The sequence below is a fragment of the Meriones unguiculatus genome, chromosome 7 (genome assembly GCF_030254825.1).
Source record: "Meriones unguiculatus strain TT.TT164.6M chromosome 7, Bangor_MerUng_6.1, whole genome shotgun sequence".
NCBI classification, from domain to species: Eukaryota; Metazoa; Chordata; class Mammalia; order Rodentia; family Muridae; genus Meriones; species Meriones unguiculatus.
Genome location: NC_083355.1, coordinates 48042448 through 48330805, shown reverse-complemented (window position 1 = coordinate 48330805; position 288358 = coordinate 48042448). Strand labels below are relative to the sequence as shown.

Here is a 288358-nt window from a genome sequence, read left to right as displayed (position 1 = left end):
CCTCGTTTGATTTAAATTTGTTAGTTATAATTCATATCCTAGCAAATCATATATTGTGTTTTTGTAAAGTATTTCCAAATAAAAATGTAGAATTTTGCAGTTTCCAGCTTTATTTCTGTATCCATAATGGACATTATTATTCATTTCAAAATGGAATGTTTATAATTTTCAATGAAAATCATGACACTAACAAACATACATGCATACAGTGAGAATACCATGGATATTTGCTCAGGATTTTATGTATTTTGCTGTTGTAGGCTTCTTATAGTGTCTTCACTTTTGCAATGCTGTTACAGCAGTTATTTCCTTAAAAATATGAACTAAAGAGAGAGAAACTTAAGTCAATCCCACTGAAATCAGAGACAAGGCAAGGCTGCCCACTCTATCCTTATTTCTTCAACATAGTACTTGAAGTCCTAGCTAGAGCACTAAGAAAACTAAAGGAGATCAAGGGTATACAAATCTGAAGGGAAGAAGTAAAAGTATCATTGTTTGCAGATATTAAGATACTATATATGAGTGACCCCCAAAATTCTACCAGAGAACTCCTTGAGCTTGCATACAAAAGACAAATGAACTGAGAAAGAAATTAGGGAAACAAAATTAGGGAAACAAAACCATTCACAATAGCCATAAATAACATAAAGTTCCTTTGTGTGACTCTAACCAAGCAAGTGAAAGACCCGTATGAAAAAAAAAAATACTTCAAGGTTTTGAAGAAAGAAAAAGAAGATGATATCAGAAGATGGAAAAATCTCCCGTGTTCATGAATTGGTAGGATTCATAGTGAAAATGGCCATCTTACAAAAGCAATCTACATATTCAATGCAATTCTAATGAAAATACCAAACAATTATTACAGACCTTGAAAGAACAATTCTCAGTTTCATACAGAAAAACAAAAACAAAACAAAACAAAAAACCCAGAATTGCTAAAAGAACCCTGAACAATAAAAGATCTTCTGGAGGTATCTCCATTCCTGATCTCAACTGTATTATACAGCAACAGTAATAAAAAAAGGCATGGTACTGTCATAGAACCAGACTGGTGGATCAATGGAATCAAATCGAAGATGCAAAAATATACCCACATGCCTGTGGATACTTTATTTTTGACAAAGAAGCCAAAAGCATACAATGGAAAAAAGATAGCATTTTTGTAATTAAATTTTTATTTTTTTACATTGATTACATTGTATTCACTTTGTATCCCAGCTGTAGCCCCCTCCCTCATTTCCTCCCATGCCCCTCTCTGAGTCCACTGATAGGGGAAGACCTCCTCCCCTTCCATCTAACCCTAAGTTATCAGGTCTCATCAGGACTGGCTGCAATGTCCTCCTCTGTGGCCTGTCAAGGGAGCTCCACAAGGAGAGAAACAGAACCAAAATATCTGGGCACAGAGGTCTTCTCTGAGACTGATACTGCAACCAAGGTCCACTCATGAATATAACCTAGACTCAGTGGCAAGCTTTTTGACCACCTCCTCCTGGGTGGGGGGGGGGCAGACTTTCCAGGCTAGAGGAAGAGGATTCAGCCAGTCCGGATGAGACCTGCATTCAAGTTGTGCTTTGACAATTGCATACATGTAGACAGCACTTTCTTGTTACTGAAAACCCATTCCCTGAATCCCACATCCTTCATGCTGCACCTCTCTGACTGTCTCTTTCCCATGTTCATGATTTTTCTGTTTGTTTGTTTTGTTTATTCACTCATTTAGTATACACTCAACTTTTGCTGACATATATGAAATGATGGTTACTCCTACCTAAACCAGAGATTTAGAGAATTAGAGAAATTTAAAAAGATTAAAAAAAAAAAAAAGCTAAATGCAAATCTTAACCTGCAGAGATATTTTCTACTACTTTTAGTAAGGTCTACGCAAGCACTATGATCCTATCTCCATAGGATGTTACTTTTTTATGCTTAATATTTTCCTTATTTCTGAGGATAAATAGCATTGAGAGAAATATTTTCCATCTAACACACTGAGTTCAATCTTCCGTGGTTTCCTTTAGTGTTCTTTCATATTGCTTCTAGGCTATTTGGTTGTTTTCTGATAGGGAAGATGTTTCTCAAGCTTTTATGTCTATCCTGTTTGCTTTACCATGAGAAGGTGCTGCAGAGCAGGCCAAGGTATGACCTCTTCTACTTTTGTGGTTCCCCATGTGCCTTCTAGCAACACAACCTCCTTAACAAATGGAGTCAGGGTCATAGACATTACATGTGATGTCAATCCACTCTCACTTCCAGTTAATACAAGTCATGAAAGTCTTCTCTAAATAGTTTTACATTTTCTTTGGATTACAAAAATAGTTTTGGAATTTTACTTCTTCCCGTGTATTTAAAAAAAATAATCATTGAGAATTTCATAGGATTGATCACATTCATTCCCCATTCCTTCCTTTATCACTTCCCAGATATGTCCCCACATCCCTACCCTCCCAACTTAGTGTCCTATTTAAAACCACACAAAACAAAACAAAACAAAAACCATTGACTCATACTCCAACCAAGTACCATGCATGGAGATAATCTAGAACCCTGCACAAATGTAGCCTATGGCAGTTCAGTGTCCAAGTGGGTTCCATAGTAATGGGAAGAGGGACTGCCTCTTACATAATCTGATTGGCCTGCTTTTTGATCACCTCCCCCTGAAGGGGGAGCAGCCTTACCAGACCACAAAGGATGACAATGCAGCCACTCCTGATGTGATCTGATAGACTAAGATCAGAAGGAAGGAGATGGGTACCTCCCCTATCAGTGGACTTGGAGAAGGGCAGGCGTGAAAAAGGGGGAGGGAAGGTGGGATTGGGAGGGGAAGAAGAGGGGTTTATGGGGGGATACAAAGTGAATAAAGTGTAATTAATAAAAGTTTTTTAAAAAGTGAAAAAAAGAGTAAGGGAACCATGCTCGAACAGAGGATAACAAACCCAGGCGTACATGGGCAGTGCAAATTGGACTCAATAGTTTTTGTTTTGTTTTGTTTTGCTTTGCTTGGTTTTAAATAGGATGTTCCTTTTTTTTTAATAAAAATTAGCAATATAATTTAAAAATCATTCACCTTATGAAAACAAATAAGAAATAATGTGATTTGGTAAAACCCTTCACTTTTGTGTATGATACATGCTTTTAAATATGTATTATAGTTAGGGTCCTCTCTCTTGCTTAGTTTCTTTAGATGCACAGGTTTTAGTGGGTTTGTCCTATGTTGTATGTCTATATGAGTGAGTATATACCATGTGTGTCTTTTTGCTTCTGGGACAACTCACTCAGGATGATCCTTTCCAGATCCCACCATTTACCTGCGAATTTCATGATTTCCTTATTTTTCATTGCTGAGTAATATTTCATTGTGTAGATGTACCACAATTTCTGCATCCATTCTTCAGTTGAGGGGCATCTGGGTTGTTTCCAGGTTCTGGCTATTACAAATAAAGCTGCTACAAACATGGTTGAGCAAATGTCCTTTTTGTGTACTTGAGCCTCTTTTGGATATATGCCCAGTAGTGGTATGGCTGGATCTTGAGGAAGCACTATTCCTAGTTGTCTGAGAAAGCGCCAGATTGATTTCCAGAGTGGTTGTACAAGTTTACATTCCCACCAGCAGTGGAGAAGGGTTCCCCTTTCTCCACAACCTCTCCAGCATGTGTTGTCACTTGAGTTTTTGATCTTGGCCATTCTGATGGGTGTAAGGTGAAATCTCAGGGTTGTTTTGATTTGCATTTCCCTAATGGCTAGTGAGGTTGAGCATTTCTTTAAGTGCTTCTCTGCCATTCGGTATTCCTCTCCAGAGAATTCTCTGTTTAGCTCTGTTCCCCATTTTTTAAGTGGATTACTTGGTTTGCTGCTTTTCAGCTTCTTTAGTTCTTTATATATACTGGATATGAGTCCTGATGGTGAGTGCTCTCTGTCACGAACAATTCCACATTTGGCTAAAGCTGAGGATCTGGCTTGCTTCCATGTATGTGGACCTATCTGCATTGCCCACGTGGCACGCCTGGGTTGGCTACCCAGAGGCTATTTAAGCTGTGGGCTGGCTTTCCCCAGGGTCCGAGGATTGTTCAAGGTTTCTGAATAAACTGCATTGAAAAAAAAAAAAAAAAAAAAGCTATAACTCAAAATAAATAAATAAATAAATATGTATTATATACATACTTTTAAAGTCTTGCAAACTTAAAGATAACAGAGACAATATTCATTGTTCCATTCAGTTTTCTTCTCATGTTGGTAGCGTTTTTTGTATACACAATTTAAATTACTGTTTGTGTTTCAGTCTTTCTTAGGAATTTTCAATAACTGAGGTAATCATCAGATAAATATTTTCAATTTAAATAGTAGTATCCATGGCATTATTTATTGAGGAATGTCATTTAATCCTTATAAGGGCCAACTTCAATACAAATGTTGCATATTCACAAACACTTTATATTACTTAACTTTATTACTATTCCTGTGCAACAGCTCCATAAATCTTGGTAGTTTACAAAAAAATTTCTGATATTCTACAGAGAATATTTTTGAGTCTTCAATGACATACATTTGTAGTTCAATTTTATTAGATTTGTTTGGCATATAAATTAGTCCTTGTTTTACATAAGGGATCTTTTCCCTAGAGCTTAATTTGCTGTATAAAATCTCTGCTTCTCTAAAATGTTACACTCAGGGTCAGCCGCTTTGGACCCAGAGAAGAGCATGTCTGATTGCATGCGGGTTGATACCCCAGGTCCTGCCTCTGAGAAAAAGGTATCAGTCGGGTCTGATGCTCTTTGGGTGGATGACACCTAAATGAACATTGGTACAAAGTCCCAATTTATTTCTAATATCAGAGATCAGACCTCTACTCTTGCCTGATGCATCTAAAACAAAAAGGGGGAACTGTAGAGAGCTGCGGAATGCTGTGCCTTAAAGATGGAGCTGGTTTCCATCTTCCACCTTCCTGATGGTGAGTGCTCTCTGTCACGAACAATTCCACATTTGGCTAAGGCTGAGGATCTGGCTTGCTTCCATGTATGTGGACCTATCTGCATTGCCCACGTGGCATGCCTGGGTTGGCTACCCAGAGGCTATTTAAGCTGTGGGCTGGCTTTCCCCAGGGTCAGATGATTGTTCAAGGTTCCTGAATAAGCTGCATTGAAAAAAAAAAAAATCTCTGCTTCTGACAAATGCTTAAAATTTTCAGGCCTGGAGAAAAATGTTTCAGGTTTGTTCAAGAGCACAAGGCTGAAAATAGTCAAAATTAGAAATGGACATATATTATTAAATAAAGTTATTTTAAATACATTTAAATTTTCTGCCTATGAGAACTCTTAAACTTTAGAATTTCCATGAGAAAAAATTACCTGGTGTTTTCCGAGAGACAGCTGGTGATAAATGAGTAATTCATTCTAATATAAAACATTTTAAGCATAAAAAATTTGAGACAAAAGATGTAAGATATCCTTCTCTATCTCTGTCTCTGTCTCCCTCTCTCTGTCCTCTTCATGTGTGTGTGTGTTAATCTTGTTCTATTTCTCATCTTCTACCAACTTCATGAAATCTATAACTTATGACAGAGTATGAGCTTCCTTTTGCCATAGCTTGTAAATAGAGATAAGCATTTTACATTCAACTTGCTATGAATTTATTATAAAGTAGCTTGTCTGTTATTAGCATAAAACATTGCAAACCTGACTTCCAAGTTTTGCCTATGTTACCACAAAATTTTGTTAACATTTCTTTTTCATTTTCCTTTTCTTCCCTGATTTTTTTTCTTTTTGCATGAAGAAAAATGAATGTTTAATGAAGAAGAACGTTTAAGTTTCTTTTTTTTTTTTTTGGCTTTTGTTAGGGGAAATTATAATTTAATTACAACATTTCTCCCTTCCCCTTCTTCCTTTGAATCCACTCATACACCTCTGCCAGCTGTCCTTCCTTTGCCTCATTCACTAACTGTCCTGTTCAGGCCACATAGTGCTATATATGGACTCTTTAGGCTGACCATTCACTATCATGTAACCAGATGTTGAGCTCTTTCTTCCCCTGGGGAAGGGAACGTCTTATGCTTTCAGTTTTACTCAGTTGCTTATTTTTCATTGTGTAGGGTTGGGGCCTCATGAGGTTTTTTTCCTGTTCACTTCAGTATGTTAGTTGGTCTCCTCTTTCCTTCCTTCTTTCCTCCCTCCCTCTCTCCCTTCCTTCCTTCCTTCTTTTTTCTTCTTTCATTCTTTCCTCCCTTCTTCCTTCCTGTCTCTGTCTCTCTCTCTTTCTCTGATTTTATCTTTTTTCTTTGTCAGTTGAACAAATTATTTCTATTTCTTTAAAGTTAATTCAAAATAGGGAAAAATGCTCCTCTCTCTTTTTTTTTTTTTTGTTTTGTTTTTGTTTTTGTTCTAGTTTTCCTCGGTTTTCATTGCGGTAATGAAAAATACATACTTTGTCTCCATTCATTTTATTTCAGAAAGTCAGAGAATAGAATAACTCCCTTATGAGATTGTGTTTTCACTATCATGATGTTTTAAGTAAGCCATTTTGTTCAACAAATTAAGAAATCTGAAGTTTTTATTTCATTTTTCTTATTTTGAGTAATTGTGATTTAGGACCTATAGATATATAGATATATATCATATTATAGAAAACATATATTTTATAGTGTTATTATATAAAACTACATCTATGTTCTTATGTGCTCTCACTTTTTTAGAATAGATCATGTTTAACATGTAATTTGAAAAGCCATGCTAATATTACAATTTACATGTAATAATGAAGTATAATTTAATGATTCTTTCTTTTGACAGCTTTTGTCTAAAAATACTCTAATGTATTTTTATAAATGGTTTTCAATAATTATAATATGACTAGATTTTCTGAAACACTGAACTTGCAATATGTAATTTAAAATAATTTAGTATTTTGTTGTTATCTATTGTCATAATAAGATTTTTTAATACATTTTCCCATTTACTTTCTCAAAAAATTGACTTATATATCTGACTCATTTTAGAGCTTGAGTGTAGTGAATCAGTACTTTTAACTTGACGGACATCGGAAGCTGAAGAAGACAGAATAGGACAGGAGCTTACCACAGATGGCCTCTGAAAGACTCTACTGATCGAGATATCAAAGCAGAGGTATTGAAGCAGAGGCTGAGACTCATAGCCAAACTTTCAGCAGAGTGTAGGTAATCTTATGAAAGAAACAGGAGATAGAAAGACTTGGAGAGGGCAGGAGCTCCAAAAGGAAACCAACAGAGCCATAAAAACTGAGACCTTGGTGGCCCTGAAGAGAATGATACCTCATCCATAAACAATCCATGCAGAGGACCTAAAACCTGAAACCTAGGTTCAGATGGCAACTCAGTCCCAAAGTGGGGTCTCTAGGAAGGGAATCAGGGATTTTCTCTGGCATGAACTCAGTGGCAGGCTCTCTGATCACCTCCCCCTAGAAAATGCAGCCTTGCCAGGCCATGGAGGAAGACAATGATGAGACTCATAGGCTAGGGTCAAATAGAAGGGGAGGAGGACCTCATCTATCAGTGGACCTAGGGAGGGAATGGGGGGAAAGAGGGAGGAAAGGTGAGATTGGAGGAGACAAGGGATGGGGCCACGGCCTGGATACAAATTGGATAACCTAATAAATGATAATAAAAAAGAAAAAAAGAATGAAGGCATGGATTTATCATTTAGCACTCTGAATTTTACTTTTAAGTTTTAATATTATTAAAATTTCTGGATGTTTCCATGTCATAAACTTCAGATGAAATTTTTGTAGTGCTGCAGAGGTGATTGTAGGAAATTTGCTCCTAGTTTCGTACAAGTGGCTTGAGTGAAGGTAGTAATAGTAGAACTGTGTACAGGACATAGCCAACATAGACCACAAACTCCCAGTCACATCTCTAATAAGGCTTCAGTGATTCGATTAAATCTCATGATATATCAAATTACAACAGGGAGTGTATTTTAGACAAAGTCATCCATCACCTCAGAGGTTTGCTTAACTGTACTTAGATGTCCATGGCTTATATTAACATGCATGAGAGGGGTTAATGGAGATGTGTTTTTGTATGAATATGAACTATCCAATATTTTGAAATTTTCATAATTCTGTTTTACTTGTTCTCCAAACATATGTTATTGACATCAATCCTATAATGTTCTGCAGTTAACATATATCTCTTATTGTCTCCTTTTCTTTTTTTCTTCCCAGGTCTGTCTCCTAAAATGCTGGGTAGCAGTCATGGGTGAGGAAAACTGCACCTCTGTGGCAGAGTTCGTTCTTCTTGGCTTTTCTGATGTCCCTGATCTGGCATTCTTTCTCTTCCCGGTATTTTTTCTTATTTATGGAGTGACTGTCATAGCAAACCTGGGCATGACTGTGTTGATTCAGATTAGCTCTCAACTTCACACTCCTATGTACTTTTTCCTCAGCCACCTGGCCTTTGTGGATTTCTGCTACTCCTCCATCATTGTGCCCAAGGTGTTCACTCATATCGTTAAGAAGGAAAACATTATTTCTGACCTGGGATGCATGGCACAATTTTATTTATTTTGTGCTTTTTCTATCACTGAGGTCTTCCTATTAGCTGTGATGGCCTATGACCGCTTTGTGGCCATTTGTAACCCACTACTGTACACAACCATCATGTCCCCAAAGATCCGTATAGCACTGGTGTCTTTTTGCTACCTCTACGCATCAGTGTGTTCTCTGATTCACTTGTGTTTAGCCCTGGAGATCCCATCATTTAAGTCAAAAGTGATTAACCACTTCTTTTGTGATCTGCCTCCTCTCTTAAGTCTTGCTTGCTCTGATGTTACTAAGAATGAGTTATTCCTCTTCATTGTTGTCAATTTCAATGAGATTCTCACTATTGTAATCATCTTCACATCCTATTTGTTTATCCTCATCACCATCTTGAAGATGCATTCTGCAGAGGGGAGACGCAAAGCCTTTTCCACCTGTGCCTCTCATCTTACAGTCATCATTGTCTTCCATAGAACAATCCTTTTTATTTATTGTCAGCCCAACTCTGGCGATAGTGTGGATGTTGATAAAGTGACTACAGTTTTCTACACTGTGGTCATTCCCATGCTGAATCCCCCGATCTACAGTCTGAAGAATAAGGATGTGAAAGAGGCTCTCAGAAAAGTGTTAGGCTCTAAAAATATTCTTTACTAGATTTTTTTTAAAGCAAAACTTAGGGATTCATAGTTAATCCCATTAGTAGTAAACAGATGAGCTGAATATGGAGCATAGAAAAGAAGAACTATTACACGAGGACATTTATTAATGAGTCTAAGTAGTCATATATCTCTGTTCTCTATTTAGAAAAGTAGGATTGATGGTTGTCAAAGATTGTATTTATGTGTTGTTCTTCATTCTGTAGTATTTCATCTGATATGAGTTACAATGTAGAACAAGAACCCTTTTCATTATAGCATAATTTATGGAATATATGATCCATTTAAAAATTGACTTCCTGACATTTTACAAAGCATAACAGCATTTTGTCACTCAGTTTATAGACAATTATCTGTAGTTTATAAACTAATATATATATATATAAACTAAAAAACTAATATATATATATCATACACATTAGGCGCTTTTTGGTGTTTCCTTTACTATTTGGTACTTGAATCACTGTATTGTTTTTGGAACTTCATTTAGTATCCACTGTAAAAAATAGCAATGCAAGAATAATATTTATTCAAAAGAACCCAGTAAATATTAATTGCATGTCATATTCGAAGAGCTTTGAATCCATTTTTATTTATAATCTTTTGTACTATTTTGTCTTTGTGAGGTGTTTTGTGTAGGGATTTATTGTCAATGGCTTGTCTTGTTGGTGTCTGCATTTATGACTTATCACTGATTTCTTCATGCTATTTCTTCAACACAGTGAGAATGAAACACACACTTCAACTCTGAATGCATCTCTAGCCTCTGTTAGTTTTTTTTTTGCATATGCATTTGATCTTAATACAATATTCTTGTGTCACTCTTCGTAGCTATCTCCGTGTTTCTTCATTCAGTCTTGACTCATGATGCACTTCTACAATTCAAGATAATTTATGTCAATTTCCTCTTTATGTTTACTTGTTCAAGCAAAACATTTATCCTGGTATCTTATGTTAGAAAAGCAGTTGGATTAAATTTAAGAAAGCAAAAATTGGTGTCTTGATCTTGACTTTTCTCTTTACAAGCAATTTAATTCCTCAGGAAGTGTTCTCTGTTAATATTGGTTATTTCTGTTATCCTTGTGGTCCTTCACTCATCAAATTTTGATTACCTGTACTCACAGACATTTGTATTCTGACACAAAAAAAAAAATGAAATTTTACTCATTAAAGAAAGACAGTAATTTAGAACTAATTATATGTCTATATAATATATAGATACTTCTGGTTACTATAATTGATAAAATATGTCTTAGAATAGATTAAATATGGGATTTAAATGTTAATGCTTATTTCAAAAAAATCAGACAGAGAAACAACCCTTGCTTCCACATTTTCATATGCTTTGCCCTGGATAGAACGGTATACAGCGAAAAGTAATGGAGCTAACCTATAGAAAACACACTATGGGCTTTTTATTTATTTTTTTTTCAATGAAGTTTATTCAGGAACCTTGAACAATCATCTGACCCTGGGTAAAGCCAGCCCACTTTAAATAGCCTCTGGGTAGCCAACCTCAGCATGCCACGTGGGCAATGCAGATAGGTCCACATACATGGAAGCAAGCCAGATCCTCAGCCTTAGCCAAATGTGGAGTTCTTTGTGACAGAGAGCACTCACCATCAGGAAGGTGGAAGGCGGAAACCAACTCCATCTTTCAGGTGTGGCATTACGCAGCTCTCTACAGTTCCCCCTTTTTGTTTTGGACACATCAGGCAAGAGTAGAGGTCTGATCTCTGATATTAGAAATAAATTGGGACTTTGTACTGATGTTCATTTAGGTGTCATCCACCCAAAGAGCATCAGACCCTTCCGATACCTTTTTCTCAGAGGCGGGACCTGGGACATCAACCCGCATGCAATCAGACATGCTCTTCTCTGGGTCCAAAGCGGCTGACACTGAGTACAGTGCTTAGCCTCGCATCCTGAGCATAACATTTTGGCTTTTTATGGTATGCAACCATGCTTGGGGAGAAAGTCCTGCTTCAATGGCTGTAAAGGCCTGAATGGTCATGGCTGCATTACGCTGTTGTGAGACTCTAATCTTGCATATATACCACAGGCAAACCAAGGTGACCAACACCAGAAGGCCTGCTAACGCTCCCATGCCCGCCCATTCCTTCAGATGATTCATGGCTGCAGCAATCCATGATGATAATCCTGTGGCTAGTCCTGCGTCCACTCTGGTAGAATTTACCATGACAATGGCCACTCACAGCTGCTCCATCGTAGTATCGAATTCTCCAGTCCAATTACCTAAAATATAGCTAGACAATTGTTTAGACAGATTTGCAGCACAGGGAAAATTCTCATGTTGTATGCTAGTGACTCAAAGTCCAGCATACTTTCATTGACAGCCAAGTTGAGCGATTTGCCATAGGGTATCAATTTGCTCCTGCACGAGGTCAATCCTCTGATTGAACACCATCAAACCTCCTTTTAGTTGAGCATTAATTCCTTTTTGTACATCTAAGGCATCAGCTACATTGGCTAAAAGGTTATTCAGGGTCTGAACAGTCTGCCCAGTATGACTTATGGCTAATGCCGTGGTGGTAGTTCCAACAGCCGCCAATGAGATAGCAGTAACAATGGCAGCTGTAATTCCAAGATCCCTTTTCTGTCTGAAGAGAGTCATAGCGTGAGGGCATCAATGGGCACAGGCACCCAGCAAGGCATGCGAGTAACCAGCTAGTAAATTTACTAGCATTACAGCATTGGGCAAAAAAGCAAGTATCATTACCACAATTACTTGGCTCTATCTGGCTAATAATGAATAAAAATGGGGGATATAAACAAACAGGTGTGGGCTTATAGGAAATATTATGAGAAGCCTTAACCCCCTCGTTGGAACATCCTGCATCAGTTCTAGAACTAGCAGTGGTGGTGTCCGAGGTTTTGTGTAGGTTCAGGAGACCATTGCCCCCAGGGGCGAGACGTGCTCCATGCCAATTGACTAACTCCATGTTTTCCTCCAATTTGAAAGTCATTTAAGGTTCTTAAATTATTTTTCCCTTTTTTTTAAATTTTTCATCAATTACACTTTATTCATTCTGCATCCTCCCATAAGCCCCTCCCTCCCCTCCCAATCCCACCCTCCCTCCTCCCTCTGCTTGCATGCCACTCCCCAAGTCCACTGATAGGGGAGGTTCTCCTCTCCTTTCTGATCTTAGTCCATCAGTTCACATCAAAAGTGGCTGCATTGTCCTCTACTATGGCCTGGTAAGGCTGCTCCCCCTCAGGAGGAGGTGAATAAAGAGCAGGCCAGTCAGTTCATGTCAGAGGCAGTCCCTCTTCACATTACTATGTAACCCAATTGGGCTCTGAACTACGCTGGGCTACATCTGTGCAGGGGTTCTGGGTTATCTCCATGAATAGTCCTTGGTTGGAGTATGAGTCTCTGGGAAGTTCCCTGTGTTCAAATTTTCTTGTTCTGTTGCTCTCTTTGTGGAGACCCTGTCCTCTCCAGCTCTTACTATTTCCCAGTTCTTACCTAAAATTCCATTCACTCTGCCCAACAGTTGCCCATCAGGCTTAGCATCTACTTTGATAGTCTGTAGGGCAGAGGCTTTCAGAGGCCCTCTGTGGTAGGTTCCTAGGTTGTTTCCTGTGTTCTTCTTCTTCTGATGTCCATCCTCTTTGCCTTTCTGGATGGGGATTGGACATTTTAGTTAGGGTCCTCTCTTTTGCTTAGTTTCTTTAGATGCACAGGTTTTAGTGGGTTTGTCCTATGTTGTATGTCTACATGAGTGAGTATATACCATGTGTGTCTTTTTGCTTCTGGGACAATTCACTCAGGATGATCCTTTCCAGATCCCACCATTTACCTGCAAATTTCATGATTTCCTTATTTTTCATTGCTGAGTAATATTCCATTGTATAGATGTACCACATTTTCTGCATTCATTCTTCAGTTGAGGGGCATCTGGGTTGTTTCCAGCTTCTGGCTATTACAAATAAAGCTGCTACAAACATGGTTGAGCAAATGTCCTTTCTGTGTGCTTGAGCCTCTTTTGGATATATGCCTAGGAGTGGTATGGCTGGATCTTGGGGAAGCACTATTCCTAGTTGTCTGAGAAAACGCCAGATTGATTTCCAGAGTGGTTGTACCAGTTTACATTCCCACCAGCAGTGGAGAAGGGTTCCTCTTTCTCCACAACCTCTTCAGCATGTGTTGTCACTTGAGTTTTTGATCTTGGCCATTCTCATGGGTGTAAGGTGAAATCTCAGGGTTGTTTTGATTTGCATTTCCCTAATGGCTAGGGAGGTTGAGCATTTCTTTAAGTGCTTCTCTGCCATTCGATATTCCTCTACAGAAAATTCTCTGTTTAGCTCTGTTCCCCATTTTTTAAGTGGGTTACTTGGTTTGCTGCTTTTCAGCTTCTTTACTTCTTTATATATACTTGATATGAGTCCTCTGTCAGATAAAGGGTTGGTGAAGATTCTTTCCCAATCTGTAGGAGGTCGCTTTGTTTTGATGACGGTGTCCTTTGCTTTGCAGAAGCTTTTCAGTTTCATGAGGTCCCATTTATTGATTGTTGCTCTTAGAGCCTGTGCTGTTGGAGATCTGTTCAGGAAGTTTTCCCCTGTACCAATGAGTTCTAGGGTATTCCCCACTTTTATTTCAAGCCGATTTAATGTGTCTGGTTTTATGTTGAGGTCTTTGATCCACTTGGACTTCAGTTTTGTGCAGAGTGATAAGTATGGATCTATTTTCATTTTTCTACATGTAGACATCCAGCTGGACCAGCACCATTTGTTGAAGATGCTATCTTTTTTCCATTGAATGGTTTTGGCATCTTTGTCAAAGATCAGGTGTCCATAAGTGTGTGGGTTTATTTCTGGGTCCTCTGTTCGGTTCCATTGATCCACCATTCTGTTTCTATGCCAGTACCATGCTGTTTTTAAAACTGTTGCTCTATAGTACAACTTAAGATCAGGGATGGAGATACCTCCAGAAGATCTTTTATTGTAGAGGATGGTTTTAGCAATTCTGGGTTTCTTGTTATTCCATATGAAGTTGAGAATTTTTCTTTCCAGGTCTGTAAAGAATTGTGTTGGTAATTTCATGGGCATTGCATTGAATCTGTAGATTGCTTTTGGTAAGATGGCCATTTTTACTATGTTAATCCTGCCAAGCCATGAGCATGGAAGATCTTTCCATCTTCTCATATCTTCTTCTAGTTCTTTCTTCAGAGATTTGAAATTTTTTTCATACAAGTCTTTGACTTCCTTGGTTAGGGTTACTCCTAGGTACCTTATGTCATTTGTGGCTATTGTGAAGGGTGTTGTTTCCCTAATTTCTTTCTCAGCCCTTTTGTCTTTTGTATACAGGAGGGCTACTGATTTTTTTGAGTTAATTTTGTATCCGGCCACATTGCTGAAGGTGTTTATCAGCTGTAGGAGTTCCCTGGTAGAGTTTTTGGGGTCACTCACGTATACTATCATATCATCTGCAAATAGTGATAATTTGACTTCTTCCTTTCCAATTTGTATCCCCTTGATCTCCTTCAACTGTCTTATTGCTCTAGCAAGGACTTCCAGAACTATGTTGAAGAGATATGGAGAGAGTGGGCAGCCTTCTCTTGTCCCTGATTTCAGTGGGATTGCTTTAAGTTTCTCTCCATTCAGTTTGATGTTGGCTATAGGTTTGCTGTATATCGCCTTTACTATGTTTAGATATGTGCCTTGTATCCCTGATCTCTCCAATACTTTAAACATGAATGGATTTTGGATTTTGTCAAAGGCTTTTTCAGCATCTAGGGAGATTATCATGTGGTTTTTTTCTTTCAATTTGTTAATATGGTGGATCACATTGATAGATTTCCGTATATTGAACCATCCCTGCATACCTGGGATGAAGCCTACTTGGTCATGGTGGATGATATCTTTGATGTGTTCTTGTATTCAGTTTGCGAGTATTTTGTTGAGTATTTTTGCATCAATGTTCATAAGGGAGATTGGCCTGAAATTCTCTTTCTTTGTTGAGTCTTTGTGAGGTTTAGGTACCAAGGTGACTGTGGCTTCATAAAATGAGTTTAGTAATGTACCTTCTGTTTCTATTTTGTGGAATAGTTTGAAGAGAATTGGAGTTAGCTCTTCTTTGAATGTCTGGTAGAATTCTGCGCTGAAACAATCAGGTCCTGGGCTTTTTTTGGATGGGAGACTTTCGATGACTGCTTCTATTTCCTTCGGGGATATAGGACTATTTAATTGATTTATCTGGTCCTGATTTAGCTTTGGTAAGTGGAATTGATCAAGAAAATTGTCCATTTCATTTAAATTTTCAAATTTTGTTCTGTATAGACTTTTGAAGTAAGTCCTAATGATTGCTTGGATTTCCTCAGTGTCTGTAGTTATGTCCCCCTTTTCATTTCTGATTTTGTTGATTTGGATGGTGTCTCACTGCCTTTTAGTTAGCTTGGCTAAGGGTTTGTCTATCTTGTTGATTTTCTCAAAGAACCAGCTCTTGGTTTCATTGATTCTTTGAATTGTTTTATTTGTTTCTAATTGATTGATTTCAGCCCTGAGTTTGATTATTTCCAGCCGTCTGCTCCTTCTTGGTGTGTCTGCTTCTTCTTTTTCTAGGGTTTTTAAGTGAGCCATTAAGTTGCTTGAATGCGCTGTCTCAAATTTCTTTGTGAAGGCACTTACTGCTATGAACTTTCCTCTGAGCACTGCTTTCATTGTGTCCCACAAGTTTGGTTATGTTGTGTCTTCATTTTCATTGAGTTCTAGGAAGATTTTAATTTCTTTATTTCTTCCCTGACCCAGCTGTCTTTTAGTAGCAAGTTGTTCAGTTTCCATGTATGTGTAGGCTTTTTGCTATTTCTGTTGTTACTGAGGTCCAGCTCTATTCCATGGTGATCCGACAGGATACAAGGGATTATTTCAATCTTCCTGTATTTGTTGAGCCTTGCTTTGTGACCAACTATGTGGTCTATTTTGGAGAAGGTTCCATGAGGTGCTGAGAAGAAGGTAAATTCTTTTGTGTTTGGGTGTAAGGTTCTGTAAATGTCTGTTAGGTCCATTTGATTCATGACCTCTGTTAGAGATATTGTTTCTTTGTTTAATTTCTGTTTTGTTGACCTGTCCTTTGTTGAGAGTGGGATGTTGAAGTCTCCCACTATTAGTGTATGGGGATCTATATGTGGTTTAAGTTTTATCAATGTTTCTTTCACAAATGTGGGTGCCCTTGTATTTGGGGCATAGATGTTCAGGATTGTGATGTCTTCTTGGTGGAATTTTCCCTTGATGAGTATGAAGTGTCCTTCCCCATCTCTTTTCATTAATTTTGGTTGAAAGACTATTTTATCAGATATTAGAATGGCTACTCCTGCTTGCTTCTTGGGTCCATTTGCTTGAAAAGCTGTCTTCCATCCCTTTACCCTCAGGTAATGTCTATCTTTGTGACTTAGGTGTGTTTCTTGTATACAACAGATTGCTGGGTTTTGTTTATGCATCCATTCTGTTAGTCTGTGTCTTTTTATTGGAGAATTAAGTCCATTGATATTGAGAGAGAGTAATGACCAGTGGCTGTTAAATCCTTTGACTTTGATGTTGGCTGTGGTCATACGGTTGTGTGCTTGGTTGCTTTTTGTTTTACTGAAGTGAGGTTATTTATTTCCTGTGTTTTCTTGAATGTAGCTAGCTTTCTTGGGTTGTATTTTCCCTTCCAGTGACTTCTGTAACGCTGGATTTGTTTGTAGGTATTGTTGAAATTTGTTTTGTCATTGAATATCTTGTTTTCTCCGTCTATGAGGACTGAGAGTTTTGCAGGGTATAGTAGCCTGGGCTGACATCTGTGTTCTCTTAGGGTCTGCATGATATCTCTCCAGGCCCTTCTGGCTTTCATAGTCTCTGTTGAAAAGTCAGGTGTGATTCTAATGGGTTTGCCATTATATGTTACTTGGCCTTTTTCTCTTGCAGCTTTTAGTATTTTTTCTTTGTTCTGTATACTTACAGTTTTGATTATTATGTGGCAGGAGGATTTTCTTTTCTGGTCTAATTTATTGGGTGTTCTATAGGCCTCTTGTATTCTTATTGGCCTCTCCTTTAAGTTGGGGAAATTTTCTTCAATGATTTTGTTGAAAATATTTTCTGGGCCTTGGTGCAGGGAATCTTCTTTTTCCTCTATTCCTATTATTCTTAGGTTTTGTCTTTTTATGTTGTCTTGAATTTCTTGGATGGTCTGTGTCAGGAATTTTTTAGATTTATCATTTTCTTTGACAGATACATCTATTTCTTCCATTGTATCTTCCACACCTGAGATTCTTTCTTCCATTTCTTGTAGCCTATTGGTTATGCTAACCTCTGTAGTTCCTGCTTTCTTCCCTGAGTTCTTTCTCTCCACAATTTCTTCTATTTGTGTTTTTTTAATTTTTCCAATTCTATCTTCAGGTCTTGAGCTATTTTGTTGGTTTCCTTCCCCTGTCTGACTGTATTTTCATGTTTTTCCGTCAATTCCTTCAGCTGTTTGTTTGAACAATCCACTGTTTCTTTTATTTCATTCAGTGATTTAAGCATTTCCTCTCTAAAGGCCACATACTTTTTGGCTTCAGCTTCTTCTATTTCTTTTCGTATTTTATTTGTTTTCTCTGTTATCATCTTCTTGAGCATAGATGTTAGGTCGTCTCCTTGAATTTCATATATGCTGGGGTGTCTAGGGCTATTTGCCCCTGGATAACTGGGTTCTGGAGATGCCATATTGCTCTGGCTTTTGTTGGTTGAACTTTTACGCTGTACTCTACCCATTGGGCTATCTTAGTTGTTTGAATTTAGTTTCTGGTTGTTCCTGAACTCTTGTAGTGGAGAGAATCCCTTTGGCAGGAAGATGTTTTTTCCTGAAGGAAGCCTTCCCAGCTTTTTGGGTATAGTCCCTCGATGGCCGGTGTTTTTCAGGAGTTGCTACAGCTCACCTCAGGCCTAGAGACCTGGGTGGTAACTGTGGTCCTGATTAGTCAAGAGGGCTCTCCTCTCACCGGGAGAAGTTCTGGGGGCAGCTGCCCTCCTTCTGGGTTTCTTGCTGTAAATTTAGTGATCAGCTGTGGTAATCTGTGGAGGGTGAGTACTGCTCTGGTGTCTTGGGGCACTCAGTTCTGTCTGTTTGCAATCTGCAGTCTGCTAGACTTTCCCTAGGTGACCCCAGCAGCACGGTTTCTTCCTTCTCTGTGGGGTCCTCTCCGGACAGGGGTTCCCAGTCCCTGTTGTACTGGGGCGCACAGCTTGTCCGTACCGCTGAGCTGAGTGCAAGTTCTCTGCGCGCGGCAGGAGCTCGGCTGTGATGGTGGCAGAGACCTTCCCGGAGAGACTGGGTGACCTGCGATCAGACCTGCAACCCTGCTTCCCCGTGGGGTCCCCCCGCGACTGAGACTCCCAGTCTCAGGTACCCTTGTGCCCACGGACCAGCCTGGGAAAGTGGCTGGGACCCGCCCGCTTGCGGCTCCAGCCCGGAGACCTAAAGCCCGCATTACCCGGGATTTCTTCCGGGTTCTGGCTGGGTAGCCGTGAGTGGACCCGACCGATTCCCATGCCATGGGAGCCTCCCCTCACCTGGGAAACACGATCGATGTAGTTTCAGGGCCCCAAGTTCAGTTTCCTGGTCTCTGCACGGAAAGTGCTGTCCTGCTGCTCAGACGCGCTGTTTTCCCGGTGCCACCATCTTGGCTCCCCCACTATGGGCTTTTCAAAAGAATATGCTTACATATGCAATATGAAGCTACTTAAATTTGCAAACTGAATAATTTCATCATTATAGTTTTCATTTATCCATTGTAACTTAGTTTATATATCAACAATGTTGATAACATTGGTAGGGAATTTGGAATTTAGCATGGATATGATGTGGAATGTAAACAGGCATAGTAGTTCAGTGAATGTTGGATGGTCAGTTAAGCAAAGGAGAGACCATTGTATGACTAGCAATACTTTTGAAAGAAGAGAATCATATTATTTTATATTTATTTAAAATAGGTATATGATAGGTATATATCCATCACTTTAATTGCAATGTAATTACCTCACCCTTTCCCTTTCTTCCATTCAACGCTTTCCATGAATGTGTCTTGTTCAAATCAATGGTCCAAGGTAGTTGGCTAGGCTTCTAGTACCAAGTGTAATTTCTCTCCTGTAGGACAGGCCTTAAGTCCAATTATGCAGCTTTTAGTTACTATCAAGATATGAGTGTCACTGTTGTACCTTCAGGATGTCTTGCCATTCTTGTCAATGCATGGTTCATAGGCGTATTCTCTCATATCTGCAGTCCAGTCTTCAAATCTTCATATGTGACTATATAATCTGGAGTGACTATAGAAACCAGGAAAGTAAGAAAGGTCCATGAGAGAGAGGATTGGAGAGAGGTAAAGCCAAACACAGGCAACATGAAAGGGCAGAGAAGGAGGTTAGTAAAAAGGTAGAGGATAGAACAAGAGAAAAATAAATTTAAGGATATTTGAGAAAGCACAAAGGAATCATGTTATTTTATTTTTACATAAATTTATATATAATATTTATGTATATGTATTTATTATATATAATGATGAATGAAGTTGTGTCACTTGGGCTGACAATGCTTTCCATGAGCACTTATCTAAAAATCCAAACCAAACCAAACCAACTAAACAACCAAAATACCCAGACATATGCAGGCTCAATTTGAGTTGTTGGTCAGGGTGTCCAATTGCCTCTCTAAACAACATGGGCTATTTTTGTTGACCTTTATTTGCCTCTCACAGGTAAGAAGGTAAGTTATTTTTGCTGAAGAGACTGTATACTTTGAAAGCATGAATCAAAAGAATATAGCTGGATCTAACCTGAATAGGAGTGGTATTTTGCTTGTTTTTGTTTTTGTTTTTGCTGGAATTTTTATCCTAATATATAGATTCCAGCCACATTTACCTCCTTTGAGGAGCAAGGAGAAAATTCCATATGTACTCATATTTATCTTTTTAGTAAATATGAAAACACATTTTTCATTGATGCCTTTGGAACATACATAGATAAGTGGACAGTTTTGAAGTGAAATGCAATCACTAATTTTTTATAGCTGAGAAATATTCAATTGTGTAAAGGTACCAGAAATTCTTTATCCATTCTTGAGCATCACAAAATTTTCAGAAAAATACATGGAAGTAGGAAATATCATCCTGAGTGAGGTCATCCAAACCAAAAAGAAATGCATGGCTTGTGCTCACTTGGAAGTGGATATTACTTAGTATAGTAATTAGTATAGTATAGATATTACATAGTATGGTATGGTACGGTATGGTATGGTATGGTATGGTATGGTATGGTATGGTATGGTATGGTATGGTATGGTTACAAAGTATAGACAAGGTAAGCATGGTACAATCCACACCCAAAGAAGCTAAGTAGCCAAAAGGGCACAAGGGAGGATGCTTAAATTTTATTTGAAGGGGAAATAAAATATGCATTGGAGGTAGATGGAGGGAGAGAACTGGGTAGGAGAGGGGATAGAAAAGGGAGGAGGAGTAAGGACTAACAGTAGGGAGAGGGAAGGGCTGCTGAGAGACTGGAAATCAGAGGTGGGGCATGTCTGGGGCATGACAGAATCCTGGAATGGGGAGGCTCCAGGAAGTCTCTGGGGGTCTTCCTAGCTAGGACTCTCAGCATTAGGAGTTTTGTAGCCAGAAGTGACAACTTCCTGTAGTCAGGCAGAACTTCTAGTGGAAAGATAAGGACCCCAAATTTGCCCTGCCTACAAGATGTGAAGGGACAAAGACGGAGCAAAGATTGAGAAAATGGCCAACCAAAGACTAGCCCTACTTGAGACCTATCCCAGGAGAGAGAACCAATCCCTGACATTATTGTTACTCTGCTATGCATGAGGACAGGAGCCTAGAGCCTAGTTTAACTCTGTAGAGGTTTCACTTAGCAGTTGATAGAAACAGATACAAAGACACACAGATAAATCTTAAACAGAGCTCAGGGAGTCCTCTGGAGGGGGAACAACTGAAAAAGCAGGAAGGGTCAGGAAGACCTACAGTGTCAACTAGCATGGCCCCATGGGGCTTTGCAGAGACTGAACCACCAACCAAAGAGCATACATGGTCTCGTCTTAGGCCCCCTGCACAAATGTAGCAGATGTGTAGCTTGGTCTTCATGTAGGTTATTCAGGGAATGGAGCTAGAGCTGCCTTGTCTGGCCTCAGTGGGAGAGGATGTACCTAGTCCTGCAGTGACTTAATGTTCCAGGGAGGATAGGTCCCATGAGGAACACTCCCTTCCCTGAGAAGAAGGAGAGGGAAAAATGGGGACAAGAGTGTATGGGGGGAGGGCTAGGAGGAGGAGACTGGGATGAGGTACTGAGATCAGAATGTAAAGTGAATAAATAAATTCATTAATGGAAAAATGCAATCACTTCTCTACTTTGGTAAGTATAATAAGGAAACAGTTTAGTTCTGTAAATACCAGGAATATGGAAACTCAAGAATTATTTTGAAGTAAAAATAAGGTCCATGTCATGAATTTTCATTAATCAAAAAAATGTATAAGAATATTCATTGAGGACTATGAGATTAGAATGGTGGATCAATGGAACTGAACAGAAGACAAAAAATAAACCCACACACTTATGGACACATGATTTTTGACAAAGATGCCAAAACCATTCAATGGAAAAAAGATAGCATCTTCAACAAATGGTGCTGGTCCAACTGGATGTCTACATGTAGAAAAATGAAAATAGATCCATACTTATCACCCTACACAAAACTAAAGTCCAAGTGGATCAAAGACCTCAACATAAAACCAGACACATTAAATCGGCTAGAAAAAAAGTGGAGAATACCCTAGAACTCATTGGCACAGGGGACAACTTCTTCAATAGAACAGCAACAGCACAGGCTCTAAGATCAACAATCAATAAATGGGACCTCATGAAACTGAAAAGCTTCTCTAAATCAAAGGACACCATCATCAAAACAAAGCAACTGCCTACAGATTGGGAAAGAATCTTCACCAACCCTTTAACTGACAGAGGGCTAATATCCAGCATATATAAAGAAGTAAAGAAGCTGAAAAGCAGCAAACCAAGTAATACAATTAAAAAATGGGGAACAGAGCTAAACAGAGAATTCTCTGTAGAGGAATATCGGATGGCAGAAAAACACTTAAAGAAATGCTCAACCTCATTAGCCATTAGAGAAATGCAAATCAAAACGACCCTGAGATTTCACCTTACACCCATCAGAATGGCTAAGATGAAAAACTCAAGTGACAATACATGCTGGAGAGGTTGTAGAGAAAGGGGAACCCTCCTCCACTGCTGGTGGGAATGTAAACTTGTACAACCACTCTGGAAATCAATTTGGCGCTTTCTCAGACAACTAGGAATAGTGCTTCCTCAAGATCCAGCTATACCACTCCTAGGCATATGTACCCGAAAGAGGCTCAAGTACACAAAAAGGACATTTGCTCAACCATGTTTGTATCAGCCTTATTTGTAACAGCCAGAAGCTGGAAACAGCCCAGATGCCCCCAACTGAAGAATGGATGCAGAAATTGTGGTACATCTATGCAATGGAGTATTACTCAGCAATCAAAAATAAGGAAAGGAAATCATGAAATTTGCGGGTAAATGGTGGGACCTGGAAAGGATCATCCTGAGTGAGCTGTCCCAGAAGCAAAAAGACACACATGGTATATACTCACTCATATAGACTTATAGGATAAACCTAAAATCTGTACATCTACAGAAACTAATCAAGAGAGAGGACTCTGACTAAAACACTCAATCCCCATTCCGAAAGGCAAAGAGGATGGACATCAGAAGAAGAAGAAAGCAGGAAACAACCCAGGAACCTGCCACAGAGGGCCTCTGAAAGGCTCTGCCCTGCAGACTATCAAAGCAGATGCTGAGACTTTATGGCCAACTGTTGGGAGAGTGCATGGAATCTTATGTAAGAAGTGGGAAATAGTAAGAGCTGGAAGGGAAGGGGAACCACACAAGGAGAGCAACAGAACCAGAAGATTTGAGCACAGGGGTCTTCCCAGAGACCCATACTCCAACCAAGTACCAGGCATGGAGATAACCTAGAACCCCTGTGCAGATGTAATCCATGGCAGTTTAGTGTCTAAGTGGGTTACATAGTAATGGGAAGAGGGACTGCCCCTGACACAATCTGATAGGCCTGCTCTTTGATCACCTCCCCCTGAGGAGAGAGTAGTCTTACCAGGCCACAGAGGATGTGATCTGATAGACTAAGATCAGAAGGAAGGAGAGGAGGACCTCCCCTATCAGTGGACTTGGGGAGGGACATTCATGAAGAAGGGGAAGGGAGGGTGGAATCGCCAGGGGAGGAGGGGGGATTTATGGGGGTACAAAGTGAATAAAGTGTAAATAAATAAATAAATAAATAAATAGAGTTGTGGATAACAGAGCTAACAGTCTTGTGAAATACTTCAAAAAATGCTGCAGCTTTCCAGGTGTTTTTATGAAACAGAAATTACATCATAAAATAGTATTTAGCTTTAATTGCTTATTCTGAAATCCCTAGAGAATATCACAACCAATTATTTCTAGACTATAATGCCAGAGGGAATGACAATAGGCATAATAATAGAGTAAGTATCTTCCAGGTTTGTCTATAGAGGCGAGAGGGTACTGCAAACCACCAACGGGTTTGTTCACAGGTCTGAGAAAATATTGGCAGTATTTTTCATGTGAGCATTTTTTAAATCACTATTTCATGAAAAAAAAAAATAAAACAATTTAGATGAACATTTGAACCAGTAAAGGCATTACTTCTGGGCATCCAGGAACCAGAAGCTCCACTCTGTTAAAAGTTTTATTGAAAGACTCTTATTTAGTGTGTGCATGCCTTTGGAGAAAGATAGGCCATGAGTGTTTTCAAGAATGTATATTTCCTCATGTAAGTGAAGATTTGGAATAGTTTGTACTTCAGATAGACATTTAAATTGTTGAATCAAAATAAATAAAGTACACCTTTTTGGATAACAAAATGAAGAAAGACCTTAACAGATTCATTTTCTTCACAGGAATAAAGGGATTAAATGAATAATCTAGGTGATGCTCAGGGAGATTAAAGAAATGCATATGAAAGACATACCACTTTTATTGTTTGTGAGCCAGTCTTCCTAGAAAAGAGCATTTTCTGTTTTCCACTTTGTGTATTTAGCTCAGTGAAGATGTTTAGAATATCTTTGAAGCCATCATCACATTCAGTGGACTAAATTCCATAGTTTATAACTTTATATTAAATATAACAAGTAGAAATACTCTAAAAGACAATCAAAAAGTAAGATAATTGATTGTGAAAACTGGATTTCATCATTTCACATGCAAAAATATCATTCTGGATTCAAATGACCATTTTACTGAAAGTAAAAAACAGTAATTTGGGTTTTTTTCCTATTGAAGAAGTTTTGTTAAGCTTCACTTTGCTCATCAGCAGTAAAAAGCAGCACAAAATATAACTTCTTTTAAATTAAAAGCAAAAGTAATCAAAATCATTGATTTTGATAGATAATTAGTAAAATATTAATATTGCTGCAATTGCAAATGACATGAATTGTTTTGTAATAACACAGTATGCAGAAATATTTGTATAAAGATGCTCTTATCATTGATATTATCAATACTTCCATGTTTTCATTGGGAATTCCGGAACCAATAAATAAAACTCTTTTATTTGGCTAATTTCTAGGAGAAAGAACTTTAGACTTCAGTAAGATTTAAATGCTTCTCTTTGATCATGTTTTTATGTTTCTTCAGTTAATGTATTGTGTAATAATGATTTTAAATCATTTTTATGAATGTGATTAGAGCCATTTAATAATTAGCCTTATACTAATAATTTAATCTCTGGAGCTCTGGTTACTCTGTATTGATATTTCAATATCTCGAAATCAAAACAGGTATCTCTTTTGTTTAATCTTTAGGCCCTCTGACAGTTTGTTAGGCATGCTTTATGTGTGAATAATTTTCCCTATTTATTTCCAAGATAATTTTCAGATCCCACTAGAAAAACTCATGTTTTTGACAGACAGAAATCTAACTGCTGAGGTCACATTTACCCTCTTGGGCTTCTCAGATTACCCAGAACTGCAAATTCCCCTCTTCTTGTTGTTCCTGGCAATCTACAGCTTAGTGTGGTAGGGAATCTGGGGATGATTATGATTATTAAGATTAACCCCAAACTGCACACCCCCATGTATTTCTTCCTCAGCCACCTCTCCTTTGCAGATTTCTGCTATTCCTCCATCATTGCTCCTAAGATGCTGGTGAACCTTGTTGTAGAAGACAGGACCATTTCATTTTTAGGATGCATAATGCAATTCTTTTTGTTTTGTACATTTGTAGTGACTGAGCTAATTCTGTTTGCTGTGATGGCCTGTGACCACTTTGTGGCTGTCTGCAACCCCCTGATTTACACAGTTGTCATGTTCCAGAGGCACTGTGCCCTGCTAGTACTTGGGTCATATGCATGGGGGGTGGTATGCTCCCTGACACTCACATGTTCTGCTTTAAAATTATATTTCCAGGGATTCAACACAATTAATCACTTCTGTGAACTGTCCTCCCTGATAGTCCTCTCTTGCTCTGATTCTTATCTCACCCAGTTACTTCTTTTTATTGTTGCCACTTTCAATGAGATAAGCACACTGCTCATTATTCTTACATCATATTTGTTCATTGTTGTCACTGCCCTGGAAATGAATTCATCTAGTGGACACCGAAAAGTCTTCTCCACCTATGCCTCTCACATGACAGCCATCACCATCTTCCATGGGACCATCCTATTCCTCTACTGTGTGCCCAACTCCAAAAACTCCAGACATACAGTCAAAGTGGCCTCTTTGTTTTACACAGTGGTGATTCCCATGCTAAACCCCTTGATCTACAGTCTGAGAAATAAAGATGTCAAAGACACAGTCAGTAAAATAATGAATGTAAGATATTTTTCTCAGAGACTTTAATCCTTAAAATACAGTTAATTGTGCTATTTGAAAAGGTGTTTGGTTTTGAATGAATGAACTGTCCAGTAACAATCCTTTATAAAATTTCTTTAGATTTTTCAAAACAGAGACAAAATTTTCTAGTGAAATAAACATTTAATAATATGTTTGGCCTGAATGTACTGTACAAGAATTGTTAACATTAACTACAGTCTTTGTCTTTAATGTGTAGTACAGTTTAGTTCACAGAATGATTCTGAGTAATAACTGAAAATGTACAAGACATATGTGATATATTGTATTACGAGATGGCAACAAACACTGCCAAATATTTATTCTTTGTGACAAATGAGACAGGAGTGCTAAAAAAAAAAAAAAAGTGCATTTCCACACTGTGGATGTAGCGAAATAAATGATTTTTTTCATTTTTGATGAATTTTTATTCTCTAGCACAGTAATAAACATATTGTATAGGAAGTAGCAGATTTACCTACACTACATCTTTCTCATCATAAAACAAACACCCTTGCCAGATACAAATTTGTATCTACTTAATTATTATATTATTTTATATGTTCATGGGTATATTATAATATTTTAATATATTACTAAAAATATAAAATAACATTTGGCTTATTCATCACCTCAAATATTTGCCATCGGCTTGTGTTGAAATACATAATCAATTTAAAACTGTAGTTAAGCATCTATGCTACAGAACACTAGAAATCATCCTTCATATCTAATTGTACCTCTGTAATCATTAACCATCTTCTCACCATCTCTCTTCCTTAAAACTTATTCAGTCTTTGATAATCATTACTTTACTATTTACATCTATGGCATCAACTTTGTTAGCTTCCACAAAAAATAAGAATAACCCATATTTATTTTCAACCTAAATTATTTCACTTTGCATAATACTCTTGCATGTTTCTGTTTTTAATTACATTTTTATTTTTTTATATTAGTTACAGTTTATTTACTTTTTATCCCAGCTGTAGCCCCTCTCTTTCATTCCCTCCCAATCCGAACCTCCCTCCATCATCTCCATCGTGGACTCCACAGTGGACTGTCTAAGTCCACTGATGGGAAAGGTCCTCCTCTCCTTCCATCTGATCCTAGCTTATCAAGTCTCATCAGGACTGGCTGCAATGTTCTCCTCTGTGGCCTAACAAGGCCACTCCTCCCTCAGGGGGGCATGGTCAAAGAGCCAGCCACTGAGTTCACCTCAGAGACAGTCCCTGTTCCCTTACCAGGGAAACACACTTGGTTGCTGAGCTGCCATGGGCTACATCCAAGCAGAGGTTCTAGGTTATATCCATGCATGATCCTTGGTTGGAGAAACAGTCTCAGAAAAGACCCCTGTGCCCGGATATATTTGATCCTTCTGGTGCTCCTGTCCTCTCCAGGTCATACTAACTCCCCCTTCTTTCATATGCTTCCCTGCACTCTGCCCAAGGTTTGGTTATGAGTCTCAGTCTCTGCTTTGATACACTGCTAGGTAGAGTCTTTCAGAGGCCCTCTGCGGTAGGCTCCTGTCCTGTTTCTTTCTTTCTTTTTTTAATTTTTTATTTACTTTTATTAATTACATTTTATTCATTTTGTATCCCCCCATAAGCCCCTCTCTCCTCCCCTCCCGATCCCAACCTCCCTTCCTTTTCTGCATGCCCCTCCCCAAGTCCACAGATAGGGGAGGTCCTCCTCTCCTTCTTTCTGATCTTAGTCTATTAGTTCTCATCAGAAGTGGCTGCATTGTCATCTTCTGTGGCTTGGTAAGGCTGCTCCTCCCTCATGGGGAGGTGATCAAAGAGCAGGCCAATCAGATTATGTCAGAGGCAGTACCTCTTCCCATTACTATGTAACTCACTTGGACACTGAACTGCCATGGGCTACATCTGTGCAGGGGTTCTAGGTTATCTCCATGAATAGTCCTTGGTTGGAGTATGAGTCTCTGGGAAGTTCCTTGTGTTCAAATTTTCTTGTTCTGTTGCTTTCCTTGTGGAGTTCCTGTCCTCTCCAGCTCTTGCCATTTCCCACTTCTTACATAAAATTCCATTCATTCTGCCTGACAGTTGGCCATCAGGCTCAGCATCTGCTTTGATAGTCTGCAGGGCAGAGCCTTTCAGAGGCCCTCTGTGGCAGGTTTCTAGGTTGTTTCCTGCTTTCTTCTTCTTCTGATGTCCATCCTCTTTGCCTTTCAGGATGGGGATTGAGGATTTTAGTTAGCGTCCTCTCTTTTGCTTAGTTTGTTTAGATGTACAGATTTTAGCAGGTTTATCCTATGTTGTATGTTTACATGAGTGAGTATATACCATGTGTGTCTTTTTGCTTCTGGGACAACTCACTCAGGATGATCCTTTCCAGGTCCCACCATTTACCTGCAAATTTCATGATTTTCTTATTTTTCATTGCTGAGTAATACTCCATTGTATAGATGTACCACAATTTCTGCATCCATTCTTCAGTTGAGGGCATCTGGGCTGTTTCCAGCTTCTGGCTATTACAGATAAGGCAGCAACAAACATGGTTGAGCAAATGTCCTTATTGTGTACTTGAGCCTTTTTTGGATATATGCCTAGGAGTGGTATAGCTGTATCTTGAGGAAGCACTATTCCTAGTTGTCTGAGAAAGCGCCAGATTGATTTCCAGAGTGGTTGTACAAGTTTACATTCCCACCAGCAGTGGAGGAGGGTTCCCCTTTCTCCACAACCTCTCCAGCATGTGTTGTCACTTGAGTTTTTGATCTTGGCCATTCTGATGGGTGTAAGGTGAAATCTCAGGGTTGTTTTGATTTGCATTTCCCTAATGGTTAATGAGGTTGAGCATTTCTTTAAATGCTTCTCTGCCATTCGATATTCCTCTACAGAGAATTCTCTGATTAGCTCTGTTCCCCATTTTTTAATTGGATTACTTGGTTTGCTGTTTTTCAGCTTCATTAGTTCTTTATATATACTGGATATGAGTCCTCTGTCAGATAAAGGGTTGGTGAAGATTCTTTCCCAATCTGTAGGCAGTCGTTTTGTTTTGATGACAGTGTCTTTTGATTTAGAGAAGCTTTTCAGTTTCATGAGGTCCTATTTATTGATTGTTGCTCTTAGAGCCTGTGCTGTTGGTGTTCTGTTCAGGAAGTTTTCTCCTGTACCAATGAGTTCTAGGGTATTCCCCACTTTTTTTCTAGCCGATTTAATGTGTCTGGTTTTATGTTGAGTTCTTTGATCCACTTGGACTTAAATGAAACTCGATCCATACTTATCATCCTGTCCTGTTTCTTGTTTTCTCTTACTTCCAAAGTCCATCCCGTTTGTCTTACTAAGTGAGGATTGATCATCTTACCCCGGGACCTCCTTCTTCTTTAGCTTCTTTAGGTGTACAGATTTTAGTATGTTTAACCTATCTTATAGGTTAAGTACCCACTTACAAGTGAGTACATACTGTGTGTGTCTTTCTGCTTCTGGGATACCTCACTCAGGATGATCTTTTCTAGTTCCTACCATTTACCTGCAAATTTCATGATGTCTTTGTTTTTAATTGCTGATTAGTATTCCATTTTGTAAAAGTACCATAATTTCTGTATCTATTCCTCTGTTGAGGAATATCTAGGTTGTTTCCAGGTTCTGGCTATTACAAATAAAGCTGCTGCAAACATGGTTGAATAAATGTTCTTGTTGCGTACTTGAGCATATTTTCGATATATACCTATGAGAAAGTTTTTAATTAAAACAATTATTTTTTGATATACTATATTCACAATGAAAGTAAATATTTCCATTCTTTTTTCATGTTTTATGTGTAATGAGAATGATATTTTTAGTATTCACATCATCTCTGTTTTTGAGCTAGGAATACAGGCAGTCTACACTGACAGGACAAGTTTAAAAATCTATAGAACAATGTACACAAAGTTCTGTCATTTAGAGAGATTATTATAGGAATGGGTGTTTGATCAGGATGGGGAGAGGCAAAAGAGATTGACAAGGTGAGTTAACCTCCACAGTAAAGCCTTTCTTCCATATTGGACAATTCTGTTGCTCATTCCTTTTCTTTTTTTTCTGTCTTGTTTTCTTTTTAACTGAGCCTATATTACACAAGCTCACAGGACACAATATAATGTTCAAGAGCTGGGTGTACATAGCATAAATATCTCATTCATTACCTTAAATATTTATAATCTCTGTATGTTGCAATGAAAAAAATCACCTCTACTTATTTTCAATTAGTCAGTGTAGTATAATTGATCGTAGTCAGAACATTTTTCCTCTATAGTCAAGATTATTCAGCCTTATTTCTACAAAAAAAATACTAAGCATAAAATAATCAAAGAATGAGTAAGAGTACATAAAATATTTAATTTGAACTTTTCAGTAGAAGATATAAATAAAATGTGTACTATGGAAGTATAGTATAAATACTCAATGCCAGTAGCTCCCAGAAAAATGAAAGGTACAGGATTTTTCTTGCTTGTTTATAGCATCTCTGACTCTTCTCCTCTACACCTTCACTTACTTGACCAACTCTGCCTCTCTGGCTCCAGCTTCTGGATCCAACTTCCATCAAGCTATGATTTTCCACTGCTTCCTTCTCAATGTATAGCTCTGAAGTTAACTGCATTTTTTCAGGGTCTTTTCTTGTAGAGCATATGAATATAAACAACTTTACTTTTTTGCCTTTAAAATTCACAGTATTAAAAATTATGAAGAAAACAGTAAACACACACATATGTATATATAATGTAATGAAATTCAGAATATTTTTTAAAACTACAAATGATTTGTATTATGCTGTTTCTAAAACATATACTGTGATAAACAGCTATTTGAGGCTTAGTTTATTTAACACTTGTTTTGAAAAAGCAAGAATATCTGCTTATTGTTGATATTGAAATATGTATGCATATGTGACATGTACATATTTAATTAAACTGAAATTCTACTTCTCAAGGATTTCTTTAGACTTACTTTATCATCCTTGTTCCTGAGGCTGTAAGTCAGTGGGTTGAGCATGGGGATCACAAAACAATTAGGTTATTTTGTCTTGACTAGGAAATAAGAAGGACTTAGTCAGAAATGCATAAAGAGCATTGTTTCTTTTATAATTGCAACAACAGTTAGATGAGAGATTCAGGTGGAAAGCTTTGAATTGCCCCTCAACAGAGCCGATCTTCAAGATTGACAATATGATATAGCAGTAAGAGACAGTGACTACTGAAATGGTGCTCAGCTCAATAAGCCCAAATGGGATGAATATGACTAGTTTATTGATCTCTGTATCTGAGCAAGATAGTAATGGTAGAGGGGACCTATCACAGAAGAAATGGCTGATTTCAATGGACCCACAGAAATACAAGTGAAATGTCAGTATTGTTTGTGTCAAAGCATTTACCATTTCAACCAGATAAACCACAAGCAGGAGATGGTAGCACACCATTCTGGAAATATCTACTGAATATAGCTGATGGCCCTGTACTGATCAAAGGCCATCGCTGCCAGCAGCACACACTTAGCATCTGTAAAAAGTGCAGAAGATAAAGAACTTAACAGCACAGCCAATAAATGGAATTGAATTTGGTCATAAGGCCCACGAGCATCTTAGTTCAACTGTAGTGGCATAGCAGATGTCAGAGGAAGAGAGGTGGCTGTGACGCTGTCAACTCATTTTTATCAAAATGAATATTCCAATATGTTCAATAATAATAATGAGATAAACAATTAGAAAACTTTTAAATAAAATCACCTTGATCACATGGTTACTGATAATTCCCAAGAGAAGAAAGTCAGTAGCTGAGCAATTCCCAGCCTCCACTCTTTTTTGTTTTATCAACTGTTTACAAATAATCAAAAAGATAGGTTAGGGATTGTTGCCTTGTTGGGCCAAAATATTGTTTTAACATATAATAATTTTTTACCATAAACTCTTATCTTTTGGAAACAGCACAGGCAAATATTGTTTTCAAAGAGAAATTATTATAAAAGTTTAATGTAAGTTGTTAATACTCATTTCTAAATTGTACATAGTTCATGATGTAAATAAATTATCTTGCCTTTTTTTTTCAAGTTGCTTTATGTCAGGTGAAAATATTTTCTTTTTAAAATTTTTTTCACAATTTATTCATTATATATACTAATTGAAACCCCCTCCATGAACTCCTCCCTGTCCCACCCTCCCTTCCTCTTCCCCCATCCCCTAGTCCACTGAAAGATGGCATCCTTTGCCGTCTGTCCATAGCTTGTCAAGTCTCATCAGGACTGCCTAGATCCCCTTCTTCTGTGACCTGGTATGGCAGCATCACCAGGAGCAAGTGATCAAAGAGCAAGCAACTGAGTTTATGACAAAGGCAGCCCCTGTTCCCTTTACTCAGGAACCCACATGGAGACTGAGTGGCCAATAGGCTACATCTGAGAAGGAGGTCTAGGACCTCTTCATGCATGGTACTCCGTTGGTGCATCAGTCTCTGCAGGACCCCCTGCACTCAGATTTTTAATTTTTTTTTAGTTTTTATTAATTACAGTTTATTCACTTTGTATCCCAGCTGTAGCCCCTTCCCTAACCCCTTCCCAGTCCCTTCCTTCCTCCCTCTTCTTCTCCTATGCCCTTCCCCAGTCCAATGAAGGGGAGGTCCTCCTCTCCTTCCATCTGACCCTAGTCTATCAGGTCTCATCAGGACTAGCTTCTTTGTCTTCTTCTGAGGACTGATAAGGTTGCTATCCCTTCAGGTGGAGGTGATCAAAGAGCCAGCCACTGAGTTCATGTCAGAGACAGTCCCTGTTCCTATTATTGGGGAACCCTCTTGGATACTGAGCTGCCACGGACTACTCCTGTGCAGGGGTTCTAAGTTATCTCCATGTTCTTGTTTGGAGTATCAGTCTCAGAAAAGACCCCTGTCCAGATATTTTAGTTCTGTTGTTCTCCTTGTAGAGTTCCTGTCCCCTCCATGTCCTTCTATCTCCACCCCCTTCTTCTTCCATAATACTGCCTAAGTTCTGCCCAAAGTTCGGCTTTGAGTCTCAGCATCTGTTTTTATACACTTTTGGGTAGAGCCCTTCAAAGGTGCCGGAGCCAGCAGATCCAACAGTACCTGAGTGGGGAGTGGGGACAAATCACACTTCACATGGGATTGGCTGGAGAGGGCTGTCAGTCTGACTGAAGCAGCGCGGTTTATTCCAGGGTTCATTATTTATAGACAAAACAAGCAAGTCACATCAATACAAAAAGAAAAAGGTGTGGAACCGCCTAACTTTTTTTCAAAAACTACTTCCCCAGGTGAAAACATAACAAAGCAGCTTAACAAGCAGCTCTCCACACCACAGTGTGAGTCCTGGTGATCCAGATCAGCTCATCAAGCTTGGCCATAGGTGTGTTGCTTTAGCAAGAGGCCATTTACATCCATGTGCCGGAGGTTTCCATATTACCTGGAGCATCCTGGACTGTCTCCCAGGCTGGCTTTGTCTGTAGCTGTGTCCCAAGGCTCTCCACGCAAAGGACCCTCTGTAGTAAGCTCCCATCCTTTTCCCTCTTTTCCACCGCTTCTGCTGTCTACCCTGTTTGTCATTCTGAATGAGTTTAAGCATCCTCTAGGGTCCTCCTAAAGAAACTAAGCACATTTTGGCAAAGTCAGAAGATATACAGCAGTAAAATCCATCTGTTTGATCAAAAGGATACATTGATTGCCTTTAGAAATATAAGAGTTCAAACACTATTAATGTGGCTGCACATATATTAATAAATGGAAATCATTCTGATGGTATTTTAGTGTCAAGGTTTATTGAATAGTCAAATATATTTTGAAGGAATTTCTAACAGTTGCCTTTACTGCTTTTTCAGAATTTATATAATCCCTTTGTGAAATTTACCAGAAAACAAATGATAGATGATGAAAAATTTTAAAGTGAGAAGACATAACATCAAACAACAGAGCAACAGATTCTACTAAAAGCATTTCAGTAATTCTTAGCTTGTGTTTGTTGCTAAAATGCAGATGAAAAGATGTAATAATAGTTTCTGAAGCTACAAGTGCTAGTCCTCTTCATGTTTATGTGCATATGTGCATATGCCTGTGTTTGCTTCTTGATATGTAAACATTGAAATGTAGATGGAAGTCTTATTCTTACTTCTTCTATACTTAAATACAATAGATTTTCCGTATATACTGTAATTAATGTATGTATATTTGGATTATTAACTGTATTATTATTATTTACTAAAGCATAAATTGCATATACATTATTAGTGTAGAGTAACCTGAACTAATGTTTTCCTAGTGGCTTCTGACTAAAACGTGAATGAATAAGTTCTCCTTAAAGAGTTTATACAAGTAACAAGTGTAGGTAATTCAGTCTCACATAGTACTAGCAAGAAACTATCATTGTTCATTATGTTGTAATTACGTTTAACTGCATGAGTTTCTCACACATTCCCTAATAACAACTCTCCCATTTCTCAAAAAGCTACATTATAGCTTTTTATGGTATCCAACCATGCTTGGGGAGAATGTCCTGCTTCAATGGCTGTAAAGGCCTGAATGATCATGGCTGCATCACACTGTTGTGAGACTCTACTCTTGCATATATACCACAGGCAAACCAAGGAGACCAACACCAGAAGGCCTGCTAACGCTCCCATGCCCGCCCATTCCTTCAGATGATTCATGGCTGCAGCAATCCATGTTGATAATCCTGTGGCTAGTCCTGCGTCCACTCTGGTGGAATTTACTGTGACAATGGCCACTCTCAGCTGCTCCATCGTAGTATCGAATTCTCCAGTCCAATTACCTAAAATATAGCTAGACAATTGTTTAGACAGATTTGCGGCACAGGAAAAATTCTCATGTTGTATGCTAGTGACACAAAGTCCAGCATACTTTCATTGACAGCCAGGTTGAGCGATTTGCCATAGGGTATCAATTTGCTCCTGCAAGAGGTACCATAAAAAGCTAAAATGATACGCTCAGGATGCGAGGCTAAGCACTGCACTCAGGGTCAGCCGCTTTCGACCCAGAGAAGAGCATGTCTGATTGCATGTGGGTTGATGCCCCAGGTCCCGCCTCTGAGAAAAAGGTATCGGACGGGTCTGATGCTCTTTGGGTGGATGACACCTAAATGAACATCTGTACAAAGTCCCAATTTATTTCTAATATCAGAGATCAGACCTCTACTCTTGCCTGATGCGTCTAAAACAAAAAGGGGGAACTGTAGAGAGCTGCGGAATGCTATGCCTTAAAGATGGAGCTGGTTTCCGCCTTCCACCTTCCCGATGGTGAGTGCTCTCTGTCATGAACAATTCCACATTTGGCTAAGGCTGAGGATCTGGCTTGCTTCCATGTATGTGGACCTATCTGCATTGCCCCCGTGGCACGCCTGGGTTGGCTACCCAGAGGCTATTTAAGCTGTGGGCTGGCTTTCCCCGGCGTCCGAGGATTGTTCAATGTTCCTGAATAAACTGCATTGAAAAAAAATAAATAAATAAAAATAGGACAAAAGTAATGGAGAAAAAAAAAACAACAGGTTTATAAAAGATAGAACATAAAACAATGCCTGGTCAATGAGGTATTAAAGCTGCACCTCCATGCATTCATGTGCAAGAATGTACCTTGCTGACAGCCAAACCTTGTAACATAAAATAACCTCCTTGGTATTAATTTTAGAGTCGTTAAATTGTTTACAAGAAAGAAGGGGAGTTAGTCTGATGGGGAAAGGATAGGAGCTCCACAAAGACCAAATATATCTGGGCACAGGGTCTTTTCTGAGACTGACATTCAACCAAGGACCATGTATGGATATAACCTAGAACCTCTGCTCAGATGTAGCCTGTGGTAGCTCAGTAACCAATAGGTTTCCCAAAGTGAGGGGAACAAGGACTATTTCTAACAGGAACTCAATGACTGGCTCTTTGGTCTCCCCACCCCCGAAGGGAGGAGCAGTCCTGTTAGGCCACAGAGGAGGGCTTTGCAGCCAGTCCTGAAGATACCTGATAAAACAGGATCAGATGAATGGGGAGGAGGTCCCCCCTATCAGTGGACTTGGAAAGGGGCAGGATGGAGATGAGGGAGGGAGGGAGGGACTACGAGGGAATGAGGGATCGGGACATGGCTGGGATACAGAGTTAATAAAATGTAACTGATAAAAATAAATAAATAAATTAAAAAAAAATTGTTTACACTGTTAGAACTTGATTTTGCCTTCTAAAAACTATGATTATGTTCTTTGTCTTCACTCTTTAAAAGGTACTTTATTGTAATATTATGGAAATACAATTGAGAGATTTTAAACTTCTTTTAAAAATTTGAAGGTTTAAAATATTAAAAAGGTTAAAAACACTGCCTTAAAATATGTTTATCCTTGTTTTTGCTACTGTTATTAAGCTATGAATTTTTAATAAACTAATCGTACAGGAAAAAAAAAGCTACATTATTTAAATATAAATAAATTAGCCCTAAATAAAAAAGTAAAAGAAGAAAGGAAAGAATTAAGAGACAAACAAACATATCTGAGACAAGTCTTTCTGTCTCATCAGTGACACATGAATCATAGGTAGATAATATTTTATTTTCACTCCGAGGGTTCTGGAACTTAAATATACTCTTTTATTCATGAATGGTTAATTAAATTACTTGATGATCCCCTGAGATACTATAGTAACTTCAACAAAAGATTAAATTATAAGTTTTCACATGTACTGGTTGGCTTAATTAGCATCATTGGTACCCTTACTTCAGGTCAAATAAAGGTTACAAAACATCACAATTTGGACAAATACAGAAATACACATTTCCAAAATTATCAATACTGTATATTTGTGAACTATTAAAATAATAATCCATAGATTACATAGAAACTGTAGTACATAAAATTATATTAAACCCAACTTTTACAGTAGGGTGTTGAGGTGGACATGTATTATTTTATCCAAATTATATGCCAACCCTTTTTCATTATTTTATTTAGGTACCCCAGTAACAAGGACAGGTACTAAGGTTAAGATATTGGCAGATAATGATATCAGTACCTGGGCCGATGCAGTCATCGCTGTTCACATAGTGCTTGTCACGAGACACTAGTAAACACAAACCGGTGTAATCTAAAGATATCAAAACTAGAGAATTGATGAGGATCACATGTGAAGTTTCAGGGTAAAACAAGCACTTTGATGTGTACACAATCCTAGCCATTTTTCCCAAGCTTCGATTTTAGTCAAAAATGTTTTCAGATAACTCCACACAACCCATTTTCAGACCCATACATCCAGGGAGATAATGCCTGCAACCAGATCAGTTTATCTCAATTTTGTTCATCATCTTATGAAATTTTGGTTTCTTTCTACCTAATTTATATCCACTTCACCTAAAAATATGAGTTCATATGACCCTCAAAAATACCCTTTAATCACTGTAAGAGAAAAAAGACTGAGAAACGCATTGAAATTGAAATACTGTAATGGCAATTCAGTGCTATCCTACTTTGCTTATGTTATAAAATGTTTCGTTTGAGGCTTTCTGCCACGTTGTTGGTTGAATTGGTATGATTATTAATACAAAGTCTAACAGGCTTATTCACAGCAACAAATCAATCTCAGTATTCTCAATATCCAGAAGTGAGACATCTGGAACCCAAAACATGCTGCTTCAGTGACTGGTACACTCTTATTCCCTGGTTTATGGAGATTACAGTTTTTTCTTTCCTTCAGTATTGAGAAAAAATTTCCTTCTATATTGCTTGAGGTTCTTTACTTGTGAGAGAAACATTTACCAGAATTACTTTGTAATGAGAATAAAGTAAAGGCTTCACTATTTGAATTTCCACTGTGCACTTCACATTGGCTTCTAGAAACTTAAGAAAGCCAATGTTTTTACTTTTCTTTTTATTCCTGATTTTTCTATCATTAATTATTATTAATAATAATTATAATTTATTCACTATGAATCCTGGCTGTGGTCCCTCCCTCATCTCCTGACACACCTGCCCTCCCTCTCCCCTCCTCTCATGTCCCTCCCCTAGCCCACTGATAGGAGAAATCCTTCTCCCCTACTATCTGACCCTAGCCTATCAGGTCTCATTAGGACTGACTGGATCCTCTTTCTCTGTGGTCTAGTAAGGCCACCTCACCAGGGGGAGTTGAACAAAGAGCAGGCAACCAAGTCCATGCCAGTGGCTGCCCCTGCCCCCCTTACTTGGAAGCCCATTTGGAGACTGAGCTGCCATGGGCTACATCTGTGTAGGGGTTCTAGGGTATCCATTCATGGTCTTTAGTTGATTCACCAGTTTCTATAGGGTCCCTGGGCTCAGATTTTTGGCTCTGTTTGTCTCCTTGTGGAGCTCCTGTCCCCTCCAGGTCTTTTTATTTCTCCGTTCTTCAATAAGATTCCTTGCACTCTGCCCAAAGTTTGGCTATGAGTCTCAGCTTCTGCTTTGATACCCTGCTGGGTAGTCTTTCAGAGGTCCCTTGTGGAAGGCTCCTGTCCTGTTCCCTGTCTTCTATTTCTGGTGGTTATCTTGTTTGCCCTTCTGAAAGAAGATTAAGCCTCTTCCCTAAGGCCCTCCTTCTTGTTTAGCTTCTTTAAAACTATCCATTTTAGTAAGTTTATCCTATATGGCTAATATCCACTTATGAGTGATATATACCATGTGTGCCTTTCTGCTTTGGGGTTACCTCACTCAGGATGGTATTTTTCTAGTTCCATCCACTTGCACATTTCATGATTTTCTTGATTTAAATTGCTAAGTAGTATTCCATTGTATTAATATAGCACAGTTTCTGTACCCATTCTTCAGTTGAGGGCCATCTTGGTTATTTCCAGATTCTGGCTATTATGAATAAAGCTGCTATGAATATAGCTGAGCAAATTGCTGAGTAGTATTCCATCATGTATAGTTGAACATATTTTGGATACATGCCTAGGAGTGGTATAGCTGGATCTTGAGTTAGAAATTTTATGAGAAAGGCCATACTGATTTCCAAAGTGGTTGTACAAGTTTACATTCCCACCAGAAATGGAAAAAGGTTCCCTTTTCTCCACAACTTCTTCAGCAGCTGTTGTCACTTGAGTTATAGATATTAGCCATTCTGATGGGTATAAAGTGGAATTTCATGGTAGTTTTGATTTGCATTTCCTTGTTGACTTAGGATATTGAGCATTTTTTTAAGTGTTTCTCTGCCATTTGACAGTTCCTGGTTGCCTTCCTATCATCTTTCTTTCCTCCCTCCCTTCCTCCCTTCCTCTCTTTCTTTACTTCCTCCTTCTTTTCTTTCTTTCTTCCTTTTTCTTTCTTTCTTTCTTTCTTTCTTTCTTTCTCTTTCCTTCTTTCTTCCTTCCTTCCTTCTTTCTTTCCTTCCTCCCTCCCTTCCCCTCTTTGTTTGTTTGCTTTTGTTTATTTATTTATTTATTTTCTTTCTTTCTTTCAAACACGACTGCCTTCAAACTTGTATATACACTTGCCTTTGCCTCCCAAGTCCTGGTATGAAAGGTGTATGACATCAGCTCCCAGTAATGTTATTTAGAGGGAGGGAAGGTGGGACTGGAAGGAAATGAAGGAGGGGTCAGCAGAGGGAATAAAAACCTGAATAAATTGCAATAATTAAATAAATAGATAAATAAATAAAGCAATATTTTATTTACTGTATAATCAATAAATAACTTTAATATGGTACATAAAACATCTGTTGGCCCCCATATTTTCTCAAGAAAAGACTCAAGGATTAAGTCTAGATAATTTGTATAGATTTAAACTGAAAAGATAAATCTCAACAGTACACACAGATGATATGTGAACTTTACAATGAATGGTAACAATAAAGACACACAGAAAATATTTTGACAAAGGGCTAATATCCAGAATATATAAAGAACTCAAGAAGTTAAACAGCATCAAACAAATAATCTAATTTAAAAATGAGATGTAGAGCTAAACAAATGATTTTCAACAGAGGAATATTAAATGATGAAGAAGAAATTGAAGAAATACTCCAAGTCCTTAGTCATCATGCAAATGCAAATAAAAATGATTCTGAGATTATATCTGACACTTGTCAGAACAGCAAAGATCAAAAACTCAAGTGACAACATATGCTGTCAAGGATATGGAGAAAGGGTAATACTCCTCCTTTGCTGGTGGAGGTGTACACTTTTACAACCACTTTGGAGATCATTCTGGAACGTTCTCAGAAAATTGTCAATAGCCATACCTCAAGCCCCATCTATACCACTCCAAAAGATGCTCAACAATACAACAAGGTCATTTGTTCAACTATGTTCACAGTAGCTTTATTCATAATAGCTAGAATCTGGAAATAACCCAGATGTCCCTCAGCCAAGGAATGGAGAAAGAAATTGTGGTACATTTACGCGATGGAATACTACTCAGCAATGAAAAACAAGGAAATCATAAAATTTGCAGGCAAATAGTGGGATCTAGAAAAGATCATCCTGAGTGAGGTAACACATATCCAGAAAGACACATATGGTATATACTCACTGATAAGCTGACTTTAGTCATAAAGTACAGAGTAAGGATACTACAATGAACAGACCCCCAGAAATTAAGTCTGAATGACATCTTAGGCTTCATGTCTGCCCACTAGTTAGGGGGGTGGGGCATATCTCTGACACAGACTTTGCAGCCTTCTTTTTGATAACGCCCCCCTGGTTGGACCTCCCTACAAGGCCACAGTAACAGAAGACAATGTCAGTCCTCATGGGAATAGATGAGCTGGTGTGTCTGGGTAGTGGTGCTCCACTATTCTGAAGAATAGAGAAAGGGGATGATGAAAGGTTGGGGGAGAAGAGAATGGAGGGGCTCATTACCAAGATGTAAATTGAATTAATTAATAAAAAATTTAAAATGATATGTCTTTAAAAAGTCTTTAAGTGAAAACCCTCTTCATAGAGAGAAAATTCAATTTTTAGAAGAAATAGGTTATTAAACAAAGACATATTTTAATGTTCAGGGAAAGGCTATTTTCCTGAGAATTTTTTTTAAATCAGGAAGAACAAGAGTGACCCTAAACAGGTTAATGTTCTTATTAACAAGGCAGCTCATGCTTTCAGTATATAGATACATAAGTGAAGGTAAAACTCAGCTGGAACTATCCTTCCTGATGAATAGCTTTCATATTGCTTGAAGGTGCTATTCAGTCTTCTGAGGCAGAAAAATCAGCGATGGTCTTACTTTTCTGTGATGCATGTTGGTTACAATACCGACATGATAGAAATGCCATGCCTATTGACAGAGCAGAATCATCAATAGTATGGGGTAACCAAATGCTTTTTCTGATTATTCTTGAGTACCAAGAATACTCTTTGCTGACTGTAGAGCAAATTTTGAAAAACAAACAAGCAAACAAACAAAAATTTTTAAGAGCTGGGGAGATCATAGGTCCTGTGGAATTAACTATTTTGTGTTAAATGGACATGGTCTGTTTCTAAAGATTTACATTTATATGAGTGGTTTTATGTTACAGTCTTGGTTGGAAAAGTTTTGTTTACAAAATTTACAAGCTTTGTTGCCAATAATTACTACACAAATTTATCTCTGAACACATAGGTGAGAAAGGAGGACTGCTGAGTATTCAGCTCTAATTTGAGACCTAAGTTTTAGGGAATTTCACAGAAAAAAAAATGTATGAGCAACAGAATGGGAAAAGGAGCTGTGAAATGTCTTCTAAGTATGCACAGGACTGGGCTTTGCAATATTTTTGTGTAATAAGTGAAGTTCCACCACTCTAGGAAGAAATATTGTTATTTAATGGATTCTAGGAAAGGAGCAAGCATTTTGTTCCTTGATATAGACACTGCAATGTTTCTCATGCTTGAATAAATAAGCTCTTACCAAAGACCATTTATGAAACTAATTAAAGCCAGCAAATCACAACAAAAGAATATAAAATGGGAGTGTACTTTGTTGGGAAGCAGAATTTGTTCATGGCAGGAAAGAAGGCAGTGAAAGATAACTATAAGCCTACATGAAATTGTCAAAGAATAAAAAATTTAAGAGATTAAAAATCATTTGACATGTGTTTATTCATTAAGCATTCACAAACATTTTTTTATTATTTTTATCAGTTACATTTTATTAACTCTGTATCCCAACCATGTCCCGATCCCTCATTCCCTCCCAGTCCCTCCCTCCTTCCCTCCCTCATCTCTACCATGTCCCTTTCCAAGTCCACTGATAGGGGGGGACCTCCTCCCCATTCATCTGATCCTGTTTTATCAGGTATCTTCAGGACTGGCTGCAAAGCCCTCCTCTGTGGCCTAACAGGACTGCTCCTACCTTGGGGGTGGGGAGACCAAAGAGCCAGTCATTGAGTTCCTGTTAGAAATAGTCCTTGTTCCCCTCACTTTGGGAAACCAATTGGTTACTGAGCTACCACAGGATACATCTGAGTGGAGGTTCTAGGTTATATCCACACATGGTCCTTGGTTGAATGTCAGTCTCAGAAAAGACCCTGTGCCCAGATATATTTGGTCCTTGTGGAGCTCCTATCCTTTCCCCATCAGACTAAGTCCCCTTCTTTCTTATGATTCCCTGTACTCTGCCAAAGGTTTGGTCATGAGTCTTTGCTTTGAAAACACTGCTAGTTAGAGTCTTTCAGATGCGCTCAGTAGACTCCTGTCATACGTTCAATGCACATCCCATCTGTCTTTCTAAATGAGGATTGATCATCGTGCCCCATGTCTGCTCAATTGATTATCTTTTGTAGGTGTATAGATTTCATTATGTTTATCATATCTTATAGGTCTATATAAGTGAGTATATCCCATGTTTGTCTTTCTCCTTCTGGGATATTTCACTCAGAATGATCTTTTCTAGATGCCACCATTTGCCTGCAAATTTCATGATTTCCTCCTTTTTGATTGCTGAGTAGTATTCCATTGTGTAAAAATACCACAATTTCTGTACACCTTCCTCCGTTGATGGACATCTGGGTTGTTTCCAGGTTCTGGCTATTACAAATAAAGCTGCTATAAACATGGTTGAGCAAGTATCCCTTTTGTGTACTTGAACGAACTTTGGGTATATACCTAGCAGTGGTATAGCTGGGTCTTGAGGAAGCACTATTCCTAATTGTCTTAGAAAGCGCCAGATAGCTTTCCAGAGTGGTTGTACCAGTTTACATTCCCACCAGCAGTGGAGGAGGGTTCCCCTTTCTCCACAACCTCTCCAGCATGTGTTGTCACTTGAGTTTTTCATCTTGGCCATTCTGATGGGTGTGATATTTTAGGGTCATTTTGATTTGCATTTCCCTGATGGCTAATGAGGATGAGCATTTCTTTAAGTGTTTTTCTGCCATTCGATATTCCTCTGTCGAGATTCTCTGTTTAGCTCTGTTCCCCATTTTTTAATTGGATTACTTGGTTTGCTGCTTTTCAGCTTCTTTAGTTCTTTGTATATACTGGATATTAGTCCTCTGTCAGATAAAGGGTTAGTGAAGATTCTTTCCCAATCTGTAGGCAGTCATTTTGTTTTGATGACAGTGTCCTTTGCTTTACAGAAACTTTTCAGTTTCATGAGGTCCCATTTATTGATTGTTGCTCTTAGAGCCTGTGCTGTTGGTGTTCTGTTCAGGAAGTTGTCTCCCGTGCCAATGAGTTCTAGGCTGTTCCCCACTTTTTTTTCCAATTGATTTAGGGTATCTGTTTTTATGTTGAGGTCCTTGATCCACTTTGACTTTACTTTCGTGCAGGGTGATAAATATGGATCTATTTTCATTTTTCTGCATGTAGACATCCAGTTGGTCCAGAACCATTTGTTGAAGATGCTGTCTTTTTTCCATTGAATGGATTTGGCTTCTTTGTCAAATATCGAGTATTCATAGGTGTGTGGATTTATTTCTGGGTCTTCTATGCAGTTCCATTGATCCTCCTTTCTGTTTCTATGCCAATACCATGCAGTTTTTATTACTGTTGCCCTGTAGTACAGCTTGAGATCAGGGATGGAGATACCTCCAGATGATCTGTTGTTGTACAGGATTGTTTTGGAGATTGTGGGTTTTTTGTTTCTCCATATGAAGCTGAGAATCTTTTTTTCAAGGTCTGTAAAGAATTGAGTTGGTATTTTGATGGGAATTGCATTGAATCTGTAGATTGCTTTTGGCAGGATGGCCATTTTCACAATGTTAACCCTACCAATCCATGAGCACGGGAGATCTTTCCATCTTCTGATATCTTCTTCGATTTCTTTCTTCAGAAACTTGAAGTTTTTCTCAAACAGGTCTTTCACTTGCTTGGTTAGAGTCACACCAAGGTACTTTATGTTATTAGTGGCTATTGTGAAGGGTGTTGTTTCCCTAATTTCTTTCTCAGCCTTTTTGTCTTTGGTATATAGGAGGGCTTCTGATTTTTTTGAGTTGATTTTGTATCCTGCCACTTTGCTGAAGGTGTTAATCAGCTGTAGGAGTTCTCTGGTTGAATTTTTGGGGTCGCTCATGTATACTATCATATCATCTGCAAATAGTGACATTTTGACCTCTTCCTTTCCGATTTGTATCCCCTTGATCTCCTTTAGTTGTCTTATTGCTCTGGCTAGGACTTCAAGTACTATGTTGAAGAGATATGGGGACAATGGGCAGCCTTGTCTTGTCCCTGAGTTCAGTGGGATTGCTTTAAGTTTCTCTCCATTGAGTTTGATGTTAGCTATAGGCTTGCTGTATATTGCCTTTACTATCTTTAGGTATGTGCCTTGTATCCCTGATCTCTCCAAGACTTTAAACATGCATGGGTGTTGGACTTTGTCAAATGCTTTTTCGGCATCTAAGGAGATGATCATGTGGTTTTTCTCCTTCAGTTTGTTTATGTGGTGGATTACATTGATGGATTTCCGTATGTTGAACCACCCTTGCATGCCTGGGATGAAGCCTACTTGGTCATGGTGGATGATATCTTTGATATGTTCTTGGATTCGGTTTGCAAGTATTTTATTGAGTATTTTTGTGTCAATGTTCATAAGAGAGCTAGGCCTGCAGTTCTCTTTTTTTGTTGGGTCTTTGTGTGGTTTAGGTATTGAGGTGACTGTGGCTTCATAGAATGAGTTTGGTAGTGTTCCTTCTGTTTCTATTTTGTGGAATAGCTTGAGGAGAATTGGAGTTAGCATTCTTTGAAGGCCTTGTAGAATTCTGCACTGAAGCCATCTGGTCCAGGGCTGTTTTTGGAGGGGAGACTGTTAATGACTGCTTCGATTTCCTTGGGAGATATAGGGCTATTCAGTCTTTCTACCTGATCTTGACTTAGTTTTGGTAGATGGAATCTTTCAAGAAAATTATCCATTTCATTTAGATTCTCAAATTTTGTGGCATATAGGCTTTTGTAGTATGACCTAATAATTGTTTGGATTTCCTCAATGTCTGTGGTTATGTCCCCATTTTCATTTCTGATTTTGCTGATCTGGATAGTTTCTCTCTGCTTTTTAGTTAGTTTGGCTAAGGGTTTGTCTATCTTGTTGATTTTCTCAAAGAACCAGCTTTTTGTTTCATTGATTCTTTGGATAGTTTTATTTGTTTCTAGTTGATTGATTTCAGCCCTTAGTTTGATTATTTCCAGCCGTCTGCTCCTCCCATGGCCCTTCCCTAGTCCACTAATACTGGAAAACCTCCTCCACTTCCATCTGACCCTAGCCTATCAGGTCTCATCAGGACCTTCTTTCATACTCTTCCTCTGTGACCTGGTCAGGCTGCTCCCCGCTTGGGGGAAACTGATCAAAGAGTCAACCACTGAGTTCATGTCAGAGAAGCGCCTGCTCCTCTTATTAGGGAGCACATATGGAAACAGCTGCCGTGGACTACCTCTATGCAGAGGTCCAGTTTATCTCCATGAATGGTCCTTGGTTGGAGTATCAGTCTCAGAAAAGACTCCTGGGCCCAGATTTTTTGGTTCTGTTATTCTCTTTGTGGGGCTCCAGACTCTTCCAGGTCTTTCTATCTCCTCCTTCTTTCATAAGATTCCTTGCACTCTGCTCAAAGTTTGGCTATGAATCTCAGCTTTAATACCATGTTGGGTAGAGTCTTTCAGAGACCCTCTGTGGTAGGCTTCTGTCTTTTTCCTTATTTTCACCTTCTTCTGATGTCTATCCTGTGTTGTGGGTTAAAATATTTACTATTGACGTATCTTTTAGTTAAGCAGCGGTTATTCCTAAACAGCTGTATAACCAAATCACCACACAGAGACTAGTTTAATTAAATAACCTAGAGCACAATGCTGGGCCATAGTTACTCCATTCTAAACCTCCAAGCCCGCATAGTTTCCTACCATTTAGATTTGCCCATTATACCTGCTTTTAGTCATACCTTAGGTCCGGTTCATCTTTCCACCTGCTCCCAAGACCTCTCCTGCAGCTTCTCTCTCCTCTTCCACTGGCTTCCTTCTCCTGCAGCTTCTCTCTCCTCTTCCACTGGCTTCCTTCTCCTGCAGCTTCTCTCTCCTCTTCCACTGGCTTCCTTCTCCTCCCCTGTCTGGGCCAGGGTGTAGAACCCGATATTCTCCATTGTACAGGACTGGCTGGTTGGTTGGTTAATTGACAATAAATAGAACAAATCATGGCATATTTACACAGCCTTGAGACAGGTAATGCTTAGAACAACCATCACAATGCAATGTCTGGATTGAAACCAGATAGTCAGGTAGAGAAATCAGCATTTAAATGAACAAGGGTAAATTGTATACATTCCAAAAGAACATTATATCAACAGTCCCTTTTGTCTTTCTGAATGAAGACTGAGCATCTAACACAGGGTCCTCCTTGCTTAGCTTCTTTACGTGTACAGATTTTAGTATGATTATTCCATCTTATAGGTCTAGTATCCACTTATAAGTGAGTGGATACTATGTGTGTCTTTCTTCTTCTGGGATACCTCCCTTAGGATGATCTTTTCCAGTTCCCACCGTTTGCCTACAAATTTCATGATTTCCGTGTTTATAATTGCTGAGTAGTTTTCCATTATGTAAATTAACCACAATTTCTATATTCATTTGTCAACTGAGGGACATCTGGGTTGTTTCCAGATTCTGACTATTACCAATAAAGTTGTTACGAACATGGTTGAACAAATGTCCTTGTTGTATACTTGAGCATCTTTTGGATATATGCCTAAGAGTGGTATAGCTGGATCTTGAGGTAGCACTATTCTTAATTGTCTGGGAAAGTGCCAAATTGTTTTCAAAAGTGGTTGTACAAGTTTACATTCCCACCAGCAGTGGAGGAAGGTTCCACTTTCTTCACATCCTCTCCAGCATGTGTTGTCACTTGAGTTCTTTTTTTTAATTCTTTTTTTTATAATTTTTATTTTTCATATTAATTACAGGTTATTTACTTTGTATCCCAGCTGTTGCCCCTTCCCTCATTCCCTCCCAATCCCACCCTCTCTCCCTCATTTCCTCCCTGCCCCTCTCTGAGTCCACTGATAGGGGAGGAGGACTTCCATCTAACCCTAGTTTATCAGGTCTAGTTAGGACTGGCTGCAATGTCCTCCTCTGTGGCCTAGTATGGCTGCTCCTCCCACAGGAGGAAGAGAGGTCAAAGAGCCTGCCACTGAGTTCATGTCTGAGACTCATAACCAAACTTTGGGCAGAGTGCAGGGAATCATATGAAAGAAGGAGGGGTTAGCAAGATCTGGAGAGGATGGGAGTGCCACAAGGACCAAATATATCTGGGCACAGGGGTCTTTTCTGAGACTAATTCTCCAACCAAGGACCATGCATGGATATACCCTTGAACATAGCCCATGGCAGCTCAGCATCCAAGTGGGTTTCTCTAGTAAGGGGAACAGGGAATATCACTTGAGTTCTTGATCTTAGTCATTCTGATAGGTGTAAGGTGAAATCTCTGGGTCGTTTTGATGGGAATATTAAGGAAATATTTTTTCTGTTTTTCTTTTCTTTCTTTTTTTAATTATTATTTTATTTTATATTTTTATTTTTATTAATTACAGTTTATTCACTTCATAGCCCCCCTAGCTCACTCCTCCCTCCCAATCCCACCTTCTCTCCTCCTTTTCCACCCATGTCCCTCCCCAAGTCCGGTGATAGGGGAGGCCCTCCTCTCCTTCCTTCTGATCCTATTCTATCAGGTCTCATCAGCAGTGACTGCAGTGTCTAATTCCTTGAGAATTTCATATAAGAGAACTCATACAAGACACTGCAGAAGTAGCCAAGTATTATAAAATATCTCGGTCATAGACTTATTAAAAACCTAAAAATATTATAAGCTTTTTTAAAATTTTATTTTATTTTCTATTGGTTTATTTTTATTTTCAATAATTACAGTTTATTCACTTTGTATCCTCACTGTAGCTCCCTCCCACTCCCCCTCCCAATTCCACCTTTCTTCCTCCTTCTCCATCCATGCCCCTCCCCAAGTCCACTGAGAGGGGAGGTTTTCCTCTCTTTCCTTCTGATCTTAGTCTGTTAGGTCTCATCAGGAGTGGATGAATTGTCTTCCTCTGTAGCCTGGTAAGGCTGCCCAGCCCCCTGAGGAGAGGTGATCAAAGAGCAGGCCAATCATTTCATGTCAGAGACAGTCCCTCTCCTTATTACTATGGAACCCAATTGGACAGTGAACTGCCATGGGCTACATCTGTGCAGGGGTTCTAGTCTCCATGAATGGTCTTTGGTTGGAGTATCTGTCTCAGATAAGACCCCTCTGCCCACATTTTTTGATTCTGTTACTCTCCTTGTGGAGCTCCTGTCATCTCCATGAAAATCTTCTCTTTCTTTCATAAGGTTCCTTCCATTCTGCCCAAATTTTGGCTAGGAGTCTCAGCATCCACCTTGATACCCTGCAGAGCAGAGCCCTTCAGAGGCCCTCTGTGGTAGGCCTGTTCCCTGTTTTCTCCCTCTTCTGATGTCTATCCTCTTTGCCTTTCTGAATGGGGATTGAGCAACTTAGCCAAAGTCCTCCTTCTTGATTAGTTTCTTTAGGTGTACAGATTTTAGTATGATTATCCTATCTTCTAGGTCTAGTATCTACTTATAGGTGAGTATATATCCTGTGTGTCTTTCTGCTTCTGGGATATGTCAATCAGGATGATCTTTTCTAGATCCCACCATTTGCCTGCAAATTTCATGATTTTCTTGTTTTTAATTGTTTAGTAGTATTCCATTGTGTAAATGTATCACAGTTTCTATATTCATTCCTCCATTGAAGGACATCTGGGTTGTTTCCAGATTCTGGCTATTATGAATAAAGCTGCTATGGACATGATTGAGCAAATGTTCTTGTGTACTTGAGCATCTTTTGAATATATGCCTAGTTGTGATATGGCTGGATCTTGAGAAAGCAATATTCATCAGGGAAATGCAAATCAAAACAACCCTGAGATTTTACTTTATACCCATCAGAATTGCTAAGATCAAAAACTCAAGTGACAACACATCCTGGAGAGGATATGGAGAAAGTGGAACCCTCCTCCACTGCTGGTGGGACTGTAAACTTGTACAACCACTTTGGAAATCAATTTGGCAGTTTCTCAGATAATTATGAATATTACAAGCTTTTTAAATCCAGATTTTTTTGTATGTATACTGGGTGTGTGTTTGTGTTTGTGTGTTTGTGATTCACTACACTCTAATTTTAAAAACATCTCGTACACTTAAGTACTATAATTATTAGCTAGCATCTTATTTTCTTTTATTTCTTCTTAGTTTTCACTTTTTGTCCAACATATTATGTTAGTTCTTTGAACTTTTGGACTTTGATCAAATAATGTTTACATTGAAAAATTAGATATACTTACTTAAGAAAGAAAATAATATCACATAATACTTAAAGTAGATGATAACAAACGATAGATGTTGATATTTAACAAGTATGGATATGTGGATAGAAAAAAGCAATGCTTCCTGAAAGAAATCATGGAGTAATAAATGGTCAATAATTTCATCATACAAAGTTATTTTGTCAGCATTTTTTTAATTTTGACAGTTTTTAAAAAATAGTTTGATACAAATGACTTCAGCATTCTATAAAATTAGAAAGATCTTTACTTTTTAATTTTATTATAATAATTAGATTATTAAAATTATACAAAATCATTATAAAAACTTAATAATTACTTTTATTTTTATTATAATAAAATCACATTTTTCCATCTTTTTCTAATATCTTTCAACTCTCCATAGAAACAGTCTTTTAAGTTCATGGACTCATTTCCATTAATTGTTTCATGCTTAGCTGCATGGACTAACAAGAAAAACATAATAATATTATAAGCTTTTTAAAACAAGATTTTTGTGTATGCATGTGGGGGGGGTGTGTGTATGTGTGTTTGTGTGTTGGTGACTCATCATACTTTAATTTGAAAAACATCTAGTACATTAGTCTAAATATGTCCATAAAGTTTTACCTACAGCAGTCCCTAAACATAAGATGAACAAAGACAGCAAAAATAGACATGCAAAAGTGAATGGGGAAAGCCCATATGGCCTAAACACTACACTGCGCACACACACACACACACACACACACACACACACACACAACAAACAAAAAGAACCAACAAACAAACAAGAAAACCCAACAAGCAACTAAGGGATGTTGAAAGTGGAAAAAGTAATCTTTCCTTGGGAAGACCACATTAATAATCCAGTGCCAAATGGTCAGCCATGAAAACATAACTGAGTGGCATTCACACATACTGTGCAGTTTATGTCTAGTAGAATACATATACACCCTTAATCCATTTTAAGTACTCTCTGCAGTCTACTTCTGTAGGATTCTATTGGTTTTAAAATTATAAAGAATTTTTATCTCAGTGCCTATCTAACTGTTAATCCCTAGGCCTATTCATGTAAATTTTCATCTCTCCATCTCCCCAAAATGCTTCATTTTAGTCCCAGAACTTGTGTCTCTAACCAGCAAAACTTAGCTGGTGATTACTGTTTTTAGGCATTCTTATTAACTAATAGCCCATACTTTTTATTTCACAAATTAGTTGATTGTAAAATCTTTGAATGTGTATTTCCAGAGTATAACTTCCCCTAGTAATGGAATTCAATAGGACAAACAATATTGGATTTACCATAAAATATAGGGCATAAAATATGCAAAGAGAAATGTTAATAAATGTTTCCTAAACTTAGTGTAATAAAAACAAAGTGAAACAATACTTGAATAAAGTTAGAACCTTAGAAATGATTGGGGAAATTTTATAGTTAAGAAAATCATATGTTAATATGATATATAAAAAAATCACACTTTTGAAGACATAACTATACCTAATTGCAGTAATATATTAACACAAACACAAACTTTATTACATTGAAAGGAAGCATTATTTTTACGTTTCATCTTTATAATTTACATGAAAAACAATGTTTTAAGTAATTGGATATGTACATGTGATGGAACAGCTTACAACCAAGTTCTTGTTTTCAGTTTTTGCAAGGCCTCTTTCACATCCTTGTTTCTTAGGCTGTAAATTAAAGGGTTCAACATGGGGATCACCAGCGTGTAAAACAGTGAGGTTATTTTGTCTTGATCTAAAGAATAAGAAGAACTTGGCCGGAAATACATGAATAACATTGTTCCCTGAAAAATGGAAACTGCTGTTAAATGAGAGATGCAGGTAGAGAAGGCCTTGAACCTCCCCTCAGCAGAATGGATCTTCAGGACTGATAAAATGATGTAACAGTACGAGACAAGTACTCCCGAGATAGTGCTCAGTTCAATAAAACCAAAAACAGCAAATAAGGCCAGTTCATTGACTTGTATGTCAGAGCAGGACAGGAGGTAAAGAGGAGGTAAATCACAGAAGAAATGATTGATCTCATTAGAACCACAGAAACACAAGTGAAATGTCAGTGTTGTATGAATCACAGCATCTACAATACCCACCACGTAAACCACAGCCAGAAGTTGATAGCAAACCTTACTAGACATGTCTACTGCATATAACAAAGGGTTGCTGATTGCCTTGTACCGGTCAAAGGCCATCATTGCCAGCAGCATACACTCCACATCTGTAAAGATGCAGAAGACGAAGAACTGGAGAACACAGCCAAGAAAAAGAATTGAATTGTTGCCTTTTGCAAGCAGGTCTACCAACATCTTTGGGACAACTGCAGTGGAGTAGCAGACGTCAGAAAAAGAGAGGTGGCTGAGGAAGAAGTACATTGGCATATGAAGCCGAGTTTCCATTCTGATCAAAATGATCATTCCAAGATTTTCAGTAAGAATAATGAGATAAACAATTAGAAAAGCGATAAATAAAATCACCTTGATCACAGGGTTATCGGTAATTCCCAAGAGAAGGAACTCAGTGGCTGAGCAGTTCCCAGCCTCCATTCTTCTGTGTTTTATAAACTGTTTCTAAATGATCAATATAATAGTTCATTAGATATTTTTTCATCTTTGAATACTATTATGTATTTATTTGTACAGTTATTTATCTTCAAATACAGCCTGGGATATGTAAAGGAGGAATTACCATAAAATATATCTAATTTTAGTTGAGCTACTTTATTTCTACGATACATACAGTTCAGCAGTTTCTTCTTGACAAGTTATCTATTGTTAATATTTATCAATGATCAGTTATCTGTTGTTACTGTTACTATCTATTATGATTGAACAAACTCTCCAGATTCAAAATGATAGTCAAGGAATGCCAATGTAAGCCAGAAGAGCCAGAGAGAAAAGACTTCATTTTTTGAGGAAAAAAAAATCACATTTATTACCTTAATCAAGAAATATTAATTTTAATAATGTTGGTGATATGTACATGAATGGGTAAAAATATTTCTGACAATGTTTGGTGTCAAAGTTTTACTAAAAACTCAAATATGTTTAAATATACCCATCACCTACTGTCACCATTATGTCAGGAATTTTATAATCCCGTCATAAATTTCATCTAATTCTGAAAACTTAATCTCCTAAAAGTAAAAAGATCATCATAAAAAGAAGAAGAGAAGCTAGAAATATGGCACAGAGTATGAAACACTTGACGCACTGTGAGGATTAGAGCTACTCTAGTACCTGGGTAAGGTCAGGTGTATGTCTTTGCCACCTTGTTGTCTGGGCCCTAAGAAGGTAAAAACAGCATCGCCTGAAGCAAAAGGCCAGCTGCTCTAAAGAAAAAAAAAAAAAAAAAAAAAAAAAAAAGCTCTGTGTTCTGTCAGAAACTGTGATTAACACGCACTTGCAAACACTTGGGTGCTACAGCATAAGAATGTACATGCATATACAAAATCAGAAACAGAGCAACAGATCAGTATACACAGTGTTTGAGGTTTTCATAAAAATGATGATGGGTAGACATATGGAATATTTTTGGGATATATAGGGTTCAATTTTTTACATTGTTTTATTTATATGTAGATGTTAGAGATTTTCTTTTTGTATGTTTATTGTTTAGAAATTGGAATGTAGTGATGATTGAACATTTGCTTTTTCTAGAGTGAAATGTAGTATATTGTCCCTAAGTTCCAAATTAATACGTATTAATATTTTGTGTTAACTATCATCATTGTATTAAATAGATAAAATTTAAAGTTACATGTACTAAAACTTTTTAAGCAACTTATAAATAGAAAAAAAATTATCTGTATCTACAAATCCTAGCTGAAAGATAAATAGGCAATACCTCTCTTGGAGTTACTAAATAAATAAATAAATAAATAAACAATAAAAAAAAAACAATCCCCCAAACAAAAAGCAAATGATATCACACAACTTTACACAATTTTGAAAAGAAAATATTCTTGTACATTAGGTTAAGAATTACATTTAACTGTTAAGCCTGTATAAAGTTAACTTCTACATTATTTAGTAGTGATGCTTTTTGTAATGAAAATATTTCTATTTTCCAGTATTATTTAAATATATTTATTAAGAGACCTACCTGTGATGTTTCTGTCCTCATCATGGGTATGTGAATTTATGTAGATGACATTTTATTTTTACACACTAACTTTTGGGATTTCAGTCTGAGAAAACTTGTCTTGACTCTTCTGTGTTATTCATCAAAGTTTAATTAGATTCCTGGTTGTGAATGCCCCTCTGAGAATAATGCAACAAGTTTAGCAAAGGTTGATATTGTATTAATTTACCTTTGCTAACTAAGTTAATTAGCCTAATTGCTACACCTATCTCAGGTCAAAAAAGGAGAAATGCATAGTGTAATCTCTTGGTACAAACACAAGGACCATATTTTTTAACCTTTCTTAATTTTTGAATGGGCCCTCCAAGCAGTAAAATTATAATTCATAGAAACAAAATACAATGTAAATATAAGTAATCAATATTTTATCTTCCTTTATGTAAAAAATTAAAGCAGACATTTATTATGGGTAGACAAACAGGCCATCTAATTTCTCTTTTTTTTAATTTATTCATTCCTGAGGCAAAGATAGAGTTAAGATATAGAAAGATAGTTACATCATTAACTCTCTGGAACTACTGTGTTAGGATAATATTCATAGGAAGTCACTCATATATATGAAAGAACAAAAAACTTCAGAGAAGTGATAAGGTGTGTAGACTTGAACTTTAATATATTCACAAGTCTGTATCTTTTAGCTAAAGTAGTATCACAAAATGGAGTTCCAAATGCTTGAAGAGATACTTCAATGCTTGGAGAGATATGATGCTCAGAACAAGATCAGCTTGTAGAGTTTGGGTTGATAGTTTTGTAAATTATTTATTTCACAGCTATTTCACTTAAATATATGGACTACGTGAAGCTCAAGTTGCTTTTTAAATGCTGCAATATAAAGATAAGTCAATTGCATGGAAATTGGCAAATGTCAAGCTTTTTTTTGCATTTTAGGGCTTTTCAAATAAAGTAACAAATACTGGTCACTGTATATTGGGCACAATATATTTCTCACAGTCAAAATATAGTAAGTCTGTGAAAAACCCACTGCTAGGCTGGGTGTTGTATCTTCCTTTCCAGTTTGGAGGACTGAATGTTTACAATCTTTCCACTTTAGAAAGGTCATGAAGAGGAGCAATTGAGGAAAAACCTCAATTTCTAAAGGCTCTACACTTATGAATTAATTATTTCTCAAGGATTTCAGCTTCTAGTAAAATTATATTGATGGTTAGAATTTCAAGATATGAAGAAACAAGCCATAGTCATATTCATAAGTTTGTTTATATTATTATTATTACTATTTATTACAATTTATTCTATTTGTATCCCAGCTATGTCCCCATCCCTCATCTCCTCCCAAACTAACCCTCTCTCCCTCTTCTTCCCTTATGCCCCTCCCATAGTCCACTGATAGGGGAAGTCCTCCTTCCCTTCCACCTGACCCTAGCCTATCAGGTCTCATTAGGACTGGCTTCATTGTCTTCCTGGGGGTGGCAAGGCTGCACCCCCAGGAGGAGGCAATCAAAGAGCCTGTTACTGAGTTCATGCCAGAGAAAGTCCCTGCTCCCCTTATTAGGGACCCCAGTTGGAGACTGAATCTTTGGATTACATCTGAGCAGGGTTTTAGGTCCTCTCCATGCATTGTCCTTGGGGTATCAGTCTCTGCAGGGCCTCCAGGGCTCAACTTTAATAGCTCTGTTGGTCTCCTTTTGGAGCTCCTGTCCTCTCTAGGTATATTCTATTTTGGAAAGATTAATAGTACTTGAGAAAACATAGCAGAGGTGCTAACTCATAAAACTTTTTATCTTAAGAAAAAGTTCTTCTTAGTTAATTTTTTTCATGGTGTCTGGTTACCACGTGCCATGTTCCACACTGAAAACAAGAAGCCTTTCTCATGCTTTATTTTTATAGCGAAATGTTGTTAGGGGGTATTTCGAACTGTCACCTAGACAGCATGAAACAGTCTATGTCATCTGGCTTCTCTAAACAGTGTACAATTATAAGTGAATATTTTTTTAACAATTTATTTTTTCTCTTAATGATATTTCCCCCTCTGGGTATTTTAAAATTGATTTGTTCAGTGAAACAACTTTCACTTCCAGATTTTTTGTCAGGCATTAAAGACAAGCCAATCAGTCAGTTACTCCTGAGGTCGTGGTGTTTCACGTTCCCAATCACCTTAATGTCGAGGCTTCTCAGCGCGCTCCCTCTTCCAGCAGCAGCACTTCCATTCCAAAATACAGCTGTCAGACAGAAGGGAAGCACGGGTCCAAAATGATGGCATGGAAATGCAGACAGATCCTTAGAATAAAACTTTAATTGGCACTTTCTATGACATTTTAAAGACATTAAGTGTTTCAAGGCCATTAAGAAGATTGTTATTGGGGATATAGACAAACAGGTGTGGGCTTATAGGAAATATTATGAGAAGCCTTAACCCCTCGTTGGAACATCCTGCATCAGTTCTAGAACTAGCAGTGGTGGTGTCCGAGGTCTGAGTAGGTTCAGGAGACCATTGCCCCCAGGGGCGAGACGTGCTCCATATAAATTGACTAACTCCATGTTTTCCTCCAATTTTGAAAGTCATTTAAGGTTCTTAAATTATTTTTTCCCTTTTTTCTTAAATTTTTCATCAATTACACTTTATTCATTCTGCATCCCCCCATAAGCCCCTCCCTCCTCTCCTGTGCATCTAAAGAAACTAAGCAAGAGAGAGGACCCTAACTAAAACGTCCAATCCCCATCCAGAAAGGCAAAGAGGATGGACATCAGAAGAAGAAGAAAACAGGAAACAACCTAGGAACCTACCACAGAGGGCCTCTGAAAGCCTCTGCCCTTCAGACTATCAAAGCAGATGCTGAGCCGGATGGGCAACTGTTGGGCAGGAGAACGGAATTTTAGGTAAGAACTGGGAAATAGTAAGACCTGGAGAGGACAGGGTCTCCACAAGGAGAGCAACAGAACAAGAAAATTTGAACATAGGGAACTTCCCAGAGACTCATACTCCAACCAAGGACTATTCATGGAGATAACCTAGAACACCTGCACAGATGTAGCCCAGGGCAGTTCAGAGTCCAATTGGGTTACATAGTAATGTGAAGAGGGACTGCTTCTGACATAATCTGATTGGCCTGCTCTTTGATCACCTCCCTCTGGGGGTGGGGGAGCAGCCTTACCAGGCCACAGTAGAGGACAATACAGCCACTTTTGATGTGAACTGACAGACTAAGATCAGAAAGGAGAGGAGAGCCTCCCCTATTAGTGGACTTGGGGAGTGGCATGCAAGCAGAGGGAGGAGGGAGGGTGGGATTGGGAGGGGAGGAGGGAGGGGCTTATGGGGGGATGCAGAATGAATAAAGTGTAATTGACAAAGAATTTAAGAAAAAAGGGAAAAAAATAATTTAAGAACCTTAAATGACTTTCAAAATTGGAGGAAAACATGGAGTTAGTCAATTGGCATGGAGCACGTCTCGCCCCTGGGGGCAATGGTCTCCTGAACCTACTCAGACCTCAGACACCACCACTGCTAGTTCTAGAACTGACGCAGGATGTTCCAACGAGGGGTTAAGGCTTCTCATAATATTTCCTATAAGCCCACACCTGTTTGTCTATATCCCCCATTTTTATTCATTATTAGCCAGATAGAGCCAAGTAATTGTGGTAATGATACTTGCTTTTTTGCCCAATGCTGGAATGCTAGTAAATTTAGGTATGCCCTGGTTACTCGCATGCCTCACTGGCTGCCTGTGCCCATTGATGCCCCTCACGCTATGACTCTCTTCAGACAGAAAAGGGATCTTGGAACTACAGCCACCATTGTTACTACCATCTCATTGACGGCTGTTGGAGCTACCACCAGGACATTAGCCATGAGTCAAACTGGGCAGACTGCTCAGATCCTGAATAATCATTTAGCCAATGTAGCTCATGCCTTAGTTGTACATAAAGGAATTAATGCTCAACTAAAAGGAAGCTTGATGGTGTTCAATCAGAGGATTGACCTCTTGCAGGAGCAAATTGATACCCTATGGCAAATCGCTCAACCTGGCTGTCAATGAAAGTATGCTGGACTTTGTGTCACTAGCATACAACATGAGAATTTTTCCTGTGCTGCAAATCTGTCTAAACAATTGTCGAGCTATATTTTAGGTAATTGGACTGGAGAATTCGATACTACGATGGAGCAGCTGAGAGTGGCCATTGTCACAGTAAATTCTACCGGAGTGGACGCAGGACTAGCCACAGGATTATCAACATGGATTGCTGCAGCCATGAATCATCTGAAGGAATGGGCGGGCATGGGAGCGTTAGCAGGCCTTCTGGTGTTGGTCTCCTTGGTTTGCCTGTGGTGTATATGCAAGATTAGAGTCTCACAACAGTGTGATGCAGCCATGATCATTCAGGCCTTTACAGCCATTGAAGCAGGACATTCTCCCCAAGCATGGTTGGATACCATAAAAAGCTAAAATGATACGCTCAGGATGCGAGGCTAAGCACTGCACTCAGGGTCAGCCGCTTTCGACCCAGAGAAGAGCATGTCTGATTGCATGCGGGTTGATGCCCCAGGTCCCGCCTCTGAGAAAAAGGTATCAGACGGGTCTGATGCTCTTTGGGTGGATGACACCTAAATGAACATCTGTACAAAGTCCCAATTTATTTCTAATATCAGAGATCAGACCTCTACTCTTGCCTGATGCGTCTAAAACAAAAAGGGGGAACTGTAGAGAGCTGCGGAATGCTATGCCTTAAAGATGGAGCTGGTTTCCGCCTTCCACCTTCCCGATGATGAGTGCTCTCTGTCACGAACAACTCCACATTTGGCTAAGGCCGAGGATCTGGCTTGCTTCCATGTCTGTGGACCTATCTGCATTGCCCCCGTGGCACGCCTGGGTTGGCTACCCAGAGGCTATTTAAGCTGTGGGCTGGCTTTCCCCGGGGTCCGAGGATTGTTCAATGTTCCTGAATAAACTGCATTGAAAAAAAAAAAAAAGAATAAAACTACCCACACGGTTGTTAACTGTAAAGCGTTTTCATTTGAACACCGAATAGCCCATAATGGTGGTCTTAACACCTAAAATGTTGCAAATATTGTCTGTGGTAGAATTACTGCTAATGTGTGTTTTCTGATGTTGTTCCTTAGGGTAGTAGAGCCGCTCCTTTAGCATGTCACAGAGCCTTCCTCTGTGTGTTCTTTTTTTTTTTCTTTTTTAATTTTTATTTTTTTTTTAATTTATTATTATTTTTTTATCAGTTACATTTTATTAACTCTGTATCTCAGCCGTGTCCCGATCCCTCATTCCCTCCCAGTCCCTCCCTCCCTCCCTCATCTCCACTGTGCCCCTTTCCAAGTCCACTGATAGTGGGGACCTCCTCCCCATTCATCTGATCCTGTTTTATCAGGTATCTTCAGGACTGGCTGCAAAGCCCTCCTCTGTGGCCTAACAGGACTGCTCCTCCCTTCGGGGGTGGGGAGACCAAAGAGCCAGTCATTGAGTTCCTGTTAGAAATAGTCCTTGTTCCCCTCACTTTGGGAAACCAATTGGTTACTGAGCTACCACAGGATACATCTGAGTGGAGGTTCTAGGTTATAACCATACATGGTCCTTGGTTGAATGTCAGTCTCAGAAAAGACCCTGTGCCCAGATATATTTGGTCCTTGTGGAGCTCCTATCCTTTCCCCAACAGACTAACTCTCCTTCTTTCTTATGATTCCCTGTACTCTGCCAAAGGTTTGGTCATGAGTCTTTGCTTTGAAAACACTGCTAGTTAGAGTCTTTCAGATGCACTCAGTAGACTCCTGTCATACGTTCAATGCACATCCCATCTGTCTTTCTAAACGAGGATTGATCATCTTACCCCATGTCCGCTCAATTGATTATCTTTAAAAATATGGAACGCTTCATGAATTTGTGTGTCATCCTTGCGCAGGGGCCATGCTAATCTTCTCTGTATCGTTCCAATTTTAGTATATGTGCTGCCGAAGCAAGCACTATAAGTGAATATTAGACATATATGATAAACATACTAAAATCTGTACACCAAAAGAAGCTAGTATTGTCATTACTTACTACTTTATAGATATCCTAGCAACTCAGTCATCAGATCTCCTATGAGGTTATCTACTTATAATGTTGCTCTTTCTTCTTATTTTATCTGGTAAATTAAAACCATATGAGTTCTGGAGTCTGATTTGATACTTTGAGTAGTGCTCAATCAGAATAAATTTTCCAATAAATAATTTTCTTCACAAATATGCATATTTTCTTCATGATGACCATGCTCAAAAGCAGCTTTCACAAACTTTTAACCAGCAACACAACATAAATTTCTTAAGGCTCTAATAGAAATACAGAATGTTATTTCCCCCCTAAACCAACCACAGTTTCATGTCAGTTATAAACTAGCTCCATCCCCACATGACTCCATCTCTCAGCATAGATCATTGAAGATAGATATTTTCATAATATATATGATGCAAAATTTCATAATATTTAAGTGAAAAATATATGTAAGTTGGGAGTGACTGCATCCTCAAAGGAAGCATAAACAGAGTTAAGATAGTTCTCTTAAAATGGAACTATATTCTGCACTAAAAGCCTATGCTTTAGGAAATAATTTTTTCAGAGCTCCAACCACCTCTTGTTTCTAAGGCTGTATATCAGAGGACTGAACATGGGAGTCACAACAGTAGAACAGAGAGAGAAGTTTGTCAGTTCCGGGAGAACACATGGACTTTGGTCTCAAGTAGGTAACTGTAGCAGGCCCATAAAACACAACGACAACCAGCAAGTGGGAAGAGCATATGGAGAAGGCTTTTGCCCGCCTTTGGCTGTTGGCAACCTGAGGATGGCTGCAATGATTTTGCTGTAGGATGTAAGCACCAGTATAAAGGGGAGTGTAGTCACCACTATAACGACCACATAGACAGGCAGTTCATGCACTGAAGTGTCCCCGCAGGCCAGCTTGAGAATGGGCAGTATGTCACAGAAGAAGTGGTCTATTTGGTTAGAGTTGCAGAAATTCAGAGAGAATATCTGGCAGGTTTGTCCTATCTGTAATGGGATGCCATCAAGCCAGGACCCCACTGCCACATAAGTGCACTTTGTTGGGTTCATGACCAGAGTATAGTGAAGAGGGTGGCAGGTGGCCACATAGCGGTCATAAGACATAAGAGCCAGAAGCAAGCATTCAGTCGTTCCAAAGATAAGGAAGAAGCACAACTGTGTGGCACAGGACATCACTGAAATGCTTCTGTCCTGTGCCTTGATGTTGAACAGAATCCTTGGAATAGTAACTGACACATAACAGATTTCCAGAGCAGAAAAATTTGACAGAAAAAAAATACATGGGTTTCTGCAATGTAGGGTCCATGCTGGTTATTACTATTATGAGGAAATTTCCAACCAGGATAATTATATAAACAACAGAAAACACTGCAAATAGAAATCCTTGGAGGTTTGGAAGGTCAGAAAATCCTAACAGAACAAACTGTATCACCGTGGAAACATTGTTTATGGCCATGAGCTCCTCAAGTCTCACCTGTGGGATATGTTAAATCAAAAGTACATGTCACTTCTACTTTCATCTGTTTAGTTGCTAATGCTTTTCTGACACCACACTTTAGTTTTCTCTTTTTAATAATTAAAAGTTTAAATTCCATTGGTTTAAAACTACAATTTAAATATATTTTCATAATTAATAAATAAAACTTGAGCTTTTAACCTTCTGAGATAGATTGTATTATGTAGTTATGTTGATAAGATGCATTATCTTTGTGGAGACCCTGTCCTCTCCAGCTCTTACTATTTCCCAGTTCTTACCTAAAATTCCATTCACTCTGCCCAACAGTTGCCCATCAGGCTCAGCATCTGCTTTGATAATCTGTAGGGCACAGGCTTTCAGAGGTCCTCTGTGGTAGGTTCCTAGGTCGTTTCCTGTTTTCTTCTTCTTCTGATGTCCATCCTCTTTGCCTTTAAGGATGGGGATTGAGCATTTTAGATAGGGTTCTCTCTCTTGCTTAGTTTCTTTAGATGCACAGATTTTAGTGGATTTGTCCTATGTTGTATGTCTATATGAGTGAGTATATACCGTGTGTGTCCTTTTGCTTCTGGGACAACTCACTCAGGATGATCCTTTCCAGGTCCCACCATTTACCTGCAAATTTCATGATTTCCTTATTTTTCATTGCTGAGTAATATTCCATTGTATAGATGTACCACAATTTCTGCATCCATTCTTCAGTTGAGGGGCATCTGAGTTGTTTCCAGCTTCTGCCTATTACAAATAAAGCTGCTACAAACATGGTTGAGCAAATGTCCTTTTTGTGTACTTGAGCCTCTTTTGGATATATGCCCAGGAATGGTATGGCTGGATCTTGAGGAAGCGCTATTCTTAGTTGTCTGAGAAAGCACCAGATTGATTTCCAGAGTGGTTGTACAAGTTTACATTCCCACCAGCAGTGGAGAAGGGTTCCCCTTTCTCCACAACCTCTCCAGCATGTGTTGTCACTTGAGTTTTTCATCTTGGCCATTCTGATGGGTGTAAGGTGAAATCTCAGGGTTGTTTTGATTTGCATTTCCCTAATGGCTAATGAGGTTGAACATTTCTTTAAGTGTTTCTCTGCCATTCGATAATCCTCTACAGAGAATTCTCTGTTTAGCTCTGTTACCCATTTCTTAAGTGGATTACTTGGTTTGCTGCTTTTCAGCTTCTTTAGTTCTTTATATATACTGGATATGAGTCCTCTGTCAGATAAAGGGTTGGTGAAGATTCTTTCCCAATCTGTAGGCAGTCGCTTTGTTTTGATGATGGTGTCCTTTGCTTTGCAGAAGCTTTTCAGTTTCATGAGGTCCCATTTATTGATTGTTGCTCTTAGAGCCTGTGCTGTTGGTGTTCTGTTCAGGAAGTTTTCTCCTGAACCAATGAGTTCTAGGGTATTCCCCACTTTTTTTTTCTAGCCGATTTAATGTGTCTGGTTTTATGTTGAGGTCTTTGATCCACTTGGACTTCAGTTTTGTGCAGGGTGATAAGTATGGATCTATTTTCATTTTTCTACATGTAGACATCCAGTTGGACCAGCACCATTTGTTGAAGATGCTATCTTTTTTCCATTGTATAGTTTTGGCATCTTTGTCAAAGATCAGGTGTCCATAATTGTGTGGGTTTATTTCTGGGTTCTCTGTTCGGTTCCATTGATCCACAATTCTGTTTCTATGCCAGTACCATGCAGTTTTTAAAACTGTTGCTCTATAGTACAACTTAAGATCAGGGATGGAGATACCTCCAGAAGATCTTTTATTGTAGAGGATTGGTTTAGCAATTCTGGGTTTCAACAGAACAAGAAAATTTGAACACAGGGAACTTCCCAGAGACTCATACTCCAACCAAGGACTATTCATGAAGATAACCTAGAACCCCTGCACAGATGTAGCCCATGGCAGTTCAGTGTCCAAGTGGGTTCCATAGTAATGGGAAGAGGGACTGCTTCTGACATACTCTGACTGGCCTGCTCTTTGATCACCTCCCCCTGGGGGGGAGCAGCCTTACCAGGCCATAGTAGAGGACAATGCAGCCACTTTTGATGTGAACTGATGGACTAAGATCAGAAAGGAGAGGAGAACCTCCCCTATTAGTGGACTTGGGGAGTGGCATGCATGCAGAGGGAGGAGGGAGGGTGGAATTGGGAGGAGAGGAGGGAGGGGCTTATGGGGGGATGCAGAATGAATAAAGTGTAATTGATGAAAAATTTTAAAAAAAGGAAAAAAAAGAAAAGATAATTTAAGAACCTTAAATGACTTTCAAAAGTGGAGGAAAACATGGAGTTAGTCAATTTATATGGAGCACGTCTCGCCCCTGGGGGCAATGGTCTCCTGAACCTACTCAGACCTCAGACACCACCACTGCTAGTTCTAGAACTGATGCAGGATGTTCCAACGAGGGGGTTAAGGCTTCTCACAATATTTCCTATAAGTCCACAATTGTTTGTTTATATCCCCCATTTTTATTCATTGTTACCCAGATAGAGCCAAGTAATTGTGGTAATGATACTTGCTTTTTTGCCCAATGCTAGAATACTAGTGAATTTAGGTATGCCCTGGTTACTGGCATGCCTGTGCCCGTTGATGCCCCTCATGCTATGACTCTCTTCAGACAGAAAAGGGATCTTGGAATTACAGCCGCCATTGTTACTGCCATCTCATTGGCGGCTGTTGGAGCTACCACCGCGGCATTAGCCATGAGTCATACTATGCAGACTGCTCAGACCCTAAATAATCTTTTAGCCAATGTAGCTCATGCTTTAGATGTACAAAAAGAAATTAATGCTCAACTAAAAGGAGGCTTGATGGTGTTCAATCAGAGGATTGACCTCGTGCAGGAGCAAATTGATACCCTATGGCAAATCGCTCAACTTGGCTGTCAATGGAAGTATGCTGGACTTGGTGTCACTAGCATACAATATGAGAATTTTTCCCATGCTGCAAATCTGTCTAAACAATTGTCTAGCTATATTTTAGGTAATTGGATTGGAGAATTCGATACTATGATGGAGCAGCTGAGAGTGCCCATTGTTACGGTAAATTCTACCAGAGTGGACGCAGGACTAGCCACAGGATTATCATCATGGATTGCTGCAGCCATGAATCATCTGAAGGAATGGGCGGGCATGGGAGCGTTAGCAGGCCTTCTGGTGTTGGTCTCCTTGGTTTGCCTGTGGTGTATATGCAAGATTAGAGTCTCACAACAGTGTGATGCAGCCATGATCATTCAGGCCTTTACAGCCATTGAAGCAGGACATTCTCCCCAAGCATGGTTGGATACCATAAAAAGCTAAAATGATACGCTCAGGATGCGAGGCTAAGCACTGCACTCAGGGTCAGCCGCTTTCGACCCAGAGAAGAGCATGTCTGATTGCATGCGGGTTGATGCCCCAGGTCCCGCCTCTGAGAAAAAGGTATCAGACGGGTCTGATGCTCTTTGGGTGGATGACACCTAAATGAACATCGGTACAAAGTCCCAATTTATTTCTAATATCAGAGATTAGACCTCTACTCTTGCCTGATGCATCTAAAACAAAAAGGGGGAACTGTAGAGAGCTGCGTAATGCCACGCCTTAAAGATGGAGCTGGTTTCTGCCTTCCACCTTCCCGATGGTGAGTGCTCTCTGTCACAAACAACTCCATATTTGGCTAAGGCTGAGGATCTGGCTTGCTTCCGTGCATGTGGACCTATCTACATTGCACACGTAGCATGCTAGGGTTGGCTACCCAGAGGCTATTTAAGCTGTGGGCTGGCTTTCCCCAGGGTCAGAAGATCAGAAGATTGTTCAAGGTTCCTGAATAAACTTCATTGAGAAAAAAAAAATGACAAGCATGTACCAAAATATTTAGATATTTTATTATATTAATGAAAGGAATATGCAAAAAAAGATGCATTATCTTGTACATCCAAACTCTGAAAAATATTTCTTATGATTTTGTGTGGTGTCTCCAAGGTTTTCCCTTGGCTTGTATTTAGTGGAACTTTGTAATTTCAATACTAAAAATAAAATAAATTAAAGCCATAAAATATTATTTAGTTAAACCTTGAGTTTATCTTCCAGTGTAAGCTATATGAGATCAGGAGGCATAAGTTGTGATTAGACTTTGAGTTGGAGAGGGAGTATCTGGATTTTTCTCAAATCATTACAGCCTCACTAATTCTGCCATAAGCAGTTTTTTTTTTTCTGTTCAGTGTTTACCATTGTGTTTGTGTGTGTGTGTGTTCAGGCAAATGTGTGCTCATGCTTATGTTATTTTTGTTTTATTCTTATGTCTAAATATTGATTACAAGGTTTTAACAGTCACTACACTTTATGTGCAACACATAGAATATTGTTTTGCAAAAATAATTTATTAAATTACTAGATAAAATACAAAAACATCAAATTGCCTATTTCATATGAATAGGCCTCTCAAACAAGCAATTATTGGTAGCTGAATTTCTGACACATACAATTCATCCATTAAGCAGATAGCGCATATTTATCTGTCTGCATGGCACATGGCGGTAGGGAGCACAGATAATGGATGAATTACTTTATTCCCATTCATTCATGTGTAAGGAGTGTATGAGCTAGCTTGTGTTCATATTATATTGTCAATATTAAGAAAGTGAAATAAGTATCTCAATATAAGGAGACACCACATCACCATTTACTAGCAGTAATAAGCCTAAAAAACGACAAAGGAACACATTTAATATACATTAAACATAAACTTAATTTTTTTATAATATTCTAGAAAAATAGTAACATGTAAAAGATTCTAAATATTCTCTAATTATAATTTTAATTGGGAATTGATGGTAGAGATTTATAAAACAAAATAAAGTAGCAGCAACAACATCAACAGAAAGCAATGTGGTCTCACAATCGTGACAGCAGAGAACGCCAGGGGCTGGGAGATGGAGTCATGTGGGGATGGAGCTAGTTTATAACTGACATGAAACTGTGGTTGGTTTAGGGGGGAAATAACATTCTGCATTTCTATTAGAGCCTTAAGAAATTTATATTGTGTTGCTGGTTAAAAGTTTGTGAAAGCTGCTTTTGAGCATAGACACCATGAAGAAAATATGCATATTTGTGAAGAAAATTATTTATTGGAAAATTTATCCTGATTGAGCACTACTCAAAGTATCAAATCAGACTTTTGTGACTCCAGAACTCATATGGTTTTACCAGATAAAATAAGAAGAAAGAGCTGGGGACCCTCCGCTCTAGCAGGCAGACAGAGAATCCCACCTGCTCCCCTGTGGGGATAGCATCAGGATCCCTGGGACAGTTGGGGGTCCATCAAATCCATAATTCCTGTCACTCCTGCCCAAATCTGAGATCAGAGAACAATGAGCCTCCTGTGCTATCCTCAGATGCCTGTTAAGAGTGCCTGTGAAGCCCCAGACCTGGGCACACTCTGTGCTAATAGCCAAATATCTGATCCCACCCCCAACCCTTGCACAGTGTCAGATTCCTGGGACAGCACTCCCAACATCCAAGCCCCTGTTCTGAGGATCACTGCGTTGAGTCCAGGCAAACAACAAACAGCAGAAGTGCATGGATCCTGGATCCAAAATGGCTCAGTCCAGGCAGCTCTGAGTGGCTGGAGCACAAAGTATGACAGGCCTGAGGGTCACGACTCAGAACTCACCTGAGACACCCTGCAATTGCCACCCACACTGAGCCATTCAGGGTCCCTGTGCATGCACACTGCATCCTTGAACTGCACCAGCACAACCACCTGCACTCACACCCTGCCCTCCTAGGCACCCGTGCATACCCTCTTGCCCTCAAAGCACACTCCCATGAACCATACTTGTGCACATGCACTGCGACCTTCCTTCCTGAGCTGCATCTGAAACATCAGCATCCATTCCCAACCCCCTGGACCTCTCCCATCTTCCTAAAGACTACTCCAGACTCCAGAGACAGGCAGACCCAATCTGCAGTACAGGCTCCAGGAACAAACAGCCAAGGCTATGTGCAACCAGAAGGCTAAAGGCCAAAGTAAGAACACATCCAACAAAAATCAGGACACCATGGCTTCACCAGCAACCCAAAAATCAGTGGGTATTTTGTTGCATCAGGAACACAGGAAAATGATCTTAAATCTATGTTTACCCAATTATTAGAGGCACATAAAGAGACACAAACAAATCTCTCAAAGAAATACAGGCGAATGCAGCCAAACAAATAGAGTCCATCATGGAGAGATAGGAATCCACACTCAAACACATGAAAGAAATAGTGCAAGATATGAAAATAGAATCAACAAAGAAAACACACACTGAGAAATTCCTGGATATCGAAAACCTAGTAAAGAGATCAGGAACCACAGAGGTAAGCATCACCGACAGAATATTAGAGATGCAGGAGAGAATCTCACGCACTGAAGATACAATAAAGAAATCAATACATCACCCAAAAACAGACAAAAAAACAGAGAAGGTCCTGACACAAAACATCAAGAAATCAAGGACACCATGAAAGGACTAGGAAAGGATCTTCACCAACCCAGAGAGCTAATATCCAGAATATATAAAGAACTCAAGAAGTTAAACACCAACAAACCAAGTAATCCAGTTTAAAAAAAATGGTGCACAGAGCTAAACAGAGAATTATCAACAGAAGAATATCAAATGGCTGAGATGCTTAAAGAAATGCTCAATGTCCTTAGTCATCAGGGAAAGGCAAATCAAAATAAGCCTGAGATTTCACCTTACACCCATCAGAATGGCTAAGATCAAAAACTCAAGTGACTACACACGTTAGAGAAGATGTCAAGAAAGGGGAACATTCCACCATTTGTGAGAATGTAAACATGTACAACCACTTTGGAAAGCAATCTGGAGATTTCTCAGAAAAATAGAAATAGTTCTACTTCAGGATTCATCTTTACCACTCCTGGGCATATATCGGAAACATGAAAAATCATTCAACAAGGACATTTGTTCAAGGTTCATAGCAGTTTTATTCACAATAGCCAGAATCTGCAAACCACCTCAACCAAAAAAATGGATACAGAAATCATGGTACATTTACACAATGGATAACTATTCAGCCATTAAAATCAAGGAAACAGTGAAATTTGCAGGCAAATGTATGGAACTAGAAAAGAACAACCTGAGTGTGGTACCCCAGAAGCAGAAAAACACACATGGTATGTATTCAATTTTATGTGGATATTAATCATATAATATAGGATAAACATACTAAAATCTATAGTCCTAAAGAAGTTAAACAACAAGGAGGTCCCTAGGGAAGATGCTTAATGCTCATTCAGAGGGGCCACAGTTTAGACGTCAGAAGCAGTAGAAATCAGGGAACAGATCAGGACCCTTCCACTGAGGGCCTCTGAAGGAATGTACCCAGCAGGGTATTGAAGCAGAGTATTGAAGAGATTGATGAATCAACCAAGGACCACGCATGAAGGGGTATCTAGACCCTCTGCTCAGATGTAAACCATAGGCAGCTCAGCCTCCATGTGGTTTCCCTAGTAAACAGAGTCTGGTCTGTCCGATTACTAGCCACAGAGAAAGAGGAGGGGACAGGTAGAGAAGGGAGAGGAAGGGTGTAACTAGGAGGAGCTGAGGGAGGGGCTACAACTGGGATACAAAGTGAATAAATTATAATAATATTAAATCAATAAAAAAAAGAAAAAGAAAAAAAGTAAGTTATATATTTCAAACACATAGTTACCACAGAATAAACTTTTCTATTACAAGAGATAGCTATCATGGCTTATCAAAGAATAAGTCAGCAACAAAACATCACAGAAAGTGAACATCCAACAAAAAACAAGTTGTCAATGATTAAACACTAAATACTGCAGCTCCATATCTAAGGCCTGGAACTTGTAAAACACTCATCTGCTTAACAAAGACTTAGGTAGCCCCTTTACCTCTGACTGAAACCTGCATAGATATTTCTGGGGCCAGCTGTCTTCAGCAGATGTTCTGTGTTCCAGTTCTGTTCAGCATCATAGAGTCTGTTTAGAACTTATACTTCATCTTCTTCATAATTTCTGTCCTAGTTTATTCTCTGTTCCTGTGTTAAATTACTCTGTCTGTGAGCAACTGATGGGAGGGAAGGGTTTATTTCAGCTGATGTTTCCAGGACACATTCCTGAAATGGAGTTCAGAGCAGGAACCCAAATAGAAACTATAGCAGAAACCACAGAAGAATGCTACTTACTGGCTCACTCAGGCTCATGCTCGTCTAGTTTTCTTATCCATCCCAGACCTATCCCAGGGATGGTGCCTATCACTCTCATACCAAGACAATTTCTTATAGACACTGACATGGCCATTCTTAACTGGGAAATTCCTTAATTGGTGGTCTGTCTTCCCTGGTAACTCGGTGTATAGTGTAAAGTTTATTATACGTATGTGCCACGTATTTGTGCTTTGTATTCTTGCCATGCCAAACATAACCTAGCCTTAGCTACTTCCATGACTACCTCAATGTGTTTTAGACTAGTTCTTGCCTTCATCTGTGTGCTGAATTTGGAGAAATACTTTCCTAGGAAATTGCTATCGAGGAACAGGTACCTCCTTCAGCTTAGTCTCTCTTCCTTTAAAGGAGCCTGAGTCTGCACACAAAGGAACCCTCATGGAATGAATTTTACCTGAGTGCATTCATCTTGTCCTGTTGTGGTACGGTTCATTTCTGTGGTGTTGATTTCTTTACCTCTCACTGCTGCTTATGCCAGTATCATCCTCAAAATAGTTCATCATCTCTGAATTCACCTTTACTTTGGTTTCAGGACATAGACAGAGTGAAAACAGAGTCTTGGCCAAAATATGATATAGGTTTCTATCACATTTCTTGAAAGAATCCTTGTTCTTTTCTGCAAACACATTATGCAAACACAAGCCACCTCAGTTTTCAGTACTGCTTTGACACTCTTGTCTTCTAAGCTTAACTAGAATGGTCCATTAAGCTGTTTACAGTAAAAGGCTTTTCTTACCAACATTCCAAACTCTTCCACATTCCTCAACAAACTAGCTTCAAATTCCTTCCATTAGTAGTGGGGGTGCTGCATTTTTATGTTTGATTTTAAACATACAAGTGTTAGGAATCATTATGACATGTTCAACCATAATTTGTTCTGTTCATCCCCCCCTGATTATTTCCATTTTCCTTTCCCCTCCACTTATGCTCTTCCACTCTAGTAGCCCATTTCCACTTTAATGTCATATGCATTCTGTTATCTATCTCTCCTTCTTTAAAGCCTCTTCTCCCTTCTCTAGTTTAATGACTTATACTTATTCTCTCACATATATGTACACATGGATACCAAAATTGAAAGATAGAACCTGCTTCAGAGTGATAATATAATGTATTTATATTTAGGAGTCAATGTTACCTTATATAATATAATGATTTCTGGATTAATGTATTTTTCCGGGAAATTCAGAATTCAATTTTCCTATGCAGCACAAAAAAGTTCCATGGTGTATATTCATTATAGTTTCAGTTTCTATTCTTCCACTGATGGACGTGTAAGCCTATTCCATTTTTCAATGTATATATTATGAATGTGCAGTGTAAGTAACTTTGGGTGAGATGGAATCCTTTAGGTAGATGCCCATGAATCATATGTCAAGTCAGAGCCTAGCTCTGGTTTTAGCTTTTTAAGAAACTTCCCCACTTTCTGTGGTAGCTGTACTCATTTTTTGTCCTATCAATAAAACGAATACGTTTTTTTCTTTTTCCATATCCTTACAAATATTTTATTTATTTATATAATATAAATACATTTATTTACATAATATTTATTCTTCTTATTGTTGTTGTTGTAATAGCCATTAGTGGAGATGGGATATAGATTCAATTTCCATTTCTGAGATGTTAAATGGCTAAGGATGTTGTATTCCTAAAGACATTTTTTATATTTAAAATTATTTAAAATTCAATTTATTTATCTCCCTTTTTATTTATTTGTGTGCTCTACTTGTATGCCTTTGTCCAGGCATGCAAATGTCACAATACATGTGTGGATATCAGAGACAAATTTATAGCTCTCCTTCTGGGAAACTGAACTCAAGTCATTAAGCTTTCTATGTTAATCTCTTAAGTACAGAACTGTCTTTTAGCCCTTGTACACTTTATAGGTGCACTGCACTAATCCTCAGAAGGAGGAAGAAAGAAGGTAAGAGAGGAAAGGCAGGAATGTGAAAGAAGAGGGGATAGGAAGGGAGAGGGAGAGAGAAAAGGGAAGAAGATGGAGAGTCGGGGAGGGAAAGAGAAGAGCTAAGGATGGTCTAAATTGCACAATCATGATCCTCCTGACTCTGTCTTTGCTTCCCGTATCCTTGAATTACAAATGTATCACATCACACCTATCTTCATTTTTAACTCCTTAAAAGTCACCATGAGTTGGCATTGTGAAATGCACTTGGCTGTATTATTGAAGAAGTGTTTGAATCAGTAGAGTATTTCTCCATTTTGTTGCACCATGTTGCTGCAAGTTTCCACTTAAGCATCTATAGTTGGAGTGAGATGAATCTTGAACAGATTTTGTCATGGAGATTGTACTTTAGACCTTAGAGCTTTTTTGGCAGCATCTTTTACATCTTTATTTCTCAAACTATAAATCAGTGGGTTCAACACTGGGATGATAATGGTGTAGAACACTGAGATGATTTTATCAGTATTGGGGGAATAGAGAGAGCTAGGCCGAGAATAAATGAAGAGAAGTGTTCCCTGATAGATTGCCACGGAGGTCAGGTGCGAGGCACAAGTGGAGAAGGTTTTCTTTCTCCCACTTGTAGAGGGTATCCTCAAGACTGAGCGAAGGATGAAAGAATAGGAAACAATGATGATGAAGAAACAGATAACCTCCACAGAACTCCCATATGTGGAAAGTAGCCACTCGTTAATGGACGTATCCGTACAGGAGAGCTTCAGCAGAGGAGGCAGGTCACAGAAGAAATGATTAATGACATTTTTGTCACAATATTTCAGAATGAAGGCAAAGGATGTGTGAACCAGGGAACTCATGTTGCCACCAACATATGAAAGCACAATCAGCCATATGCAGAGACCCCTGGACATTGCAACTGTGTACAACAAAGGATTGCAGATGGCTACATAGCGATCATAGGCCATGGCTGCCAAAATAAAGGATTCAGTATCTGCAAATGTACAGAAGAAATAAAACTGCAGGGCACAACCGAGGTAGGAAATAGATTTCTTTGCTGACAGGAAATTGATGAGCATGTTGGGAACAATAACTGAGGAATAACAGAGGTCTACAAAGGAAAGGTTGCTGAGGAAAAAGTACATAGGGGTTTGAAGGTGCTGGTCTGTCCTAATTAACAACATCAAGCCAATATTTCCTACTAGAATCATGCCATACAACGTCAGAAACAAAAGGAATAAGATGATTTGAAATTCAGGCCGTGTTGGAAAACCTAACAGGATAAATTCGGTGACCAGGGTGTAGTTTCCATTTGTAAGTTCCATCTATATGTAGTTTTTTTTTTTTTCTTTTAGCAAAGTCTAATGAATAAATTGTGAAGAAAAAAATTTTTAAAGTATGATACAGGTAAATAGAGATAATTCAGAACAAGGTTATTTCATTTTTTATTTTTATTTTTTAATTTATTTATTTTTATTAATTACAGTTTATTCACTTTGTATCCCCCCATAAGGCCCTCCTTCATCCCCTTCCAGTCCTATCCTCCCTCCCCCTTCTTCACGCATGCCCCTCCCCAAGTCCACTGATAAGGGTTATTTTTTGAAAAGGTCAGAAAATAAAAAAAAGTATGCTCAAATTGTTCCCAAACAAAATATTTTAAAGATATATTTCAGACTTTAATGCATGCCAGAAGTGAAAGTTGCCTTGTGTTTTTTCATTCATGACTCTTTGTGATATTGTACACTTGGCTTTTTCTGTTCTGTATTATAACAATGCATGATTACATTTTTTTACATTTTGTACTTAAATATAATATAATATGCTGATTAGAAGAATGAAGAAGTCATTGATGAAAGCACTATGTTAAAAGAAAAATTGTATTTTGTTTCAGTTGATATGTCAGTTTTTCAGCAAGAATCTTAAAACTATCTGCTTCTTTTTGTTTTGCTCTCCAAACCCCAAGATTTAAGTTATATGCTTGTTGTGCTGACTAGTTTTATGTGAACACAATCTAGAGTCACTGGAGAGGAGAGGAGAGCCTCAGTTGAGAAAATTCCTCGTATATTGTACCGTAGACAACACTGTGTCGAATTTACTTAATTAGTGATTTATGCGGGAGGGCCCAACTACAGGTGGTTCTGAGTTCTAAAAGAAAACTGTCTGAGCAAGCCAGTAAGTAGGACCCATTCACGGCCTCTGCCTCCGTTCCTGCCTTCAGGTTCCTGCATGTTTTAAGCTCCTCCCCTGACTTCCTTTGATGAGAAATGGTAATGTGGAAGTGTAAAACAAATAATCCATTCCTCTTAAGTTGCTTTGGACATGGGGGGGTTCATTACAACAGCAATTCTAACAAAGGTAGTGTGGATGTAGTCCTGTAACAAAACACATGCTAAGTAGCCACTTACATTTTCCAAGTGAAAATCAGAAGCATTATGAATGAGAGTAAATCAATTTTCAGAGACTATAAGTTCAGTATGTTTCAGCAATACAAAATCTGATAATTTTGTAAGTGTTTTACATATATCAAAAAGGTTGTTTATGCAGGTCATGTGTTTTGGTATCTTTGGTTGAACTATGCTTGCTTAAAAAGTAATACCCAGAGACAGCCCCTGCTCCTCTTACTAAGGCATCCACTTGGAGACTGAGTTTATGGGCTACATCTGAGCCAGGGTTTTAGGTCCTCTCCAAGCATGGTCCTTGGTTGGGGTATCAGTGTCTGCAGGGCCCCCAGGGCTCAGTTTTATTTATTTTATTTTTGTTGTTGTTGTTGTTGTTGTTGTTGTTTTCCCCCTTTGGCTCTGTTGGTCTCCTTTTGGAGCTCCTGTGCCCTCCATTTCTTCCTCTCTCTCCTCTCTTTCATAAAAGTCCATGCATTCTGCCCAAAGTTTGGCTATAAGTCTCAGCCTCTGCTTTGATACCTAGATCAGTCTTTCAGAGTCCCTCTGTGGTAGGCTCCTATCCTTTTCCCGGTCTTCTCCTGCTCCTGATATCTGTAGTGTTTGCCCTTCTGAATGAGGATTGAGTATCTGCTAGGGACAGATAGAAGGGGAGGAGGACCTCCCCTATCAGTGAATTTGGAGAGGGGCAATGGGGGAGAAAAGGGAGGGAGGGTGGGATTGGTAGGAGATGAGGCAGGGGGCCACAGCCTGGATACAAATTGAATAAATAATAATAATGATAATAAAAAGTAATCCCACTAAACTTTAATTAGTTGACTGAACAAAGTAATGCAACATTTGGTCATAACTTAATTTCTAATGATTTTAAATTACCTGGGATCCTCATGAATAAATTCAAGTAAAAAACAAAAAAGCTGACAATTGTATTATAGTTTAAAACAAGTTGTTCTGTCTGTGAGGTCGGTGAATGAATGTTTCTGTGTTCTCAGGGTATTTAAATGGTATTCCATAAAGTATTTGAATGATTTCATGTAATTCAGTTTTGAAGTAAGAGAACTCTATATTTAATCTTAAAAATGTTTTGGAAAATGTAGAATAAATGAACAAAGTATTCAAAGCCATGAAGGGAAAGATAGCTGTTTCTGAATCTTTCATTCATTGGTGTAATAAATGCTAAGAGTATAGATAATAAGGATGGTGCCTTTCATATTTAATGATTAAAATGTCTGTACAGCATGGTCACATCAGAGACCAAAAGGTTCATTATCAGAAGGTGTAAAGGTGTGCCACATTCTATCAGCATATGGAAAGTATTTCTTATAGTTTGTCTGCTACTAAATATAAAGATATTTACCAAGACATTAGATTTCAGTTAGTGTGAATTAAGTTAGAATGTTTTGGCTATATTCATATTGTTTAACTTTCTATTCCTTAATATATATTATAATCTAAAAGACAACATTGACATATCTTATAATGATTCTGTATTAAATTACAGAATTATCTGTCTGTGCATTGTTCATCTGTCAGTCCATCTATTTGTCAACTATCTATAATCTCTTGATCCATCCACTTTATATTTGTCTCCATCATGCCTCACTATATAGACAGACTAACATGTAGAAAACAGTATTTTAATTATGCTTATGCAACCGTACCAACAGTAAATACTAGCTGTGTATGGCTTCTCATGTATAATACCAAATTCCAGATCATTTTCCTGTAGCTTATTGATTTGTCATCAAAACAGTTTAAAACATATGTGAGACTTACTCTCATTATCAGCCTTGTCTTATAGATGAAAAAAAAAATGAAATAGAAAATTTGAGGTTAAAGGGGAAATTGAAACAAAATAAAAAAATCATGATCCCACAGTTGAATGATGTATTATTAGCTTTTTGTAAACTACTTTCTTATTCATACTAAATGTCAGGTGCATTTTTAGAATAGCATACAAAGACATTTAGCTAGGAGTTGTCAGGCATGATTTAAATTACAATGTTCTTTTAATCAGAGACAAGAAGAAGAACAAACTTTAGGGTGTCAAGACTTTATATTTAGGTCACACTGAGACAGGCTGAAGTGTGGGAAAGGTTTTCTCATTCCACAGAAAAGCATGGCGTCCAGTCTTGGGAAGTTAGGATAAAACGTGTTATGATGCTAACAAGAGAAGGTACTTAAAGAGAAGAAGCAGAAGATGGAAACATATCAGCTTTTCAGAAATCTAATTACAAATTACATCCACAAAAACCTTTGCACACATAAAACAATGTTCAATTATAACAAAAAAATATTTCAAATTATCAGACAGCATGAGTTACTTCTTAGCTGTAATAAAATATGTATTTAAACAAAGATGTTACAGATTATTGAACAAAAGTTGTCAGATAAAGTAAGAACAAATCACCCTTGCACACAAAAGCAATTTTAACTACATTTTCCTACAATTTTTTTGTCATGATTCATCATTTTTTATCTACCTCAGATCCACAAAAACTACTTTTTATTTAATGAAAGCCCATCTAACGCCCACAGAAATAACTTACCAAGGGAAGGACTGTTTTCCAGTAGACTAAATGAACAATTTCCTATAAAAATGATGGGCTTTTACTACATTCTCATGGCATTGGGGGTCTAATCACTGAGATCCCAAATGTATCTTTCCAAAAGTTTCTGCGGATCTCTAATGGGATTACTGCCACTGGGGTATGTGTTCTTGTAAATACGTAATTACTAGAAAAATAGTGCCACTGTTAATTATTTGAAGAGGTAATTACCACTCTCAGTAATAGTTCAGTTGTTTTCTTTGCTTTTTCTTTCAGGAGTGGAAACTAAATTTAGGGACTCAAGCATGATAGACAGGTATGCTCTAATAAGAAGTTAATGTCCCTAGTCCTGAGGTGACTTTTTTTTGAATTATCATCTATTACAATTTATTTATTCACTTTGTAGCACCCTCCCTTGTCTCCTCCAAGTCCCAGCCTCCTTTCCTCTTCTCCTCCATGTCCCTCCCCTAGTTCAGTGATACAGAGGATCTCCCCTTCTAGTTGACCATAGCCTATCAGGTCTCATCAGAACTGTTGTCTTCCTCTGTGGCCTGGCAAGGCGTCATGCCGAAGGGGAGGTGATCATAGCGCCTGTCACTGAATTCATACCAGAGAAAACCACTGCACCCCTTACTAGGGACCCTATTTGGATACTGAGTCTATGGGCTATATCTGAGCAAGGTTTTCAGGTCTTCTCCATGCATTGTCCTTGGTTGGGCTATCAGACACCGCAGGGCTCCCAGGGCTCAGTTTTCTTGGCTCTGTTGGTCTCCTCTTGGAGCTCCTGTCCCCTCCAAGTGTTTTTAAATTAAGAAAATTTTTTAAATTAAGAATTAAGAAAAAATATTCTAAATAGAAGTTATTTGTAACTAGGAAAATATTTACGATGTAAATCTTTGTAACTAAATTATTTTAAATGTCACAAGAAAAAGTAAAATTGTTACTGTAAAATATCCATACTGCCTATTCACAATTGTTTTCTTACATTGAGAACCCATTCAGGAGTTCTCATGTACATGTTGCTAAGAAAATATGTTTTCTAAAAGATGGAAGTGACATTAAAACCTTTCATAGAAGAGTTAATAAACACATCAGTTTAGTTGGCTGTTTTACATTGTCCATAATAGTTTCCTGAAAACAACTGCATTTCAATAGCTAGCTATTTGTAGCAAAAGATTACCAATCTTGTCCAACCTCAGTGTAATTATTTTTCACAACAAGTATTCCATAGCATGTATTCCCCTGGCAAATTATAACTACTGATGATCTTTGACATATGTAGCTCAAACCTGAATTCTTATCTGTCTAAATACAGATATTAACCTTCTATTGTTACTTGGGAATCAGATTGGTAAACTCTGTGCATGGGAATTAATTCTAAACATAAATAAAGTTTCATAAGTTTAGCAAAAACTTAATATTTACCTTTATGGTTTGTATATTTAACAATTTACTCTTTTAATGTTTTTATCTATTTTATTTTTAATTAATTTATTTATTTGGTTATTACAATTTATTCATGTATTATGCTGTAGCCCTCTCCCCCATCTCCTCCCATTCTCATCCACCCTTCCTTTTTTCCCTCTATCTCCTCCCCTTCTCTTTGACCCTAGCCTATCAGGTCTTATTAGAACTGGCTGCATTGTCTTCCTCTGTGGCCTGGCAAGACTGCTCCTCCCAGGGGGAAGTAATCAAATAGACAGCCACTGAGTTCGTGTTAGAGACAGCCCCTTCTCCCCTTTCTAGGGAACCCACTTGGAGATTGAGCACCCTGTTGGCTTCCTCTGAGCTGGGGTTCTAGGTCTTTCCATGCATGGTTCTTGGTTGAAGTATAGGTCCCTGCAGCAACTCCACCCTGCTGGCCGGAGGTTTTTTGGCTCTGATAGTCTATTGGTGAAGCTTTTGTCCCCTCCAGGTCTTTCTATACTAAAATCTATTGTCCTAAATTATAAGAAGCTAAACAACAAGGAGGACCCTAGGGAAGAGGCTGAAATGTCACTCAGAAGGGCAAACAGGATAGACATCAGAAGTGAGAGAAGACAGGAACAGGACAGGAACCTTCCACAGGGAGTCTCTGAAAGACTCTACCCATCAGGGTGTTGAAGGTGATACTGAGACTCATAGCCAAAGTCTGGGCAAAGTACTGGAAACCTTATGGAAGAAGAGGGAGATAATAATTTACTCTTTTTTTTTTTTTTTACAGAAAGCATAATGTTTACTTTTATGTGAAGACTTCAACATACAGATATTAACAAATCTGGACAGATATAAGCAAATCTAGACTATGTTAGAGTAATTGATGAGCAGCTAGTTGCCCTCCGTACCTATGAGGTAAGACTTCCTGTCACTGCCTCTGAAACTTTAACTGATTTTTCCCTTTTAAAGCTGAGGCTTATCAATTGTACACTGAAGTAAACTAAACCTGATAATTAATACAGAGTTGCTATGATGATTCAGACCACTGTAATTACCTCCCAGAATGTGATGTGAATTATCTGCTTTTTTTTCCTAAATAATTTACTCTTTAGAACATATTTTCTGAATATGCTTTTCTTGTTACAACTTCATGAATTTAAATTAAAAATTTAGATATTTAGAAACATATTACTCTATGGGATAAAGGTATTCATTCAATTTTGCTGAAATTTCTCTTTGTATAAATGTAATCTAACTCTCTGATAACTACATGGTTTATTAAAATGCACTGAGATCCAAGCCCTTATAGTAGAAAACAATGACAATTATTGATAGAAGATAGATGAAGATCACGACTGATGTCAGGAAGATCTCTGTGTGAGAAGAAACATGTGGGTAAGCTTTTACATCTGAGGACACAAAAAAGACAAAAGCCAAATTCACCACTTTAACCTCAGAACCAGTGTTTTTACAACTTTGGAACACTAGATGGAACCAGAGACAATCGAGCAATCATGCAACAAGTAAATCTTGATGTTCAAAATTCCTTTCGGCAACATTTTCTTTAATGACTTAAGAACTTCATACAATATATTTAGAACATATATTGAACACACTTCATTATCTTCTCATATATACAGCCTCTCTACTCTTTACCCACCAAACTTTTAGTTTTCTTTTCTTCCACACTCCCCCATGAAATTTTTGTTGTTGGTGGTGGTGGTGGTGGTGGGTTGTTTGTTCTTTTTAGAAGAAAAATAAATCTTTCATCTTAAAAAAAAAAACATGAACTGAGAAGAAAGTTGCTCTACCTTTGTCATTGGGCAAGAAGAAATATATACATATACATATATATGTGTGTGATAGAGAGAGATTATTATATTTTATATTAAGGATCATTATTTTTACAAACATGTTTTAGGGAAATGTTGCCTTGAAACCTATATACCCAAAGCTATAAGAGAGCTCAAACCACATGCAACTTCTCTGCCCAGCCAGATCTTTCTCCATGGTATATCCCAGTGAGGTTCCATGATCCTCCCCGTCTACTCCTCCTTCCTAATATTCCATCATTAGACCAGATCTCACAATTTAAGCGTTAGTCTAGTAAACTACCCCAGACTATGACAAAACCTGTCTCTAGGATTCTCTAGGACCTGCCATTACCCACATATCCCTCCTGTGCTGCATCTAAGCTTCCCAGTCAGCAAATCCCACCCCACATTTTAATCTTGGACCAGTGGACACATCCACTCCACCAACAGAATCCTTTATGTCTAATTAACCTCATTATTCTCAAGGAATTTCCACACTGTGGATTCTACTTTCCTCCATACCCTTTGTAACACTCCAAACTTCTCTGTCTGTATCAGACTTAGAATTCCATACATCGAGATATTATTGAAATATGTGCGATAACAAAGGTCAAGCTACTTTCTTCTCTCCTAAGACCTTCAGTGCCATAGCCAATGTGAGTTACCTTTATGAATCCCAGAATGCAATATATAAAGAAGAGTCATAAACTTTATAAATAATTCAAGGAATTTGTAAAAGTTACGATGTAACAGCTCAACGAAAAAGATCATCTTAAGTGAGGTAACCCAGAAACAGAAAAACACACATGGTATATACTCACTCCTAAGTGGAAATTAGCCATATAATGTAGGATAAACAAACTAAAATCTATTCTCCTAAAGAAGCTAAACAACAAGGAAGACCCTAGGGAAGATTCTCAATCCTCATTCAGAGGGACAAATACGATAGACATTGGAAGCAGGAGAAGAAAGGAAACTGGACAAGAGCCTACCACACATGGCCTTTGAAAGTTACAGGTGTTTTTAATTCCATTCAGATCAACCATCTTGAGTGTGTGATTTTTATTTGGGGGGAAATTTTATTCGCCTTAAATTTCTTCTTCTTAATTTCATTGATCTGAGTAGTATTCCGTTGTTCCATTGTGTAAATGCACCACAATTTCTGCATTCATTCCACCAGCATTCCACCAACCCAAATGTCCTAGGTTGCAGCATTATCATCACTTGAATAGATTTTGTCTTCATGGTGGTATTAGAAATCTCTGAAGAGTAGGTGCTTGCCTTCAGAAATATAGAATGCCTATAGGATTCAAGAAGCTTTCTGTAAATTTCACATCAAATTTTCATTCAGTACAATGAAGCTCTTAAATATAGAAAAACAAAGTAATATATGATTATCAAAAAACCCATGAAGATTACTTACTGTAAATGTATAGGTTTAAAAACAAAAACTCATCTTTCTTGGTAACATGTCCACAACAATCTAAAGCAAAATAGATTAGGAAAAGCTTTGATCAATAAACTCCACTGTTGAATGAAGACATTCTTCTAACACATTTGTACAGTGCAGAGTACAATGGGAGGTTTCTGGCTAACAGAATGTGAACTAAAGATTAATTATTTTTCTAAATGAAATGGATTGATGATGAGCTGCCATGGCTACATCAGTTCAGGGGTGCTAGGTTATCCCCATACATGGTCCTTGGTTGGAATATCAGTCTCAGAAAAGACCCCTGGGCCCAGATTTCTTGGTTCTGTTCTCCTTGTGGGGTTCCTGTCCCCTCCAGGTCTTTCTATCCCCCCCCTTCATTCATAAGATTTTCTGAACTCTGCCCAAAGTTTGGCTATGAGCCTCAGCATCTGCTTTGTACCCTGCTGCGAAGAGTCTTTCAGAGGCCCTCTGTGGTAGGCTCCTGTCCTGTTTCCTATTTTGGTGATTTTTGATTTCCAACAATATTTTATTTTCCAAATCATAAAATACACTACAAATAATACTTTTTAAGAATATAGATGAAAACCCACAGACTGGGAAAAGATCTTCACCAACCCTACATCTGTCAATGGGCTAATAAACAGAATATATAAATAACAGAAAAAGTTAAATACTAACAAACCAAGTAATCCAATTTAAAAAATGGGGTAAAGAGCTAAACAGAGAATTCTCTACAGAGGAATATTAAATGCTGGAGAAACTTTTTTTACTTTTATTTATTTTTTTATATTAATTACAGTGTATTTGCTTTGTATCCCAGCTGTAGTCCCCTCCATCACTCCCTTCCAATCTCACACTCCCTCCCTCTTCTCCTCCCTGACACTTCTCCAAGTTCACTGATAGATCCTCCTCCCCTTCCATCTGACCCTAGCTTATCAAGTCTCATCAGGACTGGCTGCATTGTCCTCTTCTGTGGCCTGGCAAGGCTGTTCCCCACTCAGGGGGAGGTGGTGAAAGATCCAGCCACTGAGTTCATGTCAGAGACTGTCCCTGTTCCCCTTACTAGGAAAAATACACTTGGAGACTGAGCTGCATGGGCTTAATCTGAGCAGGGATTTTAGGTTAGGTCCATGGATGGACCTTGATTGGCATATCAGTCTCAGAAAAGACCTCTGTGCCCAGATATTTTGGTTCTGTTGCTCTCCTTGTGGAGCTCCTGTCCTCTCCAGGTCTTACCATCTCCCCCTTCTTTCATAAGATTCCCTGCACTCCGCCCAAAGTTTGGTTATGAGTCTCAAAGAAATGTTCAACATCCTTAGTCAATAAGGAAATGCAAATCAATTACCTTATACCCATCAGAATGGCTAAGATCAAATTTCAAGGGACAACACATCCTGAAGAGGTTGTGAAGAAAAGGGAACCCTCCTCCATTACTGGTGGGAATATAAACTTGTACAACCACTTTTAAAATCAATATCGTTATTTCTTGGAATATTAGGAATAGTGTTACCTCAAGATGTAGCTATTCTAATCCTGGGCATATATCTGAAAAATGCTCAACCATACAACAGGGACATATGTTCATAGTAACTTTATTCATAATATCCAGAATCTGGAATCAACTTAGATGTCTCTCAACTGAGAAATGGATACAGAAATTGTGCTACATATACACAATGGAATGCTACTCAGCAATGAAACACAAGGAAATAATGAAAATTGCAGGCAAATGGATGCAACTAGAAAATATCATCCTGAGTGAGATAACCCAGAAGCAGAAAGATACACAAGGTATGTACTTAATTATATGCAGATATTAGCCATATAACATAGGATAAACAAACTAAAATCTGTGGTCCTAAAGAAGCTAAACAATATGGAGGACCTTACGGAATTTGCCTAATCCTCATTCAGAAGCGCAGACAGGATAGACATTGGGAGAAGGAAAAGACAGGGGACAGGACAGAAGCCTTTTACAGGGTGGCTCTGAAAGACTCTACCCATCTGCGTATCAAAGCAGATGCTGAGACTCATAGTTAAACTTTGAGCAGAGTGCAGGGAATCTTATGGAAGAATCAGGAGATAGAAAGACCTGGAGGGGACAGGAGCTCCACAAGGAGACCAACAGAGCCAAAATATCTGGGCCCAGGAGTTCTTTCAGAGATTGACAAATCAACCAAGGACCATGCAAGGAGAGGACCTAGACCCCATGCTCATATGTACCCAATAGACATCTCAGTCTCCATGTGGGTTTCCTAATAAGGAGAGTAATGGCTGTCACTGGCATGAACTTGGTTGTCTGCTTTTTGATCTCCTCCCCCTGGAGAGGTGGCATTACTAGGCTAAAGAGAAAGAGGATCCAGGCAGTCCTGATGAGACCTGATAGGCTAGGTTAGTTAGCAGGGAGGAGGACCTCCCCAACCAGTGGACTCCAGAAGGGACATAGGAAGGGGGTAAGAGAGGGAGGATGGGACCAGGGGGAGATAACAGAAGGGGTACAGCAGGCATGTAAAGTGAATATTTTATAATAATAACAATAATGAAGAAAATTTTTAAAATAATATAGAGGACATCCCTTTAAAATAATATTTCTGTCTAGTTAGAGGGTGACGGCTTCCGTCTCCAGGACCCTTGCCACTGAGGATCTCAGCTAGAGCCACCCTCATATCCTTCCTTGAGCCTACCGGGTTTTAAGTCTCTAGCCTGTTCTAGAAGTGGCCCCTCCTATAGTTTCTCTTCTCTGTGCAAGCCCTCTGTCCTCCTGCCCATGCTCTCCACCCTTGTTTCCCCTCCATTTTCCTCCTTAGTCCATCTTCTTCCTGCTCCGTGTCTTCAAGCACTTCTGCTACCTATTCCATTTCTTCTTAGTGAATTTCAAGCCTTCTGCGTTGGGCACTTCTTGTTTTTTTAGTTTTGGGTGTGTGAGTTATATTAAGGTTGTCTGTTAATATATGGCTAATATCTGCTTGAAAGTGAGTACATACAATATGTGCCATTTTTTGGTCTGGGTTATCTCACTTATGATTTTCTTTACCAGATTCATTCATTTGTCTGTAAATTTCATTATTTTCTTATAATTAATGGCTGAGTATAATTCCATTGTGTAAATGAACCACAATTTCTTTATCCATTCTTTAGTTGAGAAACTTCTGGGTTGTTTTCATTGTCTAGCTATTATGAATGAAGCTGCTATGTCCATAGCTGAGCAAATGTCATTGTTGTATGGTTGAGCATCTTTTGGGTGTATGCTCAGGAGAGGTACAGCTATTCCCAGATAGATTTCCAAAGTGTATGTATGAGTTTGCAATCCCACCAGCAATGGAGGAGGGTTCCCCTTTCTCCACACTCTCATCAACATGTAATTGAGCATTTGATTTTAGCCATTCTGTCAGGTGTAAGATGGAATCTCACAGTCGTTTTGATTTCCCTGATGGCTAATAACATTGAATATTTCTTTAAGTGCTTCTGGACCATCTGAAATTCTTCTGTTGAAAATTCTTTGTTTACCAAGGACCATGCATGGAAAGGACCTAGAGGCCGTGCTAAAGTGTAGCCTATGGCAGCTTAATCTCCAAGTGGGTTCCCTAGTAAGGGGAGCAGGGGTTGTCTCTGACATGAATTCTGACATGAACTCCAGGTTTTGATCACCTCCCTATTGGGGTTCACCCTGCCAGGCCACAGAGGAAGACAATGCAGCCAGTCCTGGTGAGCCCTTATATGCTAGGGTCAGACAGAAGGGGAGGAGGACCTCCCCTATCAGTGGACTAGGGGAGGGACATAGAAAGAGGAGAAGAGGGAGGAAGGGTATGACTGGGAGGAGCAGAGGGAGGGGCTATAGCTGGGATACAACATGAATAAATTATAATAAATAATTAATAAAAATAAAATAGTTCTCTGTTTAGCTCTGTACCCCAATTTTTAAATTAGATTATTTCCTTTGTTGATCTTTAATTTTTTAATTTTTATTTTTATATTAATTATAGTTTACTTTGTATCCCAGCTATAGCCCCCTCCCTCATTTCCTCTCAATCCTACCCTTCCTCTCTCATCTCCTCCCTGATCTTCTCTAAAGTCCACTGATAGGGAAGTCCTCCTCTCCTTCCATCTGACCCTAGTTTATCAGGTCTCATCAGGACTGGTTGCAATGTTCTACTCTGTTGCCTAGCAAGGCTTCTCCTCCCTTGGTGGGGCATGAGGGGGAGATCAAAGAGGCCAGCAACTGAGTTCATGTCAGAGACAGTCCCTTTTCCCCAGGGAACCCACTTGGATGCTAAGCTGTGATGGGCTATATCTGAGCAGGGGTTCTAGGTTATGTCAATGCATGGTCCTTGGTTGGAGAATCAGTCTCAGAAAAGACCCCTATGCCCAGATATATTTGGTCCTTGCGTCACTCCCGTCCTTTCCAGGTCTTACTAACTCCTCCTTCTTTCATATGATTCCCTGCATTCTGCCCAAGGTTTGGTCAGCATCTGCTTTGATACACTGCAATGCAAAGTCTTTCATAGGCCTTCTATGGTAGGCTTGTGTCCTGTTTCTTGTTTTCTCTTACTTCCAATGTCCATCCCATTTGTCTTTCTAAGTGAGGACTGATCATCTTACCCCTGGACCTCCTTCTTGTTTAGCTTCTTTAGGTGTACGGATTTTAGTATGTTTATCCTCTCTTTTAGGTCTAGTATCCACTTATAAGTGAGTGTGTGTCTTTCTGCTTCTGGGATTCCTCACTCAAGATGATCTTTTCTAGATCCCACTGTTTGCCTGCAAATTTCATGATTTCCTTGTTTTTAATTGCTGAGTAGTATTCCACTGTGTAAATGTACCACAATTTCTGTATCCATTCCTTCATTGAGGGATATCTGGGTTGTTTCCAGGTTCCGGCTATTACGAATAAAGCTGCTACAAACATGGCTGAGCAAATGTCCTTGTGTACTTGAGCAAACTTTGGATATATGCCTAGGAGTGGTAGAGCTGGATATTGAGGAAGTACTAGTCCTAATTGTCTAAGAAAGCACCAGATTGATTTCCAAAGTGGTTGTACAAGTTGACATTCTGAGCAGCAATGGAGGAGGATTCCCCTTTCTCCACAAACTCTCCAGGATGTGTTTTCACTTGAGTTTTTGATCTTAGCCATTCTGATGGGTGTAAGGTGGAATCTCAGCATCGTTTTAATTTGCATATCCCTGGTGGCTAAGGACACTGAGCATTTCTTTAAGTGTTTCTCTGCCATTCTATATTCCTCTACAGAAAATTCTTTGTTTAGCATTGTACCTCATTTTTTAATTGGATTGCTTGCTGTGTTGCTTTTTAACTTATTTGGTTTCTTTCTATATCCTAGAAAGAAACCTTTATCCCTCTGTCAGATATAGGGTTGGTGAATATCCTTTCTCAGTCTGTAGGCTGTCTTTTTTTTTTTTTTTTGTGACAGTGTCTTTTGCTTTGCAGAAGCTTTTCAGTTTCATGAGGTCCCATTTATTGATTGTTGCTCTTAGAGCCTGTGCTGTTGGTGTTCTCTTCAGGAAGCTGTCTCCTGTGCCAATGAGTTCTAGGCTCTTTCCCACTTTTTTTTCTAATAGATTTAATGTGTCTGGTTTTACATTGAGGTCTTTGATCCACATGGACTTTAGTTTTGTGCAGGGTGAAAATATGGATCTATTTTCATTTTTCTACATGTAGACATCCAGTTGGACCAGCACCATTCGTTGAAGATGCTGTCTTTTATCCATTGAATGATTTTGGCTTCTTTTTAAAAATTCAAGTGTCCATAGGTGTGTGGTTTATGTCTGGGTCTTCTATTCGATTCCATTGATCCACCATTCTGTTTCTACGCCAATACCATGCCGTTTTTATTATTATTGCTCTGTAGTGTAGCTTGAGATCAGGGATGGAAATACCTTCAGATGATCTGTTGTTATTCAGATTCGTTTTGGAAATTCTGGGTTTTTGAATTTCCATATGAAGTTGAGAATTGAGTTCTTTATATGTTTTTAATATTAGCACTTTTTCAGATGAAGGGTTGGTGAAGATCTTTTTCCCATTCATATAGGCTGTTGTTTTGTTCTTTTGAAAGTGTCCTTTGTCTTACAGGAGCTTTTCTGTTTCATGAGATATCATTTTTTAGTTATTTATATTAGGGATTGAGCTGTTGGTGTTCTGTTCAGAAAGTCATCTCCTGTGCCAATGAGTTCAAGGCATATTTCCACTTTTTCTTCTAACAGATTTAATGTGTCTGATTTTATGTTGAGATTTTTGATCCTCTTGGCCTTTAATTTTATGCAGGGTGATAAATATGTTCTATTTTTATTTTTTCTACATGCAGACATTCAGGTAGACTAGCACCACATGTTGAACATGCTGTCTTTTTTCCATTGTATGATTTTTTTTGTCAAAAATTAAGTGTCTGTATGTGTTTAGGTTTATTTCTCAGTCTTTGATACAATTCCATTGATTGACTAATCTGTTTTAATGTCAGTATCATGCAGTTTTTATTACTATTGCTCTGTAGTACAGCTTGAAGTCAGAGATGAAGATAATTCTAGAAGTTATTTTAAAGAATTTTTTTAGCTACTGTGGGTTTTTTTGTTTTTCCATATGTAGTTGAGAATTGTTCTTTTAAAATCTGTAAAGAATTGTGTTGGTATTTTAATAGGAATTGCATTGAATGTATAGATTGTTGTTGGTCAGATGACCATTTTCACTATGTTAATCCTGCCAATCGGTGAGCATGGGGATGGTTCCATCTTCTGATATCTTCTTCAGTTTCTTTCTACAGAGGCTTAAGTTCTTTTCACGCAGGTCTTTCACTTGCTTTCTTAGAGTTACACCAAGATACTTTATACTATTTATGGCTATTGTGAATGGTGCTGTTTCCCTAATTTCTTTCTCAGCCATTAGACCAGAAATGGAGGGAATGCCCAAAAATCAGTGGCCCAATCTGAGACCTACTCCTTGGGAGAGAACCAGCTGCTGACACTAACAAAGATAACCTGCTGTGCTTGCAGATGGGATCCTTGCATAGCTGTCTTCCTAGAGACTCCACAGAACAAAGGATGGGAACAGATGCTGAGACTCACAGTCAAAGATTAGGCAGAGTGCAAGAAGCCTTGTGGAAGAGTTGGAGAAAGGATAGAAGGACCCAGCTAGAACAGAAGCTTCACAAGAAGACCAACAAGATCAACTATCCTGGTTCCAGGGAGGAGTGCAGAGACTGAAGCACAAACCAAGGACAGTGCATGCACTGGATATAGGCCCCCTAAACACATAAACCTGATGGGAAACTTGCTCTTCTTGTGGGTTCTCTGTTTTTCACATGGACTCAGTTGCCTGCTTTCTGATCCCTTTCCCCTGGTGGGGCTGCCCTGTCAAGTCACCTTGGGAGAAGATATGCTCAATCCTGATGTGACTTAAAGTTTTGGGGTAGGTTAGTGGAGGCTGCCTTTCCTAAGGGGAAGTGGAAAGGGGTGGAGTAAGAGAGAAAGAGGGTAGGACCTGGAGAAGAGGAGGATGGAGACAACAATTGAGATGTGCAGTGAAAGAGACAGGGTTTCTCTGTGTAGCCTTGGCTGTCCTAGAGTCGCTCTGTAGACCAGGCTGGCCTCAAACTCACAGAGATCAGCCTGACTCTACCTTCCTGAATAGAGATTAAAGACATGTGACACCATCTCGAGCTCCAATAACAGCAAAATTTCCTAATGCATATTTTGAAAATAAAACCATCTATGTGCCGCCACAAGGTTCATAACATGTTATGTAACAAAACACTTTTAATGACTCATTGCTCATGCAGAATCTTGTAGACACAGTAATAAGTAAGTTGATGAATACAACCAGATATGAGAAACCAAAAGGAATGTATCAGGTGTTCAAGTGTATGATCAGTCATAAAATAATGAGTATGAAATGAATATGGTTGCTATGGATTTGAGAGTACATTCAGTCATAAAATAATGAGCATGAAATTAGTTGGTTGCACTAAGTTTGAGAGTACAATCAGACAATCAGATGAAATGTATCCAAACAGGTTGAAGACTTAGTATGAAACCCTTAGGCTGATGAAGTCACTAAGGACATAGAAATTTAAGTTTCATTATAATTTCAAATCAGTGTCTATCACTGATGATCAGCATCAAGCATAAACTATGAAGATGACATTCAGCAATGTAGTTTTGTTGAGTACTCCTAGGAAAATACTGAGCCAGGAAGTCAATTAAATACCACATTAAAATAAAGTAAATTAGAAAGACTTGACCTCAAGAGAGTTATGTCCCCATAGTCCTTGTATTCATCAAGGTTCTAGAATTGGAAATAAACGAAGACTCTAGTCTCAGGTAGGTTTATGAATGTCTAGTTGCAAAACTAGGCAAACACCATTGTAATTTTTTGAAATATGATCAATATAGTTGATTAATGAATAACTACATGGTTCATCTTATTTTGTAGTTACATAAATCCTGCCACCTAACAATCAAAGACATACTTTTATAAATATATATTTGTGAATTTGAGTGCATTCATTTGCTTGTATAAGGCTGGCAAATGTATATGATAATTTTTTTCCTTTTTAAGGCAATTTTTATTAGCATACAATTCCCTTTTCAAAGCTGTGCATCCATGATGTGGTATGCGCAACTCATTAATTTCTTCTATTTCATTTGAATAATAATAAATGATAAATATTATGGATAGCAATGTAAAAACGCAAGTCTATATAACACCAACTATGATATTTTGGAATTAAACTACACAATCGACATTAGCCTTTTCATGTAACAACAAAGAATCTCGGAGATATCTTATTATGTGGACACACAAATTCATATATTAAGACAGGAAAAAAATATGATAGACTTTTCTTTTGTTCTGTGATCATTTCCCCCCCAAAATGAATCAATTTGTAAGTGAAAGTAGTCAGTGGTGTTGGTTAAACTCTGCTGTTCCCAATTCCTTTTCTTGGTTCTTAAGTCTTCTGAAGATTTATAAGTTGGGCCAATGGGGGGAGGAAAAGGCAGTTGAGATTATGTACCTTTGAAGAGGAGTGGTCAGTCACACATACTATCATGTCATCTGCAAATAGTGATAATTTGACTTCTTCCTTTCCAATTTGTATCCCCTTGATCTCCTTCAACTGTTTTATTGCTCTAGCACGGACTTCCAACACTATGTTGAAGAGATATGGAGAGAGTGGGCAGCCTTCTCTTGTCCCTGATTTCAGTGGGATTGCTTTAAGTTTCTCTCCGTTCAGTTTGATGTTGGCTATAGGCTTGCTGTATATTGCCTTTACTATGTTTACATATGTGCCTTGTATCCCTGATTGCTCCAATACTTTAAACATGAATGGATGTTGGATTTTGTCAAATGCTTTTTCAGCATCTAGGGAGATTATCATGTGGTTTTTTTCTTTCAGTTTGTTAATATGGTGGATCACATTGATGGATTTCCGTATATTGAACTACCCCTGCATACCTGGGATGAAGCCTACTTGGTCATGGTGGATGATATCTTTGATGTGTTCTTGTATTCGGTTTGCAAGTATTTGGTTGAGTATTTTTGCATCAATGTTCATAAGGAAGATTGGCCTGAAGTTCTCTTTTCTTTTTGGGTCTTTGTGAGGTTTAGGTACCAAGGTGACTGTGGCTTCATAGAATGAGTTTCGTAATGTACCTACTGTTTCTATTTTGTGGAATAGTTTGACGAGAATTGGTGTTAGCTCTTCTTTGAATGTCTGGTAGAATTCTGCGCTGAAACCATCAGGTCCTGGGCTTTTTTTGGATGGAAGATTTTCGATGACTGCTTCTATTTCTTTGGGGGATATAGGACTATTTAACTGATTTACCTGGTCCTGATTTAGCTTTGGTAAGTGGAATTGATCAAGAAAATTGTCCATTTCATTTAGATTTTCTTTCTTTTTTTTTATCAGTTACATTTTATTAACTCTGTATCCCAGCCATGTCCCAATCCCTCATTCCCTCCCAGTCCCTCCCTCCCTCCCTCATCTCCACCATGCCCCTTTCCAAGTCCACTGATAGCGGGGACCTCCTCCCCATTCATCTGATCCTGTTTTATCAGGTATCTTCAGGACTGGCTTCGAAGCCCTCCTCTGTGGCCTAACGGGACTGCTCATCCCTTCGGGGGTAGGGAGGCCAAAGAGCCAGTCATTGAGTTCCTGTTAGAAATAGTCATTTAGATTTTCTAATTCTGTTGCGTATAGACTTTTGAAATAAGTCCTAATTATTGTTTGGATTTCCTCAGTGTCTGTAGTTATGTCCCCTTTTCACTTTTGATTTTATTTATTTGGATGGTGTCTCTCTGCTTTTTAGTTAGCTTGGCTAAGGCTTTGTCTATCTTGTTGATCTTCTCAAAGAACCAGCTCTTGGTTTCATTGATTCTTTGAATTGTTTTATTTGTTTCTAATTGATTGATTTCAGCCCTGAGTTTGATTATTTCCAGCCATCTACTCCTTTTTGGTGTGTCTGTTTCTTCTTTTTCTAGGGTTTTTAAGTGAGCCATTAAGTTGCTTGAATGCGCTGTCTTGAATTTCTTCTTGAAGGCACTTAGTGCTATAAATTTTCCTCTTAGCACTGCCTTCATTGTGTCCCACAAGTTTGGGTATGTTGTTTCTTCATTTTCATTGAGTTCTAGGAAGATTTTAATTTCTTTCTTTATTTCTTCCCTGACCCAGCTGTCATTTAGTAGCAAGTTGTTCAGTTTCCATGTGTGTGTAGGCTTTCTGTTATTTCTGTAGTTATTGAGGTCCAGCTTTATTCCATGGTGATCATACAGGATACAAGGGATTATTTCAATCTTCTTGTATCTGTTGAGGCTTGCTTTGTGACCAACTAAGTGGTCTATTTTGGAGAAGGTTCCATGAGATGCTGAGAAGAAGGTAAATTCTTTTGTGTTTGGGTGTAAGGTTCTGTAAATATCTGTTAGGTCCATTTGATTCGTGACCTCTGTTAGAGATATTGTTTCTTTGTTTAATTTCTATTTAGTTGACCTGTCCTTTGTTGAGAGTGGGGTGTTGAAGTCTCCCACTATTAGTGTGTGGGGATCTATGTGTGGTTTAAGTTTTATCAATGTTTCTTTCACAAATGTGGGTGCCCTTGTATTTGGGGCATAGATGTTCAGGATTGTGATGTCTTCTTGGTGGAATTTTCCCTTGATGAGTATGAAGTGTCCTTCCCCATCTCTTTTCATTAATTTTGGTTGAAAGTCTATTTTATCAGATATTAGAATGGCTACTCCTGCTTGCTTCTTGCATCCATTTGCTTGAAAAGCTGTCTTCCATCCCTTTACCCTCAGGTAATGTCTATCTTTGTGACTTAGGTGTGTTTCTTGTATAGAACAGATTGCTGGGTTTTGTTTACACATCCATTCTGTTAGTCTGTGTCTTTTTATTGGAGAATTAAGTCCATTGATATTGAGAGAGATTAATGACCAGTGGCTGTTAGATCCTTTGAATTTGATGTTGGCTGTGGTCATACGGTTGTGTGCTTGGTTGCTTTTTGTTTTAATGTAGTGAGGTTATTTATTTCCTGAGTTTTCTTGAATGTAGCTAGTTTTCTTGGGTTGTATTTTCCCTTCTAGTGTCTTCTGTAATGCTGGATTTGTATGTAGGTATTGTTGAAATTTGTTTTTGTCATTGAATATCTTGTTTTCTCCATCTATGAGGACTGAGAGTTTTGCAGGATATAGTAGCCTGCACTGACATCTGTGTTCTCTTAGGGTCTGCATGATATCCTTCCAGGCCCTTCTGGCTTTCATAGTCTCTGTTGAAAAGTCAGGTGTGATTCTAATGGGTTTGCCATTATATGTTACTTGGCCTTTTTCCCTTGCAGCTTTTAGTATTTTTCTTTTTTCTGTATACTTACGGTTTTGATTATTATGTGGCGGGAGGATTTTCTTTTCTGGTCTAATTTATTGGGTGTTCTGTAGGCCTCTTGTATTCTTATTGTCCTCTCCTTTAAGTTGGGGAAATTTTCTTCAATGATTTTGTTGAAAATATTTTCTGGGCCTTGGTGCAGGAAATCTTCTTTTTCCTCTATTCTTATTATTCTTAGGTTTTGTCTTTTTATGTTGTCTTGAATTTCTTGGACGGTCTGTGTCAGGAATTTTTTAGATTTAACATTTTCTTTGACAGATACATCTATTTCTTCCATTGTATCTTCCACACCTGAGATTCTTTCTTCCATTTCTTGTAGCCTATTGGTTATGCTAACCTCTGTAGTTCCTGCTTTCTTCCCTAAGTTCTTTCTCTTCACAATTTCTTCCATTTGTGTTGTTTTTTTTTTTTAATTTTTCCAATTCTATCTTCAGGTCTTGAGCTATTTTGTTGGTTTCCTTCCCCTGTCTGACTGTATTTTCATGTTTTTCCATCAATTCCTTCAGCTGTTTGTTTGAAAAATCCTCTGTTTCTTTCATTTCATTCAGTGATTTAAGCATTTCCTCTCTAAAGGCCACATACTGTTTGGCTGCAGCTTCCTCTATTTCTTTTCATATTTTATTTGTTTCCTCTGTTATCTTCTTCATGAGCATAGATGTTAGGTCATCTCCTTGAATTTCAATTATGCTGGGGTGTCTAGGGCTATTTGCCCCTGGATAACTGGGTTCTGGAGATGCCATATTGCTCTGGCTTTTGTTGGTTGAACTTTTATGCTGTCCTCCACCCATTGGGCTATCTTAGGTGTTTGAAGTTAGTTTCTGGTTGTTCCTGGAGTCCTGTGGTGGAGAGAATCCCTTTGGCAGGAAGATGGTTTTTCCTGACGGAAGCCTTCTCAGCTTTTTGGGTATAGTCACTGGATGTCCGGTGTTTTTCAGGAGTTGCTACAGCTCACCTCAGGCATAAAGACCTGGGTGGTAACTGTGGTCCTTATTAGTTGAGAGGGCTCTCCTCTCACCAGGACAAGTCCTGGAGACAGCTGCCCTGCTTCTAGGTTTCTTGCTGTAAATTTAGTTATCAGCTGCTGTAACCTGTGTGTCCCGTGGTTTGGTTGGTTTTGTTAGGGATAACTGGTTTCCCCTTGGAGCAGTATCTGGGAGTTGATCTCAGGGTTCCCAGTCTTTTGTAGGTCTGAGGTCGGGGCTCTGTGCCCCAGAACCCAAGAGGTAATCTGTGGCAGGTGAGTAATGCTCTCCTGGTAACAGCAGGCTATCTGGGGCATAACAGGTCCCTGGGTTGGGCCAGTCTGTGGGACCTTTGCTGGGGATACACTGGGTTGCCTACAACTGTCCCCTTTGTTTTGTTCCTTGTTCCTTGTGAGGGTTTCTCCAGACAGTGACTCCAAGACTCTGGTGTCTTGGGGCACACAGTTCTGTCTGTAAGGAGTAGTTGGTACAAAGCAGGTCTCTGGAGTGTAGGAGCGTGTGCCCACCTGGTAGTCTGAGGGAGCTGGGTTCCCAATAACTCTGTGCTCCCTGCTTGGGCCCGGATCTGTGATGGCTGGGTGTACTCGTCTGTCTGCCGTCTGCGGTCTGCTAGACTTTCCCGAGGCATAGCCTAGGTGACTCCAGCAGCACAGTTTCTTCCTTCCCTGTGGGGCCCTCTCAGGACAGGGATTCCCAGTCTCTGTTGCACTGGGCCGCGCAGCTCGTCTGTACTGGTGAGCTTGGCGTGCAGCTGCTCTTGGCACAGCGGGGCTCAGTTGTGATGGCGGCGGGTACCCGTGGTCAGCGAGACCTTCCAGGGAAAGACTGGGTGACCTGTGATCAGTCTCACAACTTTCCTTCCCTGTGGGGTTTTCTTTCGACTGGGACTCCCAGTCTCTGGCACCCTTGTGCCCACCGATCAGCCTTGGAAAGTGATCAGGACATGCAGGCGTGTGGCTCCAGCCTGGAGACCCAAAGCCCGCGTTACCAGGATCTCTTCTGGGTTCTGGTTTGGCAGCCCGAGAGTGGACCCGACCGATTCCCACACCATGGGAGCCTCCCCTCACCTGGGAAACACGATTGCTGTAGTTTTAGGGCCCAGAGTTCATTCTCCTGGTCGCTGCTGCACAGAGAGTGCTGTCCTGCTTCTCAGACACAGTGCTCTCCCGGCGCCGCCTTCTTGGCTCCCCCTATATTCTTAAAAATACATAAAATGGCATCATGTCTTGATTTATAGAAAATAACTTCGTGTAGTCAGACTAAAAATTGCTACCCTAACACAGTAATGATAATTTTTCTGATCACTTAGACCAAGAAAGAAGATGAATAAATAGAGAAAATTGTTCATTTCCAGATTGTTTTGTTTTGTTTTGGGAATTACTATTAATGACATTAAAGTGCTTTTATTCATGGTGTTTCTAGCCGTTTATCTCATTATTCTGCTGCAATGATTAAGTTGACTAGAATGGACCATGAACTTTACATTCTAAAATCTAGTGTCCAGTGCTGTTTTGTTTTGTTTTGTTTTTTTGGTTTTTTTGTTTTATTTTGTTTTTTTGCTAGAATTGTGTGAACCTGTCTGTCTTCATTTTCCACTTCTATAATTTTGTGACTCAATTAGTAATCAAAATTAATTTTAAAAATGACTGTGTAAGTGATATTATAAGGATATACAATTTTTTCATGTTTGCTCAAATAATAATAAAGGCAAAGCATTACAGATACAAATCCATCAAATCCATGTCAATTCAGTCCATAGAAAAGAAACATACCAAAAAGAATAGTATCACAAAGTAGATTCATCATTCAATGAACATGAACAAGCACTCTCTGGCAAACACCTATATAAAGAAAGATAAATAAAAGAGACAGAAGATATGTTTGTTAGCAGTCTCCATGTTTTCAGGTATTTTCAGGTTATTTACAAACCAAAGATAAACAGACATTTTTTTTAATTTCATTTCAATTTTTTTCTTTTTATTATTTATTACAGTTTATACACTTTGTATCCCAGCTGTAGACCCTCTCTCATCCCCTCCCAACCCCACGCTCCCTCCTTCTTCTCCCCTGCCCCTTCCCTAGTCCACTGATAGAGGAGGTCATCCTCCCCTTTAAACAGAGGTCTTTTCTAGCACTGTTTGATCACTTTCATTTATAAGGACTTAGTGCTTGGAGTCTTGTGTTTAACCTTAATATTAATATTATTAACATATTATTATTATTATATTAAGTATATAAAAACTGCCCACTTTAAATATTTAAGAGGAGTTTTGATGAACAAATCACTTTATGAGTGATTTGTTTCTAGACTGTATATGAATACACAATATTTTCTACATAATGAAATGGAAGTGTGAATTTTCTTCCTAGGTAAATCAATTCCAGTTTACTAAATGCTTTTTATAAAAAATAAGACAAACAGCAAAGAAAAGTGGAAAAAGAAAACTGTTCTCCACTCACCAAATTTATTTTATTGGGAATTACTATTAATCCAGTCATGGAAGTGGTTCTATTCATTTCATTTCTTCTCATCTATCTCATTATTCTTGTGGCAAATGTTGGAATGATAGTTTTGATCAGAATGGATCCCTAGCTTCACACACCAATGTACTTCTTCCTCAGCCACCTCTCTTTCTCAGACCTCTGCTGTTCTACTGCAGCTGGACCAAAGATGCTGAAGGACCTACTGGCCCAAACACAAATCTATTTCTTTTGTTGGCTGTGCCTTGCAGTTCTTCTTCACCTGTGTCTTTGCAGATGCTGAGTGTGTGCTGCTGGCAGTGATGGCCTTTGATCGGTACAAGGCCATCAGCAATCCATTGATGTTTGCCGTGGACATGTCAAGCAGATTTTGCTACCAACTACTGGCTGAAGTGTATGCATTAGGAATGATGGATACTCTGATGCATACTGTAATGACCTTTGGGCTATGTTTCTGTAGGTCAAATGAGATTAATCATTTTTTCTGTGATCTTCCTCCTATCCTGTTACTGTCTTGCTCAGAAATGTATGTCAGTGAGTTAGCAGTAGTGGTGATTTCTGGATTTGTTGAGCTCTGCACCATTTTAGGACTTCTTGTCTCTTACTGTTACATCCTGTCATAGGTCTTGAAGATCTGCTCTGCTGAGGGGAGGTTCAAAGCTTTCTCCACCTGTGCCTCCCACCTGACTGCAGTTGCGATTTTTCAAGGAACTCTGCTCTTTATGTATTTCCGGCCAACTTCTTCCTACTCCTTAGATCAAGACAAAATGGCCTCATTGTTTTACACCCTGGTGATTCTCATGCTCCACCCTCTAATTTACAGCTTGAGGAACAAGGATGTGAAAGGAGCCCTGTACAAACTGAGAAATAAGCAGCGCTTTAAATAATTGTATTGTATTTGTATATGTGCAAGTTATACTGGTGATTGGAATGAAATTATATTGCAGGAATCATAGGAAAACTGTGCATCGAATATATCAGATTAAAATACATATTCCCTTCAATTTTAGAGAAAAGTTAGTGTTGTTGATATACCAATAATTCATGTTTTGTTATTTCTCATTTGTTTTTATGGGTACATATCTGGAGAAATTTTCCTTATTATTTCAGTTGTAAAAGTGTTGTATTTATTATTTTCCTCAATTGTAATTACATTAGTGTTTTCTGTATTTTACTTGTTGTCTTCTTTATATTTTGTTTCTTTTCACTGAATCTCAGATGAACCGCTAGATTGTAAAAAAAAAATGAATCTTTTATTCAAGTGAAAACATAGATATTACTTATATGCAAAACATTCATACTTTTAGAAATGAATCATTTTGTGCAGTAAAATTTTGTGATAATCCATAGCAAATTCTTTACAAGTAATGTGAAGAATAATCTTGGATGAGAATGGGCTCCTAATATATTTGAGGAGAAAGAAAGTGATTTCAACATAAGGCTTTAAATTATAGGGCTATTTAGAAACACCAGTCCAAACAAGATAAAAAAATAAAGAAATATAACTAGATAAAAGTAAGAATAGTGAGTGGAGCCATGGTTAGGGACATGTGTGAAAACAGGTTGTCAGACATGTAATCTGGGATTTACCACAATGTCATTCCTTTCATTCTTTGCCATACTCTATCAAACTCTTTTCCCATTTTGTTTCTTAAATGCTGCTCTTATCATTCCCTTAAACTGTACATAACACTTTCTCTAATTTTTTTCTTTATTATAATTATTATTTATTACAATTTATTCTTTTTGTGTGTACACTATCTGACCCTAGCCTCTCAAGTCTCATCAGGGCTGTATGGATCTTCTTTAGTCTCCACAAGGAGAGCAACAGAACAAGAAAATTTGAACACAGGGAACTTCCCAGAGACTCATACTCCAACCAAGGACTATTCATGGAGATAACCCAGAACCCCTGCACAGATGTAGCCCAGGGCAGTTCAGAGTCCAATTGGGTTACATAGTAATGTGAAGAGGGACTGCCTCTGACACAATCTAATTGGCCTGCTCTTTGATCACCTCCCCCTGGGGGGGAGCAGCCTTACCAGGCCATAGTAGAGGACAATGCAGCCACTTTTGATGTGAACTGATAGACTAAGATCAGAAAGGAGAGGAGAACCTCCCCTATCAGCGGACTTGGAGAGTGGCATGCAAGCAGAGGGAGGAGGGAGGATGGGATTGGAAGGGGAGGAGGGAGGGGCTTATGGGGGGATGCAGAATGAATAAAGTGTAATTGATGAAAAATTTAAAATAAAAAAAAAAGAAAGAAAAGAAAAAAAAAAGAAAAAGTTGCCAGGGGGAGGTGATCAAAAAAGCAGGCCACAGAGTCCATGTCAGAGACAGCCCCTGCTCCCCTTACTAGAGAATTCTCATAGAGACTGAGCTGCCTGAGGGCTACATCTGAGTAGGAGGTCTAGGTCTTCTCCATGCATGGTACTTGGTTGATTCATCAGTCTCTGCAGGACCCTTTGAGCCCAGATTTTTTTGCTGTTTGTGGAGCTCCTGCCCACTACAGGTCATTCTCTCTTCCTCTTCTACTATAGGATTCCCTGTACTCTATTCAAAGTTTGGCTGTGAGTCTCAGTATCTGCTTCGATACCCTGATGGGTAGAGTCTTTCAGAGGACCCCTACTGAAGGCTCCTGTCCTGTTGCCTGTCTTCTACTTCTGATGTCTATCTTGTTTGTTCTTCTGAATGAGGATTATGCCTCTTTCCTAGAGTACTCCTTGTTGTTTAGCTTCTTTAGGACTACAGGGTTTAGTACATTTATCCTTATGGCTCTTATCCACTTATAATTAAATATATACATGTGTGCTTTCCTGCTTCTGGGTTACCTCACTCAGGGTGATCTGTTCTATTTCCTGCCATTTGCCTATAATTTTCATGATTTTTCTTGCTTTTAATTGGTAAGTGCTATTCCATTGTGTTCCCTTGAAAGGAAAGCAGGGGCTGGCTCTTTAATCAACCACCCCATGCAAGGTGGCCTAACTAGGCCACAGAGAAAAAGGATTCAGGCAATCCTGATAAGACCTGATAGGCTATGGTCAGAGAGGAGGGCCTCCACTATCAGTGGACTAAGGGAGGGACAAAGGCGGAGAAGAGGAAAGGAGGGTAGGACCTGGAGGAGATGAGGTAATACAGGTGAATAAATTGTAATATTAATAAAAATGTATAATTTTTAAAAAATGAAAACTTAATTACTAATTGGTTCATGATAGCATAAGATGATAATATCTTTAGTGACATCAACAATGTCTTCTTTTACATTACATTTCTTTTTCTTTCTTTCTTTTTCTTTTTTTTGATATTTTTAACTTTTATTAATTACACTTTATTCCTTTTGTATACCCCCCATAAGCCCCTCCCTCCTCCCCTCCTGATCCCACCCTCCCCCCTTTCTGCATTCATGCCTCTCCCCAAGTCCACTGATAGGGGAGGTCCTCCTCTCCTTCTTTCTGATCTTTTTTTTTTTGTTGTTCTTCTCAATGCAGTTTATTCAGGAACCTTGAACAATCATCTAACCCTGGGGAAAGCCAGCCCACAGCTTAAAATAGCCTCTGGGTAGCCAACCCCAGCGTGCCACATGGGCAGTGCAGATAGATCCACATACATGAAAGCAAGGCAGATCCTCAGCCTTAGCCAAATATGGAGTTGTTTGTGACAGAGAGCACTCACCATCGGGAAGGTGGAAGGCAAAAACCAGCTCCATCTTTAAGGCACGGCATTACGCAGCTCTCTACAGTTCCCCCTTTTTGTTTTAGATGCATCAGGCAAGAGTAGAGGTCTGATCTCTGATATTAGAAATAAATTGGGACTTTGTACTAATGTTCACTTAGGTGTCATCCACGCAAAGAGCATCAGACTCTTCCGATACCTTTTTCTCAGAGGCTAGACCTGGAGCATCAACCCGCATACAATCAGACATGGTCTTCTGTGGGTCAAAAGCAGCTGACCATGAGTGCAGTGCTTAGCCTCACATCCTGAGCGTATCATTTTAGCTTTTTATGGTAGCCAACCATGCTTGGGGAGACTGTCCTGCTTCAATGGTTGTAAAGGCCTAAATGATCTTGGCTGCATTACACTGTTGTGAGACTCTAATCTTGCATATACACCACAGGCAAACCAAGGAGACCAACACCAGAAGGCCTGCTAACGCTCCCATGCCCGCCCATTCCTTCAGATGATTCAAAGCTGCAGCAATCCATGACGATAATCCTGTGGATAGTCCTGCGTCCACTCTGGTAGAATTTGCTGTAACAGTGGCCACTCTCAGCTGTTCCGTCATAGTATCGAATTCTTCAGTCCAGTTACCTAAAATATAGCTAGACAATTGTTTAGACAGATTTGCAGCATGGGAAAAAATTCTCATGTTGTATGCTAGTGACACAAAGTCCAGCATACTTCCAATGACAGCCAAGTTGAGCGATTTGCCATAGGGTATCAATTTGCTCCTGCACGAGGTCAATCCTCTGATTGAACACCATCAAGTCTCCTGTTAGTTGAGCATTAATTCCTTTTTGTATATCTATAGCATGAGCTACATTGGCTAAAAGATTATTTAGGGTCTGAGCAGTCTGCATAGTATGACTCATGGCTAATGCCGCGGTGATAGCTCCAACAGCCACCAATGAGATGGCAGTAACAATGGAGGCTGTAATTCCAAGATCCCTTTTCTGTCTGAAGAGAGTCATAGCATGAGGGGCATCAACAGGCACAGGCACCCAGCGAGGCATGCGAGTAACCAGGGCATACCTAAATTCACTAGCATTCCAGCATTGGGCAAAAAAGCAAGTATCATTACCACAATTACTTGGCTCTATCTGGCTAACGATGGATAAAAAATGGGGGTTATAAACAAACAGGTGTGGACTTATAGGAAATATTATGAGAAGCCTTAACCCCCTCGTTGGAACATCCTGCATCAGTTCTAGAACTAGCAGTGGTGGTGTCCGAGGTCTGAGTAGGTTCAGGAGACCATTGCCCCCAGGGGCAAGACGTGCTCCAAGTAAGTTGACTAACTCCATGCTTTCCTCCACTTTTGAAAGTCATTTGAGGTTCTTAAATTATCTTTTCTTTTTTTTTCTTTTTTTTTTTTAATTTTTCATCAATTACACTTTATTCATTCTGCATCCCCCCATAAGCCCCTCCCTCCTCCCATCCAGATCCCACCCTCCCTCTCCTTTCTGCATGCATGCCACTCCCCAAGTCCACTGATAGGGGAGGTTCTCCTCTTCTTTCTGATCTTAGTGCATCAGTTCACATCAAAAGTGGCTGCATTGTCCTCTACTATGGCCTGGTAAGGCTGCTCCCCCCCAGGGGGAGGTGATCAAAGAGCAGGCCAGTCAGATTATGTCAGAGGCAGTCCCTCTTCACATTACTATGTAACCCACTTGCAGACTGAGCTGCCATGGGCTACATCTGTGCAGGAGTTCCAGGTTATCTCCATGAATAGTCCTTGGTTAGAGTATGAGTCTCTGGGAAGTTCCCTGTGTTCAAATTTTCTTGTTTTGTTGCTCTCCTTGTGGAGACCCTGTCCTCTCCAGCTCTTACTATTTCCCACTTCTTACATAAAATTCTATTCACTCTGCCCAACAGTTGCCCATCAGGCTCATCATCTCCTTTGATAGTCTGTAGGGCAAAGGCTTTCAGAGGCCCTCTATGGTAGGTTCCTAGGTTGTTTCCTGTTTTCTTCTTCTTCTGATGTCCATCCTCTTTGCCTTTCAGGATGGGGATTGACCGTTTTAGTTAGGGTCCTCTCTCTTGCTTAGTTTCTTTAGATGTACAGATTTTAGTGGATTTGTCCTATGTTGTATGTTTATATGAGTGAGTATATACCATGTGTGTCTTTTTGCTTCTGGGACAACTCACTCAGGATGATCCTTTCCAGGTCCCACCATTTACCTGTAAATTTCATGATTTCCTTATTTTTCATTGCTGAGTAATATTCCATTTTGTAGATGTACCACAGTTTCTGCATCCATTCTTCAGTTGAGGGGCATCTGGGTTGTTTCCAGCTTCTGGCTATTACAAATAAAGCTGCTACAAACATGGTTGAGCAAATGTCCTTTTTGTGTACTTGAGCCTCTTTTGGATATATGCCCAGGAGTGGTATGGCTGGATCTTGAGGAAGTGCTATTCCTAGTTGTCTGAGAAAGCGCCAGATTGATTTCCAGAGTGGTTGTACAAGTTTACATTCCCACCAGCAGTGGAGAAGGGTTCCCCTTTCTCCACAACCTCTCCAGCATGTGTTGTCACTTGAGTTTTTCATCTTGGCCATTCTGATGGGTGTAAGGTGAAATCTCAGGGTTGTTTTGATTTGCATTTCTCTAATGGCTAATGAGGTTGAACATTTCTTTAAGTGCTTCTCTGCCATTTGATATTCCTCTGTCGAGAATTTTCTGTTTAGCTCTGTTCCCCATTTTTTAAGTGGATTACTTGGTTTGCTGCTTTTCAACTTCTTGAGTTCTTTATATATACTGGATATGAGTCCTCTGTCAGATAAAGGGTTGGTGAAGATTCTTTCCCAATCTGTAGGCAGTCGCTTTGTTTTGATGACGGTGTCCTTTGCTTTGCAGAAGCTTTTCAGTTTCATGAGGTCCCATTTATTGATTGTTGATCTTAGAGCCTGTGCTGTTGGTGTTCTGTTCAGGAAGTTTTCTCCTGTACCAATGAGTTCTAGGGTATTCCCCACTTTTTTTTCTAGTCGATTTAATGTGTCTGGTTTTATGTTGAGGTCTTTGATCCACTTGGACTTCAGTTTTGTGCAGGGTGATGAGGATGGATCTATTTTCATTTTTCTACATGTAGACATCCAGTTGGACCAGCACCATTTGTTGAAGATGCTATCTTTTTTCCATTGTATGATTTTGGCGTCTTTGTCAAAGATCAGGTGTCCATAAGTGTGTGGGTTTATTTCTGGGTCCTCTGTTCGGTTCCATTGATCCACAATTCTGTGTCTATGCCAGTACTGTGCAGTTTTTAAAACTGTTGCTCTATAGTACAACTTAAGATCAGGGATGGAGAAACCTCCAGAAGATCTTTTATTGTAGAGGATTGTTTTAGCAATTCTGGGTTTCTTGTTATTCCATATGAAGTTGAGAATTTTTCTTTCTCAAGGTCTGTAACGAATTGTGTTGATAATTTGATGGGAATTGTATTGAATCTGTAGATTGCTTTTGGGAAGATGGCCATTTTTACTATGTTAATCCTATCAAGCCATGAGCATGGGAGATCTTTCCATCTTCTCATATCTTCTTCTAATTCTTTCTTCAGAGATTTGAAATTTTTTTCATACAAGTCTCTGACTTCCTTGGTTAGGGTTACTCTGAGGTACCTTATGTCATTTGTGGCTATTGTGAAGGGTGTTGTTTCCCTAATTTCTTTCTCAGCCCTTTTGTCTTTTGTATACAGGAGGACTACTGATTTTTTTTTGAGTTAATTTTGTATCCGGCCACTTTGCTGAAGGTGTTTATCAGCTGTAGGAGTTCCCTGCTAGAGTTTTTGGGGTCACTCACGTATACTATCATATCATATCATCTGCAAATAGTGATAATTTGACTTCTTCTTTTCCAATTTGTATCCCCTTGATCTCCTTCAACTGTTTTATTGCTCTAGCACGGACTTCCAACACTATGTTGAAGAGATATGGAGAGAGTGGGCAGCCTTCTCTTGTCCCTGATTTCAGTGAGATTGCTTTAAGTTTCTCTCCGTTCAGTTTGATGTTGGCTATAGGTTTGCTGTATATTGCCTTTACTATGTTTAGATATGTGCCTTGTATCCCTGATTGCTCCAATACTTTAAACATGAATGGATGTTGGATTTTGTCAAATGCTTTTTCAGCATCTAGGGAGATTATCATGTGGTTTTTTTCTTTCAATTTGTTAATATGGTGGATCACATTGATGGATTTCTGTATGTTGAACCACCCCTGCATACCTGGGATGAAGCCTACTTGGTCATGGTGGATGATATCTTTGATGTGTTCTTGTATTCGGTTTGTGAGTATTTTGTTGAGTATTTTTGCATCAATGTTCATAAGGAAGATTGGCCTGAAGTTCTCTTTTCTTTTTGGGTCTTTGTGAGGTTTAGGTACCAAGGTGACTGTGGCTTCATAGAATGGGTTTGGTAATGTTGCTTCTGTTTCTATTTTGTGGAATAGTTTGAAGAGAATTGGAGTTAGCTCTATTGTGGATGTCTGGTAGAATTCTGCGCTGAAACCATCAGGTCCTGGGCTTCTTTTGGATGGGAGACTTTCAATGACTGCTTCTATTTCCTTGGGGGATATAGGACTATTTAATTGATTTACCTGGTCCTGATTTAGCTTTGGTAAGTGGAATTGATCAAGAAAATTGTCCATTTCATTTAAATTTTCAAATTTTGTTGGGTATAGACTTTGAAGTAAGTCCTAATGATTGCTTGGATTTCCTCAGTGTCTGTAGTTATGTCCCCCTTTTCATTTCTGATTTTGTTGATTTGGATGGTGTCTCGCTGCCTTTTAGTTAGCTTGGCTAAGGGTTTGTCTATCTTGTTGATTTTCTCAAAGAACCAGCTCTTGGTTTCATTGATTCTTTGAATTGTTTTATTTGTTTCTAATTGATTGATTTCAGCCCTGAGTTTGATTATTTCCAGCCGTCTGCTCCTTCTTGGTGTGTCTGCTTCTTCTTTTTCTAGGGTTTTTAAGTGAGCCATTAAGTTGCTTGAATGCGCTGTCTCAAATTTCTTTGTGAAGGCACTTACTGCTATGAACTTTCCTCTGAGCACTGCCTTCATTGTTTCCCACAAGTTTGGGTATGTTGTGTCTTCATTTTCATTGAGTTCTAGGAAGATTTTAATTTCTTTCTTTATTTCTTCCCTGACCCAGCTGTCATTTAGTAGCAAGTTGTTCAGTTTCCATGTGCGTGTAGGCTTTTTGCTATTTCTGTTGTTACTGAGGTCCAGCTTTATTCCGTGATTATCAGACAGGATACAAGGGATTATTTCAATCTTCTTGTATCTGTGGAGGCTTGCTTTGTGACCAACTATGTGGTCTATTTTGAAGAAGGTTCCATGAGGTGCTGAGAAGAAGGTAAATTCTTTTGTGTTTGGTTGTAAGGTTCTGTAAAAGTCTGTTAGGTCCATTTGATTCATGACCTCTTCCAGAGATATTGTTTCTTTGTTTAATTTCTGTTTTGTTGACCGGTCCTTTGTTGAGAGTGGGGTGTTGAAGTCTCCCACTATTAGTGTGTGGGGATCTATGTGTGGTTTAAGTTTTATCAATGTTTCTTTCACAAATGTGGGTGCCCTTGTATTTGGGGCATAGATGTTCAGGATTGTGATGTCTTCTTATTAGAATTTTCCCTTGATGAGTATGAAGTGTCCTTCCCCATCTCTTTTCATTAATTTTGGTTGAAAGTGTATTTTACCAGATATTAGAATGGCTACTCCTGCTTGCTTCTTGCATCCATTTGCTTGAAAAGCTGTCTTCCATCCCTTTACCCTCAGGTAATGTCTATCTTTGTGACTTAGGTGTGTTTCTTGTATAGAACAGATTGCTGGGTTTTGTTTACACATCCATTCTGTTAGTCTGTGTCTTTTTATTGGAGAATTAAGTCCATTGATATTGAGAGAGATTAATGACCAGTGGCTGTTAGATCCTTTGAATTTGATGTTGGCTGTGGTCATACGGTTGTGTGCTTGGTTGCTTTTTGTTTTACTGTAGTGGGGTTATTTATTTCCTGTGTTTTCTTGAATGTAGCTAGTTTTCTTGTTTTGTATTTTCCCTTCCAGTGTCTTCTGTAATGCTGGATTTGTATGTAGGTATTGTTGAAATTTGTTTTTGTCATTGAATATCTTGTTTTCTCTGTCTATGAGGACTAAGAGTTTTGCAGGGTATAGTAGCCTGCACTGACATCTGTGTTCTCTTAGGGTCTGCATGATATCTGTCCAGGCCCTTCTGGCTTTCATAGTCTCTGTTGAAAAGTCAGGTGTGATTCTAATGGATTTGCCATTATATGTTACTTGGCCTTTTTCTCTTGCAGCTTTTAGTATTTTTTCTTTGTTCTGTATACTTACGGTTTTGATTATTATGTGGCGGGAGGATTTTCTTTTCTTGTCTAATTTGTTGGGTGTTCTATAGGCCTCTTGTATTCTTATTGTCCTCTCCTTTAAGTTGGGGAAATTTTCTTCAATGATTTTGTTGAAAATATTTTCTGGGCCTTGGTGCAGGGAATCTTCTTTTTCCTCTATTCCTATTATTCTTAGGTTTTGTCTTTTTATGTTGTCTTGAATTTCTTGGACGGTCTGTGTCAGGAATTTTTTAGATTTAACATTTTCTTTGACAGATACATCTATTTCTTCCATTGTATCTTCCACACCTGAGATTCTTTCTTCCATTTCTTGTAGCCTATTGGTTATGCTAACCTCTGTAGTTCCTGCTTTCTTCCCTAAGTTCTTTCTCTCCACAATTTCTTCCATTTGTGTTTTTTTTTTTTTAAATTTTTCCAATTCTATCTTCAGGTCTTGAGCTATTTTGTTGGTTTCCTTCCCCTGTCTGACTGTATTTTTATGTTTTTCCTTCAATTCCTTCAGCTGTTTGTTTGAACAATCCACTGTTTATTTTATTTCATTCAGTGATTTAAGCATTTCCTCTCTAAAGGCCACATACTGTTTGCCTGTAGCTTCTTCTATTTCTTTTCATATATTATTTGTTTCCTCTGTTATCATCTTCTTGAGCATAGATGTTAGGTCATCTCCTTGAATTTCAATTATGCTGGGGTGTCTAGGGCTATTTGCCCCTGGATAACTGGGTTCTGGAGATGCCATATTGCTCTGGCTTTTGTTGGTTGAACTTTTACGCTGTCCTCTACCCATTGGGCTATCTTAGGTGTTTGAAGTTAGTTTCTGGTTGTTCCTGGACTGTTGTAGTGGAGAGAATCAGGAAGATGGGTTTTCCTGAAGGAAGCCTTCCCAGCTTTTTGGGTATAGTCACTGGATGTCCGGTGTTTTTCAGGAGTTGCTACAGCTCACCTCAGGCACAGAGACCTGGGTGGTAACTGTGGTCCTTATTAGTTGAGAGGGCTCTCCTCTCACCAGAAGAATTCCTGGAGACAGCTGCCCTCCTTCTGGGTTTCTTGCTGTAAATTTAGTTATCAGCTGCTGTAACCTGTGTGTCCCGTGGTTTGGTTGGTTTTGTTAGGGATAACTGGTTTCCCCTTGGAGCAGTATCTGGGGGTTGATCTCAGGTTGCCCAGGCTTTTGTAGGTCTGAGATTGGGGCTCTGTGCCCCAGAACCCAAGAGGTAATCTGTGGCGGGTGAGTACTGCTCTGTGTCTTGGGGCACACAGTTCTGTCTCTAAGGAGTAGTTGGTACAAAGCAGGCCTCTGGGCTGGTGGAGCGTGAGCCCACCTGCTAGTCTGCGGGAGCTGAGTTTCCAATCACTCTGTGCTCCCTGTTTGGGCCCAGATCTGTGATGGCTGAGTGTACTTGCCTGTTTGCGATCTGCAGTCTGCTAGACTTTCCCTAGGTGACCCCAGCAGCAAGGTTTTTTCCTTCTCTGTGGGGTCCTCTCCGGACAGGGGTTCCCAGTCCCTGTTGTACTGGGGCGTGCAGCTTGTCTGTACCGCTGAGCTGAGCGTGCAGCTCTCCGTGGGAGGCAGGAGCTCAGCTGTGATGGTGGTGGGCAACCGCCGTCCCAGAGACCTTCTGGGGAAAGACTGGGTGACCCACGATCAGACCTGCAACCTTGCTTCCCCGTGGGGTCCCCCCTCGACTGGGACTCCCAGCCTCAGGCACCTTTGTGCCCACAGATCAGCCTGGGAAAGTGATGGGGACGAGCAGGCTTAAGGCACCAGCCTGGATACCCAAAGTCGCGCCACCAGAGATCTCTTCCGGGTTCTGGCTGGGCAGCCGAGAGTGGACCCGACCAATTCCCATGCCATGGGAGCCTCCCCTCACCTGGGAAACACGACCGCTGTGGTTTCAGGGCCCAGAGTTCAGTCTCCTGGTCGCTGCAGGGAGAGTGCTGTCCTGCTTCTCAGACGCGGTGCTCTCCCGGCACCGCCATCTTGGTTCCCCCCTACATTTCTTATTTAAACTAAACTTTCTTGTCTCAACTAACCTAATATTATCCTAAAGCAAATATATATATATATATATATATATATATATATATATATATACGCATGAAACACACAGGGAATTTACATTTTATATATATATATAAGGTAGAATTATGTCAATCATGATCTTTACCATTATAAATTAGGCATAAGGTAAGTAATTATAAATGTAAATTTTTAAACCTTTGGTTTTAATTTATTTAAAAAATGTTAATTACCTTCTAATTGATGTTTTACACTGTGCTGCTTAAATAGGATATTGTCTCTGCCCTGGAACTAAATTACTTCCTATATCAATTTCTAATTGAAGAGAATATTTTTCCCTGTAAATCAAGAAGCTGAACAAACAAAAGAATTAAGATTATACACTTGAGTATACTACTGATTTTATAGCTTGTATATATAGTTTCAGTTTTGTGAGACTATGAGAAGCCAGAGGCCAGAACTGCATGACTGCAGTTCCTGAGTTGGCAGGCTGATACAAGAGGATTGTGAATGGGTAAGACTGTGTTTCATAGTAAGACTTGGTTTCTAAGCAAATAAGTAAATGAATAAATAAATCATTTGAAAGAATATCTTCACTTCTCACAAAGGAAATACAGACAAGGCAAACATCAGAAATTTGTAACCATTCTATTTAATTTCATTCCTTTATTTGGAGGCTAATTCTTGCTATGTAGCCTAGATGGACTGTAAGTGCCTAGTTTGATTTGTCAGGCCTCAGAATTTATAATTATCTGCTTCCTTCAGCCTTGCAGTCTAGACATTAGTGGCAAGCACCAATGCACCTCACTGGACCCACATTTTATACATTATGTTAAGGAATACTAACAAAATTTTACACTTATGATGCAGTCATATAGATGACAGTAAATGCATAAGAGGTCCTGGCATCTTTGTCCAGGACTGAAATCTTTAATACGTCTCCCAATTCTCAATCCTTATTCATCACATTCACTTTTTTGTTCCAAGAAATCTAGGAAGAAGAAGAAAATAAAGGCTCAATTTTCTCTCTTAGGGGAAGTTATGCAGAATTTTCAACCTCGGTGGGAAATGATTCAATTAGTCCTACAGAAATTTGAAGTGTCAGGGTGGGTTGGTGCCCTTTGGGATCTCCCCTTCACTGAGGGGAGAGGGTGGAGAGGGGTTCTGAGAGTGGGACTGGGAGGAGAGGGGGGAAGGACCATGATCAGCCTGCAAAGTGATCAAATAAATAGATAGATAAATAGATGGAAAAATAAAATATAGATACATATTTACACTAGTGAAAATTGAATAGACTCATTTCTATCTTTACTATGTGTAGACAACTAAGACTCCCAATTTATTAATCAGCAATTGTGTTTCGGTGTCCCAGTCCAGAATCCCACTTACTTCCTGCCTTTGTTCCTAGCCAAGGACCTCTTATGGTAGATCATAATGTAGTATAACTGATTTCTGTAGACTCTTCAGATGTCCCCATACAAACACAAATTGATGTGTCAGAATATAGTGGAAAATATTAGAACATCCTCTAACATTAAGCAGACATAAATTTTTAGAAAGAAGACATAAAAATCAGTACCTCAGACTCATGAATGAATAATCATGCCTCTTTTAGTATCTCATATTTAATGACAATTGTAGTAATATTTTTACTTTAGTGTAACCATTAACCATTTCATTGAATACTAAATATTTATTAGAATTTACACTCAAACATTTACATGATGATGATAAGCATCTTCATTTTTTAGACAAATTTTATCTTTATGTTATATGTGTACATTCATGTAGTGCCATGGAGGCCAGCAGAGGATGCTTGATCCTCTGAAAATGGAGTTCCGGTGGTTGTGATCAACCTCATATGGGTGCATAAGATAAACCCCCAGCATCCTGAAGAGCAGCAGGAGCTGTTAACTCCTGATGCAGTTCTTCGACCTTTGATCACCACCTTCCTTGAATAATAATAATAAACGTAAGAATGATAATAAAACTAGAAAAAGAAATGTAAAGAGTCATTCAACTGTAATTTTCACCAAATTCTGTAAATGGATCAAAGGCATAACACAATCTGGAAAATCTTTAAGGCAATTAATCTATCCTCCATAAAGGCATTAGGGATTTGATGAATTTAGTATTATTGGTTATGAGTGACATTGAGTAGATAAACTAAAGTGACATATGTAAGAGAGATTCTTGACATTTCAATGTAATGACACTGGCATGGCAAAGGAGATAAATCACAATTAGTAAATATTAGGTATTAAAATATGACTTCATTCTATTTAGGGAGAAATAAAGACTATTTCTCATAACTTTGTAACAATAAACACAATATCTAGATGACATTGATTCCTAAAACTCATAAACTCTTGTCTTTTTAAAGGTAATAAATAATTTATATTATAATAGTTTTCAGTTTTCATTATTATTATTATTATTTATTAAAATTTATTCACTTTGTATCCTGGTTGTGCTCCCCTCCTCATCTCCTCATCCCACCCATCCTCTCCCTCTGCCCCCAAATCCCTTCCCTAGTCCACTGATAGGGGAGGTCCTCCTCCTTTACTATCAGACCCTAGTCTGTCAGGTCTCATCAGGACTGTCTGGATCCTCTTTCTCTGTGGCCTAGTAAGTCCACCTCGCCAGGGGGAGTTGAACAAAGAGCGTGCAGCCAAGTTCATGCCAGTGGCTGCCCCTACTCCCCTTACTAGGGAACCCACGTGGAGACTGAGCAACGGTCTAGATCCTCTTCATGCATGGTCCTTGGTTGATTCATCTGACTCTGCAGGACCCCTGGGCCCAGACTTTTGCCTCTGTGTTCTCCTTGTGGAGCTCCTGTCCCTTCAGGTCTTTCTGTCTCCCGCTTCTTCCCTAAGATTCCCTGCACTCTGCCCAGATATCTCCATCCCTGATCTCAAGCTATACTATATATTATATTATTTACTATTAGAAAGAACACATTTGTAGTGAGGTTACAGTTCTGCAAGTATTTTATAAAGTGACTTCACATTATCACCCTCAGGTTGATGAGGACCATTCATGAATCACCAGTCTTTCAGAAAGAGAGACAAATGTGAATTCCTACTCTTGGCATCACTTCCTATGTCGGTTGGCAGCTTTGTATTTTTTTCCAAGTTCACTGGAATTTTCTGTCATATAGATACTTGCAAATAACCATCATATATGTATTTCAAATTTATTTTAGTTAGCACAAAACTTGATTCTGCCCAAATCACTTTTTTAAATTTATCAGGCACATGGAGAATACAGTGATATCTCAATTTTTATTTCATTCCATTTTGCCCAAAGTAGCTAGAGAAATTTGTTTGTTTTACTCTTTGGAGTGTTTTTTTAACTTTCCTTACATTTTTGTGAATTTATTTTTATTTTTATTTAATTTTTTATATACTTATTTATTACGATTTATTCACTCTATATCCCAGCTGTAGCCCCCTCACTCATCTCCTCCCAGTCTCAGCCACCCTTCCTTTTCTCCCCCATGTCCTTTCCCTAGTCCCCTGACAGGAGAGGACCCCTCCCTTCTATATGATACTAACCTATCGGGTCTCATCGAGGCTGGTAGCATTATCTTCCTCTTTGGCCTGGCAATACCGCACCCTCCAGGGGGAGATGATCAAAGAGCCAGCCACTGTCATGTCATGTCAGAGACATCCCTTTTACCCCTTACTAGGGAAACCTCTTGAAAAATGATAAGCCAATGGGCTTTCTGTGAACGGGGGTCTAGTCTTCTCCATGCATGGTTGGAGTATCAGTCTCTGCAGCCACCCCCCCTCCCCAGGGCCCAGGTATTTTGGCTCTGTTGTTCTCCTTGTGGAGTTCCTGACCTCTCCAGGACTATCTATCTTCCTCTTCTTCCATAAGTATCCCGGCACTCTGCCCAAAGTTTGGCTATGAGTCTCAATATCTCCTTCGATACGCTGGTGGGTAGAGTCTTTCAGAGGTCCTCTGTGGAAGACTCCTGTCCTGTTCTTTGTCTTCTCCTATCTCCGATGTCTATCCTGTTTGCCCTTCTGAATGAGGATTAGGATCCTCATTGTTGCTTGGCTTCTTTAGAACTATAGATTTTAGTATGCTTATCCTATATTATATAACTAATATCCACTTATATGTGATTGTATATCATATGTGTCTTTCTATTTCTGGGTTACCTCACTCAGTGTGATCTTTTCTAGTTCCCACCATTTGCCTGCAAATTTCATGATTTCCTTGTTTTTAATTGCTAAAGATTTTTACCAACCCTATATCTGACAGAGGGCTAATATCCAGAATATATAAAGAACTGAAGAAGTTAAACACCAACAAACCAAAGTAATCCAATTAAAAAATGGAGTACAGAGCTAAAACAAGAATTCTCAACATAGGAATTTCTAATGGCAGAAAAACACTTAAAAAAATGCTCATCATGCTTAACCATTTGGGAAATGAAAATCAAAACAAACCTGAGATTTTATCTCACATCATTCAGAATGGAAAAACAAAAACAAAAACAAAACAACAACAAAAAAAAAAAACTTAAGGGATGATGCATGCTGGAGAGGATATGGAGAAAGGGGAACCCTCCTCCATTGCTGGGACTGTAAATTTGTATAACCACTTAAAAAATCAATCTGGAGCTTTCTCAGAAAATTAGGAATACTGCTACCTCAAGATCCAGTTATACCACTCCTAGGCATATACCCAAAAGATCCCCCCCCCAATTCAGTGAGGTCATTTGCCCAACTATTTTCATAGCAGCTTTATTTGTAATAGCCAGAATCTGGGAACAACCTTGATGTCCCTCAACAGAGGAATGGATATAGAAATTGTGGTACATTTATACAATGGACTACTACTCAGCATTTTTCTTGTAAATTTCACATGCACCCCAATTACACTCATATCCAAATTTATACATATCTTTCCTCTGCCCTTGACATCTCTCCCTGCAAAGAAAACAAACAGAAAGTTAAAAATTAAAAAAAAAAAAAACAACCAACAAAAATACCTTGCTCTGGAAGATGAGGTGTGATACACAGTATACCCTTTTGCTCAAAATGGTTTACTTGCAAATGTTCGCTGGGAAGAGTCATTGTTCTGGTTTGAAGTCTCTGATTTCTGCTGCACAATTAATACTGAATCCTCAGCAATACCCTTTTGAAATACCTTGTTGCCCTGTTTCATGGAGATTCTGTAGTTTTGGCTGTGCAGGACTAGCTCCTATACAGACTCTATCAATTCATAGTCTGGGTAGATGTTGGGTTGAGACAGCTCAAAGTCCTGATCTGGGCCTGAGGGCCTAGGTGATAGCTGAGTTGGTCATCCTGCCAGCTCTGTCACCTCCAAGCCACATGCGCCTGCTCTCCAATGCTGCCCATCAAAGAGGGGCCTTTGGTGGTAAGACGGGTCATAGATGTCACAGACTCCTGCTGCAGTATGTCCTTGGACCCAGACATGGCCCTTGGCAGCAGCAGAGATGACTAGCACCATGGATTGAGGTGGCAGCATGGGCTACTCCCATTAAGCTCTGCCTCATCACCTGCCTCATAGTGCACAAACCACTGTGCTTGTCCTCCTCTCCCATCTCTCCACCACATACTCTGCCATCTTAACTGTGCTTGCCTGCTCACGTTGTGGCAGGAAGGCCTTTGGATATCTTCCATAAGATTGTCTTTTGTTTTGTTTGCCTCTTGCTGGTTATTCTATTGCATTTTAGTAGTGTCTGGTGACTAATGGATCTGAAATTATTGTTGATTTATTTGTTATTCACTTTGAAATCACCTGAGGTAGATTTGGAAATATTTGTCATTTGGGCAATTCACCCACATTTCTGCTGTCTTTAGTCAAAAAGCAGTAAAACATTGTGTTCTCCAATCTAACTTAGGAATGTACAAATAATTGTGCTTTTTAAAATATTTTTTCTTGAGATATATATGTAATTTATATATATAAATATAAATATATAATATTATATATAATATATTTATATAATTTATATAATATACAATTTATTCATTTTATATCCTGATTGTAGCCCCCTTCCATCATCTCCTCCCAGTTCCACCTTCCCTCCCTTTTACTACCATTCCCCTCCCCTCTCCCAGAGTCCACTCAAACCAGGAGTCCTCCTTTCCTACTATTTGACCCTAGCCTATTAAGTCCCCTCAGGATTTTTGGGGTCCTCTTCTTCTGTGGCTTGGCAAGGCTTTCCCACCAGGGGGAACTCATGAGAGCCAACAACCAAGTTCATGTCAGAGACAGCCCCTGCTCCTCTTACTAGTGGAGATTGAGCTGCCTATGGGCTACAACTGAGCAGGCGGTCTGGGTCTTCTCCATCAGCCTCATAAGCCCCACTCCATCCCGCCACCCTCAGGCCAAGATTATCTGGCTTTGTTGGTCTCCTTTGGGAGCTCTGTTCTCTCCAGGTCCTTCTATCCCCACTTCTTCCATAAGATGCCCTACGCTCTGCCTAGTTTGGCTGTGAGTCTCAGCATCTGTTTCAACACCTATGATTGACCCATTGTCCTGTTCCCTCTCTTCTACTGCTTCTGGTGTCTATCTTGTCTGCCCTTCTGATTGAGAATTAAGCACTCTCCCTAGGGTCCTCCTTGTTGTTTAGCTTTTTAGGTCCGTGGATTTTAGTAGGGTTTTCTTATATTATATGGCTCTTATGCACATATAAGTGAGTGAGTATGTACCATGTATGTCTTTCTGGATCTGAGTAGTCTCACTCAGGATGATTCTTTTAAGTTTCATCCATTTGCCTGAAATTTTCACGATTTCCTTGATTTCAATAGCTGAGTAATATTCCATTGTGTAAATGTGCCACAATGTATCCATTCTTAGGCTGAGAGACATCTGAATATTGCTGGCTGATTTTGCTGATTGACAAAGCCTTTGAGAGCAAGCACAAATTACATAATATATTGGATACCTAAATCTCCCTGATAGGTCATCACGTGTCTTAATTTATTTCATGCATATGCAAAGTATAATTTAGGTAATAACAAAATACTTAAAATCAGATATAATTGTATAAATATGAATATGGAAACATCACAAGAACATCTCCTTAAAAATATTAGGAATGTTACATCCATGGGTTCTTCGAAGAATGTCTGCCTAAACAGCAATATAGACAAGGTAACATAGAAGGAGAAAAACACATAGAGCTTCAAACATATACAAAGATCTAGAGGCAACTAAGAAATGCTGACAGCATGAGAATAGCACATTGCTATCCAACACAAAGTGGACAGTCCTGAAATCATACAAGAAAATTTATATAAACTAAACAAAATGTGCATACATCTATGTATATGACATATGTGCATATGGTGTGTGTGACAATAAAAGAAATAGATGACATGAATTTGAATATTAGACATATATGAGAGTGGGTAGAGAGGGAAAAGCTAAGGAAGAAAATTATGAAAATATTTTTTAATTTTAAAATAAAAATTTTAAATGGTATTTTGATATATTAATTCACAATGAGTACAGTTTTACTACTTGCTTTTATTTAAAATGCAAGTAACAGTAAACATAAGAAACTAACAGTTATAACCATTTTAATATCTGACAAAATAGATTTCAAATCAAAATGAAACAGAAGGTATGTGCTATATAATATATGTTAATCAAAGAAAAATCTACCAAGAATATATTGCAACTCTCAACATCCATGCAAGAAACATAATGTCATCCAAGATCACAAAAGGACACTACTATAGCTACAATCACATAAGGATTTTCTTGCAATGAGAGTGGGTGACTTCAGTACTCCACTCTTGCCATGAGACAGATCACCCAGACAAAACTTAAACATGGGAATGCTGGAACTAAATGACATCATAAAGTAAGCAGACTTAAATGATAATTATCAGCATTAACCTAAACAATGAAAAAAAAAAAACCTACTTTAGAGCACCTCATTGAACTTTCTCTAAAACAGTGTGTGTGTGTGTATGTGTGTGTGTGTGTGTATCTTTGTGTGTGAGTGTGCATTTGTGAAAAGATGTTTCACCTAGAAGTTGTCTGGAGATCAGAAAACAACTTGAAAAAGAAGGTTCCCTTCTGCCATCATGTGGGTTTTGAGGGATAAAATATAAATCATCAGATTTGGCATCAAGACTGTACATACTAAATAATCTTAGAGACTCAACTGAAACTAATTTTTTACTACATGATAAAATCCTTGTAACTAAATGTGTAAATGAAGTATATATGATTTTTAGTTGGTAGTATATCAAATATATGTTTAATAAAGTCAACTGTATTAAATGTTCTTTTGAGAATATTTTGGAGCAAATATAGATATAAAAGTAAAGTATATTTAATTTAATAATATATACATCACTTAACATATATCACTTTAAGGGATAAATGTTTCTCAGCATCACAAATAAGTTTTGTTTTGTAGTAACCACTTGTGTAAACCCAAATAAGATACATGACTAAAATAGAACCTTCTGCATCTGGGTGTGGTGGTGCATGGCTTTAATCCCAGCACTAAGGAGACAGAAGCAGGCAGATCTTTCAGTTCAAGGCCAGCTTGCTCTGCAAAGTGAGTTTTGGCTAGCCAGGGATATAAAAAAATATCTCTCTCTTCTCTCTCTCTTTCTCTGTCTCTCTCTCTCTCTCTTTCCACACACACATACACACACACAGGAGAAAAAAAACCCAAAAGATAGATATTTTGCAAATTAATTACCAACACATATAAAGTCATATCTGCACTATAAATCATATTATATTTTAGTACATTGTTTGCATAAAATTTTTTTCAGTGCTATTTTGACATCCTTATTTCTTAGACTGTATACTATGGGATTAAACATGGGAGTCACGACAGTATAGAAAAGAGAAAGCACTTTATCTGTTCCACCTGAATGAGTAGTATTGGATCTAAGATATGTAATCATAGCTGATCCAAAAAATAACATTACCACTGCAAGATGAGATGAACAAGTAGAGAAGGCTTTGGCCTGACTTCTGGCTGATGGCAACTTCAGGACTGTAGAGATAATTTTACTATAGGAAAATACTATTAACAGGAATGGAACCAAGACAAATAACATAGCACCTAATAAAACCATCATCTTATTCACAAAGATGTCCCCACAGGCTAGGTGAAGTATAGGGGGAATGTCACAGAAGAAGTGGTTGATTTGGTTGGAACCACAAAATGATAGAGAAAAAATCTGTGATGATTGCCCTATCTGTATTGGAATTCCACCCACCCAGGAGCCAATTACCAGCTGAGAACACACCCTTTGGTTCATAACTAGAGGATAGTGCAGAGGGTTACAGATGGCCACATAGCGATCATAGGCCATCACAGCCAGGAGGATACACTCTGCGGCCCCCAGAACAAGAGTGCAGCACATCTGTGTAGCACAGGCAATGAAAGAGATGGTTCTTCTCTGTGTCCCAAGGTTGAAGACCATTCTTGGAAGAGTAATTGATACATAACATATCTCTAAAAAAGAAAAGTTACCAAGAAAAAAATACATAGGAGTCTGAAGTGTAGAGTCCACTTTTGTGATTAGTATAATGGTGCTGTTGCCTAAGAGGATAAAGAAATACATGGCAATCAACAATGCGAATAGAAACCACTGGAGATGAGGCACATCGGAAAATCCCAGAAGAACAAATTCCTTCAGATGGGTTAGATTTCCTTCTTGTGGTTTTTGTTGGTAGCTCATCTGTGGAGCAGATTCGATCAACACATATTGTTTAATTTCCCTTTACTGTTAGAGGTTTTCATCCTAATATATACACATCCTGATTAGTTTTTTAGTATCTGATCAATTATGCCTACTTTCAAAGTATTGCTGCTTACCTTTTTTTTTTCTCAGTCATGTACTGCTTCGTTCAGGACAATTCTTTGTTCTTTAATAAAGACCTACTTTGATACCATTGGTGATGATGAGTTTTCTGATTTACTGGACATCTGTAGAGCTGTTGTGGAACCTAACAATTTATAGTGAAGCTGACCATTGTGAAAATGGGAATCAGGACCTTCTAGTGTCCACTACTAGCTACAGATTTATCTTAACTAGAGCCTGGAAGATTTGATGGTTAAGAGACACTGATTTCCAGAATAAAATTCAAATTTAATCTAATATTCTAGAGCTTCCATGGTTGGAACCAAATAATCATTTTAGACATTATTTTATTGCCACACAATTTTTTCCACTTAAACAAATCTTAGGTAATCCTGCCTTTTTTTTGTCATTATTTGACTTGTTCAATACTCTGCTCTCTCGCTCGCTCTCTCTCTCTCTCTCTCTCTTTCTCTGTGTGTGTGTGTGTGTGTGTGTGTATGCACATGTGTGCTCATGCATGCTGTATGTGTGTTCTTGTGTGTGAGGGTTCGTGTAGAGGTCTGAGGTTCACATTGGATGTCACTTCACAGGAGTTATCTGCCTTGTTCTTTTGAGGCAGGGTCTCTCTGTGGAATCTAGGGTTCACAGATCAGGATAAACTGGCTGGTCACCAGAGTCCAAGGGATCCGCAGCTCCACCTCCTTAATACTGGAATTATAAGCACACATGACCACTACAAGCTACAGTTTTATTATGACTAGAGCCTGAAAGTTTTATGGTTGAGACTGATTTTTCTCTAATGTAGTCGGCAGTCATGCAGTGACTCTTGTGTGTGTTGAGCTCATTTGGTAAAGTGGCTGGGACTGTATGCTGTGTTGATCTCTCAGGAGCAAACATGATATGTGCATTATGGGAGCATTACACTAGAGCCAACATGATATGTGCATTATGGAAGCATTACACTAGAGCCAATATATTTGTATAATTAAAATGAGTTATCAAAAATAGAGGCATTTTTATTCAGTTCAGTAGATGACCAATCAATGGAACAAATATGCCACTGGGACTTAGAGTCTAACATAACACTTTAAATGTCTGCAAACCAAATGTCTGAAGACAAGACACAATCCAGATATGACAGTTAATATGTACTTAACTAACAGTGGTGGAATAGGCGATCATTGCAATGTCTCCTTCCAAAAAAACTGACAGAAGAAAACAGGCCCTGAGAGATGACACAAAGTCCAGGTAGAAGGTTGGAGAGAAGATAGACTCAACAGAAAAAAAATGGACAAAAAGGAGAAACAAGAAGAAACCAAAAGCAAAGTGAACAATACTGAGAAGTCTAAACACCAACAGCAGTCAGAGCCCCTACCAGGTAGACACTTTGCTTTAGAAGGACACTTGAGGAAATATCAATAGTTCTTCTAAGAAAACGAGCATGCTGTGTTCACACATATAGCTGCTTACAAATTTTACATTTAGCTCTTTTAGACTTTACATATTGTTGCTGTATAGCTTTTCTAAAATGCCTTCAAAAGTTATTGTTAACCCACCTCAGTCTGCAGCTCGGTGTTCACTAAACTATGGTCCACACAGCAGAGAACTTGCCAGCACTGGAAACCACTTCTGAAAAATAAATCAACAGATCTGTATTATGTCTGACACCACTAGTTATTTATTATGACAATCCTTTCACCGTGATGGAGAATTGGCTCAGCAGTTAAAAACACTATTATTGGAACTCAATGACTGGCTCTTTGGTCTCCCCACCCCCAAAGTAGGAGCAGTCCTGTTAGGCCACAGAGGAGGGCTTTGCAGCCAGTCCTGAAGATACCTGATAAAACAGGATCAGATGAATGGGGAGGAGGTCCCCCCTATCAGTGGACTTGGAAAGGGGCACGGTGGAGATGAGGGAAGGAGGGAGGGACTGGGAGGGAATGAGGGATCGGGACACGGCTGGGATACAGAGTTAATAAAATGTAACTTATAAAAAATAAAAAAAAAGACATAGAGAACCAAAAAAAAAAAAAACACACTGTTATTACAAAAAAAAAAAAAAAAAAAAAAAAACAGGTTTTATTACCAGCACCCACTTGACAAGTTACAAGTGTCTGTAAAGCCAACTTCAGGCTTATTTAAGATATCAGTTGCCTATGCCTTAAAGATGGAGCTGGTTTCTGCCTTCCACCTTCCCGATGGTGAGTGCTCTCTGTCACGAACAATTCCACATTTGGCTAAGGCTGAGGATCTGGCTTGCTTCCATGTATGTGGACCTATCTGCATTGCCCACGTGGCACGCCTGGGTTGGCTACCCAGAGGCTATTTAAGCTGTGGGCTGGCTTTCCCCAGGGTCCGAGGATTGTTCAAGGTTCCTGAATAAACTGCATTGAAAAAAAAAAAAAAGATATCAGTTGCTTGGCAAAGACATACACAAAAATAGAATTTAAAAGAAGTTTAAAAGAAAATGTTTTTCTTTGTAACAAATGAATTTTGTTAGATATCAGGAAAACTGTATCATTAAAATTTTTCAAATACAAATTTTAAAATATTGACTGGAAATATAAAATAAAATTGTTCTCATGCTAATCCATGACTTATCTCCAACTGATAACTACTGGCAAAATAAAAATTAATTTTCTCAAATACAATCTCACTGGGCATACAAACCACTCTTAAGGGAAGATCCAATGCCCTGCAGTAGATGGCCAACACAAAAACCACTCAAATGCCCACAAGTCTCAGCATCTGTATTGATAGTCTGCAGGGCAGAGCCTTTCAGAGGTCCTCTGTGTCAGGCTTCTGACTTGCTCCCTCTTTTCTCCTTCTTCTGATGTCCATCTCTTTGCCTTTCTGGATAGGAATTGAGCATTTTAGCCAGAGTCCTCCCTCTTGATTAGTTTCTTTAGGTGTACAGATTTTAGTAGGTTTATCCTATATTATATGTCTATATGAGTGAGTATATACCGTGTGCATTTTTCTGCTTCTGGGATAGCTCGCTCAGGAAGATCTTTTCCAGATCCCACCATTTACCTGCAAATTTCATTTTGGGCAGAGTGCAGGGAATCTTATGAAAGAAGTGGGAAACAGTAAGATCTGGAGAGGACAGGAACTCCACAAGGAGAGCAACAGAACCAAAAAAATCTGAGCACAGGGGTCTTTCCTAAGACTGATACTCCAACCAAGGACTATGCATGGAGATAACCTAAGACCCCTGCACAGATGTAGCCCTCGGCAGTTCAGTATCCAAGTGGGTTCCATTTTAATAGGAACAGGGACTGTCTCTGACATGAACTGATTGGCCTGCTCTTTCATTACCTCCCCCTGAGGGGGAAGCAGCATTACCAGGCCACAGAAGAAGACACTGCAGCCACTCCTGATGAGACCTAATTGACTAGGATCAGAAGGAAGGAAATAAGACCTCCCCTATCAGTGGACTTGGGGAGGGGCATGCATGCAGAAGGTGGAGGAAGGGAGGGATAGGGATGGGAGGAGGAAGGGAACCATAGGGGGATACAAAGTGAATAAAATATAATTAATAAAGAATAAAATAAAATACAGTAAAAATAAAATAAAAAACCACTCAAATGGCATTTTGGGAGGTTCTTTGTCCCATTATCTTTTAAAACATTTTTAAAAACAGACATTTTTTAAAAACTTACAAGTCTTTTGAATATATATTATGGCTTACAGTTCAGTGATTATTGGAATTTCAATGTGTAAACATATGTGTCTCCATAATATGTGCTTTTCTTTGGCTCTTTTTCTTCTGTTTGTTTGGTCTTGTTCTGGTCTGTTTTTTTAAATCAGATTTTATTTCATTATTATTTCCACATGTCTGTTCTATTTTTCTAAGGCGAGAAAGAAAGGGTTGTGTATTTGGGTGAGAAGATTTCTGTGAGTGAAAACCATAATCAGAATATATTATACAAAAAAAACCATAATTTCAATTAAAATTAAAAATAAAATTGTCCATACCAATGCATTAGCATAGTGTGTTTCAAACATGCATACTATTGTTTATTTCTTCAAATATTTTATTATAATTTTATGATTAAAACTTTCAAAGATTTTTCTTTTAGCTGATTTGAGAACTATAACACAATTTGTTAATTTATTTCAAAGTTTCCTATTTTATAATTTCCCTCATTTTCACCCCATAATTACAAGCAATTTGGCAATAATGACAAAAATTAGAGATAACATGGTTAAAGAATTATCTATGATTTATATTAGGCAGGAATTTTAGGAGTTTTCATTCACTTAAGCCAGCTCAGGAACACATTTTTCTCAGCATGTGGGTAGGAGGGCGGGTGAGGAGAAGCAGAGGCTGTGTAGATTGGGCACAAGGTCAGTGAGACTCTCAGGGCTCAGGGCCCCGTCAGGACTGTGATGTCACCCATGAGCCAGCTATTCAGCTCAGCACTTTAACTTCACTTTCAAACTTCACTCTTTAAAAAAATTATAGAGGTGCAAAAGTTAGACACTCTGACATTTTTGACTAGAATATCAGGTTGCTCCTCCTAGTAAAATTTCTTCACTGGTCTTGAGTTTTATTCAGAACTCCTGTTTGTTGTCAGTGAGAGAATAAAAACAACTTTGGATAATTTTTATTTATGGGAGTTAAATAAAGTAATAATAAAATATCAGTTATTAACCCAAGGTGATTTTTGCTATGTTTCAAACCTTCTTTCTTCTGCCTTGGGACTTGATATGTTTAGAGGCAGTACTTTCAGACAGGGACTTGAAGGTGTTCAATTTGTATGTTTTTAACCATGAAGAGGCTGTTCCCTAGGAAACTTCACCTGAGATTATCTCTGACTCTTCATTTGCACCTCTGCACCTTTCATGTCTTCATCACCATGCTGGGGACCTTGTCCACAGAAAGTGTATAGAACAGAGTCTTACAAAAATATGGTATAGTTGAATTTTTCTTCCACTTTCTTCTACTACATAAGATGCATATCGTTGCAGAATTGGAACATGATTTGTTCATCTATCCAATGACCTAACAATTCTAAAACTACTTAGCATTATCGTATGAATTGCACATCTTAATATAAGCACCCCCCCAAAAAAAAATCTTGATGTAGTCATGGGGCACTGGTTTCTTCAAATGTTACCTCTGTTTTTTAAAAATGCCTTCAATTCTTTTACATTTTTCTAATTGGTATAGTCCAGATGGTTCAATTAAAATTCGGTGAAAAAGACATTATCTAATCTCATCCTTTGCTTGGCATTTATTTTGAAAATGAGTATCATCTCCCTGCAATGGTAACATTTTACTGAAACTCTTAAAAATTGTCTGAAGGGAATAGACCCATGAATCTATTTTTACATTATTTTCTTTCTTTTACCTCTCTTTAATGTGGGCCCTCATGAAGGTCTTTTTTTTTTTTTTTATATAAGTTACATTTTATTAACTCTGTATCCCAGCCATGTCCCGATCCCTCATTCCCTCCCAGTCCCTCCCTCCCTCCCTCATCTCCACCGTGCCCCTTTCCAAGTCCACTGATAGGGGGGACCTCCTCCCCATTCATCTGATCCTGTTTTATCAGGTATCTTCAGGACTGGCTGCAAAGCCCTCCTCTGTGGCCTAACAGGACTGCTCCTACCTTGGGGGTGGGGAGACCAAAGAGCCAGTCATTGAGTTCCTGTTAGAAATAGTCCCTGTTCCCCTCACTTTGGGAAACCAATTCTGGGCACAGGGTCTTTTCTGAGACTGACATTCAACCAAGGACCATGTATGGATATAACCTAGAACCTCCACTCAGATGTAGCCTGTGGTACCTCATGGTACCTTACTTGAGGTTTTTTCTATGCTTTAGGATGACCTTTATCACAAAAATTCTAAGTGATATATGAGGAAACTGCTACCTTACAGCTTCAGTCATGTTGTTGTTGTGTCAGTAAATGGGCTTCTGCACTATCTGTTGCTAAGTATGTCATTCAGATTTGCAGTAAACATACTCTGTTTAAAGGAAAATTTCAGCCTCAAGCAGAAGAAGTGGATAATTAATGTGAAGTAAAACAAATATTTTCAAGTATCAATAATTAATATATCATGTTTTCAATTCTCAATGATTAATATAATACCTCCTATAAAACAATTATTGACCTTGAGCTCTAGGGCAATACTAAATATAGTTACTAAAATGACATTCATACCATTTATGTATCTTCTGTTCAAGGGTATAAAAAGCTACAGAGAGGAGAAAATTAGTCAGTGTGCTATATTCAAATAATATTCTTTGTAGCAAATGCTTAATTTTTAATAGGTTTGCAGTAATAAAAACGATGCCAGGTCATTTGTATTTTAAGTCTCTCTTGTCTGAATAAATCAAAAGACTTAAATTTTATAACAGTATTATAAATCATCTAAAAGTCAGAAGTTACAAGTTTTCCAAGTGTATTTTGCTATGCATAAGCACTATAATTCCTCTAATAAATTTAAGCAATTATTTTGAACTTAAAACGCTTTATTATTTTACAGTATCTTTATTTCCATGACTTCGTTAGCATACTTCTAAAATAATTATTCTTTTGAATCCTCATTTTTTATAAATATATTTCATGGATTATTTAACTATTTTTTATAAATATATGTCATGGATTGTTTAACTCTAAGCCTCCTATTAAAATGTGATTAAATCTGAAGAAAGGAATATGCCACTTCTTTGTTAATTTGTTAAAATGTGCTGCTTCAAAATAAAGTTTCCTATAAAGCCAAGCTTAAGAATATTGTAATGGATACATATGTCTTTATTTTGAAATTTTTGAGCATCTGTGTTTACTATAACAATCACTATATAAATATATTTATGTAATAAAACATGCATTAACTTTTAAATTAATTTGTTTTATATATGTTAAGTTTAAAGTTTGGAATAAATTGATGTTGAAGTAAAATGAATATCAATATAAAACAATTCATATTTACCTTCCTTATGCAGATTAATTTTGACTTTTTACGACTACTATTGAACTTTCATTATTTTAATTGGAACCACACATATCATCAAAGGTTCGTAATCTTCTGTAAAGGAATTTTGTTTCTGAAGACCATTAAGTTCTCTTAAAATAAATGTAGCTCTGTGCCTCATCAGAAATCTGTCTACAGCTCTAAATTTCTAACATCAGGGAATGTTTGTGTTTTTTTGCCTGTTTTATTTTTTCCCAGGTAATGTTTAGTCTACCTTGACCTGTAAATTGGTCCCCCAGTGGAACTGAAAGCACAGTGTGATTTATTTTCTAGGCATGGACAAACGCTATGAGAGATAGTCCAAAATTAATATCGTGACAACAATTGCCTAAATTGTTAAATTTACAGCTATGATGTTCTCTATTATGAGGATACTATGTATAGCCTTGGTTCACAGTAGAACAAGTTTGTAACCAAGCATTTTTTTTTCTCCAGTCAGTTTAATATAATGGGTTCTTTCTCCTATGTTTACAGGATAATCTTGCTCTGATTTTAACAAAAAAGTAAGCTTTATTTAGGATAAAATGAGAATCTGGAATATGTCCAACTGTAATAATGGAAAATCCATGAAAAACGGAGCCTTTATATCCTAAGATTTTGAATTTCCCTGAGACTGATAATAACTCCTAACACTTACACACTTACGAAGCTTAAAAGTCTTCTTCCATAAATAGGAGAAAGAGTATGGTCAAAGTATCTTGGAAGAAAAATAATTAAATAAATATTAATTTTATAAAGAATATTTAGTAGGGGTAAAACTGTTATATCTATAATATAAAACTGACTAATATAATGTTTACAACAGTGACTTTTACCAGTTTCAGTGATTATTAGAAAATAATTCCTGATAGACCTCCTATATCTTAGTGCTATGAAAGCAATCCATATTTGGTAAGTATTTTAGAAGTGTAAAGGGTATGAGAAATCTCATGGAAAGGGATTGAGGAGGAAGTAGTGGGAACTCACGCAGGACCAAGTAAGGCATAGCTCAAGATAACATGGAGATACCATTCAAGAATAAATCCTTTTAGGTGTACATCCAAAACTTAGCTGACTATTATGAACAGTATTGTTTCTCTAATTTCTTTCTCAGCCTGTTTGTCTTTTGTATACAGGAGGGCTTCTGACCTTTTTGACTTGTTTATCATTATTATTATTATTATTATTATTATTATTTGTATCCAGCCACTTTGCTGAGGGCGTTTAGTCAGCTGAAGGAGTTCTGTGGTAGAATTTTTGATGTCACTTATGTATACTATCATATCATCTGCAAATAGTGATACTTTGACTTCTTCCTTTTTCATTTGTATCCTCTTGAACTCCTTTAGTTGTCTAATTGTTCTAGCTAGGATTTCAAGTACTATGTTAAAGAGATACGGAGAGAGTGGTCAGCCTTGCCTTCTCCCTAATTTCAGTGGAAATGATTTAAGTTTCTCTCCATTTAGTTTTATGTGGGCTATGGGCTTGCTGTATATTGCTTTTACTATGTTTAGGTATGTGCCTTTTATTGCTGATTTCTCCAAGACATTAAACATGAATGGATATTGGATTTTGTCAAATGTTTATTTGTTATCTAAATAGATGATCATGTGATTTTTTTTTCCTTCAGTTTGTTTATATGGTGGATTACTTTGATGGATTTCCATATATTGAACCACTCCTGCGTGCCTGATATGAAGCCATGGTGGATGATATATTTGATGTGTTCTTGAATTCGGTTTATGAGTATTTTATTGAGTATTTTTGCATCAGTGTTTATAAGAGAGATAGGTTTGAAGTTCTCTTTTCTTTTGGGTCTTTGTGTGGTTTAGGTATCAAGGTGACCGTGGCTTCATAGAAGGAGTTTGGTAATGTTCCTTTTGTTTCTATTTTTTGGAATAGTTTGAAGAGTATTGGTGTTAGCTCTTCTTTGAAGAACTGGCTGAATTCTGCTCTGAAACCATCTGGCCATGGGCTATTTTTGGAAGGGAGACTTTTGATGACTGCTTTTATTTCCTTAGGTGACATAGTGCTATTTAATTTATTTACCTGATCTTGATTCAACTTTGGTGAATGGAATCTACCAAGAAAATAATGCATTTCATTTATAAATTCAAATTTTGTGGTATATATGTTTTTGAAGTAACATAGTTTCAATTTCCTCAGTGACTGTTATTATATCCACCTTTTTCTTTCTGATTTTGCTGAGTTAGATAGTGTCTCTCTGCTTTTTAGTTAGTTTGACTAAACATTTGTCTATCTTGTTGATTTTCTCAAAGAATCAGTTCTTGGTTTCGTCGATTCTTTGAATTATACTGTTTGTTTCTGATTTATTGATTTCAGCCCTGAGTTTGATTATTTCTAGTCTTCTACTCCTCTTGGGTGTGTATGCTTTTTTGTTTATTTTTTCTTTCTATTGCTTTCAGATGTACCATTATGTTGCATGTATGAGATGTCTTGAATTTCTTGACTATGGCACTGACTGCTATGAATTTTCCTCTTAGCACTGCTTTCATTGTGTCCCATAAGTTTGGGTATGTTGTGCCTTTATTTTAATTGAATTCTAGGAAGTCTTTAACTTCTTTCTTTATTTGTTAACTGACCAAGCTGTTGTTGAGTAGAGAGTTGTTCAGTTTCCATGCATGTATAGGCTTTTTGTTTGTAGAATTGAATCAAAGACCCAAAAATAAACCCACTACCTAAAAACACCTGAATTTTGACAGGGAAGCCAAGACCATACAATAGAAGAAAATAAAAAGGAAAAAAAATCAAAACATCTTTAACAAATGGTGTTGGTCTAACTGGATGTCTACATGTAGAACAAGGCAAATAAATCCATATTTATCATTCGGCACAAAAGTAATCCAGTTAGAAAATAGAGTTTATATGGCTGAATCTTGAGGTAGCACCTTTCCTAATTTTTCTGAGAGAGTGCCAGATTGACTTCCAAAGTGCTTGTACGAGTTTACACTCCCTAGTAAGGAGAACTGGGGTGTCTCTGACATGAACCAAGTGGATGGGTCTTTGATCACCTCCCCTTGAGTGGGGAGCAGCCCTACCAGGCCACAGAGGAAGACAATGCAGCAAGTTCTGATGAGATCTGCTAAGCTAGGGTCAGAGGGAAGGGGAAGAAGATCTCCCCTTTCAGTGAACATGGGGAGGGGCTTGGGAGGAGAAGAGTGAGGAAGGGTGAGATTGGGAGGGAGCTACAGCTGGGATACAAAGTGAATAAATTTTAATAAACAAACAAACAAATAAATGAAAGGAAAATGGAATAGAGAGCTAAACAGAATTCTCAATAGAGGAATATCCAATGACAGAGAAACCCTTAAATAAATGCTCAATATCCTTAGTCATCCAGGAAATGAAAATCAAAATGACCCTGATATTTCACCTTATACTCATCAGAATGGCTAATATAAAAAACTCAAGTGACAACACATGCTAGAAAGGATGTGGAGTAGGGGAATCCTTCTCCATTGCTAGTGGCAATGTAAACTTGTACAACCAATTTGAAAATCAATCTGGCACTTTCTCAGAAAATCAGTAATAGTGCTACCCCAAGATCCAGCTCTACCACTCCTAGGTTTATATCTGAAAGATTCTCAACCATACAACAAGGACACTTGCTCAACTAAGTTCATAGCAGCTTTAGTCATAATAGCCAGAATCTGGAAACAACCTATATGTCCATCAACAGAAAATGAATACAGAATTTGTAGTACATTTACACAATGAAATACTACTCAGCAAGTAAAAACAAGGAGATCATGAAATTTGCAGGCAAATGAATGCAAGTAGAAAAGATGATCCTGAGTTTGGTAACTCAGAAGCAGAAAAAAACACATGGTATAGACTCACTTATAAGTGGATATTTATTAGCCATATAATACAGGATAGATGTACTAAAATCTGTAGTCTTAAAGAAGCTAACAACATGGAGGACCCTAGGGAAGATGCTTATGCTCTTTCAGAAATACAGATAGTATAGACATTAGAATCAGGAGAAGATAGGGAACAGGTCAGGAATCTACCACAGAAGGCCTCTGAAAGAATCTACTCAGCAGGGTTCCAAAGCAGATTCTGAGTCTCATAGTCAAACCTTGGGTAGAATTCAGGGAATCTTCGAAAGAAGGGAAAGATAGAAAGACCTGGAGGGGGAAGGGTCCCCACAAAGAGAACAACAGAGTAAATAAAATCTGGGTCAGGGGAGGCTGCAGTGACCAATGCTCCAACCAAGGACCATACATGGAGAGAAAATAGATCCCCTGCTCAGATGAAGCCCATGGGCAGCTCAGTCTCAATGTGAGTTTCCTAGTAAGGGTAGCAGGGGATGTCCCTGACATGGACTCAGTGGCAGGCTACTTGACTATATCCTCCTGGGGGTGGGGCAAGCCTTGCCAGGCCATAGAGGAAAACAATGTAGCCAGTCCTGATGAGACCTGATAGGCTAGGGTCAGATAATAGGGTTGAGGACCTCTCCTATTACTGGACTAGGGGAGGAGCATAGAGGGAGAAGAGGGAGGGAGGGTGGGACTGAGAGGAGATGAGCGAGGGGGATAGAGCTGGGATACAAAATAAATAAATAAATTATAATAAACAGTTAAAAAACAGTTAGCTGAGCTGAGGGGATTCCTAAGTCCTCACAAGAATGGACAGAGGACACTGAGCTGCCATGGGCTACATCTGTGCCAGGGTTCTAGGTTATCTCCATGCACGGTCGTTGGTTGGAGTATCAGTCTCAGAAAAGACGCCTGTGCCCAGATTTTTTTTTCTTTCCTTGTGGAGCTCCCTAGAGATCTTTCTATCTCCCTCTTCTTTCATAAAATTCCATGCACTCTACCCAAAGCTTGACTATGAGTCTCAGCATCTACTTTGGTATCCTGCAGGGTAGAGTCTCTCAGAGGCCCTCTGTGGTAGGCTCCTGTCCTGTTCCCTGTTTTCTCCTTCTTCTGATGTCCATCCCATTTGCCTTTTAGAATGAGGATTGAGCATCCTATCCAGGGTCCTCCTTCTTGCTTAGCTTCTTTTAGGTATGATTTTGGCATGATTATCCTATATTATATGTCTAATATCCACTTATAAGTGAGTATACATCATATGTGTCTTTCTGCTTCTGGGATACCTCACTCCAAGTGGTTTCCCTAGTAAGGGGAACAGGGACTGTCTCTGACAGGAACTCAATGACTGGCCATTTGATCACCCCACCGCGAGGGGTGAGTAGCCTTGCCAGGCCACAGAGGAGGACAGTGCAGTCAGTCCTGATGAGAACTGATACACTAGGGTCAGATGAAAGGGGACTTGGAGAGGGGCATGGCAGGAGATGAGGGAGGGAGGGTGGGATTGGGAGGGAATGAAGGAGGGAGCTACAGCTGGGATACAAAGTGAATAAGCTATAATTAATATAAGAAAATAAGAATTTAATTTAAAAAAGAAAACCACAGGAAAAATGAAAAAGAACAAGAATGTCTTGCTCTTTCTCTTTCTCCTGCTCTCTGTCTACCACCTCTCTCCTTCCCTCTACCTCTCTCTCTTTCTTTCCCTCCTTCCCTCTCCTTCTCTCTCTTTCTCTCCCTTCTTTCTGTCTCTCTGTCTCTCTCATGTACTCTCCAAAAACAGACACAAACAAATGAACACACACTCACATTAGAAACAGAAGGACACACACACTAATTCTGAAACATAAAGGACCAATAAAACAAAAAATTGCCCAAAGAAATAAGACAAAAAAAATACTGTTTTTTTTTTCTGTTTTAAATATTGTTTCTATATTATTTACAGTTTATTCACTTTGTATCCTGGCTGTAGCTTCCTCCCTCATTCCCTCCCAATCCCAGCCCCCCTCCCTCATCTCCTCTCCTGCCCCTTCCCAAGTGCACTGATGTTGAGTATCTTGCTGATGGGCATGAGACCTATCCTGATGTTTGGCTAATATTCCAATGAGACTCTGTTCTTTTGCAAGCTCCCCCCACCCACACTTTACAATTGGATATCAATTGCAGACAGTTTCAGCACAAGGACTCCATCTAGCATGAACCTGTGCAGTCCCTGAACATGATGTCACAGTATCTGTGAGGTTCACGTGTGCATCAATCTTGTTTTGTCAGCAACGTATAGTTTTCTTGGAGTGATCCATCCTTGCTGGCTCTGAAAATCTTTCTCTTTCCTCTTCTGCATATTTCCCTTAGTCGTGAGTGGAGTGGTTTAATGAAGACATCCATTTTTATGGAGTTTTGCAAAGTCTGTTATCATCTGCACATTGTCTAGTTGTGGGTTTATATGCTAGTTCATATAAACTGTAAGAGGAAGCATATTTGATCTTTGCAAGACGCAGACCTATAGGAATAGCAGAATGTCATTAGGAATCATTGATTGTTATATTCTTTTAGTAGAATAAATAAAATATTTAATTTTCTTGAGTCCCATGGCCTATCTAATATTAGGATTTTGGTAACCAAAGCCATGTCAAGCATAAGTTCCATGTCATGAGTGAGGCTGAACCCAATCTGAGAGTGGTTTCTACTCCTGAGCCCTAGGTATTTAGGTGTGTGATAGATGTTGCCATTGGAACTAGGCTCCATAAATCTGCATTTTTACAGGTTGTGGTTTGCTGTAATGGTCTCCTTTTGTTGCAAAAAGATGTTTCCTAGAGGAGTATTGAAGACTACACCTATCTGTGGGTATAAGGACAAATGTTTATAGGATTATGCTGGTTTAGTACATTAGTAGCTGTAGATTCTCCTCCATGTGGTTTCCTTATCACTGAATGGAAAGTTTCCCTGTTGTTGAACAGGATCCCCCATGATAAGCTCATTTAGTGACCTGAAGTTTACCACCGAGGAAAGTGTGCCACAATTGCACCCTTGGGTTATCATGTCATGATGGTGTTTATGTGCTTGATAGGCATCACAGCTGGGTTGAACTCTTGGTAGCCTCAATCCTTTGGGAGTTACATAGACTCTTCTGTTACTTTGAAGGTTAGTGCTCAGCAAGGGGGCATTCAGGTCAGTTCCAGCCCTGGAGTCTTTAGGCTTTGTTTCTGAAGTCCATGACCTCTTCAGCAATAAGAACTCACTTTCCTCTATCTCAAAATAAACAAGGACAACAGCAATTGACCCTATGTTTTGGTTCTCTCTTGGATTGCCCTTGAGCAGTCACTTAAAAGAAGGTTTCTCATGCCTGCTATTTGAATTTTTGTTAGGTGATCTTTGGTACTTGGAGGGAGCAATGTCAGCCCAGATGAGAAAAGGTCATTAAATGTGTATATTCTATGTAGTGGCTTCCAGGATGGCCAGAAATAAAGAATAGAAAGAACTTGTCTCTAAAAAGAAAACAAAATAAAAGCAAACAAACAAAAACCATATATGTATATTTATATAGAGAATTAATGGCATTTTGGGCTTTGGGATATACTTTTAGGTAAATATTAAATATGATTCTTTGTGTGCATTAGAAGTGTTTGAAAGTCTTAAAGTTTTTTTTTGCTAGAATTATGAATGTATTGATTTGTAATTGGGTGTTTCATTTTATATTGAATATTTTTAAGATACCATGTGATTTTAAGTTTTCAATAATATATTTGTATGTGTTTATATAGGGCAATAAATATGCAATATATTATTCATTCACATTTATACTAATATATGAAATATTACATGTTATTAGTTATAAATTAATCATGTATCAACCTTTACTATATATTTTGAAATGCTTAAAATATTTTTTCATATTTACTTATATATTGATAAATAAAATTATTAATTTAAAAAATTTGTTTATGTAGTTCTGTCCAATTGCATGTGTGTCCCATACAATTGGGACATAGCTGATGCCTACAGATACCAGAAAAGAGCATAAAATCCCTTCTAATTGCAGCAAAACATAGGTATGCGGCTCCATGTGATTGCTGTGTCCTCTGAAAGAGCAGCAAGTGTCCCCAGCTGCTGAACCATCTTTCCAATCCCGAAAATACATTTTTTGTAGAGGAATTTTAATTCAGAAGAAGGTTTCCCTGGAAAGAGATCACATCCAGACCTAAGGAAATACAGACAAATCTTTAATCCTAGGAGACAGAAGAAAGTACATCTCTGAGTTCAAGGCCAGCCTGGTATAGAGCAAATTTCAGGTAAAGAAAAGCTTAGGTCTAGAGGTGATGGTACATTCCTTTAATTCCAGCACTCAGAATACAGGCCTCTTGAGTTCTAGTTAGCACTGTTCAGTCAGTTTGAGAGGCAGTGCAGTGGAACTGAGTTCCTGGCAGTTCAGTTAAGGAAATTCAGAGGCAGCTTTTTAAGAAGAGTTTTACAGAAAGAGGTTGAAGTGAGAACAAGCTAGACACAGGTGAAGACAAAATGAGCCAGAAAATGAGAAGGAGCCAGAAGATTAGAGCAGGTTACTAAATTAGTTTGAGGCCAAAGAATTATTAAGTCAGAGGCTGAGAGAGAAGCCAAATTGAATCAGTCAGCTTGGAGAGAAGTTTGAGCTAAAACAAACAAACAAACAAACAAACAACTGAATTAAACCATCCAGATTGGAGTTCAGAAATAACAAGAAACGGTGAGCTTCTAAGTCTCAGAGGCTTAAAGCATTCTGGATTTAGATTATATTGTACTGAGGCTAGAAGCTTCCAGGACTAGGCTTCGACTAGTAATAAGCCTCCAAGTCAATTAATTCAGGAGAATAAAAGTTACTTTACATATTTTTATATGTACATAAAATCATGTAATTTAAGGGAATAATCATACTTTTGTGAAAGGTAGATTGTTTCATTTCTTAGGAGAGGAAATATTGACCTGTAATCCTTTAATGTGAGTTGTCATAGCTTAAATAGTTTCTATCTTCTTATTCTTGTTTCTATGCATATTTTAGTATAAATATAGTAAACAAAATACCTGACTTTTACACTGCATTAGCAACTTTTCAACCTTTCACTGGAATAATCCTAACCACAAAGTAAAATGAAAAAGAATATGAAATGCAGAGTAAACCCATCTCAGAACAGGACAACAGCTGCTGGTTATAAAGCAGAATTAATTAGCTACCAAGGAGCTGCTCAGACAGGCTGATGGAGTATTTAGCTAACAGTGAAAAGGCAAGTCTTTATAACAGCAATGGACAGCTGTTCTAATGTGTAATCGGGAGATATGTAAACCATGTATTAAAATATTAAATTAACATTGCATGAGGAAATGTGTGTAGCTAACATAAATTTAATCAACATTATCAGGATGAAAATATTTTTCTTTTTGTCTAAATGATAAACAGATATGCACCTTTCAAGCCTTTGTCTCATGTTAGTAACTTACTGAGTAGTTTTCTCAGAGCCATCATGATGTCCTTTTTCCTCAGAGTGTATATAATGGGATTTAGGGTTGGGATCAAAATGGTGTAGAAAAGAGACAATAGTTTTCCAATTATTTCTGATTGATTTGGCTTGGGTTGGAAGTACGTGATGCCAGCAGTTCCATAGAACAAGACTACAACAATCAGGTGAGAGGAGCAGGTGGAGAAAGTTTTGGCCCTTCCTTTGGCTGAGGACAGTTTCAGAATGCTACAGATAATTTTGTAATAGGAAAAAATGATCAGAACAAAGGGAACCATGACAAACACTGTCACAACTATGTAGACTGCTATCTCATTCACAAATGTGTCACCACAAGCAAGTTTGAGTATTGGTGGGATGTCACAGATGAAGTGATTAATTCTATTAGAGCCACAAAAATGCAAAGAGAAAATCTGGCATGTTTGTCCAATCACAACTGGTGTGACACTGATCCAGCAGGCAGCCACCAACTGTGTACAGATCCTTTGGTTCATGACTAGAGAATAGTGAAGAGGGTTGCAAATGGCCACATAGCAGTCATAGGCCATGGCTGTCAGAAGGAGGCACTCGGTGTCTCCAAGCATAAGGATGAAACACATCTGTGTGGCACAGGCCAGTACAGAGATATTTCCTTCTTGAGTACACAGGTCCACAAGCATCCTTGGGATGGTGACTGTTACATAATAGATTTCCACAAAAGAGAAGTTGCTAAGGAAAAAGTACATAGGAGTCTGCAGAGCAAGGTCAGTTCTTGTTATTACCATTATAATGCTGTTGCACATCAGAATACTCAAATACATGAGCAAAAATATCCCAAAAAGAATCCATTGGAGACTGGGAACATCTGAAAATCCCAGTAGAATAAATTCTATCAGAAAGGAGGCATTAGATTTTTCTGTTCTAATTTTCCGTTCATCTACAGACAATAAATAAAACATTAATTAATTCATGCCTGATATTAAAATTGACCTGTTACTGTTCTTAAATAAATAACATGAATATACATAACTTAAATTATCATCATTAACTTTCAGTGTTGTAATGAGACTTGAATTTGCTGTAGGCAACTGATAAATAGTAAATACCCATTAAATTCCCATCATAATATCTGTTTTATTTTAATAGATTTGGGTATCCCGACACAAAGATACTGAGTAGTGGTCATTACTATTTCAAATATATTTTGCTTGTTTATGCTTTTTGTTCGGAGCATTATCAGCTCAAGTGACTTAACATATATTAAATCTAGGAAAACAGATTCACATTTAGAGTAAAAGGGAAAACCTAAAACTTTGAGGACCAAGGAAAGATAGAAATAGAACTTGAACACAGAGAAGTGACAAAATAATAAACCAAGAATATCTATCTATCTATCTATCTATCTATCTATCTATCTGCCTATCTATCTCTGTTAATATTTCTTGAGGGTTTATCAGACAACCTTTGTGTGATTTATCTCTCATTCCAATATCAATCTTTATTACTTCATTATTAAAATTGCAATCAGGTTCATGTTGTCTTGTTTTAATATTTTTCAATTTAATTGTTTTCTCAAGTTAACCTTCACTTTTACCTCCTGCGGAATATATTCTAAATAATTAAACTATTCTTGTTAATAAATAAATACGTTCCATTTATAGCATTTTTATAGTCTTTTCTTTTTCTTTGTAGATATTTTCTTTAACACTCTCTCCTTGTTTTCAAGTACAAATCCCCTTCCCTATTTTCACTTTGTAATCTTGTCTTTTTAATGTAGAGCTTTTTAAAAATACAATTCTAGTTTGCTGAAGATCTTTAAGTGGCCAAAACTGAAAAGGAGTCTTAAAAGCATAAGAAAACAAATAGAGCTTCCTCAAGACCCAGCTATACCACTCCTAGGAATATATCCAAAAGTTCCTCAAGTACACAAGGACATTTGCTCAACCATGTTTGTAGCAGTTTTATTTGTAATAGCCAGAACATGGAAACAATCCAGATATCCATCAATGGAGGAATGGATACAGAAATTGTGGTATTTTTGCACAATGGAATACTACTCAGCAATCAAAAACGAGGAAATCATGAAATTTGCAGGCAAATGGTGGGATCTAGAAAAGATCATTCTGAATGAGGTATCCCCCAAGGAGAAAGACACATGTGGTACATACTCACTTATATGGACCTATAAGATATGATAAACATAATGAAATATATACACCTAAAGAAGATAAACAAGAAAGAAGACCCGGGGTAAGATGATCAGTCCTCACTTAGAAAGACAAATGGGATGGACATTGGATGTAGAAAACATTTAACAAGACAGGAGCCTACCACAAAGGGCCTCTGAAAGACTCTACCTAGCAGTGTATCAAAGCAGATACTAAGACTTATAACCAAATCTTCGGCAGAGTGCAGGAAATCATATGAAAGAAGGGGAGTTAGTATAATGTGGAGAGGATAGGAGCTCCACAAGGACCAAATATATCTGGGCACAGGGGTCTTATATGAGACAGTTTCTCCAACCAAGGACCATGTATGGATATAACCTAGAACCCCTGCTCGGATGTAGCTCCTGGTAGCTCAGTAATCAAGTGGGTTCCCCTAGTAAGGGAAACAGGGAATACTTCTGACATGAACTCAGTGGCTCTTTGACAACCCCACCTGACAATGGAGAAGCAGTCCTGTTAGGCCACAGAGAAGGACTTTGCAGCCAGTCCTGAAGATACCTGATAAAACAGGGTCAGATGACAGGGACAGAGGTCCTCCCCTATCAGTGGACTTGGAAAGGGGCAGGGAAGAGATGAGAGAGAGAGGGTTGGATTGGGAGGGAATGAGGGAGTGGGATACAGCTGGGATACAGTTAATAAAATGTAACTAATAATAAAAATAAAAAATAAAATAAAAGTGAAGAAATAGAAATTGTCATGCTGCTTTGTATTACCATTATCAAATGCAAAGAAGTCATCACTGTTTACAGATATGCTTAAATTTTTTCATGCATATTTCCTAAGTTTGCAAAACAAGACTTTTCTTTATTCATAAGAGTAAAGAGCTCCTACCTACCAGACCAATATACTGATGTTTCTGACTGGTGAATTTGTATTCAAACATTTTCTCCCATTTCATATTTTTTAGTACTAGTTCTCAATCTCATTTCAATCTCTAATATAAATTTTCATTACATGAAACATCTACTGTTATTTACATAAGTAATAAAGGTAAAAATTCTATGATTAAGTCATGCAGTTTAAGTAAAGTGTACATAATTTTTAATTTTTCCTGCTTTATTAATTTATAACTACTATTAACTAAACTACAAATAACAATATTATAATTTATCTTTGTATATGTGCATGAAGAGCCTAATTAAATATAGGTATTTGTTAATTTATAGCCTTTTAAAATTTTGGGGCAGGGGAAGTCACAGTAATTCTGCAAGATTCGCTTTGCTGACTTCAAATACCACCTCTTATTAAGTAAGAATATTGCCATATGCCCTAGGGATCAGCTTCCCCTGCATATCAATTTACCCATAATAAACCTTCTGTTTGGTAATCATTCTGGTTCACTTTTCAAAACTTTCTTCTTTGTATAGACAAAACCCTTTCTTCCCCACTCATCATTAGTCTAGCTAACTCACAGTTGTATGTGAGAGAGACAGAAAGACAGAGCAAGCACCTACGTGAACCCATGTATACACACATACATGCGTGAGATATAGAGAAAGATACAGATGAGAGAAAGTGACAGCGAAAAAAGAGAGAGGTAGAAAGTGTGCAACCTATGTACCCACATACTTGTGTGCATTTGTATGGTGTGCTTGTGGGTGTAAGTGTACGCTTACATAGCTAAGAAAATCTATAGTAATGAGCAGCAGGTACTTCATGGCCATATAAATTTATGAACCAAAAGTTAATAAACCATTTGATACATTTACAAATTCAAGTCTAGATAAACGTTTTTACATTGGAAACTTCCAGACATTACTTCCTTTAAAAAAAACTTCTTGAATAGGGTAGACTCTCAGAGTCATTTAGATTTGCATTTTCCTACTGACTAAGGACATTAAAATTTTAAAATATATATTTTATTTATTATTTATTACAATTTTTTCACTTTGTATCCTGGCTGTGGCCCCTTCCATGATCTCCTTCCAATCCCACACTCCCTCCCTTTTCTCCCCCTATTCCCCTCCTCTAGTGCACTGATAGGGGAGGTCTTCCTACCTCTATCTGACCCTAGCTTATCAGGTCTCATCAGGAATGGCTGCATTGTCTTCCTCTTGGCCTAGCAAGGCTACACCCCTCTCCTCCAAGGGAAGGTGATCAGAGAGCCAGCCACTGAGTTCATGCCAGAGACAGCACCTGATCCCCTTACTAGGGAACCGACTTTGGAGACTGAGTATATGGGTTACATCTGAGCAGGGCTTTTAGGTCCTCTCCATGCATTGTCCTTGGTTAGGGTATCAGTCTCTTTAGGGCCCCCAGGGATTAGTAGTTTTGGCTCTGCTGGTCTCTTTTTGGAGCTCCCACCCCCACTAGGTCTTTCTATCTTCTCCTTCTTTCATAAAATTCCATGAACTCTGCCCAAAGTTTGGCTATGAGTCTCAGCCTCTGCTTTGATATCGCAATCAATAGAGTCTTTCAGAGGCTATCTGTGGTAGGCTCCTGTCCTGTTCCCTGTCTTCTCCTGTTTCCGATGTCTATCGCATTTGCCTAATGAATGAAGATTGAGCAACTTCCCTAAGGTTTTTCTTGTTTAGCTTCTTTAGGACTACAGATTTTAGTATGTTTATCCTAAATTATATGTCTAATAAGCACTTATGAGTGAGTGTATACCATGTGTGTCTTTCTGCTTCTGCGTTACCTCACTCAAGATGATCTTTTCTAATTCCCACCATTTGCCAGCAAATTTCATAATTTCCTTGTTTGTAATTGCTGAGTACTATTCCATTGTGTAAATGCACCACAATTTCTGTATTCATTCCCCCATTGAGAAGCACTGAGAATGTTTCAAGGTTATGGCTATTATGAATAGAGCTGCTACGAACATAATTGGGCAAATGTCCTTATTGAATGATTTAGCATCTTTCAGATATATGCCTAGGAGTGATATTGCTGGATCTTGAGGTAGCATTTTTAAAAGATTTATTATTTATACAGTACTCTGCCTGCATGTATGCCTACACACTAGAAGAGGGTACCAGATCTAATTATAGATGGTAATGAGCCACAATCTGTTTGCTGGGAATTGAACTCAAAACCTTTAGAAGAACAGCAAGTGTTCTTAACTTCTGAGCCATCTCTGTAGCCCATCACTGAGCAATTTTTGTAGTCTTTCTGAATTTTATTTTATTTTTAATTTTTTTTATGTATTACAATTTACTCACTTTGTAAACCAGCTGTAGCTCCCTCCCTCATTCCTCCCAATCCCTCCCTCTTTCTTCTCCTCCATGCCCCTTCCCCAGTCCAATGATAGAGGAGATCTTCCTTCCCTTCCACCTGAACCTAGCTTATCACTCTCATCAGGACTGTTTGCATTGTCTTCCTCTGTGGCCTGGTAAGGCTGCACCTCCTGAGGGGGAGGTGATTGAAAAGACAGCTACTGAGTTCATGTCAGAGACAGACCCTGTTCCCATTACTAGGAAACCCACTTGAAGACTGAACAGCCATGAGCTACCTCTGTGCAGGGCTTCTAAATTATCTCCATGCATGGTTCTTGTTTGGAATATCAGTCTCAGAAATGACTTCTGTGCCCAGGTTTTTTGGTTATGTTATTCTCCATGTGGAGCTCCAGTCCCCTCCAGGTCTTTCTATCTCCCCCTTCTTTCCTAAGATTCCCTGCACTCTGCCCAGAGTTTGGCTGAGTCTCATCATCTGCTTTAATACCCTGCTGGGTAGAGTCTTTCAGAGGTCCTCTGTTGGTAGGCTCCTGTCTTGTTCCTTGTTTTCACCCTCTTCTGATTTCTATCCCATTTGTCTTTCTTAAAGATGGCATTTTACCCAAGGTCCTCCTTCTTGCTTAGCTTCTTTAAGTGTACAGATTTTAGTATGATTATCTATATTATATGTCTAACTTGTACAACCACTTTGGAAATCAATCTGTTGCTTTTTCTGATAATTAGGAATAGTGCTAACTCAAGATCCAGCTATACCACTCCTATTCCTATATCCAAAATATACTCAGGTATACAACGAGGACATTTGCTCAACCATGTTTGTAGCAGCTTTATTTGTAATTGCCAGAATCTGGAAACAACTCAGATGTCCCTCAATTGAGAAATGGTTACAGAAATTTACACAACATAATTCTACTCAGCAATTAAAAACAAGGAAATCATAAAATTTGCATGCAAATGGTGGGAACTAGAAAAGATCATCTTGAGTGAGGTATCTCAGAAAGACACACATTGTATATAAGTGGATATTAAACACTGAGTATTTTTAAGTGCTTCTCAGCCATTAGAGAGTCCTTTGTTGAGAACTCTCAGTTTATCTCTGTAGCTCATTATTTAATTAGATTATTTGTTTTGTTGGTGTCTATTTTTTAAATATTTTATATGTTTTGGATATTAGCCATCTTTCAGATGTAGGGTTGGTTAAAGTCTTTTCTCAGTCTATAGGCTGCTGTTTGGTTCTACAGACACTGTTCTTTGCTTTACAGACATTTTCAACTTCCTGAGGTCCCATTTATTAATTGCTTTTTTTAGAGCCTGAGCTGTTGGTGTTCTGTTCAGGAAGTTGTCTCCTCTACCAATGAGTACTAAGATATTCCCACTTTTTCTTCTATTACATTTAGTGTATCTGGTTTTATGTTTAAGTCTTAAATCCACTTAGAATTGAGTTTTGTTCAGGGTGAAAAGGATGGATTTTTTTGCATTCTTCTACATGCAGATATCCAGTTAGACATTCAACACCATTTCTTGAAGTTTCTAGGCATGCTACACATACGAGCATCTTGGTCTTCATGAGGGTCCCCTAGCAATTAGAGTGGGGCTAATGTGGACTCTGTTGCCCACTTTTGGATCACTTTCCCCTAGCTGGGCTGCCTTTCTGGGCCTCAGTAGAAGAGGATGCGATTAGTCCTGATGAGACTTGATGTGCTATGGATGGGTTGGTACAGGAATTGGGGGATGGGGGGAAGCTCCCTTTCCTGAGAAGGGGAAGGAAAATGGGAGAAGATTATGGGAGAGTGGGAGTAGAAGGAGAGAAGGAAAGGGGCTGCCATCAGGATGTAAATTGAATAAATAAATTAATTATTGAGAAAAATAATACGAAATTCATGAAAAAAAATAGGTGATCAGTGTGTTTTAGTTAGTGCCAACAGCAAAGACAAAACAATAAATTCAAAAACCAAGTTTAGAAGATATTTTTACTGAGAGGACCAAACCTACTATGAGGTAACCTTCTCTCTCTCTCCAAAGAGAAAGCCAACTCCAGTTAGAGTCAGGTAGCCCCCATGGGCACCAGCCAATCCCAATTGAAGTCATTTAGCCACAGTAGGAATTCTCCTAACACCTTGAAAAGAGCCTGCGAGCTCAAGTCAGTGTGGCCATTTTTATATGAACGGTCCACCACATATGCCGGCTGTCTCTGAAGAATAAGTGCTCTTTACTTTTACATACTATTTGAGTCTGGGGTCTTCCTTCATCGATTCTCAGGCCCTTACATTTGGGGGCTCATCCAAGACTTCTGGAGACCCCAAACCTAATAGTAAGGTATTTCCAGGGAAGAGTATCCTGTTCTCCGTCAGTGAATGTGGGTACACTTTTGTCTCCTTGTGTTTTTGTCTGGTGTGGAGGCACAATTTGTAGGCCTATGGAGATCTGGTAGATGTGTCAACTTTCTCCTGGTGAGGGGGTCAGGAGAATGCTCCAGACCCCCGTCAGGCAGAGCTGAGAGGCTCCACTCTGGTTCTGCTGATTGCAGTTCTGGCCTAAACTGTGAACAATCTGGACAGCCAGAGTGCTATTCTCTCACATTGCTGAAAATGAAGTGAGGTTCATTATCACCCCTGATCATCTTCCACAGAAAGACCCTCTCGTCCTCTGTGCCTAATGACCAGACTGTGTTTGCCAGCATTGACATTAAAACCACAGGAGCTCTTACTATTTCCCAGTTCTTACCTAAAATTCCGTTCTCCTGCCCAACAGTTGCCCATCCGGCTCAGCATCTGCTTTGATAATCTGAAGGGCAGAGGCTTTCAGAGGCCCTCTGTGGTAGGTTCCTAGGTTGTTTCCTGTTTTCTTCTTCTTCTGATGTCCATCCTCTTTGCCTTTCTGGATGGGGATTGGACGTTTTAGTTAGGGTCCTCTCTCTTGCTTAGTTTCTTTAGATGCACAGGTTTTAGAGAGCTGCGGAATGTTATGCCTTAAAGATGGAGCTGCTTTCCGCCTTCCACCTTCCCGATGGTGAGTGCTCTCTGTCACAAACAACTCCACATTTGGCTAAGGCCGAGGATCTGGCTTGCTTCCATGTATGTGGACCTATCTGCATTGCCCCCGTGGCATGCCTGGGTTGGCTACCCAGAGGCTATTTAAGCTGTGGGCTGGCTTTCCCCGGGGTCCGAGGATTGTTCAATGTTCCTGAATAAACTGCATTGAAAAAAAAAAAAAAAAACCACAGGAGCCTGGGACAACTATCTAGGCAGTAGACTATGACTGACTAGTAATCACTGTCATTTTGATTAATATATAGATTCATATTGGTGGAATTTTTCTTTCTAAGGTCTCTGATCACATTGACACTAAGTTAATGGGAGTTTGACATCTAGAGAACAATTAGCTCCTTACTCCAAGGTAATCCACCATGTTAGAATTCTACTACTAGATCCTAGATCTCTTACTTAAGAAGGCAAACAAGTTTTCCATATCACAGACTTCATGTTAAAATATAAATAGGTCTCAGATATAATTTTTACTATTTCTTTAGCTAAAGAAAGGTGAGTGTTCAGAGAAGTCTCATCTATGTCTTATGGTGAATAGAAGAAAGGCCTAAGGAAACATAAGTTTACTTTGTGAGTATCTAAGAAAACATTTGAGGGTCTACAAAGGTGTTTTTAGGGAGGTAAATGAAAGTTATATATATTGGGGGGTTTAAGAAGTTATTTTAAGGTATATAACTGCAAGTTGTAGAACTATAAGAAGATGGTTTTAGACCTCATGAAACTCAAAAGCTTCTATAACGTAAAGGACACAGTCGCCAGAACAAAACTGCCTTCAGATTGGAAAAAGATCTTCACCAATCCTGTATCTGACAGAGGGCTAATATCCAGAATATCTAAAGAACTCAAAAAGTTAATCAGCAAAAAAATCAAGTAATCCAATTAATAAATGTGGTACAGAGCTAAACAGAAGAATATCGAATGGCAAAGAAACACTTAAAGAAATGTCCAACATCCTTAGTGATCAGGGAAATGCAAATCAAAACCAAGAGCCTCATGCTCTGGTTAGTTTGGTGATTTAGAGATTCCAGTTTCTCCCAGCATGCCCAAAGCAGGGGGAGATTTCTGCCTGGCAAGTATCTATTTGTTGAAACACAAAATGGATGTTGCATTTTGAATTGATTGGCTATAAGAAAGTTCCCAAACCATTAATGATCTGGTGTTCCTCCCTAGGGGGATGGGCCAGTTTTCTAGAAACTGTATAACTAGTAGGCAGGGAAAGAATGCAATAAGGGAGTTCTTCCCAGAAGGTGTGACATTTCTCCACCCAGCTAAACTTAGTTCAGCCTGTACTTTCAACTTTAATATAATAGCCACTGATTTTTAATCTTTTGGTCTCTCAGCAGCTTTATTTGTAATAGCCAAAAGCAGGAAACAACCCAGATGCCCCTCAGTTGAGGAATGAATACAGAAATTGTGGTACATTTACACAATGGAATACGACTCAGCAATTAAAGACAAAGAAATCGTAAAATTTGCAGGCAAATAGTGGGATCTAGAAAAGATCATCCTGATTGAGGTATCTCAGAAGCAGAAAGATACACAGGGTATATACCCACTCATAAGTGGCTATTAGACTAAATACTAAAATCTGTACACCTAAAGAAGCTAACCAAGAAGGAGGACTCTGGGTAAGATAATCAATCCTCATTCAGAAGGGGAAAGAAGATGGACATCAGAAGAGGGAGAAAACAGGGAACAGGACACGAGCCTACCACAGAGGGCCTCTGAAAGACTTTACCCTGCAAAGTATCAAAGCAGATGCTGAGACTCATAGCCAAACTTTGGGCAGAGTGCAGGGAATCTCATGAAAGAAGTGGGAGATAGAAAGACCTGGAGGGGATAGGAGCTCCACAAAGAGAGCAACAGAACCAACAAATCTCGACACAGGGGTGTTTTCTGAGACTGATACTCCAAACATGGACTCCAATTCATGGAGATAACCTAGAACCCCTGCACAGATGTAGCCCATGGCAATTCAGTCTCCAAGTGGGTTCTCTATTAATGGGAACAGGACTGTCTCTAACATAAACTGATTGGCCTGCTCTTTGATCACTTCCCTCTCGGGAGTGCAGCCTTACCAGGCCATAGAAGAAGACAATGAAGCCACTCCTGAAGAGGCCTGATAGACTAGGGTCAGATGGAAGGGGAGGAGCATGGCTGGGAAAGAGGGAAGATGGGGTGGGTGGGATGGGAAGAGGGCGGGAACTGCAGGTGGAACACAAAGGGAATAAAATGTAATTAATAAAAATAAAAATAAAATATTACAAAATGGGAAGTATTTCAGACTTCTCTCCCCCTCTATGCTATTGGTATACACATGTTGTTATAAAATTTCAAAAGTTAACATTGATCAATGGAATTCTATAATAATAATAATAATAATCTGATGGAGCACAAGCTGTTTTGTATTTAGTCACAGGTGAAGATTTTAATTTCCCTTTGGTTGTCCTCTAGCATTCAAACTTGTGCTTCTCATCATGCTAAAAACATCTCTGTCCAGTATGTATATCTAACCCTCTGAACTGAGAAGAATATGTTCATGCTTTTTAATTCAAAGCTATAGCTTTTACTAGGTCTCATAGGCATGGGTCTATTCTTGTGGCCTTACAAACGCCTGTTAACTGCTTATTCTAAAATATGCATCTCTATGCAACTGTAATACTAATATACTTCCTTTGGTAAACTAAAATTTATATGAGCTTTAGGAAATCAAAAAGTCATAAGACCAGGATTTGTCTGCCACAGCTCAAACCAACCTTAGATGAACACATCTGCCTGTTCTTGAAAAGCCTTCTTCCGACAGGTAACCACACCTTAATGTCAGCTGGAAATAATTACAGAGGAGAATATGTCATCTAGTGTTGCCCTAACATGCTTAAATGCTAAGTCAGAAAGGACTCTTTGCCATAGGGACAAATAGGTTTCTATAATGACAATTGACATACCAAAATATAATAGACAAAAACATCATCAAAAATTTGATTTAGGTACATAAAGACAGGGAAGAATGAGACGAGCAAACCTAATATGAGGTAATCCTCTGTCTCTCCAAAGGGAGAGCCAATCTCAATCCGAGTCATGTAGCCTCCATGGGCACCAGCCAATCCCAAATGGAGTCATTTAGCTACAGCAGGAATTCCCCTAAAGCCTTGAAAAGAGTCTGCGAGCTCACTTTGGGGTGACCATTTTGTATAAATGGTTAACCCCTGCAAGCTGGATGTCTCTGAAGAAAAAACCCTCTTTGCTTTTATATACTATTTGAGACTAGGATTTCCCTTCAGCGACTCTCAAAACCTTGGATTACCACCTCTACTCAGAGGAAGTAATAAGTCTCACAGACTATATATAATGTTCACAAGTAGCTGTAAAGACAAGAGAATGATGTTTCTATAATCATGAAATAGAGACCAAATCATACTGTTTACATATTCTACCAAATGAATGTCCTTAGTTAAAAACAGAAAGTGCTTAGACTAAAATATAATATACGAAATAATAAAATATTTTAAAGAGGACAATCCCCTTCACAATTTTAAAGACCTGGTTACTCAAAATAACTGTTTTCATAAAAACAAAAGTGATGATACCTTCAAAAATATCCTAATAATGCTCAGTATATTATGCCAAAGTCAGAAATTTATGAGAAGATACTCATTATACAAGCGTCAACAAGAATAATTCAAAAATAATGAAAGATCTAAATGTATATAATTTAATATAATGAAAGATCCATAAACGCACGCGCACGCATGCACACACACACACACACACATACACACACACACACAAGCAGTATATGATACTCAATGGAAAAGAAAAGATTTCCTCCACTATCAGTGGACTGGGGAATGGGCATGGGAGGAGATGAGGGAAGGAGGAAGGGTGGGGCTACAGCTGGGATACAAAGTGAATAAATTGTAATGAGCAGACATGGGGTAAGATGATCAATCCTCGTTTAGAAAGACAGATGGGATGTGCATTGAACGTATGACAGGAGTCTACTGAGCGCATCTGAAAGACTCTAACTAGCAGTGTTTTCAAAGCAAAGACTCATCACCAAACCTTTGGCAGAGTACAGGGAATCATAAGAAAGAAGGGGAGTTAGTCTGATGGGGAAAGGATAGGAGCTCCACAAGGACCAAATATATCTGGGCACAGGGTCTTTTCTGAGACTGACATTCAACCAAGGACCATGTATGGATATAACCTAGAACCTCCGCTCAGATGTAGCCTGTGGTAGCTCAGTAACCAATTGGTTTCCCAAAGTGAGGGGAACAAGGACTATTTCTAACAGGAACTCAATGACTGGCTCTTTGGTCTCCCCACCCCCGAAGGGAGGAGCAGTCCTGTTAGGCCACAGAGGAGGGCTTTGCAGCCAGTCCTGAAGATACCTGATAAAACAGGATCAGATGAATGGGGAGGAGGTCCCCCCTATCAGTGGACTTGGAAAGGGGCACGGTGGAGATGAGGGAGGGAGGGAGGGACTGGGAGGGAATGAGGGATCAGGACACGGCTGGGATACAGAGTTAATAAAATGTAACTGATAAAAAAAATAATAAATAAAAAAAATGGGGAACAGAAAAAAAGGGGGGGAGGTGTCCCATGGCTGATAAAAAAAAAGAAAGAAAGAAATTAAAAAATAAAATAGAAAATAAAAATGTCAAAATTTTTACCTATTAAAATGTAAGGACTAACTGAATACTAATTGAATAGTAGTAGGTATTTAAAATAGATAATAAGATATGTGAATCTTTTTCATTACTATGAGTTTTACATATTTCAAAACCTCAACAATTTGATAAATAGCTGTCACAAAATTATCCAACAAGTGTAAGAAAGTCTGTTGAAGAGTTTGTTTTCCAAAATGAATTTTACAACATGAAATTTTTTTCGAACTACAACATAATATATAATGAGATAGGGCAAAAGCCGTCACATTAAAGCTGGGCAGGATGAACAAACAAAAGGAAAAGAGCTTAAGAGAACACAAAATTGGGTATAAACTCGTTTGCACACTGAGAAGTTCCACGAAAAGACTAAATTGAAAGCTATAATGTGCAGGAAGAGGACCTACTTCCTTTAGGGATAGTGTGTGTGTGCGTGTGTGTGTGTGCTGTTTCCATATGACCCTTTAAGACATGTGAAAAATTGTTTTTGAATTTTGATGGTGATTGCTTTAAATCCATAGATTGCTTTTGATAGCATAGCCATTTTTATGGTTAATCCTACTCATCCATTATCATAGGAAATCCTTCCCTTTTTTGTGTCATAAATTTATTTTTTATATGAATTACAATTTATTCACTTTGTATCCCAGCTGTTGTCCCCTCCCTCCTGCCCTCCCAATCCCACCTGCCATTCCCCTTCTTCACCCATGCCCCTCCCAAGTCCACTGATAGGGGATGTCTTCCTCTCCTTCCTTCTGATCCTAGTCTATCAGGTCTCTTCAGGACTGGCTGCAATGTCCTACTCTGTGGCCTGGCAAGGCTGCTCTCCCTTGGGAGGGGGTTGTCAAAGAGCCTACCACTGAGTTCATGTAAGACATGAAGATTTTATCATGCAAATTTTCACTTGCTTGGTTAGAGTTACCTCAGATTTTTTTATATTCTTTGAGACTATTGTGAAAGGTGCGGTTTCTCTGATTTTTTTTTTCTGCCCAGGCTACTGATTTTTGTGAGTTATATTTGTATCCATATACTTTGCTGAAAATGTTTATAAACAGAATCAGTTCCTCTGTGGAATCTTTTGTGTCACTTTACATACTATTTGAAAATAAAGAGACTTTGACATTTTCCTGTCCAATTTTTATCCCCTTTATCTTCTTAATCTGCTTCATTGCTTTGGGTAAGACATCAAGAGCTATATGGCATAGGTATTGCAAAAGTAAATAACTTGTCTTGTTTCTGACTTTAGTAGAATAGCTTTGAGTTTCTCTCCATTTAAGTTAATACTGGCTATAGACTTGCTGCAAACTTATTATGGTTAAGTATGTCCCTTGTATCAATAAACTCTCCAGAACTTTTATCATGACAGTGCTGGATTTTGACAAAGGCCGTTTTAGCATCCAATGATATGTTTATTTGTTTTTGTTTGTTAGCTTGTTCTTTTAGTTTGTTTATATGATGAATTACATTTATTGATTTTCTTATATTGAACTATCCCTATGGTCATGTGGATCTATGGTCATGGTGGATAATCTTGATGCTGAATTCTCTGATTTGATTAGCAAGTATTTTATTGACTATATCTGCATTAATATTTATAATGGAAATTGTTCTGTAATTTGCTTTCATTGTTGGATCTGTCATTTATGTTTCAAAGTAACTGACTTCAGAAAATGGATTTGGCAATGTTTCTTTTATTTCTGTTTTGTGATATAATTTGAGAAGTATGTATTAGCTTTCTTTTGAAAGCATAGTGAAATCTGTTCCCTGCTTTTTTTTTTCTTTTTGGTTGGAAGAATTTTAATTCCTACTCCTATTTCGTTGGGGGTTATAAGTCTATTATTTAAATTTTATATCTGGTCTTGATTTAAATTTGGTAAGTGGCAAGCATTGATAAAAATATCCGTTTCTTTTAGATTTTCCAATTTGATGGAATTAAAAAAATAATGTCCATATGATCTTCTACATTTTCTTGGGTTTTGATATTATGTATACCTTTTCGTTCATGATTTTATTAATTTAGATATTTTTCATCACCTTTTAGTTAATTTGAATATGCTTTTGTATGTCATGTTGATTTTTCTCAAGGAAAAAACTTTTTGTTTCACTAATTATTATTTTCTTTCTTCTTTTTATTGATTTCAGCCCTAATTTTTTAATTTCTTATTTTCTACTTCTGTTGAGTGTGATTATTTTTCTTTTATTCTAAAACCTTCTTATTTGTCTTAAGTTGTTACTGTGATATTGCTCCATCTTTTTTGTAGGCATTTAATGCTATGAACTTGCCTGTTAGAAGTGCTATCATTGTGTCCGATAGGTTTGAGCATGTTGTTTATTCATTTTCATTTGATTTTATAATACTTTTTAAAATTTTATTTACTTTTGTACTAATTTCTTAATTTCTGTTGTGATACATTTTTAAAATTTTATTACAGAGTTGTTCAATTTTCTTGAGCTTGTAAACTTTCTGTTGTTGATATCAAGTTTTAATCACGGTTATCTGTTGGATGCAGGTAGTTATTTTAACTTTTGAGTACCTGCTGAGACTTTGTCTGTGCCTGAGTATGGGTTAATTTTGTAAAAATTCCATAGTATACAGGGAAGACGGTATATGCTTTTGGTTTGGGAGAAATGTTCTATAAATACCTGTATGTCCATTTGGTTTATAGCGTCAGTTAGCTCCAACATTTTTATTTTGTTTTTGTCTGGATGAGCTGTCTACTGGTAAGAGTTTGGTACTCCCGTTATCAATATGGATACCAATACATAATTTAAGATGAAGTAGTGGTTTTTGTTTTGTTTTGTTTTACAAACTTGAGTGCCCTTGGTTTGAAGCAAAAATGCTAAGAATTGAAATGTAACCTTGGTGTGATTTTCCTTTGATGTGTATATAGTTCTCTTCTGTATAGTTTTTGTTTGAAGTCCATTTTGTTATATATTAAAATGGTTGTACCAGCTTGCTTCTTAAGTCCATTTGCTTGGAATAATTTTTATCCAGAGATAATGTCTATTTTTTATGATAAAGTGTGTTTCTTGTTTTCACCAAAAGGATGGGTGCTGTTTTCCCATTCATCCTCTTAGTCTGTGTTTTTTTTATTGGAGAATTGGTACCAGTGGTATTAAGAGATAGCAGTTACTATTGTTTGTTTATTCTTGTTATTTTTGTTGTTGGTGGTGGTGGGTGTATGTTTTCTTTTCATGTTTCAGTTTAAGATTATTTATTTCCTCTGTTTTCATGGTTGTAGTTAGCCTTTTTACTTTGAAATTTTCCTTTTAAACCTTTCTATATTGTCATATTTGTAGATAAATATCACTTAAATTTCTTTTTATGGTTGGTGTTAATTTTTATTGTTTTTGTTTGTTTGTTTGTTTGTTTTTGCTATAGTAGTCTGGGATTACATCTGTGGTCTTTTAGAATCTTCAGGATACCTGTCCAGACCCTTCTGGCTTTCACAGTCTCCATTGAAAAATCAAGTGTAGTTATAATGCATCTACGTATATATGTAGATGCTTCTGGCTTTCACAGTCTCCATTGAAAAATCAAGTGTAGTTATAATGCATCTACGTATATATGTGATTTGATATTTTTGAAGCTTTTAATATTCTTTTTATTGTTCTATATATTTAGTAGTTTAATTGGTATATGCTGAGGAGATTATCTTTACTGGCCCAGTCTATTTGGTGTTCTGTATGTTGCTTGAATCTTTATAGGCATCTTTGTCTTTAGGTTCAAGAAATGTTTTCTATTTTGTTGAAAATATTTTCTCAGCCTTTTGGCTGGTTTTCTTCTTTTTAGTCTATTTCTATTACTATTATTATTATTTACAGTTTATTCACTTTGCATCCCAGCTATAGCCTCCTTCCTCGTCTCCTCCCTATCCCACCTTCCCTCCATCATCTCCTCCCATGCCCTACCCCAAGTCGACTGATAGGGGAGATTCTCCTCCCCTTCCCTTTGACCCTAGCCTATCAGTCTCATCAAGACTATCTGCATTATCGTCCTCTGTGGCCTGGTAAGGCTACTCCTCCATCAGGGGGAGGTGATCAAAGAGCCAGCCACTGAGTTCATATCAGAGACAGCCTCTGTTCCCATTAGTAAGGAACCCACATGGAGGTTGTGTTGCCATGGGCTACATCTGTGCATAGATTCTAGGTTATCTCCATGCATGGTCCTTGGTTGGAGTATCGGTCTCAGAAAAGACCCCTGTGCCCAGGTTTTTGGGTTCTGTTGCTCTCCTTGTGGAGCTCCTGTCCCCTCCAGGTCTTTCTATCTCCCCTTTTTTCATAAGATACCCTGCTCTCTGCCCAAAGTTTGGCCTTGAGTCTCAGCATCTGCTTTGACATCTTGCTGGGTAGAGTCTTTCAAAGGCCCTCTGTGGTAGACTTCTGTCCTGTTCCCTGTTTTTTCCCTCTTCCAATGTCTGTCCTGATCTCCTTTCAGAGTGAGGATTGATCATCTTACCCAGGGTCCTCCTTCTTGCTTAGCTTCTTTAGGTGTACAGATTTTAGTATGTTTATCCTATATTATATGTCTAATATCCACTTGTAAGTGAGTATATACCAAGCGTTTCTTTCTGCTTCTGGGATACCTCACTCAGATCTTTTCTAGATCCCACCATTTTCTGCCAATTTCATGATTTCTTTGTTTTTAATTGCTGAGTAATATATTCTATTGAGTAAACGTCTCACAATTTCTGTATGCATTCCTCAGTTGAGGGACATCTGGGCTGTTTCCAGATGCTAGTTCTTACAAATAAAGCAAGTGACAGAGGGCTAATATCCAGGATATATAAAGACTCAGAAGTTAAACAGCAACAAATCAAGTAATTCTATTTTAAAAAGGGGTACATTCTAAACAGAGAATTCTTAATTGAGGAATATTGAATAGCAGAGAAACATTTAAAGAAATGCTCAACATCCTTAGTAATCAGGGAAAAGCAAATCAAAATGACCCTGAGATTTCATCTTACACCCATCAGAATGGCTAAGATCACAAACTCAAGTAAGAACACATGCTGGAGAGGAAGTGAGTGTCCTAGTAAGGGGAACAGGGACTGTCTCTGACATGAACCCAGTGGCTGGTTCTTTGATCACTTCCCCTTGAGGGGAGAACAGTCTTGCCAGGCCACAGAGGAAGACAATGCAGTCAGTCCTGGTGAGACCTGATAATTAGGGAGGACCTCCCCTCTCAGTGGACTTGGAGAAGGGCGTGGGAGGAGATGAGAGAGGAAGAGTGGTATTGGGAGGGAATGAGGGAAGAGGCTACAGCTGGGATACAAAGTAAATAAGTTGTAATTAATATAAAAAAGAAAAAAGAATTATGTATTCATACTACTATTACAAACTGTGTGCATAAATCAACTGGTTATTAAACAGTTTGTTTCTGCTTTGATAACAATTTCACTTTATAAAAAAATCATAATGATGTATTTTGTTTCTTTTGGGGATGTTTCCTAGGGTCATATGCTAAATGAGTCAAAATATCCAAAGGCATCTGGAAGAGTCCAGAGGAGAAAGGACATGACCAAGACTGTCTGTGACAGAAGCAAGAATAGCCTTCTTTTGATTTTTCTGAAGTTGTACTTCCATATATTTCTGTCTTAAACATTTTCTGACTCAAATATGTGTTAACTAATTTTGTTCCTCTTTCATGATATATAATAACACAAAGCACAGTTTGTTTTAAATTCTGCTACTTTAATATAAGTAGAATTTCCTTACAAGGTATTTACTATAAACAATGTACTATTTACATCTGCATCTTTTTGAACTCTGTCTAATACACCTATATACATTTCCATAATGTACATGATTCTATACGATAGATTCAAGTAAAACAACAGAATAAGTTGTAATATGTTTTAGACAAGATTTTTTTGTATCAGTAAATGTTCTTTAGAAATTGCATATCAGTAGTATGTATACATCAAAATTCGTTTGGATTTGAGGGAGTTTGCCAAATTATAATGGATTTATCGTTATTTTAGTAAAAATATTTTTCATATTGAGCTCATGAAGGTTACATGCATTATATTTGAAAATGTTCATTCTCTACACTTAATTTTGAGTTACAAATGTCCTATAGTTATATTGAAGGAAAACTATATGAATGAGGTGACACATTATCTAATGTTCCTTTTTTCTTGCTTAATTTATTGATTCATTTATTTAGTTTTTTAAGCAATGTATTCTATATACCATACTGTCCACCAACACACAATATAGTTTCAAACCTGTTCTTTATTTCTTGATCCCATGCCTTAACCATTTGGGGGATGGAATGATAGCTTTGCTAACAAATCTTTCTTTTAGACCCTCTATTTTATATCTTATGTTACATCAAATGTTGACACATATTTCTCTATATTAAGTATGAATAGAGTACTGAAAGAGCAATGTCTTTTTTTTTCTATTTTGTATCTTTTTTTTTCAATTGTGCCATTAGCTGGATGATTCTAGGTTGAGTACTTGATGACCTAAGATGTTTGTTTCCTACCAATTTAACTCTACCCCATGGTTTGAAACTGTCTTTACCTTAACAAATTCACCAGTTTTTTTTTTCAAGAGCACATTATTCCTTGTTGTTTATGGCAGAGGAGAAGAGGTAGCAGAAGGAGAGGAAGCTGGAGAAAAAAGACTCTCCATGAGGCAAGATGGCCAGTGAGCATGTACTGATGGATCACAAGGCACCCAGGAGTCACCACATTAGCAAATGACAGGCCTCATGTGTGGTTTGAGGACAGTAGGATTAGAATAGCCCAGAATGCGTCCACCATCATTCCTACAGCAGAATAATAAATCGCAGTCTGTCTGTGTCAGTCATTGGGGAACTAGCTGGTTAAAGAAAACTACTGCCAAAATAATTTTCTGTATTAATTAACACAAAAAGAATAATTATTTATTCTACCAAATCAACAAGAGTTTGAGAAGTGAATTGCCACCCAGAAATATACACAGCACAAATGCATGCATTAAACACATTTTATATAATTATTTGATCATTTTATACAATATATTTTTATCATATTCAGCACTTAACTCTTCCTCTAACTTCTTAAAGATCTATTCCTATTTTATGCTCTGTCATCAACTTAGCAACCTTTAATTTTTAAGCCCATGAAGCCAAATTTGTGCTTCTTGTAACAGGACCATCTACTGCAGCTTGGGTAAAACCATCTGGGTCCCTACACTATTAGAGACACTTGGTTTTAAGCATCTTCCCTTGGGTCCTCCACTAAGGACCATGCCATGCATGGTGATAACCTTTACCTCCATTGGCTGCTCAATTTCCAAGTGGGTTCTCTAGTAATGGATACAGGGTTATTTCTGACTTGAACTCAGTGGCAGGCTTTCTGATCACCTCCCCCTGGGGGGGAGGGGAGGTCAGCCTTGTCAGGCCATAGAGGAAGATGATGCAGCCAGCCTTGATGATAAGTTAGGGTCAGATAAAAGGGGAGAAGGTCCTCCCCAATCAGGGAACTAGGGAAAGGGTATAGGGGGAGAAGAGGAAGGGTGGGTGGGACTGAGAGGAGATGAGGGAGGGGGTTGCAGTGGGAATACAAAGTGAATAAATTGTAATAAATATATAAATAAAATTAAATTTAAAATAAAAAGAAAACTGTTTTTTATCTGTCTAATAACATATCAATTGCAAATAAGCTCCTCATGGGGGAAGCTCATTATGCCCTACTCCCTGGTGCTTCAATGTTGACTCCAAAAAGGAAAGATTGTTTTAATTTTTTTCTGTGTTACCATAGGGTCCCTTAATGAAACTTAGTCCAACACAGGTCACTTGACATGAAGTACAATAATTGAATAATGCAGAAATAAAGTTGACAATTCTGCTGTGCTCTACCTACATGTAAAACATACAAAAATATTTTTATAATTTTAAGTGTTCCCCTATGTTAATAACTTAGTTTGTAATTTTCTCAGTGATACCATGATGTCCTTATTCCTCAGTGTATATATAATAGGATTCAACAGTGGGATCAAAATAGTGTAGAAAAGAGACAGCAACTTTCCCAAGCTTTCTGATTGATATGCTTTTGGTTGCACATATGTGATAGTAGCTGTTCCATAGAATAAAACCACAACTATCAGATGAGATGAGCAGGTGGAGAAGGCTTTAGATCTTCCTCCAGCTGATGACAGTTTCAGAATGTTCCAAATAATCTTGCCATAGGAGACAATGGTCAGCAGAAATGGAACCATGATAAACACCACTGAAGCAATATAGATTGCTAAATCATTCACAAATGTGTCTCCACAAGCAAGTTTCAGTAGAGGGGGAATATCACAGAAAAAGTGATTAATTTCATTAGATCCACAATAACACAAAGAGAAAATTTGGTAAGTTTGTCCAGTTACAACTGGAATGATACAAATCCAGCAAGCAGCCACTAGCTGCACACAGAGCTTCTTGCTCATGACCAAGGGATAGTGCAGAGGATTGCAGATCGCCACATAACGGTCATAGGCCATGACTGTCAGGAGGAGGAACTCCATGCCTCCAAGCATAATGACGAAACAGAGTTGTACAGCACAGGACAACAATGAAATAGTCCCTTTTTCGGTACATAGGTCCATAAGCATCCTTGGGATGGTGACTGTTACATAGCAGATTTCCACAAAAGAGAAGTTGCTAAGGAAAAAGTACATAGGGGTCTGCAGAGCATGGTCAATTCTTGTTATTAGTATTATAATGCTGTTGCAGATCAGAATAGACAAATATATGAACAAAAATATCCCAAACAGCATCCACTGGAGATGGGGGACATCAGAAAATCCTAAGAGAAAAAATTCTGTGCTTGTAGTATTTGAATTTTCTGTTTTAATTTGCTCTTCATGTGTAGATGAAACAAATTCCATATGTTTGCTGAATTTGCTTCTTCAAGTCCACCTTTTTTATATTCGCTTGATGAGATGAGTGGACATATTTATATGTTTTTTAAACAGTCAGTTACCATAAATTTGCCTTTTAACTAAGCATGAGATTTTCAATATTAAAAAAGGACTGGTTTGTGACTAAAATGTACCCATGGCATGAGATATATTTTACTAGATTCAACTACATTTCAGCAATGTTTTGAGGTGCATGCATTGTAGGGAAATTATATCTTTGCATTTTTGAGTTAAAAGTGAGATTTTATTATAAACTTAAAAAATATTTTGTGTTTCTATATTACATTCTTCATTTTTATCAAAACAAAAAGCACAGATTTTATTTTCAGGTTTTTTTAAAAATTCTTTTTCAAAAGAAGTTTTCAGTCTTTTATTGCAAAATCCACAGGCTATGATGCTGGACACCTAGAGAGATGGTTCCATGGTTAGATTTTCACAGCTTTCAGCCTGCAGCTTGCCAGCTTGAAAAGCAAGAGTCCCATCCCCATAAATCCAAGTAAATGCAATATGGGTGTGGAAGCCTTTCTATGAATCATCTGCCAAAGACGGAGACAGGATCTACATCAAGCTGCCAGCTCCCTGAATCTGGGTTTGATCCTGAAATCATGCTTCAACAAGATAAGTAGAATAATAATTTGGAGTTATTCATGATAACAAAACCTCATCTCTATAGATATGCAACCCATAGACATAGAAAAAATAAAGAAAGAACAACAACCAAAACTAAGAAAAGAAAAAATACAACAAATATATTAAAATGAGAAATGAATAGACTTAGCAGATCTTAAAGCAGATTATTTCTAACAAGAAATAAGAGGAGCCTTATTATATTGTTCTGCATAATCCATCACTTGTAATTATAGTAAATAAAAATACTAGAAACTTCTTTAAATTTCTCTTTTAACAGTACTTTCATCTTCCCCTTGTCAAGTCAGATTTCTCTGTTATATTATCCACTTGTAGCATATGTGTGTTTTGTCTATTTTCCTTTCCTTGGGGTTTATGGTAAAACTGAACCTTACAACACACCCAATTCACTGACTGTCTTGGCCATTGTCCAACATACATGAATGTAAGCAAAATAATTAACAAAATAAAGTAAAACTCTCATTTTTCTTAGTTGTTTTATGTAATTGAAAGATACAAACACTAGCTTGACAAATGTCGTGACACTTCCTAAACGTTTGTTCTCTACCATCGCAGGACAAGTACTTATGTATTTCCTATCCTGGTGTAACTCTGTACCTTCTAGTCTCTGGACTCACCCAGTAATGTCTCTGTATTACGACGTTGTGGTGGAAGGATTTACAATTCAGCAGTTAAGAGCACTGGCTGCTTTTCTGGAGGACCTGTGTTTCATTCTTAGCACTTACATGGTGTCTCACAAACAACTGTCATGTTAATTTTGGGGGATCTGATGTCCTCTTCTGGCCTGCAGAGACACTATGCATGGATGTGGTATGCAGACATACATGCAGGAAAATCATTCAAACACATAAAACATAATAAAAGAAAAATTAAAATAGCACATTGATAAGTATGATGACATGCTCTTGTGTTTTTGAATTCCCTCTGTGCCCACTTTCAGTAGTATGAAATCAATTATTTTACCAATAGAATCATTATCATAATTTCACAAATATCTAATTTCATAGTAGGGAGAACATAGTAGGGAGAACAGAGGAAAGTGAGATTACTTAGAGGATAGCTCAATTTAGACTGAGATCTTAGACATCTCTGGTATTTTCAGAGAATCTTGACACTGAAGTTCAGGCAGATCCTTCCGGTAAGAAAAGCCAGATGATTATGGTGTAGGCCTTTAGTCCCAACACTGGGAGGCAGAGGCAGGCAGTTATCTGTGAGTTGGAGGCCAGCCTGGTCTACAAAGTGAGTTCAGTACAGCCAAGGCTACACAGAGAAACCCTGTCTCAGAAGGAGGAGGAGGAGGAGGAGGAGGAGGAGGAGGAGGAGGAGGAGGAGGAGGAGGAGGAGGAGGAGGAAGAGGAGGAGGAGAAGGAGGAGGAGGAGGAGGAGGAGGAGGAGGAGGAGGAGGAGGAGGAGGAGGAGGAGGAGGAGAAGAAGAAGAAGAAGAAGAAGAAGAAGAAGAAGAAGAAGAAGAAGAAGAAGAAGAAGAAGAAGAAGAAGAAGAAGAAGAAGAAGAAGAAGAAGAAGACTTCAGGCTTACCTCTACATGTCCACATAAAATAGTCTGTGAAATCTAATGAAAATAAAAATTTTATCTTCAGTGTTTTATATGCTCTTGTTTTCCTCAGGTAGCCACAGATTTGACTGTAATTATTTTGGTTTTAGATGTGAATTGCTATTAAATAAGGGCAGTAAAACCCCAGGGAGTGTTTCTCTTGTGTATCAATTTAATTTCAAGAGACTATTTATAATGAGTTTCTGAGAAAATCAAATTAATCAAATTTTTTTTGTCTATTGTCAAATTATTTGGATACTTTTATGTTATTTACTATAGGTTTTTACATTTCCACTATTTGGATCTAGAAATCACAAATATTCTTCATGAATTACACAACGCTTTCTGCTGCTGCATTATGATGTTACATTTTATGTACACAAACACCTTTTAGTAATTTCCCAAATTTTCCCATCTTCTATTCATGTTATAAAACATGTTTAAGCAGTCAAGAGTGGTTGTACATGACTTTAATTTCAGTACTTAGGGTGCTGATGCAGAAGGAGCTCTGTGATTTTGAGGAAAGCCTTGTCTTTAAAGCAAGTTCTCGGACAACCAGGCTTTTATACAAAAACCTTGTTGAAAATAAAACAAAACAAAACTATTTGAGTATCACCTACCTTTGTACTGAATTGTCTATGACACCACCTGTTGAGTTTATATTGCTTTTTGTTCTGATTTAGTTGGTATAATGAATTTAGTTACTAATAAACATTTTTCAATCTCAAATACAAAACTATTTCAGAGTATTCTCCTTGTGAAATTTTCTAGCACATATAACAAAACAGTACACTTCGTTATTATCAAAATTCACAGTCTATACAATGAGCCATATTCCTCTCTCCTGTATATATATATTACATATGCTTATACATTAGCTTTGTTTTAATGCAATAATGCTTAAGGATGAATTCCAAAGGCTGGAAACAGGGTTCAGTGGAAGAAAACCTTGCACCATGAATTTGAAGGCCTGAATTGTTATCTCCAGTACTCATGTCAGAAAGCCCCAATGGCTAGAGCAAGCTGCCTGTGATCCAAGAGCTGGGGTGTTAGAGAAAGGGCATCCCGGAATGAGCTGATTTGCTAGACAAGCTGAAACAACTACCTCTTGGTAAAGGGAAAGATCCTGCCTCAGCAAATAACGTGGTGAGTGATGGAGGAAAACACCTGGCTGTCAATATAGGCTTCCACTCAGAAAGGTGCAAATGTGCAGATACATGCACTGACATATGTACCCACATGTATGCCAAAATGTATACAAATACCAAGCACACACATACAAAATTGCAAAAGGATTTTTTTGATATTTTTTTAATTTTTTATTAATTACACTTTATTCATTTTGTATCCCCCCATAAGCCCCTCCCTCCTCTCCTTTCTGATCTTAGTCTATCAGTTCTCATCAAAAGTGGCTGTATTGTCCTCTACTATGGCCTGGTAAGGCTGCTCCCCCCCAGGGGGAGGTGATCAAAGAGCAGGCCAATCAGATTATGTCAGAGGCAGTCCCTTTCACATTACTATGTAACCCAATTGGACTCTGAACTGCCCTGGACTACATCTGTGCAGGGGTTCTGGGTTATCTCCATGAATAGTCCTTGGTTGGAGTATGAGTCTCTGGGAAGTTCCCTGTGTTCAAATTTTCTTGTTCTGTTGCTCTCTTTGTGGAGACCCTGTCCTCTCCAGCTCTTACTATTTCCCAGTTCTTACCTAAAATTCCATTCACTCTGCCCAACAGTTGCCCATCAGGCTCAGCATCTGCTTTGATAGTCTGAAGGGCAGAGGCTTTCAGAGGCCCTCTGTGGTAGGTTCCTAGGTTGTTTCCTGTTTTCTTCTTCTTCTGATGTCCATCCTCTTTGCCTTTCCGGATGGGGATTGGACATTTTAGTTAGGGCCCTCTCTCTTGCTTAGTTTCTTTAGAGGCACAGGTTTTAGTGGGTTTGTCCTATGTTGTATGTCTATATGAGTGAGTATATACCATGTGTGTCTTTTTGCTTCTGGGACAACTCACTCAGGATGATCCTTTCCAGATCCCACCATTTACCTGCAAATTTCATGATTTCCTTATTTTTCATTGCTGAGTAATATTCCATTGTGTAGATGTACCACAATTTCTGCATCGATTCTTCAGTTGAGGGGCATCTGGGTTGTTTCCAGCTTCTGGCTATTACAAATAAAGCTGCTACAAACATGATTGAGCAAATGTCATTTTTGTGTACTTGAGCCTCTTTTGGATATATGCCCAGGAGTGGTATGGCTGGATCTTGAGGAAGCGCTATTCCTAGTTGTCTAAGAAAGCGCCAGATTGATTTCCAGAGTGGTTGTATAAGTTTACATTCCCACCAGCAGTGGAGAAGGGTTCCCCTTTCTCCACAACCTCTCCAGCATGTGTTGTCACTTGAGTTTTTGATCTTGGCCATTCTGATGGGTGTAAGGTGAAATCTCAGGGTTGTTTTGATTTGCATTTCCCTAATGGCTAGTGAGGTTGAGCATTTCTTTAAGTGCTTCTCTGCCATTCGGTATTCCTCTACAGAGAATTCTCTGTTTAGCTCTGTTCCCCATTTTTTAAGTGGATTACTTGGTTTGCTGCTTTTCAGCTTCTTTAGTTCTTTATATATACTGGATATGAGTCCTCTGTCAGATAAAGGGTTGGTGAAGATTCTTTCCCAATCTGTAGGCAGTCACTTTGTTTTGATGACGGTGTCCTTTGCTTTACAGAAGCTTTTCAGTTTCATGAGATTCCATTTATTGATTGTTGCTCTTAGAGCCTGTGCTATTGGTGTTCTGTTCAGGAAGTTTTCCCCTGTACCAATGAGTTCTAGGGTATTCCCCACTTTTTTTTTTTCTAGCCGATTTAATGTGTCTGGTTTTATGTTGAGGTCTTTGATCCACTTGGACTTCAGTTTTGTGCAGGGTGATAAGTTTGGATCTATTTTCATTTTTCTACATGTAGACATCCAGTTGGACCAGCACCATTTGTTGAAGATGCTATCTTTTGTCCATTGTATGGTTTTGGCGTCTTTGTCAAAGATCAGGTGTCCATAAGTGTGTGGGTTTATTTCTGGGTGCTCTGTTCGGTTCCATTGATCCACCATTCTGTTTCTATGCCAGTACCATGCAGTTTTTAAAACTGTTGCTCTATAGTACAACTTAAGATCAGGGATGGAGATACCTCCGGAAGATCTTTTATTGTAGAGGAATGTTTTAGCAATTCTGGGTTTCTTGTTATTCCATAAGAAGTTGAGAATTTTTCTTTCCAGGTCTGTAAAGAATTGTGTTGGTAATTTGATGGGAATTGCATTGAATCTGTAGATGGCTTTTGGTAAGATGGCCATTTTTACTATATTAATCCTGCCAAGCCATGAGCATGGGAGATCTTTCCATCTTCTCATATCTTCTTCTAATTCTTTCTTCAGAGACTTGAATTTTTTTTCATACAAGTCTTTGACTTCCTTGGTTAGGGTTACTTCGAGGTACCTTATGTTATCTGTGGCTATTGTGAAGGGTATTGTTTCCCTAATTTCTTTCTCAGCCCTTTTGTCTTTTGTATACAGGAGGGCTACTGATTTTTTTGAGTTAATTTTGTATCCAGCCACTTTGCTGAAGGTGTTTATCAGCTGTAAGAGTTCCCTGGTAGAGTTTTTGGGTTCACTCATGTATACTATCATATCATCTGCAAATAGTGATAATTTGACTTCTTCCATTCCAATTTCTATCCCCTTGATCTTCTTTAACTGTCTTATTGCTCTAGCAAGGACTTCCAGCACTATGTTGAAGAGATATGGAGAGAGTGGGCAGCCTTCTCTTGTCCCTGATTTCAGTGGGATTGCTTTAAGTTTTTCTCCGTTCAGTTTGATGTTGGCTATAGGCTTGCTGTATATCGCCTTTACTATGTTTAGATATGTGCCTTGTATCCCTGATTGCTCCAATACTTTAAACATGAATGGATGTTGGATTTTGTCAAATGCTTTTTCAGCATCTAGGGAGATTATCATGTGGTTTTTTTTCTTTCAGTTTGTTAATATGGTGGATCACATTGATGGATTTCTGTATATTGAACCACCCCTGCATACCTGGGATGAAGCCTACTTCGTCATGGTGGATGATATCTTTGATGTGTTCTTGTATTCGGTTTGCAAGTATTTTGTTGAGTATTTTTGCGTCAATGTTCATAAGGGAGATTGCCCTGAAGTTCTCTTTTTTTGTTGGGTCTTTGTGAGGTTTAGGTACCAAGGTGACTGTGGCTTCATAGAATGAGTTTGGTAATGTTCCTTCTGTTTCTATTTTGTGGAATAGTTTGACGAGAATTGGAGTTAGCTCTTTTTTGGATGTCTGGTAGAATTCTGCACCGAAACCATCAGGTTCTGGGCTTTATTTGGATGGAAGATTTTCGATGACTGCTTATATTTCCTTGGGGGATATAGGACTATATAAATGATTTGCCTGGTCCTGATTTAGCTTTGGTAAGTGGAATTGATCAAGAAAATTGTCCATTTCATCTAGATTTTCTAATTCTGTTGCTTATAGACTTTTGAAATAAGTCCTATTTATTGTTTGGATTTGCTCAGTGTCTGTAGTTATGTCCCCTTTTCACTTCTGATTTTGTTTATTTGGATGGTGTCTCTCTGCTTTTTAGTTAGCCTGGCTAAGGGTTTGTCGATCTTGTTGATTTTCTCAAAGAACCAGCTCTTGGTTTCATTGATTCTTTGAATTGTTTTATTTGTTTCCAATTGATTGATTTCAGCCCTGAGTTTGATTATTTCCAGCCGTCTACTCCTTCTTGGTGTGTCTGCTTCTTCTTTTTCTAGGGATTTTAAGTGAGCCATTAAGTTGCTTGAATGCGCTGTCTCGAATTTCTTCTTGAAGGCACTTAGTGCTATGACCTTTCCTCTTAGCACTGCCTGATTTGTGTCCCACAAGTTTGGGTATGTTGTTTCTTCATTTTCATTGAGTTCTAGGAAGACTTTAATTTCTTTCTTTATTTCTTCCCTGACCCAGCTGTCTTTTAGTAGCATGTTGTTCAGTTTCCATGTATGTGTAGGCTTTTTGCTATTTCTGTTGTTATTGAGGTCCAGCATTATTCCATGGTGATCAGACAGGATACAAGGGATTATTTCAATCTTCTTGCATCTGTTGAGGCTTGCTTTGTGACCAACTATGTGGTCTATTTTGGAGAAGGTTCCATGAGGTGCTGAGAAGAAGGTAAATTCTTTTGTGTTTGGGTGTAAGGTTCTGTAAATGTCTGTTAGGTCCATTTGATTCATGACCTCTGTTAGAGACTTTGTTTCTTTGTTTAATTTCTGTTTAGTTTACCGGTCCTTTGTTGAGAGTGGGGTGTTGAAGTCTCCCCCTACTAGTGTGTGGGGATCTATGTGTGGTTTAAGTTTTATCAATGTTTCTTTCACAAATGTGGGTGCCCTTGTATTTGGGACATAGATGTTCAGGATTGTGATGTCTTCTTGGTGGAATTTTCCCTTGATGAGTATGAAGTGTCCTTCCCCACCTGTTTTTGATTAATTTTGGTTGAAAGTCTATTTTATCAGATATTAGAATGGCTACTCCTGCTTGCTTCTTGCATCCATTTGCTTGGTAAGCTGTCTTCCATCCCTTTACCCTCAGGTAATGTCTATCTTTGTGACTTAGGTGTGTTTCTTGTATACAACAGATTGCTGGGTTTTGTTTATGCATCCATTCTGTTAGTCTGTGTCTTTTTATTGGAGAATTAAGTCCATTGATGTTGAGAGAGATTAATGACCAGTGGCTGTTAGATCCTTTGAATTTGATGTTGGCTATGGTCATATGGTTGTGTGCTTGGTTGCATTTTGTTTTAATGTAGTGAGGTTATTTATTTCCTGAGTTTTCTTGAATGTAGCTAGTTTTCTTGGGTTGTATTTTCCCTTCTAGTGTCTTCTGTAATGCTGGATTTGTATGTAGGTATTGTTGAAATTTGTTTTTGTCATTGAATATCTTGTTTTCTCCATCTATGAGGACTGAGAGTTTTGCTGGGTATAGTAGCCTGGTCTGACATCTGTGTTCTCTTAGGGTCTGCATGATATCCTTCCAGGCCCTTCTGGCTTTCATAGTCTCTGTTGAAAAGTCAGGTGTGATTCTAATGGGTTTGCCATTATATGTTACTTGGCCTTTTTCTCTTGCAGCTTTTAGTATTTTTTCTTTGTTCTGTATACTTACAGTTTTGATTATTATATGGCAGGAGGATTTTCTTTTCTGGTCTATTTTATTGGGTGTTCTGTAGGCCTCTTGTATTCTTATTGTCCTCTCCTTTAAGTTGGGGAAATTTTCTTCAATGATTTTGTTGAAAGTATTTTCTGGGCCTTGGTGCAAGAAATTTTCTTTTTCCTCTATTCCTATTATTCTTAGGTTTTGTCTTTTTATGTTGTCTTGAATTTCTTGGACGGTCTGTGTCAGGAATTTTTTAGATTTAACATTTTCTTTGACTGATCTATTTCTTCCATTGTATCTTCCACACCTGAGATTCTTTCTTCCATTTCTTGTAGCCTATTGGTTATGCTAACCTCTGTAGTTCCTGTTTTTTTCCCTAAGTTCTTTCTCTCCACAATTTCTGCCATTTGTGTTTTTTTAATTTTTCCAATTCAATCGTCAGGTTTTGAGCTATTTTGTTGGTTTCCTTCACCTGTCTGACTGTATTTTCATGTTTTTCCATTAATTCCTTCAGCTGTTTGTTTGAACAATCCTCTGTTTCTTTTATTTCATTCAGCGATTTAAGCATTTCCTCTCTAAAGGCCACATACTGTTTGGCTGCAGCTTCCTCTATTTCTTTTCGTTTTTTATTTGTTTCCTCTGTTATCTTCTTCATGAGCATAGATGTTAGGTCATCTTCTTGAATTTCAATTATGCTGGGGTGTCTAGGTCTATTTGCCCCTGGATAACTGGGTTCTGGAGATGCCATAATGCTCTGGCTTTTGTTGGTTGAACGTTTACACTATCCTCTACTCATTGGGCTATCTTAGGTGTTTGCAATTATTTTTTTAGTTGTTCCTGGACTCTTGTGGTGGAGAGAATCCCTTTGGCAGGAAGATGGTTTTTCCTGAAGGCAGCCTTCTCAGCTTTTTGGTATAGTCACTGGATGGCCGGTGTTTTTCAGGAGTTGCTACAGCTCACCTCAGGCATAGAGACCTGGGTGGTAACTGTGGTCCTGATTAGTCAAGAGGGCTCTCCTCTCACCGGGAGAAGTCCTGCAGACAGCTGCCCTCCTTTTGGGTTTCTTGCTGTAAATTTAGTGATCAGCTGCTGTAACCTGTGTCCAGTGGTTTGGTCGGTTTTGTTAGGGATAACTGGTTGCCACTTGGAGCAGTATCTGCGGGTTGATCTCAGGGTTCCCGGTCTTTTGTAGGTCTGAGGTTGGGGCTCTGTGCCCCAGAACCCAAGAGGTAATCTGTGGCGGGTGAGTACTGCTCTCCTGGTAACAGCAGGCTATCTGGGGCACAGCAGATCATTGGGTTGGGCCAGTCTGTGGGACCTTTTCCAGGGATATACTGGGTTGCCTACAACTGTCCCCTTTGCTTCATTCCTTGTTCCTTGTGAGGGTTTCTCCAGACAGTGACTCTAAGACTCTGGTGTCTTGGGACACACAGTTCTGTCTGTAAGGAGTATTTGGTACAAAGCAGGCCTCTGGGCTGGCGGAGCGTGTGCCCACCTGCTAGTTTGCAGGAGCTGGGTTCCCAAAAACTCTGTGCTCCCTGCTTGGGCCCAGATCCGTGATGGCTGGGCGTACTCGCCTGTTCGCGATCTGTGGTCTGCTAGACTTTCCCCAGGCAAAGCCTAGATGACCCCAGCAACACAGTTTCTTCCTTTCCTGTGGGGCCCTCTCCAGGCAGGGGTTCCCAGTCTCTGTTGAACTGGGGTGCACAGCTCGTCTGTACTGGTGAGCTGGGCACGCAGCCACTCAGGTGACCCAAGCAGCCCGGTTTCTTCCTTCCCTGTGGGGCCCTCTCCGGAAGGGGATTCGCAGTCTCTTTTGCACTGGGGCATGCAGCTCCTCTGTACAGGTGAGTTGGGCGTGCAGCTGCTCTCCATGAGGCGGGAGCTCAGTTGTGATGGCGGTGGGTACCTGCAGTCTGTGAGACCTTCCAGGGAAAGACTGGGTGACCCGTGATCAGACTCGCAACTTTCCTTCCCTGTGGGGTTTTCTTGCGACTGGGACTCCTAGTCTCTGGCACCCTTGTGCCCACCAATCAGCCTGGGAAAGTGATCGGGACATGCAGGCACGTAGCTCCCGCCTGGAGACCCAATGCCTGTGGTACCCGGGATCTCTTCCAGGGTTCTGGCTGGGCAGCCAAGAGTGGACCCGACCAATTCCCAGGCTGAGGGAGCCTCTCCTCACCTGGGAAACATGATTGCTGTAGTTTTAGGGCCCAGAGTTCAGTCTCCTGGTCACTGCACGGAGAGTGCTGTCCTGCTTCTCAGACACAGTGCTCTCCTGGTGCCGCCATCTTGGCTCCCCTGCAAAAGTTTTTTAAAATACCATTTATTACTGAAAAATTTCAATGGTAAGATATTTTGTTATTCACGATGGCAAAAGCATTTTTCTTTGGGTCATTGGAAGTGACAACAATAAACCTGTGATCTCTGTAGTTTTATTCCATAAATTTTATTAAAGATTTCATTCATATGTCATGCATATATTTGAGTCTCCTAAGTTAATTTCCTTCATGTTTATAGAATATTTTGAGCACATTTACTTTTTTAACCTCCACTCTCCATTTCCTCATTACTTCCCACTGGATGCCATGGTCGTCTCTCTCTCTCTCTCTCTCTCTCTCTCTGTGTGTGTGTGTGTGTGTGTGTGTGTGTGTGTGTGTGTGTGTGTAGGTATGTATGCCTTTAAAGCAAAGCCACAAGAGAAGAATGCATGTAATTCCCATTTGAATGAAATTTCCTATAAAAGTTGAGACATTTGGGGGGTAGAATTAAATGAGAGACAGAGAGTCAGAGAAAAAGAGAGGGGGAGAGAGAGAATGCAATATATATACTTTTAATTTATTATTTATTATAATTTATTCACTTTGTATACCTGCTATAGTCCTCCCTTCCTTGTCTCCTCCTAGTCCCACCTTCCCTCCTCTCCCTGTATGTGTCTTCCATATTCCTTCCCATCTACCTGACCTTAGCCTATCAGGCCTCATTAGGATGGGCTGCATAGTCTTTCCCTGGGGCCTGGCAAGGCTGTACAGCCTAGAGGGAGGTGATAAAAGAGCCAGCCACTGAGTTCAGGTCAGAGGCAGCCCCTGCTCCCCTTACTTGGGACCCCACTTGGAAACTGAGCTACCTATGGTCTACATCTGAGCAGGGGTTCTAGGTCCTCTCCATGCATGGTACTTGGTTGGAGTATTGGTCTCTGCAGAGACCTCTGGGCCCCAGATTTTTTGACTTTGCTGTTCTCTTTGTTCAGCTCCTGTCCCTTCCAGGTCTTTCTATTTCCCCCTCTCCCAGTTTGGTTATAAGTCTCAGCATCTTCTTCGATACTCTCCTGGGTAGAGTCTTTTCGAGGCCCCCTGTGGAAGGCTCCTGTCCTGTTCCCGGTCTTCTACTTCGGATGTGTATCCTTTTTGCCCTTCTGAGTAAAGATTAAATATCTTCCCTAGGGTCCTCCTTGTTGTTTAGCTTCTTTAGAACTATAGATTTTAGTATATTAATCCTATATTATATGACTAATCTCCACTTATACGTGATTTATACCATGTGTGTCTTTCTGCTTCTGGGTTACCTCACTCAGGATGATCTTTTATATTTTCACCCATTTGCCTGAAAATTTTATGATTTCCTTGTATCAATATATTTCATTGTGTAAATGTACCACAATTTCTGTATCCATTACTCAGGTGAGGGACATCTAGGTTGTTTCCAGGTTCTAGCAATTATGAATAAAGCTTCTGCGAACATAGCTGAGCAAATGTCCTTGTTGTATAGTTGAGCATATTTCAGATATATGCCTAGGAGTGTTATAGCTGGATCTTGATGTCACACTATTACTAATTGTCTGGGAAAGTGCCAGTTGATTTCCAAAGTGGTTGTACAAGTTTACATTCCCATCAGCAATGGAGTAAGGTTCCCCTTTCTCCACATCCTCTCTAGCATTTGTTGTCACTTGAACTTTTGTTCTTAGCCACTCTGAGTGGTGTAAGCTATCTGACAGAAGGCTAATATCCAGAATATATAAAGACCTCAAGAAGTTAAACACCAACAAAGAAAGCAATCTAATTTTAAAAATGGGGTACAGAGCTAAACACAGAATTCTCAATTGAGGAATATGGAATGGCAGAGAAACACTTAAAGAAATGCTCAGCATCCTTAGTCATCATGGAAACGCAAATCAAAATGACCCTGAGATTTCACCTTAGACCTTATGTATATTCCTTACCTGTATTTGTATGTATGTATACTCTTTACCAAGGTGTCTGTTGATGAGCACCTAGGTTAATTCTAAAACTTAGCAGTTGTGAGTCATGGGTGCTTGAGAATCTTCGTGATATGTTTACATAGAACAATAGGGGTATACCAGAAAGCATTACTGGGGAATTTATGGTTGTTCTATTTTTTGCTTTATGAAGATTTCCCATGTTGTGTTCCATAATGACAGATATTTCATTCTCAACAACTCTTTATAAATGTTCTTTTTACCCACAGATACCCACAAATATGTGGATGCAATTTTGTTATTGTTATTTGTTTCTTTTTACAATAGAAATTCAAACTGGGATGAGGTGGAAATAAATTATAGTTCCGATTTTCATTTATGGGATGAAGAATAAGATAGATTTCATCTCATTTGAATTACTCATGTTTGATTTCCTATACTAAGAAGAAACTTCGCTACAATATGTACTTACATTCATCAAGGTGTAGCCTAAATTAGTATTTTATTTACATAATTTTTAATGCAGAGACAAATAGCTGTTAAGACAATTGTTTTAGAGATTTGTATTTTATATTTTTAAAATAGCTTTGTCTATTCTTTGAAATACTCATGCACGTATACTGTTATTTTGATCATACCCCTTGCTCATTCCAAGCCTCCCCAGTTTCTAAAAATTGCACAGCTCCATCCCAACTTCATGTCACTTATTTTATTTTGATTTATTACAACATGCTGAGCAAAACTCTTGCTACAATATGCACACTTTCACTGAGGTTTGGTTAACCTACCCGTGAACATGTCCCCCAAATAAAGTGATTCTCCCTCCTATAGCAGCAGTCACAGACTACCAATTTATCTTCTCCTGGAGTGGGTTCTTATGATTCTTTTTGAAATCAGTTCTAGAATTGCACTATCTTGAACTTGTGCACACAAGCATAGCTTCTGAGAATTTCTATGTGCAATAGTCAGTCATGCCATGTCCATAAAACAGCATTTCAACACCTTTCTTTCCCATTTGTGGCTTTAGCACTTTTATACTTAGGTTTTCTTTCTTCTTTAATTATTACTAGTATTAATTATCATTTATTCACTTTATATCTGGTGAGAGACCAAAAAAGATTAAAAATTAGCAGATTAAGGCCTAAACTATGTGGGTGGAGAAGTCTAGTAATGCCCTGAGGGGAAGGACCGCCTAACTGCATTCTTTCCCCATCTACTAAAGATAACAGTTGCTAGGAAACTGGCCCATCCCCCTAGGGAGGAACACCAGGTCATTATGGTCTGGGGACCTTCCTATAGCCAATCAATTCAAAATGTAGCATTTTGACCAATAGATGCTTGCCAGGCAGGAATTGCCCCTGCCTTGGGCATGCTGGGATGGACCAGAATCTATAAATCACCCCACTAACCTGGGTGTGGGGCGCCCAGCTCCCACCGCTTTGGCGGTGGGTGCTGTGTAGGCCCGAGCTGCAGCTTGTAATTTTCAATAAAGAGACCCTCATGTGTTTTGCAATGGAGTTGATTCCTGGAGATCTTTTGGGGGCTCGCAAACTGGGTATAACATTTGGAGGTTCCACTGAGATTGCAGGGCCCCGCAAGACCTCAGGACTGATCCGGAGGGTCTCATACCAGCTGGTAAGTGTGGTGTCTAAGTGTGGTGTCTGTGTCTCAGTCTCCGTCATTGTCGCTTTGTGCGGTGTGCAGTGTTGGTGCCTATTTTCTGAATTCTGTTCTGCCTCGAGGCATCTGTATGAGTGACTAAATGTGATTTGGACAGACGTGTCAAACAATCACAGTCACTGAAGTTGGGAGAGATGTCCCCCAACTTCATCAGTATCTGGAGGTGGTCTAGAGCCACCCACCACTCAGGCTTCTGTGAGAGAGGAGCAGAGTGGGAATCTGAAGGTCTGTTTTTACAATACCTTACCCAGGAAGGGACTTGGGCCCATCCTGGAGAAATTTCTGTAAGGCCTATTTTCGGCCTGCCTGAAAAGAGTCAGTTTTAGTCCCGGGAAATTTGGCCAGCTGGTGGATGTTTTTGTCTCAATGTCTCTGTGCAGTATTTGTCTGTCTACCTTTTGTTTTCTGTTCTGAAAGGCCTTACGAAACTTGTTTAAAATGTGTGCCTATGCGCTTTATTTGATCCGTAAGCGCATATTGTATAGTTTGCCACGTGGTATAAAGTGTCTCAGTGTCTTGCCGCCATCTTGACTTTACCATGTGATTTATAATGTGACCGCCATCTTGGTATGGATAAAAAAAAAAAAAAGGAAACCTTGGTCAAATAATTCTCATTTCCTTCTAGGTTAAAAGGATGAGATATTTTAAATTGGTATTGGTTTTAAAAATTAAATTGTCTGCACTTGCAAATTCTGGTTTTAAAATCTGGTTTTGATTTTAAAGATTGTTTATGCCTTGTGACTTCTCTCCTACAAAAGGGGTACTTTGTTTTAATATTACAAAAACGGGTTTAAAAAAATGTTTAAAGTTTATCAGGCATTTGGGTATGACAATGACTGAGAAAATTGCAGTTTTTAAAATGTATCTTATGGAGAGCTGTTTGTTTGATAAGCTGCTTTGTTTATAAAAAAAAACATGTTTACGCCCTGTTCTTTACCTTGAGACAAAGAAAAGGGGAAGTTTCACCAAGTTCCTTAAAGCTTGTTCTAAGTTCCTTAGAGTTTGTTTGTTACCTGCTACAGGGAAGTTATTTTAAAAATTTGGCAGTTTCAGAACTCCTCTTTATAGTAATGTAACTTGCTTTTGCTTTGCCTATAAAAAGCAAATCGTACATAGACTCTGGGCTTCAGCAGGATCATGTCAGAATGGAAAGGATTTTAGTGAGAGTTTTTATGTCGTCTGAAAAGCAAGAAAGAGAGCAAGAAAGTAAGCATGTCTGGTTAAGCCAGAAAAGAAAAGCTAGAAACCTGAAGGTATATAGAATGTTGCAGAAGGTTAGTGGATGTGTTATAAAAAGCCAGAGAGTTAATATGATTAAAAAAAACTGTATTTAAATATGTTATACTTCATTTAAAGCGCTGGTGATTCCTCATTACAAAATGTTTTTTATGCTCTTTTAAGGAAAAAATTCTAGCTGATAGGTTTGGTTTGGCTAAAGTAATTCTTACAGTTTAAAATTGTTCTGTTATGCAGTTGATTCTAAAGCTTGTTTAATCACTGAGAACTCTTGGTTGTGGGGGATTATGGATGCTCCACAGTGTTTGCTGTATCAGCAGCACCTAGTGGCTGTGCTTGGTGTTGTCAGTCGGTGTTAGCAGCCGGTGCTAATGCTAGCACATGGCCTGCCGCCATGATGGTTCAGCAATAAAAAGCACATAAAGCTGTAGTTTGGCTGCCATATTTGCTTAAGGATTCCAGGTGAGTTCGGTTGCACGTGGCCAGCCGCCATGCTGGTCCGGAGATAAAGAGGGTAGAGCTATGAGTTCGCCACCATTTTGTTCAGGTATCTCAGTTATGTTTAGTCATTAGTGCTAAATGCAAAGCTTTTTACTGTTCAATTTTAATGCAAGTGGTAGGAGCAGCAAGATTAGCTAGCCTCTCTATGAACTGTATCTGATTAGAAGGTTTGCTTTGATTTTAGTTCAGAAAGAGCAGATTTAAAGTCATGCTAAAATTAGAAATAATAACATTCTGTTTTATAAGACACAGTTTAGAACAGATTATAAAGATAGACAAAGAGTAACTCAGATATGCTGGCCCTCAAGCTTGTCAGAAATCTGAATATGGCATTTTAACATGTGTAAGCTTATTTTAACAGGAAGTCCCAAAATCCTGGCAGTAGCTCCGCCAAGGTCTCCGAGAAGATTTGGCACAAGGACAGATGACTGCTACTCTGGATTGTGGTATGCTAACCACTGGGCAATACTGGCCCACTGCTAAGGCCCAGCTAAAACTGTGGACACCTAGAGTCAATGTTTCACGTTGCTAAGGGCGAGGTGAGGCCATTCTCTCCTTTCTTTCTCCGCAGAAACAGTCTCTCATCTTATGTGCCTGGCAGAACTGCCTCTGTTCAGAATGCCGTGAAACACAGGAGCCAGGGACACTGCCTAGGTGATGGACTAACTAGTCATCCCTGTCATTTTATTTTTTTTTAATTTTTCATCAATTACACTTTATTCATTCTGCATCCCCCCATAAGCCCCTCCCTCCTCCCCTCCTAATCCCACCCTCCCTCCTCCCTCTGCTTGCAAGCCACTCCCCAAGTCCACTAATAGGGGAGGTTCTCCTCTCCTTTCTGATCATAGTCTGTCAGTTCACATCAAAAGTGGCTGCATTGTCCTCTACTATGGCCTGGTAAGGCTGCTCCCCCCACCAGAGGGAGGTGATCAAAGAGCAGGCCAATCAGATTATGTCAGAGGCAGTCCCTCTTCACATTACTATGTAACCCAATTGGACTCTGAACTGCCCTGGACTACATCTGTGCAGGGGTTCTGGGTTATCTCCATGAATAGTCCTTGGTTGGAGTATGAGTCTCTGGGAAGTTCCCTGTGTTCAAATTTTCTTGTTCTGTTGCTCTCCTTGTGGAGACCCTGTCCTCTCCAGCTCTTACTATTTCCCAGTTCTTACCTAAAATTCCATTCACTCTGCCCAACAGTTGCCCATCAGGCTCAGCATCTGCTTTGATAGTCTGAAGGGCAGAGGCTTTCAGAGGCCCTCTGTGGTAGGTTCCTAGGTTGTTTCCTGTTTTCTTCTTCTTCTGATGTCCATCCTCTTTGCCTTTCCGGATGGGGATTGGACATTTTAGTTAGGGCCCTCTCTCTTGCTTAGTTTCTTTAGATGCACAGGTTTTAGTGGGTTTGTCCTATGTTGTATGTCTATATGAGTGAGTATATACCGTGTGTGTCCTTTTGCTTCTGGGACAACTCACTCAGGATGATCCTTTCCAGATCCCACCATTTACCTGTAAATTTCATGATTTCCTTATTTTTCATTGCTGAGTAATATTCCATTGTGTAGATGTACCACAATTTCTGCATCGATTCTTCAGTTGAGGGGCATCTGGGTTGTTTCCAGCTTCTGGCTATTACAAATAAAGCTGCTACAAACATGGTTGAGCAAATGTTCTTTTTGTGTACTTGAGCCTCTTTTGGATATATGCCCAGTAGTGGTATGGCTGGATCTTGAGGAAGCGCTATTCCTAGTTGCCTGAGAAAGCGCCAGATTGATTTCCAGAGTGGTTGTACAAGTTTACATTCCCACCAGCAGTGGAGAAGGGTTCCCCTTTCTCCACAACCTCTCCAGCATGTGTTGTCACTTGAGTTTTTTATCTTGGCTGTTCTCATGGGTATAAGGTGAAATCTCAGGGTTGTTTTGATTTGCATTTCCCTAATGGCTAGTGAGGTTGAGCATTTCTTTAAGTGCTTCTCTGCCATTCGGTATTCCTCTACAGAGAATTCTCTGTTTAGCTCTGTTCCCCATTTTTTAAGTGGATTACTTGGTTTGCTGCTTTTCAGCTTCTTTAGTTCTTTATATATACTGGATATGAGTCCTCTGTCAGATAAAGGGTTGGTGAAGATTCTTTCCCAATCTGTAGGTGGTCGCTTTGTTTTGATGACGGTGTCCTTTGCTTTGCAGAAGCTTTTCAGTTTCATGAGGTCCCATTTATTGGTTGTTGCTCTTAAAGTCTGTGCTGTTGGTGTTCTGTTCAGGAAGTTTCCCCCTGTACCAATGAGTTCTAGGGTATTTCCCACTTTTTTTTCAAGCCGATTTAATGTGTCTGGTTTTATGTTGAGGTCTTTGATCCACTTGGACTTCAGTTTTGTGCAGGGTGACAAGTATGGATCTATTTTCATTTTTCTACATGTAGACATCCAGTTAGACCAGCACCATTTGTTGAAGATGCTATCTTTTTTCCATTGTATGGTTTTGACGTCTTTGTCAAAGATCAGGTGTCCATAAGTGTGTGGGTTTATTTCTGTTCGGTTCCATTGATCCACCATTCAGTTTGCAAGTATTTTGTTAAGTATTTTTGCATCAATGTTCATAAGGGAGATTGGCCTGAAATTCTCTTTCTTTGTTGAGTCTTTGTGAGGTTTAGGTACCAAGGTGACTGTGGCTTCATAGAATGAGTTTGGTAATGTTCCTTCTGTTTCTATTTTATGGAATAGTTTGAAGATAATTGGTGTTAGCTCTTCTTTGAAGGTCTGGTAGAATTCTGCGCTGAAGCCATCTGGTCCTGGGCTTTTTTTGGATGGGAGACTTTTGATGACCGCTTCTATTTCTTTGGGGGATATAGGACTATTTAGTTGATTTACCTGGTCCTGATTCAGCTTTGGTAAGTCAAATTGATCAAGAAAATTGTTCATTTCATTTAGATCTTCAAATTTTATGGCATATAGACTTTTGAAGTAAGTCCTAATGATTGTTTGGATTTCCTCAGTGTCTGTAGTTATATCCCCCTTTTCATTTCTGATTTTGTTGATTTGGGTGGTGTCTCTCTGCCTTTTAGTTAGCCTGGCTAAGGGTTTGTCGATCTTGTTGATTTTCTCAAAGAACCAGCTCTTGGTTTCATTGATTCTTTGAATTGTTTTATTTGTTTCTAATTGATTGATTTCAGCCCTGAGTTTGATTATTTCCAGCCGTCTACTCCTTCTTGGTGTGTCTGCTTCTTCTTTTTCTAGGGTTTTTAAGTGAGCCATTAGGGTGCTTGAATGAGCTGTCTCAAATTTCTTCTTGAAGGCACTTACTGCTATGAACTTTCCTCTTAGCACTGCTTTCATTGTGTCCCACAAGTTGGGGTATGTTGTGTCTTCATTTTCATTGATTTCTAGAAAGACTTTAATTTCTTTCTTTATTTCTTCCCTGACCCAGCTGTCATTTAGTAACAAGTTGTTCAGTTTCCATGTATGTGTAGGCTTTTTGTTATTTCTGTTATTGTTGAGGTCCAGCTTTATTCCATGGTGATCAGACAAGATACATGAGATTATTTCAATCTTCTTGTATCTGTTGAGGCTTGCTTTGTGACCCACTATATGGTCTATTTTGGAGAAGGTTCCATGAGGTGCTGAGAAGAAGGTAAATTCTTTTGTGTTTGGGTGTAAAGTTCTGTAAATGTCTGTTAGGTCCATTTGATTCATGACCTATGTCAGAGACATTGTTTCTTTGTTTAATTTCTGTTTTGTTGACCTGTCCTTTGTTGAGAGTGAGGTGTTGAAGTCTCCCACTATTAATGTGTGGGGATCTATATGTGCTTTAAATTTTATCAATGTTTCTTTCACAAATGTGGGTGCCCTTGTATTTGGGGCATAGATGTTCAGGATTGTGATGTCTTCTTAGTAGAATTTTCCCTTGATGAGTATGAAGTGTCCTTCCCCATCTCTTTTGATTAATTTTGGTTGAAAGTCTATTTTATCAGATATTAGAATGGCTACTCCTGCTTGCTTCTTGCATCCATTTGCTTGGAAAGTCGTCTTCCAACCCTTTACCCTCAGGTAATGTCTATCTTTGTGTCTTAGGTGTGTTTCTTGTATGCAACAGATTTCTGGGTTTTGTTTACGTATCCATTCTGTTAATCTGTGTCTTTTTATTGGAGAGTTGAGTCCATTGATGTTGAGAGAGTTTAATGACCAGTGGCTGTTAGATCTCTTGATTTTGATGTTGGCTATGGTCATACTGTTGTGTGCTTGGTTGCTTTTTGTTTTACTGAAGTGAGGTTATTTATTTCCTGTGTTTTCTTGAATGTAGCTAGCTTTCTTGGGTTATATTTTCCCTTCCAGTTTCTTCTGTAATGCTGGATTTGTTTGTAGGTATTGTTGAAATTTGTTTTTGTCATTGAATATCTTGTTTTCTCCATCTATGAGGACTGAGAGTTTTGCGGGGTATAGTAGCCTTGGCTGACATCTGTGTTCTCTTAAGGTCTGCATGATATCCGTCCAGGCCCTTCTGGCTTTCATAGTCTCTGTTGAAAAGTCAGGTGTGATTCTAATGGGTTTGCCATTATATGTTACTTGGCCTTTTTCCCTTGCAGCTTTTAGTATTTTTTCTTTGTTCTGTATACTTACTGTTTTGATTATTATGTGGCGGGAGGATTTTCTTTTCTGGTCAAAATTGTTGGGTGTTCTGTAGGCCTCATGTATTCTAATTGGCCTCTCCTTTAGCTTGGGGAAATTTTCTTCAATGATTTTGTTGAAAATATTTTCTGGGCCTTGGAGAAGGGAGTCTTCTTTTTCCTCTATACCTATTATTCTTAGGTTTTGTCTTTTCATATTGTCTTGCATTTCTTGGACGGTCTGTGTCAGGAATTTTTCGGATTTAACATTTTCTTTGACAGATACATCGATTTCTTCCATTGTATCTTCTACACCTGAGATTCTTTCTTCCATCTCTTGTAGTCTGTTGGTTATGCTTATCTCTGTAGTTCCTGTTTTCTTCCCTAGATTCTTCCTTTCCATTATTTCTTCCATTTGTGTTTTCTTTAATTTTTCCAATTCTATCTTCAGGTCTTAAGTTGTTTTGTTTACTTCCTTCACCTGTCTGATTGTACTTTCCTGTTTTTTTTTTAGTTCCTTCAACTCTGTTTCTATCATTTCATTCAGTGTTTTAAGCATTTCCTTTCTAAAGGCCATAAACTGTTTGGCTGCAGCTTCCTCTATTTCTTTACGGATGGCAATATTCTGTTTGAGTTTATCTTCCTCTATGTCTTTACGAATCTTATTTGTTTCCTCTGTTATCATCTTCATGAGCATACTTGTTAGGTCATCTTCTTGGATTTCAGTTATGGTGGGGTGTCCAGGCCTACTTGCCCCTGGGTAACTGGGTTCTGGAGATGCCATATTGCTTTGTCTTTTGTTGCTTGAGCTTTTTCGCTGGCCTCTACCCATTGTGTTATCTTAGGTGTTTGGGGTTATTTTCTGGTGGTTCCTGGGGATCCTGTGGTGGAGAGAATCCCCTTTGCAGAAAGCTGGTTTTTCCTGAAGGATGTCTTCTCAGCTTTTTGGGTATAGTCCCTGGATGGCTGGTGTTTTTTCAGGAGTTGCTCACCTCAGGGATATAGACCTGAGTGGTAACTGTGGTCTTTGTTAGTCGAGAGGGTTCTCCTCTCACCCAGGGAAGTCCTGAGGGTAGCTGCCCTGTTTCTGGGTTTCTTGTAAATTTAATGATCAGCTGCTGTGCCTCAGTTGGACATCAGGCGTGCCTCAACTGTTTGTGCCTTGTCTGGAGCACAGCTGAGTGCTGGCGCCTCGGCCCCACTAGACTGCTAGACTTTTTCTAGGGAAGGATTGGGTGATTTAGGTCAGTACAGTTTCCTTCCCCGTGGATTCTCTGGAGACACGGACTCCCAATGTCTTTTTTTGCCCTGGTGCACACTTCTCAGTGTCCGCCAGCTGGCTGGCCGCAGAAACTGCCTGTGCCTGGAGCACAGCTGTGTGATGGCGGCTCAGTCTCTGCCAGCTGTCTGGTGCGCAGAAACTGCCTGTGTCTGCCTTTGCGGCTTTTGGGAGCCTGAGTGCCTCCCTAAGCTGTGTAATTTTCCGGGGACCTTTTCAGGTTGGGGGTGAGCTGAGTGCTCTGAGATCAGACCCGCCGTTTCTATCTCTGGCGGCGAATCAGGCGCACAGGCAGGCAGGGCTCTGTGCCGGAACCTGGGTCCCGGGCTCTGGCTCCGGGCTGGCTCCTGGGGTGCCCGTGCAACCCGCCCGAGTCTTTTCCAGGGGATGTATGGGTGACCTAAGGCCGGTCCCAATCGTTTCCTGTACCCTGGGGTTATCTCTCGACTGAAAATTCCAGTCTCTGATAGTGTGGTGCACACGGTTCAGTCTGGGACAGTGACCAGAGACACTGGCTTGTGGCTCTGGGCTGGGGCTGGGGCTGGCGGCCGGCAGCCAAGCGTCTGGCAGAACCGGGATCTCTTCCGCGGTTTAGCTGGGTGAGTTAAAAGCTGATTGAATCCCCCACCGTGGGGTATCCTCTCACCTGGGAAACACAATGACTGTGTTTTATGGCCGAGAGTTCTGATTGCTGGTCACTGTGCTGATCCTGCTGTGCTGCTGCTCAGAATGAGAGTCCTCCCGGCGCCGCCATCTTGCCCCTCCATCCCTGTCATTTTAATTGGCACATGGATTGAAATATTTATTTAGCTTATAATTTATCCTTCTCAGGTCTCTGAACACCTTGACGGCTATGCTAAGCTTATGGTAGCTTTGCAGCTAGAGAGAAGACAACTAGATCGACTGTTAGCTCATTGATCAGTTCATTAGCTAAAACTACTAGGTACTAGATCTCTTATTTAAAAAAAAAAAACAGGTTTGTCTTGCTCACAGGACTCATGTTAGTTGCCTGTGTCTTAAGATAAATAAATGGAGCTTATATAGGGTCTGAGGATACAGGAGTTTAGGTTATAAAAATCTAGAGAGTGTTATTTGGTCTGAGAAAATGTTTCAGGGTTGATAAATGCAAAAGATTAGAGAGTCTAAGTAAATTTTTAAAGTATATAATTATGAGTTATAAGAGATAAAAAATATTTTAAAGCAGATTAAAAATGAGAGATATTTTAAATTTCTCCCCCCCCCCTCTTTGCTACTGTTGTGCTTATGTTATAAAGATTTCAGAAGTTCAGAGTTTTGGCATTAATCAATAGAGTTCTGATAAGTTAATGGAGCATTAACTGCTTATTATTCAGTCACCAGGTTAAGATTTTAATTTCCTTTGTTGGCTTCTAGAGATAGACTAAAGGTGCTTCTCGTTATTTTAAAAACATCTGTTTAATGTGTATATCTGACCCAAAAGTCATACTTTTACTATTCTTAATATCTGCCATTTCTGGGGTAAATTTTGACACAAAAATATCTTAAATCTATTCCTTCTAGTTGCTTTGTTAAAGGGTACAAGCATCCAGGGTTTTGTACTAAAGCCAGCAATGTATTTCTGCCTAACTCTCCAGTATAAACATAAAAATGGGAGCTAAAAGTATATGCTGAGTGTATAAAAATGGCCAAGCTCCATTCGTGGCTAATTACCAACAGCTATGCCCACAGAAAAAAATGTTACTATGGAAACACTTAGGTTGTGTATAAAGGTTATAAAACAAACAGCTGATACTCATTCAGTGGGATGCAGTTTAACCTGTTACTCTCAAAATGTTCAGTTTTCTGATATGTTACATTTCTGAGTATTTAAAATTGTATATTTCCTTTTGTGTACTAAACTTTCATATGAGTTTCAGGATGTGACCTGGATCTGGCATAGCTCAAAAGGATCGCAGATGAGATTTTCCCTGATCTTTCCCATTTATAGACAAATTTTAACTTCTGTCTCCAGTCTAAATTTGTCTCAGCAGATTTTCACCTGTTTAACTCTGTTCCGGGATCAGCTGTGGACTGCAAGCTGAAATCTGGACTTCCTGGAAACTGACATGATTGCTCCCTGCCTCTTCGGGTGGATCAACTAACCAGATGCTTGGGACTTCCCCATTGCCCAGCCTTTGACTGGCATTTCAGCCTCCCTAGCCCCTGATGCCTACGGTCCAACGGTCAGCTCGAAGAAGCTCCAGAAGACAGATCTTCCCCCAAATCCCCCCTAGCAGGCTGAAATGCTAAGTCAAAAGGGGCTCCCTGGCATTAGCTATTATCTTGGGCATCTGCTTAGCTGAAATGAACACTAATATTGCAGCAACTGGGCTAAAAACCTAGAGAGACCCTATAATAGTTCTCCTTGGCTTACTACCCCTATATCCACCCTGAAGGGACCCCAGATCCCATTATAAAAAAATAAATCTATAAAATACAAGGGGTCATATCTGGAAGACCCAAGATTGGGTCTTCAAATGATCATGGGAAAGGGGGAAATGAGAGACCAAAAAAGATTAAAAATTAGCAGATTAAGGCCTAAACTATGTGGGTGGAGAAGTCTAGTAATGCCCTGAGGGGAAGGATGGCCTTACTGCATTCTTTCCCATCTACTAAAGATAACAGTTGCTAGGAAACTGGCCCATCCCCCTAGGGAGGGACACCAGGTCATTATGGTCTGGGGACCTTCCTATAGCCAATCAATTCAAAATGTAGCATTTTGACCAATAGATGCTTGCCAGGCAGGAATTGCCCCTGCCATGGGCATGCTGGGAGGGACCAGAATCTTATAAATCACCCAACTAACTTGGGGCGGGGCGCTCAGCTCCCACTGCTTCGGCGGTGTGGCTGTGTAGCCCAAGCTGCAGCTTGTAATTTTTCAATACAAAGAGACCCTCATGTGTTTTGCAACGGAGTCGATTCCTGGAGATCTTTTGGGGGCTCGGGAACTGGGTATAACACTAGGCTGTTGCCCTTCCCACATCTCCTCCTAGTCCCACCCTTCTTCCTCACACCACTTCCCTAGTCCACTGATAGGGGACTCACCTATTATATGACCCTAGCATATCAGGTCTCATCAGGACTGTCTGGATCCTCTTTCTCTGTGGCTTAGTAATGCCACTCTACCAGAGGGAGGTGATCAAAGAGCAGACAACCAATTTTATGCCAGAGACTGCCCCTGCTCCCTTTACTAGGAGTCCCACATGAAGACTGAGCTACCCATGGGCTACATCTGAGCAGGGGGTCTAGGTCCTCTCCATGCATGGTCTTTGGTTGATTCATCAGTATCCACTGGCCCCTCTGGGTCCAGATATTTTGGCTTTGTTGGTCTCCTTGTGGAGCTCCTGTCCCCTCTAGGTCTTTCTAACTCCCCCTTCTTTCATAAGATTCCCTACACTCTGTCCTAGGTTTGGCTATGAGTCTCAGCATCTGCTTTGATCTCCTGCTGGGTATGATCTTTCAGAGGCCCTCTGTGGTAGGCTTCTCTCCTGTTCCTTGTCTTCTGATGGGAAAAGATCTTCACCAACCCTACATCTGACAGAGGGCTAATATCCAGAATATGTGAAGACCTTATACCTAGTTTTTCAAGATGTTTTCCGAATGTTGGGGTGAAGGAGGCTGATATAGATGTCACATCTGTAACTGGGCATCTATTCCCTGGCTCTTAGCACTTTAACCGGTGCAAAGTATCTGCATTAACCACTACAAACTAAAAGATGCATTACTCTGAGCAATTTTGGAAGCAGCACATACATAATATTTAAAAGGAAGTTAAACAATGCAGCCACTCCTGATGAGACCTAGGAGACTAGGATCAAAAGGAAGAAAAAAAAAGAAAAAACCCTCTCCTACCAGTGGACTTGGGGAGGGGCATGCATGGAGAAGGGAGAAGAAGGAGGGATTGGGAGGGAAGGAGGGAGGGAACTAGAGGGGGGATACAAATTAAATAAAGCGTAATTTTAAATTTAAATTAAAATTAAAAAAATCAAGCAGATCCCGATCCAGTTCCTATGAATTTCCTATCCAAGGGGTTTTGACCAGCTGTATAGTAACAGACATAAACACCCTCATGTGGAGCAGGTCTGACAGCTAATTAGGCTCAGTTAATACCTTCGTAAGACTCACGCTGCTAGTTATTGTACTGTGGCCGCCTTACCTAGCTCGTCAATGTTATAGCACACACAGTCAAGTACTGGAGGAAAATAAAATTTCAATGATTGAAAAGCCTTTTACAAAGATTTATTTTTTCTTTGCTTTCAAATCTTTGTAAGTCACTCATGTTTTGATAAATTCTATTTTATTTTCTTTTTAACTAAAATTTTCTATATTTCAGTTGAACTTCTAGTATTGCTAATACTAGATGGAAATACAAATTTGTTAGTATCAGTCTAATTTTTTACATTCTTAGTTCAGCAGTCATTTTCCAGAATTTACTTTGCCCTGAGGGACTCAATTTTAAAGGCAATTTTGACTCCATTTATGACGCAGTGTGCTTGTATACCTGGGTATTCGTGTAAATGCTACCTCCCGTCTAGAACCACACATTCAGCACAGATTCTGAAATGACCTGCTGTTAGGCATAAGAAGGGTGGCATTTAATTAATTCATTGTGGTGACTGGCATTCTATAGGTTCATTGAAGTTTTAAAATCTCATCAGTAAAACAAAGTCTAAGAATGATGTCCAAGTACTTACAAGATACACCAGACCAAGAAAGAAGTATAACTTTCTTATTTGTATCCTATAAGCATAAAAAATGATTTCGTGAATTGAAAAAGTGTCTCTACAACAAATAAAACTGTCAACTAAAGATGTTTCTTATAGAATCTTTCTAGCCATATGTCTGGCATAGGATTAATATTTAGAATATTTAAAGACTTAAAAAAAACTAAATGGGAAGATAATTAAAATTACCCAAAATAAAAATGGAATAATGACACTGACAGTTTACAGAAATAAAACACAGATGTCCACTATACACAGGGTAATATGCTCGACCTGAGTAGTGATCAAAGAAACATAGATCATAACTACACTGAGATTTTATTTGCCACAGTCTAAATTTCAGTCATTATGAAAATAACAGGGCTGGAATGGTAAGTTAGCAATTAAAAACAAATTTTCAAAGTATCTAACATGCTTGTCTTACTTCCTGTGGCACCTGCCCTAATGATGCACACAAACTCACACATGTATGTACAAATACACATACCCAGAAAATAAAAATAAAGAAAAGAATTACATAAAGCTGGTGAGAACAAAAAGAGAGAAGCATTGAATAGTTTTGTAGAGCACAAAACAGTCTAGCATCTATGGAAATGAGCATTAAAGTTTATCCAAACTAAAAATAAATTAACTATATGATCAAGCTATGCTGCCTCAGCATACTCTTTCAATGCTCCTGTATCAGCTCATCGCAGAGGTACTGCCACATCAGTGTTCAGTGCAGCACTAGTCATGACAGGTAAGTTTGGTAGCCTAACTAGCTATCACTTGAAAGATGCATGAATAAAGAAAAGGTGACATATGTACACAATGCTTGTGTTTGCAGCCATGAAAAATAACAAATTATGTCCTTAACAGAAAAATGTAAACAACTGAAAAAAAATCTTAACTTAATTAGTTATTTCTCAGAAATGTCACTTGGTATTTTTAATTTATGAAATATCAATTGTTTCTTGTTTTCTGTCTTTTTATGGATTCTGTAATTTATTGATAATGATATATGTTTCAAATCATATGTATGAAACCTATGTGAGAAAGAGAAAGGGAAGAGCGGGAGAGATATTCATAGATATAGATAGATAGATAGATAGATAGATAGATAGATTATAGACAGACAGAGAAAGAAACAGAAATACAGCAAGAAGACAGGGCAGGAAGGGCTTTAAGAGGATGTGTGCCATAAGTATACTATGTACTTTCATGAAAATAACCTTAAAAAATTAGTATCTTCCAGTGAGGTAACTCAGTCCAAAAAGAAACACACAGTATATGCTAATGTGTACTTGGTATAAGACATAAAGTACAGGATAAACAGTCTACAATCCACAGACCCAAAGAAGCTAAGCAACAAGGAGGGCATAAGGGAGGGTGCATGAATCTCCTTCAAAAGGGGAAATAAAATAGACATTGGAAGTGGATGAAGAGAAAGAACCCAGTTGGAGAGGGGTAGACAAGGGAACAAGGGTGGGAATCAGGAAGGAAGAGAGCAGGAATAGGAGGTGAGAGGGTTTGAAGAAAGGAGGGAAATCAGTGGAGACCTGCGCTGAGGTAGAATGCTGAGAGGATATGGGAGTGATTCTAGTGATTCTCTTAGCAGTGTGACATATGAAAACTGAAGTGACCACCTCCTATATCCAGTGGAGGGGGTAGGACACCAACCCACCCACTTTAACTAGAGCACAGTGCTGGGTAATGATTACTCCATCTTAAACCTCCAAGCTGGCATAGTTGTCTACCATTTAGATTTTATCCATTATACTTGCTTTTAGTCCTGACTTAGGTCCAGTTCATATTTCCATGTGGTTCCAAATTGTCTCCTGCCATTTTTCTGCTCCTCCCTCCTGCTTCCTTCTCCTCCCCTCTCTGGACCAGGATGTCCCATCCTATCTTCTCCATTGCTCAGCATTGGGCTGTTGTTTAATTGACAATATAGAGTATAATTGCTGGCATGTTTATACAAACTTGAGACAAGCAATGCTTAGAATAAGCATAATAATGCAATGTTTAGATTGAAACCAGATAGTGGGGTAGAGAAATCAGCATTTGAACGAACAAGGGCACATTGTATACATTCCACAAGAACGTTATGCCAACACGGAGGAGTTGGGGAAAGGACAGAGTGACCTAGAGGGGCTAAGACTTCCACAAGAAGACCAACAGAGTCAATTAGACGAGGATCATGCGGGCTCACAGAGACCAACCAAAGAACATGCACTGACTAACCCAGGTCACTTACACATAGGTAGCTGATGGGCAGCTTGGTCTTCATGAGGGTCTCCTCACAATTAGAATGGGGATGTTTCTGACACAGACTCTCTTGTCTGATTTTGGTTTGTGTTCCCTCAGCTGAGATGTGGAAGAAGATGAGCTTAGTCTTGATGTGACCTGATGTGCTGGGTGTGTGTGTGTGTGTGTGTGTGTGTGTGTTGGGGGGTGGGGATAGGCCCACTTTTTCTGAGAAAAAGAGGAGGGGAAAAGGGAGAGAAAGTGCTGGACTGAGAGAAGAGGGAGGGGGCTGTACTAGGGATGTAAAGTGGATACATACACACATACATACGTACATACCAAAGACCAGCAATATATGCCATTGTGTGAGGGGTGATGAAACAAACACACTATATTCCTAATAAATATGGTCAGAACACTTATAAATAAAATTCTGTAATATTTAGTATAATTTATGATATAGATATAAAATTAACTGTTATAGGCATTTGAGGATTTGAAAATAAGTTCATAGAAGCATCCATCATCATGTGAATGCAGCAATAATATCGAGATATGGTAGGCTCGATATTACTTTCAAATTTCATTGCTTTATAGTCTCTACATTTACCAAAATGTGACAGAACACAGAAAGTTTCATTACTTCATCAATTAAATTAATCTATGCTTCAACAAGTAATTGATATGCCACTATAATCATTAATCCTAATATGGTACAAAACAGAAGAGTAAGAGAAAATATCAATGTTAAGATTAAAGAGATTATTAACATTAGTAATTTATAGTTATACATACGACTCATCAAAACATACTTATTACGCTTACTCATTTTATATTGAATAGATGGTATGTACTTCATTTTATTCATGGTGAATGCAGATACATGGTCTCATAAATAGTTGGTAAGAAGTGAGAATTGAACACTCAGTCTAATAGAAGATGTCTATATTACGATATAAAGTTCTAAGAATATTAATATAGCACAGAGGAATGGAAGAGTCAGGGGACAGGGAGAATGGCAACAAACTGTCCGCAGCTGAGCAGGACAAAGCTGATGATATTCTGAACTCATAGCAGCTGTTCTTTGTTTCACTGGTCCTAAATGAAACTTCCTGACAAGAACAAGTTATGAATATGAGGAAGAAACATAACTTTGCCTTCAGAAATACTATTAAAAACATTTTGTAGCCTCCCCCTCTCCCCCTCAAGCAGGAGCAGCCTTGCTAGGCCACAGGAGAGGACATTACAGCCAGTCGTGATGAGACCTGATAACTAGGATCATATGGAAGTTCCTCTCAGTGGGAGCAGGGAGGGGCAGGGAGGAGATGAGGGAGGGTGGGATTTGGAGGGAATGAGAGAGGGGGCTACAGCTGGGATACAAAGTAAATAACCTGTAATTAATATAAAAATAAAAATTATAAAAATACAGCAATCAGAAAAAAAAACATTCAGTGAGAGCATGAGTCAATGGCTTTAGTTGAGTATCCGCAATAAATTCAATAAATTCAAACTTGTCACAGAGAGAGCCACAGGTAAGCTCCATGTGTCATGAAACAAACAAAATGAACTATATGCATGGAGGTATTTGGATGGAGATATTGGGTTTTGATAGGAATAGGAAATGTATTACCCACATGCTGAAAAATGTCAAAAGTAAATTTAATTAATAAAATTAAAATGTTCTATGAGACATACATCAACAGCATATTTATTTGACTAGTGTATTTCTATGAAAGGTAATGTTATGCTGGCTTTCAAAGTAACTATGACAGTTTCTTGCAGGGAGTTCTTAACAGCACAAAGAGAAAGTACATATGTGGAAATTGTGTGAGAACTGTGCAGTTATGTCACTTGAGTATAAGACTATGACACTATGTTCTAAGCAATAACCTTCTCAGAGCTGCAATCACATCCTTGTTCCTAAGACTGTATATCATGGGGTTGAACATGGGCTTCACAATGGTGTAGAAAAGAGAGAGGAGTTTGTCACTTACTGCAGAACGAGTTGACCTTGCCATTAAGTAGGTAATAGATGCAGAGCCGAAAAATAAAGCCGCCACCAGCAGGTGGGAAGAACACGTGCAGAAGGCTTTTGCTCATCCTTCAGCAGTTGGCAGCCTCAGGATGGTGGCGATGATTTTGCTGTAAGATGTTAGTATTAACATAAAAGGAATTGCAGCAAGCAAGATAGCAACTGCATAGACATACAGCTCATTAACAGAAGTGTCCCCGCATGCCGGCTTAAGTACAGGAGGGATGTCACAGAAGTGGTCTATTTGGTTAGTTACAGAAATGTAGAGAGAATATCTGACAAGTTTGCCCGAGCTGGAAAGGGATGCCACCAAGCCAGGCCCCTGCTGCCAGCTGTGTGCACTTTGCTGGGCCCATGACCAGAGGATAGTGCAGAGGGTTGCAGATGGCCACATAGCGGTCGTAGGACATCCCAGCCAGGAGAATACTTTCAGTGGCTGCCAGCATTAGGAAGCAACACATTTGTACAGCACAGGCCAGAAGAGAAAAATTTCTGTCCTGGGTCCAAATGCTGTACAGAATCCTAGGGAGAGTTACTGATATGTAACAGATTTCCAGAAAAGAAAAGTTGACCAGGAAAAAGTACATGGGTTTGTGCAGTGCAGGATCAAGCCTGGTTATCACAATTCTAAAGCTATTTCCAATTAGGATAATCAAGTACATTGTGGAAAACATTCCAAACAGAAATCCCTGGAGGTTGGGAAGGTCAGAAAATCCAAGGAGAAGAAACTGTGTCACTGCGGAAGCATTGTCCTCTTCCCTCATGTCTGTGTGTTTCATCTGTGGAGATGATTCAAATGTAAACACACTTCCTTATCCTCAGCATTTTATATCATTCAGAAACTGAAACTATAATGTTTGCATTTTCTCCATTCTCTTTATAAAATTATATTATATAAAACTACATCATATGGTCTATATATCACTGATAAACTCAGTTTGTCATGGCATGTACTCTTTGTCACTGAATACATCTATAAGGTAAATGTTACTGTCTTTCATCCTCTCTCTACGTAATGCAATCTATATACTTATATGGCACAATGATACAAGGCATTTTAAATAATTATCTAAATATCCAAAGTGACGAATTCTGAATCAGTGATTGCATTTTCAGTTGGTTCTTTAATTTTCTTCCAAAAGTGTTTCCTGTTATTATGACAAATCAAGTTTATTATGAATAGACTTTATTCACTGAAAATTATTTTTGGAAAAATACATTCAGTGTTTTAATGTGATTTTTTAAAATCCTTTTTATTCTCATATAAACTGAGCACCAGATTTGATGAAATGCTTTTTAACACTTAAAACATTTAGAAATTCAACATAAAAATTTATGTAAACAAAATTAATATTTATCACAGCTATGGGATTCTTGTTCTTGTATGTAAATCAAAAGATATAGTAATTAAAGCGTTTTGCAAATAGCACTTACTCTGCAGTTTTATTTGTTTGTGGTGCAATACTCTAAACCATAGCTTTATAACTGCTAGGCCAACATCTACCCTCAGACTATTTCCTCAACTCCTGTAGGCATTTATGTACATCCATTGCTAAAACAAACTTTTGCAAATCATTTAACATTTCTCTCTCTCTCTCTCTCTCCCTCTCTCATGTGCACGTGTGTGCTTGTGCGTCAGTTGAAAACTTTTTTCCCCCATTTTTATACTAAGAAAGAAATTGGGTAGAAATTTCAAGTAACTATAGGCATTTAGTTTTATTCACTTTATAATTTTTAGCTGTTAACATCTTTCAAAAAAGATTTTTATATAGATATCATTAGATATCATTGAATTAATAAAAACCTTTGATATATATTGTATTATGTTTTACTAATAAACTTTATAAATTGAAATTTATATGAAAATAAAAGTACATATAGACTTTATGCATCAATTAAGATGGTGAATTCATTTATGTGGTAATAATAATTAAATATCAATTGGAAAATGTGTGTGTATATACTAATTCTTTAATTCAGAAGACTTGGCCTGTGGCAAAATTCTGTAGGGTAAATGAAGACATGCTAATATTTTTATAAAATTTTCGGATTGAGTTCTGAGAGATCATAACACTCTATCAGCAGGAGTTCCTTTGATGACAGTGGGTGTCACGGTCAATGATCTTCATTCAGAATCTTATTTCTTTATTGTAGATGGGAGTATTTTATGATTTATGACCCTGGATGTCATATAATTGAACCATTTAAGCATATAATTAACAGAAAATAATTACCAGATACACATACTGTGTTGATGTTGATGAACATGATCCTTAATGCATCAGCCTCTCTCTCACATTTAAAAGGACTCTAAATGCTGTTTTCTCTGGATCCTATAATAACAAATAACAAGTAGTGCAAAGCCAAGATGTAATGGTGTTTATAACTTAACAAAAATAATTCAATTTTTTAAAAATTACTTTGTATAATTTCACACAAATGCTGATAGTAAAAATATAAAAGTAGAGGTACACAATTTTCTTGTCAGTCAAATGTAGTGTATATAGTCAATTGCAGTTTGGAATTAAGTGACTTGTAATTCTTACCTTGATTTATTGACCTACAAGTGTAAAATGATAAAGAAGTTTTTTTCCAAAGCTTAAGGGTGTTCCTTTATTTGAAAAAGAGACCAAATATCTCCCCAAACATAGTCTCTTGTCATAACACACTATTCTACCTAACAAGGCCTGTTCTCTGCCCAGGGGACAGCTCCTTTCCCATGTTAATATCTAATCATACGAAACTGTATTTTCCTGTCAGTCATGAATTTAACGTAAAAGGACCACAAATCAAATAAAACAACACAAAATAAACTGCCACTCATGCATATTGTCAGTGTTTTTTTTTTAATTCTTATTAAGAAATATTAGAGTATGTACTGTTGGTATTCTATTCAGGAAGTTATCTCCTGTGCCAATGAGTTCAAGGTTCTTCTCCACTTTTTCTAACAGGGTTAGTGTTTCTGGATTTATGTTGAGGTCTTTGATCCACTTGGACTTTAATTTTGTGCAGGGTGATAAATACGGATCTATTTGCATTTTTCTACATGTAGACATCCAGTTAGATTAGCACAATTTGTTGAAGATGCTGCCTTTTTTCCCATTGTATGTTTTTGGATTCTTTGTCAAAAATCAAGTACCCATAGGTGTGTGGGTTTATTTCTGGGTTTTCTATTCAATTCCACTGATCCATCATTCTGTTTCTATTGCATGTAGCATGCAGTTTTTATTACTGTTGTTCTGTAGTACAGCTTGAGATCAGGGATGGAGATACCTCCAGATGATCTGTTGTTGTACAGGATCGTTTTGGAGATTCTGGGTTTTTTGTTTCTGCATATGAAGCTGAGAATCTGTTTTTCAAGGTCTGTAAAGAATTGAGTTGGTATTTTGATGGGAATTGCATTAAATCTGTAGATTGCTTTTGGCAGTATGGCCATTTTCACAATGTTAATCCTACCAATCCATGAGCACGGGAGATCTTTCCATCTTCTGAGATCTTCTTCAATTTCTTTCTTCAGAGACTTGAAGTTTTTCTCAAACAGGTCTTTCACTTGCTTGGTTAGAGTCACCCCAAGGTACTTTATGTTATTAGTGGCTATTGTGAAGGGTTTGTTTCCCTAATTTCTTTCTCAGCCTTTTTGTCTTTGGTATATAGGAGGGCTTCTGATTTTTTTGAGTTGATTTTGTATCCTGCCACTTTGCTGAAGGTGTTTATCAGCTGAAGGAGTTCTCTGGTTGAATTTTTGGGGTCACTCATATATACTAGCATATCATCTGCAAATAGTGACACTTTGACCTCTTCCTTTCTGATTTGTATCCCCTTGATCTCCTTTAGTTGTCTTATTGCTCTGGCTAGGACTTCAAGTACTATGTTGAAGAGATATGGGGACAATGGGCAGCCTTGTCTTGTCCCTGAGTTCAGTGGGATTGCTTTAAGTTTCTCTCCATTGAGTTTGATGCTAGCTATAGGCTTGCTGTATATTGCCTTTACTATCTTTAGGTATGTGCCTTGTATCCCTGATCTCTCCAAGACTTTAAACATGAATGGGTGTTGGACTTTGTCAAATGCTTTTTCAGCATCTAAGGAGATGATCATGTGGTTTTTCTCCTTCAGTTTGTTTATGTAGTGGATTACATTGATGGATTTCCATATGTTGAACCACCCTTGCATGCCGGGGATGAAGCCTACTTGGTCATGGTGGATGACATCTTTGATATGTTCTTGGATTCGGTTTGCAAGTATTTTATTGAGTATTTTTGCGTCAATGTTCATAAGAGAGATAGGCCTGAAGTTCTCTTTTTTTGTTGGGTCTTTGTGTGGTTTAGGTATCAAGGTGACTGTGGCTTCATAGAATGAGTTTGGTAGTGTTTCTTCTGTTTCTATTTTGTGGAATAGCTTGAGGAGAATTGGAGTTAGCACTTCTTGGAAGGTCTTGTAGAATTCTGCGCTGAAGCCTTCTGGCCCAGGGCTTTTTTTGGAGGGGAGACTGTGAATGACTGCTTCAATTTCTTTGGGAGATATAGGGCTATTCAGTCTTTCTACCTGATCTTGACTTAGTTTTGGTAGATGGAATCTTTCAAGAAAATTACCCATTTCATTTAGATTTTCAAATTTTGTGGCATATAGGCTTTTGTAGTATGACCTAATGATTGTTTGGATTTCCTCAGTGTCTGTGGTTATGTCCCCATTTTCATTTCTGATTTTGCTGATCTGGATAGTTTCTCTCTGTTTTTTGGTTAGTTTGGCTAAGGGTTTGTCTATCTTGTTGATTTTCTCAAAGAACCAGCTTTTTGTTTCATTGATTCTTTGGATAGTTTTACTTGTTTCTAATTGATTGATTTCAGCCCTTAGTTTGATTATTTCCAGCCCTCTGCTCCTCTTGGGTGTATCTGCTTCTTTTTTTCTAGGTTTTTCAGTTGGGCCATTAAGTTGTTTGTATGTGATGTTACGAATTTCTTCTTGCAGGCACTTAGTGCTATAAATTTTCCCCTGAGCACTGCTTTCAATGTGTCCCATAAATTTGGGTATGTTGTGCCTTCATTTTCATTGAATTCTAGGAAGTCTTTAATTTCTTTCTTTATTTCTTCCTTAACCCAGCTGTCATTGAGTAGTAAGTTGTTCAGTTTCCATGTGCGTGTCGGCTTTTTGTTGTTTCTGTTGTTGTTGATGTCTAGCTTTAGTCCATGGTGGTCAGATAGTATACAAGGGATTATTTCAATTCTTTTGTATCTGTTGAGGCTTGCTTTGTGACCCACTATATGGTCTATTTTGGAGAAGGTTCCATGCGGTGCTGAAAAGAAGGTGTACTCTTTTGAGTTTGGGAGAAACGATCTGTAGACGTCTATTAGGTCCATTTGATTTAGGGATTCTGTGAGTGCTTTTATTTCCCTATTTGGTGTCTGTCTAGTTGATCTGTCCCTTGGTGAGAGTGGAGTGTTGAAGTCTCCCACTATTAAGGTATTAGGATCAATGTATGATTTAAGCTTTAATAATGTTTCATTTAGGAATGTCAGTGCTCTTGTATTTGGGGCATAGATATTCAAGATTGTAATGTCCTCTTGGTGGATTTTTCCTTTGATGAGAATATAGTGGCCCTCCTTATCTTTTTTGATTAACTTGGGTTGAAAGTCTATTTTATTAGATATTAGGATAGCTATTCCAGCTTATTTTCTGGAACCATTTGCTTGAAAAACATTTTTCCAGCCCTTTACTCTGAGGTAGTGTTTATCTTTGTTGCATAGGTGCATTTCTTGGATGCAACAGAATGTTGGATCCTGTTTCCGCAACCATTCTGTTAGCCTGTGTCTTTTTATTGGTGAGTTGAGTCCATTGATATTGATAGATAATAGTGACCAATGCATGTTAGTTCCTTTTGTAATGGAGTCGGTGATCTTACCCTGTTTCATTGCTTGTTTTCTTTTCATTTTTGTTGGGATATTATCTGTATGCCATGTTTTCTTGGGTGAAGTTGTTTTCGTTGGATTGGAGTTTTCCTTCTAGTAGCTTCTGTAGGGTTGGTTTGCTGTGTAGATATTGTGTAAATTTAGTTTTGTCATGGAATATTTTGTTTTCTCCATCTATGTTGATTGAAAGCTTTGCAGGGTATAGTAGTCTGGGTTGACATTTGTGCTCTCTTAGAGTCTCCATGATACTTGCCCAGGCCCTTCTGGCTTTCATAGTTTCTGATGAGAAGTCCGGTGTGATTCTGATAGGTCTACCTTCATATGTTACTTGGCCTTTTTCCCTTGCTGCTTTTAATATCTTTTCTTTGTTTTGTAGTTTTAGTGTTTTGACTATGATGTGACGTGATGTGTTTTTTTTCTGGTCTAGTCTATTTGGAGTTCTGTAGGCCTCTTGTATATTTATGGACATCTCTTTTTTTAAGTTGGGAAAGTTTTCTTCTATGATTTTCTTGAAAATATTTTCTGGACCTTGGAGTCTGGAGTCTTCATTTTCATGAATTCCTATTATTCTTAGATTTTGTCTTTATATAGCATCCTTGATTTCTTGGATATTCTGTGATTGGAACTTTTCTGATTTTACTTTTTCTTTGAGAGAAGTATCAATTTCTGCTAGTGTGTCTTCAGCTCCAGAGATTCTCTCTTCCATCTCTTGTATTCTGTTGGTGATGCTTACTTTTGTGGTTCCTGATCTTTTCTCTAAGTTCTCCAGCTCAAGGGTTTTCTCAGTTTGTGTTTTCTTTATTGATTCTAATTCTGTTTTCATGCCTTGCAAGATTTCTTTCATGTGTTTGAATTTGGATTCCTGTCTCTCTACCATGGCCTCTATTTCTTTTTTCATTTCCTTTTTATATGCCACTAATTTTTCCTCTACTTGTGTATCTATTTGTTTGGCTATGTTTGCCTGTGTTTCTTTAAAGATATTGTCTATTTCTTCTTTCTTTGCCTCCAATTGACTGGCCAGCTCTTTGAAAGACTTGTTCGTTTCCTCTTTATAAGCCTCAAATAATTGGGCAAGTATGGCTTTGAAATCATTTTCCTGTGCTTCTGCTGAATTGGAGTATCCCTCGATTTTGGGGTTTGCTGGTGAAGTCATGATGTCCTGATTTATGTTGGAAGTGTTCTTTCGCCTACCCCTGGCCATTGGCTTATCTGAAACCTTCCCTGTTTGTTTTTGGATTCTGCAGATCAGACTGGTACTGTCTCTCTCTGGCGTGTGGAGAGTTCTTCAGGAAGCTGAGAACTCTCAACGTGTGCTGAGGATTAGCTGTACCTGTGGGAGGAAAGTACGCAGGCGCAAACGGGGCAAATGCAAGCGTGCACGAGTGTGTGTGTGTGTGTGTGTGTGTGTGTGTGTGTGTGTGTGTGTGGACGTGTGTCTCGAGGGACAGAGTGATGGCTAATGTTGAACCCTTGAGTGTGTGGGAGGGGTTCTGCACTGTATATGTCGCAGGCACTAGTGATGATCACAGCACAGTTTCTGGCATTAACTGCCTTAACTCCTCAGTTAGACCCACAGAGCAGGAACTTCAATGTCCCTAGTGCCCCTCTGTTTCCCAAAGTGGGTATGTGGGTGGGAGGGGGTTCGATGCCTGGCTTCTGTTTTAGAAGACCCAGGATCTGGGGATCTGCAGATTCTCAAGGGAGCACTCACTTACAGGCATGTCACTTGGCAGAGATGGGGTATCCGGGCTCTCTGCTCTCTGGTTTGGCCCTGCTTCTTTGATGTGCTCCACCAGTTCTGTGCTGCTGTCACTGCCAGGTTCTGAGGTCTTGCTGCAGCTGGAGATTTCAGGGTGGTCACATCAGCAGGGATGGGGTAACCAGGCTCTCTGTTCTCTGGTTTGGCCCTGTTTAGTCTTAAACTGAAGGGCTGTTGTGCCCCAGCCAGCTCAGTGCTGCTCTGCTGCCAAGTCCCGCTGTAACTGGAGACTGGGTCGCTAGTCCTGATGCTTTCTGGGAAGTCCTGGGGTCTCTTCACTGTGCTCTCCAAGCTTGGGAGGCCCAGCGCCTGGTGTGTCCAGGTTGTATGACGTTTCTGCCTGGTTTTGGTGAGTATATAGCGTATTCTCTGTCACTGTGGGATTGGGCGGGCCCTACAGTCAGTGATGGTGATCCTGCGGAGCTAGTATGGCGTCTAGCAGATTCGCGACCTGGGAGGATGGTGCAGCCGCCGCGCGAATCTGGGACTCCAGGACACGTACTGTGGCTTTTGCCTGTCGCTGAAGGGCTTGGGGCTCCGCTTCAGTGGCTGTATACCCCAGGCAGTTAGGTCTGCGCTGAGAAAGATGAGTCTGCTGTGCCGCTGTGCCGAGGAGGAAGGAGCTACCACATGTGTTTTATTCATACAGTCAAGATATAATAATTTATTATCATAGATGTTTATTTGTCAAGTCAACAGTATTAAATATTGTAATATATTTATTTCAAGTTGGAGTATTTTTATTTGGTGAAATAAACTTTCAAATGTGTAAAGGGCTAGCAATATACCTCTGTTAAGCATCTTCAGAAAACATAAATTATATTGTGATATTAGAAAGCATAAACAAAATTTCAAAGCTAACAATAGTATAAACATCACAGAACCAATATGCAATGTGAAAAAATCATTTTAAAAATATTCTGATACCATGTTACAAAGGTGATTATATCACATTTTATCTGAATGTTTATGCAAACAATGGCTTTTTTCTGTATAATTTCTCATTGTCTGGAGGAAGCCTAGGGTGGGGAAATTTTCTCATAAAAAGCGCCAGATTGATTTCCAGAATGGTTGTACAAGTTTACATTCCCACCAGCAGTGGAGAAGGGTTCCCCTTTCTCCACAACCTCTCCAGCATGTGTTGTCACTTGAGTTTTTGATCTTGGCCATTCTGATGGGTGTAAGGTGAAATCTCAGGGTTGTTTTGATTTGCATTTCCTTAATGGCTAATGAGGGCAGTTCAGTGTCCAAGTGGGTTACATAGTAATGGGAAGAGGGACTGCCTCTGACATAATCTGATTGGTCTGCTCTTTGATCACCTCCCCCTGAGGGGGGAGCAGCCTTACCAGGCCACAGAAGATGACAATGCAGCCACTTCTGATGAGAACTGATAGTCTAAGATCAGAAAGAAGGAGAGGAAGACCTCTCCTATCAGTGGACTTGGGGAGGGGCATGCATGCAGAAAGGGGAGGAAGGGTGGGACCGGGAGGGGAGGAGGGAGGGGCTTATGGGGGGATACAAAATGAATAAAGTGTAATTAATAATAATAATAAGTGGAAAAAACCATCAAATCTTTCAAAATATTTATTTTTATTTAAAATTATTTATCTTTGAATTTCAAAAATAACATTGATGACCTGGAGGGTTCAGCCTCATTAATTTTATTTACTTATCAACTTCCAATCTTCCCTGCAGTGTGAGACAAACAGGACTTACAGTTTGGCTTACTGCACCGATGACTTCATAAGGGTTCTCAGTTTCGTTTTCTGTGTGTTGGATGACTTAGCTTTGAATGTGTGCACAGCTGGGACTGGCATTCTTCTACAGGGTTTTCCTTTCATTTGTGTACTAGTAACTACCTGCTATTGTTGGTCTATGACCTCAGACATATTTGAATTAATAATTAAATGTATTAAACAATATCCATGTTTATTTTTGTTAGTTTATACCCACTTTCAGCAATCATAAGATCATTTCAATGGCTAGGATAAAAAGGGGTGTTGGGGAATAACAAAGCAATAAATGTTGTAATTACACTATAATCTCAACCAATTAATCAAAATAACCTACTGTGTGACATAGCTATAGCATAAGCCCTGAAAGAAGTGACCTTCTACTCCACAAATACTCAGTTGTGTTCATTGTCACCCTATAGACCCAGTATCCAGAAGACTGAAAACAATGCTAAATATCTTTGAACTGATAAATGAAGTCAGAAAGTACTTTTAAATCAGATCTAAAATAATATTTTTAATGTTTGTTTTTTGTTGTTTGTTTCTTAAGTTGTTTCTTTCTTTGGGTCTGGATGTCTTAAGCAATATACACTTTTATAGTTATATTCTTTTACTGTCAAACTTCATGATTACACTTTTCATTACAATCGAATATCATTTCATAGTATATATGCACCATATTTTCTTTATACATTTATAATTTAGAAAAATTAAGTCATAATGCTGAACCTAACATTTCATTGGTGGGAGCTAAGTGTGTGGGAAATGAAGGAAGAAAATACACATGTGTATATTTCTTCTTTTTCCAAGTATTACATCCTGACATCGGCGAGATCCATGCACCATCACACTCAGCCAGATGGAGTAGCCCTGCAGTCTAAACAGGCAGGTCAGATTCTGTAGCCCAACAAGTTATACAAATGGCCATCAGAACTGCAGGCATGACCCTATTAAGACCTGTAGCCACATGGTAACATGGAGGCAGGAACCATAAAAGAAGGGAGAGTGGAGAAATAAATAGGGGTAACAGAAAAGGGAGTTCCAGTTAACACTGGAAGGAGAGACAAGAGCCTCATGAGAAGTAGGTGACTCTTTCTGGCAAAGGCAGCAGCAGAAGCAAGGGGACTGTAGAGGAACCTACAGAGAATGTTCTCGAAAGGCATCATCTATGATGTCCATCATCAATGATGGACACCCAAGAGGGCACACAGAAGCAACGAGGAAAGCTGAGAAGTGAGGCTAGGGTCTGAGTCAAAACAACACAGCCCACACTGAAGAACCTCCCTTTGGTGTTACAGCTCAGTCAGTACTTTAAGAAGACTATGATTTTATTGTTTTGTTTTGTTTTTTCCACAAAAGCCCCATTGGATACATGGGCAGGAAGAGAAGAAGGACATATCAAGACAAGAGACCCATCACTGGTCAGGCCAAACATAAAGACAACAACTCAGGCAGCAAAGAGAGACAGTACCTCAGCACTTCGGTGGTAGGGGTGTGGCACAGTGACACCCTCACAGAAGTATAATACAAAGAGGTCCAGGAAGGGAGTGACAGGATGCCAAGGGCTCATGCAGGGCTGCTTTCACATCCTTCTTCTGGCAATACTGGAGACTGAACCCAGGACCTTAAGTGTGCAAATCCCCAGTCCCTTTTTATTTTCATTTGGAGGCAGGGTTTTCCTAGCTTGTCCAAGCTGCCTTTGAACCTGTGAACCTTCTACCTCAACCTCTAGAGCAGATGGGGATTATAGGTACAAGTCACCATGCCAGGCCAAAGCACCTCAATGCTCCTGCATGCCCATCTCAGAACTGCTCTTCATGGGCTGTGGCTGTTCCAGAACATTCTCTGTAGGTTCCTTGTGCCTTCCTTTTCATTGAATTCTAGGAAGTCTTTAATTTCTTTATTTCTTCCTTAACCCAGCTGTCACTGAGTAACAAGTTGTTCAGTTTCCATGTGCGTGTGGGCTTTTTGTTATTTCTGTTGTTGTTGAGGTACGGCTTTAGTCCATGGTGGTCAGATAGAATACAAGGGATTATTTCAATCTATTTGTATCTGTTGAGGCTTGCTTTATGACCAACTATGTGGTCTATTTTGGAGAAAGTTCCATGCGGTGCTGAAAAGAAGGTATACTCTTTTGAGTTTGGATGAAAAGATCTGTAGACGTCTATTAGGTCCATTTGATTTAGGGACTCTGTAAGTGTTTTTATTTCCCTATTTGGTGTCTGTCTAGTTGATCTGTCCCTTGGTGAGATTGGAGTGTTGAAGTCTCCCACTATTAAGGTATTAGGATCAATGTGTGATTTAAGCTTTAATAATGTTTCATTTATGAATGTAGGTTCTCTTGTATTTGGGGCATAGATATTCAAAATTGTGATGTCCTCTTGGTGGACTTTTCCTTTGATGAGAATATAGTGGCCCTCCTTATCTTTTTTGATTAACTTGGGTTGAAAGTCTATTTTATTAAGTATTAGGATGGCTACTCCAGCTTGTTTTCTGGAACCGTTTGCTTGAAAAACATTTTTCCAGCCCTTTACTCTGAGGTAGTGTTTATCTTTGTTGCATAGGTGTGTTTCTTGGATGCAACAGAATGTTAGATCCTGTTTCTGCAACCATTCTGTTAGTCTGTGTCTTTTTATTGGGGAGTTGAGTCCGTTGATGTTGATAGATACTAGTGACCAACAATTGTTACTTACTTTTGATGTGGGGTTGGTGGTGTCACTGAGTTTCATTGCTTGTATTATTTTGGAGTTTTTTTTGTTGTTGTTGTTGTGTAGTTATCTATTTCCTCTGTTTCCTTAGATGTAATTATTTTCTTTGTTTTGGAGTTTCCCTTCTAGTAACTTCTGTAGAGCTGGGCTACTATGTAGATATTGTTTAAATTTGGTTTTGTCATGGAATATTTTGAATTTCCATCTATGTTGATTGAAAGTTTTGCTGGGTATAGTAGTCTGGGTTGGAATCTGTGGTCCCTTAAGTACTGTATGATTTCTGTCCAGGCCCTTCTCTCCTCAGAACCAAGGTGGCCTCCCATCTATATCAACCCACTCCGGCATATCAAATTACAGTAGGACTAGGCACATCTACTAGTTTGGATAGAAAAGGCAGTCCAGTTAGGAGAAAGATATCCAAAGATAGCTGACACAGTCAGAGACAACCCCTGCTCTAGTTGTTAGGGAACCCACATGTAGCCCAAACTGCACATCAATTATGTAAGTGTAGGGAGCCCACTTCTGTCCATGTGTCCTCTTTGGTTGGAGGTTCAGTCACTGTGAGCCCCTATAGGCCCAGGTTAGTTGACTCTATAGGTTTTTTTCTGGTGTTCCTTAACTTCTCTGGCTCCTTCAATTCCCCCCCACACACACACACACCTCTTCCACAAGGTTCCCTAAGCTGTGCCTAATATTTGGCTATTGGTCTCTGTATATGTTTCCAATAGTGACTGGATGACGTCTCTCAGAGCACAATTATGTTAGGCTCCTGTCTTCAAGTATTAGCAGTTTATCATTAATAGTGTTAGGGGTGGGCTCTCTCTCAGAGGATGGGTCTCAAGTTGAACTAGTCAACGGTTGGTCATTCCCTCAGTTTCTACCCCATCTTTTGGGTAAAAATTTTTTTCAGTGCGTTAGTATTCCCATTTCTCCTTTGGGAGTCTTGCCTGGTTACAGGAGGTGGACATTTCAAGTTCCATATTCCTGGTTTCTCGGAGTCTTAGCTGGTGTCACCCTCATAGATTCCTGGGAGTTTGCCTGGTCCTAGGTTCCTGGCTCATCACATAGATGCCCCCCATCTCCAACAATTTCTGTTCTCTCTACCAGCTCTTTCTTCCTCAGTTTTGCCCACACTTGATCCCCCTGTTCCTCTTCCCACCATCTCTTATCCAATTCCCTCTTATTCATTCCACCATTCCACCTATGACATCTATTTAACTTCCCAAAGGAGTCAAGCATCGTCCTTTGGGCCCTCTTTGTTAGTTAGCTTCTTTGGGTCTGTGTATTGTAGAATGGTTATCCTGTAGTATATGGCTAATGTTTACTTATAAGTGAGTACCGTGTATGTCTTTCTGGGTCTGGATTATGTCACAGAGGATGATATTTTCTAGTTCCATCCATTTGCCTGCAGATTTTATGATGTCCTCGTTTTTAACAGCTGAGTAATATTCCATTGTGTAAATGCACCATATTTTCTTTATCCACTCTTAAGTTGAGGGACATTTAATTTGATTCCAGTTTCTACTATTATAAATAAAACTGCTATGAACATGGTTGAGCAAACGTTCTTGTGCTACAGTGGAGCGTCTTTTGGGTTTGTGCCCAAGAATGGGTCTTGAGGTAGAATTGTACCAAATTTTCTGAGAAGTCAGAAAGTGGTTGTACAAGTTTGCACTCCCACCAGCAATGGAGGAGGGTTCCTCTTTCTCCACATCATCTCCAGCATGTGTTGTCACATGAGTTTTTTATCTTAGCCATTCTGGTGGGTGTAAGATGGAATCTCAGTCATTTTTACTTGCATTTCCCTGATAACTAAGGAAGTTGAGCATTTCTTTTTTCTTTTTATTTATTAATTTATTATTTATTACAATTTATTCTCTTTTTATCCCTGCTGTAGCCCCTCTCCCTTGTCTCCTTCCAGTCAGTCTCTCCTTCCTTCTTCTCCATCTATGTGCCTCCCATAGTCCACTGATAGAAGTCTTCCTCCCCTTCTATCTGATACGAGCCAATCAAGTCTCATCAGGACTGACTGCACTGTCTTTTCCTGTGTCCTGGCAAGGCTGCACCCCTCCCCAGGGGGAGGTGATCAAAGAAGTGGCCACTGAGTTCATGCCAGAGACAGCCCCTGTTTCCCATAATAGGGAACCTACTTGGATATTGAGCTGCCATGGGCTACATCTGAGCAGGGCTTTTAGGTTTTCAAAATGCATGGTCCTTGGTTGGTGTATCATCTCTGCAGGGCTCCTTGGGCCCAGATTTTTGGCTCTGTTGGTTTCCTTGTGGAGCTCCTATCCACTCCAGAAGACAACTTCCTGAATAGAACAGCAACAGCACAGGCTCTAAGATCAACAATAAATAAATGGGACCTCATGAAACTGAAAAGCTTCAATAAAACAAAGGGTACTGTCAACAGAACAAAACAACAATCTACAGACTGGGAAAGGATCTTCACCAACCCTACATCTGACAGAGGGCTAATATCCAGAATATATAAAGAACTCAAGAAGTTGAGCATTTCTTTTAGTGCTTCTCAGCCATTAGAGATTAATTCATTGAGAATGCTCTGTTTAAATCTGTACCTTGTTTTTAAATAGGTTATTTTGGCTTTTCATTTTCTACTTTCTTAAGTTCATTATGTTTTGGATATTAACCTCTGTCAGATGTAGGGTTGGTAGAAATTTATGATGGCTTTATTTATCATCAAATAGAGTTAAGAGATAGAATTAGATTTTGCCATGTCTTTCTCTGGTCATCAAATGTACATTACCATTTTTGTTTTAGTTTTGTGTGTGTATCTGTTTTCTTTTGTTACTTTTTCACAGTGGTACGTGGAGTATGTTCTAAAGACCATGCTAAAGAAACAACCAGATATTTCATTTCATTGCTTATTTTTGTCATAAATCATGTTTTATTTGTACAGATCTTCTATTCATTACAATAGTAATTAAATGGAATTTCTCATGGGAGCCATCAAGTCCTTGATAATTTCTTCATTCCCTTGAGAAACAAGAACATTTAATAATATTTGAACTACATATTTTGAATTATAAGTTAACTTTAGGGACTTATTCCCTTTGTACCAAAGAACATATATACTTGAACAAGTCTTGTAGCACATAATTATCTCACATGTATTTTCATGCCAAGGACTTTGTTTTGTTTTTGTTTTTGTCTCTTTTTTATTTAAGAATACTTTTAAATTTCAACCCCCTGTCCACCAAACAGTCTTTGAATTTATACACCACATCAAAAAGTAAGATATTTTGACTGTTGTAATTCTTGTTTGTTGGAATTATAGGGAATGACAACCATGGACTGAGTGGTTACAGCATTTGTAAGAGGCTTATTTTGAATATAATTTCCTTCTGTGCATAAGCTAAATTTGTTTATTTGATACGTCTATTCATAAATATTACAAATTAGTTACTTTTCTATGAGCAAGTATTTTCTTTTTAATATTTTGAGATTATAGTAACATCATTTGTCCCTTTACTTTCCTTCCTCTAAACCTTTTTATATAACCATTCTTGAAAAAGATTTAAGTTTGATAAACTCATTATAACTTATAGAGAGGATGAGTGGTATTTTAGTCATCAGCTCAAGTTTCTTATATTTCTATTCTTCTTCTGCATGAGACTCAAATTTGTTGTTCAACTTCTAAACCAGTATGTGAATTCAAAAGAATATCTTCTAAAAGAAAGAATTGTAATTTAAGAATATTTTATGCCTTTCAATTATTACTATAAATAAATGTGGTACTGCTGTCTTCTTGTTACTGTATTCATCGTCTTACAATGTGATTATTTTCTGTATTTTATATACCGTATAAACAGAGGAACCACAGACTAAAGGATGTTGGATTTATCAAGGTAGTCAATGATTATTTATCCTTTAGCAATTAAGTTCCCACTCATATGTTTAAAATAGTGACTTCCATTCTGCTTGGTTTATAGGTAGCAAGAGGCAAGTGAGTTACATTGCTTGTTTGTGAATGATCTTCTGTTATCTAGGAAAAGTTAGAGGTTTCTGAGAAAATGTATAGGAGCTGAGTGAGATTTATATCTAGACTAGAAAGATATTGCTTATTATAAAACCTGCATTGCAGAATAAAAGCAGAGCCTAATTGATTGTTTTACTTTACATAATTAGTTTATTTTTTAAATAGTATCAATTAGACATCAAATCGTGTGACTAAACAGATTTTATTAATCAAATATAAGTGTTATGTTTTATGATGCTTTGTTACAGGTCAAAGCATCATTCACAAAAGATAACCTTCTCAGGAGTCAATGCCTCTGTTTGTCCTCTAAGAACCCTCTAGAGGTATTTAGTGCTAGTTCTTTGCTTATCACACATCATAAACAAATATAAGGTGCTTCAGCAATAGAGTACTTGCCTATCAAGCATAAGATCTTCTCTACTATGCACAAACATTGTATGCACATGTAGAATAGTAACTAATTTTAACAGCATGTGATGGCTATAGCTTAAATATGTTATAATATATTTTCTTGTGTGAGTTGTACGTTGAGAACAGTCACATCACTCTATTTGATCTACAATGCATACTTTTATTGTTTTTGAGAAGACTTTCCACATTAGATCTTATTATAGTAAAACTTAGTAGTATTAAGGACAGTTTGAATGGAAACATATGTTAAGTGCAAAATTTATATTTGGAATGTTTATAAATAAGTCTTTACCTGTTGTAATCAGGAAGTTATTTTTTAGCCTGTGGAATTGCATTCAATTGGATCTCTCAACTAAGAATCTAACTTTAATTAAATATATGTTTAGAATTTTCAGTAAAAGATACAAATATGACATTACAGGAAATCATAGAATTTTAGCTAAAAATATCTATTTTTTTATTTTTTTATTAGCAGGGCAACTAGAGATAGAATTCTTTAATGCATATAACATAACTAGATTGGTATTCTTAAGATATTTATATGCCAATGTCTGTTTATCCAAATCTCCTATTATTAGCAGATACTGAGACACATAATTACATGGGAAATGTCAACTTCACAATTGTTACTGAATTTATCCTTTTGGGACTGACAGATCGTAATGAACTCAAGGTATTCCTCTCCATCTTGTTCCTGGTGATCTATGTCATCTCCATGAGTGGAAATCTGGGGATGTTTTTTCTGATCTACATAACTCCTAAACTCCACACACCCATGTATTATTTCCTTAGGTCTCTGTCATTTGTGGATGCATGGTACTCTTCAGTATTTGCACCCATATTGCTGATGAACTTTTTTGTTGAACAAGAGATTATCTCATTACCTGCATGCATTATGCAGTATTTTTTTGTTTGCATTATTGATTACCACAGAAGGAATTTTTCTGGCTGCAATGGCTTATAACCGGTATGTGGCCATTATAAACCCCTTAATTTATACAGTGGCCATGACTAAAATGGTTTGTGTTGGGCTGGTGCTTTGTTCCTTCCTAGGAGGCATAATAAAGTCATTGACACATACAATTGGTTTAATGAAGCTGTCCTTCTGTGGGCCAAATGTCATCAATCACTTCTTCCGCGACCTACCTGCCATGTTGGAGCTGTCCTGTTCTGACACCACTGTGAATGAGCTCTTGCTTTTGGTATTCTCTGGCATCATTGCAATCACTACACTCTTGACTGTGGTAGTCTCCTACATCTTCATTGTTGCTGCTATCCTGAGAATCCACTCAGCAGCAGGCAGACGCAAAACCTTCTCCACCTGTGCCTCCCATCTGACCACTGTGACTCTGTTATACGGCTGAGTCAGCTTCAGTTATATTCAACCAAGCTCCAAATACTCCTTAGAACAAGAGAAAGTAGTGTCTGTATTTTATACCCTGGTGGTTCCCATGTTAAACCCACTGATTTATAGCTTAAGAAACAAAGAAGTGAAAGATGCTGTAAAAAGGGCCTTGGAGATGAAATGTTTCCCTTGTTGATTTCAGACTGTTTCTGCCAAAGAGACATGAAATACTGAAAACATTTACAAATATATACTAAGTTTTATCCCACTAAACTGTCAGGGATTACTGAATTTGATTCATGTGGTTTACAATAATGAAAAAGAATACATTCATGAATATATAAATGTGATATTGTTATAAACTCTGTACCCTAGAGTAGGACTTAGGGTGACTATCTGAAACAGTTGTTAATATTTCCATTTCTTACTCATATAAATATACATATATATAATAAGTTATATATATATATTATTTTTTAATTTTTTATTTTTTTACTATTAATTACACTTTATTCATTTCTTTATTTTCAACTTTTTTATTATTATTTTTTTATCAGTTACATTTTATTAACTCTGTATCCCAGCCGTGTCCCGATCCCTCATTCCCTCCCAGTCCCTCCCTCCCTCCCTCCCTCATCTCCACCGTGCCCCTTTCCAAATCCACTGATAGGGGGGACCTCCTCCCCATTCATCTGATCCTGTTTTATCAGGTATCTTCAGGACTGGCTGCAAAGCCCTCCTCTGTGGCCTAACAGGACTGCTCCTCCCTTCGGGGGTGGGGAGACCAAAGTTATATATATTAAGTTCAAATATATATATTCTTACATGTCAATAACCGGAACATAAAATAAAATATAGAAAGAGAAACTTCTCAAAAATATGAACATTTTCGTTAACAGTTGTTCAATACACATAAGTAAAATATTCTGCAACATAAAAATAAAGGTTCCCAATGAATATACACAATATGTAAGGATGTGTTTGATATTATTTTCTAGGGTGAATCTTTCCCTGAAAGCACATTTATTAGCATCCAACTTACAGAAAATTTTACATTTAATCAGAAAAGGAACAACGTAGCCATCGTATCATTTCCTAACAGAATTAATCCTATATTTAAATATGAAGTTTTATAAGATACAGAAATTTAATACAGTAAATGGAAAGGATTTTTTTCTCACATTTTTTTCTTTTCTTCTTTTCTCTTTCTCTATTTTCTCCTTTTCTTTCTTTTTTTGTAAGCTATTTAGTCTAACTGTACCATGAATTTTCAGTCTTCTGCTACCTCCTCCCCCCCAATACTCTTCTGCACTCATCCAGCACAGTACTTCCTCATGTTATTTTCTTTAAACACAGCATTCTTTTTCTAGTTTTACTTTTGCTCACACTGTATGCACCATATCCCAGCTTACCATAGCCCAAGTTACTCAACCCACCAAGACCTGTTTGGTGCCTTCACTGTTGTCCTAATGTTTTCTCCGCTTTCTCAGATTCAGTGACACTTTCCTCATCCACATTTAACATCTCAACCTACTACTGGCATCTTCCCTAGGACCTTTACCTTATTTAGGACTACAGATTGTTTATCCCATATTATATGGCTAATATCTACTTAGAAGTGAGCATATACCATATGTGTCTTTCTGCTTCTGGATAACCTCACTCTTGATGATTTTTTATAGGTCCCACAGTTTGCATGCAAATATCATGATATCCTTATTATTAATCGCTAAGTAGTATTCATTGTGTAAATGTACCACACTTTCTTTTTTCATTGTTTTATATATATATATATGTACATATATATATAATTTATTCACTTTGTATCTCAGCTGTAGTCCTCTCTCTAATCCCCTCCCAATCCCATCCTCCCTCCCTCATCTCCTCCTATGCCCCTATGCTCCTCCTAAAACCCACAATTTTTGTATCCATTCCTCCATTGAGGGCCATCCAAATTTTCTGACAAAGTAACAGGTTGATTTCCAAAGTAGTTGTACAAGGTTACATTCACACCAGCAATGGAGGAAGGTTCCCTTTCCTCACAAGCTCTCCAGCATCCATCATCCCTTGAGTTTTTATTTAAATATTTATTCATTTTTATTTATTACAGTTTATTCACTTTGTATTGCAACTGTAGCCTTCCCACTCATCCTTTCCCAATCCTACCGTACTTCCCTTTTCTCCTCCCATGACCCTTCCCAGTCCTCTGATAGGGCCCGTTGCAGCTCAGCCTCCAAGTGGGTTCCCTAGTAATGGGAACAGGGGCTGTCTCTGACATGAACTCAGTGGCTAGCTCTTTTATTACCTCCCCCTTGGGAGGTGCAGCCTTGCCTGGACACAGAGGAAACCAATACAGCCAGCCCTGATGAGACCTTATAGGCTAGGGTCAGACAGAAGGAGAGGAGGACATCTCTTGAGTTTCTGATCTTAACCATTCTAATGGATGTGAGGTGAAATCTCAGGGTTGTTTTGATTTGCATTTCCTGAATGACTAAGACATTGAACATTTCTTTAATGTTTTTCTACCATTTAATATTCCTCTGTTGAGAATTCTCTGTTTAGCTCTGTACCCCATTTTTAATTGGATTACTTGGTTTGTTGGTGTTTAACTTCAGTTTTTATACATTCTGGATATTAGCCCTCTGTCAGATATAGGATTGGTGATGATCTTTTCCTTCTGTAGATATCTCTATCTCAGATCTCAAGCTGTACTATAGAGCAACAGTAATAAAAACAGCATGGTACTGGCATAGAAACAGACTGGTGGATCAATGGAATTTAATCAAAGACCGAGAAATAAACCCACACCTCTATGGGAACTTAATTTTTGACAAAGAAGCCAAAACCATACAATGACAAAAAGACAGCATCTTCAAAAAATGGTGCTAGTCTAACTGGATGTCTACACTGAATCTGTTAGAAGAAAAAGTGGGGAAAAGCTTTTACCTCATTGGCACATGAGACAACTTCTTGAACAGAACACCAACAGCACTGAGATCAACAACAGGTTCTGAGATCAACAATTAATAAATTGTTCATGAAACTGAAAATCTTCTGTAAAGCAAAGGACACTGTCATCAGAACAAAATAACAGCAAGTTTTTATATAAATAAATAACCCATTTCTGCTTGGACTTGAAGCCACCTGATCCATAGGAGTCCTATACTATATATATTGTCAAAAAATAAAAGATAAAAAAGTTTGAGACATGGGTCATAAAGAAAAATACTGTTTTGTGTTTCTAAATTATTATTTTGTCAATATGTTTTTTGTATACTTGTGTTTCCATCAACAGATATGTGTTGTTCTCAGTCTCGGTCACAGATGCTTCTTATTATAGTAAGCTATGGTGAATGCAGAAATTATTGACTGGTCAAAATCCCAAGACATTGCAACTGGGCCTGCTAACGCATAAATGGGACATCTACATTAACCTGTACCTGAAACTACAATACTAACAGAACATCAGTAATCAGGCTCAGAAAGAACATATGAGAATATAAATATATAAGAATATAAGATGGCAAGGAGAGTTGTGAAATACGATCATCTAGACATGAATGGCTTAATACACACATGATCTCTCAGGAGCCATGATTAATTTTAGAAGATGTGTACTAGCTCAAGAAAATTAAATTTTCCAGCATGGGTGGAGAAGAAGCTCATTGGTCCCCTCCTAGCTGAAGAGCTATTGGGAGTTTATTGATTATGAGGAAATGTGCATTGTCTCTTTAGGGGCTAGGATTTCTTTATGAATTTCTGACTGGCCTTGAACTAACTATGTAGACCAAGCTTACCTTGAATTCAAAGCTATCCTCTGCTCTCAAATATTGTAATAAAGCAACTAACTCTAATTTTTCATAAGTTACCCAATGAAGTAGAAAAGAAATTAGTTCTTCAGAATTCTTTTTACTTAGCTGGGAAATTATAGGACAATATAACTGGTTAATGTAGACAAAACTACTCTTAATAAACCACGTGAATATTTAATTCAATTGTACACTAAAAAGATTATCTTAAATGATCAAGTCTGCTTCATTCTAGGAATGCAAGGATGGTTAAATTTATGTAAACCCTTAAAGATAATCTAACATGTATAAATAGAGGTAAGAATAAACTCAAATGACTATCTCCTTAAATGCAAAAAAGACTTTAAAAAAATATAAAATCTTTTTTTTGGGGGGGTGAAAATTTGGCATTCTTCAGATATGGGGCAACATATCTCAATACACTAAAGTGAGCACACAACAGCAGGTTAAAGTATAAAATCAAAGTGTGGTAATGCATGCCTTTAATGCTAGTATTAGGAGATAGCAAGGTGGATGTCTAGTCTACAAAGTTAGTTCCAGGACAGCCAGGTCTACACAGAGAAACCCTGTCTTGAAAATAAGTAAATAACCAAAACCAAAACAACACAAAAAACAAAGCAGTTGGACCAAAATCGGAAACAAGAGGATACCTATTCCTCCTTTGTATTCAAAGTACTGCTTGAGGTTTTAGACAGAACAATGAAAAGAGATAATAATCTATCTATTTATATATCTGTGAAAATTTTCATATTACATATGAACTTTAAAAAATAAATAGACACAGAAGTAGAAGAAAACAAGAAACAGGATAGGAGCCTATCACAGGGGACCTCTGAAAGACTCTACCCATCATGATAACAAAGCAGATGAGACTCATAGCCAAACTTTGGGCAGAGTGCAGGAAATCTTATGGAAGAAGGAGGAGATAGAAAGACCTGGAGGGGACAGGAGCTCCATAAGAAGACCAACAAAGCAAAAAATCTGGGCTCAGGTGGTCCTGCAGAGACAGATGAATCAACCAAAGACCATGCGTGGAGAGCAACTAACCTCCCTACTCAGGTGTAGCCCTGGAGAAATCAGTCTCTATGTGGGTTCCCTATTAAGGGAATCAGGGGCAGGCTCTTTGATCACCTCCCCCAGGTGAGGTTGCCTAACTAATTAGGCCACAGAGAAAGAGGATCCAGACAGTCCTGATGAGACCCAATAAGCTAGGGTCAGATACTAGGGAGGAGGACCTCCCCTATCAGTGGACTAGGGAAGGGTATAGAGAGAGGTGGAAGAAGGAGGGAGGATGGGACCAGGAGGAAATAAAGGAGGAGGCTACACCAGGGATACAAAGTGAATAAATTGTAAATTAGAAAGAAAGAAAATTTTAAAAGACCAACTAACCTGGGTGCACAGGGCCTCAGAGACTAAAGCACCAACCAAAGAGCATCCATGACTAGACCTAGGACCCCAACACATGTGTAACTGATAGGCAGCTTGTTCTTCGTGTGGGTTCCTTAGCAAATGGATTAGGTTTTGTCTCTGATAGACTCTGTTGCCAACTTTTAGCTCACTCTCCCCTGACTGGGCTGCCCTATCTGGGCTCAGTGGAAAAGGTTGCCCTTAGTCCTGATGCACTTGTAGTGCCACAGGGAGTGGGGGTTGTCGGGGGTTGAAGATGATGGTGTTTCCCATTTCGGAGAAAGGTAGAGGAAAGAGGAAGAATGTGAGAGGGTAGGACTGGGTGGAGAGGAGGGATGGGTCTGAAATCCAGATGTAAAATGAATAAATAAATATAATGATAATTTAAAAACATAAAAATAACTTTACCATGTTTGTAGCTGAAACAAGATCTCATTTCACATGATAGGATTCCTAGAATACACAGACCTCCTGATTCATGATTCATTTTATCCATAACTGAGGTTATAGGCATAAGATACTACACATTGCTAGGTTTCAGTATAATACACTTTAAAAGACATTAAATTTTATTTTGTAAAAAGGTATATGTATATACATACATATATATATTTATTTATATGTGTGTACTTGAGAGTTTCTTAAATCCCCCAAAAAACACACACACACATATATATATATATATATATATATATATATATATATGAATTTTTTTCTTAAACATTTTTCCTCAAGGCAATTTAAGATGTGGAAGTGAAGCCAGGCATGATATTGCACACCTTTAATCCCAGGACTTAGGAGGCAGAGGCGGGTGAATCTGTGAGTTTGAGGTGAGCCTCTTCTACAATGTGAGTTTAGGACAGCCAAGGCTACACAGAGAAACCTTGTCTCGAAAAATAAAAACAGGAAAAAAAGAAAGAAGAAAGGAAGTAATGTGGAAATGACCACAAAATTCTGCATAAGCAGACACAGGTTAAATAAGGAAAACATTAAACCAACTAAATAAGGGGCTGTGCTTTTACTTGATGGGATTATTTTCATGTAATGAAGTCAACACAAAAATGTGCTTTGTCATGTATATGCTGTTGATAACTGAGCATTCCTTAGCATTTCTCTTGATTTTCTTATTTGTTTGTAACATTGGCTGTGATTACATAATTTTCCAGAAATTACATGTTCTGCTTCTGTGGACTATACTTTTATTCATTATAAAACTCAGGAAATGGAATGACTTGAGGGAGCCATTAAATGCTTGAGAGTTTTTGAAATCCCTAGAGAAACTTAATAATGAGCACATTACAATCTTTGAATCAAAAGCTTACTCCAGGGAAGATTCCTTTTTAATTAAGGCACGTATATAACAGAATGTATTACCTCAATATGTCTTCTGACATGAGTTTACTATTCTCACTGCAAGGGCTCTGTACCTTTTATTTTCCTATATGTAATGATAAATTTCAACTTTACCCGTTACTTTTCACTCCTGTCATTTGCTGAGTTCATATATAATTTTAAAAGTAAGAAATGCTAGTTTTACATTTTATTTGTAGATATTTATATTATATATTTATTGTCTTTTATTTATTTATATGTTGAATTATAGAGAAGGCAGCCAAGCATAAGGCTCCTAAGTGGGCTGAGGTTTGTATTTATTTGTCCATTAATAAGCTAAATTCCCAGGGGGAGCCAAGATGGCGGTGCTGGGAGAGCACCGCGACTGAGAAGCAGGACAGCATTCTCCGTGCAGCGACCTGGAGACTGAACTCTGGGCCCTGAAACTACATCGATCGTGTTTCCCAGGTGAGGGGAGGCTCCCACAGCATGGGAATCGGTCGGGTCCACTCATGGCTACCTAGCCAGAACCCGGAAGAAATCCCGGGTAATGCAGGCTTTGGGTCTCCGGGCTGGAGCCGCAAGCGTGCATGTCCCAATCACTTTCCCAGGCTGATCTGTGGGCACAAGGGTGCCTGAGACTGGGAGTCCCAGTCGCAAGAAAACCCCACAGGAAAGCAAAGTTGCCAGTCTGATCACGGGTCACTCAGTCTTTCCCCGGAAGGTCTCTAGGACGGCAGGTACTCACCACCAACACAAATGAGCTCCTGCCGCACACTGAGAGCTGCGCGCTCAGCTCAGCGGTACAGACAAGCTGTGTGCCCCAGTACAACAGGAAATGGGAACCCCTGTCTGGAGAGGACCCCACAGGGAAGGAAGAAACCGTGCTGCTAGGGTCACCTAGGGAAAGTCTAGCAGCCTGCAGATTGCAAACAGTACACCCAGCCATCACAGATGTGGGCCCAAACAGGGAGCACAGAGTGATTGGAAACTCAGCTCCCGCAGACTAGCAGGCGGGTGCACGCTCCACCAGCCCAGAGGCCTGTTTTATACCAACTACTCCTTACAGACAGAACTGTGTGTGTCCCAAGACACCAGAGCAGTACTCACCCGCCACAGATTACCTCTTGGGTTCTGGGACACAGAGCCCCAACCTCAGACCTACAAAAGACCGGGAACCCTGAGATCAACCCCCAGATACTGCTCCAAGGGGAAACCAGTTATCCCTAACAAAACCGACCAAACCACAGGACACACAGGTTACAGCAGCTGATCACTAAATTTACAGCAAGAAACCCAGAAGGAGGGCAGCTGTCTCCAGGACTTCTCCCGGTGAGAGGAGAGCCCTATTGACTAATCAGGACCACAGCTACCACCCAGGTCTCTATGCCTGAGGTGAGCTGTAGCAACTCCTGAAAAACACCGGCCATCCAGTGACTATACCAAAAAGCTGAGAAGGCTGCCTTCAGGAAAAATCATCTTCCTGCCAAAGGGATTCTCTCCACTACAAGAGTCCAGGAACAATCAGAAACTAACTTCAAACAACTAAGATAGCCCAATGGGTAGAGGACAGCGTAAAAGTTCAACCAACAAAAGCCAGAGCAATATGGCATCTCCAGAACCCAGTTATCCAGGAGCAAATAGCCCTAGACACCCCAGCATAACTGAAATTCAAGGAGATGACCTAACATCTATGCTCATGAAGAAGATAACAGAGGAAACAAATAAAATACGAAAAGAAATAGAGGAAGCTGGAGCCAAATAGTTTGTGACCTTTAGAGAGGAAATGCTCAAATCACTGAATAAAATAAAAGAAACAGTGGATTGCTCAAACAAACAGCTGAAGGAATTAACAGAAAAACATGAAAATACAGTCAGACAGGTGAAGAAAAACAACAAAAAAAGCTCAAGACCTGACGATACAATTGGAAAAATTAAAAAAAAAAAAAACACAAATGGAAGAAATTGTGGAGAAAAAGAACTTAGGGAAGAAAGCAGGAACTACAGAGGTTAGCATAAAAAATAGGCTACAAGAAATGGAAGAAAGAATCTCAGGTGTGGAAGATTCAATAGAAGAAATCGATGTAGCTGTCAAAGAAAATGTTAAATCTAAAAAATTCCTGACACAGAACATCCAAGAAATTCAAGACAACGTAAAAAGACAAAACCTAAGAATAATAGGAATAGAGGAAAAGGAAGATTCCCTGCACCAAGGCCCAGAAAATATCTTCAACAAAATCATTGAAGAAAATTTCCCCAAATTAAAGGAGAGGACAATAAGAATACAAGAGGCCTATACAACACCCAATAAATTAGACAAGAAAAGAAAATCCTCCCGCCACATAATAATCAAAACCGTAAGTATACAGAACAAAGAAAAAATACTAAAAGCTGCAAGAGAATACTGCCAAGTAACATATAATGGCAAACCCATTAGAATCACACCTGACTTTTCAACAGAGACGATGAAAGCCAGAAGGGCCTGGACAGATGACATGCAGACTCTAAGAGAACACAGATGTCAGGCCAGGCTACTATACCCTGCAAAACTCTCAGTCCTCATAGACAGAGAAAACAAGATATTCAATGACAAAAACAAATTTCAACAATACCTACACACAAATCCAGCATTACAGAAGACACTAGAAGGGAAAATACACCCAAGAAAACTAGCTACATTCAAGAAAACACAGGAAATAAATAATCCCACTACAGTAAAACAAAAAGCAACCAAGCACACAACCATATGACCACAGCCAACATCAAATTCAAAGGATCTAACAGCCACTGGTCATTAATTTCTCTCAATATCAATGGACTTAATTCTCCAATAAAAAGACACAGACTAACAGAATGGATGTGTAAACAAAACCCGGCAATCTGTTGTATACAAGAAACACACCTAAGTCACAAAGATAGACATTAACTGAAGGTAAAGGGATGGAAGATGGCTTTCCAAGCAAATGGATGCAAGAAGCAAGCAGGAGTAGCCATTCTAATATCTGGTAAAATACACTTTCAACCAAAATTAATGAAAAGAGATGGGGAAGGACACTTCATACTCATCAAGGGAAAATTCTACTAAGAAGACATCACAATCCTGAACATCTATGCCCGAAATACAAGGGCACCCACATTTGTGAAAGAAACATTGATAAAACTTAAACCACACATAGATCCCCACACACTAATAGTGGGAGACTTCAACACCCCACTCTCAACAAAGGACAGGTCAACAAAACAGAAATTAAACAAAGAAACAATATCTCTAACAGAGGTCATGAATCAAATGGACCTAACAGACATTTACAGAACCTTACACCCAAACACAAAAGAATTCACCTTCTTCTCAGCACCTCATGGAACCTTCTCCAAAATAGACCACATAGTTGGTCACAAAGCAAGCCTCAACAGATGCAAGAAGATTGAAATAATCCCTTGTATCCTGTCTGATCACCATGGAATAGAGCTGGACCTCAGTAACAACAGAAATAGCAAAAAGCCTACACATACATGGAAACTGAACAACTTGCAACTAAAAGATAGCTGGGTCAGGGAAAAAATAAAGAAAGAAATTAAAATCCTCCTAGACCTCAATGAAAATGAAGACACAACATACCCAAACTTGTGGGACACAATTAAGGCAGTGCTAAGAGGAAAGTTCATAGCACTAAGTGCCTTCAAGAAGAAATTATAGACAGCGCATTCAAGCAACTTACTGGCTCACTTAAAAACCCTAGGAAAAGAAGAAGCAGACGCACCAAAAAGGAGTAGACGGCTGGAAATAATCAAACTCAGGGCTGAAATCAATCAATTAGAGACAAATAAAACAATTCAAAGAATCAATGAAACCAAGAGCTGGTTCTTTGAGAAAATCAACAAGATAGACAAACCCTTAGCCAAGCTAACTAAAAGGAAGAGAGACACGACCCAAATCAACAAAATCAGAAATGAAAAGGGGGACATAACTACAGACACTGAGGAAATCCAAACAATCATTAGGACTTACTTCAAAAGTCTATATGCCACAAAATTTGAAAATCTAAACGAAAAGGACAATTTTCTTGATCGATTTGACTTACCAAAGCTGAATCAGGACCAGGTAAATCAATTAAATAGTCCTCTATCCTCCAAAGAAATAGAAGCAGTCATCAAAAGTCTCCCAACCAAAAAGAGCCCAGGACTAGATGACTTCAGCACAGAATTCTACCAGACCTTCAAAGAAGAGCTAACACCAATTCTCTTCAAACTATTCCACAAATTCAAAACAGAAGGAACATTACCAAACTCATTCTATGAAGCCACAGTCACCTTGTTACCTAAACCCCACAAAGACTCAACAAAGAAAGAGAATTTCAGGCCAATCTCCCTTAAGAACATGGATGCAAAAATACTCAACAAAATACTCGCAAACCGAATACAAGAACACATCAAAGATATCATCCACCATGACCAAGTAGGCTTCATCCCAGGTATGCAGGGGTGGTTCAATATACAGTAATCCATCAATGTGATCCATCATATTAACAAACTGAAAGAAAAAAACCACATGATAATCTCCCTAAATGCTGAAAAAGCATTTGACAAAATCCAACATCCATTCATGTTTAAAGTATTGGAGCGATCAGGGATACAAGGCACATATCTAAACAGTAAAGGCAATATACAGCAAGCCTATAGCCAACATCAAACTGAATGGAGAGAAACTTAAAGCAATCCCACTGAAATCAGGGACAAGACAGGGCTGCCCACTCTCTCCATATCTCTTCAACATAGTTCTGGAAGTCCTTGCTAGAACAATAAGACAGTTGAAGGAGACCAAGGGGATAAAAATTGGAATGGAAGAAGTCAAATTATCACTATTTGCAGATGATATGATAGTATATGTGAGTGACCCCAAAAACTCTACTAGGGAACTCCTACAGCTGATAAACATCTTCAGCAAAGTGGCCAGATACAAAATTAACTCAAAAAAATCAGTAGCCCTCCTGTATACAAAAGACAAAAGGGCTGAGAAAGAAATTAGGGAAACAACACCCTTCACAATAGCCACAAATGACAGAAGGTACCTTGGAGTAACTCTAACCAAGGAAGTCAAAGACTTGTATGAAAAAAAATTTCAAGTCTCTGAAGAAAGAATTAGAAGAAGATATGAGAAGATGGAAAGATCTCCCATGCTCATGGTTTGGCAGGATTAACATAGTAAAAATGGCCATCTTACCAAAAGCAATCTACAGATTCAATGCAATTCCCATCAAATTACCAACACAGTTCTTTACAGACCTGGAAAGAACAATTCTCAACTTCGTATGGATTAACAAGAAAGCAAGAATTGCTAAAACAATCCTCTACAATAAAAGATCTTCTGGAAGTATCTCCATCCCTGATCTTAAGTTGTACTATAGAGCAACAGTTTTAAAAACTGCATGGTACTAGCATAGAAACAGAATGGTGGATCAATGGAACCGAACACAGGACCCAGAAATAAGCCCACACACTTATGGACACCTGATCTTTGACAAAGACACCAAAACCATACAATGGACAAAAGATAGCATCTTCAACAAATGGTGCTGGTCCAACTGGATGTCTACATGTAGAAAAATAAAAATAGATCCCATACTTATCACCCTGCACAAAACTGAAGTCCAAGTGGATCAAAGACCTCAACATAAAACCTGAGACATTAAATTGGCTAGAAAAAAGAGTGGGGAATACCCTAAAATTCATTGGTACAGGAGAATACTTCCTGAACAGAGCACCAACAGCACAGGCTCTAAGAGCAACAATCAATAAATGGGACCTCATGAAACTGAAAAGCTTCTGCAAAGCAAAGGACACCGTCATCAAAACAAAGCGACTGCCTACAGATTGGGAAAGAATCTTCACCAACCCTTTATCTGACAGAGGACTCATATCCAGTATATATAAAGAACTCAAGAAGCTGAAAAGCAGCAAACCAAGTAATCCACTTAAAAAATGGGGAACAGAGCTAAACAGAGAACTCTCTGTAGAGGAATATCGAATGGCAGAGAAACACTTAAAGAAATGCTCAACCTCATTAGCCATTAGGGAAATGCAAATCAAAACAACCCTGAGATTTCACCTTACAACCATGAGAATGGCCAAGATCAAAAACTCAAGTGACAACACATGCTGGAGAGGTTGTGGAGAAAGGGGAACCCTTCTCCACTGCTGGTGGGAATGTAAACTTGTACAACCACTCTGGAAATCAATCTGGCGCTTTCTCAGACAACTAGGAATAGTGCTTCCTCAAGGTTCAGCCATACCACGCCTAGGCATATATCCAAATGAGGCTCAAGTACACAAAAAGGACATTTGCTCAACCATGTTTGTAGCAGCTTTATTTGTAATACCCAGAAGCTGGAAACAACCCAGATGCCCCTCAACTGAAGAATGGATGCAGAAATTGTGGTACATCTACACAATGGAATATTACTCAGCAATGAAAAATAAGGAAATCATGAAATTTGTAGGTAAATGGTGGGACCTGGAAAGGATCATCCTGAGTGAGTTGTCCCAGAAGCAAAAAGACACACATGGTATATACTCACTCATATAGACATACAACATAGGACAAACCCACTAACACCTGTGCATCTAAAGAAACTAAGCAAGAGAGAGGACCCTAACTAAAATGTCCAATCCCCATCCGGAAAGGCAAAGAGGATGGACATCAGAAGAAGAAGAAAACAGAAAACGACCTAGGAACCTACCACAGAGGGCCTCTGAAAGCTTCTGCCCTACAGACTATCAAAGCAGATACTGAGTTTGATGGGCAACTGTTGGGCAGAGTGAATGGAATTTTATGTAAGAACTGGGAAATAGTAAGAGCTGGAGAGGACAGGGTCTCCACAAAGAGAGCAACAGAAAAAGAAAATTTGAACACAGGGAACTTCCCAGAGACTCATACTCCAACCAAGGACTATTCATGGAGATAACCCAGAACCCCTGCACAGATGTAGCCCAGGGCAGTTCAGAGTCCAAGTGGGTTACATAGTAATGTAAAGAGGGACTGCCTCTGACAAGATCTGATTGGCCTGCTCTTTGATCACCTCCCCCTTGGGGGGAGCAGCCTTACCAGGCCATAGTAGAGGACAATGCAGCCACTTTTGATGTGAACTGATGGACTAAGATCAGAAAGGAGAGGAGAACCTCCCCTATCAGTGGACTTGGGGAGTGGCATGCATGCAGAGGGAGGAGGGAGGCTGGGATTGGGAGGGGAGGGAGGGGCTTATGGGGGGATGCAGAATGAATAAAGTGTAATTGATGAAAAATTTTAAAAAAAGGAAAAAAGAAGATAATTTAAGAACCTTAAATGACTTTCAAATTGGAGGAAAACATGGAGTTAGTCAATTTATATGGAGCACGTCTCGCCCCTGGGGGCAATGGTCTCCTGAACCTACTCAGACCTCGGACACCACCACTGCTAGTTCTAGAACTGATGCAGGATGTTCCAACGAGGGGGTTAAGGCTTCTCATAATATTTCCTATAAGTCCACACCTGTTTGTTTATATCCCCCATTTTTATTCATTATTAGCCAGATAGAGCCAAGTAATTGTGGTAATGATACTTGCTTTTTTGCCCAATGCTGGAATGCTAGTAAATTTAGGTATGCCCTGGTTACTCGCATGCCTGTGCCCATTGATGTCCCTCATGCTATGACTCTCTTCAGACAGAAAAGGGATCTTGGAATTACAGCCGCCATTGTTACTGCCATCTCATTGGCGGCTGTTGGAGCTACCACCACAGCATTAGCCACGAGTCATACTATGCAGACTGCTCAGACCCTATATAATCTTTTAGCCAATGTAGCTCATGCTTTAGATGTACAAAAAGGAATTAATGCTCATCTAAAAGGAGGCTTGATGGTGTTCAATCAGAGGATTGACCTCGTGCAGGAGCAAATTGATACCCTATGGCAAATCGCTCAACTTGGCTGTCAATGGAAGTATGCTGGACTTGGTGTCCCTAGCATACAATATGAGAATTTTTCCCGTGCTGCAAATCTGTCTAAACAATTGTCTAGCTATATTTTAGGTAATTGGACTGGAGAATTCGATACTACGATGGAGCAGCTGAGAGTGGCCATTGTCACAGTAAATTCTACCAGAGTGGACGCAGGACTAGCCACAGGATTATCATCATGGATTGCTGCAGCCATGAATCATCTGAAGGAATGGGTGGGCATGGGAGCATTAGCAAGCCTTCTGGTGTTGGTCTTCTTGGTTTGCCTGTAGTGTATATGCAAGAGTCTCACATCAGCATGATGCAGCCATGACCATTCAGGCCTTTACAGCCATTGAAGCAGGACAGTCTCCCCAAGCATGGGAGCTAAAATGTTACGCTCAGGATGCAAAGCTAAGCACTGCACTCAGGGTCAGCTGCTTTCGACCCAGAGAAGAGCATGTCTGATTGCATGCGGGTTGATGCCCCAGGTCCCACCTCTGAGAAAAAGGTATCGGTCGGGTCTGATGCTCTTTGGGTGGATGACACCTAAATGAACATCGGTACAAAGTCCCAATTTATTTCTAATATCAGAGATCAGACCTCTACTCTTGCCTGATGCGTCTAAAACAAAAAGGGGGAACTGTAGAGAGCTGCGTAATGCCGCGCCTTAAAGATGGAGCTGGTTTCCACCTTCCACCTTCCCGATGGTGAGTGTTCTCTGTCACAAACAACTCCATATTTGGCTAAGGCTTAGGATCTGGCTTGCTTCCGTGTATGTGGACCTATCTGTATTGCCCACGTGGCACGCTGGGGTTGGCTACCCAGAGGCTATTTAAGCTGTGGGCTGGCTTTCCCCAGGGTCAGATGATTGTTCAAGGTTCCTGAATAAACTGCATTGAAAAAAAAAAGCTAAATTCCCGTATTTGATAATTACCTGTATAATTTTTGATTAACTTATTGGTTTAGGGATTAAGAAAATATGTTCAAAATTTAATTGATAATTTGTCAACAAAAAGAGAGAAAATAAGTTATGATTTTTCCATTTATCCTCTTGTATAGAGTTTTGTCTTTATTTCTCCCTCTCCTTCTGTCTCTCCTATTGGTAAGACAAAGAACTCTTCTTCCTAAATGCTTTCAATCTAAATTATTTATACTTAAAACTATCATTATAATATTACAATACTCTATATGTGATATATCTTCTGTTTCTTTTTTTTCCTTTCATTTTTTACTGCTCTTACAATAGAGTTCATTTTCTGAGTTTTACACACACTATAAGTTACAGTGTTACAAAATTAGTAAATGGTGAAGCCAGGGAAGTAGGAAGCAGTTAACTTCATTGGTTTTCTTATTCAGGAAAAGACCAATGAGAGCTTCTTTGTTGGTTTCCATGACATAGTTACATTATTTGTTGTGTCTACCTTGTTTATGGGTGGGGTACTATGTGTCTTTCATTTTGTCATGCCTATGTTTTCTTAAATAAGAAAGATAATGACAATAAAAATATAATAAAGTGTCACAATATTTGATTTCACTTTAAGGCAGCTTGAAGAAGTCACCCTGAATATCACTGTGAACAAATAGAGGGAATATGATTTAGAATGAGTCAAACATCAGGTTCATCTCATCCTCAAATTGTATGTGATACTTAAAATAAGAATCCAGCTCATGCATACTAAGAGAATGAAAGCTGTTTCTTACAATACACAGCTGATGTGTTTTTTAGGTTTCTTTGCATTTTCAATGTAAATGTAAAAGAAAATTAAAAGTTTCAGAGGAAGTACTTTTTTCACAGACAAACATGCATTTGTGGTCAAAACTCTCCCAACTCTAAACAGTGGTCGTGTTTAGCAAACGCAATGTGCCAGAATTGTTTGTTTCACTTTAAGGGCTAAAACTGAAGTTAATGGACACATGATCCCAAGTGTAAAAACGTATTTCTATTGAATGCAAACAGCAGTTTGAATGGTTTTACGTTTTATGCTAAATGTCCTTAAATAGCATGCCCTGAAAATAGATCTCTCAAACCTTCTAAAAAATATTATAGAAATGTTTCATCCTAGGTACTGGAATTTTGTAAATGCACACACAGTTAAGCACACACAAACACACGCGCACACACACTTGCATTCCACACACTTAGACACTCAGACACTCAAGTACACCATTTAGGTGGCTCAGTATTACAAGCCTTAAACATGATGCACAAAATACCCTGTTTCAATAGCCAGAAGAAACAAACAAAGGAACTCACACTAACATCCCAAGATAAAATATGTACTTATTTCAAAGTTGTAAATAGAATGCAGTCAAAGTACAGTATTATGTGGACCTGTGCATATGTGTGTGTGTGTGTGTATGTGTGTGTCTGTGTGTGCATGTCTGTTTGTATAGCAGGTGTTGGGTGTGTTGATCTTTGCTATTCCACTAAAGTATGTCTCCATGACCTAATGCTTCTTCTGGGCACCATATTTTATGAGTTGTGTGTTTTCATATGTTTTACACTGGATGCTTTAAATATGATCAAAAATTAAAAAGGGGAGCTTCAACAGAGATATAGAAGTATTTCCACCATCAATTCTTATGATTTTTATAAACTAGACTTTTTCTTTTCTATTAGAATAGATGAAGTTTAGCTTTTTTTTTTTAAACCTACATTGCCTTCCTTTATTTATTTTTTTTCTGGGAGTGATAATATGTATCACAACCACCTTCCATTTAGAACAAGTAATGCATATGTATGTGGGTTTTTTTAATTTTATTTTTCTCATTAGTTAAATTTTGTTAATTCTGTATCCCAGCTGTATCCTGCATTCCCTCCCCAATCACACCCTTCCTCCCTCATCTCCTCCCTGCCCCTTTCCTAGTCCACTGATAGGGGAAGACCTCCTCCCCTTTCATATGACTCCGTTATGTCAGGTATTTTCAGGACTAGCTGCAAAGTCCTCCTCTGTGGCCTAAAAGTACTGCTCCTCCCTTGTGAGGTGGGGAGGTCAAAGAGCCAGTCATTGAGTTCCTGTTAGAAATAGTCCTTGTTACCCTTACTATGGGACACCAATTGATTACTGAGCTATCACGGGTCACAACCGAGCAGAGGATCCAGGTTTTATGCTCTCGTGGTCTTTGGTTGAGTGTCCATCTCAGAAAAGACCCTGTGCCCAGATATGTTTGGTCCTTGTGGAGCTCCTATCCTTTCCACATCAAACTCCCCTTCTTTCATATGATTCCCTGCACTCTGCCGAAGGTTTGGTTATGAGTCTTAGTGTCTGCTTTAAAACACTGCTAGGTAGAGTCTTTCTACAGTAGACTCCTGTCATACATTCAATGCACATCCCATTTGTCTTTCTAAATGAGGATTGATCATCATACCCCGTGTCTGCTTTCTTGATTATCTTCTTTAGGTGTATAGATTTTATTATGTTTATCATATCTTTTAGGTCTACATAAGCGAGTATATTCCATGTTTGTCTTTTTCCTTCTGGGATACTTCACTCAGAATGATCTTTTCTAGAACCCACCATTTGCCTGCAAATTTCATGATTTCCTTATTTTTGATTGCTGAGTAATATTCCATTGTGTAAAAATACCACAATTTCTGTACCCATTCCACCGTTGATGGACATCTGGGTTGTTTCCAGGTTCTGGCTATTACAAATAAAGCTGCTACAAATATGGTTGAGCAAATGTCCTTATTGTGTACTTGAGCAAATTTTGGGTATATGCCCAGCAGTGGTATAGCTGGGTCTTGAGGAAGCACTATTCCTAATTGTCTTAGAAAGCGCCAAATAACTTTCCAGAGTGGTTGTACAAGTTTACATTCCCACCAGCAGTGGAGGAGGGTTCCCCTTTATCCACAACCTCTCCAGCATGTGTTGTCACTTGAGTTTTTCATCTTTGCCATTCTGATGGGTATAAGGTGAAATCTCAGGGTCGTTTTGATTTGCATTTCCCTAATGGCTAATAACACTGAGCATTTCTTTAAGTGTTTCTCTGCCATTCGATATTCCTCTACAGAGAATTCTCTGTTTAGCTCTGTTCCCCATTTTTTAATTGGATTACTTGGTTTGTTGCTTTTCAGCTTCTTTAGTTCTTTACATATACTGGATATTAGCCCTCTATCAGATAAAGGGTTGGTGAAGATTCTTTCCCAATATGTCGGCAGTCGTTTTGTTTTGATGACAGTGTCCTTTGCTTTACAGGAGCTTTTCAGTTTCATGAGGTCCCATTTATTGATTGTTGCTCTTAAAGCCTGTGCTGTTGGAGTTCTGTTCAGGAAGTTGTCTCCTGTGCCAATGAGTTCTAGGCTGTTACTCACTTTTTCTTCTAACAGATTTAGCGTATCTGGTTTTATGTTGAGGTCTTTGATCCACTTAGACTTTAGTTTTGTGCAGGGTAATAAATGTGGATCTATTTTCATTTTTCTGCATGTAGACATCCAGTTGGTCCAGCACCATTTGTTGAAGATGCTATCTTTTTTCCATTGAATGGTTTTGGTTGCTTTGTCAAAAATTGAGTATTCATAGGTACATGGGTTTATTTCTGGGTCTTCTATTCGGTTCCATTGATTCTCTTTTCTATTTCTATGCCAATACCATGCAGTTTTTGTTACTATTGCTCTGTAGTACAGTTTGAGATCGGGGATGGAGATTCCTCCAGATGATCTGTTGCTGTACAGGATTGTTTTGGAGATTCTGGGTTTTTGGTTTCTCCATATGAAGCTGAGAATCTTTTTTTCAAAGTCTGTAAAGAATTGAGTTGGTATTTTGATGGGAATTGCATTGAATCTGTAGATTGCTTTTGGCAGGATGGCCATTTTCACAACGTTAATCCTACCAATCCATGAGCACGGGAGATCTTTCCATCTTCTGAGATCTTCTTCAATTTCTTTCTTCAGAGACTTGAAGTTTTTCTCAAACAGGTCTTTCACTTGTTTGGTTAAAGTCACCCCAAGGTACTTTATGTTATTAGTGGCTATTGTGAAGGGTGTTGTTTCCCTAATTTCTTTCTCAGCCCTTTTGTCTTTTGTATACAGGAGGGCTTCTGATTTTTTTGAGTTGATTTTGTATCCTGCCACTTTGCTGAAGGTGTTTATCAGCTGAAGGAGTTCTCTGGTTGAATTTTTGGGGTCGCTCATGTATACTATCATATCATCTGCAAATAGTGACACTTTGACCTCTTCCTTTCCGATTTGTATCCCCTTGATCTCCTTTAGTTGTCTTATTGCTCTGGCTAGGACTTCAAGTACTATGTTGAAGAGGTATGGAGAGAGTGGGCAGCATTGTCTTGTCCCTGATTTCAGTGGAATTGATTTATGTTTCTCTCCATTGAGTTTGATGTTGGCTATAGGCTTGATGTATATTGCCTTTACTATGTTTAAGTATGTGCCTTGTATCCCTGATCTCTCCAAGACTTTAATCATGAGTGGGTGTTGGACTTTGTCAAATGCTTTATTGGCATCTAGGGAGATGATCATATGGTTTTTCTCCTTCAGTTTGTTTATGTAGTGGATTACATTGATGGATTTCTGTATGTTGAACCACCCTTGCATGCCTGGGATGAAGCCTACTTGGTCATGGTGGATGATATCTTTGATGTGTTCTTGGATTCGGTTTGCAAGTATTGAGTATTTTTGCATCAATATTCATAAGAGAGATAGGTCTGAAGTTCTCTTTTTTTGTTGGATCTTTGTGTGGTTTAGGTATCAGGGTAACTGTCGCTTCATAGAATGAGTTTGGTAGTGTTCCTTCTGTTTCTTTTTTGTGGAATAGTTTGAGGAGAATTGGTATTAGCACTTCTTTGAAGGTAGAATTCTGCGCTGAAACCATCGGGCCTAGGGCTTTTTTTTGGAGGGGAGACTGTTAATGACTGCTTCAATTTCCGTGGAGGATATAGAGTTATTCAGTCTTTCTACCTGATCTTGACTTAATGTTGGTAGATGGAATCTATCAAGAAAATTGTCCATTTTGTTTAGAGTTTCAGATTTTGTGGCATATAGGCTTTTGTAGTATGACCTAATGATTGTTTGGATTTCTTCAGTGTCTGTAGTTATGTCCCCCTTTTCATTTCTGATTTTGCTGATTTGGATAGATTTTTCTCTGCTTTTTAGTTAGTTTGGCTAAGGGTTTGTCTATCTTGTTGATTTTCTCAAAGAACCAGCTTTTTGTTTCATTGATTCTTTGAACAGTTTTATTTGTTTCTAATTGATTGATTTCAGCCCTGAGCTTGATTATTTCCAGCCTTCTGCTCCTCTTTGGTGTATCTGCTTCTTTTTTTTCTAGGGTTTTCAGTTGGGCCATTAAGGTGTTTGTATGTGATGTTACAAATTTCTTCTGGCACTTAGTGCTATAAATTTTCCTCTGAGCACTGCTTTCAATGTGTCCCATAAATTTGGGTATGTTGTGCCTTCATTTTCATTGAGTTCTAGGAAAGTCTTTAATTTCTTTCCTTATTTCTTCCTTAACCCACCTGTCATTGAGTAACAAGTTGTTCAGTTTCCATGTCTGTGTAGGTTTTTTTGCTATTTCCATTGTTGTTGATGTCCAGCTTTAGTCCATGGTGGTCAGATAGTATACAGGGGACTATTTCAATCTTCTTGTATCTGTTGAGGCTTGCTTTGTGACCACCTATATGGTCTATTTTGGAGAAGGTTCCATGAGGTGCTGAAAAGAAGGTATACTCTTTTGAGTTTGGTTGGAAAGATCTGTAGATGTCTATTAGGTCCATTTGATTTAGGGACTCTGTGAGTGCTTTTATTTCCCTATTTGTTTTCTGTCTAGTTGATCTGTCCCTTGGTGAGAGTGGGGTGTTGAAGTCACCCACTATTAGGGTATTGTGATCAATGTGTGGTTTCAGCTTTAATAATGTTTCATTTATGAATGTGGGTGCTCTTGTATTTGTGTTTAGAATTGTGATGTCTTCTTGGTGAATTTTTCCTTTGATGAAAATGTAGTGCCCCTCTATGTCTTTTTTGATTAGTTTTGGTTGAAAATCTATTTTATTAGATATTAGAATAGCCACTCCTGCTTGTTTTTTTGGGTCCATTTGCTTGAAAAACTGTTTTCCAGCCTTTTACTCTGAGCTAATGTTTATCTTTGTTGCTTAGGTGTGTTTCTTGGATGCAGCAGAATGTTGGTTCCTGTTTCCGCACCCATTCTGTTAGTCTGTGTCTTTTTATTGGAGAGTTGAGTCCATTGATGTTGATAGATAATAATGACCATTGAATGTTATTTCCTATTATTGTGGAGTTTGCGATGTTACTGTGAATCATTGCTTGTTTGCTTTTGATTTTTGTTGGAAATTATCTTTAACCTATGTTTTCTTGGGTGTATTTGTTTTCATTGGATTGGAATTTTCCTTCTAGTATCTTCTGTAAGGCTGGGTTGCTGTTCAAATATTGCTTGAATTTAGTTTTGTCGTGGAATATTTTGTTTTCTCCATCTATGTTGATTGAAAGCTTTGCTGGGTAAAGTAGTCTAGGTTGGCATCTGTGGTCCCTTAGGGCCTGCATGATATCTCCCCAGGCCCTTCACGCTTTCATAGTTTCTGATGAGAATTCCGGTGTGATTCTGATAGGTTTGCCTTTATATGTTACTTGGCCTTTTTCCCTTGCTGCTTTTAGTATCTTTTCTTTGTTCTGTAGATTAAATGTTTTGACTATGATGTGGCATGAGGAGTTTCTTCTCTGGTTTAGTCTATTTGGTGTTCTGTAGGCCTCTTGTATGTTTGTGGACATCTCTTTCTTTAGGTTGGGAAAATTTTCTTCTATGATTTTCTTGAAAATATTTTCTGGACCTTGGAGCCTAGAGTCTTCTTTTTCATCAATTCCTATTATTCTTAGATTTTGCCTTTTCATGGCTTCCTTGATTTCTTGGATGGTTTGTGTTTGGGATTTTCCTGATTTTATTTTTGCTTTGAGAGAAGTATCAATTTCTGTGAGTGTATCTTCAGCACCTGAGATTCTCTCTTCCATCTCTTGTATTCTATTAGTGATGCTTACCTTTGTGATTCCTTCTCTTTTCTCTAAGTTCTTCAGTTCCAGGGTTTTCTCGGTTTGTGTTTTCTTTATTGATTCTAATTCTGTTTTCACGTCTTGCAACATTTCTTTCATCTGTTTGAGTGTGGATTCCCGTGTCTCCAAGATGGTCTCTATTTTTTTGTTTGTTTCTTCTCTTAGTGCCTCTGCTTCTGCCTCCAATTGTTTGGCTATATTTGCATGTGTTTCTTTAAGAGCTTCTTCGTTCACTTCATTTTTCTTTGTTTCTATTTGGGAGGCCAAATCTTTAAGGGATTTTTTTGTATCCTCTTTAACTGTTTGAATCTCTATGACTATTTCTCTGAGAGATTTGTTGGTTTCCTCTTTATGTGCCTCAAATATTTTCTTGTGTTTCTGCTGAGTTGGAGTGTCCAATAATTTTGGAGGTTGCCGGTGAAGCCATGATATCTTGATTTGCGTTGGTTGTGTTCTTTCGCCGACCTCTGGCCATTTGGTTATCTGTAGTGTTCACTGTCTGTTCCTGGATTCTACAGGTCAGACTGGTTTTTCTCTGGTATCTGGAGAATTCTTCAGGAAAATGGGTGAGGTCTAGTGGTTTCAGTGTGTGCGTTGGTTATTCAGCTATACCTGTAGAAGGAAAGCTCGCAGGCACAGAAGGACAAATGTGGGGTAGCATGTGTTTGAGCATGTGCTTGTGGGTGTGTCCTAAGGGACAGGGTGAATGAAGAGGCCTTCAGTGTGTGAGAGGGGTGCCCTGCAGGCACTGAAGGTGTTGCAGGCGCTAAGGGATCGCAAGCGCTGTTGAAGAATGCACGTGCGTATTGATTTTACAAGTCTGCTGGTCTTTGGTGTCTATTCAGCTGGTTTTCTGCCACTGAGGGGTTGGATGGCCCATACCATCACTGGCTGGGCAGCCCTGTGTATTCCGTGCTGCCACTTGCAGACTTGGGGTCTGGGAAGGATTGTACTGTGGGTCTGAGTCTCTGTGGCTAGCTCTGTATTGGGCGTGTGCTCTGGCGGGGTGGAGTTTCGGCGGTGCATGCACTCCTGCAGAGCCGGGTGGTGGTGGTAGTGGGGGGTGTGTTCTGCGGGTCAAGAGCTCAGCAAGAGGGCCCTAGGTGGGGTGTGTTCTCCTCTGAGTGGTGGCATTCAGCAGGTCGTTACTGCTCCCCGCTGCAGCTGCGGGGTCTGGAGCCCTGCCTTCCTGCCTCCGCCCATCTTGGGTCCCAGACACTGAGCTTTGCGGCTTTGGTATCCAGGAAGAATTGTATTGTGGATCTGAGTCTCTGTGGTTAGCACTCAGTGGTTGGAGCTCTGTGATTGGGCCTGCGCTCCTCTTATGAGGCGGTTTCTGGGGTTATTACGCTCTGGCCGCTTGGGACGTGAGCTCCGCTGCACTTCCTGCTGCGGTCTAGCTCGGGATCGAGTCAGCGGGATGGGGGAGTGGACGCTCCTCGGGTCCGGAGGTCCCTGAGTGGGACGTATGTCCAAGGAGGGAACGAGTGTTCAAGGGGTGGTTACAGCAGACTGCTGCTGTAAGGGGCCCGGAGCACTGTCTCTCCTGCCTTGATCTCCCGGATGTGAGCTTTGCGCTCAGCTACCTGGTCCTGTCTGCGGGTTTCCCCGAGGGAGGCCCGGACAAGGGAAGCGCCCTATTTCCTTCCCGGAGAAGTCCGCGCCCGATCTAAATCTACTAGCACTCCACACTTCTGTGGTAGCCCCAATTCTGGGGATTCATGTCTTCTGCCTCTCCAAAACGGTGCGCTCTGCTCGCCACCATCTTGGAGTCCCCCTGAAGTTTAGTTTTTTGTATCATAAATATTATACTTAAAAGACCATTTTCCTTACAATTTAGCATATTTTTACTCATGGAACTGAACATTAAAAATCAAAGGAGCAGTGTTTTTCAAAAAAAATACAGGCTTTTTATTTCACATGTTTAGAAGCAGGAGAATCAGGGCATAGGACTTTTACAACTATCTAGTTACTGATATTCCAGTATTGCTGCAAATTTACCTGAATCTCCTATTATTAACAGATACTAAGACACACATTTACACGGTTGATGTCAACTTCATATTTGTTACTGAGTTTATCCTTTTGGGATTGACGGATTGTGATGAGCTCAAGGTTTTTTTCTCCTCATATTGTTTCTTTTGATCTATGTCATTTCCTTGGTGGGGAATCTGGGAATGTTTATTCTGATTCAGGTAACTCCCAAACTCCGCACACCCATGTACCACTTCCTTCCCGCTCTGTCATTTGTGGATGCCTGGTATTCAACAGTATTTGCACCCACATTGCTGCTTTGTTGAGAGAGAGAGCATCTCATTCTCTGCATGCGTCCTGCAATACTTTTTGTTCGCATCACTGCTTACCACAGAGGGCTTTCTCCTGGCTGCAATGACTTATGATCGCTACGTAGCCACTGTGAACTCTCTAACTTACACAGTGGCTGTGACAAAAATGCTATGTGTTCTGCTAGTGTTGGGTTCATGCGTAGGAGGTACTGTCACCTCATTGACACATACAATTGGCTTAATGAAACTGTCCTTCTGTGGCCCTAACGTCATCAGTCACTTCTTCTGTGACCTTCCTCCTCTGTTGAAGCTGTCCTGTTCTGACACCTCCATGAATGAACTGCTGCTGTTGGTTTTCACCACCATCATTGCAATGATTACATTCTTGACTGTGATGACCTCCTACATCTTCATTGTTGCTGCTATCCTGAGGATCCGCTCAGCAGGCAGACGCAAAGCCTTCTCTACCTGTGCCTCCCATCTGACAGCTGTGACTCTGTTCTATGGTTCCATCAGCTTCAGTTACATTCAGCCAAGCTCTCAGTACTCCTTAGAACAGGAAAAGGTAGTATCTGTGATATCACCCTGGTGATTCCCATGTTGAACCTAATGATTTACAGTTTAAGGAACAAGGAAGTAAAGGATGCTGTGAAAAGGGTAATAGAGACGAAGTATTCCAAAAATTAAATTAAGACTGTGTTTCTGGAAAAAGGACAGGAGACACTGATTCATGCAATAATGCTTTTGATGATTAAATTACTGGGACTGTGATATGTTCAGTTTGAGTACTAGGTCTCAGAGCCCACTGGCAGAGTCAAACAGTTCCTGAGTGGGAAGTGAGGATTGAAATAAAGCATGACACATGGGATCAGCTAAAGAGGTCTGTTGGTAAAACCTGCTGCCATTTGGTTCATTCCACAGTTCCTTTTTTTATTCAGAGCAAAACACACCAATACAACGGAGGGATTCATTGGAAGTTTGCCTTGACCACCTCTCTGTGTGATCCTCACACAAACAAGTTGAAGGAGCTTGGCAAAACATCCTGCTTATCTCTGTCTAAGGTCAAGGCCAGGGTAAAAACATGTTTTTTGATTTTGTTTTCTGAATACTCTAAAACAAAGTAGCCTGATAAACCAGAAGCTTAAAAAAAAAAAAATAACCAAGAGCAAGGTGACACAATTACTGATATTTTATTATATTTTCCACCTAAACTTTAGACTAAGACATAAGAAAATTACTAAAACAACTGATAACATTTTTATTACCTTCTGTAAATTGAAATTATATATAACTATGTATATTTATATATATATACATACATACATACATGAATACATACAAATATACATACATACATGTAAAGGGAATCTCTTGTGTACTGTATGGGAGCATTACCTGTCAATAAAAAGCTGATGGTCTGTTAGCTGAGGCAGGAAATAGGAGGTGGGAGTTCCTGCAGAAACAGATGCACTCTGGGATAGAGAGGTGGGAGATTTGCCCTGGACTCTGAGAAAGACAGACACGTGAAACTAAGGAGAGGTAACCAGGCATGTGGCTCACATAGAATAGAATAAACATGTACTATAAATTATGAGCTAGCCAGGGAACAAGCCAAAGATTATGGCGTAGACATTTATTTATAAATAATAAAATCATTTTGAAAACTGGGGCGTTGGTGAAAAGCCTGTAGTTATATATAGAGAGAGAAAGAAATCTATGTGTTTTGATACTACAATAAGGTCAGATAAAATTCACAAAATGAAAACCATCTCAGCTTATTCCTTCTTTTTATCAATATAAACATGTAAATTATTTTCCAAGACAAAAATGTCTGTAGCTGGCATATTAAGTAAATAGACAAGCATGTGTTTTCTTCCTGTGATGAAGACACCTGATAGACTAGATTTATTTTAGGCACATTTTCAGAAATTTCTGCACTGAATCAGAACAAATTTTATAAAACTTTTTAATCTTGCTCAAGCTCAGATATCTTCTATTCAAATAATTTTGCACAGGTGTATAATTAAGACACCTCTAATCAACCAATTACTGTTTAAAATATCTAATGAGTTCATGGGATTTTGTGGTGCTGTGGTAATAGCAGCTGGGTATCCACCGAAGCCAGCAAATGCCATTGGATACCTCAAAACTGGAATTACATTATAAAGCCTATGAGTATATATTTACTAGAAGTCTTACTAGAAATAATAAGGAAAACATTAAACTATATATGAAATAATAATATATCTTCCTGCACATGCGAGAATTAGTCTAAGAAACAAATTACTGTTTCTGCTTTTATAAAAATACACAAAAACAAAATTTCAACTATCATCACTCCTAAACATGAAACAGAATCAATGAAAATAAAATTTAAAAGCATATATGATAAATGAAAATGGAAGAAGCTAAGATAATCCATTGGAGAAAAATAGTGCAGCTCTCAATATTCTCAGAATATATAAAATCTATTCATTATCTATCTGTCATCTACTATCTATGATCTGACTATCATCTGTCTATCTATCTACCTACCTACCTATCTATCTCTCATCTATAAATATCAATCTAACTAACAAATGTGACATAACAGTTATACCACTATACTTCATTCTAGGCCCAAGGGTAACATTATTTAAATATGTAAATCATTCTATAGGCTACTGCAGTACAATACACAAAATAAGTTATGTTTCTATACGCTAATAGTTAACTATGCTAAACTAAAAATAAATATCTCATTTATTAACTTTTTGAGATATATCAAATATTATGAATAAATTGGACAGCCATATTGAAGAATTTACTGGGAGAAACTATGACTGCATTACTGCTGAGAATAATTTCAATAGCTTTAAATTAACAGAGAAAAGTTCAGTATCAACGGATTTGGAAATTTTCATTCTTCACATGTCTACAAATGAATTATAGAATCAAATCCATACAATCTTATGCTTTATATCTATAACCATTTCACTTCGTTTCCAAGGGGCTATATAAAGATGGCAAAATACAAATATTCAAATACTAGGTAATAAGAAAATAGCACAAGTAACAGCTCACACAAGCATTATTCTCAACACAATGGGTTAAAGATATCTAGATATAGAGAAGCAGATACAGGAGAGTTTGCCATAGTCTTTAATTTGTGTGTTTGTAGCCATAGTCAAATTAGATTAAGATATTTCAAAAACCTAACATCTCATTAGCACTAATCATACACAGAGAATTTTTCCTATCATTATTTATTCAACACTTCACTGCATATATGAATTCACCCTCCATTAGGCAATATTACTAATCCAGAAATAGTCAATGAAAATAAAAGGGTGTTTGTGAGTTATGTTCTCCAATTTTTATAAGGAAGAGAATCATATATAGATTTTCTTTTCTGTGGAAATTCAGGGAGCCAGTTCTTAGATAATTAAGGATGTGAAATATAAATAAATTCTAGAAGAACAAATCTCATACAAAGGAGAATGAAATTGAAATGATATTCTTTGAGGTGTAAGACTGGAAGTAGTAACTTCTTAAGTGGAAACAAATGTATTTGAGGATCTACAGAAATGACATGTTTTCATAGTGGCAATTATTTTCCAAGTATGTAGATTTTCCAATACTTACAAAAGTATTCAGAAAAATCATTAGAAATTAATTGAAATGTGTTAATCACATTGTTTTTGAGACTGATCCGATGATGAAGCTCAGTCTGTTCTTGAGCTTATGTTGCTTTTTGGGGACATCTTTGGTGTTGAGATTACAGGTATGTAAAATAGGTCTTGTGCATTAAAACAACTGGTTCTAAAATCTAACATTGAACCCATTAAGCTTTTCTTTCCTATTCATTAATATAAGTCCTGAATACTGTTTTAAATATTAGCAAAGTTCAACACTAGCTCTACAATTGGCTTCCTTTAAGATTCATACAATGTCCACTGCAGGTCCTATATATCAGTACTACTAAATGCAATTTTAATTTTACTATTGATAAAGAGAATATATAGATCATTATTTTTAAACTTATCTGAGTAATCAAAAGCTGGCAAAGGTACTCTCCCAGTGTTAATATATCCATTTAGACCAATAATTTCAAAGCATTAACAAAGAGTAGAATGCCTGCATTGAATGTCTTGAATGTAATTATTGTGCTGTTAATTGAAAGATTGAAATGAAGATAGTTCTGAAGTCTGAGAAATTTTTCTTTAACAAACCTTCTTTTAAAAGAAGAAGACCATCAAGCTTCCTTTTAGTTGAGCATTAATTCCTTTATGTACAACTAAGGCATGAGCTACATTGGCTAAATGATTGTTCAGGGTCTGAGCAGTCTGCCCAGTATGACTCATGGCTAATGCCCCGGTGGTAGCTCCAACAGCCGCCAATGAGATGGTAGTAACAATGGTGGCTGTAGTTCCAAGATCCCTTTTCTGTCTGAAGAGAGTCATAGTGTGAGGGGCATCAACGGGCACAGGCACGCAGTGAGGCATGCGAGTAACCAGGGCATACCTAAATTTACTAGCATTCCAGCATTGGGCAAAAAAGCAAGTATCATCACCACAATTACTTGGCTCTATCTGGCTAATAATGAATAAAAATGGGGGATATAGACAAACAGGTGTGGGCTTATAGGAAATATTATGAGAAGCCTTAACCCCCTCGTTGGAACATCCTGCGTCAGTTCTAGAACTAGCAGTGGTGGTGTCCGAGGTCTGAGTAGGTTCAGGAGACCATTGCCCCCAGGGGCGAGACGTGCTCCATGCCAATTGACTAACTCCATGTTTTCCTCCACTTTTGAAAGTCATTTAAGGTTCTTAAATTATTTTTTCCCTTTTTTTTAAATTTTTCATCAAGTGTTCAATCAGAGGATTGACCTCGTGCAGGAGCAAATTGATACCCTATGGCAAATCTGTCAATGAAAATATGCTGGACTTTGAGTCACTAGCATATAACATGAGAATTTTTCCTGTGCTGCAAATCTGTCTAAACAATTGTCGAGCTATATTTTAGGTAATTGGACTGGAGAATTCGATACTACGATGGAGCAGCTGAGAGTGGCCATTGTCACAGTAAATTCTACCAGAGTGGACGCAGGACTAGCCACAGGATTATCATCATGGATTGCTGCAGCCATGAATCATCTGAAGGAATGGGTGGGCATGGGAGTGTTAGCAGGCCTTCTGGTGTTGGTCTCCTTGGTTTGCCTGTGGTATATATGCAAGATTAGAGTCTCACAACAGTGTGATGCAGCCTTGATCATTCAGGCCTTTACAGCCATTGAAGCAGGACATTCTCCCCAAGCATGGTTGGATACCATAAAAAGCTAAAATGATACGCTCAGGATGCGAGGCTAAGCACTGCACTCAGGGTCAGCCGCTTTGGACCCAGAGAAGAGCATGTCTGGTTGCATGTGGGTTGATGCCCCAGGTCCCGCCTCTGAGAAAAAGGTATCGGTCGGGTCTGATGCTCTTTGGGTGGATGACACCTAAACGAACATCTGTACAAAGTCCCAATTTATTTCTAATATCAGAGATCAGACCTCTACTCTTGCCTGATGCATCTAAAACAAAAAGGGGGAACTGTAGAGAGCTGCGGAATGCTATGCCTTAAAGATGGAGCTGGTTTCTGCCTTCCACCTTCCCGATGGTGAGTGCTCTCTTCACAAACAATTCCACATTTGGCTAAGGCTGAGGATCTGGCTTGCTTCCATGTATGTGGACCTATCTGCATTGCCCACGTGGCACGCCTGGGTTGGCTACCCAGAGGCTATTTAAGCTGTGGGCTGGCTTTCCCCAGGGTCCGAGGATTGTTCAAGGTTTCTGAATAAACTGCATTGAAAAAAAAAAAAAAAAGAAAAAAAAAAGAAAGAAAATAAATAAATAAAAATAAAAGAAGAAGACCTAAAAATGGTTTGATATACATCATTCATTAATTGCGTACACTTGGAAAAAATGTGTTTCGTAAGATACAGAATGAACAATAAAAATTTTCTATGACTTACAGCATAAAATATCTTCTGTCCTAACATAGACTATCAACAAATACCCTTTTCTACAACAGGCCCATTTGTTTAGTTTTATGTGTGTTTATTTTTTATTTTTTATTGTTGTTTTTAAGATGTTAGTGTATAAGCCAAGTGACCTTGGCCTACTTAATAGTAGCCCAAAGTATTCCAGAAGCAATAGAGATCTTTCTGTTTCATCTTTCCTACTGGCTACTTTTGCTATTAAATGCATGAGAAATCACCCAACACTAGTTTTCACTTTAGAAAATTAAAACACACACTTTAGAGGAAATTAGCTGTAGGTCTGAAATTGGAAACAATTCTTATTTAAATATACAATTAAGAGAAGAGTTCTTGAACATGCTGGAGAGGATGTGGAGAAAGGGAACTCTCCTCCATTGCAGTTAGGGATATAAACTTGTACAACCTCTTTGGAAATCAATCTGTTCATTCTCAGAAATGGGAATAGTGCTACCTCATGACCCAGCTACACCACTCCTGGACATGTATTCAAAAGATGCTCAACCATACAAGGACATTTGCTCAAATATGTTCATAGCAGCTTTATTAGTAATAGCCAGACTCTGGAAAAAACCTAGATGTCCCTCAACTGAAAAATGGATACAGAAATTGTGGTTCATTTACACAGTGGAATACTAGACATTAAAACAAGAAAATCTTGAAATTTGCAGGCAAATAGATGGAACTAGAAAAGATTATCCTGAGTGAGGTAACCCAGAAGCACAAAGACTACACATTTTATACACTCACTTATAAGTGGATTAGCCATAAAATATAGGATAAACATACTGAAATCTACAGACCTAAAGAAGGTAAACAAAAAAGAACCTATGGAAGATGCTTAATGCTCATTTTGAAGAAAAAACAGGATAGACACCACGAGTGGTAGAAGACAGGAAACAGGATGGGAGCCTAGCACAGATGTCCTCTAAAAGACTCCACCAAGCAGGGGATCAAAGCAGATACAGAGATTCGTGCCAAACTTTGGACAGAGTGCAGGAAGTCTTATGGAAGAAGAGTGATACAAAAGGACCTGGAAGAACAGGACCCCCAAAAGGAGACCAACAAAGCCAAAATGCTGGGCCCAAAGGGGACTGCACATACTGATTCATCAACCAAAGACTTTGCATAGAGAGGACCTAAACCCCCTGCTCAGGTGTAGCCCAGTTTGCATGTGGGTCCTCTAGTAAGGATAGAAGAGACAGTCTTTGACACGAACTCAGTTGCCTGCTCCTTGATCACTTCTCCCTGGTGGGGTGACCTACTCAGCCCACAGAAGAAGAGGATCCAGGCTGTCCTGAAGGGACCTAATAGGCTAGGTTCAGACAGTAGGAGTAGAGGTATTCCCCTATCAGTTGACTAAAGGAGAAGAAAAGAGGAGGAAGGGGAATGAACGGTGGGACGAGGAGGAGATGAAGAAGAGGGCTACAACATGCATACAAAGTGAATAAATTGTAAATAATAACAATAATAATAATAAAAGAAAAGAGTTTGAAACATTAGGACAATCTTACCTCCAGATATCATTTAAGGTGAAGTCAATGACCAGAAAATTCTATATTATCAGATACAAGCTATATGATGGAAACATTAAGAAAGTAAAGATCTGTCATTACTTTTACTTGATGTTGGTTTGGTCATCCAATGAAGTTAATATAGAAATGGACTTTGTTATGTCTCATTCCACCAGTATTTGTGTTCATTTGCTTGTTTTCAGTTTGTGACTTAAGTCCAAGGCATGTGTTCTCAAAAGCATGATAAAATACTAAGGAAAGATTTCTGTTGGTATTTTTTTTTTCCAAAAATATTTGTTCTCATTTCTTTGATTATACTTTATTCATTACAAAACTCAGGGAATGGAATGCCTTTGGGGAACCATTAAGTTCTTGAGAGTTTCCTAAATCCCTGGAGCAACAAAGAGAAACTGTCACTAATGAATGCATTACAGCCTTTGAATCAGGGTTTATTCCAGGGATGGTTTCTTTTGAACCAAGGCAAATATATGACAGAATAACATATCAACTTGTCTTTTGACATGACATTAATAATCTTACTTACTCATGTTCTCTTTTCAAGGTCTCTGTGACTTTGATTCTTCTGTATGTAGGAATAGATTTCGTATTCACCACTACTTCTTGAAACTTTTGTCATTTACTGAATTTGCAGATCATTAAAAAGTAAGAAATTTTAGTGTTCTATTTTAATTTTTGCTTGAGGTACTGATGGAGAAGCCATGATATAAATAGTCACTAGATTTCTTAAAAAGGTTGAGATGCTGACTTCTTTTTTACTTGTAAACTAAATTTATTTATTTCATGATTATATATAAAACCTTATAATTTAACTACTGTTTTAATGATTAAGATTATATGTTAAGATTTTTATCTGGTATATTTAGCAAATTACATAGCAAAGAGAAGTTGTAAATTGCCTATCTACTTCTTTGATTAAAGTACATTTCTATCTCTTTTTCTACATGAACATCAATTTTTGCATGTCAGTACACACACAGACACACACACAAAATTTAAAAACATTAAATTAAGCTAAATGAATGTTAAAGCCATTTCACATTATTCAGTAACAATTACTGTTTAGAAATAGAGTTATACTTCAAATTCATTGTAAAAAAATATTATTATCTAGTTTTTATTATTTATTTTTTTTTATTTTATTTTTCTTATTAGTTGCATTTTGTTAACTCTGTATCCCAGCTGTATCCCGCTCCCTCATTCCCTCGCCAACCCCACACTCCCTCCCTGGTCTCCTCCCTGCCCCTTTCCAAGTCCACTGATAGGGGAGGACCTCCTCCCCTTCAATATGACTCCGTTTTGTCAGGTATTTTCAGGGCTGGCTGCAAAGTCCTCCTCTGTGGCCTAACAGGACTGCTACTCCCCTGGGGGGGGGGGAGTCAAAGAGTCTGCCCTTGAGATCCTGTTAGAAATAGTCCTTGTTCCCCTTACTTTGGAAAACTACTTGGTTAATGAGCTACTATGGGCCACATCCGAGCAGAAGTTCTAGGTTATATCCATAAATGGTCCTTGGTTGAGTGTCAGTCTCAGAAAAGACCCTGTGCCAGATATATTTGGTCCTTGTAGAGCTCCTATCCTTTCCCCATCATACTAACTTCCCTTCTTTCATATGATTTCCTGCACTCTGCCGAGGGTTTGGTTATGAGTCTTAGTGTCTGCTTTAAAACACTGCTAGGTAGAGGCTTTCAGATGCCTTTTGCAGTAGACTCCTGTAATACATTCAATGCACATCCCATTTGTCTTTCTTAATAAGGATTGATCATCTTCACCCATGTCGGCTTTCTTGATTATTTTCTTTAGGTGTGTAGATTTCATTATGTTTATCATATCTTGTAGGTCTATATAAGCGAGTATATACCATGTTTGTCTTTCTCCTTCTGGGATATTTCACTCAGAATGATCTTTTCTAGATCCCACCATTTGCCTGCAAATTTCATGATTTCCTCATTTTTGATTGCTGAGTAGTATTCCATTGTGTAAAAATACCACAATTTGTGTATCCATTCCTCCTTTGATGGACATCTGGGTTGTTTCCAGGTTCTGGCTATTACAAATAAAGCTGCTACAAACATGGTTGAACCAATGTCTATGTTGTGTACTGGAGCAGATTTTGGGTATATACCTAGGAGTGGTATAGCTGGGTCTTGAGGTAGCACTACACCTAATTGTCTGAGAAAGTGCAAGATTGACTTCCAAAGAGGTTATACAAGTTTACATTCCCACAAGCAGTGGAGGAGGGTTCCCCTTTATCCACAACCTCTCCAGCATGTGTTGTCACTTGAATTTTTCATCTTGGCCATTCTGATGGGTGTAAGGTGAAATCTCAGGGTCATTTTCATTTGCATTTCCCTAATGGCTAATGAGATTGAGCATTTCTTTAAGTGTTTCTCTGCCATTCGATATTCCTCTACAGAGACTTCTCTGTTTAGCTCTGTTCCCCATTTTTTAATTGGATTACTTAGTTTGTTGCTTTTCAGCTTCTTTAGTTCTTTATATATACTGGATATTGGCCCTCTATCAGATAAAGGGTTGGTGAAGATTCTTTCCCAATCTGTAGGCAGTCGTTTTGTTTTGATGACAGTGTCCTTTGCTTTACAGAAGCTTTTCAGTTTCAAGAGGTCCCATTTATTGATTGTTGCTCTTAGAGTCTGTGCTGTTGGTGTTCTGTTCAGGAAGTTGTCTCCTGTGCCAATGAGTTCTAGGCTGTTCTCCACTTTTTTTTTCCAACTGATTTAGAGTATCTGGTTTTATGTTGAGGTCCTTGATCCACTTTGACTTTAGTTTTGTGCAGGGTGATAAATATGGATCTGTTTTCATTTTTCTGCATGTAGACATCCAGTTGGTCCAGCACCATTTGTTGAAGATGCTGTCTTTTTTCCATTGAATGGATTTGGCTTCTTTGTCAAATATCAAGTATTCATAGGTGTGTGGGTTTATTTCTGGGTCTTCTATGCGGTTCCATTGATCCTCCTTTCTGTTTCTATCCCAATACCATGCAGTTTTTATTACTGTTGCCCTGTAGTACAGCTTGAGATCAGGGATGGAGATACCTCCAGGTGATATGTTGTTGTACAGGATCGTTTGGGAGATTCTGGGTTTTTTGTTTCTGCATATGAAGCTGAGAATCTGTTTTTCAAGGTCTGTAAAGAATTGAGTTGGTATTTTGATGGGAATTGCATTGAATCTGTAGATTGCTTTTGGCAGGATGGCCATTTTCACAATGTTAATCCTACCAATCCATGAGCACGGGAGATCTTTCCATCTTCTGAGATCTTCTTCAATTTCTTTCTTCAGAGACTTGAAGTTTTTCTCAAACAGGTCTTTCACTTGCTTGGTTAGAGTCACACCAAGGTACTTTATGTTATTAGTGGCTATTGTGAAGGGTGTTGTTTCCCTAATTACTTTCTCTGCCTTTTTGTCTTTGGTATACAGGAGGACTTCTGATTTTTTTGAGTTGATTTTGTATCCTGCCACTTTGCTGAAGGTGTTTATCAGCTGAAGGAGTTCTCTGGTTGAATTTTTGGGGTCGCTCATGTATACTATCATATCATCTGTGAATAGTGACACTTTGACCTCTTCCTTTCCAATTTATATCCCCTTGATCTCCTTTAGTTGTCTTATTGCTCTGGCTAGGACTTCAAATACTATGTTGAAGAGGTATGGAGAGAGTGGGCAGCCTTGTCTTGTCCCTGATTTCAGTGGAATTGATTTAAGTTTCTCTCCATTGAGTTTGATGTTGGCTATAGGCTTGCTGTATATTGCCTTTACTATCTTTAGGTATGTGCCTTGTATCCCTGATCTCTCCAAGACTTTAAACATGAATGGGTGTTGGACTTTGTCAAATGCTTTTTCAGCATCTAAGGAGATGATCATGTGGTTTTTCTCCTTCAGTTTGTTTATGTGGTGGATTACATTGATGGATTTCCATATGTTGAACCACCCTTGCATGCCTGGGATGAAGCCTACTTGGCTGTGGTGGATGATATCTTTGATGTGTTCTTGGATTCGGTTTGCAAGTATTTTATTGAGTATTTCTGCATCAATGTTCATAAGAGAGATAGGCCTGAAGTTCTCTTTTTTTGTTGGGTCTTTGTGTGGTTTAGGCATTAAGGTGACTGTGGCTTCATAGAATGAGTTTGGTAGTGTTCCTTCTGTTTCTATTTTGTGGAATAGTTTGAGGAGAATTGGTGTTAGTACTTCTTGGAAGGTCTTGTAGAATTCTGTGCTGAAGTCTTCTGGCCCAGGGCTTTTTTTGGAGGGGAGACTGTGAATGACTGCTTCAATTTCTTTGGGAGATATAGGGCTATTCAGTCTTTCTACCTGATCTTGACTTAATTTTGGTAGATGGAATCTGTCAAGAAAATTATCCATTTCATTTAGATTTTCAAATTTTGTGGCATATAGGCTTTTGTAGTATGACCTAATGATTGTTGGATTTCCTCAGTGTCTGTAGTTATGTCCCCCTTTTCATTTCTGATTTTGCTGATTTGGATAGATTTTCTCTGCTTTTTAGTTGGTTTGGCTAAGGGTTTGTCTATCTTGTTGATTTTCTCAAAGAACCAGCTTTTTGTTTCATTGATTTTTTGAATAGTTTTATTTGTTTCTAATTGATTGATTTCAGCCCTGAGCTTGATTATTTCCAGCCGTCTGCTCCTCTTGGGTGTATCTGCTTCTTTTTTTTCTAGGGTTTTCAGTTGGGCCATTAAGGTGTTTGTATGTGATGTTACGAATTTCTTCTTGCAGGCACTTAGTGCTATAAATTTTCCTCTGAGCACTGCTTTCAATGTGTCCCATAAATTTGGGTATGTTGTGCCTTCCTTTTCATTGAATTCTAGGAAGTCTTTAATTTCTTTCTTTATTTCTTCCTTAACCCAGCTGTCATTGAGTAACAAGTTGTTCAGTTTCCATGTGCGTGTTGGCTTTTTGTTGTTTCCGTTGTTGATGATGTCTAGCTTTAGTCCATGGTGGTCAGATAGTATACAAGGGATTATTTCAATCCTTTTGTATCTGTTGAGGCTTGCTTTGTGACCCACTATATGGTCTATTTTGGAGAAGGTTCCATGCGGTACTGAAAAGAAGGTGTACTCTTTTGAGTTTGGGTGAAACGATCTGTAGACATCTATTAGGTCCATTTGATTTAGGGACTCTGTGAGTGCTTTTATTTCCCTATTTGGTGTCTGTCTAGTTGATCTGTCCCTTGGTGAGAGTGGAGTGTTGAAGTCTCCCACTATTAAGGTATTAGGATCAATGTATGATTTAAGCTTTAATAATGTTTCATTTAGGAATGTCAGTGCTCTTGTATTTGGGGCATAGATATTCAAGATTGTAATGTCCTCTTGGTGGATTTTTCCTTTGATGAGAATATAGTGGCCCTCTTTATCTTTTTTTATTAACTTGGGTTGAAAGTCTATTTTATTAGATATTAGGATGGCTATTCCAGCTTGTTTTCTGGAACCATTTGCTTGAAAAACATTTTTCCAGCCCTTTACTCTGAGGTAGTGTTTATCTTTGTTGCATAGGTGCATTTCTTGGATGCAACAGAATGTTGGATCCTGTTTCCGCAACCTTTCTGTTAGCCTGTGTCTTTTTATTGGTGAGTTGAGTCCATTGATATTGATAGATAATAGTGACCAATGCATGTTAGTTCCTTTTGTAATGGAGTCGGTGATCTTACCCTGTTTCATTGCTTGTTTTCTTTTCATTTTTGTTGGGATATTATCTGTATGCCATGTTTTCTTGGGTGAAGTTGTTTTCGTTGGATTGGAGTTTTCCTTCTAGTAGCTTCTGTAGGGTTGGTTTGCTGTGTAGATATTGTGTAAATTTGGTTTTGTCATGGAATATTTTGTTTTCTCTGTCTATGTTGATTGAAAGCTTTGCAGGGTATAGTAGTCTGGGTTGACATTTGTGATCTCTTAGAGTCTCCATGATACTTGCCCAGGCCCTTCTGGCTTTCATAGTTTCTGATGAGAAGTCCAGTGTGATTCTGATAGGTCTACCTTCATATGTTACTTGGCCTTTTTCCCTTGCTGCTTTTAATATCTTTTCTTTGTTCTGTAGATTTAGTGTTTTGACTATGATGTGACGTGATGTGTTTCTTTTCTGGTCTAGTCTATTTGGTGTTCTGTAGGCCTTTGTATATTTATGGACATCTCTTTCTTTAAGTTGGGAAAATTTTCTTCTATGATTTTCTTGAAAATATTTTCTGGACCTTGGAGCCTGGAGTCTTCTTTTTCATGAATTCCTATTATTCTTAGATTTTGTCTTTTCATAGCATCCTTGATTTCTTGGATATTCTGTGATTGGAACTTTTCTGATTTTACTTTTTCTTTGAGAAAAGTATCCATTTCTGCAAGTGTGTCTTCAGCTCCAGAGATTCTCTCTTTCATCTCTTGTATTCTGTTGGTGATGCTTACTTTTGTGGTTCCTGATCTTTTCTCCAAGTTCTCCAGCTCAAGGATTTTCTCAGTTTGTGTTTTCTTTATTGATTCTAATTCTGTTTTCATGCCTTGCACCATTTCTTTCATGTGTTTGAATTTGGATTCCTGTCTCTCTATGATGGTCTCTATTTCTTTGTTCATTTCCTTTTTATATGCCACTAGTTTTATCTCTACTTGTGCCTCTCCTTGTTTGGCTATGTTTGCCTGTGTTTCTTTAAGGATTTTGTCTATTTCTTCTTTCTTTACCTCCAATTGACTGGCTAACTCTTTGAAAGATTTGTTCATTTCCTCCTTATGAGCCTCAAATAATTGGGTAAGCATGGCTTTAAAGTCATTTTCCTGTGCTTCTGATGAATTGGAGTATCCATCGATTTTGGGGTTTGTTGGTGAAGTCATGATGTCCTGATTTATGTTGGAAGTGTTCTTTCGCCTACCCCTGGCCATTTGCTTATTTAAAACCTTCCCTGTTTGTTTTTGGATTCTGCAGATCAGACTGATACTGTCTCTCTCTGGCGTCTGGATAGTTCTTCAGGAAGCTGAGAGAGGTCCCTGTACCTGTGGGATAAAAGTACGCAGTTGCAAACGGGGCAAATGCAGGCGTGCGTGCGTGTGTGTGTGTGTGTGTGTGTGTGTGTGTGTGTAAGTGTGCGTGGGCGTGTGTCTCGAGGGACAGAGTGATGGATAATGTTGAACCCTTTAGGGTGTGGGAGAGGCTCTGCACTGTATATGTCACAGGCACTCGTGATGAACGCAGCACAATTTCTGGCATTAACTGCCTCAACTCCTCAATTAGACCCACAGAGCAGGAACTTCAATGTCCCAAGTGCCCCTCTATTTCCCAAAGTGGGTATGTGAGTTCGATACCTGGCTTCTGTTTTAGAAGGTCCCGGGATCTGGGGATCTGCAGATTCTCAAGGGAGCACTCACTTACAGGCAGGTCACTTGGCAGAGATGGGGTATCCGGGCTCTCTGTTCTCTGGTTTGGCCCTGGTTAGTCTTAAACTGGAGGGCTGATGAGCCCTGCCAGCTCAGTGCTGCTCCGCTGCCACATTAGGAAGTCCCACTGTAACTGGAGACTGGGTTGCTAGTCCAGATGCTTTCTGGGAAGTCCTGGGGTCTCTTCACTGTGCTCTCCAAGCTTGGGAGGCCCAGCGCCTGGTATGCCTAGCTTGTATGGCGTTTCTGCCTGGTTTTGGTGAGTATATAGCGTATTCTCTGTCACTGTGGGATTGGGCGGGCCGTACTGTCAGTGATCGCAATCCTGCAGAGCCAGTACGGCGTCTAGCAGACTCAGGCCCTGGGAAGATGGTGCAGCCATTGAGCGGATCTGGGACTCCGAAACGGGTACTGCTGGCATTTCATGCTAAAGGGCTTGGAGCTCCGCCTCAGCGGCTGCAGACCCCAAGCACTTAGGTCTGCTCTGCTGAGGAGGAGGGAGGTCTGGGGGAGGGGAGTGCTGGCAGATCAAAGGCTTGTTTCTCACCTTCCCCAAACAAGACCCTGGATGACCCGAGACCAAAGTTTTCACCTCCTGCAATGTTCCCTGTTTTCAGTTCTGTTGCTCTCCTTGTGGAGCTCCTGTCCCCTCCAGGTCTTTCTATCGCCCCCTTCTTTAATAAGATTCCCTGAACTCTGCCCAAAATTTGACTATGAGTTTCAGCCTCTGCTTTGATACCCTGCTGGTTCGAGTCTTTCAGAGTCTCTCTGTGGTTGGCCCCTGTCCTGTTCCCTGTTTTCCCCCTCTTCCAATGATCATCCTGTTTGCCTTTCTGAATGAAGTTTAATAACAGTATACGTGTCAGGAAACCCAAATGAACACATGATAATGTTAGTGTTCATAATTAATTACAGTTTTGTCAATGCTAGTAGCCATTTATTGTTCAGAAGGTCTAATATCCAATGGAATTCACTGACTCACTTATGACATATGCCCTCTACTGTCAACAGAATTGATGAGAGCAACAGGGTTCACTTCCAGCTGTAATTATGACACTTTTGGATCATTCCGTTTTTTTCGGTTGGTTTGTGTGTGTGTGTGTGTGTGTGTGTGTATAACTATTGTTGTTTCTAAATAAGCAAGATAAGAAATATATAGTAAGTTGAACTGGCAATATATTTTAAAATAACCAAAGGCCATGAATGGATAGGACCTAGACCCTCTGCTCAGATGTAGCCCATAGGCAGCTCCCTCTAAGTCAGCTCCCTAGCAAAGGGAGCAGGGGTTGTTTCTGACATGAACTCAGTGACTGGTTGTTTGATCACCTCTACCTGGTGGGTGGTGCAGCCTTGCCAGGCTACAGAGAAAGACAATGCAGCCAGTCCTGATGAGACCTGAAAGGCTAGGGTCAGATGGAAAGGGAGGAGGACCTCCAATATCAATGGACTAGGGGAGGGTCATGGGAAAGAAGAGGGAGGGAGGTGGGACTAGGAGGAGATGAGGGAGGGAGCTCCAGCTAGGATACAAAGTGAATAAATTGTAATAATAATAAACAAATTTAAAAAAATAAAATAACTAGCCACCAGAAGACCAACAGAGCCAAAAAAATCTGGGCTTACGGAGCCCCTACCGAAACTGATGAATCAACCAAAGGCCATGCATGGAGAGGAGCTAGACCCTCTCCTCAGATGTAGCCCATAGCAGCTCAGTCTCCATGGGGGTTCCCTACCAGGGAAGCATGGGCAGTCTCTGGTGTGAACTTGGTTGTCTGATTTTTGATCACTTCCTCCTAGTGAGGAGGCCATACTGGATAAAGAGTATCCAGACAGTCCTGATGAGACCTGATAGGCTAGGGTCAGACTGAAGGAAAGGAGGACCTCCCCTATCTCCCCTATCAGTGGACTAGTGGTGGGACACAGAGGGGGAGAGAGGAAGGAAGGGTGGGAACAGGATGAGATGACAGCTGGGATACAAGGTGAATAAATTGTAATAAAGTAGTAGTAGTACTACTAGTAGTAAGCCAACGATGGATGGAATTCTTCAGAATAATTAATAGGAGAGACAGGAGCTGATTTTAGAATATGTAAGGAAGTCAGTTATACAACCTTCTACTTGGGGATCAATAGGTTGGAAGGTGAATTACAATAAATCATAAAGACATGTTCATTTGAATCTCCAAATTGTGTATGATACTGCAAGCAAAACTCTGGATGATGACAATACAAATGTAGGGAAAACAAGGCTAAAAACTATTTCTTATAATAAATACTTAATGTCCATTTTCTATTTGTTTTTATTTGTGATGTATATGTGAAAAAATTAAAAGTTTCAGGGAAACACTGTACTAATAGTTAGAAATAATTTTGTAAAAATAAGTAAATAAAGCTTTACCTACTGTAAAATTTGGTTGCACCATAAAAGCAAAATTAGTTTGCAAAGAATTATGTTAATATTTTAACTATCTGCTTTATTTTTACGCCTTTCTTTTGGCATGAGAAATGGAAGGCAGTTGATATTAGAGCCCTGAGTTTTAGAGTAAGGTTGATTCTGAGATGTTGAGTGTTAAAAAGAAAACAAACAAGTACAAGGAACTTTGCAGAAGATTTAATTATCATGCACAAGGCCTTGCATTCAACATCATAAAGCATACACACAGACACACAATCATACACACATTCACACACATACACTCACACAGGAGACATTAATTTTAGATACATAAAGTGAATATGGCAAATTGAATCTAAGAACACATAAAAGATATCATCCACCATGACCAAGTAGGCTTCATCCCAGGCATGCAAGGTTGGTTCAATATATGGAAATCCATCAATGTAATCCATCATATAAATAAACTGAAGGAGAAAAACCACAGGGTCATCTCCCTAGATGCCGAAAAAGCATTTGACAAAATCCAACACCCATTCATGTTTAAAATCTTGGAGAGATGAGGGATACAAGTCACATACTTAAACATAGTAAGGGCAATATACAGCTAGCCTATAGCCAACATCAAACTCAATGGAGAGAAACTTAAAGCAATCCCACTGAAATTAGGGACAAGGCAAGGTTATCCACTCTCCCCATATCTCTTCAACATAGTACTGGAAGCCCTAGCTAGAGCATATACAATTTTTTTAACATATATAATTTTTAATGGACTTTTTTTTTAGTCTGGGCTGATTATCCTACCTTCAAGACCTAAAGACCATCTGATAAAATCCCCATATCAGACATGTGAAGGCCTCTTTTGAGTTTCTGGCCAGAGCTTCTGAAAGATAGGAAAAATATGCTGTCTACTGCTGCTGTTCTTGCTAATGCACCAGAAGTAAAAGGTAACTCATTTATGAAGACACCATACACTTCAGAAACAGAGCCCAGAGACCCAGGAAATATAACTGTCATGACGAGCGCCTCTGAGGAATGGTTTCATGGGATCAAACTATCTACAGGATGGAGGTACAAAGAGTCTCACTCAACTAGGATACCCATGAACCACATCAACATCCAGCATGGTATGATTACTCTATGGATACCTGTGGGTGGAATAATGGCACACATAACTTGGTGGTAGTGAACATCTCTGTAATTGGACATAATATCTCTTTAATGAGAGGTATAACAGGCCTGGTACAGGAGACTTACCTATCTATTCAGTTGAGATAAAATTGGTATTGGAAGATAATATACAACCACTACTATTGGAGGTTGGTCTGATGCTTGTAACTAGCTCTCAAGATCTGGCCTCACCAATCTGTGTTGTATAAATCTACCTGATTGGCTAATTAAACAGCCTACATCTAGGCAGGACAGAATGGGGTAGGCATGGCTAAAGTTCCTGGGCTTAGGGAAGACAGAAAGAATCACAAGAGAGAGACAGAGGGGAAGAGATGAGGAAGGAGGGGGTCATGATGTGTCATTGTGGACAAATAGCCATGTGGGCTGAGAGAGAGGGCTCCAATAATGGCACAAAAACTCCCAGATTAAGAATATAAGCAAGAACCATGAGATTATGGATGGAAGGTAGACGAAATGAGGAATATTTAATTGAATGTCATTAAATGAGGGTTGGGAGATGGATGGTAAAGATATTAAGAGAGTGTAAGTAAAATATTTGGCTGGCCCACAGTAATTAAGGCAATTAAAATCTATACTCCTAGGCATATATCCAAAATATGCTTAAGTACACAACAAAGAAATTTGCTCAACCATGTTTGTAGCAGATTTATTCATAATAGCCAGAACCTGCAAACAACCCAGATGTCCCTCAACAGAGTACTGGATACAGAAATTGTGGTACATTTACACAATGGAATGCTATTCAGCAATTAAAAACAAGGAAATCATGACATTTGCAGGCAAATGATGGGTTTTAGTAAAGATCTTCCTGAGTAAGTCATCCCAGAAGTAGAAAGATTCACACAGTATATTCTTACTTATAAGTGGATATTAGACATATAGGATAAACATATTAAAATCTGTACACCTAAAGAAGATAAACAAGAAAGAGAACCTGGGGTAAGATGATCAATCCTCACTCAGAAAGACAAACAGGATGGACATTGGAAGAAACAGGAAACAGGATATGAGCCTGGTACAGAGGGCTGCCAGATGCTGAGACTCATAGCCAAACTTTGGGCAGAGTGCAGGGAATCTTAGGAAAGAAGGGGAAATAATAAGACCTGAAGAGGACAGAAGCACCATAAGGATAGCAACAGAACCAAAAAATCTGGGCACAAGGGTCTTTTCTGAGACTTATACTGCATTAAAGGACCTTTCAGGGATGTAACCTAGAACCCCTGCATAGATGTAGCCCATGGCAGCTCAGTATCCAAGTGGGTTCCCTAGTAAGGGGAACAGGGACTGTCTCTGACATGAACTCAGTGGCTGGCTCTTTGACTACCCTCCTCTCCCCGGGGGGAGGGGGAAACAGCCTTGCCAGGCCACAGAGGAGGACAATTGCACCCAGTCCTGATGAACCCTGATAAGTTATGGTCAGATGGAAGAGGAGGAGGACCTTCCCTATCAGTGGACTTGAAGAAGGGCATTGGAGGAAATGAAGGAGGAAAGGTGGGGTTGGAAGGGAATGAGGAAGGGGGCTACAGCTAGGCTGCAAAGTGAACAAACTGTAATTAATATAAAAAATAGAAAATTAATAAAAAGATTTCATAATGTTAAACATAATGAAATCTATACACCTAAAGAAGATAAACAAGAAAGAGAACCTGAGGTAAGATGAGAAAGACAAATGAGAGGTGCATTGAACATAGGAGAAAACAAGTAACAGGACAGGAGCTTACTGCAGGGGGTCCCTGAAAGACTTTACCTAGCAGTGTATCAAAGCAGATAATAAGTCTCACAACCAAACCTTCGGCAGAGTGCAGGGAATCATATGAAAGAAGGGGAGTTAGTATGACGTGGAAAGGATAGGAGCTCCACAAGGACCTAATATATCTGAGCATAGGTGTCTTTTCTAAGACTGACACTCCACCACAGACCATGTATGGATATAACCTAGAACTTCTGCTCAGATGTAGTCCGTGGTAGCTCAGTAACCAATTGGTTTCCCATAGTAAGGGGAACAGGGACTATTTCTGACAGAACTCAATGGCAGGCTCTTTCACCTCCCCACCCCCCAAGGGAGGAACAGTCCTGCTAGGCCACAGAGGACTTTGCAGCCAGTCCTGAAGATACCTGATAAAACAGGGTCAGATGAAAGGGGAGGAGGTCCTCCCCAATCAGGGGACTTGGAAAGGGCAGGGAGGAGATGAGGGAGAAACGGAGGGTTTGGGAGGGAATGAGGGAGCATATACAGCTGGGATACAGAGTTAATAAAATGTAACTAATAAAAAATAAAAAAAGAAATTTAATAAAAAAAAGAAAAAATCTAACATGTGTCTCTGTCTTAATACTTGTGATAGTGGGTTAAATAATACTGCCATGGTAATCACTGAGGTAAAAACAAACGTTTAGCCCAACACTCATCTTTTTTATATTTACTTCAACACCCTACTTTCCTAAACCATCATAATACCTAACAAAAATCTATACAAAAGATAAATGTAATCTTTAGCCCTTATCAAAAAAACTTCTCTTTGCAATGAAGACTGATACAGAAAAACACAATCAATCAATATACGGGGTTGTGGAGTCATTCCCAGTGGGTACATTTACAAAGGACTCTCTTACCTAAGCCTCAGGAAACATTGTTCACGTGGGAATGGAAAGAGTTTAAGAACCAGAGTGTCAGAAAATTTGCTGGAGAGTAAGTCTTTTCTAGGAATGTCAAAAGCTGCACCCATACAATCTTACCAGCATAAAGTAGGCCTAAACATTAAGTCAAAAAAGATAATATTAATGGACATGCCAAACTAGTTTGGGAAAAGTCTTTGAGGCCTCAAATCTAGACAAAAAAGTATAAGCAACTGAGAAAATTTGGAAAAGGGAATTGAGGTCTTCCCCTTGGAAAAATACATCAGTCAGTGTCCAGTGCCAAATACTGAGCCCTGAAAACATATATAAATAATATTATATGGACTTAACAGTTTATCTTTGGGAATATATGTATATATAGAAAAACACATACATGCTATCACAACTGATGGCATGAAGACATAGACTTTAAGCAAAGCAAGAAGAGGTCTATACGAAAGGGAAGGAAAATGTAAGTTAAATATAAAAATAAACAAAAAGTGTGGAAATAAAATTATACGTTGATTAAAGACCCTTCCAGTGCCCGGAACCCAGCAAGCAAGAATTTAGTAAATAAAAACTGTTCCAAGGAGAATATGCTTGACCTTTGTTCCCTGAGAAAAATTATCATTTAACAAAAACTCTGATAGACTAAGATCAGAAGGAAGGAGAGGAGGATCTCCCCTATCAGTGGACTTGGGGAGGGGCATGTATGAAGAAGGGGGAGAGAAGGTGGGATCAGGAGGGGAAGAGGGAGGGGCTTATGGGGGGATACAAAGTGAATAAAGTATAATTAATAAAATAAATTAAATTAAAAAACTATCTTATTCAGCTCTTATTAGTATGTTTAAGTAACTGTAGATATTGAAGTTATTATTCTAGTTTACTGCTATTTTTGTATGCAGTACAAAATTATTTCAGTATGTTGCCTATATAGTTTGGCTTCCAATGACATATTAGTGACTTACTTGTACATTTACTCTAAATTAAAAACATTTAGAATGCTTTTTAAGCCTGAATTGAAGGTTCCTTTACATTTTTAATAATTATTCTACTCAGTGTCTCAGTGTTCCAATGTGACAAAAAAAAAAAAATATATATATATATATATATATATATGTGCTCTAATTGGCTATATTACCAATATCACAGAATATCTAGTGTATGAAAATATACAGAGGAACATAACTACACATATACATTTCAAATAAAGCCTATCCAAGTTATTTGTATTTCACATTGAATATATATATATGTATATCCATAATTACTACCATTAAAAGTTTTAAAATGATTTGACAATAGAAGTGTTTGTTATTATATCAATGTTCACATATATGTGATATGCATTTACAAAATAAATAAATAAACTATGATGTTAAATTAGAAATATTTTCTATTTATCATTTCTTTGTATTGCTACATTTTTGGAAAGACAGCAAGGCCCTTAACTTCCTCAGGGTTACCTGTAGCTTTTTTAATGAATCCCAGTGTTTACAGTGCCCTGGGAATTCTATCCTTCAAATGCAAAAAGCCAAATATAAACTCAACAGAATGAAAATTTAGAAATAAACCAACTCTGCTTCTTCATATCAGGTAGGTGTCCTGGGTGCATATTGCAACAATCATTTATGAATTTCTTCACAAGTTTTCAAAATGAGCAATGTCCCCGTGCAGGAATAAAAAGTGATGCAAAGCCACGTGATTCTAACCATTCTGCTTATTAGCCAAATGCTACGGTCAACAGTTGCTTCTGAGACATGCTGTACGCTTATTCTACATTTCCTCTGATAGCTATGTTTAGTAGTGTGTATTTTCAAAGGTTTTGAGTTGAACACGGGATTCAGTTGAATAAATCTTTTCAAATATAGGATTCCTATAAAGTGTTGATGTTTGTTAATTTGAGTAAGAAAGCAATAAACAAAATATTGGCTTAATTATCAGAGCTAAGCATTAGACTCAAATGTATATTTATTAAAATATAACTTATTTTAAGAAAACAAGAACAGGTAACATATTCCAAACAAAATTGCCATCCGCTAAATTAAGATATCAGTGATTAAATCAATGAAATTAAACAAAACAAGAAAATATTATAAATTCATTTTTAAATAAAACTCAATAGGAGCAAATGATGAACATTATTAAACCAAAAAATTATTTTAAAAATAAATTAAGCCAAAATGTGAGTGTAAAATTACTCAACACAAACTTATTTTGTCTTTATTTTCTGTGTTTTTTAACCTTAAATCAGCAATGAATAGCTCCGTACCTTATGTTAGGTGTGACAGTTTTTCAGGGTGTTTCCAAGTGATATCCACAACTCCCCCTAAACAGAGCTACTTGGTTTTAAAAAGCTCTGAGTGCTCTGGTAGAAAACAATCCATCATTTTGACTTTTGGTTTCGGTAAACTACAGAAAGTCAATGCTGATTACAGAAAGTCAGTGCTGACTTGTAATATTTTACTTGTTATTTATTGATGAGACAAATCTGAGCCCCTACTCTATCATTCTTTATTATAAAAGTCAGGGAAATGTCATCCTTAGGTGATTTGGATACCTTGATTGTGGAATATTAGATTTACAAATATTTAGCTAACATGTAGTTTTCTGTCAAACTCGTGTGAAATTTTCTCTAAATTTGTTTTGCTGAAAACTCTTGTGCACGAGCAAATTATATATTCCTTCATTAAGAAGGACCTTTTCTAGGGGTTATCTGGGTGACCTGAGGTGGGTCTGCTCCTGACTGGCAGCTCAGTCTCCATGTGGATCCCTGACTGAGGGGAGCAGGGGCTGCTGCTATCATGACCTCAGTTGACTGCTTTTTGATCACTTGTTCCTGATGATGCAGCCTTGCAGGGCCATGGAGGAAGAGGATCCAGGCAGCTGTGATGAGACTTAACAAGCTATGGGCAGATGGCAATGGCAGAGAACTCCCCCTTTCAGGGGAAGGGAATGGGGGGAAGAGGGAGGGAGAGTGGGGCTGGGAGAGCTGAGGGAGGGGGATTCAGTTAGGATATATAATGAATAAATTGTGAAGAAATTTTAAATTAAAAAATTAATGATTTGAAGCAAAAAAGAAAGAAGGAAAGAATTTCCCGTAAGCATTATTTTCTCACATACTTTCTAAATATATTAGAAATCAACAAATAATATTATTTATTTGAGGTTATATTTTTAAATTAAATTAACCTAATGATGCAAATTTTATGAATTAAAAGCTATAAGTCATCAAATTTGTCATAAGAATATAAATTCTTGCTTAAAATAGATTTGTGCACATGACTTCAGGTATTAAAGGACAAAAGAAAAATGTCAAAGCATTATGAAAAAAACCTGATTTTGGCTAACACGCAATTAAGAGTAAACACTGCAGCGAATCAGAGTACTTATGGTAAGTGCTACTTACTGTTAAAAGGCTAATTTTGTCAAGCAGTGGAGCAAGGTCATTTAAAGAATGACCTTTAATAATCATTTAATAATATCATTATTAAATTTCATTTTCATTTCACAGTGCAGACACCCTCAGTCTCATTTTATTTATTGTATGCTATAAATTAAATTGCTTTCTATGTGTCTGTTTATATTTATAAAACATAAATGTACATCTATAATATATTTATATTGTGTTTTACTGTTTAACTTACATAATATGATACTGAATATTTTAGGTGCTGTTTTGCACTTAGTATTTTTTAAATTTTATAAATAAAGAAAAAACAGGACTACATTCCAGACAATGATAGTACCTTAGCTACTTTTCTATTGTGAGCAGATTCCTGATCAAGACAACATTTTTAAAAAGTTCTTCTCTCAGGCCGTTCACCCCGGTCGGTTTCCCTCCACTTCTCCCGATGTGGGCAGTGCTGAGAGAACTTTGCTTGCTTGCTTGTTCTCTTTCCCCTGGAAGGCCGGCTTCTTCTCTTTCATTCTGGAAGCTTAGAACCTGTTCCTCATAACTGCTGGGGGTGCGCTCTGTGAATGTTATGTCTCTGCATATCCAGTTACCGCTTGCTAAACTGACAGAGCTAAGCACTAGCCGGCTCTCGGTGTTGTTATTTCTATGGCCCTTCACCAGCACCGTGCTTTGTAAACATGTATTCTTCCTCCCTTGCTTATTGGCTGTCACAAAGAGCTGATAGCCAATAGCTGAGCAAGAAGTGGGGCAGAACTTCCAGGCAGAGAGAAGGATCCTAGGAGAAGGCGATGCAGGAGATTGGGGACAGATGCGGAAACGACAGGACAGACTGCAGTGGAGCAGAGAAAGGTATAGACCTAGCCGTGTAGCAGATCACGACAAGAAAGATAGCCGTGATTGTGGTCACATAGAACAGGATAGACATGCTACAATACGTCTGATGGGCATCGCAGGCTTCATGCGGGCCCGCTGGTTAGGAGAGTGGGGATATCTCTGACATGGACTGCGTTGCCTGCTTCCAGATCACTTCTCCCTGATGGGACTACTAGGCCACAGGGGAGGGAGACTAACTTAGTCCTCAAGTAAGTAGATGAGCAGGGATGTCTGGGTAAGGAGGCTCCCCTATTCTGAGGAATAGGGGAGAGGGGATGTGGGAGGATGCTGGGACTGGGAAGAAAGAAGGGAGGGGTCTGTAAATCAAATTAGTCAATAAAAAAAAATGAAAAAAAAAAGATAGCTGGCATAAGCTTAGAGTACCGGGGAGACTGCCCAAGCTGAAAAGCCTAAGCTTTAAAATATTAGAAAGCCTCTGTGTCGTTATTCATAATGCTCTTGGGTCCTAGGAAGTTGCCCTGTACATGATCTGTTCACTAAACTCTCTACCAGGAAAAAAGAAAAAGAAAAGAGACTTGATTCTTACTGTGTCTTTCAGAGTATTGAACCTTTTTAAAGTTCTCCTTCATGTGATACACAATGCTAATTTTAATTTATGATGAGAATAAAAAAATTAAATAACTTTCCACACTTGGCTAATATGAATTTAACTTGGATTGTTATATTTGGTGAAAACTTTGCAATTCTTAAAATATATGTTACTAGAGTAATTCCATGACTACAAACTGTAATCTCTGGACTCCCCATCCCCATGTTCTTTGCAGATCTCCTATAAGGAAAGTACATCAATGGCTGAGAGAGATTTGAGTGTGATAACTAAGTGCATCCTCCTGGGACTGACTGCTGACCCTACACTGGACTCCATACTCTCTGTGCTGTTCCTCTTAATCTATGTCATTACTGTGGCAGGCAATTTGTGGATTATCATAATAATTTTAGCTACTGATCAACTTCATTCCCCCAAGTACTTTTTCCTTTGTCACTTGGCTTTCTTGGATTTCTGCTATTCGTCAGTCTTTCTTCCGAAAATGCTGATAAACTACTTGGTAGGACAAAAAACCATCTCGTACCATTGCTGCCTTCTCCAGTATTCCTTCGTCAACATGTTCCTCACTGCAGATGCTTCCTCTTGGCTGCAATGGCCTATGTTGCCATCTGCAGTCCACTTCACTGCAAATGTCTCATGACCCCCACACTTTGCATCTATCTGGTGTCTGCCTCTTACCAGCTGGGGTGTGACAACTCACTTACCCACCTGAGGAGTCTCCTCAAACTGACTTTCTGTGGACCCAATGTGGTTGACCACTATTTCTGTGACATTCCATTGCTTTTTAAGCTCTCCTGCTCTGATACCCACCAAAGTGAGGTTTTATTCGTAGTTCTTTCAGGGGCTACAACCATAACTACGTTTCTGATAGTAGTCACCTCCTCTCTGGGGATTCTTACGACTGTCCTGAAAATACATACCGCCAGAGGAAGTTATAAGGCGTTATCCACATGTGCCTCCCACCTGACTGTGGTAACACTCTTCTATGGAACAGTAATATCTACTTACCTTGGAACCAGCTCAAGCTATCCACAGGATACAGAAAAAATCGTGTCTGTGTTTTACACGCTTTTGCTGCCAGTGCTGAATCTTTTGATATACAGCGTGAGAAACAAAGAGGCCAAGGAAGCCATGAGAAGAATGCTTAAGAGAAAAGTATTTGCCCAGTAAGCATAAAATCCAAGTAGAGAAATTTTAAGGCACATTTACTGATTCTACACACTAAGATGTGGTTAAAGACCTGTAGTGTTCCAAGAAGGGGCAGGTAAGACATCTTGAAAGCAGTTCATGTTCAAACACACCTTTGTGGCAGGCGTTTAATTGTTAATGCTTGTATTAACATCATTAATTATTCATCATTCTTTTATTTTCTCATATATGTGGTATATATGCGCCATAATATGCAAATATTATATACATAATATAATATATATATTTGTAATAACATTACAATATTACACTTTCCCACCAGCTCAAGCCCCATTGTTTTCCTAGGTAGACCCTTTCTGTTTGTAACTTGTTTTGGGGGAGCATAGAAGTAGTTCCAAGAATTGCATTAAGGTTACAGATGGGACAGATGTGAGGACTTATTTCTGTCAAAATGATGTGGAAAGAAAAATTTATTCATATTCCCCAGAAACAAATAAAAGATCTATCTTCTCAACAATTACAGACACAAATCTGTATAACTAGTTTAACGGTGAAAAGGAAAACAGGATAGGGAAACGTGTATGAAAAACAAAAAGCATTTAGCTCAGCACTAAAAGCAGACAGGAAACATTCACAGCGTTTGTTTTATGCTGCTGCCAGTGTGCATTTCTGTCTTGTTTTCTACATCAACACCCCATGGTATTTTCTCTCCTCCCTGTGTGAAGATGCCCTAAGGAATAGATCATTGCCATCTCGGTTTTCACAAACTTCTGCCATAGTAAAGATAAGTACTCTGACAGAGTGTTTTCCCCCTTTGCAGAATATCTGAAGTATTTTCTTAAATAACTTCATGTCACTGGTATTCACTTTTCATTATTTGTGATTCTCTTTTTTTTTTAAACCACCAAACCAACTGATTTACTAAATGTGTAGCACATATAAGCATTTGACATTACATACAGAAAAAAAAAACCTGGTAGTAAACCTTCAATGATCACATTCTATAAAAAGGAAAAACAAATCATTCCATCCAAAGAGGAAAAAACTGCCTATAGTAAACCTCCTCCAAATTACACATCCATGATATAATCCATAAGTAACTCTGTATGTTTCATCTGAGCCAAAAGAACAAAAACAAATGGTAAAACAGCTTTCTGTAGCCCAGCCTGGCTTCAAAGTCACACAATCCTCCTGCCTCGGATTTCTGAATGCTGGGCTTGTGACTGCAAATGTGAGCCTACACCTAGCCAAGCCATTCTATTTCTCAAGAGCAAACAAGTCTTCAAATCTGATTTTCTCCCTATATCACTTGTTCAATCTACCAACTACCAGAGAGACTGGTCTCAGTCATATCTGATACATAAAACTAATCCTAATGGGGTTAAAAGGGAAGCAGGAGCAGACAGCTGGCACTCACCAGTGAAATCCCAAGGGGCCAGAATCATCACTTCCTCATCTCCATCAGCTCTTGCCAAGACCCTCTCCTTCATGCCAGGCACCATGTTTCACGGGGGACAGTTTGTCCACACAACCAGGTAAGCCCCTTGCCTCGTGAGAGTCATGCAGGCTAGCCAGGCTGTCAGTTACAAAGCCCCTAAACCCACAAATGTAGAAATTGCTGGGTAGCAGCCCAGGGGCTAAGGAGCCAAGAGTGGCACATGGAAGTCTCGACCTTGGAGCTGAAGGTGGAGAAGCGCAGGGGTAGAAGGTGGAGGTGCTGAATCATCCTTAACTCTGAGATCCTGTTGAAAAAGTCTTTGGTCTTCAAAACCTGAGTTCTCTGAGAGTCGAAAGGAAGAAACATACACATTCCAACAAGCACATGCGAGTGGATCGATCCATCTCCAAATTGATAACTGGGAACTGGGCCAGCAAATTAATGATGCTGTGGATGTCACTTAAATCATCTTTTAAAAGAAGACTGCTTGGATGTTTCAAGATGGTGGTTGATGAGGATGGAGAAAGGAAATACAGGTTATGAAAGGGTATGGAAGATGGAAAACAAAGGAAGGAATATTTTTAAGTAAAAAAAAAAAAAAAAAGCAATTTATTGAGCAGGCGATAAGGCCCATAGATTACTGTAAACAGATAATAAGACTTGAAGTCATATAAAAACCAAAGTCTAAAAAAAGTCTTCTGACTGCAAATTATACCTTAAAATGACAATATTCCAAACTGGAGCCAGGTTGACAGCAGTTGTCATCAGAACATGGTGTGGGGCAGTGAGATGGTTCAGCAGGTACAAGGCTTGCTGTGCAAAGCTCATGACATGAGTTCAAGCCCCACGACCCACATAAAGGTGGAAGGAGAGACCAATCCCACAGAGCTGTTGTCTGACCTTCACACATGCCCACCACGGCACATTGATCCCCACCCCCAACACACACACACACACACACCATGCACAGGTGTACTTTTTCCTCTTTAGTAAACTGAGGCATCCAAAGGAGGGAAACCATTTCACAGAAACTGGGATGCTTCTTAGAAAACCTTTGCATTGGAGACAGTGAGGACTTTGCATCTTACAAATAGTGATAAGTTAGAAACTGTTAAGAGCAGCCACTCAGCCTGCTCTGCGCTGGGACAAGTAAAGAGGTCAGAGCGATCATGTCCCACGTCTGTGAGATTACCAGGATCTAAATGTTTTGTTCTCAAAGATGTTTACACTTCCTGACACATGCCCAAAGGCCCTCACCACTCGCTATCACCGCATTTAGCAATTGGTTGATTCTTGTAGAAGTTGTTTGGTTGTTCACCTGTTTCTGAAAGAATATCACAAATCCACCTGATCGATGTCTTGCTTACAGGCACATGCTGGCAAACAGCTAAAATGCAATGTTGCCAGCCGGGCGTGGCTGCGAAGTCATTTGAGAGGCTGAGGCAGGAGGATTGATTGCCACTAGTTGGGCTAGCTAGTGAGTTCCAAGCCAGCCTAGGCTACAAAGTGAGACCCTGTCTCAAAACAAATAAGCAAATTAATTAACTAACAACCTCAAACAAAAACAAAGAAAAAGAACTGAAATACATAAAATACAATAATGAGATCAGGACAATAGTGGACACTGTGGCGGGCCGGATCAAACATTCCTGTCTCAAAGCAAACAAGCCTATAGTATGCAGTATTTCTAGAGCTTTCCGGTAGACCCGACCCGAGTGCAAAGAACGTTCACTTACGCCTTTGCCTCATCCATGCAGAACTTCTTTTTTTCTTTTTTTTTTTTCTTTTATTTTTTTTTATCAGTTACATTTTATTAACTCTGTATCCCAGCCGTGTCCTGATCCCTCATTCCCTCCCAGTCCCTCCCTCCCTCCCTCATCTCCACCGTGCCCCTTTCCAAGTCCACTGATAGGAGGGGACCTCCTCCCCATTCATCTGATCCTGTTTTATCAGGTATCTTCAGGACTGGCTGCAAAGCCCTCCTCTGTGGCCTAACAGGACTGCTCCTCCCTTGAGGGGTGGGGAGGCCAAAGAGCCAGTCATTGAGTTCCTGTTAGAAATAGTCCTTGTTCCCCTCACTTTGGGAAACCAATTGGTTACTGAGCTACCACAGGCTACATCTGAGTGGAGGTTCTAGGTTATATCCATACATGATCCTTGGTTGAATGTCAGTCTCAGAAAAGACCCTGTGCCCAGATATATTTGGTCCTTGTGGAGCTCCTATCCTTTCCCCATCAGACTAACTCCCTTCTTTCTTATGATTCCCTATACTCTGCCAAAGGTTTGGTCATGAGTCTTTGCTTTGAAAACACTGCTAGTTAGAGTCTTTCAGATGCGCTCAGTAGACTCCTGTCATACGTTCAATGCACTTCTAACTCCAATGTTTGTTTACCCAACTGAGTCTACGGCAGCAAACTGAGAGAGGGGAGACAGGACTCCGGGAGCTTCGCCGAGCCCTCCATTGGAAGAGAGCTACACGCCGGCTCTCTGCATCAGCTAGGCGGTGTCCCAGGCGCTGCCGCAGGACTCTGGGTACCAAACCCGGTGGCCCGGGCGGAAGCTGGTATCAAGGCCAATACTGGGAGGGGAACCAGGTTTGCCCTGCTGCAAAGCAGGTCCCCACTTCCCCTCTTAGGACCTGGGATCTGGGGTGTGTGTGTGAAGTGGCTTCAGATGCCTAGTCAATTGGGCGCCCCACCGGCCATCCCCCCCGGCTGCCAGCCCACCGGAAGAGAGGAGAAAGGTTGGCGAGCTGCGGGCAGGGTAGACTCGACGGCTGCGGGAAGGCTAGGTCGCCGCCCTTAGGGACCCATGACAAAGATGCCAGCCCCGCCCCGACGCGAGGAAGACCCGGGAGGCTGCACACGGCTGCGCTCGAGTTTGCGGACCGCTGCCCCGGCGGGACGTTGCGGCAGGCGAGGCCACCTCCCCGGGCAGGTGGCCACGGCTCACCTTGCTGGCGGGGTCCGCGGCGGCGGGGTCCTCGGCGGCTCCGGCGCTTCCCCCGCGGGCCCGTGCCCGCTCATCTCCAGCTCGCTCGGCGTGTTGCTCCCCGCCGGCGGCTCCGGGCTCCGCTGCTCGGTGGAACTGCCTGCGCCAATGGGTCCGAGGCTCTCCTGCTCCCGCCGGCCAGCCGCCTTCCCGGGACTGCGGGGACGCCGAGGGGCGAGCACACGCGCGCCCAGGACCACGGGGACTAGGGGCGAGGAGCTGCGGCTCTCTGCGATCCTGCTGAGGACGCGCCCGGACTGCGAATGAAGGCGACGCGCTCGTGGCAAACTCCTTAAAAGAAAAAAAAAAAAAAAAAAAAAAAAAGCCACCTTGTAGCCTCCTCCCCCTCCTTGTTTTTCCCTCCCTTCATCACATGAGCACAGCCCAGACACGCCTTGCAGCATCTCCCTCAACGCGGCTAGGACCAGAGGCTCCGGGCTAGGTCCCCAGCAGCCCCCCCAGTCCCCAGGGCTCCCCAAGTCGCTAAAAAAAGACAAGGGCTTCGGGGTCTGCTCCGGGGTTGCAGCAGGTTCTGGGATAGCAAGCTATTTGTGATTCTTTCAAATGATGAATCTGAAATGTTTAATGTCTTCTATAGTAGATAGGCTTCATTTTCCATCATTGGCTATTTTAAAATAAGATTGTCATTTTTCTTCAAGATCAAAAGGGAAAGGAAGAAGGAAACCCACATATTAAAATATTCATTATTAAGGAGGAGAACTGATTACAGAAGCAAATTGTATCTACATTTTTTTACAACTCCCTAAGGCTAAACAACTCAGATGAAAGGACCTGAGAATGGACCACAGGTCAGACATGGCCAAAGTCTGAGAGACAGACATCACAGACACATTATTTTATGCTTACCAATAAGCCTTCTTCCAGTTCACATTTATAAATAGCTCTTATTTGTTATATATCCTAAACATCTTTCATTGAAAACTGTAAAAACGAATATTTAGTCAACACTAGGAGGTTTTGTTTTGTTTTGTTTTGTTTTGCCCCCTTGTGGAAGTTTTACATCCTTCAGTTGAATAGAATTAATGCAATATCATTACAAATATCATCAATTACCTCAGAATATACTGAAAGTCACAAAAGCTCAGAACTTAAGAACTTCCTCAAAATAAGTCTTCTGAAAAGCCATTTATTTTACAAATAAAATGGTACTCAGAAACATGTGTTACATTTACGTCGTTTATTTTAGTTGAGAGTACATTAACATCTTTGTTCTTCACTGCCGCTGTCTATAGTTGACAAGAAAGCATAAACTGACCTTGCTATCTAACATATTCGTAACATTAATAATGTAATTGCAAGTTTATTTTTTCTTTTTTATTATTGTTTATTATTATTAGTTACATTTTATTAACTCTGTATCCCAGCTGTATCCTGCTCCCTTACTCCCTCCCAATCCCACTCTCCCTCCCTCATCTCCACCCTGCCCCTTTCCAAGTCCACTGATGGGGGGATCCTCCTCCCCATTCATCTGACCCTGTTTTATCAGGTATCTTCAGGACCGGCTGCAAAGTCCTCCTCTGTGGCCTAGCAGGACAGCTCCTCCCTTGGGAGGTGGGGAGGTCAAATTTATAAAAGTGTGTTTAAGCTTCTAGAATAATAAATATTTCTAGTGTTAGTGTATACAGATAAATAAATATCAAATTTTAAGTATGGTTATTAATTTTCATTTTTCATACACTAACAAGAGATTCCCATGTAATAGTATGTGTTAAAATAAATTTTATTTCATTGTTTCTGCATATACCATGGTTTCCTTCAGAATAATCCCATGGAAAATATTTGCATTAAATCTCATCATAACGCATGTTTATAAGTAAGCAGTATAATAAATACATTTTCAAAAACAAATTAAAATGGTTCTCAGAGTAGACAAAAAGCCTTTTGAAGGACAGTTCATCAGCACTCACCTTGAGTTGACTCACCCATTCCATTTTAAATATTGAATATATAAGACATTTAAGCTTTATAATGATATACACATGATAACAAAGCTTGTATATGATTATATAGTTGCCCTGATTAGATTTTTGTCAGCTCAACACAAGCCAGAGTTGCAGAGAGGAGCCTCAGTTAAGAAAATGTCTGTATAAGATTGGGGTATAGGCAAGCTTACAAGGGTATTTTTTAATTAATGATTTTAGGAGTAGGGCTAAGCCAAATATCAATGGGGACATCCCTAGACTGGTGGTCCTGGGTTCTATAAGAAAGCAGGCTGAGCAAACTATGGTGAGCAAGCCAGTAAGCAACACCAACCCATGGCCTCTGCATCAGCTCCTGCCTCCAGGTTCCTGTTTTATTTGATGATGATTAATGATTTGGAAATATAAGCCAGCTAAGCCAGTTCTTCTCCTATTACATTAGTCATGGTATACATGACTAAGATACTAGTCTAATTTTTTACACATGATTTTGTTTTCTGTGTATTTAGTTACTCAAAGGGAACATGAAGACAAATAACAGAGTGAAATATTTTGAGGAAGTTATTATATTCTGCTTGAGAAGGAAATTATATTAATTAAGTTTTATAGCAGATATTCATGCAAGGACAGGTCAGTAGAGCCAGTTCCCCATATTCCTACTCCACATCGAACAGCCAAAGACTGAAATCTTAAGGAAAAAGAACAAAAAGGAAATAAATATAAAAGTTATATTTAAGAAAATTTATTTAAGTAAATAAATATAAAAATGCAGGATAACAACTATTGACATACAACTATATTCTATAAAGTGCGTGAAACATTAAGGGTAACATTATTGAGTTTGGGGGAGCATGTATTATACATGTGATATACGGATACTGTTCTACTTTATGTAAGCTACCAAACATCATGCACTTTGGAATCACAATGTATCTTGGGATCCATTACCTGTGAATAGTAGATATTTTGGATAAACTGCTTCATTGATCATTAGAAATTCCAGTTGCTAAACCTTTTTAAGTTTATTTTTTAAACATGCAGTGAATCAGTATTTTGTTCATCAGTATAACTAAGACATCCAAAAATGCCTGAGTAGGGACACATTTACATTTTTCCTGGCCCCTGGATGTGTTACCATGTTTCCTACCCCTACAATGTCAAAATAGCATTTCTCAGTGCCTTTATAAATCTCCAGCCCTGTCAGGCAATGGCAGCACACACCTTTAATCTCAGTATTTGGGAGGCAGAGACAGACATATCTCTGTAAGTCCAAGGCCAGCCTGTTGTACAAAGTAAGTCCAAATACAGCCAGAGCCGTATCCAGAAAATCCCTGTGTAAAAAAATAAAACAAAAACAAGAAACAAAAACCATCCAGTTTATGTACCTATTTTCTATTATCATGTATATATTATGAAATAGTTCTATAGAAACTGAGTCATGAACAAAGTCAGCCTAAGTTCATGACTCTATCTCTGAACACTCACTGAATGGTGTCTTAGTAGTCTTTCTCCCAAGCACTCTTCACATGGGCTTCTTTTTCATGACTCATCTCCCTGTTTTCTCTTGATGGTCTCCTGATCTGAAAGCCTTATCATTGAAACAGCTCCACCTTTCTCACTTCAGCTGCTCAATCCTTTTCTAGACTCTAAAATTTTGCATCAGAGTCAAATTCCTAGGGTAGATGCTTTACCTGATGTCTCCTTTAATAAAAGTTCCTCCAATTGTTTAGGTTTGTTATTAAAATTTCTATCTACTTTTATTGTCACTCCTCTGTAACCAATCATTGTAGGTTCCAATGTATTTGATGACTTGACACGTTTTCTCTTCTCAATAGAAATTGTTCTCAATGACAAACTTCAAAGATTTTTATTTTTCTAATAATATTTTTGTTAATGGTCCTGAAAAATATTGAATTCCTTCTAGGATTTTTTCTTTTATTGTGATTATTATTGTTGTTGTTATTACTATTACTATTATTTACAATTCATTTACTTTGTATCCCAGTTTTACAGTCCTCCCTCTTCTCCTCCCAATTCCATCTTAGCCTCCTTCTTCCTCCCCTATCCCTCTGCCCTAGTCCTCTTCCCCTACTGTCTGAACCTAGCCTGTCAGGTCCTATCAGGACTGCCTGGATCCTCTTCCTCTGTGGGCTGGCTAGGAGGGCACAGCCATTTTTTCAATCATTAACTTCCATTTTTTTTAATTTTTAACACTTTCATACAAGTGTACAATTCATTGTAATCTCTCTTACGCATTCCCTATTATTCCTTTCCCAACACTCTGTTCTCAAAATGTCTCATATCTGTTTTCAACTACTCTGAAATTTCATCTTGTCTTATTATTTTGTACATATTTTGAGCACATAGTCCCAGCTGTTGGGTGTTCATGATTGCAGCACCATGTCATATCTAGAAGACAGCAATTTATAGTACTCCTTCTTGCTCTTATAGTCTTTCCATCCAACTTTTTGATCCCCAGTTTTAGGTACTTGATCTTATGATGAAACGACTATACCTTGTTTAATTTGATTATTCCTGTAGATATAAGAAAATATCTACCATATAAAAGGTATTTAATACTTCTCTATAGAATAAATTGTTAATATAGAATAGTTTTTCATCTTTTAAATTATGTCTTTTATTTTTAATTATAATATAATTACATTATGTCCTTCTTCTTTTTCCCTCTTCAAAACTCTCCCATATACTATACCTTGCTCTCCTTCAAAGTTTTTTAATTGTTGTTATGTGTGCATTTATATTCTTAAATACATGAGTACAGCCTCACAAATCATTCTAGGCCATTCTTGGCTGTCCTACAAAAGTGAAAAGTATGGCCATATTGCTGAAGGCACTATGTGCTTCATAAACAGGTCCAGGAACCCTGAGCTCAGAGAGGCTTGACTGTCTCCTTTCTGAGGACTTGCCTCCTGTATCAGAAAGTGTCATGCAAGCTTCATAAGAAGAGAAACAGCCACCAGTCCTACTTATATACGACGGCTACCACATCAATATCCAGCGTAGCAAGGTAACATGAGGGTAAAGTAGTGAGTAGCACACATGCCTTGGTGGTAACCAACAGCTCTCTAACTTGACTTTAGACTGACTCAACAAGAAGGAAACCATGACTGCTGCTGGAAGCCTAGCCAAACACTCAGTGTATGAAGTCATGGAACATGAGGGAGAACTCACATTACCACACTTTACTAAATAACCAGACCAGTTCCTAAATACATTACAAATATTTGTCCAGGTACCAAAAGACGAATTTTATACAATTTTTATTTTCAATCTAGACACTAGTGCACTAGCCATTAGACAGAAATTATAACTTAAAAGCATTTCTTTTTTAGTCTATTGATACAAACACAACTGACAAAAAAAAAAAAAGATCTCTAATGATATTGACCTTACATTTCCCAATAATCTACTCATATACTTGAGCCTAGCTGAGTGTCATCATCTTTATTTATCTAAAATGTAAATCATGTTTTAAATTTTTTTCTGTGGTCCCACCCTCTGTTCTTCTCCCTCTCTACCCCCTTCCCTATTCCTCAGAAGGGGGGAGCCCTTCTCTCCTACCATCTGACCCCAGCCTATCAAGTCTCATTAGGACAGCCTGCATCCTCTTCCTCTGTGGCCTGGCAAGGTCACTCCACCAGGGACAAGTGTTCAAAGAGCTGGCAACAGAGTAGTCTATGTTAGAGGCAGCCCCTGCTTCCCTTGCTAAGGAACTCATATGGAGACTGAGCTGCCTGTGAGCTACATCTGAGCAGAGGATCTAAGTCAATTCTATGCATAGGAATAGTTTCTATATGCATCACATGATTGGCAGCTCAGTCTCCATGTGGATCTCTGAATGAGGGAAGAGAGGCTGCCTCTATCATAAACTCAGTTGACTGCTCTCTTATCACTTGCCCCTGATCCTGCAGCCTTACCAAACCATGGAAGAAGAGGATCCAAGCAGTCCTGATGAGACGTAACAAGTTAAGGGCAGATGGCAATAGTGGAGAACTCCCCCTGCCCCCATTTTAGTGGACTAGGGGAAGGGAATGAGGGGAAAGGGGAGGAAGAGTGGGACTCAGAGAATTGAGGAAGGGGGCTTCAATTGGGATACATAATGAATAAATTGTGAAGAAAAAATTAAAATTAAAAAAGCATATAACTATTAGCCATGTAACACAGGATAAACATAGTAAAATCTATAGCACTAAAGAAGCTAAACAACAAGGAGGACCCTAGGGGAGATGCTTAATCCTCATTCAGAAGGGAAAACAGGATAGACATCAAAAGTAAAAGAAGACAAGGAACAGGACAGGAGACTGATACTCCAACTCAGGACCATGCATGGAGAGGACCTAGACCCTCTGTCCAAAATTAGCCCATTGGCTGCTCAATTTCCAACTGGGTTAGCTAGTAAGGGGTACAGGGGCTGTCTCTGATATGAACTCAGTGATTGGCTCTTTAGCACCTCTCCTTAGGAGTGCAGCCTTGCCAGGCCAGAGAGGAAGATGATGTAGCCAGCTTTGATGAAACCTGATAAGCTAGGGTTAGATAGAAGGGGAGGAGGTCCTCCCCATCAGGGGACTGAGGAAAGGGCATAGGGGGAGAAGAGGGAGGGTGGGTGGTACTGGGAGGAGACAGGGGAGGGATCTTTAGCGGTAATGCAAAGTGAATAAATTGTAATTAATTAATTAAAAAAGAAATAATAAAAATAATATCTAAAAATTTGAAAATCAGGGACAATCAGCTGCTGCTTTGAAACAGAGTTTGTGTAATGACACTACTGAGTTCTTGTTGTTGTTGTTGTTCTATTTTTCTGTTGTCCTCACTACACAAAGTAATTAATAAATGCTTAAACAGTGCTGAGATTTGCTGCTTCTTTTAAAGTCTGATTTTTCAAGATTCTATAAAGACTAATAAGCTTTCTATTGCTCTCTTTGCCATATTGCTAAGATTTGTAGTTTCTTAAATATTGTTCTAGTCTCATTCCTCACAGCTTGCAAAAAAAATGTAATAACTCTGGATTTCAACATGTACATCACCATAATTCCTGACATTTGTTACAAAAGACTAAGCACCATGAAATAAGTCAATTTACTCCATGTTTTTTGTTTGGCCACCCCATTGTTTCTGGATCCAAGGAACTGAATACTAATTTCCATAAAATTTATTCACTTGGCAGAGCCTGGAAAGCTGGGATTTACCTAATTTTCTTTGACTAGTGTTGGGAAGGATCGACTAAGCATGGTCTTTCTTTCAGTCACTTTGAATGACACTGATTTTATAGGAGACGAAAGGATGTAGCATAAAAGGGCTATGTAATTCTCAGATCTTTCATTTAGAGGTCTAGTTGTGGCCTGGATCTCTGAAGTAGCAATCCCGGAGCCTCAGTTTCTCCAAATTTAAAATGGTGTTTTCAATAATACACATCCTATAGACTATTTTGTCTGTTGTATATATTTGATTCAGAAAACTTTTCCAGTAAGGTTTATAAAATAAATCATTTTTAAATCTTTTCATTGATTCCTTTTATAATTGACAGAAACTAAATTTTTATGATTAAAGTATAAATACCACACTAGGGCAAGACAGAGTAATAAATATACATAGATAAAACCATTTTATAAACCATTTAGATAGAGATAAGAAGAGGAAAGTCACTTTACTAGATACCTCATCATCAGATATAATTTTCAGAAACAAGTGGAGAGAATGTCTCTATTGCTGGGCAATCGTAGACTCTAAGGCCCAAAGACATCAGGAGATACATCAATACAAAACTAATACATTCCTATGGACATTAACCAAGAGTAATGTTTTATAAGTGTTTATAACAGCCTGCTTTTCATTTTAAAATCTTTAAATTAACAGTAATTTGTTTATTTGTGAACAAAAATAACAAACAAAATGGTGATATTACTGTGTTTCTCTATCCTGGCTTTTAAACAGCACAGGTAGACAGTGATAGCAAAAATCTCATACAATAATAATGTCTCCGTTGAAGATATTTCCTTGCAATTTAGGTATAGACCTTAGAGTATAATTAAAATACAAACCTCAAGAGAGCTTATGTGGCAACTGGCAAGCTCCTTTATTAGGTGTGTTTAAGAGTTTGGAGTGGTGTGTGCATAGAAGTCTGTATAGCACAGATTGCTGTAGAAAACACTTTATTGTGCAGCCTTTTTAGAAATAAGCTGCCAACGAATCATTTTGAACATGAATGAATACAGGATAGAAGGAAATGATTGACTTAGTTAATTTAGCTTTTGTTTCCACTTCATCATGGAAAGGCACATAAACATAACACCCAGAACTATCACATTATCAAAGGCACTAACATTTGTCAATATCATGATATATATAAGGGCTTAGAATAGAGAAAAAATAACTTTGTGCTAAATAACACCATCAACAACAAAACTAATAATCATGGATCCAAAGCGATGTGAAGATACATGGAACTCAGAGCTTCAGTGGAGGTAAAGTAATAGATATAAAAGAAAATGATGGTAGTAGAAAGACAAATAGACTTTCTGTGAAAGTCTATGTAAGCATCATAATCTTTCCATGACCCATGGCAAGTATGTCTGTAGATTTGGCTATAAATAATTTCTATGCTTTTCACAGTAGATTACTTTTTCATTTTACAAATATGCATGTTCGAGTAGGTTCTTAAGAAAGCTAGCTTAGTGACAGACAAGTGAATACACTGTCATTGAACAGCTTCACATTAAATAAACAAATATATAAGAACACTTGTGAGTGTGAGGCCGATTAAATGATTATTTAGACAAATAGGATTCAAGTCCCTCTGGCATGATGTGTTAAATATAAAACAAATTTACTTTAACTGTGTCTGCTACTTTCACTTTTTCTTATGTGTTTCTCAGTGCATTAAAAAAGTAATGTCTCCCATTTTCATGAGATCACCTTGTAACTCCTTGGTTTAAATACTTGTTTTCAGCCTTTTCGCCATTGCTTTGGAACTCATGAACAGTGAATTTACTTCCTGATGTCATGTGTGCTACAAATTGGATATTTTTATGTTCTCTGCATTCACAGGTGAAAGAATTAGGACCATGTTATAAATTAAATCTGCAGCAAGCCTTAATTCATCAATGGACAGAAAAGATAAGTGACAGAAAACAGAGAAACATGAAGAAATTTTTTATGTAAATAAAATTTGAGCTGAATGCTTATAGTTTTCTAACATGAATACAAACTGAAATTTACTGATTCTGAGACAATATCAAATGTTCTCATCTTGTCCACAACTTACAAGTTAGATGTTAAAAATTTAAGATTGAATATGAAATTATAACCAAATGCATGGCTTATAGTTTGATTTTTAAAGCTTTATAGTTTCTCTTTAAAAGCTTTATATTTCCTAAGACAATAATATAATTACAATAAATAAGTTGGTAGGGGTAAAATTATGCCCCCGTGATAGAGTTGGGTAGAAGCTAGCGTGGCTTAGCAGGAGTGTCCTGTAACTATTACAGACATAATGTTTTGATATCTTAAAGTGTTAAAATGACCATCTGTCATCTTCTTTAAAAGAAGTAAGAAGCTGGAGATGTGGTTCAGGGGTTAGGTGCACCTGTTTTTCCTTCAGTGGACTGGAGTTTGGCGAATATCACCCACACCAGACAGCTCCCCACAGCATGGAACTTCAGCTCCCAGATTTTCAACTGCTCCTTGTGGCCTCCATAGAAACCTGTGTGTAGGTACACATACACACACAGACAAAAAAATTAAATTAAATTAATAAAAATCACATTGTCTTTCAGCATTTACTAACTTCATTTTTCTCTCAATGCTGGAGGTTAAGCAAGCACTACTTGTTGGGTCATTTGTCTTGAGAGTTTCTTTAACTTTTCTCATTGTTAAGTCGTCATCAAGTTAAGGTTGAGTTATCAAAAATGACAGAAAATAATTTCACAGAAGTGACACTCTTCATACTCAGTGGATTTTCGGGTCACCCAGAATTACAAGTCAGTTTGTAATATTCCTTCTTAATATTCCCATTCATGTCTCTATTCACCGTGTTGGGCAACCTTGGGCTAATCATATTAATCAGAATTGACTCTCATCTTCACACACCTATGTACTTTTTCCTCAGCAATTTAGCGTTCATTGACATATGTTATTCTTCCATTGTAACACCCAAGGCACTAACTGATTTCCAGTCCACACAGAAATCGATAGCGTTTATGGGCTGCTTTGTTCAAATGTACTTCTTTGTAGGTTTAGTGTGCAGTGAGTGTTTCCTTCTGGGATCCATGGCCTATGACCGCTATGTAGCAATCTGCAATCCCTTGCTCTATCCGGTGATTATGTCCCAGCAGGTGTGCAGCTGGCTGGGAGTAACACCATACATGACTGGCTTCACAAGTTCTCTGATATCCATCTGTGTGATAAGCAGTTTGCCCTTCTGTGATTCCTGCATCAATCATTTCTTTTGTGATACCACAGCTCTTTTAGCCCTGTCCTGTGTAGATGCCTTCAACACTGAACTGGTGATCTTTGTGCTACCTGGGTTCACACTTCTCAGTTCTCTCCTCATCATCACCATCACTTGCCTGACCATCATCTCAGCAATTCTGAGGATCCAGTCTGCAGCTGGCAGGTGGAAGGCTTTTTCTACCTGTGCCTCTCACCTCACAGGGGTCACTGTCTTCTACGGCTCCTTGATTTTCACCTATTTGCAACCTGATAACGCATCATCCCTCACAGAAGCACAGGTAGCATCTGTGTTCTACACCATTGTCATCCCAATGCTGAACCCATTGATCTACAGTCTGAAAAACAAAGATGTGAAAAATGCTTTTCTGAGAGTCAGCCACAGAAATTTTTTTCTGTGACAAACCATGACAATTGCAATTTAAAAAGACCAGGGTAGTATCCACTTATAAGTGAGTATATACCATGTGTGTCTTTCTGCTTCTGGGATACTCATTCAGGATGATCTTTTCTACTCACCATTTGCCTGCAAATTTCATGATTTCCTTGTTTTTAATTGCTGAGTAATATTCCATTGTGTAATAAGCTAGGGTCAGATGGAAGGGGAAGAGGACCTCTCTATCAGTGTACTTAAAGAGGGGCATGGGAGGAGAAGAGAGAAGGAGGGTGGTCTTGGGAGGAAATGAGGAAGGGGGCTACAGCTGGGATAAAAAGCGAAAAAATGTAAAAAATTAAAATTTAATTTAAAAAACCTGGATAATTTCAAACAGTTACTTCAATGGTTAAAGTAACTTCAAAAGAAATAACACAAAGTTATTAAGAACATAGTGTCTTAGAATATGAGGTGTGAATCATTATTTTATTTATGTATGGTATATACTAAATTTATTAGGAGGTCATTTAATTTCATAAATTATTCCTGTAATAAATACATATAAAGCAATTAAAATTCATCTGTACACATTCCAATAAACACATCCTGGAACTAAGACATAAGTACTCTTATTTGTATAGATTATTGTATGTGTGTTTCACACAAAATATATATATATACAACATCACACTTGTGCCTGGTGCTCTTGGAGGCCAGAGGAGGAAATCCCATCTCTGGCACTGGAGTTACAGATGGTTGATGGCTTCCATATGGGTGCTGGGCACAATGCTGAGTCTTGCGGGAGAAGAATGTTGAGCCATTAAACCACAGCAGTTACAGTTTTCACCATTTACCTGTAATGCGTGCTTTGTGTCCTTGAGTCACAGACTATTGCTCAGTTGACTTGCAACATTTCTACTTTATTATACTCTAGAATGATGAACATTTGTTAAAATTCTATCTGTATTTATGTTTTATATTTATTTGGTATTAGAAAACTCATGAGTATAGAGTTCTATAACATTGTTTAAGGGTGTCAAAATTACATCTCTACAATATTCTTGAAATATTTTATTGATACATTGAATTTAGCATAACTAAATGTAAATATATTACTTCTGTTATTGTGGGGGGTTTTTGTGAATGTTTAGGATGAGGAAGTGACTTCCCAAAGTGTTATATAATGTGTTTATGACCTTACCTAATTAGTCAGCTGGTTTGGAATTGTCACATCTTTACATTTTAATAAGCATGTCATAAAGAGAATTTACCTTTATTCTTAGGAATGTAGATGCTGGTGTTCATATGTGTATTCTTGCATTATTCCACAAATAATTTGAAATACTAATATTAATTAGTATTAATAAAACTATGTCTAACAATCTACATTCTTGTGATTGATATATCACCTTTCTGTACATAGGACAGAAAAGCAACAGTTCTTTTCCTCTTCTTCTTCTTCTTCTTCTTCTTCTTCTTCTTCTTCTTCTTCTTCTTCTTCTTCTTCTTCTTCTTTGTTTTGGTGTTTCATTGCTTAATGTACAAATCAAGATTAGCATGCTAGCTGTCTCAAACAACTCTGTTATTTCTTTGTGGAGAAACCATTCAAAATCCTTCCTGTTGTTTTGAAATGTACAGTACATCATCTGAAAACACTGGCTATGACAGTATTTCTCCTATTTAGCTGTGAGTTAGTACTCATTGTCCAACAATTCCTTAGCCCCCCCCCCAACTTCCCATATTTCCCAGCCACTGACAACCAGCATCCAACATTTAATGCTTTTTTTTTTTTCCGCAAAGTGGTTTTATTAAAAGGTAAGTGGCTGGCTGTAGTGGTGCACACTTTTATGTATTTATTTATTTATTTATTTATTTATTTATTACACTTTATTCACTTTGTATCCCCCTGTGGTTCCCTCCCTCCTCCCATCCCAATCCCTCCCTTCTTCCCCCCTCTACACGCATATCCCTCCCCAAGTCCACTGATAGGGGAGGACTTCTTTTCCTTCCTTCTGATCCTAGTCAATTAGGTCTCATCAGGAGTGGCTGCATTGACTTCTTCTGTGGCCTGATAAGGCTGCTCCCCCCCTCAGGGGAGGTGATTAAAGAGCAGGCCAATCAGTTCATGTCAGAGATAGTCTCTGTTCCCATTACTAGGGAACTTGGATACTGAACTGCCATGGGCTACATCTGTGCATGTGTCCTAGGTTATCTCCATGCATGGTCCTTGGTTGGAGTATCAGTCTCAGGAAAGACCCCTGTGCTCAGATTTTTTGTTCTGTTGCTCTCCTTGTGGAGTTCCTGTCCTCTCCAGATCTTACTGTTTCCCACTTCTTTCATAAGATTCCCTGCACTCTGCCCAAAGGTTGCCCATAAGTCTCAGCATCTGCATTGATAGTCTACAGGGCAGAGCCTTTCAGAGGTCCTCTGTGTCAGGCTCCTGACTTGTTCCCTCTTTTCTCCTTCTTCTGATGTCCATCCTCTGGACAGGGATTGAGCATTTTAGCAAGAGTCCTCCCTCTTGATTAGTTTCTTTAGGTGTACAGATTTTAGTACACCTATATTATATGTCTATATGAGTGAGTATATACCATGTGTGTCTTTCTGCTTCTGGGATAGCTCACTTTGAATGATCTTTTCCAGATCCCACCATTTACCTGCAAATTTCATGATTTCTTTGTTTTTTATTGCTGAGTAATATTCCATTGTGTAGATGTACCACAATTTCTGTATCCATTCTTCAGTTGAGGGGCATCTGGGTTGTTTCCAGGTTCTGGCTATTACAAATAAAGCTGCTACAAACATGTTTGAGCTAATATCCTTATTGTGTCTTTTATTCTTCTTTATGAGAATAAAGTGTTTTGTTGTTTTTTTTTTTTTACCAAAAGTATATTTAAGCATCCATATGTGCTATTTTGAGATATTTACCTTCTTTAAGCACTTTCTACCCATATGTCTATTATTTTTCTTTTACCTCTATACCCTGTAAAGGTAAGCTTTTACAAGTATGTCTGTTTCTGTTCTTTAGTCATTTCTTTTGGTTTGCTACTTCAGATCTCTTGTTTTTTCCCATACTAGATTATTAAAACCTGAATTTTTTTTATCCTATGTGCTCTACCAGTAGGATGTACATGTCTTCTACTTGTTGAAAAGTGAGAAAAGACACTAAATTTAAAATGTGTTGCATTGGCCTTTTAAACAATGCCACTTTCACATCCAGTGTGTTAGATCTTGAATAGCTTTGTTATGTTCTTCCTATTTAACGGCATTCTTTTCTCCATCTTTAAAGTGTATTTTTTTTTTGGATAAAGCAAAAGTACAGGACAGGAGACTACCACAAAGGGCCTCTGAAATACTCTACCCAGTAAGGTATCGAAGCAGATGCTGAGACTCATAAGACAAACATTAGGCAGAGTGCAGGGAATCTTATGTAAGAAGGGGAAGATAGAAAGACCTGCAGGGGACAGGAGCTCCACAAGGAGACCAACAGAACCAAAAAATCTGGGCAAAGGGATATTTTCTGAGACTGATACTCCAAACAAGGACCATGCATGGCAATAACCTAAAACCCCTGCACAGATGTAGCCCATGGCAGCTCAGTCTCCAAATGGGTTCCCTGGGAGTAAGGGGAACAGGGAACTGTCTCTGACATGAAACCAGTGGCTGTCTCTTTGATCACCTCCCCTTGAAAGGGGTGCAGCCTTACCAGGCCACAGAGGAAGACAATGCAGCCAGTACTGATGAGACCTGATAGCCTAAGGTAAGAGGGAAGAGGAGGAGGACCTCCTTTGTAAGTGGATGTGGGGAGGGGCATGGGAGGAGATGAGGGAGAGAGGGTGAGATTTGGAGGGTATGAGAGAGCTGGTGTACAGATTGAATAAACTGTAATCAATAAAAAATACATTAATTTTTAAAAAGTAATAACTTTTAATTTACTTCAATTCAAAATATATTTCAGGGATTACAGAGAAACAAATTTGTAAATGAAAAGAAATTGAATGAAAATTCTTCTGATCATATGTATTTTGGTTCATTCTTGTACTTTAAGTTTCTAACCAAAATCTTACCATATTGCAAAATTTTAAATGTAATATGAAGAGATATTGAAATGGTAAAAATATAAGGCTATCCTATTTACCCTGAGTTAATCACTCTCTAATACATAAATAAATTTATCTCACATTAGATATCAGCTATATATACAAATACTCTCATTACATTTGTTAATTTCTTTTTAAAAACTCATTATATTAATTTATTTTTACAATTTTAAACATGAATTAAGAATATAATATTGGCTATAATAAATAAAATTAGGCAAATATATAATTGTGTGCTCACATAAGTGTTACCTACCCACAGAAAGAAGATAATTGAGAAAAATTAAAATTATGTTAGCAAAATATCAAGAATAAGTTTGAATTTTCTATTTACTTTTGAAATCTATTGCAGTCTAACTTTTTTAAAATAACATGTCTACTCCTTTGAGAAAAAAAATCTTTCAAATACAATAAAAATTAATTTTCCATCTTAATGATATGAGGCTGAAAAGAGCCAAGTATTTCTCTGAACATTTCTTTTTACTCTAGAAAACAACTTGATCATTATGCAATACAAAAACTCTATAATAACTAGGTTATTTGAAAAGCAAATAGATATATTTTTTAATATAAAGTGTCAGAAATGAAGACTCAGTGAGGGTTTGGTTCATGGAAGAAATTCTGAGAAAACAAGCTATTTTTCCTCCACCTATTGACCTTGAAATTGTGGCAAGCACACTCCACTGGAAACTGTTCCCTAAGGACACGCTCACTTCATATGAGGCGTCCTGCCTCATCAGGATGAGAAGCATTGTACTCTGAGGAGTGCTAAGTATTTGACATGCTTTGGAGACAGAATGTATTAAAATTTTCATTTAACCTAGTCTCAAACAAAAGTTAATGGTCGATTGTCTTCATCGTTATTAAAAAATGAATGCACAAAAGTACAAAAATAATCACTCCAAGAAAAACAAACCATATGTTATAGAACTGTACAATTCTTTTAAAAGCTTTCATGCTTTAGGAAACTTAATGTTAAAGCATTTATAACTATCATCTGGAAGAAGTATGCTCATAACCCTTGCCTCACAGTAAGTATCTTCAAATTTATTTAGAAGGTTTTAGACCAATTTGTTTGTGTCGTAACATGAACAGTGTTGGTATTTGCAGAAACAGAAATGAAGTGTTGAAAGAGTCAGGGTCTACATTCAGTGTAAATCTGTTTAAGTGCTTTTTCTCAATTTGGTTTAGAATGATCAAGTATTTTAATGTCTGGAATTCTCACATGTCACAACAGAGTGACTGAAGATTGAAATTTATTTAGAATATGCTAAATTATTTTTAGGTTAAAGGGAAATTAAATAATATGTTGTAGATGCTCTCTATTATTGTTGATTAATTATACAACCTGACTTTATTTTGTTTAAAATCCTGTAAATTGTGGGACTGAAAATCTGTGTAGACTCAGAATACTTTAACTGTTCTTCCTTCAGACAACTATGCTTAGCTCCTTTCACTTGCTAGTTGTTTATTAAATACGTAGGTAACTGCAATGCCTGTAGTATCACCTGTTATGAATATTAAATGTATTCAGGAAGGAAACACTGGAAAAAGGACTTTCTTCTAATTCTGAGATATGTCATATTTGTACTCCAAAATGCTTAATTCAGACTCTGAGCTTTAGCTCCATACAAGTGCTTATTAAGATTTTAATTTAGGAGGAAAAGGCATAGTTTAGTGAATCAGAGCACCAGCTGCTCTTTTGGGAGATCTGTGTTCAATTCAGAACATCTGCCAGGCAGCTCACACCTGACTGTAACTATAATTCTCTGAGATCTGACTCCCACTTCTATCTTCCATACACACTTCAAACATGTGTCACACAAACACACATTCAGAGAAAATACTAATAAGCATACAGCAACAATAAAGACTTTTAATTTACCACATTGTCAAAGAAATAACATGGCCTTTGTTAAATGTCTGCATAATGAAATAGTCCTTTGGGATTGATTTTCTTTTAAAACCTCATACTTCTCAGCTTTTTAATGTGAAAATTAAAAACTTCCCCTCATAGTCATGAAAAAGGAATAATAATAATAAATAAACAAACTGTGTCTATGAGTTATAAATTCACTAAGTAGACAGTTTTATGTCGCAACATTTTCAATTTTATTCCAACTTTAAATTCTAACTTTAATTGAAAGGGTCAGGAACAGAATTGATAAAGTGAACTGTCATCTTTTGTGGTATCATGCCTGAAATGAATATTTAATATTGGCATTTCTCATCAAATATTTTAAGATAAAATGTGTTCATGACATAGAATGCAAATCTCTCCTTACCTTGTAAGGTATAAGACTATAATGCAAATGTTCTACATTCATCTCAACACACACACTATGAAATCTTTTTGTACACAAAGTCTGCTACATTCTAGAAATTTTAAGTAACCAAGCCTTCTTGCTTTCCTTCATTTCCTTGGCAAGAATTCTTTTCACATTAACAAGTCTTAAAAGACTTTGACATTAAACCCTTGTCAATGGGGAAGAAATAAGATGCAACCTGCCTCAAACCAATGTCTTAGGGTGCTTTATTCCAAGCACAGCATCTTGATTAAGAGGAAAATTCTACTGTGTTCAGACACTTCATTTGGAGTAAATTCTCATTCCTTGTGACCCTGGATGGTTTCAAAATATTCCTAAATGCTAAATTACATCTGCATCAATATCTGACAACTTATCTTTTAGTATTTTATAAATTATTAATTTCTTGGAAATACAAATCTAAATATACTTTATAAATATTTGTAATTCTTAATCCAAACACAACTCTTACTAAAATCATTTTTCATTTATCATCAGTGTGGAACTATTCACTATGAACCCCTCGAATCACACAAGTGAGCCTGACTTCATCCTCATGGGGCTGACAGACTCCAGGGAGATCCAGCTGGTCCTCTCTGATATACCTGGTCACTGTGCTGGGAAACACAGGCATGATACTGATCATCCGTCTAGATGCCCAGCTTCACACTCCAATGTATTTCTTCCTTACCCACCTGTCATTCCTTGACCTCAGTTACTCAACTGTCATCACACCTAAAACCTTAGAGAACCTGCTGACTTCATTCAAGAACATTTCTTTCATGGGCTGCTTCACTCAGCTGTAATTTTTTGTCCTGTTTGGAGGTGCCAAATGTTTTCTTCTTTCCTCCATGGCCCATGACCGCTATGTAGCTATCTGCAACCCTCTGCACTACCCAGTTGTCATGTCCACAAGATGATGCCATGCCCTCCTCACTGGTTCCTACATGATGGGAGCTGTAGATTCCTCTGTCAACATGCTTTTTCTAAGCAGGATGAATTTCTGCAGGTCTCCTATCATCAATCATTTTTTTTCTGTGACACACCTGCAATTTTAGCCCTGTCCTGCAGTGACATGTATGTCATTGAAATGGTAATAATCATTTTCTCAGGTTCAACGCTAATGGCATCCCTTCTCACCATATCAATGTCTTATGCATCCATTCTCTCTACCATCTTGAAAATCAGTTCTGCTTCAGAACTTGGTTACTGTATGTTGCTTTTTACATGTTTAGGTATGTGCCTTGAATCCCTGATCTCTCCAAGACTGTAAACATGAACTGGTATTGGATTTTGTCACAGGCCTTTTCAGCATCCAATGAGATGATCATGTGGTATTTTTCTTTCAGTTTGTTTATACAGTGGATTATGTTGATGGATTTTTGTATGTTGTACCATCCCTGCATTCCTGGAATGATGCCTACTTAATCATTGTGGATATTTTTAATATGTTCCTCGATTCTGTTTCCAAGTATTTTATTGAGTATTTTTGTACCAGTGTTCATGAGGAGATTGGTCTGAAATTCTCATTCTTTGTTGGGTCTTTCTGTGGTTTAGGTGTCAGGATAACTTTGGTCTCATAAAATGAGTTTGGGAGTGTGCCTTCTGTTTCTATTTTGAGGTACAGTTTGAGGGGTATTGCTACTAGTTTTTTGGTTTTTTTTTTTTTTTTTGAAAGTCTGGTAGATTTCTGTGCTAAAACCATCTGGCTCAGGGCTCTTTTTGGTAGGGAGGCTGTGCCTTCATTTTCATTGAATTCTAGAAAGTCTTTAATTTCTTTCTTTATTTCCTCCCTGTTCCAGTGGTCATTTAGTCCAGTTTCCATGAATTTGTAGGAATTCTAGTGTTTCTGTTGTTGTTCAAGTCTAGCTTTAATCCACGTTGGTCTATTGTGGTAAATAAAAAAATAAAATGAGTGTTGGGCTATATAATGTTTATTATTAGTCCTAAGATTATTATTTAACCCGCTATCACAAATAATGAAATATAGACACCTGTTAGATTGTATAATTGATGTAATTTACCATGGACCAGTCAGATATTCCTTCCAGATATTCTGAATCATTCCCCATTCATCTCCCAGCTCCCATCCAATGCCATCCACCTTAATCCTACTCAATGGGACTACATTTCATCCATAATCCCATGGTACTTGTATTCTTCATTTGCGTCTTTCACAGCATCATTAGAGTCCTTCCTCAACCCACGTGGTGTTTTCTTCAGGCTAAACTATAATGATGTTCCTCTCCTTCCTCTCTTCCTGTCTGTCTGTCCTGAGATTTTAGCTGTCCTCCAAAGCTGGAAAACTTAATCACTCTTATCCCATTCTGCCCTGCCCAGGTATAGGTTCTTTAATCAATCAATCAATCAGATATGTCTTATGTCTTAGGCAGTTTTATAAAACAAAGATGGGTGTAACCAGATCTTAAGTGCCAGTAATTAGCATTAGACCAACCTCCAACAATTCCCCTTTTCTGTCTAAATAAAAGTTTATTAAAAAAAAAAGTGGGAGTGATTATGAAACAATTATAAAAACTGAGAGCTAAGATTTACATATAAAATGTCTAGGGTAAATGTATTTGTCAATCTTGAAGAAAATATCCACTTTATCTATGTGGGTTTAAGGTTTTGTACCTAAATTATTTTATAGTTTTGTACCTAAATTATTTTATAGTTTGTATTTATCAACCTAAAAACATCTATCTAGACCTAAAAAATCGTTTTACTTTCTAAGCAACTAAGCTAATTGTAATACTATGAATATCTGGTCTTCAACCCCATCAGACACTTGAGAAGGAATAGAATTAACTACTTGAGTAAATAGAAAATGTATGCTAGCAACTTAAAAAAAATTGGCAGAGACAGTTTGCTGTTTGCTGCCTGAATAGCCACCTAAAACTCTCTCTAATGTTGGAGCATCGTCTTCAGCCTTCTGGCCCAGTACATTTGACAGACACATATGTGCAGCAGGAACTATTTAAGACTTGCTTACCCTGTCTTGGCAGAGTTTGCCAGTCAACTTGGCCTGCATTTAAGCTTGCCCATTTTAGGCAGAATTCTGTCTGTATAAAGTGAGGGCATTTTCTTTACCTAGGTACTTGTTTGCTGCATTGGAAACAATCTCCATGTGGAGGTTCTTTGATGATCATCATCTTCTTTGAGATAGTCTGGGTGCTGCCAGGAGATAGCAAGTCTCATTGTCAAATAATCTTTAAAATAATAAAGATATTTCTAAATGCCCTTTGGCACCATTTCTCCTGTGGAAATCCCACTTTCTGAGATTGTCTCTAGTCGTTTTTTTAAATATTATTTTTGTATCTTCAACAAATGGTACTGGTCTAGTTGGATGTCTAAATGTAGAAAAATGCAATACATCCATATTTATCACTCTGCATAAAGTTCAAGTCTAAGTGGATCAAAGACGTCAACATAAAAGTAGACACACTAAATCAGTTAAAAGAAAAAGTGGTGAAGAGGCTCAAACTCACTGGCACAGGAGACAACTTCCTGAACAGAACATAAACAGCTCAGGCTCTAAGATCAACAATCAACAAATGAGACCTCATGAAAGTGAAAAGCTTCTGTAAAGCAAAGGACACTGTCGGCAGACCAAAACGACAGCCTATAGACTGGGGAAAGATCTTCACCAACCCTCTATCTGACAAAGGGCTAATATCAAGAATATATAAAGAACTCAAGAAATCACACAACAAGAAACAAAATAACCCAATTTAAAAAATGGGGCACAGAACTAAACAGAGAGTTCTCAACAGAGTAATATGGAATGGCTGAGAAGCATTTAAAGAAATGTTCAACTTCCTTTGTCATCAGGAAAATGTAAATCAAAAGGATTCTGAGATTCCACCTTAAACAGGATCGGATGAATGGGGAGGAGGTCCCCCCCTATCAGTGGACTTGGAAAGGGGCACGGTGGAGATGAGGAAGGGAGGGAGGGACTGGGAGGGAATGAGGGAGCGGGATACGGCTGGGATACAGAGTTAATAAAATGTAACTGATAAGAAAAAATAAAATAAATAAAAAAAGAAAATACAACTTGCCAGCACTTTTAGAACACAGTAAAAAGAGTTCAAGAAACAAATTTATAGGTACTAGTATTGTGTTTATACAAATAGATTTTTCCTACTCTCAATCTTCCTCACAAAGGTTTTTGCTTTATGTGTGAAGTTATTAAATCAGAGACACATATCAAGTAAAGTGCTGAGAATATGAGTTTTGAATCCTCAGACCTAAATTGGGTTTCTGTAATATCCCTTCCAAGGTTCAGGGATTGTTGTGGAAGAGAATGCACAATGTAAGATCTAGAGAATGGGAAGGAGGGCTATAAAAATTAGAACATGGCATGGCTATTGCCCTCAGAAATTCACTCCAATGGTGACTACCTACAAAAGATTAGAGCTGTCAACATCTCATCACGGAGGTGGGAAAGTGCACATAAGACCCCACGTCTTGCTAAGGAGCCACAGGGAGTTTATGGTTGCTTGAGATGGGGAAACCATATTCCTCAGTAGTAGTCATCAGTAAACTGCCCTTGCTCAAGCAAATAAGAATGGGTGGCCATGCTCATGAATGCAATCCTGATTAAAAGTAGTGGGTCACAGCAAAACAGACCAGAAAGGCATGAAAATAGGAAAAAGACATGCTATTAAGAACAAATCCTTTGTTGAGAGTGACAAGAGAGAGTATATTAAGGAATAATAAAATAAAACTTCGTTTGTGTGTGTGTGTAATAAAATTGCAAAAGAATCATTTAAAAGTAAAATGAAAATATATGTAAGAATGGAAAACAATAATAAAAGAATTGTCATATTATTCATATTACAACATCATCCCAAAAGTACTCTTGAAAAAAACACAAGCACTGTCTATCAGATTTAGCTGCACAATTATGCTGTAACTCTCTCATTACAGTCAAGCCATGCATCAGGCTGTTTAACAACCAAAGATGAGAGGAAAGAGAAATTCTGGCATCTATATACAATTCAGTATTTCACAGATATAATTAGACCAAGACCTCTTGCCTATTATTGTTACAAAGTGCATGTCAAGGGAGAACACCGTGTCAAGTGAAATAAGCCAGATTCAGAAAGTCAGTTATTATGTTTCCCCACATATGTGGAATTGAGAAAAGAGCACACAATTTTACAAGGAGACCCTTGGAGAAGAGGAAGGTAACTAGCATCAGAAATGGAGGGGTGGGGGCAAGAAGGCACAAGAGATAGAAAGAGGGAATGTTAAGATGATAATGTTATTCAAACCACTGTTTATAAATACATAATAATGCAATTAGTTGGAAAACTAATAATGCTCATCCTCTGATGAATTAAATAAAAACTAAATATATTTAAACAGTAAAAATAATCCCAGAAAGAATGAAGTGGTAGACATAGGGCTTAGTAAATGTCCTTTAATGTAAAGCGGAACAGCATAAACTCTGAAAACATGTTGTCCTCTACCATGACCACATATTGAGATGATATTGGTCCTATTGTCATGACCTTGATTGCATGTAAGCAACACTGACAAATGTGAAAATAAAATGAAAATGTCTAAGTAGAGTGTTGTCAAGGTGATCTGATAATTAGGGAGTACACTAAGATAAGATCACGTAGAAAGCCAGCTTTAGCTGCTCATCGTCTGAAATCATCAAAGTCACCTGTTTGTCCATTGCTGGTTTCTACAAACTACCCTGTCTGGCCAGTAATAGCTAAAATTCATTTAAGGAATAACATTGGCCACACAAAAATCCACTGAAGATGTAAAATGTATAAAATAAGTGTTTCTGTCCATAACAATAAGCAATCTCCTAAAATTCTGGGATATGCATATTCACTTCTGAAGGAGTCACTTATATATGTAAAGGAACTAATTTCACCACAAATTGATGAAAAAATAGCAAGACTCTTTTATTCCAATTCTCTCTGTGTAAAATGACTTAGTCTCTTTTTCATTCTTTACTCTGGGAAAATGTTCTTCAAAAAGAATTAGCTTTATTTAAATCATAGTTTAAATTTATAGTTTAAATAGTTTAAATCGTTCTCATTTGAGGAAGAATATAACCTGATTACATACAAAGTGAGCTTATCAGCACTATAACATTAAAACATAAGCACGTTGAAGAAGTGTGGTGTGCTGATATTTTATTGTACCTTACTGTTTTAATTAATGCACCTTATTCTTATAGAATCAGCCTTCTGATGTTAAAATACATCTCACTGAAAACTTTAGAAGTGTAATCTTGAGAATACTATGAATACAAAACTCTATCTGTAAACATATCCTCTCTTCTGAACTAATAGAAGTGACTGTATATGACCACTGTGCATTGCAAATACATCTACCAGAAGGGAAGACTCGGTCATTCTATTCACTGTGGGGCTTGGAAAACTCTGGCTCAATTACTCCTTGAACTGTGTTTCTCATCATCAAGGCAATATTGCTTAGAAATTGGCCCCTGAGGATGACCATGACTTAAATGATGCTCAGCACCCTCCATAAGTTTCCTTAGAATTACAGGTAGAGAAGGACATAGACAGTTAGTTCTACTTAGTCTTATAAGATCTGGCACTCATTTGGCTCATAGCTATTGTGAAACCAAGTACTCCAACAAGAGCTGAGCAAAACCTTCTGGCTGACTTACCTTTCTTCCCCATTTAAAGAAAATGAATACACGAGTATTTGGATATCTCAAGGGAAACCGTACTTCAGAAGCATTCAGATCCTTAAACCTATTGCCTCTTTTAATTTTGAAAAATATTCAAAGTCGTCAAAATTTTAAGCATATGACTGAAACACCTGTGATTTTTGTTTTCCAAAAGTTTGGCTCGCAGTAAATATACTAAATTTAAGTCTTAAACAGTTAACATGAGACAATGCATTTACTCTAAGACTTGTTTATACATAATAATATTGAGACTTTCACAAGGACTGTCAGGATTTCTGACAAAAAAAAAGTGCATGAGATTCTAAAAGTCAGGAACATATTTTGAAAGTGTAATTTTAGAAGAACTTTGACTTTGAATTGTTGGGGTAGGAGATTATCTCTTCTTCATCAATAACCATATTATTTAATGCAGCCAATAAGAATTCTGTAAAAATGAGGTTTTTTCATAATTACAGATAAATCATATTTCAAGAAATTGATTAATTTTTAAAAATATTTAATTTTTTAATTTAATTTTTTAAAAAACTTATTATTTATTACAATTTATTCACTTTGTATCCCAGCTTTGGCCTCCTCCCTAGTCCCCTCCTAACCTCTTCCTCCCTTCCTCTTCTCCACCCTGGTCCCTCCCTTAGTCTGCTGATAGGGGAGTTCTTTACTTTTTTCATTTGATATGTAAGAGCTCTCCTGAAACTTGAAACATATGTGTTTTATAACTATAAAATGATTTAATGTTGTTAACAATACCATATAATTTTAAACCAAGAGTTTTTATGTGGTAAATGTCATATTTTAATAATTACCTTAAATTCTTGAGACTATTTTATATAGAAACATACTTTTCAAAATTATAAGGCATCAATACAAATAAAAAAGTGACTTTTACCTTCATTCACTGTACAGAGTTTGATTATGTTTTAAAAGCTTATTATAAAGAGCAAAACAGAATCATGAATATGTTCTGATAAAACTACGTATACATACAATCCGGAGGCATCTGACTGAATCATCAATTGTTATTTAATGCTCTGGACTTTGTTCATCTTTAAAAATGGCGGGGTAATATAGTTATATTGAAAGCGCAAAAGGTTCTAACATATTTATTACATAATAACCAAATGTCATACTTCTATTTTGACATTCATTGTTAATGACACTGTAATAGTAATATTTACTTTGAGACAAGAGAAACTAATTATGAAAATAGTGCAACATGCATAAAATATGTTATTGAGGCATATTCAACCTAAGTGTCACTTCAATTTCACTTTAGAGTACTTCACAATGAATGCCTGGAATCACACAAGTGAGCCTGACTTCATCCTCATGGGGCTGACAGACTCCAGGGAGATCCAGCTGGTCCTCTCTGTGCTGTTTCTCCTGATATACCTGGTCACTGTGCTGGGGAACACAGGCATGATACTGATCATCCGTCTAGATGTCCAGCTTCACACTCCAATGTATTTCTTCCTTACCCACCTGTCATTCCTTGACCTCAGCTACTCCACCACCATCACACCTAAAACCTTAAAGAACCTCCTGACTTCAGACAACAGCATTTCCTTCACAGGTTGTTTTACCCAACTGTACATGTTCATCCTCTTGGCAGCTACTGAATGTTTTCTACTTTCCTCGATGGCCTATGACCGCTACGTAGCTATCTGCAACCCTTTACATTACCCAGTTGTTATGTCTTCACAATGCTGCCTTGCTCTCCTCACTGGGTCCTACATGATTGGAATTGTGGATTCCTCTGTTACTGTGCTTGACATGATTACACTACATTTCTGCAAGTCCAATGTCATCCATCATTTTTATTGTGACACATCTCCACTTCTGTCTCTGTCCTGCAGTGACACAAAGGTAGTTGAAATCATTATATTCATTTTTGCAGGTTCCACTATTTTGGGGTCCCTCATCACAACATCTGCATCCTATGTGTCTATTCTTTCAACTATTTTGAAGATAAATTCTACTTCAGGGAAGCAAAAAGCTTTCTCTACTTGCACCTCTCATCTCCTTGGAGTTACTGTCTTCTACACTACTCTGATCTTTACTTATTTAAAGCCAAGTCAGTCCTATTCTTTGGGAAAGGATCAAGTAGCCTCTATCTTCTACACCATTGTGATCCCCATGCTGAATCCACTTATTTATAGTCTCAGGAACAAAGAAGTGAAAAGTGCTGTTGTTAGATTAATGAAAAAGAAAGAGACAAGAACCCAGGAAGTTAAGATAAGAGTTACATTAATCAGTCAGTCACATTGCTTCCATTTGCATGTTCCCTTGATGAGGGTCTAAAAACAATTACAATTAGATTTCCTTTCTGGGTTTTTTCTCATACAAACATCAGTTGGGAATTTGCAGAAATGCAGTTTTAGATGTCAGTTTTCCTGGATGAATTTCATTGAACATATATTAAACACGTCTTCTATTTTAAGGAATACTAATTTGCAACAGAAGAAAACTTGTTTAAAATTCTTAGAACTATATCAGAGAAAATTTCATACTGAATAAACATCTAGATAAATATAACAGAAAGATAATTTGGGCAATGACTATAGTTTTAGAAATCGCTCACTATATAATTTGCAGTCTGCTATTAGTTAAATAATTCTTGACAAGAAACTAAATTTAGTATTCAGTTTTCTCAGCTGTACAAGAGGAATAATAATTCAACATACATGTGATAAGATGATGGAA

At 38.6% G+C, this 288358-nt stretch overlaps 9 protein-coding genes, 1 non-coding gene and 8 pseudogenes across 11 annotated transcripts; 9 read left to right on the top strand and 9 right to left on the bottom strand.

Moving 5' to 3' along the window:
- The first annotated feature begins 8185 nt into the window (after window positions 1-8185).
- LOC110542349 (olfactory receptor 5L1-like) lies at window positions 8186-9239 on the top strand. The gene has a single exon (XM_021628947.2). It carries the CDS (start codon window positions 8218-8220, stop codon window positions 9154-9156), a length of 939 nt encoding a protein of 312 aa, XP_021484622.2. The 5' UTR covers window positions 8186-8217; the 3' UTR covers window positions 9157-9239.
- Window positions 9240-25166: 15927 nt separating this feature from the next.
- On the top strand, window positions 25167-26113 carry LOC110544292 (olfactory receptor 5D16-like). Its single transcript, XM_021630339.2, is given in 2 exon segments — window positions 25167-25275; window positions 25278-26113. Coding segments are annotated over 2 exon segments (945 nt in total).
- Window positions 26114-31008: 4895 nt separating this feature from the next.
- LOC110542350 (olfactory receptor 5W2-like) lies at window positions 31009-37111 on the bottom strand (annotated as a pseudogene).
- A 14312-nt stretch (window positions 37112-51423) lies between these two features.
- On the bottom strand, window positions 51424-52371 carry LOC110542351 (olfactory receptor 5W2-like). Its single transcript, XM_021628948.1, has one exon. The coding sequence runs from the start codon at window positions 52354-52356 to the stop codon at window positions 51424-51426; it is 933 nt and encodes a 310-aa protein (XP_021484623.1). The 5' UTR covers window positions 52357-52371.
- Window positions 52372-59770: 7399 nt separating this feature from the next.
- Window positions 59771-59877, bottom strand: LOC132655714 (U6 spliceosomal RNA). The gene has a single exon (XR_009593498.1). It is a non-coding gene; the product is annotated as a U6 spliceosomal RNA (small nuclear RNA).
- A 607-nt stretch (window positions 59878-60484) lies between these two features.
- Window positions 60485-69629, bottom strand: LOC110544577 (olfactory receptor 10AG1-like; annotated as a pseudogene).
- A 2313-nt stretch (window positions 69630-71942) lies between these two features.
- Window positions 71943-72887, bottom strand: LOC110543213 (olfactory receptor-like protein OLF1). Its single transcript, XM_021629610.1, has one exon. It carries the CDS (start codon window positions 72885-72887, stop codon window positions 71943-71945), a length of 945 nt encoding a protein of 314 aa, XP_021485285.1.
- Window positions 72888-76005: 3118 nt separating this feature from the next.
- On the bottom strand, window positions 76006-262097 carry LOC110543637 (olfactory receptor 10AG1-like). Of its 2 annotated transcripts, XR_009592932.1 has the most exons (7): window positions 261753-261806; window positions 119967-120039; window positions 117936-118061; window positions 117529-117596; window positions 95797-95865; window positions 95092-95221; window positions 76006-81037 (listed from the first exon to the last, which is right to left on the bottom strand). XR_009592932.1 is itself a non-coding variant. In XM_060387412.1 (3 exons), exons 1-3 carry the CDS (start codon window positions 261824-261826, stop codon window positions 117331-117333), a joined length of 1104 nt encoding a protein of 367 aa, XP_060243395.1. In that variant the 5' UTR covers window positions 261827-262097; the 3' UTR covers window positions 116165-117330. The 2 variants fall into 2 exon arrangements, 1 of the variants encoding a protein (XP_060243395.1); XM_060387412.1 differs by lacking the exons at window positions 76006-81037; window positions 95092-95221; window positions 95797-95865 and having other exon boundaries at window positions 116165-118287; window positions 261753-262097.
- Window positions 78834-98263, top strand: LOC110544209 (olfactory receptor 5W2-like; annotated as a pseudogene).
- LOC110543802 (olfactory receptor 10AG1-like) lies at window positions 134660-135631 on the bottom strand. Its single transcript, XM_021630024.2, has one exon. The coding sequence runs from the start codon at window positions 135629-135631 to the stop codon at window positions 134660-134662; it is 972 nt and encodes a 323-aa protein (XP_021485699.2).
- LOC110543825 (olfactory receptor 10AG1-like) lies at window positions 155684-156652 on the bottom strand. The gene has a single exon (XM_021630043.2). It carries the CDS (start codon window positions 156650-156652, stop codon window positions 155684-155686), a length of 969 nt encoding a protein of 322 aa, XP_021485718.2.
- On the bottom strand, window positions 187405-188344 carry LOC110543373 (olfactory receptor 10AG1-like; annotated as a pseudogene).
- On the top strand, window positions 204681-205620 carry LOC110543847 (olfactory receptor 5J3-like; annotated as a pseudogene).
- LOC110544598 (olfactory receptor 5J3-like) lies at window positions 229277-230924 on the top strand (annotated as a pseudogene).
- On the top strand, window positions 256455-257383 carry LOC110544372 (olfactory receptor 5J3-like; annotated as a pseudogene).
- Window positions 262098-271656: 9559 nt separating the features above from the next.
- Window positions 271657-272598, top strand: LOC110544548 (olfactory receptor 8I2-like). The gene is given in 1 exon segment (XM_021630489.2): window positions 271657-272598. A coding segment is annotated over 1 exon segment (942 nt).
- A 6892-nt stretch (window positions 272599-279490) lies between these two features.
- On the top strand, window positions 279491-285192 carry LOC110543718 (olfactory receptor 8H1-like; annotated as a pseudogene).
- A 1750-nt stretch (window positions 285193-286942) lies between these two features.
- On the top strand, window positions 286943-287956 carry LOC132646070 (olfactory receptor 8H1-like). Its single transcript, XM_060388320.1, has one exon. It carries the CDS (start codon window positions 286943-286945, stop codon window positions 287954-287956), a length of 1014 nt encoding a protein of 337 aa, XP_060244303.1.
- The last annotated feature ends 402 nt before the right edge of the window (window positions 287957-288358 follow it).

Bases quoted from the DNA above. Each gene is read 5' to 3' on its own strand.
- LOC110542349 (XM_021628947.2), top strand. From the start codon at position 8,218: ATGGGTGAGGAAAACTGCACCTCTGTGGCAGAGTTCGTTCTTCTTGGC.
- LOC110542351 (XM_021628948.1), bottom strand. From the start codon at position 52,356: ATGGAGGCTGGGAACTGCTCAGCCACTGAGTTCCTTCTCTTGGGAATT.
- LOC110543213 (XM_021629610.1), bottom strand. From the start codon at position 72,887: ATGGAACTTACAAATGGAAACTACACCCTGGTCACCGAATTTATCCTG.
- LOC110543802 (XM_021630024.2), bottom strand. From the start codon at position 135,631: ATGTTTTATTTATTGTCTGTAGATGAACGGAAAATTAGAACAGAAAAA.
- LOC110543825 (XM_021630043.2), bottom strand. From the start codon at position 156,652: ATGGAATTTGTTTCATCTACACATGAAGAGCAAATTAAAACAGAAAAT.
- LOC110543637 (XM_060387412.1), bottom strand. From the start codon at position 261,826: ATGAGCGGGCACGGGCCCGCGGGGGAAGCGCCGGAGCCGCCGAGGACC. The intron at 120,040-261,752 runs GTGAGCCGTGGC...TTTATTTTTCAG, and splicing joins CCGCGGACCCCGCCAGCAAG to AAGTGGTTTCCAGTGCTGGC. The intron at 118,288-119,966 runs GTGGGTTAACAA...TCTGCTCCACAG, and splicing joins ACACCGAGCTGCAGACTGAG to ATGAGCTACCAACAAAAACC.
- LOC132646070 (XM_060388320.1), top strand. From the start codon at position 286,943: ATGAATGCCTGGAATCACACAAGTGAGCCTGACTTCATCCTCATGGGG.